Here is a 284,788-nt window from a genome sequence, read left to right as displayed (position 1 = left end):
AATAAAGAGTTTGAAGGAAACCTGTAGTTTCCTGCCCCAAGGCTGTCGGACTGTTGGTTCCATGGCGGTGCTCCACGGGGTCTGTGAGCTGTTCCAGGAGGTCGGGAGGTTCAGGGGAGACCCAGGCACAGTGCGTGTGTTTGCTTTAGTCTTGGGTGATGCTTGCCTCGTGCGGGCTCCGGACGTCTCATGCCACTCACGTACCTGGAGCAGCATGTAGATGTTTTAAATTAAATACAGGAAGACATAAACAGCGCTGTGCCTACACGTGTACTCTTCAGAGTATTTCCTCGTATACTGTTTATTCTCATAACAGCTCTGTGAAATAGCAGGGGAGGAATGATTGGTCTCACGTGACAGTGGAGGAAATCAACTTTTAAAGTAGTGATTCAGTCACTCGCCCACGGTGGGCTCAGGCCACGGTCCTTACGTTCCACTGTGCTGTGGGCTGGCTTTCCTGCCCTGGGTCCCCAAGTTCTCTGGGTCCCTGTGGGAATGTCCCCTGGCCTTCAGGATTGGGGGACGGACCTCGGGCTGGTAAGAAATGCTGCTGCTGCCTCTAGGCTGAGACTGGGATGTAGGTGATATTTCTCAGAGGGTCTTAGCGGGAGATGTGCCCTGTTTCAGGGGTCCAGCTCTGAAATGCCACCTGGGGACCGAGGGACTGCAGGTCTTCATTGGCTGGTCTCTGAACATGTGGTTGGGTGTGTCCCCCTTCTCCACATGTCTTGGGGGGAAGTATGGGCAGGTTGTCAGGCTTGGAGCATGGCCCCGGCTGAGGTAGTCCTCACCTGGTGTCAGAGTCCTCAGGAGTGGACGTGTCAGGGAGACGAGGTGCCAGGCTCCCTTCCCCAGGGTGCACTTGTCCACTCCGTGCCGTGGGTCCTGGAAGAGGCAGTGGAGAAAGCCCCAAGCCCTTTGTCAGAGCACCTCCTCCACCCCGGCTCCAGCCTCACCAGTAGACCTGATGGGTCCTCACTCGAATCCCACACAGGCTTGCATCTGGGAACTCGGGAAGCCCTGTCCCCACCACAACCTGGAGTGATCCTTCCAGGTGCTGGAATTCTGAGGTGGACTGCGTGGTGTGTGGCCATGGTAGACAGACGCAGGCAGAGTGCACTCGAGGAAGGTGGCACACAGGTGCTCTGAGCACCGGGGGTGCTGTGGGCCAGGTTCCTTGTGTGACGTAGCGCCTGCTCTGTAAATACTAGTTCCTTCCTGGGTGTATCATGACGGCGGGTGTATCATGACGGCAGGCATATCACTCCATTTATAAACCGATTCTGTGTCCGCACTCCTCACTGAAGGGTGAGATCAGGAAACTGCTGGTGGAGGAGGGACAGGATTGCGGGGTTCTGGGACGGGTCCTCGGCCTTCTACGATGGGAAGATGTTTGTAGCTCACCCAGTCTTGGTTTGGGACCATTTCTCAAGTGCACAATGGCTCAGAAAAAAAAACAACAGGATTCAGGGAGGCTCGTCTCTGCCCGCAGAATAGCCAGAGCATAGTTACGGTGAGTGCAGAGAGCTGAGGCCTCCAGGCCCTTTAGGTCCTTGGCTCAGGGCAGCCTTTCTTGGTTCTGCTCTGGGAGTGGGAGCCTGAGGCTGGGGGAGAGGGACCGAGAGCCAGAGAGATGCTGAGCAAAGCTTAGGTGCTCACAAAGTCAAGCCCTCCGTGACCCGGCCGTACTGGCACTGGGGTCTTGGCTGCCTTGGGCCAAGCAGGCCAGGAGGTGGGGTTCTCCAGGAGACAGGGGGCTTTGGGAAAAACAGAGCAGGCATCTCAATCTATTTTTCTGGCCTGTGGTCTCACAGGAGCCCCCAGGCAATGTCACCCACCTTGTAGGTGTCCCTGTTCTTCAGTGAGGTGGCAAGCCCTGGAGGGAGCTGGAGCTGTGGAAAAGGGATTTGTTGAGGCCATGTGAGGCAAGTTTGAGAAGGGAAGGAACACCAGCCTTCTTAGGAGGGACAGAGAAATCTCCTGTCTGCAGAGTTCCTCCTACCTGGGGTAGGGACGGAGGCATCCTGAATTCGGCCCAGTGCTCCAGGAGCCTGGGGTCCCACAGAAACAGCTCCTTGCAGGAGCCGGTAAGGGGCTGCTGGCACGGTGTCTTCTCACCTCTCCTGTGGTCTTTTCGTCGCCTTCAGGGGCCTGGTTCTGGACCGACGACATAGAGGACCACGAGGAGGATGACGACGAAGACTTCCTGGCAGAGGTGGCAGAGGAGGAGAACGAGCCCCCGGGGCTGTGGTCAGCGGCCTACGGAGTGGGCGATGTGCCTGGGACCTGGGGCCCTGATGACTCGGATTCTGCGCAGACTCCGGAGGGCTGGGGTCTGGACCCCGGCGGGCTCGGGGTCCTGGCCCCGGGGTCTGAGTCGAAGCCCTTTCTGCCGGACCGGGAGCCGGGTGCGAGCCTCCTGGCGCCCTGGGCATTCCCGGCCGCGGTGGCCGTGCCAGCTGGGCGCCCGGAGACGACGTGCGATGTGTGCGGCAAGGTGTTCCCACACCGGTCCCGGCTGGCAAAGCACCAGCGCTACCACGCGGCGGTCAAGCCCTTCGGCTGCGACGAGTGCGGCAAGGGCTTCGTATACCGCTCGCACCTGGCCATCCACCAGCGCACGCACACCGGCGAGAAGCCCTTCCCATGCCCGGACTGCGGCAAGCGCTTCGTATACAAGTCGCACCTGGTCACGCACCGTCGTATCCACACGGGTGAGCGGCCTTACCGCTGCGCCTTCTGCGGCGCGGGCTTTGGGCGCCGCTCCTACCTGGTCACGCACCAGCGCACGCACACGGGGGAGCGGCCCTACCCCTGCCCGCACTGTGGCCGCAGCTTCAGCCAGAGCTCGGCGCTCGCGCGGCACCAGGCGGTGCACACGGCCGATCGGCCCCACTGCTGTCCCGACTGCGGCCAGGCCTTCCGCCTCCGTGCCGACTTCCAGCGCCATCGACGGGGTGGCGGCTGCGCGGAGCCCGGCAGCGAGGGCCCTCGGCCGGAGCCCTGCAGCGAGACGAGGCCTGCGGCGGGGCCGGAGGAGGCCGAGGTGGGGCCGGAGGGGCTGGAGGGGCCCGAGATCGATGAGGCGGACGGAGAGACTGAGGGAGAAGCCGAGGTGAGAGATGCGGCGGTGGAGGCGCCCACCCCACGGAGCAAGGACGACCCCGAACCGGACAGGCGGTTTCTGGGGCTGGGCAACGGCCTGGGGGAGGGCGAAGGCCCTTCCTCGCACCCGCTCGGCTTCCACTTTCCCATGCACCCCAAGTCTTGGCTCCACCCGGATGGCTTTCCGATCCTGGGCCTCCCGGACTTCGGGGAGCGGCTGCCGGCCGACGGGCGCCCCCTGCCCGGACCCCTGGGGGGCCGGCTCTCCCTGGTGGAGGGCGCCGGGCTGGCCTGCGACCCTTTCGGCGGTGGGGCCGGGCCTGGAGGCGCCAGCGGCCTGCGTGCGTTCGGGCCTGCAGTCGGGGGACTGCTGGCGGAGCCGGCACCCGCCGCGCTAGCAGAGGAGGAGAGCCCGTGGATCTGCTCCGACTGCGGCAAGACGTTCGGGCGCCGCGCGGCTCTGGCCAAGCACCAGCGCTACCACGCGGGCGAGCGGCCGCACCGCTGTGCCGATTGCGGCAAGAGCTTCGTGTACGGTTCGCACCTGGCGCGCCACCGCCGTACGCACACCGGCGAGCGGCCCTTCCCGTGCCCGGAGTGCGGTGCGCGCTTCGCTCGCGGCTCGCACCTGGCGGCGCACGTGCGCGGCCACACGGGGGAGAAGCCCTTCGTCTGCGGCGTGTGCGGCGCGGGCTTCAGCCGGCGCGCGCACCTGACGGCGCACGGGCGCGCGCACACAGGCGAGCGGCCCTACGCGTGTGGCGAGTGCGGCCGCCGCTTCGGGCAGAGCGCCGCGCTGACGCGGCACCAGTGGGCGCACGCCGAGGAGAAGCCGCACCGCTGCCCCGACTGCGGCAAGGGCTTCGGCCACAGCTCGGACTTCAAGCGGCACCGGCGCACGCACACGGGCGAGAAGCCCTTCCGCTGCACCGACTGCGGCCGCGGCTTCGCGCAGCGCTCCAACCTGGCCAAGCACCGGCGCGGCCACACGGGCGAGCGGCCTTTCCCGTGCCCCGAGTGCGGCAAGCGCTTCTCGCAGCGCTCGGTGCTCGTGACGCACCAGCGCACGCACACGGGTGAGCGGCCCTACGCCTGCGCCAACTGCGGCCGCCGCTTCTCGCAGAGCTCGCACCTGCTCACCCACATGAAGACGCACCGCGGCGCGGCGGGCGCGCCGGTGCAGGCGCCCGCCGCGCCCGTGCCCAAGGCCGAGGCGCCCGCCAAGGGGCCGCCGAGCGCGGGCACAGGGACCGGGCCCGGGGAGCACGGCAGTACCCTGCTGGAGTTCGCGGGCGGAACGAGCTTTGGCTCCGAGCCGACGGCCGCCTTCGCGGGGCCTTCGGGCGCCTACGAGGAGACCATCCTGTGAGGGCCTGTGACGGAGGCGCAGGCCGCTAGGCCGCCGGCCCTTTGCTCCTCTGGCCTCGGGGGGTGCCGAGGGCCCCAGCCCTGGTGCGGTGCCTTACCCTCAGCCCCGGTGCACCGGCCTCAGGCTTCCCTCCTGCTCGGCCCTAGAGAACCGGCCGCCGAGCTCGCATGGCCGTGAGGGGGACGCGGGGGGCGAGGCGAGCCGCGCGCGGAGCCGATGGGGCAGGGGCGGCCACCCCGACGGGAGACTGCGACATCCCTGGATCGATGCGGTGAGGCCACGCGGTGGGGACGGCCGGCGATGTTATTTATTTTACCCGGGTTCGATTTGGGTGGTCCAGGGGAGAGGTGGCATGTGAGTGAGTAACGGGGGTTTAACATAACGGCGAGGGAGGGGAAGGCCTTGCGTCAAGGGAGGGTGGGGTGGTCGAGGGGTTTGGCTGACGACTTCTTCCCATTCCTCAGCGGGAGACTTCAGGGATCTCCTGGCCCTTCAGAGTATGTCCAGGAAGCGTTAAGGACTGTGCGTGGCGAGGGGAGACCTCGTGGGTTTTCAGAGGACGGTGTTCCTCCCTAATCCGGGGTAGGGGAAGCAGAGATGCACTGGGAAAGCTTTTGTTCTGTGACCGCGGATATTTATTTCCACTGCTTGTATGGCCTGAAGAATCTGGAAGGAGGAGAAAAAAGCCAGAAACCAAACCGTGGCCCCGTGCAAGGTGGGGTAGGATGGGGTAGCAGGTGTCCACAGGGTCCCCAGGGACCTTGAAGCCTTACTCTCCAGGGTCCTCACTCTGCTCACCCCACTTGAGCCCGGAGATCAGCCTGGTGGTGTGGGGTTTAGTCTTAACTCCCCCTTGGAATTCTTTGGTGCCCTTACCCTGGGCAGCTGGAGGCACGCACTCAGAGATTCCCCCACAGCGCTGCCTTCGGCTTCCCGGCTCCTCTGCTCGCACAGGGGGGACATACAGGGCCCTGCTCTTCTGAGCCCGTGGCTCACTTAGATCCAATAACCCAGTGTAAAGTGACAGAGGTCGGTAGCAAGGTCATTTAGGGCTATGAACGCCCAGCCCCCCACCCCCAGGCTCCTTTCACTCTGCCTTTGTTGTCCTACTAGAAGCCAGCAGTGTTTCTGTTTAGATTCCCATTTCACAGAGTGGGCGGTAAGCCGTCCACCTTGGGGGGTTCCGACCTGAGCCCATGGCTCAGTGACTGACCAAGTATCCAACTATGCAAGGCCCGCGGCCAGCACCCACCTTCCAGGCCGGCCGTTTGAAGCCACCAGGTCACCTGCAAGACACCTGCCCCACCCCCCTTGATGTTTTTTTGGCCAATGTGAGTGGGGCCAGAAAACCGAAAATTTGAAGCAACCTTATTCCCTTCTAGACCTAGTTCCTTCTGTGTTAGTGTAGATGTGGCCGTGGGGTCTGAGAGCCGGCAGCCAGGCTGCTAGAGGCTGGGCGGTAGGAGGCAGCGTAGTCACCGTAGTCGGTGGGTGGGAGGAGGGCCTGGACTGCCAGATGGTGGTGGTGAGAATTATTAGCCTGGCTGATGGGGGTGGAGTGGGTGGGGTGGGTGGTGAGGAGGACAGGGGTTCCCAGGGAGGCGCCGGCAGTGTTGGCTGGTGTCCTCTGTCTCTGGCCTCTCTCTCCCGCTGTGGGAAGGCACCTCAGGAAGGGCCCAGGGCAAGGTGGGCCAGCCCTGCTTGGCCGGGGTCTGGTCCGTGCCCATCCTGCATGGCCCAGCCCTTGAGCACAGACCTGCAGCCCCGCCCGCAGCTGTCGGCAGGAGGAAGGACCTAGCTTTAATAAAGAGTGGACAAACGAGCCTTGTGCCTGGACTGCGTGTTGTTGCCCCTTCTCCGGCCCCTCAGGGAGGCACTTCAGGGCTTCAGGCCCGTCTTGTTTCTGCAGACGATCTTAGGAGTGTCTCTTTTCAGAACCTAGAATTGGCCTGTGCGGAGTCAGCCCAAGAGAGCTTCAGCCCCTGCTGCCCGTGTCCACCAGGCCTTTTCGGGAGTCCCCAGCGGGCCTCCACACTGCCACCTACTCCTTGTAACACGCACACCTGTGTTGGGATATAGCCTTGTTTAGGGTTATTTTGGCCAGGCCCCGTCCCTGGCAGTCCAGACCTCTCTCCTGAGGCCCCAGCACCACACAGGTTTATGCAGGCTCACCTGCTCTGTGCCAGGCCAGGGCTCACCTCCCTGCACCTCAGACACCTTCCTTTGAACTGTTTCATTGACTTCTCACCACACGGTGTCCCTGCAACCAGACCTGACCCTCCCATCCTTTCCCCAGGGAATTGAAAAGTATGAACTATGAAGTCAGTTCTCTTTTCAAATGTGGTTTGGAAGCATCAGAACAGAACCCAGTATTTCAGTAGCAGATGGACATTAAGACCTAGTGTAAACTGGACAGCCCTGAGGAGCTTAAAGGCTCTTCAGAAAAGTTGTTCCCTGATAGAACGTACAGTTGTCCAGCCAGATACTTGATTTTAGGGGGGAAATAAGGCAATCCTGATGGTTATAGAAAAGAAAAGGTAGACCGCCTCCCTGGTTTTGAGAGGATTTCCAAATTTCTGGAGTCCTGATTCATTCCACAAATGTCAGTTTAGCATCTCGCATCATGGCCAAGGAGGATCCGAAGCCCCCAGGGCCCTGTGAGACATGGCCCGTGAAGGCGGCGCTTAGAGAATTGTGAGGTCCTGAGCACCCTCTGGTCTCCACTTAACCTTTATCTCTTGAATCTTCCCATCCTCCTTTTCTCCTGACACCCTTTCACGTAATCCCTTCAAACATTTCCTTATAACTTTTTTTTTCTTTTCCTAATTGGCTACATATGGAATAAAAATATTTTGAAGTTTTGGATTATATTTATTAAATAAAGCTTTATGATCCTTGTTCATTATTTAATTTTTCCCCCTGATTTCAAAACCCATGCTAGTTGTAAAATTTCCAACAGTACAAAAATGAGTTAAGTACACGCTCCTCCTGTAGTCCCACCACATCCAGCCATCAGACACCATGGTTGCTGCAGGTGTGGGAGCGCATTTCTTCACATGGAGGTGTTTTAAAACTCAGAACATGCTTTACATGCTCTATACCACTTGCTTTTTTCATCTAGCCACGACACACGCTTTCTTACCTGACAGTTTCCTCACTCTGAACTGCCCCATCGTAGCATCTTCATTTTGTGGATATACCATCATCACCTGTGAAACTCCTCCATCAATGGCTGTTTGTTTCCAACTTCTCACTGTTGCAAACAGTGCTGCAACATAGATTCCTGTACGTGTGTCTGTGCAGTTATGTAGATTTTTAAGGTACCAGTTGAAATGAGATAAAACCCTGGAAGTGCTGATGCTGGGTCAAAGGGCATTCATACTTAAATTTTGAGATGCAGCTAAATGGCCATGGAGGACAGCTTCACTGGTGGCTCAGATGGTAAAGAATCTGCCTGCAATGTAGAGACTTGGGTTCATAGGTCGGGAAGATCCCCTGGAGAAGGGAATAGCAACCCACTCCAGTATTCTTGCCTGGAGAATTCCATGGATGGAGGAGCCTGGAGGGCTACAGTCCGTGGGGTCACAAAGAGTCGGACACGACTGAGAAATTAACACGGCCAACTCCAGCCTGGTGCCATGTTCGCCCAGGGCAGCGAGAAAGTGCTGGCAGTCTGTGGCCGCTTCAACACATGCCATCAGCATTCCATTTAACTTGGTTCTGCATTTTACAGAGTGCTGAATGGCTTGCATTTATTTCTTTTAAACCCATAAACAGGTTTTTTAAAAGCAAAAACAAAACCTCGTGGCCTCTCCTAAGTTTTTCTGTGGCTGTTGATAGAAAGTATCTCTACCCAGACCTACCTGGCTTCTCTTGGATTATGGCTCCTTCACTCTTGGTGCTTGTGTCCTGTGTTTCCAGCTACAGCCTTTCCTGTGGTTCCCAGAGGGCCCTGAAGCAGGGGGCCAATAGGAAGTCTCCTTTCTTTCTGTTCATTCATTCAGCAGAATCCTTGAGCAGAACCCCCTACTGGGGGCTCCCTCTGGCTATGCTCGGGGCATGTTCAGTCCTCAAGCTCCTTAAAACATTTTACTTTGCTAACTCAGCACTTTGAAAACTGGATTCTAACCCACAGTGAGAAATCCGTCTTACACAGTGCATGTGTGCATGTGAACACACACACATTTTAATGAGCCACTATGAAATCCTTGCATTTTTTTATCCCACTGTATTTATTTCATTAAAAACACACACACACATACCTCACCCCATAATGAGTCATGACCTGCAGTGTGGAAACCATGGTTGGAATTCCCCTACACTCCAGCCCCCTTCTGAGCTATGGGAGGGGGTGCTTTCCCAGGGTCCAGGCAAGCAAAGGCAAGAGACTGGGCTGGGACTCTGCAAGACTTCTGTTCACATGCACCTCTGTCTGAGCCCCTGTGTCTAAGGTCATGAGGGAACTTGGGTGGACCTTGGTGACCTAGGCAGTGGGTGGGGTGTGGGAAGCCAGGACAGTGTACTTTTTGGAAGCCCAGAGGCTTTCTTTCCTCCCTTCTGTCCTCTTCCTCCTGTTCCCTCTCAGAGAGGGAGATGCCAGAGCTGGCTGGCGTAATAGCTGCTCACACCTCTACGGCATCTGTGTCCTAGATGCTGTTCTGAGCTCTTTATGTGAATAAATTGGATACAACACATTATTATTTTTAGTCCCATTTTGCACATGAGGAAATTGAGACACAGAAAAGTCTGCCCAAGGTTTGCCATGATTCAAGCCCAAACAGTGGTTCTCCAGTGTGTGCCTGACACTTTTGGAAACTGGAGCTGATAGAAAAGCCACCTCCTTTAGTGGAAAACATCTTTCTGGGGGCAACCCAACCCCCGCAACCTGGGTGGGCTGACCCCATGACAATGGCTCAGGGGAGAGCAGAGGACCTAAGTGAGCAATTAGCTTGGTTCCTTCATCGTTGTTGTTGTTCAGTTGCCAAGTTGTGTCCGACTCTTTGCGACCTCATGCTCTGCAGCATGCCAGGCTTTCCTGTCCTCCACTATCTTCCAGAGTTTACTCAAACTCATGTCCGTTGAGTCAGTGATGCCATCCAACCATCTCATCCTTTCTTGGCCCCTTCTCTTGCCCTCAGATCTTTCCCAGAATCAGGGTCTTTTCCAATGAGTCGGCTCTTTGCATCATTCTTCATTGTAAAGGGGGAAGAAGTCCTCTTTCAAGTTAGAGGGGGTGTTGTTTGCTAGGTTGGTGGGATGTGCTTCATGTTGCAAGCAGATGCTGTGTTTGTCTTGTGGGGAGAGCCTGGCTTGGATTTGCAGAGAGAGAAGGCTGATGATACTCCTGGAGAGAGCTGTTACCCAAGTCCTACAGGGATAATGTTTTGCTCTAAGGACAGTTGGAGGTGGGTTTCCATAACCTGACCAGTATGGGGGAGCCTGGGAACTTTCAAAATTTTAGTAGAGGTTACAGAGATTAGCTGCCTACCTTCCTGACTTCCTGCATTTGGAGGGCTCAAGCTCTCAGGGAGGCATGGGGCCCTGACTAGGACATCTATCCTGGACTGCATGGCATGGGATCCCAGGGGGCCTACATGCCCTTCCGAAGGTGCCCTCGGAGGTGGCTGTGCAGAAACCGGGTTACCGCACGTGTGATGGTCACAGGGCACTGGGCAACCAGAATGCATTCGTATTTGCTGCAGATAGGTGGGTGGTCATGGAGGAGAAGAGTAGAAGCTGTTTCCTGTCCGATGTTTTGATGACTTCTTCCATGTCAAAAACAACCCCAGACTTAGTGATTTAACACAACCACCATTTGACCGTGTGCACGGGCTTTGTGGGTCAGGACCTCAGACAGGCGTAGTGGGGCTGGCTTTTCTCTGCTTCGTGAGGTCTGGGACCTCTGCTGGGGCAGACTGGGCAGCTGGAATCGTACACCTGGACTTGCGCTAGCATGCTCCCCAGTGCCCTCCACCCCGGTGTGGCCTGGTTGTCTTCAAATAACTGGATACCACAGGTCTGAGCACATTCTACACACAAGGCAGGATCTGTGTGGCCTTTCATGACCTCAGCTGAGAAGTCACACTGTGTCACTTCTACCATACTCCATTGGCCAAAGCTCTTTTGAGGGGAGGGGCATAGAACCCCAATTCTCAGTAGCAGGGATGTCAGAGAGTTTTACGGTCATTTTTAACAGCCGCATGTAACCTTCCTCTTATTGGGTGTTCAGTTCAGTTCAGTCACTCAGTCGTGTCCAACTCTTTGTGACCCCATGAATTGCAGCATGCCAGGCCTCCCTGTCCATCACCAACTCCCGGAGTTCACTCAGACTCACGTCCATCGAGTCAGTGATGCCATCCAGCCATCTCATCCTCTGTCGTCCCCTTCTCCTCCTGCCCCCAATCCCTCCCAGCATCAGAGTCTTTTCCAATGAGTCAACTCTTCGCATGAGGTGGCCAAAGTACTGGAGTTTCAGCTTTAGCATCATTCCTTCCAAAGAAATCCCAGGGCTGATCTCCTTCAGAATGGACTGGTTGGATCTCCTTGCAGTCCAAGGGACTCTCCAGAGTCTTCTCCAACACCACAGTTCAAAAGCATCCATTCTTCGGCGCTCAGCTTTCTTCACAGTCCAACACTCACATCCATACATGACCACAGGAAAAACCATAGCCTTGACTAGACGAATCTTTGTTGGCAAAGTAATGTCTCTGCTTTTGAATATGCTATCTAGGTTGGTCATAACTTTCCTTCCAAGGAATAAGTGTCTTTTAATTTCATGGCTGCAGTCACCATCTGCAGTGATCTTGGAGCCCAAAAAAATAAAGTCTGACACTGTTTCCACTGTTTCCCTATCTATTTCCCATGAAGTGATGGGACCAGATGCCATGATCTTCGTTTTCTAAATGTTGAGCTTTAAGCCAACTTTTTCACTCTCCACTTTCACTTTCATCAAGAGGCTTTTGAGTTCCTCTTCACTTTCTGCCATAAGGGTGGTGTCATCTGCATATCTGAGGTTATTGCTATTTCTCCCTGCAATCTTGATTCCAGCTTGTGCTTCCTCCAGCCCAGTGTTTCTCATGATGTACTCTGCATAGAAGTTAAATAAGCAGGGTGACAATATACAGCCTTGATGTACTCCTTTTCCTATTTGGAACCAGTTTGTTGTTCCGTGTCCAGTTCTAACTGTTGTTTCCTGACCTGCATATAGGCTTCTCAAGAGGCAGGTCAGGTGGTCTGGTATTCCCATCTCTTTCAGAATTTTCCACAGTTTATTGTGATCCACACAGTCAAAGGCTTTGGCATGTCAATAAAGCAGAAATAGATGTTTTTCTGGAACTCTCTTGCTTTTTCCATGATCCAGTGGATGTTGGCAATTTGATTTCTGGTTCCTCTGCCTTTTCTAAAACCAGCTTGAACATCAGGAAGTTCACAGTTCACGTATTGCTGAAGACTGGCTTGGAGAATTTTGAGCATTACTTTACTAGCATGTGAGATGAGTGCAATTGTGTGGTAGTTTGAGCATTCTTTGGCATTGCCTTTCTTTGGGTTTGGAATGAAAACTGACCTTTTCCAGTCCTGTGGCCACTGCTGAGTCCCAGAGTAAGGCCATCTTTATTTAAGACCCTCAGCAGGGTGGTCACCCACCCCCTACTCTTCCTAAAGGGAAACTTGTCATGTGTGAAACATTTGTGTATCTCCAGAAATCCTTAGATGTGCAGAGATATTCCTGCATTTCTATCAACATTATTCAACCAAGAAGGGACAACCAAGGGTGACCAGACATTTGAAAGAATCCTGCCAGATGAAGCAAACCCACCAAGAGTCTCCACACCAAACTAGTAGAACTTCCATAAGGAAAGAAAAAAAAAAAAAAAAAAAAAACGGTAATTGAACAAATTAACAGAAATAACAGACAATAATTTCCTAGTGGTCATGGACCTGGGTCTTCAGAATGAAAGGGTACACCAAGTGCTGAGCAGAGTGAAGGGACTCTACTGCTAGATGCTTTCTTGTGAAAATCCAGGACAACAAATATAGACTTCTAACAAATATTGATTTTAAAATTTTCTAGAGAGGAAAAAATTCAGCCCCCTGTAGAAAAACAGAAATACACTGACATACAGATTTCTCATTAACATAACTGAAGTAAACCCTGCAACCTTCTTCTGGGAATTACTCCTTTTATTTTGAGATTTATTCTGGAAGATTTCAAATATATACAAAACTTGAAAGAACAGTATACTGAATGAATTGTGCCCATTACCTACCTTAAGTCATTGTTAACTTCTGGCCAAACTTGCTTCACCTACACTCCTACTGACCACTCTCTCTTCCAGTGCCTTGATTGTCTTAAGCCAAATTCTTGACATCTTACCATGTTGTGCTGCTGCTGCTGCTGCTTGTGAGTGAGTGCTAAGTCACTTCAGTCGTGTCTGACTCTTTTAGACCCTATAGATTGTAGCCCACCAGGCTCCTCTGTCCATGGGATTCTCCAGGCAAGAATACCAGAGTGGGATGCCATGCCCTCAACCAGAGGATCTTCCCCACCCAGGGATCAAACGCACGTCTCTTACATCTCCTGCATTAGCAGGTGGGTTCTTTACCACTCGTGCCACCTGGGATGCCGCCTTATCATGTCATCTGTTAGCTATTTGAGTCTAGGTAAGGAAGGTAAGGTAAGGATTACCTTAAATCAAAAAGGTAAGGATTCTTGAAGAAACACAAACCACAATACCATTTTAATGCCTAAAGTTGCTGACAATAATTGTTCAATATCATGCAGTGTTCAGATGTTGCTGTCTTGTAAGTGTGTCGTGTGTTTTAATAATTCGTCTGAGTCAGAATCCAGATAAGGTTCATATATCGCAACTTGTTGATATGTTTCTTATGTCTCTCTTAATCTTGAGGGTCCCCAAATTTTATTTTTTTCCCCCTGGAATTTATTTGTTGGGAAGATGAGCTCTTTTGTCCTGTGGTGGTTCCCACAGTCTGGACTTTACTGCATGTGGATGTGTCATGTCATTAATATGTTTACCCTACATTTTTGAAAATGAATCCGATTCATGTTCCTTACCATGCCCCATCCAAAGACTACTTCATTGGTGGTGTGTACTTTCACCAGGAAGCACACACAGGTCTGGATGTCTCTCCTAGTGTGACATTAGCACTATTGATGATTAGTGCTCAGATCTGATAATTCACTAGGGGTTACAATGGCAATAATTGACCACTTCTTTCTCATGTATTAGCTGCTTGCTTCCTCAAATAGAAGCTTTCCTTTATCAACTATTTTGTAACTCAAACAATTTGTGTAGGAAAGGCAGAAAAAAGAAAAAGCTTGACTCTTTCTTTTTAAAATAAGTTAATGCATTTTCATTTTTCCCAGTTCCACTGAGATGTAATTGACATATAACATTGTGTAAGTTTACAGTGTACAATGTGATCAGTTGATACACATATATATTTCAAAATTGTTACAATAAGGGTAACAATATTAACACATCAATCACCTCACATAGTTACCATTATTATTTTTTGTGATGAAAACATGTAAGATCTACTCTCTTAGCAACTTTCCAGTCTACACTACAGTGTCGTTAACTATGATCACCATGTATACATTAGATCCCCAGAACTTATAACTGGAAGTTTTTACCCTTTGACCAATATCTCCCCATTTCCCCCTTCCCCATTTCTGGCAACCACTATTCTACTCGGAGTGGATTTTTTATCAGTTTTTAAAAAAACTTGATTCTTTAGCATCCTCCACAGGTTTCAAAGAGATGATTTTTTGAGAATCATTTTAATCCATTGCAGTTACTATTGTTTTCCTTTTGAGTTATCTAAACTTTAGTACTTTTTTCATTTTTTACTGTTCTTATTAATGCTCAAATTGTTTCATCTATAGCTAACTGGAGCCTCTTGAAGTTGGCTCCAATGTCCTTTTATTCAACAGTAACAATCATTAATAGCTTCCTTACTTCCTTATATGACAGGATGTGCCAGGCTTACCTTGAAAATTTCCTACCCAAAACGTATAGTTAGCCTTTTCTCCAAAAGCCCTGATTCCCTTTAGAGGGGAGTGATATTTAGGGACCACAGTTTGGGTGCTGGGGTGCTCAATGCTACTAGGTTGATTTTTTTTCCCCTAAGGAAAAAATAATTTTCTACCTGGAATTCAATATCCAGACAAGCTCTTCTGTTTATGAGGACAAATAATGATATTTTTTGACATGCAAGAATTCAGAAAATTTACCATCCATTCACTATGGTTGGGAACTGAAAGGTTATTGCTGAGCCATGAAAGACGACAGGATTCTTGGCCTCTGGAGTAGAAGAATTCTATTTGGAGCCAGTGACAAGGCTTGATCACTCAGAGCTTTTGTGTAATAAAGTTTTATTAAAGTATAAGAGAGATAGAGAAAGCTTCTGACATAGACATCAGCAGGTGGCAGAAAGAATGCCTCCCTGCTAGTCTTCAGCTGGATGTTATATAGCTGCTGGCAGTCTGCTAATTAAAGAAAGGAAATGTCTCAAAACTCAGACTGACATCAGTTCCCTCACCCACAACACACATTTTGAGATAACATTGGCACAAGGTGAGTTGTCCGGGGCCATAAAATGATTGACATGAATCTTGAAGAAAGGCAGGTTTCCAAGCAAATACAGTCTCATTAACATGGCTTAAGAGAACATTTGCATGAGTAAAACATACTGATTTGTCAAGTCGGTTCTGAGTCTTAGGTGAACAGACTTGAAGACAGAGTCTAGGGTAAATACACGGTTAATTAACATAGCTTAAGACAAACATTTCTATAAGAAAAATGCATTGGTTATCTCAAAGTTTGAGAAAAGTTAAGTTCAGGTAGAACCAGGTGTCGTCATCAGTTCAGTTCAGTCACTCAGTCACGTCCGACTCTTTGTGACCCCATGGACTGTAGTATGCTAGGCTTCCCTGTCCATCACCAACTCCTGGAGCTTATTCAAACTCATGTCCATTGAGTCGGTGATGCCATCTCAAGGTCTGAGAAAGTTAAGCTCAGGTGGAACCAGGTGTTGTCATGGCAACACATAATTTTAAAAAGAAATCTCTTTTTAAATTTGTATAGAGAAGGAGGGAAAAATCTAACGCTAGTAGTTTGTTTCCTCCTGCAGCTTAAGAGAGAGATTAAAAAAATGTCTGATACTTGCAGTCTATTTCCTCCGTTTGGAGACCCCTGGCCTTCCTGCCTATTACCCTGTCAGAGCCACGTGAGAAATGAAAAGAATCACTGAAGAAAGAAAAAGATTTGGAATGTAGGAAATAGCAGAGCCAGTCCATGAGAAAGAGCTCCCCAGACCAACAGCTACACACCAGTCCGATTTGAGCTAGAGGATGGACAGCTTCAGGAAGGAGGTTTCTGTGGAACAGGGGGAAACTGACAGAGTGGTAATCATGACCAAGTAGTCAGGCATGGAAGAACAGGGCTGGGGGTAAAGGCAGGTCAGAATGTAAAAATGAACACTGACTGGGAACAGACAACTTTAGGTATGAAGTGAATGGTCTTAAGGCACAAATTGGATCAGGGAGGAACCAGGATCTTGCTCCCACTCTGAGTGTGTTTCCCAGCCAGTGCTTGAAGCAATAGGAAGACCACTCTACTTTTTCCATCACCAAATCGCACACAAGCACATCTAACTGGTAGAGCCTAGCTTGAATCGAGAACCCTAGCAGCAAGGAAGTCTGGGAAATGAAGTTTTTAGCTTTGTAGCCTCAGTGGTATGGAAAAACACACTAGACAGAGTGAGAAGGGGTATATATGCCCACTCACCATATCCTTACCCTTGGTCGTCAATGGGGAACCCCCTAAAAAGTTGCTTGTGGATCCCAGAATTTGTGGGGTGTGACTGGTCCACAATGTTGAAATATGTCAGCCCTGCTGAGACCATGTGTGAAGTTCTATGCCAAAGACCAGCAAATACTGCACTTTCCATACATAGAAGGTTCTGGATCTGTTTGTGTATCTGAGAGACTTGGAGTATCTCTTCTGCGAGTGTCATTGGAAAACTAAGGAACCCTAGAGAGGTCAGAACACATCTATTCTTCTCCCACTGGACCATATATACTTCATCCAGACATTCCTCCTAATGTTCTGGACCCTTGCAGTAGAAATCACATGTAGATTCTTTCTTCTTCTTTTTTTGTTTTAATTGAGGTAAAATTTACATCACATTAACCATTTTGAAGTGAAGAGCTCAGCAGCATTCAGCGCATTCACCGTATTGTGCACAACCCCCTCCATCCAGTTTTAAGCATCTTTATCACTTGGAAAGGAAACCCCATACCTGTTAAGCTGTCACTCCTGGTTCCCCCTCCCAAACCGCAGCAATCACCAATCTACTGTCTCTCCATAGATTTGCCTGTTCTGGATATTTAAATAGAATTTAATAACTTTAAATATTTAAATTAATTCCATATAAATGGAATTAAACAACATGTGACCACAGTCGTGTGGTCATGTCACTTAGTACAATGTTCTCAAAGCTCACCCACACTGTAGTGTGTATCAGCACCTTCTTCCTTTCTGAGGCAGGGTGATATTCCATTGTGTGTATAGACCATACTTTAGTTATCCACTCATCCATTGATGTGGACTGTTTCCACCTTTTGACTATTGTCAGTAGTGCTGCTGTGGACACTCAAGTACAAGTATTTGTGTAAGTCCCTGTTTCAGATCTTTTGGGTAAAGTCTAGGAGTGGAATTGCTGGAATTCACACGGTAATTCTGTTTAACTTGTTGCAGAACCACCAAACTGTATTCCAACACAGCTGCACTATTTTACATTCCCACCAGCAACACGTGCAGGTTCTAATTTCCCCATATCTTCACCAACACTTGTTGTTTTCCTTTAAAAAACTATAGCTATCCTAATAGGTGTGGGCAGATTCTTAATAAGCATTGATAAACAGAGTGTAGGCATAAGAGTTTCCTGTCCACAAAGCAAAACAGATGAGGAAAATTTGACCTGGGTCATGAATCAATCCACATTTTTTGGATACATTTCTCGGATACATTTCTCCACGGGACTAAATTGTATCCCTCTGATCTGAAGATTATTACCTAAGACCTACCTCTGCCTTGATGCCAGTGTGACAAGGGAAAAAATGGTACACATTTCGGATGAAATGCCCAGTGAATGAATAGGTTTGTGACTAAGGGAAATAAGGATTTGATTTTTTTCTTTCCCTAATTCTGACCAAGCAGAACCTTGCCCTTGGCAAAGGCTGGAACCCATCATTTAGATTAGAAGGCTTAAGAATTTTCTGAGACAGAAAGTCTTCCCTAGTGCTTGTCAACCTGCTTGACTTAAACTATTTCTCCAAGATAGGAAGCCCTTTGCTTTGGGTATATCAACTGGAAACAAGTGTGTTCACCATCCTGCTATAATTTAACACAGTGCTGGAGCGCCCATGCAAGGGAAAAGGTGATATAAGGTTTTCAATGGAAGAGAGAAAAAATATCATTATTCTTAGATAACATGATCCGGAAAAATATAAGAACCCATTGGTAAAATACTAGAACTTATAGAAGAGGTCATACAACCTACAAATATCAGCAGTGTTTCTCTGCAGTTGCATTTGTTATTATAATCCAGCAATCCTAGTAAGTGGTATTTCGATGCCCTTGGAAGGAATGATGTCAATTCTCCCCAATTTCATCTGCAAATTCAATGCAATTTTAATAAAATTTTCAGCTGAGGTTTTTGAGAGCCTTGATAAATTTCTGTGGGAGAGGAATAGTAAAGAGGGAGCAACTTACCTTACCAACAGGAGGAAAGCACAGACTATTCAGCAGATGATGTTAAGGCAATTGGCTGATGATACTGGATCCCTGCTTAACCTCATATCAAGAAGTGCATGCCAAATAATTAAAGACCTGAATATAAAAGTAAAGCCATAATATTAGCAGAACAAAATGTAGGCGATATCTTTGTGACCTCAGGGTAGGAAATAACAAAACTCCAATATCATAGCCATGAGACAAAAAAAAAAAAAAAAAGAATTTGATTGCTTCAAAATTTATAAATTTGTATTATGAAGCGTTCTAGAGATAAACTTAGATATCAGAGGGGGAAAATATTTGCAATATCTAAAGTATTTGAGGAACTCCCGCAAATAATAATAAAAGACAGTAGTCTAATGAGGAAATATGGATTTTGAAAATTTACAGAACCGATTTTGTTTTCTGGCTTGATGACACATTTCATAAAATCTGGAAAATTCTTAGACAATACTGTGTAACTTTGCCTTTCCATCATTCTGTTTTCTTCTTCTGAATTCCTATAGAATCTTGGATTAAATTGTATTTTGATCTACACCTCCCTCAAGGTACAAAAATCCACCCAAATAGATCGTATACTTAATGTAAAACCTAAAACCATGAAGCTTCTGATAAAACACAGGAGAAATTTTTCTTTTTTTTTTTCCTTTTTGGCTACAGCACAATGCACGCAGGATCTTAGTTCCCCAACCAGGAATAAAACCCATTCCCCCTGCAGTGGAAACACAGAGGTTTTCAACCACTGGACTGTCAGGGAAGTCCCCAGAGGAGAAAATTTTCTGAACAATTGGTTAGGCAAATGTTTTTTAGATAGAAGATCCATAAAAGAAAAAATGATAAATTAAGCTTTAGTAAAATCAAGAAATTCAAAAGACATTGTTAAGAGGATGATAAAACTGGGAGAAAATATTTACAAGTCACATATCTGATACAGGAGTTATATCCAGAAACATAGTTCAATTAAATAAAAAGTCCCAACAATAAAAATAATCTGACAGCAGAATGATAATAAATAGTTCATAAATATATGAACTAATTAAATGTATTATACACCAAATACAGTCCTTTTCAATTTAAATGATTACAATTAATAAAAATGGAAATATTTAATTAACTCAGTAGCTATTCTTTACTGTTTTGCATTATATTCACAGCCTGTAAGCACTGAATTCTGCTGACTGTGTATATTCTAGTAGTGGATGTAAAGGTTTACTGATTATCTCTAATAATTTAATTATGCATTTCAACTTCTAAAAAAAGAACTCAGAAAGTTCAATAATAGGAAAACAAAGAATCTTGATTTTAAAAAATGGGCAAAAGATTTGGGCACTTCACTCAAGCAGTTATATGGATGGTAATTAGTTACATGAATGTAATTAAGAAACTCAGCATTACCAATCATTAGGAAAATACAAAATTTTTTTTTGGCTGTGCCATGCAGCATCCCTGTTCCCCAACCAAGGACTGAATCTGTGACCCCCTCCTGTAATGCTATGAGCCCCCCTGCAATGGAAGCATGGCATCTTAACCACAGGACCACCTGGGAGTTCCCAGGAAAATACAAATTTAACCCATGATAGGATACTACTGCACACCTACGAAAATGGCTGTAACTAAACAAACTGACTACAGCCAATGCTGGCAAGCATGTGGAGCTGCGTAAACTCTCACACGTCAATGGTGGGAATGTAAAGCAGTCTGGCAGTTTCTTAAACTGTTAAATATGCATCTACCATATGACTCAGTTCTTCGACTTCTAGGTATTTACATAAGATGAATGAACTGAAACCCACTCAAATGTCCAGTGACAGGTGGATGAGTAAACAGGGAATGGTTTGTTCATGTGGTGGAATACATCTTGGGAATAAAAATGGAATATAATATTGATACATTCAACAACACTGATGGACCTTAAAATAATTCTGTTGCCTTCAAGATGCCATTAAAAAAGGCATACGATTCCATGTAAAATTCAAAGGTTCTAGAAAATGCAAACTCATCTATAGCAACTGAAAGATTAATGATTGCTTGGGAATTTGTGGGAGGGGGCGCTAGGGATAAGTAAGAAGTATGGATTATAACGGAGAAGGCAATGGCACCCCACTCCAGTACTCCAGTACTCTTGCCTGGAAAATCCCATGGACGGAGGATCCTGGCAGGCTGCAGTCCAGGGGGTCGCTAAGAGTTGGACACGACTGAGCAACTTCACTTTCACTTTTCACTTTTATGCATTAGAGAAGGAAATGGCAACCCACTCCAGTGTTCTTGCCTGGAGAATCCCAGGGACAGGGGAGCCTGGTGGGCTGCCGTCTATGGGGTCGCACAGAGTCAGACACGACTGAAGCAACTTAGCAGCATGGATTATAAAGGAGCATGAGGAAACTTTGGGGGCTCTGATCTGTTCATTATCTTGATGTGATATAAGCGATGAATGAAAGCCGCTCAGATGTGTCCTACTCTTTGTGACCCCATGGGCTATACAGTCCATGGAATTCTCTAGGACAGAATACTGGAGTGGGTAGCCTTTCCCTTTTCCAAGGGATCTTCCCAACCCAGAGATCGAACCTGGTCTCCCGCATTGCAGGTGCGTTCTTTACCAGCTAAGCCACAAGGGAAGCCCAAGAATACTGGAGTGGGTAGCCTATCCCTTCTCCAGCCGATCTTCCCAACCCAGGAATCGAACCGGCGTCTATTGCATTGCAAGTGGATTCTTTCCCAACTGAGATATCTTGATGTGGTGATGGTTTTATAGATATATCTTGTGCCCAAACTTATGAAATTGTGTAGTTTGTACACATTCAATACACTGTATGTCACTCCTACCTCAATAAAACTGTGCCTCTGTTGCCTCAACAGAATGGCTACCTCCCAGCTGTGTTGTTAGTATCAAACAAGTGGAAACTTATAACAGCTCTTGGCCTGTTAGTGGTAAGGGCTCAAAATGTGTTATTTCTTACTGTTGTTATCAATACAAACATGGAGGCTCAGAGGAAAGTTTTAAGAAAGGAATTTCTTACTAAGCAGGCAATATTACCACCTACATAGAAAGGGGAGAAGTATAGGAATCAAATGACTTGCAAGTAAAAGTAAAATTTCTTAGTTTTTCTGAAATCTGTTTTTTCTATTCTTTAAAAGTGCATTTTTATCTTAAAAAATAGTCCCAAAATCCTATTGACAGCCAAGCCAATTCTAATTTCAGTGTTAAATAGGATGCTTGCATGATAATTTCTCCAAATTCCCTGTAATTCCCATTTTGCATTGGTTTAAATTGCCTGGAGAATTCCATGGAGAGGATCCTAGTCGGGTCCCAAAGAGTCGGACAAGACTGAGTGACTAACACGCTCACTTTCACCTTCAAATCCTTTGGAATTGCCTGGGAAATTTTCCCAGGAAAACAAGTTTGTGTGAGAGAGAAACAAGTAAGTAGCTTTTCTTGGCACAGAGGATATTACTGTTCAACGTTAATAATTAAGTACTTATATTTCCTTAGATAAGCTCGTGTCTGAGCGATAACCCAATTCCTGCAACCCCAGAAAACACAGTACATAGACTACTTCCCATCAATCTTCAAGCCCTTTTACCATGTGGTAAAGTGTTAAATACCCTCTGTCTTAGGTCGGTTCTCTGACTCCTCATGATCCTTTAGAATTTTTTCTTTATAGTAAAACTGTCAGAAATACACACGCCTAACGGTTTATTGACTATGCCAAAGCCTTTGACTGTGTGGATCACAATAAACTGTGGAAAATTCTGAAAGAGATGGGAATACCAGACCACCTGACCTGCCTCTTGAGAAATCTGTATGCAGGTCAGGACGCAACTGTTAGAACTGGACATGGAATAAAAGACTGATTCCAAATAGGAAAAGGGGTACGTCAAGGCTGTATATTGTCACCCTACTTATTTAACTTATATGCAAAGTACATCATGAGAAACCCTAGGCTGGATGAAGCACAAGCTAGAATCAAGATTGCTGGGAGAAATAGCAATAACCTCAGATTTGCAGATGACACCACCCTTATGGCAGAAAGTGAAGAAGAACTAAAGAGCCTCTTGATGAAAAGTGAAAGAAGAGAGTGAAAAAGTTGGCTTAAAGCTCAACATTCAGAAAACTAAGATCATGACATCCGGTCCCATCACTTCATGGCAAATAGATGGGGAAACAGTGTCTGACTTTATTTTTCTGGGCTCCAAAATCACTGCAGATGGTGATTGCAGCCATGAAATTAAAAGACCCTTACTCCTTGGGAGGAAAGTTATGACCAACCTAGACAGCATATTGAAAAGCAGAGACATTATTTTACCAAAAAAGGTGCATCTAGTCAAAGCTATGTTTTTTTCCAGTAGTCATGTATGGATATGACAGTTGGACTATAAAGAAAGCTTCAGTTCAGTTCAGTCACTTGGTCGTGTCCGACTCTTTGCGACCCCATGAACTGCAGCATGCCAAACCTCCCTGTCCATCATCAACTCCTGGAGTTCACTCAAACTCACGTCCATCACGTTGGTGATGCCATCCAGCCATCTCATCCTCTGTCATCCCCTTTTCCTCCTGCCCCCAATCCCTCCCAGCATCAGTCTTTTCCAATAAGTCAACTCTTCGCATGAGGTGGCCAAAGTATTGGAGTTTCAGCTTTAGCATCAGTCCTTCCAAAGAACACCCAGGACTGATCTCCTTCAGAATGGACTGGTTGGATCTCCTTGCAGTCCAAGGGACTCTCAAGAGTCTTCTCCAACACCACAGTTCAAAAGCATCAATTCTTCGGCGCTCAGCTTTCTTCACAGTCCAACTCTCACATCCATACATGACTACTGGAAAAATCATAGTGCAGAAGAATTGATGCTTTTGAACTGTGATGTTGAAGAAGACTCTTGAGAGTCCCTTGGACTGCAAGGAGATCCAACCACTTCATCCTGAAGGAGATCAGTTCTGGGTGCTCACTGGAAGGACTAATGTTGAAGCTGAAACTCCAATACTTTGGCCACCTGATGCGAAGAGCTGACTCACTGGAAAAGACCCTGATGTTGGGAAAGATTGAGGGCAGGAGAAGGTGACAACAGAGGATGAGATGGTTGGATGGCATCACTGACACAATGGACATGGGTTGGGTGGACTCTGGGAGTTGGTGATGGACAGAGAGCCTGGTGTGCCGGGGTCGCAAAGAGTCAGACACTGAGGGACTGAACTGAACTGAACAGTTCAGGACGGTCATCTCCGGAAGAATGTGTGAGATGCTCTTTCCCCTTCCTTCGTGTGCATTTGTATTTACCTTCGATTGTCGTGTACTGCGTCTTAAAATTTGCCCCCTCCCTTCTTTTTCATTCATGTTTTTAAAAATTGCTTGGCTGGGCTAATTTAACTTTTCACCTGTGTTGTTAAATCTCTCCCTCGCTGGTGGCTGCGAGGAGGCCCCTCACCTCCAGGTGGGGCTGAAGGGTGACGCAGAGGAGTTGGGGCTGGGGCGATCCAGGAGGCGGTTAGAGGGGGAGGGGCAGGTGAAGGAGGTGAGGAGAGGCGAGGGTGAGGTGAGGAGGGACTGGCTCCTTGTGAGTGAGGGGGATGTTGTGGGGGCGCGGGCCGGGCCGGGCCCTCACAGGCCCCGCCCACAACGGGCTGCGCCTCCCGAGGGCCTCCTGCTCACCGCGTTGGGCTCTGCGCGCAAGCGCGCGTCCGTTGCGGGCGGGGTGTACCTGTGGCCTCCTGCCTGTCCCCGTGTGGTCGCGCGTTGAGGTCGGCTGCCTGGTGAGCGTGGGCGGCCGGAGGCCGCGAGAAGGGGCGCGGGGCGGGGACACAGGCACTGCCGCCTGGGATGCGTCCCTGACTCGGGAGACCCCCTGAGGGCCGCGTTCGGGGAAGATGCCGCGCCGGCTGCGGCGTCTCCATTCTCCTAACCGCCGAGGCTGCCCAAGCGCGGCGCAGAGGACAGAGCGACTCACTGCCGGCCCCCGCATCCCAGAGAGGTGAGACGAGCTCTGACGCCCGGCGTGGCCCCTTCGCGGCGCGCGTCCTTTAGGCCCAAATACGGATCCGTGTGCCGTAGACTGGAGGCGGCGGTGGTTTGAATCCCGGGTTTCCCTGGTTCAGTCGCTAAGTCGTATCCGACTCTTTAGGACCCCACGAACTGCAGCACGCCAGGCGGTTTCCCGTTTTCTTAGATTTGTGGTCTATTGCCTCTCGCTGCGCTATGCGGCGCAGCTGTCCGGGGCCGGGGGCACTCCAGCCGCGGGTGGCCTGCCGTTGTAGAGGCGCGGCCGAAGCCTCCGGTAGCTGTGTGTTCTCAGAGAGGCTGGCCCCGAGATAGCTTCCCGCTGAAGTGAATCAGTCTCCAAGGCTCTGTTGGAATAAGGCATCTCTACCGAGGTCAGGAGGGGGCTCCGCGAACCTCACCGGGAAAAACCCCCTGCCTTCCACGCTCGGATCCGAACCCCATCCGAACTCCAGGAGAGCAGCGGCAGAAACCCAGAAAAGGAGTGTGTCGCTCAGGGGAAGAGAGAAGGGAGCTGGGGACAGGGACGGAAGGCATGAGAAATGTGGCCGGTGTGGTGGGGGTGCTGGGCGATTCTCCCCTCCCTTCATTCTCCACTACTCCTTTCCAGAAGCTGGTCAGCTTTGTAACCATGTCCGGCATCTGTAGTTGCTTTTCTGTTGTTCCTGTTCTTAGAAAAGTTGTTGCTTTTCTGTTGTTACTACTCTCAATCAAGAGTAGCAGTAGTTTCTGGAGGGTTTGCCAGGATTGTGTGTTTTTGTCTCATTTAACAGAAGGGAAAAAAAACTTGAAGGGGGAATTGACCGGTGAAGAACCAGTAAGAGGCACATGGAAGTCCTGGCTTGTGCTTTCCACACGATCACACAGAAACATGTTTCCTTAAAAAAAAAAAAAAAATCCTTTTGAGTAACAGCAAGTTAGAAGAAACAGTTTTGTTTTGTTTTTAAACAAAACACCTAAGTTTAAGGGCCCTATCCCTTAAACTATGAGGATTCTCAGACTCAAGGGGTTAATATCTTGGTAGTAAAACAGTTACACAAAATAGCCTTTAGGTTTTCTCCTCTGCAATATCAGTTTTAATGAAGGCATCATATTTTGAGACACTATCATTTGCTTAATAATTCTGCTTTAGATGTTTCTGTGTTAGTGGGCAGGGTTGTAAGTAGTTAAAGCAGTAAGTTAGCCTTGCTCTCCTTCTCCAGGATCACAGTTACCCAGCTGGCGTGTGGAGCATCAAGGAGCTCTCATCATCCTGTTGCCTCTTCCTCCTCTTCCAGGGATGCCTTCCTAGGTTTGGACAGTCTTCCAAGAACAACAGAAAATGAGCAAATGCCAGGTGAAGTGTTTCTCTTCCCTGTTCCCTATTTTGTTTTCCAGTGGATTTCCGGGCGTTTTATTAGTCTGTTCATATATTAAGATGGAAAAGTAGAAACAGATAAAAAGCTACCAGAATGGGGTTCATCCTGTCCTTCCTGCCCCTCACCTCATCCTGGGTGGCATCTAGACTCTACTACCTTTAAGATGTCATCATTTCTTTTTTTTTAATTTCATTTTTTAATATTTTATTCATGCATTTACTTTTTGGCTGTGTTGGATCTTCACTGCTGCACAGGCTTTTTTTAGTTGCAGCAAGTGGGAGCTACTCTAGTCGAGGTGTGCATTACGGTGGCTTCTCTCGTTTCAGAGCATGGGCCCTAGGGCATGTGGGCTCAATAGTTGCAGCTTCTGGGCTCTAGAGCATAGACTCAATAGTTGTGGTGCATGAGCTCAGCTGCTTCATGGCATGTGGGATCCTTCCAGATCAGGGATCAAACCTGTATCCTCTGCATTGGCAAGTGGACTCTCCACCTGTGAGCACCAGGGAAGCTCCTTGTTGCTGTTTAATGTAAATGTTACGGCTGCGACAGAGATTGCATGCGTGTCTTCACTGGCTCCTCATTGTCTTCAGTGGCCACACCTCCCACCTGTGGAGGCAGAAGATACCCCAGTGCTTTCTTCTCTGCTGGGAAGAAGACAGTAGATTGGTTACATTTAAACATTTAATGAAAGAAAGGTAAGTTAAGCTTATCATTATTGTGTGGATTAAGAGAATGTATATATTACTTCAATGCTAGAAAAGAAGGCAAAAGGAGAAGGGGGTGGCAGAGGATGAGATGGTTAGATAGCATCTCCGATTCAATGAACATGAATTTGAGCAAATTCTGGGAGATAGTGGAGGACAGAGGAGCCTGGTGGGCTACAGACCATGGGGTAACTTGATGCACATGAGTTTGAGCGAACTCCGGGAGTTGGTGATGGACAGGGAGGCCTGGCGTGCTGCAATTCATGGGGTCGCAAAGAGCTGGACACGACTGAGCGACTGAACTGAACTGAATAATACCTTACTACAGGAAGAGTATTTGTAGATATAATTTGTCTCCTTTAAGCTCCTTGAAGGCCAAACAAAAAGGACTGATTTAACTCAACAGTCTTGGCAAGCTGGGACAATTTCAGACGCATGGTAGGAACTTCAGTTTTTGTTGGAATTAATAAGTTAATACACCATCTGGATTTTCCTATCACAATACCACTTCAATCTATAACCACAAAGCAGCGTGCAGATTGGCAGCCTGTATAATATTTATGGTAAATTTAAAACATGTTAAGAATTATTTTGCATATCTTTCATGTCACTCAGTACTGATCTCTTTGGTTTGAATAGAAGTGTGCTGGCCAAGGACCCATGTCATTCAAGGACATGACTGTGGACTTCACCCGGGATGAGTGGTGACAACTGACGGGTATCAGAGGACGCTATACTGGGATGTGATGCTGGAGAGCTACAGCCACTTAGTCTCTGTGGGTGAGATGTCTTCTCTGTGTAATGCCTCACTGTTTTTCTTTCATTAGCTGCCAAAACTTATGAGCCCTTGGTTAAGCTTTATGATATTAGTGTGTTCATCTTACGGGTCAGACATGTTTGCTTGGGCACAGAAAGCTTGCTATTCTCACCTTCCAAAAGAAAGGTTCAAATGGGCACCTTTCTCACGTGACTCCTGAACCTGCACCTTCCTCATCCTTCAGGGGCTCTGATGTCCAAGAGGCTTGTCAGAAGTCTTACCCCATGTCTTACTCACAGGGTACTGCACTGCCAAACCAGAGGTGATCATCAAGCTGGAGCAAGGAGAAGAGCTGTGGCCATTAGAATTCCCAGGCTGGAGTGGTCCCGGTGAGTTAACCATTATCAGGTGGAAAAAAAGAAGCCAGTGGAAATGTAGACCAGGTAGCTTGGTTCAGAAACTGGGACCTTTGGTCTCTGTGTCAGTAATACTCTTCAGGGTACTCAGACCTTTGAAAGTAACTGAATGGCAAGCCAGCCTGCCTCAGATAACCCAAAATGTACTTCCATCCCTCTTAAAACACCAGTGCTTTCCTTTCCTGCCTGCCTTTTAAGGGTGACCATTCTTGTTCCCAGCATCGACCACCTGCCTGCCTCTTCTTAGACCTTTGTTCTTGGTTTCTCCTTTTCTAGTATTCATTTCCCTCCATGGACTATTTTCTTTTCAGTTCCTGCCCCTGCCCAGGCATTCGTTTATTCATTCTGCAAATATTCCTATCCTGTGCCACCCATGCTCTTGGAGTTGAAGATACACTGATAAACCAACACTTTCCCTGAGCTTCTGGAGCTTACACACTTTTCTCAAATAGAAATATAAACAAGTCTTTTTACATTATTCTACTTAATTTTTATTTACTTTCACTAGAATGTAAGCTTCATGGGAACAAGGTCTTTTTTCTTTCATGTCTGTTTCCACTGTCTCATATAGTGTGTTTAGCATTTAATAAAAGTTTGTCAAATAATGAATTCCTACCATTCATAAGAAAAAGTCCAACAGCCCAAGAGAGAAGTGAACAAGATACATGAAAAGGAGACACAAATGGGAAACAAAAACACAAATGATAAGAGTATCTACAACTCCATTGGTAATCAGAGAGAGAAAAAGTATCACAGTGAAATAGCATTTTCTATCCTCAAATTTGCCAAAAATTATGCCATTGTAATTAAGATGTTTTAGCAAACAGTTCTGATCATTCGATCACTCTGTCTCCTGGGAAGTTTGTTAAGAACTAGGCTTCCTATGTCCCTTCCCTTTAACACTTCCTCAGTACCCATCTGTTACTCAGTTAAGCTTTTTGCTTTACCCAGTGACTGAAAAATTCCACCTCCTCCATCTCAGCCTCATCCGCCCTCTATGCTGCATTTTACCTGAGGTGTTACAGTTCTTTCATTGTCAGTATGGCAGAGACTAACCCTGAAATCTTTTCTTCCAAAATGTAAATCTCACATTCCTTGTTTCCACTTACTTAGGCTCTAACACTTTTCTTCTCCTGTATCTGACGACCACAGACAGCACATGTAGTACTGATCTCTCCCTAGTTTCTCTTACTTTTTAATTTTCTTTTGAAAACTGTCTTCTATACCTTATATTCTTACCTTCCAGTGACCTCACTCAAAACCAGAACCTTATTCTCTGAGGCCTTATTTCATTCCTAATTCTAAGTATATATTTTAAAATCTAAAGCATCTGTTTTGTCTTGTTGCTGGCCTTATATAAACCTAGGGCTGCCCTCTATTACTTAAGACTCTTCTTCTTAAATACGTCAAGCCATATTCATCCTTTTTTGCTGATGTTGTCCAAACACTTGCGATTAAGTTCATACATATGTCTTACCCACACCTACACCTGTTTTTGAGGTTTGCCTTTCCAGACCCTGAAGAAAAGGTTTAGGACTGTGCGTGGTGTGTAGTTAACGCTTGTGTGTTTTATACTAGTTGATGTTTGAGCTCAAGTTCACACCTGTTCTGAAGTGCTTTGTACTCTCTCCCCTCTTAGAATTTGCATTTTAGTTAGTGGCTGAGCGACAAGGACTCAGACCTCACCATGCACTGTGACACCGGAGAGCATGTGGGGCCTCTTTTTTTTTTTAACTTTTCCTTCATTTGATGGGTAATACATAACAGATACGCTCATCTATTAATACTCATAGGTTTGACTATCTATTCAGAAAGCATTTTCTAAGTACACAGGCCTATGCCACTTACTTGCAGATTCTGATTCATAAGGCATATAGATTGACACCGGGCTATGACAGTTTATCCTCCATGTTTTGAATAAAAATTTCCAGGTAATTCTGGAATGGGGGAGGGATAATTTAGGAGGCTGGGATTAATATACACACATTTACTGTATGTAAAATAGATAACCAACAAGGACCTACTATATAGTACAGGGAACTCTGCTCAATACTCTGTAACAACCTATATGGAGACAGACTCTGAAAAAGAATAGATATGTGTTTATGTATAGCTGAATCACTTTGTTATCTGCCTGAAACTGACGCCACATTGTAAGTCAACTAAACTGCAGTATGAAATAAAAATTTCCAGATAATTCTGATACTATTTGAGATACTATACATCTACTCAGAGGGACTCAAAGGCAAGTAGAGATACAATAAACCCTGCTAGAAGCATAGGATGTAGTTGGGAGAGAAGAACAAAATGATGTGATATATATTGAAATTCAGTGTTATCAAGTATTATTGGATAAAGTTAGTTCTTTCCATAGTGTGTTAATAAAAAAATATAGGCAGTAACTACTTTAGTGTTGGAGAAAATGGAGTTTAAGAGGCATCATTTTTTCAAAGTATGAGAGGAAAGGAGGGGGAGAGAGAGAAGCAGAGGGAGAGGGAAAGGGAGATACATTTCCTGGAGGACTTCTAAATTTTTGTGGAAGCAAAGCTGAAAAGCAGACTACTGAGTGTAAAAACCTGTCAGACTGTGACTTGTGATTGGGAGTGAATATTTTAAAAAATATTTTACCATGTGTTTTTGTAAGGATATGTTGAACAAGTACTATGTCGTATTTTCCCATTGGCTTATAGGTAGTGGGCTCTATCTGAATACATAAATGTTTTATCCCGTACCTAAGATTTCCCCTGCTATGTCTTCTGACATCCATGTATACTCATATTCCTTGTTCTACTTCCTATTCATGGTTTTTGTTGGCGTAATCAACCAGTTATCTGTGTGTTTCCTTCAGCTATAGTTTCTTCTTTTAAGTTCTGATGGTCTTCTTTGTAAAACAGCAAATCTATGTGTGTTCATTATAGTTTTATGCTTCATTTTCCAACGTAGCAGATATTTTCTATTTTTCCTTTTTCTGATCAAAAGAGAAAGTATATGCTCAGGATTTCATCATAGGAGCTTGGTACTAAAAAATTAGAATCACTGATGTAATAAATTAAATTTACATAAGAAATGTGTTAGCTTTTTCAAGTACACCTAACTTTTCTTATTTATGACCTTATAGACAAAGGCCACTCAGTCATGTCTGGCTCTTTGCAACCCCACTGACTAGTCTGCCAGGCTCCTCTGTCCATGAGATTCTCCAGGCAAGAATTCCGGAGTGGATTGCTATAACCTTCTCCAGAGGATCTTCCCAACCCAGGGATTGAACCCTGATCTCCTGCACTGCAGACAGATTCTTTACCATTTGAGCTACAGGAAAGTGCTAAATCTCATCCCACCATTGCTGGGTGGACAGAATGATCTCTGTTCGCTTCCAAGGCAAACCATTCAATATCACATGAATCCAAGTCTATGCCCCAACCAATAATGCTGAAGAAGCTGAATTTGAACAGTTCTATGAAGACCTACAAGACCTTTTAGAACTCACACCCAAAAAAGATGTCCTTTTCATTATAGGGGACTGGAATGCAAAAGTAGGAAGTCAAGAGATACCTGGAATAACAGTCAAATTTGTCTTTGGAATACAGAATGAAGCAGGGCAAAGGCTAACAGAGTTTTGTGAAGAGAACGCATTGGTCATAGCAAACACCCTCTTCCAAAAACACAAGAGAAGACTACACATCACCAGATTAGACTGATTATATTCTTTGCAGCCAAAGATGAAGCTCTATACAGTCAGCAAAAACAAGACTGGGAGCTGACTGTGGCTCAGATCATGAACTCCTTATTTCCAAATTCAGACTTAAATTGCAGAAAGTAGGGAAACCACTAGACCATTCAGGTATGACATAAATCAAACCCCTTATGATTATACAATGGAAGTAACAAATAGATTCAAGGGATTAGATCTGATAGAGTGCCTGATGAACTATGGATGGAGGTTCGTGACATTGTACAGGAGGCAGGGATCAAGACCATCCCCAAGAAAAAGAAATGCAAAAAGGCAAAATGGTTGTCTGAGGAGGCCTTACAAATAGCTGAGAAAAGAAGAGAAGCAAAAGGCAAAGAAGAAAAAGAAAGATATGCCCTTGCTGCTGCCAAGTCACTTCAGTCGTGTCTGACTCTGTGCGACCCCATGGACTGCAGCCTACCAGGCTTTTCCGTCCATGGGATTCTCCAGGCAAGAACACTGGAGTGGGCTGCCATTTCCTTCTCCAGTGCATGAAAGTGGAAAGTGAAAGTGAAGTCACTCAGTCGTGTCTGACTCTTAGCGACCCCATGGACTGCAGCCCACCAGGCTCCTCCATCCATGGGATTTTCCGGGCAACAGTACTGGAGTGGGGTGCCATTGCCTTCTCCCATACCCTTGCTATATCTTGCTATTCTTTGAATGCAGAGCTCCAAAGAATAGCAAGGAGAGGTAAGAAAGCCTTCCTCAGAGATCAACGCAAAGAAATAAGAGGAAAAAATAGAAAAGACTAGAGGTCTCTTCAAGAAAATTAGAGATATCAAGGGAACATTTCATGCAAAGATGGGCACAATAAAAGACAAATGGTATGGACCTAAAAGAAACAGAAGATGTTAAGAGGTGGCAAGAATATACAGAAGAACTATACAAAAAAGATCTTCATGACCCAGATAACCACAGTGGTGTGATCATTCACCTAGAGTCAGACATCCTGGAATGCGAAGTGGGCCTTAGGAAGCATCACTATGAAAAAGCTAGTGGAGGGGATGGAATTCCATTTGGGCTATCTCAAATCCTAAAAGATGATGCTGTGAAAGTGCTACACTCAGTATGCCAGCAAATTTGGAAAGCTCAATAGTGGCCACAGGACTGGAAAAGGTCAGTTTTCATTCCAATCCCAAAGAAAGGCAGTGCCAAAGAATGTTCAAATGATCGCACAACTGCACTCTAGCAGCAAAGTACACGCTAGCACACGCTAGCAAAGTAATGCTCAAAATGCTCCAAGCCAGGCGTCAACAATATGTCAACTGTGAACTTCCAGATGTTCAAGCTGGATTTACAAAAGGCAGAGGAACCAGAGATCAAATTGCCAACATTCGCTGGATTATCGAAAGAGCAAGCAAGTTCCAGAAAAACATCTGCTTTATTGACTACAACAAAGCCTTTGACTGTGTGGATCACAACAAACTGTGGAAAATTCTTAAAGAGATGGGAATACTAGAGCTCCTGACCTGCCTCCTCAGAAATCTGTATGCAGGTCAAGAAGCAACAGTTAGAACTGGACAAGGAACAACAGACTGGTTTGAAATCGGGAAAGGAGTACGTCAAGGTTGTATATTGTCACCCTGCTTATTTAACTTCCATGCAGAGTACATCGTGTGAAATGCTGGGCTAGATGAAGCACAAGCTGGAATCAAGATTGCTAGGAGAAATATCAATAACTTCAGATATGCAGATGACACACAGCAAAGAAGAACTAAAGAGCCTCTTGATGAAAGTGAAAGAGGAGAGTGAAATAGTTGGCTTAAAACTCAACATTTGGAAAACTAAGATCATGGTATCCGGTCCCATCACTTCGTGGCAAATAGATGGGGAACAATGGAAATAGTGTGAGACTTTAATTTGGGGGGCTTGGAAATCACTGCAGATGGTGACTGCAGCCACAAACTTAAAAGACACTTGCTCCTTGGAAGAAAAGCTATGACCGATCTAGACAGCATATTGAATTAAAGCAGAGATATTTCTTTGCTGACAAAGGTCCATCTAGTCAAAGCTATGGTTTTTTTAGTAGTCATATATGGATAGGAGAGTTGGATTATAAAATAAGCTGAATGCCCAACAATTGATGCTTTTGAACTGTGGTGTTGGAGAATACTCTTGAGAGCTCCTTGGACTGCAAGGGGATCCAACCAGTCACTCCTAAAGATCAGTCCTGAATATTCATTGGAAGGACTGATGCTGAGGCTGAAGCTTCAATACTTTGGTCACCTGATGCAAAGAGCTGACTCACTGGAAAAGACCCTGATGCTGGGAAAGATTGAGGGCAGGAGGAGAAGGGAACGAAGAGCATGAGATGGTTGGATGGCATCACTGGCTCTATGGACATGAGTTTGAGTAAGCTCCAGGAGTTGGTGATGGACAGGGAAGCCTGGCATGATAAAAATGTTTCAGATAAGAACTCTGATGAAATTAACATACGTGGGAAGTTGCTTCTTGGTAATAATCAAGAGGATACTCATCCTGGGAAGCATCCAACAACCATAACCAAGATGGGAGACCCTTGAGTCATAATGAGGACCCTTGTGGGCAACAGAAGATTTGGCCTTGGGACCACCTGTGGAAGGTCATGAGTGCAGAGTAGCCACCTCCAGTGAGGCAGCCACCATCCCACCACAGAAGACTCAAACAGAAGAGAGTACCCAGGATTATGAGGAACAGGGAGGGGCAAGATACCAGTGACAAGTCAGCTCTCCAAATCCAGCAGGAAATGCACAAAGGAGAATCACTCTGAAGTTAATGAGTATGACACATCAACCCTCTTTCAACATCAGGAAATTAATGTAGAGAAAACCCACAAATCTCATGGAAATGAGAATAATTTCAGCAAGAAGTCCCATCTTACTTAACCTCATAAAACTCACGAGAGAAAATATTTGAATGTAGTCACATCAAGAAATCTTTTTACCAGGAGTCCCACCTCACTGAACATCAGAAAACACACAAGAGGAGCCATGTGACAATAATAAATGTGGGAAAACCTTCCAGAAAGCACAAGACACCATCCAGCAAAGAACTGATGCAGCAAAGAAAACCTGTGAATGTGACAAAGCCCCTGGGAAGTCAGCCATTATCGACCAGCAAAAGAAGCTTCAGCCATTACCGACCATCAAAAGAAACTTCATGTGTGTGATGAGTGCAAGAAATCCTTCCCTCAGATCTCAGCCCTAAAGCTGAGCCAGAGTACTCACACATAAGAGAAGCCCTACCAGTGTAAGGATTGTGGGAAATCTTACGCAAAATCAAACTTCAACCATCACCAGAGAATTCCCACAGGGGAGGAAAACAGGAGTGTAAGGACTGTGGGAAATCTTTCTGTGTGAAATCAAATCTAACTAAACATCAGAAGATGCATACGGGGAGAAACCTTTCAAATGCAATGACATGGGAAAACTTACTCAGGTCACAATTTGCTGATCACTAGAGAACACACACAGGGGAGAAGCCCTGCAAATGTGATGAATGTGGAAAATCCTTCTATTCTGTGTAAATCAGCATTGCACCTCCACCAGGGTAAAAATACAGAGAAGAAACCCTATAAGAGTACTAAATACGGGACATCCTTCTGCTCTAAGTCAGCCCTAAATTATTCATCAAGTCTCTCATACAGCAAAGTAACCCTATGACTAATGAGTGTGGGAAAACCTTCTGTGTGAAGTCTAATTTCACTAAACATCATAAAATTCACTCAGGGTTGAAACCATATGAATGTAATGAGTGTGGCAAATCCTTCTCTATGAATTTGACTCTCTGTCCATCAAAGAACTCATACCAGGGAGAGACCCCATGGGTGCAGTGAATGTGAGAACTCCTTCTACAAAAAGTCAGACCTCACAAAACATCAGAAAACACACGGGAGAAACCACACAAATATAATGAATGTGGGAAAGCCTTCTATATGAAATCAGCCCTCATTATACACCAGTAGACTCACAGTGTAGAGAAATCCTTTAAATGCAGTGAATGCGAGAAGTCATTCTATGTGAAGTTGCTTCTTAATAGTCATCAGAGAAATCACACAGGAAAGAAATCCCATGTGTGTAAAGTATGTGGGAAAGCCTTCTCTATGAAGTCAAGCCTAACTGGTTTATCAGAGGACACACTCAGAAGAGAAATACTTCAAATGTAATGAATGTGAGAAGTCAACCCTCAGCACCAGAGAATACACATGGCAGAAACCTTAAAAATGTAAAGAATGTAGTAAAACTTTCTTTCAGAAGTCACACCACACTTCACATCAGTGAATACACACAGGGAGAAACCTTATCAATGTGAAGAATGTGGGAATAATTTCCTCCAGAAATCACATCTCATTGAACATCAGAGCACACACACTGGAGAAAAACTCCATGGGTGTAGTAAATGTGTAAAATCTTTCTGTTTTAAGTCAGCCCTAACCATGCATCAGAGGACTCACACAGAAGAGAAGGCTTATAAATGTAGTGAATGTGAGAAACCTTTCTGAAATCATACCTCACTGTGCATCAGATAACTCACACAGGCAAGAACCCCTTCAAATGTAATGAAATGTGGGAAAAGGTTTTATGTGAAGTCAAACCTCATTAATCATCAGAGAATCCACACAGGGGAGAAGCCCTATGAATATAAGAGATGCAAGAAGTCCTTCTGTATGAAGTCAACCCTCACAGTACACCAGGAAACACCACAGGGGGGAAGCCTTATGAATATAATAATATGGGAAATCCTTCTACAAGAAGTCAACTCTAAATATGAAGTGATTCACACACAAGAAGTATCCTGAATGGCAGCAGATGTGAAAAATATTCCTGTGTAGAGTCGTATGTGTCATACCTTTGAGATTTCATGGGAGAAAACTTGAGCTCATGTACATCAGAGAGCTCATTAGGAGAGAGGGTCTCCAAGAATGTTATTTGTGGAGATGGGGTGGAAACAAGGTTTCTTTGATTTTACCTTTTTATGAATTTTTAAACTTTGAACAAATGAGTGATTTACATATTCAAAAGTAAAAAGATTCTAAAATTGAAATCAACTTAGTATCAAATTGGCAACTTGACCACACAAAAGAAGTGATTCTTTGAAGAAACTCTGCACTCTATGTTATGATTATACATCCTTAATGGAACATGTTTGAGGACAAAAATGACAGCCAAAAATTATAAAATCACTCATCAGTTTTCTTCCTGATAATATTGCTGTTTATTTGAATCTATTTTGTGTACATTGTAGGAGAAAGCTAAAAGAAATTATAAAAGTTACTAGGAATCAAAACTTCCAGTTTAAGAGATAAGACAACCATAGAAATCAAAGAATTCATGTGACCTCCCTATGATGATAAATATGAATCAAAAAATATTATTCATTTAAAAAATTACTTATTTCATAGCTTTGTCCACTGAGTAACACCTCCCAGAGTGGTGAGCAAAGTCAGTTCCCAACATTGGCCCCTATGAAGAACCAGGACTCCTTGGAGAAAGAGCTGAGTCTAGGTCACACCCAGTGTGTACAAGGTGAGCCTGGGCCTCCTTGGTCAAAAACGAAGGAAGCACTAATCAATGGGAATGTGTCAGAGGTCAAATGTGAGTCAAACATGAGGCAATGTGACGGCACTCCCCTAGTTTTGCAGGCTGGCTCTGTGTTGGGTACGTCTTTAGTGCTTGACCAGGCTGGTTCCACTCTGCCTTAGTCTTCACTTCCAGCTTACAGAGTTGCTAGGTGAGTGCATAGGGACTTTCCACATCTTTTCTGAGTCATGTCCCACCCTGCACACATACAGTGTGCACATGGAAGCTTTTAAAAGCTCTTATCCCCACACACGTCAGCTTCCCAACCTCTTCCTTCCCCGGCTTCTCGGTATGTCTGCTGCTCACCTTGACTGTTATCCTGCCCCAGGTTGCTGCACCCAATACTTGTGCCTTTAAATGCCTTTGGCACCAGCCCTCTGGGAAGACTGCTCTGAGCCCAGGAGACAACAAAGGTAAGCCCTGCTCCCTTCTTACAGACAGTGGCCAATAGGTGAGATGCACAGCCCAGTCCTATGGGAATGAAGTCTGATTCTTGCCTGCCCCAGAAGCCTGTACCTGGAGCACCAGTTGTCACCCATTGGCTGCTGACCTGAGGTGTGGGGGGATGTTGGCTGAGCAGCTCTGCCAGAAAAGGCACAGGTATCATTTAGGCAACTGAGCCATAAAATTCTGGCTAAAACTGAACAGAATAAAACATTATTGAGGATTTTAAGTGTGGGTCTTTAATTTTCCTGTGTGTATGTCTTCAGTATTTCTGGAGAAGTCCTGGGCACAATGTTAACTGTACTACTCAGCTCAAAACATATTATCAGTGTTGGTTTCTGTGTAGATCCCATTCTTTCTTCATGCCAAACCCCAGTTCCATCCCTTCCCTCACAGGCACTCACTGATAAAGGTAGGACCTTTAGCACTCACCATTGTAACTTCTGTAAGGGTTTGTGTGTAACTTTAACTGATATAAGCATTGTTTACTTGTATGACATCTCATTCCATCCATTTTTTCCATTCATATCTAAAACTGCTAATTGGATGTGCTACATGCAAGTACAACACACACTCTGACTGCTAGACACCACCCCAATGCATGATCCACCTTTTACCCACCTCTTCTAGTGATGGTCACCTAGGATACCTCAAAATCTTGCTGTGGTGAAACTCCCTGTATACACATTCTCTTGTGTATAGAACTTCTCAGGGGTTTATAAACACAGGGACTACTGCACGATACAGCATTAAATTTAAAAGGTATGTCCAGGTCAGTATCATTTTACACACTTCTGCAGGATACAAACATTACCAGTCACCAGGATAGAAACATTACCAGTCACTGCAGTGGAATAAAGAAGAGAGGGTCACTCCATGGCCTCGGAATATTGCCCTGGTGTTAACAATGGTCTTCATTTTGACCTGTTTGAGAGGCCAACCAATGAACCACCATTTCACTAACACTAGGATGATGGGGGGTGGGGGTGGGTGGGTGAGAACCTTGGAGAATCTCTCACCTGTAGGTGCTGGGAGGGGTCAACCCCTGGCTTAGCCCCTGGAAATCCACTGGGAGTTCCTAATCTGCTCACGCTCCACAGGATGAAGTCACTGTGCATATAAAGAGCAAGCATTTGCGCTCTGCCACAATTCCACATTCACTCCTTGCTGCCGGATGGGTGAGTGGGCCATCTCCCATGGTGCCTTCTTTTGTGAATGCAGGTCTTGCCAGGAATAGTTAAAAACTTTTCAAATATTGCATTTCATCCATCAAATATAAGACAAACCATTACTTTAAGTACCTCTAAGGAAGAAAAAACACCAGTTAAATTAGACTGTGTTACACTATTTCAGAGATGTAATAGTGTGAAAACACTGGTGTCTCTGAAACAATAGAGAAATTCTACAACCGTATTACTGAAGAGGCAGTTGAGGGCCACATACACACGTACAGGGCCCTTTGGTATCAGGCACTTCGTAACAGAAAAAGAACGTGGTAAATCATTTATAACCTTTCCAAATATTTTACTTAAAATGCATACCGAATACTTAAGCTACTTCCCATTAGTGTGGGAAACCTTCAACAAGTATACTATGAATATATAGTTCCTACATAAAACTATACACTGTACCAGAATCTTAGTACCTGTTATACAGCAGACTCAAGATCATCTAGACAAATCTGATGGAAAAGTGATGAGCAAGAAAAACGGGAGCCATGAGTGACAGAAACACGTGAGAAACAGCATCTCATCTCTGCAGAAAGGGGTGGATGACTCAAATAATACAGGCTATCAGGCTAATCACTGGAAAAGAAACAGAAGTGAGTCCTTACCTTACGCCATATATCATCAACAACACGGTAGCAATGACCCATGAATAACAAATTAACCTAAACAAAATTTATGTCATGCATTATGGAAAGAAAGATATACCTAACATCATATCAGGCTCCAAAAGTTCTTAGGTCAGTAATGTAAAAATAGAGGAAAACATACACATTGAATTGTTTCAAGTTTTCTAATACTCAAATATTTGAGTAATATTTACACCAAAATTTACAGAAAATAAGATCATCTCTGTATCAACACCTCAAAAAAAGTGATTTGCCTAAAGCCCACTTCTCAATTGCTCTATATCTTTAGTTATCACTAGAAGCAACCTAAATCAATCTACAATTCAGTTTTTCGCAAAAGAAACAGTCCAGAGATAGAGTGGCTACACGGCTGGCTGGTTCAGGAGCTCAAGAGCATCATCCAGGTCCCAGGTTCTTCCAGTCTTTCTGCTCTGCCATGCACAAATTATAACCATCGTTGAAAGACACAGCCAGATAAGGAAACGTTGAACAGGATCCCACTTCACCTGGCATGATTCCTTGAAGCTTTGAAGAAACCTTTTCCAGAAATAACCTGCTCAAGATATTTTCTTTACCTGTCTAGCATGGGGTCCTCCGAATAATCTAAACCAATTACTGGCTATGAGAAAGGGATTATCGTTATTGGTTGAAACTAATCAGGATTTATCCCCTGTTCCATCAAGAGGAATGGATACCCAGACTCGGGCAGCCAAAAACAAGGAATGAGTGACTAGGTTGGTCACTCAGCAACACTAGCTACAACCCATACGAACCTGCTCTCTCAATCCATTCAGGAAGGAACAAACCATGGTGCTTAAAAACACCATCGTATCAAATAAAAATACAGTTAATTTCTGGGTTACATAGTACATGTGCTCTGCACACTTACAAAGGCATCTAAATAAAAAACAGTAAGTGAAAAAAACAGATTAAAATGAGACTATTTTAAGTACATTTTTTAAACCGTACTGATTGCAATGAGTCCTACAGCTGTCCCTTACTACAGAGACTTGTGGCATTAACCATTTTAAATTATCTATGCAATTTTCTACTTTATGCACAGATTTTTATCTCTTGCTGATTCAGATACAGTTAAAACACTATTAAAAACATTGGTTTCCTTATGGAAGACTTAATCCATTAACAACAATAAAATCCATTTATAAATGCTAGGGAAGAGCACAAAGAGAAGTATACTTCATATCTTTCAAATATTAGTTCATTATCTATACATATTTAGATGCTAGCATAGTGGTGCTATTTAAAATACCTTAGAAATTATTCTAATAAGGATACAATGCCTTTTCAAACATGATTCAAGCCGAACATACAACTCCTGTAATGCAGCATCCTAAAAAGCAAACAGAAACACCCAAACACCCTCAAGATCCACTCAGTGTGAGCTTAATGTTGCCATGCTGCCATCTTAATTAGCTACCCAGCGATTTTACAGCTTCTATGTACATAAGGAGCATGTTTATTCAAAACAGCCATCCTCTGTGGTTTCTTTTTTTTTTTTTTTTTTTAAAGCTTGACATTTTATCAGAAACATAAATTTTAGTTTCATAATTTCCAACAGAATGTTTTCCACGTTCCTTGAAAGATATCCCCTTGGTCTGAATTCCCTGATATGTAAAAGTTTGAATTCATAGCGAAACTATGTCCAATTTAAATACTGATAGATTTTTACTCCTGTCAGCATGTCATGTGGCCTAGTTACAGCTGAGGTTTCCAACCTGCAAACTTTCAGGTTCCAAGTCTGACAAATACTCACAGGTTTGTTCACACCCACCTGTATGAACTCTCCAACTCGGTATGGTAGGAGTTCCCTATTCATTATATGGAGAGGGTTCTGCGACGTTATAAGAGATCTGACTTCAGAGAAGCCTTCCCACATCAAGTACATTCATGTTCCCTCTCCTGTGAATTCTCTGATGGCTGTTGAAGGCTGATTTGTGGTAGAATTTTTTCCCACATTCGGTACATTCATATGGCTTCTCTCCTGAGTGAGTTCTGTAATGTACAGTGAGGTATGACATCCGAGAGAAGGCTTTTCCACATTCGTTACATTCAAAAGGTTTCTCTCCTGAATGAATTCGATGATGTATAGTGAGATATGACATCTGAGAGAAGAATTTGCCACACTCGTAACACTCATAGGCTTTCTCTCCTGTGTGTGTCCTCTGGTGTCTGTTGAGGGCTGAATTCTGGCAGAAGGTTTTCCCACATTCGTTACATTCGTAGGGCTTCTCTCCTGAATGAATTCTGTGATGTATTGTGAGGTATGACATTTGCGAGAAGAACTTCCCACATATGTAACATTCATAGGGCTTCTCTCCTTTATGTATCCTCCGGTGTCTACAAAGGGCGGAATTCTGGTAGAAGGTCTTCCCACATTCGTTACATTCGTAGGGCTTCACTCCTGAGTGAGTTCTGTGATGTATGGTGAGGTACGACAACTGGGAGAATAACTTTCCACACTCATTGCATTCATAGGGCTTCTCTCCTGTGTGGACTCTCTGGTGTCTCATGAGGGCTGAGTTAAGGTAAAAGGTTTTCCCACACTCATTACATTCATAGGGCTTCTCTCCTGAATGAGTTCTGTAATGCACAGTGAGATATGACAGCCGAGAGAAGAACTTCCCACACTCGTTGCACTCATAGGGCTTCTCTCCCGTGTGTGTCCTCTGGTGTGTGGTGAGGGTAGACTTGCGGCAGAAGCACTTCCCACACTCATTGCACTTGTAGAGTTTCACGCCTGTGTGAATTTTCTGGTGGTCATTAAGGGCTGACTTCTGGGAGAAGGTTTTTCCACAGTCATGACAAACGTAGGGTCTCTCTCCTGAATGTGTTCTCTGGTGCTGTGTGAGGTGTGTCTTCTGGCAAAAGGCTTTTCCACAGTAGCTACATTCATAGGGCTTCTCTCCTGAGTGAGTTCTCTGGTGTTGAATGAGGTGTAACTTCTGGTAGAAGGTTTTCCCGCATTCAGTACATTCATAGGGCTTCTCCCCTGTGTGTGTTCGTTGATGGACAGTGAGGGTGCCCTTCTGGCAGAAGGATTTCCCACACTGATTACATTCATAAGGTTTCTCTCCTGTGTGAGTCCTCTGGTGGATAATAAACTTGGACTTTTTACAGAAGGATTTCCCACATGCGTTGCACTCATAGGGTTTCATTTCCAAATGAGTTGTTGGGTGCACACTGAGGTTTGACATTTGGAGAAAGGCTATTTCAGATTCGTTCCACTTGTAGGGTTTCTCCTCTATATGGTTAACAAACACTGTATCCTTCTGAAAGGCTTTCTGGCATTCGATATATTCAAAGGGTTTGTCCAAAATGTGAATGTTCTGATAAATACTTTCTTCATTTAGAGCATAAGCCTCCCTGTTTTGGTTAAATTCATAAGGTTTATCTCCGAGATGAGTTTTTTCAAGCTTCACATGGAGAAGTGATCTCCCACAAGCACTACATTCATCAGGTTTCATTCTTGCATAGCTGCCATCACTACTAATATATTCTGAAATAGACTTTAAACTCTTTTCACATGAATCACACTGATAGGATATTTTTCTTGAAGAAACAGGGCTTGTTTCCACATTACAAGTCTTACCAAGACCATTACCTCTCCCTTCAGGCAGGGTTTTGTTGTTAATGGATTCAGTTTGCCTTGAATGTTTGTCTTCATTTTCCTGGCTTCCCTCCATCAGATCATGAACTTTCCAGACTTCTTCTAAAAAGAGGCAAGATTAACCAATTTTTATGCAACTTCCTAGGTAAGAAATGACATGTGACTTGTACACAAGCATTTCATTGTGGCACAGGTGCTAGCTTCTTGGACAGGTGAAAACCATTCCAAGTGTATTTCTCCCCCTTATTATTTTGGTTTGGAATGAACTTGCACATGCACACACACAAGCTCCATGATCTCCAGTGGTGAAGAAAGCTGATAAAAACAAGTGGTAAAGAATCCACCTGCAGTGCAGGAGATACAGGTCTGATCCCTGGGTCAGGAAGATGCCCTGGAGGAGGAAATGGCAACCCACTCCAGTACACTTACCTGGGAAATGCCATGGACAGAGGAGCCTGGCAGGCTACAGTCCATGGGGTTGCAAAGAGTCAGACATGACTGAGTACATGCACACATTAATATTTCAAAATTTTGTTCAAAGCTGAGTACAGAAGGTAAAATAAAACATGGAGCAATGATCTGAAGACAGAAGATGCTGGATAAATGCCTGATTCTTAGATATGAAAGGGCTCACAGCAAACAGGTCAACTGATGGGGGAACAATGAGTTTAGCTGTTGCACAAGGGCCAGGAGGACTGTGCGAGAGGCAGGTCTCCACTTCACACCAAGTTGTTTCATATCGCATGGAGATAAAGAGCACAGTCTACGGTGCTACCACCTACACTGAGATGGTTTGGTACCAACTATGCCCCAGTTTATATTCAATTGCAAGTCTCTGCTCCTGTTGTTTTACTAAATTTGCCTGACTTCCAGCCTTTGATCTACTCAAAATCTATCTTTCCTGAGGCAAAAACCTGAGAAAAGATAGGTTTCCTCAGAATCTATCAAAACTTGAGGAGGGTGGGTGGAGAAGCCCAAGCAAAAAACACGGTCAACAGATTTCTTGATCAGACCTAGATTTTTTTCCTAAAGCATCACCTTGAGATGGAGTTGAAGTCGAGGGAAGGAAGAAACTGGTATTAGAGCTGAAAGTGAAAACTCTAAGGAGGGGTTGAATATTTGAGTTCAGACTTAAAGAATGTGTAATCTGGACAAATAACCCACACCTCAGTGAAACAGAAGAGACCTTTAGAAGTGTGGACCAAATGAAGTTTAGGAAACAATAAAAAATTATAATTTCTGGGCAACATAGAGACAATATTGTATGATTCTAAAAGGAAGAGGAATTTAAACTGCCTTTAGGAATCAACAGGGAATGGCTGTAGGCTCATCCTGTGAGACTAGTGATAAGATGGATTCAAAAGTCAGGGGAACACATCTTGCAAATCCAATGAGATTTGCACTCTCTCAGGAAACACTGAACCAGCAACAGGTAGACAGAGCAGCATGAAACACATAAAAGCCTTAAATACCTGAGATAGGAGGACCTTCTAAAGAGCTTGTGGAATAAACCACCAGAGGGTGAGGCAGACCCTTCAGGGATGTTTCTGGAGGGGGCAGGGTGGGGGTGGTAAATGAATCAGGACTCATTTCTCTGTCTCCTACTTGACTGAGCACCTGCTCAGACACAACATGATTCAAGACACTGCCGACAGAACAGAAAGTAAGAGACAAGATGAAAGTGAGCATCTGGTGGAATAGGGAGACCCTGTTATGCTATCACCAAACTCCAGCAGGAATGACCAGCGCCTGTGATCAGGACAGCACAGGTGAACTGAGTTCACTGGTTTATGCACAGGATGGGGGTGTGAACTCTGACCTCAAAGAAAGAGAAGTGAGAAGTGAAGCCAGGGACAGAAACAAGCCTGAGGCATTTCATGGGAAAGAAGAAAGAAACTAATGAGAACATGGAGAGTCAGGAGTTATCTCTAATGACAAACGATATATATGCCTGCCAACAAAATGCCATAAGAAGTTCTGAGGTTTAAGAGGAGGAAGGAAGCGAGCAGGTTTTGATTCAGAGCAGAAACCAGAGTGGGAAGCTCTACCAACACAAGCTGCTGTGGGGAAGGAAAAAGCCTTAGGGAGAGAGATTCGAGTTGCCGGAGTGCAAGAACAACTCTTCAGTCACTTCTCAGGTTTGGCACCATTAAAAAGCTCCAGGGAAAAACACTCCTGAGTGACCACCCTCCTTACTGCCACCCCCCTCACACACCTGGGTGACTCTGAAGCAGGAATTCTCCTTCCACCACCCACGGCTCTTCTCCTTGCTCCAATTTGGTGATGACTTCTGGTTTGATAATGTGACACCCTGTTAATAGATACAAGAGAGAACTTGAACTTGGCTGCTGGGCTTCCAGATCTGTCATGTAAGCAAAAGGCTGGCTTATGAGCTACAGGAGAGAAGTGCCATTGGTGCTGTGCCAGAATCAGAACCTACCTTGAGGTAGAGACCACATGCCCCACCTGGTACCCAGATAATTCCAGTTGTTCTGTTAAGTTCAAAGTTAAAGTGTGTGTGTCTGTGTGTGTATACTTGGTCAGCTGACTCTAGGCAACCCCACGGACTGCAGATTGCCAGGTTCCTCTTTCCAAGGGATTTTCCAAGCAAGAATACTGCAGTGGGTTTCCATTTCTCCAGGGGATCTTCCCAACCCAATTCAGTTTCATAAGATCGAACCTGAATCTCTTACACCTCCTGCACTGGCAGGTGGTTCTTTTACCACTGTGCCACCTGGGAAGCCCACAAGTTCAAAGTTAAAACCATTAAGTTAGAGGGAAATCTCATTTCTCTCTCTCCTCACCCACAGAGATGAGGTGGCTGTAGTTCTCCAGCATCACGTCCCTGTAGGTCGTCTTCTGCTCAGGGTCTAGGTGCTGCCACTCCTCCTGGGTGAAGTCCACGGCCACGTCCCTGAATGACACTGACCCCTGTAATGGCACCATAGTGGGAACTGGGTGACATGGAGCAGATACACGGGGACAAGAGCTCACCCAGCTCACTGGTCAAGTTTACACTGTGTACCTTTTCTATATTATGGGCCTTATGGAAGGAAAATAAATATAATATACTACCATGAGTTTGCTCAATGTACAGAAAAAAAAGAAAATAAAATACAGCCTTACACTATGAGCCAGCAACAGTCCTGAGGACGAGACCAGCAGACAGAGCCTGTGCCCTCGAGAAGCACAGGCCTGAGGGCAGTGTGCAAACCCAAGAGGCACTGTGATCCTTCATTCTGCTTACAGAACACTAATAATACCAGTTGGTTCTCTTTTGTCCTCCCCAGCCGCTCCTTGACTGGCTCCTCCTCTCCTCTGAGTCGTCCTCAAGTCATCATAGGGCCCTGGGGCTCAGTTCTTTTCTTGTACCCTTGGCTCTGATGGTGATCCCATCTTGCCTCATGGCTTTAATAACCTGTGCTGTGCCATGTTGTGCTTAGTCGCTCAGTTGTGTCCAACTCTTTGCCACCCCATGGACTGTAGACTCCCGGGTTCCTCTGTCCATGGGGATTCTCCAGGCATTAATAACCTTCTACACTTCAACATTTCCCAATGTTTATCACCAGCCCAAGCTTCTCTTCTGCTCCTGCCCTGAGCTCCTCCTACAACTCACAGAAGGAACCGAGTTGTAGTATTCACCAGTTACCAAGGCGATGAGCAAGCCAGGCAGCACATCCCAGTTCCGTATTTTACTACAGAGATAAGCCTGCCTCGACCTGACCCTGGCCTGCCCACGAGCTATTGGAAACAGCTTGGTTCGTCCCGCCCTAATGCCCAGCCGGGTATTTGGAATCCCTTCATCCCCCAACACATTCCAGGGAAGGAGGTCACTTACTCCTGATGAGGGGCACAGAGCGCACAACAGAACCGGAAACTGCCATACCCAGACCTGTGAGTGCAGATCTTCTGAGTTAATTCACAAACACTCACACTCACACAGTCATTACAGCCTGTTTCCTCCTGTACCATCACCTCTAGAATACAGACAATAATGGTGCCTGTCACATGATACAGATCAGTACCAAACAGGCTCTTTCACGGAAAGCACTTAACACAGTTCTTTGGACAAAACATGCTTTTCAATACCTGCTATTACTGTTGATTATCTACTGTGTATCTCACCACTCTGCAAATCAGAATGAATCAGAAAACACAGAAATAAATAACTAAACGTAATGGGTCTGTTAAATTTATGCAATTGCCCAGAAAAGTTTACAAAACAGTGCCTGTGTGTTAAAACCAATAAGGTTCAGGTGCTCTCAAAAGACAGAGAAGGCAATGGCAACCCACTCCAGTGCTCTTGCCTGGAGAATCCCAGGGACGGGGAGCCTGGTGGGCTGCTGTCTATGGGGTCGCACAGAGTTGGACACGACTGAAGCGACTTAGCAGCAGCAGCAGCAGATCTCAACAGAACATGGAGACAGGAGTGGTTAGGAGGAGTTAAGGAAACGAGCTCGTCAAGCTCAGGGTCTATTAGAGACGATGATGAACTCCTGATGTTGACTGGAAATCAAAGTTCTTGATTGTGAAACAATCCAAGAGGCAGAATGGCTCATGTCCCCTGACCCCAAGCTCCACACGCCGAGATGACTGGGACCCAGACTTTGTTGGCCTGGGAAGGCTGAGGCTGCCCTGCTGCTGCTGAGACATACCAGCAGAAGTAGCCACTGCCCAAGGCAGACAGAGCTATGTACAGCACTGCCCTGGTCTAGCCTGGAGAAACCTGTCTCAGACAGCAACAGCAAATCTTCCAGAACTCAGCCCATATTCCAACCAGACATCACCAGACATACCTGTGTCCGACCCCTGAGGACTGGGGGGTCCACACGTTCACACATTAAAGTCTTTACCAAGTGCAAGAGAGTGGCTGACGCAGTGCCCAGAACCAGAAAGAGAAAGTAAGAACCAGAAGAGAAGCACGAGACCAATGAATTCCTCCCTTCTCACCTCCACTCACCTCCTTGAAAGAAGTTGTACTTCAGTACTGACCAAGGAGGGTGCTCTTATTCACTTGTGTGGATAAGACTAAAAATCTTGTGATTTTGAGAAATTTTTTTAAATGAATAGTATTCAACCTCTCAAAATGAAAAAAATTAAAGAATTATATGCTATTGCTGGAAAATCAAGTAAAAAGACAAAAAAACTTGGAAAACAATGTTCACTAACATGACTCCAACTGGAAACATTTATAAATACTTAAGGCTACTCTGTTAGTCAATAAGACAAGCAAAACAAATCAGTACTGAGACAGGAAGACGGACTGTGGACATGAACAGGCCCTTCATATAAAAAGAGAAACACACCAGTCTGAGAAGACCACATACTGTACGATTCCAACTACGCGACATTCTGTAAAAGACAAAAATACATTGACGGTAATAAGATGAGCAGCTGTTGGGGGCTGGGGCAGAGAGAGACAAGCAGGAGGTGCCCTGGGTTGTTTCTGGTGGCAAAGCAGTTCTATACTGTACTTCTTTGGTGGCTGAAGGCCATTCACTACACACTTGTCAAGACCTGAACACAGAGTGACCCCTAATATAAACTACGGACTCCAGGTGGTAGGAAGGTATCAACAATTGATAGGATGCACCGCACAAGTGTGAGACGATAACAGGAGGAAACCAAGAGGGACGATTATAGGGAACTCTGTACTGTCAGCTCAATTTCCCCATAAACCTAAAACTGTTCTAAAAAGTCTATTTATTAAAAAAGAAGAAACAGCTTCTAAACCTATGAAAATGTTCTCAACCTCACTCATAACTAAGAAAGAACCCAAGGGCGTGGACGTGCACTACGTACTGGGGCCCAGGACCAGCGGCAGTGGGAACTCACTGAGGCCTCCCCCTTGCCTGTCTGCCATCCAGCTGGAGCCCCAAGTCCCCCTGACTTGATTCCCCCACCCATTTCCCACCACATATCACATCAAGGAAACCTTTAACACCCAAGGATAAGTGTTTGGAAAGGACAACGTAAGGCAAGCAATAGATGGTCTTTGTCACTTTTTGCAATGAATGTCAAGAACTCAAGGCTTGTTCTGTGACTTTAAGACCTCTGGAGGATCCTGGAATCTACACATAGAACTTGCCAGAAACACTTGGTGCTGACCTGCTCTCTATGCTTTGTCTAACCCTATCTTTTACCTATTCCTACTTTTCCATTTTAAATTCTGAACTATTGGGCCTCCTAAAGTGTTATTACAAATCAGTGAAAGTGCTAGCCGCTGTTTGGAGTCAATCCAGGCTCCTCTATCCATGGAATTCTCCAGGCAAGAATACTGGAGTGGGTTGCCATTCCCTTCTCCAGGGGATCTTCCTGACCCAAGGATCCAACTCGGGTCTCCTACATTGCAGGCAGATTCATTACAATCTGAGCCACGAGGGAAGCCTACAAAATGGAGAACGGAGTAAATAAGTAAACAACAAAACTCACCAGAGATTGATTCATTTTCCGCTGCTCTCGGAATAACTTGCAGGACTGTGAAAGCAGAGGCGGACCTGAAGGAGGAAACGCAGGTAGTGAAGCGAGCCAGGAACAGCTAGTGTGAACGAGCCCTGCCCAGCACTTCACTAGACACTTGTGGGAAACCCGCCCTTTCACTTTCCAGTAGGGCTTAGAAGAACAAAGACTGAGTACACACCCACAGGCCTGTAACTCCCACATGATTATGGTACTGCGGGGAAAACACTTTTTCATCAGTGGATGAACATGGAATCCTATTAAAATAAAGTTCCATCATTAAATATAAAATGATAAAAATAAACAATTACAGTTTTACTAACTCTGTCAAGATCAGAAAATCCACAAGATGCTCTGAGTAACGCGATACACTCAGGTGCGGCTCAGTCTTTCAATTATTTGTACAAACTTAAACGCAATGCTCAAAAAAGATCTCTTATTAAGAAACTAACAGAGCACTTGCCCTAAGAATTTGATATTGCTAACGATCCCATCTGCAGACCTAGTGAGCTGGGACAAGTCACCTCCCTTCTCAGGCCCAATCACTGCCTCCCTCAACTGAGGCAGCGGGACAGACGCCTCGAAGACTCATCCCGCACTAACTACACGGTGCGAGTCCACCAGGCAGAACCCGCGGAGGAGGGGGGCGTGGCGTGTCAGCGGAGGCTTAGATTACAAAACCAAGTGCGGATGAGTCTTGAGAGACACGTGCAGGATTGCAAGAAGGCGAGAGAAAGAGGAGGAGGGGCCTCGGGGATGGAGGGAGAGGTGGACGCGGCACGTTCGGGCCAAGCCTGGGGCCCCCACTGCCTCAGGACACCCAGAACTCACAAGCCCCAGCTGAGCCCCATCGGAGCAGCCGGTCTTGCCCTCCAGCCCGGCCTCTCGACCCCGGCAAAGCGGTCAAACCTTCTCAGTCGCTCTCTCGTGGGGTCCGGAGCGGGCTCCCCAAGCCCTGCTCTCCGAGGGGCGCAGGATCAACAGCCGCCTGGAGGCCGCAGACGCACCACCTACCTCGTCGGGACTCGCTGACCGGCTCCGGGCTCCCCAGGCTCCGGCCGGGGGCTGCTCCTGCGGCGCGCTCCTCTCCCCGAGTCCCTCCTCTCCGCCTCCCGAGGCCTCTGGGCCCGAGGAGCCAGCTCTGGGCCTACGGGACAAGCTCCCTTCGAGCCAACGTCGTTCCCGAGGCTTCACCGTGTCGTGCGCTGCAGACGGTCGGGACCGGGCCCCGCCGCTCCTTAGTGTCGCCGCCGCTAGCCCGGCCTCTCCGACCCAGCCCGAGGGCTCCGGGGCTCGAGCTCCGGGGTCTCGGCTCCAGCCTCCGCCCGGCCCGCGAGAACCCTCGCGTGCACAGCCCGCGTCCGCTGGATGCCAGCCCTGCCGGACGGCGTTCCAGTCCCGCAGGGCCCTGGAATCCCCGCCCGCCGGAGGCCGAAGCCTGGGAACGAGGGCGAGCGGTGACCTGGCCAACGACAGGAAGCAAAAGCCCCGGTGCGCGTGCGCGAACACGCACACAGAACGCGGAGCCCCAACTCCAGAGGATGCCGGAAGTCCGGGCACCGGGGCCCGCCCCCGGGAGCAGGACAAATAGCAAGACTCTATTTCCCAGAACTCTCCGCGCCATGAAATTAGGGAACCTCTTAAATGTCTCCACCTCATCTGGAGGTGAAGCAATGCTGTGCTGAGAGGATGGACCCTCTGAACCAGGGAATCAATATCAGATCAGATCAGATCAGTCGCTCAGTCGTGTCCGACTCTTTGCGACCCCATGAATCGCAGCATGCCAGGCCGGAATCAATATCCCATTTGTTAACTCCTGTTAGGGGTCAAGGAAAGATAGGGCCTCAGGTGGGGTGCTGTGTGATTGCCTCCTGGATCCCTGGTCATTTCCCTTCCCAGAGGTATTTTAGGTTAGATCTGAGGATCTCTGACAAACCAGAGAGGGGAAGGAGTGTATCCTGTTCGGTGGTGGTGGTGGTTTAGTGGCTAAGTCGTGTCTGTCCACGAGATTCTCCAGGCAAGAATACTGGAGTAGGTTGCCATTTCCTTAACTGAAATACTAACAGTTCAGTTCGGTTCAATAGCTCAGTCCTGTCTGACTCTTTGCCACCCCACAGACAGCAGCATGCCAGGCTTCCCTGTCCATCACCAACTCCCTGAGCTTGCTCAAACTCATGTCCATTGAGTCGGTGATGCCATCCAACCATCTCATCCTTGGGAGAAGGAAATGGCAACCCATTCCAGTATTCTTGCCTGGAGAATCCCAGGGACAGAGGAGCCTGGTGGGCCGCCGTCTATGGGGTCACACAGAGTCAGACACATCGGAAGAGACTTAGCAGCAGCAGCAATATCTCATCCTCTGTCGTCCCCTTCTCCTCCTGCCTTCAATCTTTCCCTGCATTAGGGTCTTTTCCAATGAATCAGTTCTTCACATCAGGTGGTCAAAGTATTGGAGTTTCAGCTTCAGCATCAGTCCTTCCAATGAATATTCAGGACTGATTTTCCCTAGGATTGACTGGGATTCTTGCAGTCCAAGGGACTCTCAAGAGTCTTCTCCAACACCACAGTTCAAAAAGCATCAATTCTTTGGCACTCAGCTTTCATTATAGTCCAATTCTCACATCCATACATGACTACTGGGAAAAACAGTTTTTACTCGACTGATCTTTGTTGGTAAAGTAATGTCTCTGCTTTTTAATATGCAGTCTTGGTTGGTCATAGCTTTTTTCCAAGGAGCAAGTGTCTTTTAATTTCATGGCTGCAGTCACCATTTGCAATGATTTTGGAGCCCCCCAAAATAAAGTCTGTCACTCTTTCCATTGTTTCCCCATCTATTTGCCATGAAGTGATGGGACCAGATGCCATGATTTTAGTTTTCCGAATGTTGAGTTTTAAGCCAACTTTTTCACTCTCCTCTTTCACTTTCATCAAGAGGCTCTTTAGTTCTTTTTCACTTTCTGCCATAAGGCTGGTGTCATCTGCGTATCTGAGATTATTGATATTTCTCCCAGCAATCTTGATTCCAGTTTGTGCTTAATCCAGCCCTGCATTTTGCATAATATACTCTGCATATAAGTTAAATAAGCAGGGTGACAATATACAACCTTGACGTACTCCTTTCCCTATTTGGAACCAGTCTGTTGTTCCATGTCCAGTTTTAACTGTTGAAATACTATGTTTCATTAAAATGCTAGGATATAGTAAATGTTCAGCCATGATAAAAAATGTTCAATCATGGGCATATGGTTTCTCCAAGGAAGGAAAAGAGAATAGGAATTGTAGCTTTTCTAGATTACACAATCAATGCATTAAAAACAGTAGAAAAATCAGAAGGTACATATAAATTGAAAAAATGGATACCTGCAATCTTACCTTTTTAACAGGATATTGTTCATGTTAGATAAAAATGTAATTTTTCAAAAATGGAATCATAAGGACAATGATTTATCACTATTTTGGGGGTGAAATCATGTAACCGTATTCTTGACCAGTTACTTCTCAAAAGCTGGTATGGGTAAAATTAAAAATAAAGTCTTCTGCCAATCCAGAAAATCCTCTTCCCAGATGTAGAAATAAAGAAAACAGCTTTATTGTTGAATAACTATGAAAGCAGGCTGTGGGACTTCCCTGGTGGGCCAGTAGTTAAGACTCTGCCCTTCAGACACAGGGGGCTCAGGCTCAGTCCCTCCTGCAGGAATTAAGATCTGGCATGCTGTGGGACTGGCCAAAAAACCAAAAAAGCAGGCTGTGCTGTGCATCACAAGGGAACCACTATTTATGTAAATGAGATGAACCTCATCTTTTTATATAGCTCAGGAGATAGAATCCATTGCATACATGTTTAAGATAACAGTAATTTGCCTTCTGTGAAAAAACTTGACAACATTTTCGGCTTTGAGGAGGCAAAGATGCTACTTTCTTGGGTTATCAGGAATCCAGGTTGATTTGACACCATCTGCCTCCTCTATGCCACCTAAATTCAACACCAACGAGACCAGAGTCATATAGTGAGGTGCATAGTGGGGAGGTCGGTACCATATCTGCCCTGGCCCCCAAGACTGGCCCCAGGGTCTGTCTCCAAAAGAGGCTGGTGATGACATCACCAAGGCAACTGGTGATTGGAAGGGTCTGAGGATACAGTGAAACTGATCATTCAGAGCAGACAGGCCCAGATTGAGTGGTACCTTCTACTTCTTATGGAACTGCTGAAGCCCTCAAGGAACTGCCAAGAGACAGGAAGAAGCAGAAAAACACTAGATACAGTGGAAACATCAGTTTTAATGAGATGGTCAACATTGCCAGGCAGATGCATCATCGACCTCTAGCTAGAGAACTCTCTGGAACCATTAAAGAGATCCTGGGGATTGCCCAGTCAGTGGGCTGCGATGTTGATGGCTGCCACCCCAACGCATCATAGATGACATCAACAGTGGTGTAGTTGAGTGCTGTGAGCTTGAGCCTGGCAAACTTCCAGCCCGTGTGCCACAACTAAAAGCCCCATAGAGCTGCAATGAAGACCCAGCACAGCCAAAGTGAAAACAAGACAACAACAACAACAACAACAAAATCCTGGTTGTGGCAGTTTTCTTGGGCTGCATCACAAAGTATGGCAAACCTGCAGGCTTAAACAACAGAAATGAATTGTCTGACAGTTCTGCAGGTTGCGAGTCCAAATTGAGGCGTCGGCAGGAGTGGGTCTCTCCAAGAGCTGTAGGGGAAGATCTGTTGCAGGTGGAGGGGGCAATTTCTTCACTACATATACACTAGGTAGGTACCAGGTAGGTGCTTGTCAGGAACTCCGATCCTGGCTCTGCTTATCCACAGCAGCACGAGGCAGCTTGACGGGTTGTCATGGACCTGTCGGCAGGAGAACTAGAAGCTGGTTCACACATTTGCTCAGCCCTGGACCCACGGCTTGGCCACAACCCTTCCATGTTAGGGTCCAGGTCATGGTTCACCCCTTCCTGCTTATTTCATTCAATGGTGACATACTTTCTTTAGGACTTCCTACTGCACCAAGAAATAGAGGAAAACAACAGGATGGGCAAGACTAGAGGTCTCTTCAAGAAAATTAGAGATACCAAGGGAACATTTCATGCAAAGATGGGCTCGATAAAGGACAGAAATGGTATGGACCTAACAGAAGCAGAAGATATTAAGAAGAGGTGGCAAGAATACACAGAAGAACCGTACGAAAAAGATCTTCATGACCCAGATAATCACGATGGTGTGATCACTCACCTAGAGCCAGACATCCTGGAATGTGAAGTCAAGTGGGCCTTAGAAAGCATCACTACGAACAAAGCTAGTGGAGGTGATGGAATTCCAGTTGAGCTCTTTCAAGTCCTGAAAGATGATGCTGTGAAAGTACTGCACTCAATATGCCAGCAAATCTGGAAAACTCAGCAGTAGCCACAGGACTGGAAAAGGTCAGTTTTCATTCCAATCCCAAAGAAAGGCAATGCCAAAGAATGCTCAAACTACCACACAATTGCACTCATCTCACATGCTAGTAAAGTAATGCTCAAAATTCTCCAAGCCAGGCTTCAGCAATATGTAAACCATGAACTTCCTGATGTTCAAGCTGGTTTTAGAAAAGGCAGAGGAACCAGAGATCAAATTGCCAACATCCGCTGGATCATGGAAAAAGCAAGAGAGTTCCAGAAAAACATCTATTTCTGCTTTATTGACTATGCCAAAGCCTTTGACTGTGTGGATCACAATAAACTATGGAAAATTCTGAAAGAGATGGGAATACCAGACCACCTGACCTGCCTCTTGAGAAATTTGTATGCAGGTCAGGAAGCAACAGTTAGAACAGAACATGGAACAACAAACTGGTTCCAAATAGGAAAAGGAGTACGTCAAGACTGTATATTGTCACCCTGCTTATTTAACTTATATGCAGAGTACATCATGAGAAATGCTGGACTGGAAGAAACACAAGCTGGAATCAAGATTGCCGGGAGAAATATCAATAACCTCAGATATGCAGATGACACCATCCTTATGGCAGAAAGTGAAGAGGAACTCAAAAGCCTCTTGATGAAAGTGAAAGTGGAGAGTGAAAAAGTTGGCTTAAAGCTCAACATTTAGAAAATGAAGATCATGGCATCTGGTCCCATCACTTCATGGGAAATAGATGGGGAAACAGTGGAAACAGTGTCAGACTTTATTTTTGGGGGCTCCAAAATCACTGCAGATGATGACTGCAGCTATGAAATTAAAAGACGCTTAGTCCTTGGAAGGAAAATTATGACCAACCTAGATAGCATATTCAAAAGCAGAGACATTACTTTGCCAACAAAGATCCGTCTAGTCAAGGCAATGGCTTTTCCTGTGGTCATGTATGGATGTGAGAGTTGGACTGTGAAGAAGGCTGAGCGCCGAAGAATTGATGCTTTTGAACTGTGGTGTTGGAGAAGACTCTTGAGAGTCCCTTGGGCTGCAAGGAGATCCAACCAGTCCATTCTGAAGGAGATCAGCCCTGGGATTTCTTTGGAAAGAATGATGCTAAAGCTGAAACTCCAGTACTTTGGCCACCTCATGCGAAGAGTTGACTCATTGGAAAAGACTCTGATGCTGGGAGGGATTGGGGGCAAGAGGAGAAGGGGACGACAGAGGATGAGATGGCTGGATGGCATCACTGACTCGATGGACGTGAGTCTGAGTGAACTCCGGGGGTTGGTGATGGACAGGGGGCGTGCTGCGATTCATGGGGTCGCAGAGAGTCGGACACGACTGAGCGACTGAACTGAACTGAACTGAACTGCACCAGCGGGGCTTCCACGGTGGCTTACTAGTAAAGAACCCTACTGCCAATGCAGGAGACGTGGGTTCTATCCCTTATCTGGGAAGATCCTCTAGAGAAGAAAATGGCAATCCATTCCAGTATTCTTGCCTGGAGAATCTCATGGACAGTGGAACCTGGTGGGCTACAGTTCTTGGGGTCACAAAGAGTTGGACACAACTTAGGAAATGAATAACAGCAATTGCACCAGCCTGGGCAGCCCATCTCACCCAGAGATTTCCATCAGAAGCGTGTCAACAAGAAAGTTCAAATTAGGCTGTAGCTCAGTGCTGTGGAATTAGAATCTGTGAGCCTAGGTCCTGGCATCTGTTTATTATTTTCTCCGTGTGATCCTCAGCTGAAAGGATTGTATTGACAAAGCACTTTAATTTCACACTGCTGATATTTCTGCAGTACAGTTATCTTAAGCTGCATTCATAGGAGGGAGAGAGAAGAGGAGAAGTGATAGTTCTGCTTTCCCCACTGAACACACTGTTACTGAACCAAGCTTGAGTCTGCTCACATGCACACAGTAAAGCCAGTCTCCTGACACCAGGTCATGAGGAAGGAAAGGGAACAAGGTGACAAGCAAGGAGTCCAGGCAGCTAGTGGTCAATAGGCCCCAACTCCCCCAGTGACTTTCAGGGAAGAGTTTTTAAAGATGGGGTGTGGCTGTTGGTAGGAATATAAGGTGCAGCCACTATGGAGGATAGCATGGAAGGCCCTTAAAAAACTGAAAATAGAGCTACTCTGTGATCCAGCAATCCCACTCCTGGGCATATATCAGGAGAAACCCACAACTCAAAAAGATCCATGCACCTCTATGTTCATAGCAGTATTATTTACACTAGCCAAGACACAGAAGCAACTTACATGTCCATCAACAGGTGAGTGGATAAAGTTGATGTGGTACATACGCACAACGAGATGTTACAAAACCTTGAAAAGGATGAAACAGTGTCACTTGCAGCACGGGTGGAGCTAGACATCATAATACTAAGTGAGGCAAGTCAGAAAGAGAACGACAGACACAATATGATATCACTTCTGTGTAGAATCTTAAAAGATGATACAAGTGAACTTATTTACAAAACAGAAATGGACTCACAGACATAGAAAACAAATTTATGGTTACCAAAGGGGAAATGTGAGGGGTGGAGAGATAAATTCGGAGTTCAGGGTTAACATATACACACTACCACATATAAAATGGACAATCAGGACTTCCCCCGTAGTCCAGTGGTTAAGACTCTTCACTCCCAATGCAGGAGGCGTGGGTTTGATCCCTGGTCAGGGAACTACAATTCCCACATGCCACATGGTAAGGCCAAAAAAATAGACAATCCTCAAGGACCTACCATATAGCACAGGGAACTCTACACAATATTCTGTAATAACCTAAGGAGTTTCTTGGTGGCCTAGTGGTTAGGATTCCAGGCTTTCACCACTGGGGTCCAGGTTCAGTCCCTGGTCAGAGAACTGAGATTCCATAAGCTGCACAGCATAGGGGAAAAAAAAATTCTGTATTAACCTAAAGGGGAAAAGAATCTGAAAAAAAGAATAGATATATATAAATGTATAACTGAAACTAAGACATTATAAATCAACTATAGTCCAATATAAAATTTAAAAAAATTTTAAGTGAAGGAAAAAGAGTGGGGGAGGGGTGGTTGTGGGGTTGTGTGATCAGCTTGTGGACCTTCCTCTGATTGGCTGGTGTTGAGATAACCAGCAGTCAACGTCATTAACCTTCTGGTTCCTACTGGTCTGGGGTCTACATGCCCGTGACCTCTTCCACCTGATGGGGTTTTCAGTATCTGTGAAACAGCTCACAGGGCTTGGCCCAGAATATTATCTAGACCCCTTGTGGAGGGACTAAAGGACACTGACTTTGTTTAATGGTTAAACTATTATTATTTTATCTCTTTTTGGCTGTTTTTCTTTCTTTATGCATGTTCTCACTTCTTTGATTAGATTTACTCTTTGGAACTTGGAGAAGGCCTAGGAAGCTAAAATTTCCTAAAGACAAGATGCAGGGGAAGACAGGAGGAGAATTCACCCCCCAATCCTGAGGTCCTGCTTAGTTACAGCAGTAAATTCAATCTGTGTTGTTTATGCCATTTTTGCTCAACATAGCAACAGACCCCACACAATTGTAGCCTGATTGGGCAAGGTGGGCAGGGGAAGATTGGATTATCCCATCTAGATTTGAAGATTAGAGTCAACAATCAAGGCATTTTGCTGTTCATAAGAGACACTTTCAGGAAGACAGAAAACCAATCTTCTAATGTTTGAAAGCTTGTTAACCAGGAGAGAGAGTGAACTTCTGTTTTGTTATGGAGAGACCTAATCAGCGTTGATGGTTGAAAGCCTAATGATTGCAAACTTGAACTCATTTGCCTCCTGACAATTGAACATCGTCCACAGCAGAAGGACACAGGTCCTCAAGCAGCAGTGCTTTTCCCAGCAGTGCCCATGCGAGGAGAACCAGTCCAGTGGCAGCTGGGGAGGACATCAGACGCGGTTTGCAGGGCCTCTGAGACCTAGTCCATCTCAGAAAGTCATGGAGAGCAACCCAGAGAGACGGTCTCCGCACCTTCGATGAACTGCTCTGACTCTAGATGACCAACTAGAAACACGTAAGTGATCAAAATACAAAATAAAACTTTGGGCACACCCTGAACAACAGAGGTACTTCTCATCAAAGTCCAAACAATAATTCAAAAGCAGGGCTCAGAGCCAAAGTTGTGAAACAACCCAAGTGTTCGTTGACAGATGAATGGATAAAGAAAATGTAGTGTGTATGCTGATACAATTAATCCATAAAAGGGAAGGAAACTTTAAAATTCTATACAGAGAGCATTTATTTATTTAATGATTATTTGATATTTCTTTTTACACACAGTGAAAATTTGATAATTCCACTTTTAAGAGGAAAAGTTAGTATTTCTCTATAGAAACAAGTTTCAGCAGTAGAGGCATAAGAGACTTCCCGGTGGTGCTAGCGGTAAGGAACCTGCCTGCCAAAGTAGGAGATGTGAGAGCTGCGGGTTCAATCCCTGGGTCAAGAAGGAGAGAATGGCAACCCACTCCAGTATTCTTGCCTGGAGAATCCCATGGACAGAGGAGCCTGGTGGGCTGCAGTCCATAGTGTTGCAAAGAGTCAGACACAACTGAAGTGACCTGCATGCAGAAGAGGCATACGCACGCACAGGAACACAGAGGGCACAGGACTACAGCCCTCCAGCCTCCCCCATGTCTGATCCCCCGAAGAGACCTGCTGGCTCTTCCTCCAGATGCCTGGAACTTGATGACTTCTCTCCATCTTTTCAGACATCCCCTTTCTGGACTTACCCACCCCTCAACTCCTAACCACATCTGGGTCTCCCTAGTTCCAACTCCTGCTAAGTCTCCACCCCATTTTCACATCTTGTGGGGTCTTAGTTCCCCGTCGAGGGGTTGAACCCAGGGCCTCAGCAGTGAGAGCACAGAGTCCTAACCACTGGACCACCAGGGGGTTCCCTCCACCCCACCCATTAACACAGCAGGCGACATTAATTTTTTCCCTTTTGATGCAAATTGAACTGTGGCTCCTCTCCTTCATTGGTTTCCCATTGCACTTAGGATACATCAGAATGACCTCAGATCCAGGGTTTTCTTTCCTTTTTCCTATTGTGTACCATCCACACCAGCTTTGGGGGTCTAAGGAGGAAATTTTTATTTAGGCTACCACAAGGGTGAACCTTGAAGATGTTACACTAAGTGAATCAGCCAGATATGAATGGACAAATGTTATACAATTCCACTTCTATGAACTCCCTAGAGGGGTCAGATTCAAAGAGATAGAAAGTAGAAGGATGGGTGCCAGGAGCTGGGGGAGGAGGATGGGGAGTTAGTGTTTAAGGGGGACAAAGTTTCAGTTTGGGAAGATTAACACATTTTGGAGATGACAGTGGCAATGGTTGTGCAACAACGTAAGTGTTTGATACCATTCAGTTGTGCCCTGAAAAAGGGCAAGCCTGTGGGCAAGGGATAAACAGGGAATCCCACACCTGAAGTTTTGGGGGATGGTCAGGAGTTGGGTCAGCAGCAGGAGATACAATTTCCCCTTAATCTCCAGGAGAAGTGGACACCTCGGTCAAACACTTACTTGTGTTTTTCTTCAAGCTGGTTGCCAGATTGGAATGACCAGTGACGTCAGAGGCTTCTGACTTTCCTGATTGGAAGAGCAGGCTCCCATAGTGCTCAACAGCAGAGGTGAACAACAGCATCTCCCCGGATCCTCCTCCACTCCCAGTTCATCCTCAGCTTGAAGAAGGGACGTCACGCTTGCATTTGGCCAGGATCCAGAAGAGCTGAGACAGAACAGAGTCTAGTTTGTGTGGAAGAAGAGTTCGGGAGAAATCATGGCCAGTTGTTGCCTGAATTCCCAGTTTGAGGACCTGAGCCCCGAGTCCAGTTTCTTGGGGCTCCCCATGGAGATGATTGTCAGTGAAGAAAGCCCAGGACCCTCAGGTGAGGGAGGTGGACACGAGAAGGAATTTCAGGGGGTTAACACTGGGGAGGAAGGGGTACAGAGGTCAGGAAGGAGCTCCTGTATAAGGTGAGTGTGGAAGGAAGGAGATATTCAGAAAGTCAGAGACTTGGGGAGGAGAGGACAGGAGCTGGAGACACAGAAAACCTGGGAAGCAAGAAAGGAGGTTAGGACCTGAGATCCAAGGATGAGAGAAAGGAGCTGGGGAAACAAAGGGAGGGTTCCTTTTTTTTTCCTGAGTGGGAGAAATTGCTTCTCTGGTGAGTCGGTGGTAAAGAATTCACCTGCCAATGCAAGAGACTTGGGTCTACTCCTGTGTTCTTGTCTGAAAATCCCATGGGCAGAGCAGCCTCAGGACTACAGTCCATGGGGTCACAGAGAAACATGACTTGGCGACTAGAACAACACAGTGGGAGAAATTATCTGCCACGAGGAAGAGATTTTCAGGATGGGAAACTGGAAAAATGGCCCCCAAAATGGGGGGAGGGGTAGGTGGATATCGACAGAGAAAGACGGAAAGGACAACAATCTATGAGCCTGGAGAGACTGGATGGGGAGAGTTGGGGATAGGAGTGGGAATGGTTTAGGGCTTGGGGAACCAGTGGCTGAATTCCAAAGACAAAAGCTTCATATCAAAAGCTTAATAACCCTCTTTTCCTCTCTCAGCACTCTGGGCCAGCTCCAGCTCCCTGCCTTGGCGCCCTGGCTATAAGAGGAAGTGGTCAGTGGCATTTGGAGCAGAGGCGGAGGACGAGGCCCAGGACAGCTGGATCGTGAAGTCGCTGAGTGGGCTCAGGACGAAGTTGAAGAAACAGCAGGTGTTCTTGGTGCTGCCTGAACACCACGTGATCTTCAACAGGTGCTTGGTAAGGACCCTTCCCCATCAGCCCCACAACCTCCTGTTCTATAATTAAAAAAAAAAAAAAAAACTTCTAACAACTACATTTTTCCAAGGGAGAGGAACTCCCTGCTAGCTGATGAGCTCTCAGTCCCTGGGGGACTCGGTACTGATTACTCACCAGGGACACTTAGGAATGAGGCAGAATTAGATTAGATTTAGAAATGATACTGATGGCTCAGTGGTAAAGACTCCACCTGCAGTGCAAGAGACGCAGGTTCGATCCCTGGGTTGGGAAGATTCCCCTGGAGAAGAGAAAAGCTATCCACTCCAGTATTCTTGCCTGGAGAATCACATGGACAGAGCATGGTGGGCTATGGTCCATGCGGTGGCAAAGAGTCAGACATGACTGAAGTGACAGCACAGCACAGCACAGCAGAGATCAGTCTTGGAAATGATCATCTTGTAAGATCAGGTTAACTTGGTAGCTGCACCCCTGAGAATTCTTAGCCCTGACTGAATCTAGGCTGTTTGAATCTACATGCCTGACATGACTGTCAGGTGAGAAATTGTGATAACTTGATGGCTTCTGCAGTGGTACGTGCATGCATAATGAAGGGGCACCAGTCCCTCTCATTTGCTAGCCCTAGAAGGGGAATCACCCCCTTTCCCATCCAGTGAAGGGTCTTCTCTCCCCCGCCCCTGAGTCACATTCCAGAATTTCCCCATTGGAGGTATCGTTCTCCCTCTTTGTTCTGGAATGTTCTCCTGGCAGCCCTGTTGCTATCGTCTAACATCTGCCCTCTTTTCACAGAGGATCATGTCGTTAAGAGATTCCTGGCCTGGGACAGAAACCTGAAGGTATCTGATAAGGTGAGTCATCCACTGAGAGGGATTTCTGCTCCAGCACCTGTCTGGGGTTGGGTGGGGTGGGGGTACTCTCTAAACCCAGATTTCCACTCCCCTTTCCAACCTGATGCCTTGTCAGCAACCCCCTCCGGGGGCCTGGAGGTGTCCTCTGGGGTCTGAGCCCCAGGCGAGTCACTTGGTGGTGGTCACCTAAATCCCCCGCTTTGCTCAGAGGAGACTCATCTTTGCTGCAGCTCATCAAAAGCCATCCAGTGCTGGCTGCCCTCAAATCCACAGCCCCTGTCCTGGGAGCATCGTGGACTTTGCGTCCTCTCCTCCTCCGAATAATCAGGCTCACCCAAAATGGGGCGGGGGCTCTTCTCCGAGGGGCACCACCCAGTCCCCACCTCCCTCTCTTTGTGGCTGCCGTTTAGTCGCTAAGACATGTTGACTCTTTTGAGACCCCACGGACTGTTGCCCACCAGGCTCCTCTGTCCAGGGGATTTTCCAGATAAGAAGACTGGAGTGGGTTGCCATTTCCACCTCTCGGGGATCTTCCCAACCCAGGGATGGAACCTGAGTCCCCTGCGTTGGCACATGGGTTCTTTACCACAGCACCGCCCGGGAAGTCCTGCCACTCCCTTTCTGTTTCTCCTCTTCTGGGATGTGACCTCTCTCTGTTTTTTCTTTCTGTCCATCAGTATCTCCTGGCGATGGTGATCGCTTATTTCAGCCGAGCCAGCCTCCTCTTCTGGCAATACCGGAGGATCCATTTCTTCATAGCTCTGTGAGTAGCTTGCTCTATCTCCCCATCAATGCTCAGCACCCTGGGAGGGTGGAGGGAGAGGTATGGGGCTCGTCCCTTTCATCTTTAAAAAAAAAAAAACAAACACACCTATTTGTACTGTTTATGGTGGAGTGCTTTCTGTTTGAAGTATGTTTTTTTCCTTATAGTAATTGAAGTACGGTTGACTTACCGTGTTTCAGGTACACAGCAAGTTTATTCAGTTATACATATACACATTTTTTTTCAGATTATTTTCCATTATAGGTTATTACAAGGTATTTTGACTATAGTTCCCTGTGTTAGTCACTCAGTTGTGTCCAACTCTGTGACCCCAAGGGCTGGAGCCCACCAGGCTCCCGTGTCAATCCCTGGCTATACAGTAAATCTTTGGTTCTTGTTGCTTGTCTGTTTTTTAATGAGAAATCTAGCATTCTATTCATACTAAGTCGAACAAATATAGTCAAAATGTCATAAATTTTTTAGTTAGGCCAAAATTCATAAGTTTTCTAAGCTATATATACATATGATTTATATATATATACACATGTATGTATGCAAAAGATTTTCTACTACACTTGATAAAGTCTTGAGACAGAACATCAAAAAAAACGAAATGGAGAAATTAGAAAACACAAACCAAATGAAATGGGAAGACTGAATATAAAATAGAAAAAGTGAAAAAAAACTAGATAAAAGTAAAAAATCATATATATATATGATCCATATATATATATATATATATATGAAGTATGTTTTTTATATTGTTGTCAAAACAAACCCTAATATCAGTCAAAAGACTGAAGGAAACAAAGAAATCCTGCTAAGAGGAGAGGAAGAAAGAACTGACACCATCCTGCCCCCAAGTAAACAGGCTTGAGAGTTTCATTTCCAGTTTGAATTCTTCTGTCTCACTCCTTCCCACATCAGTACCAAGTGTCACCATGTTCCATTTCTGGGTTCCCATGACAAAGGCCACGACTGGGGTCCTCATTACACAGCTGAAATCAGGTGTAAAACCCTCCCCACTTATGTTTCTTCCAAGTTTCTCCCCCAAGCCAGTCGGCTTTATTTGCCTGAATATTCTTCCAAAGACACGGGTATGACCTGTGTTCATTGGCTAATTACTCACCAAAATCAAGGCCAGAGTTCAGGGTTGGAAGTCAGCCCTCTTGACAGTTGCCATCACCCTTGCTTAATGTCCGGATTCTTTATTCCTTTGTTTCACTGTTCCCTCCAAATGCCCTTCCCTCTATTTTATATTTTATATCCTTATGCTTTCTTTCCAGATATCTTTCCCACACACATTTATCTGAAGAAAATGACCTTATCCTTGAGTTCAAACACCAAAACCTTCATGATTCCTGAGCTCCCTAATTTCTGCATCCTACTAACACTTTCCTTAAAATCCTATTATAATGTGATGTTTTGCATTACTAACCACTGGGGAAGGTAGATCTTGTCAAAATACCAATGCATTGGTATTTTCCTCAGCACAATTCTTTTCATTTTGCAACGGTTTGTTATAGTGAATCTCCAAGGTAATCTGTATGGCATTTGGCTATAAAACATTCTTCCATTCACTCAGTGAAACCTTATAAAGGGCACCCTATGTGGCTGGGGCTTCCCTAGTGGCACAGCGGTAAAGAACCCACCTGCAATGCAGGAGATTTGGGTTTGATCCCTGGGTCAGGAAGATCCCCTGGAGAAGGAAATGGCAACCCATTCCAGTATTCTTGCCTGGGAAATCTCCTAAACAGAGAAGCCTGAGGGGCTACAGTCCACGGGGTCACAAAAAGTCAGACACAACTTAATGACTAAACGACAACAGTGTGCTGGGGGATATGAGGTGATGGGAAGAGAGACTCAAGAAGGGCTGCTGAACTAATGCGTCAATAAGAGCCAAGCCCTAAACATATCATTTAGTAGGAAAGGGATGAATGCAGAAATAGATCAGTTCCGGCCCTCAGGAACTGTACATGTACCTACAACCCAGGGAGTCAGGTGTGTGCACATAAAACCAAAGGAAAGGAACAGAGGTTGGGATTTCATCCTCACCAACAAGGCGTTAGAGATGCCCTTCTGAAGGTCCTGCCCAGCAGTGGCTCTTTGATGACCAGGGATGCTGGGGAGGGCTGGGAAGGTTGTGTGAAGATGCGCAGCCCTCATCCTTTCTAGAAAGCTGACCTCAGGCAGAGGCCCTTCCTGTCCTGCTCCTGACAGCCACCTGATGTCTTTTCAGCTACCTGGCCAGTAAGATGGAAGAGGACAACCAGGCCCACAAACAGATCATCTTTTCGTTCCTCTATGGAAGGAACCACTCCCAGCGTCCCTTGTTCCACAAACTGGTTTTCCAATTCATCTGTTCCATGAACTGGAAGATGAGGGTCACACAGGAAGAGTGTGAGAAGGTGGGTGGGCTGTGGGGGCTTGGAAGTGAGGGTGGTGAGGAGAGGAGGGATCATGGGGATTGGGGGAAAGAATTGGAGGCTGGACAAGGGGAGGTGAGGGGTCGACTTGGAGAGGCATCATCATTTCAAGGGACTGTTCATCTTTGCAGATCCAAGCTTTTCACCCGAAGCTCTGGGTGTGGGATCGAGATCGTGCCCTCTTGCCCTAGGGGTCCCCCAGGACCACGAGGGCCTGAGATCACCAGCCTAAGGAAAGGTAGGTCTGTGTCCTCGCAGATGTGGGCAGAATGATGTGTTGTTCATTGAGGATTCCAACTGTGGACCACCATCACCTTCCATCCTGTGACTTAGGCCAGCTGGGCACACAGCCAGATGCTGACTCAGTTCCCAGCCACAGACTGACCACCACATACAGATGCAAGTACAGTGGGGTCCGTGGGTGCCAGGCCTCGGGGAAAACTACTTGTCACAGAGGCATGGGTTTGGCTGCAATCATTTCACCCAAAACAATGGGGTCCAAATAACAGCTTTGATGGGATGTTGGTTTTTGTGAAAAGTGAATACTTCTAATTTTTTCCATATATTGTGTTTTGAGTTTCTCTTTTTAATTCATCTGTGGCCTTTCATCCCTCGGGATAGCGACTCTTAGAATTTATCTTCCATGAAGTCAATGTCTACAAATAGGATGTTAGAACAACCTACACGGTCAATGATAAAAGAGAAATTATGACTAGCTTTATTTTCATCCAAATTCACTTTCAAATTCCTTATTGCCAGATCACCTGTGGTTATTTCCTCTGACTCACCACTCCTGGACCAGTCACTCCTCTTGTACAATGACACGTTTCCCACCTCAAGTTTTTGGTCAAGGGAGTTTATCAGAACCAGTGAAGGTTAAGAAAGGCTATCTTCAACCTGGCTTATTATGATCTACCAATGGAGTTATAGATGTGGGCAGAGAATTAAGCAAAGGTTTGGTTTAAATTATAAACTGTCTTAGTCCATTTGAGTTTCACTAACAAAATACTACAGACTGGAGATATTCCCTGGAGGTCTAGTGGTTAAGACTCTGTGCTTTCAATACAGGGCACGTGAATTCAGTCCCTGGTTGGGAAGTTCCGCATACTGTGCAGTGTGGCCAAAAAAAAAAAAAAAAAAACTACAGCCTGAGGGGTTACGGAGAAGGCAATGGCACCCCACTCCAGTACTCTTGCCTGGAAAATCCCATGGACGAAGGAGTCTGGTAGGCTGCAGTCCATGAGGTCGCTAAGAGTCAGACACGACTGAGCAACTTCACTTTCACTTTTCACTTTCATGCATTAGAGAAGGAAATGGCAATCCACTCTAGTGTTCTTGCCTGGAGAATCCCAGGGACAGGGGACCCTGGTGGGCTGCCGTCTTATGGGGTCGCCCAGAGTCGGACACGACTGAAGTGACTTAGCAGCAGCAGCAGCAGAGTGGGTTAAAAACAACAAAAACCATGGGCTCTTTTATAACGACAGTAATCTCATTCATGGGGACTCTACCCCATGACTTAATAACCTCTCAAAGACCCCACCTGCGAAAACCATCACCTTGCTGTAGTTAATCTCTCTGTCATGTCCAACTCTTTGAGACCCCGTGGACTATAGCCCACCAGGTTCTTTTGTCCATAGGATTTCCCAGGCAAGAACACTGGAGTGGGTAGCCATTCCCTTCTCCAGGGGATCTTCTTGATCCAGGGATGGAACCTGGGTTTCCTGCATTGCAGGCAGATTCTTTACCGTCTGAGCCACTGGGGAAGCCCAATACCATCACCTTAAGGTTTATGATTTCAACATAAGAATTTTAGGGGGACACAACATTCAGACCATAACACTAACCAAGTTTAGGAGTGAGTATTATTTAAACATTAGGATCCAGGCTTAGGATTAGGGATCAGGCATCCGGTCTTATGATTCATAATGTTGACTTTTTAGTAATGTTTTTAGCATGGTTGAAAGTTCAGATTCTGAGTGGTGCAAAAGGATGGAGGTGAGTTAAAACTACGGCAGCGTTCTCTGAGTGCCAGCTCCCTGAGCAGAATCACCTAGAATCTTGGCCATAAAGCAAATTCCAGGGCCTGACCTTAGGTGTATTCAGTCATTTCTGGAGTTGGGGTTACCAAAGTGCAAGAATCACACTTGAAAACACTGGTTCAGGATTGTGGTTTAGAATGGAGAATTTGAGGTAAAACTGGGATTATTAATTAGCCTAAACTCTGGTTAGAATTGACTGAGAATGTAAATAATCTTTTTGTAATAATTTTACTTAGTTACTTATTTTTGTCTGTGCTGGTTCTTTGTTGCTGTGAGGGCTTTCCTCTAGTTGCGGTGTGTGGCTTCTCCTTGCAGTGACTTCTCTTGTGGTGGAGCACAGGCTCTAAGGTGCTCGGGCTTCAGTAGTTGTAGCACATGGGCTTAGCTGCTCCTTGGCACATGGGATCTTCCCAGATCAGGGATCAAACCCATGTCCCCTGCATTGGCAGGTGGATTCTTTACTACTGAGCCAGCAGGAAAGCTCGTAAATGATCTTTGTATCTGGAGAGTTGCCACTTCAAAATCTGACACCCTAACTCTCTCACTTCCAGATCACCAGAGGAGATGTGGATTTTCAAGGGAAAGTCAATCCAGTCACTGATGACAGCCACAAGGAAGGACAAGAGAAGCCTCTGTGCAGATAATGGGAAAGAACCCAGCATCTTCTAGACTCAACTGAAGAGAGTTTTCAGTCGTACTCCTAGGAGCAGAGTGTGCTTCCAGGAGTCTTTGGGACAATAAGAAATCAAGGTTTTTTTCAGATTCTCTTCTTTCCTAAGGCACCACCCCAATTTTTGGATTAATTCAAATCTCCCCTGAGTTAGATGTTGGAGGCCCCATTTTTATACACTAGTTTGCCCTAATCTAGATTCATGTGAAGGTGAAATGTAGGGGCTTGGAATAGGAAGGAATTACTTTAAAATATAAAATTAGAGCCAAAGCATCATGATAGATGACTCAAAGTTTGCCATCATCACTGGCTTATTTTGAGAATGTTGCCTGTAAAATTATTGTATTTATTTTTATATTTTATTTTTATATATCTACTTTAAATAGTTTCAAAATAGTCTTTGTTTTGAAAACATGTTATTCCTAGAAAGTTTTGTGATGGATATTATAGCTGTTGTGTATAGGTAAATACAATTTTGTATACATTTTCAAGAGGTTTTTGTATTTTTAATCTATTATATTTACATAATATATCGATTCTACTTACAGCTAGGTGGGTCATTCCTCCTAATTTTTGTAAACATAAATTTTAACTTCTAAAGTCCTTATTATTGAATTGTGAAAATTCAGTTGTAATTTTTTTAACTTGTCTTGAGATGTTTGTATGTAATTTTAGATTATTAAAGAGGATAATGCTGTGTAGCTTTTAGGGAAATATAATAAAGATGAAACTCTTTTCACACTCATTATGTGTGTGGTCATTACCAGTTTGGTTTGCCTGTTTGTAGTCAAACTAGATGTTATGTTGCTTAATGGCGTTGTGATTATCCAACCACATTTCTTAACTCTGAAAAATAATCCTGAATTATTTTCCACGTAGAAAAAGCAATCGAAGATGAGGCAGATCTCACATCATTCAAAAATTCAATACTGAGAGACAAGTGTTGGGTAAAAGGAAAAACAGCTTTACTGAGGAAGCCAGCAACCCTGCAGAGAAGTTGGCTTCATGTCCCAAAAAACCAACTCTCCCGTCCCCAGGTTTTGCTTGAGGATTGTAAAGGGAGCAGAGGAAGGGGCTACATACCGAAGAGCAGGTTTTGGGGTGAGTGATCAGTTCGACATTCTTTTCATCTGTTGGTAATTTGAAATGAACACCATCAATCTCCAGGCAGGAGACCAGGAGACTTTGCTCTCTCAATGCAAGAGGCCTGGGGTTTATTCTCCAGTCAGAGAACTAGATCCCACATGCTACAACTAAGAGTCTGCATACCACACCAAAGACTGAAAGTCCTGTGTTCTGCAACTAATACCCAGGGCAGCTGACTAAATATATATATTTTTTTTTAGTGGCTTGGAAAAGCTAGATTTCTTTTTCCCTAGAAGGGAAAGGAAGGTATCCTAGGCTAATACTCTGTTATTGCCAAGCTCTGTTTATTAATACTTTAATTAGATATCTCACAAACGATCAGAAGCAGACATGATAAACCCCGTTCCCTTATTTACCACAGTTGTCTGTGAACACTGATTCTAAGACTTGAAACACTCAAGGTAAGGAAATTATTATGGCTTTGTGGTAAAGAATCTGCCTGCCAATACAAGAGAAGTGGATTCAATTCCTGGGTTGGGGAAGACCGTCTGGAGGAGGAAATGGCAACCCACTCCAGTATTCTTGCCTGGAAAATTCCATGGACAGAGGAACCTGTCCCGCTACAGTCCATGGGGTCGCAAAGAGTCGGACACGATTGAACGACTGAGCACGTACAAGGAAAATATTAGGGCACCAGGACATAAAAGGCAAGATGCCTGAAGAAGCGGTGACATTACAGACATTCCCTTAAATTAAAAGGAAATTTGATTCCCGCGTCCAAGACGCCCATCTTCTCAACACAGCACCTCTTCACAACCTGATGAGGTGAAGACATTTAAGACGTTCCCTTAACTTCATGGGGCGTGGAGACTTCTGGGAAATAGAGTCCTGGTATTTGCCCGGTTCCCGGGGGCGGGCTCTGGCAGGCGGACTTCCGGCGTCCTCCAGCGCTGGAGCGTCTCGTCCGCTGTGCGTGTTCGCGCACGCATACTGCCTCGGCGCCTCTGTCGCTTCCTGTCGCTGCCCGGGTCACCACTCACCCTTGTTCCCAGGCTCTGGCCTCCGGCAGGCGGGCATTCCGGGGCCTGCGGGGCTGGAACGCCGTTCCGCCGTGCCGGCATCCAGCGGGCGCGGGCTGTGCGCGCGAGGATTCTCGCGGGCCGGGCAGAGGCTGGAGCGGAGACCCTCAAGCTCGAGCCCCGGAGCCCTCGGGCTGGGTCGGAGAGGCCGGACAGGTGGCGGCGGCGGCTAAGGAGCGGCGGGGCTCGGGCCCGATCGTCTGCTGCGCACTGAACTGTGAAGCCCTGGGAGGGACGTTGGCCTGAGGGGAGCTTGTCCCGTAGGCCCAAAGCCATCTCCTCGCCCGCAGCCGCCTCGGGAGGCGGAGAGGAAGGACTCGGAGAGAAGAGCGCGCCGAAGCAGCAGCCCCCGGCCAGAGCCTGGGGAGCCCGGGGCCGGTCAGCGAGTCCCGACGAGGTAGGTGGTGCGTCTGCGGCCTCCAGGCGGCTGTTCATCCTGCTCCCCTCGGAGAGCAGGGCTTGGGGAGCCCGCTCCGGACCCCACGAGAAAGCGACTGAGAAGATTTGACCGCTTTGCGGGGGTCGAGGGCCCGGGCTAGAGGGCAGGGCCGGCTGCTCCCAGCCGGAGATTGGGTTTCCCCAGGGCTTGTGAGTTCTGGGTGTCCTGGGGCAGTGGGGGCCCCAGGCTTGGCCCGGACGTGCCGCGTCCACGCCTCCCTCCATCCCCGGCGCCCTTCCTCTTTCTCTCGCCTTCTGGCGATCCTGCACGTGTCTCTCAAGACTCATCAGTACTTGGTCCTGTAATCTAAGCCTCTGGTGACACGCCACGCCCCCCTCCTCCGCGGATTCTGCCTGGTGGACTCGCACCGTGTAGTTAGTGCGTCGAGGCGTCTGTCCTGCTGCCTCAGTTGAGGGAGGAGGTGACTTGTCCCAGGTCACTGGGTCTGCAGGTGGGATCGTTAGCAAGATCAGACTCCAGGGGCAAGTGCTCTGTCCGACTGTATTGCAGCTTTCTTAATTAAAAACAAACAAACAAAAACTCTACAGCGGTAACCAGGTTGAGTCAGCTCATTTATAATGCCATGCCTTCATGCGCATTTATCCTACTTTTGAGAGCTTCACATTCCCCATTTCCATGGAATGTTTGATTTTAATCAGTTTAAAGAGACAACGGAGTATTTAAACAGTGCCACAGGGAGGGGTTTTGGTGGTTTTTTGTTTGTTTCTTGCACTTTTTATTTAATGCTGGCAAACTGTTTGAAAAGTGAGTCTGTTTACACTCACCAGTGAGAGTAACCTGATGGAGTTACAGGGCTTCAGATGTGTGTTTCTCCTGTAGGACCCCTTTAGCCTCTTCTGAATGTTCCCAGGAGGTTCCTGCCTAGGTAGGCCAGGTTACTCACGGCTTCAAGTAATTGCTTCCCTTCCTCTAGGTACACCGGTTCACAGTCTAGCTTTTTCCAAGAGCAGCAGAACATGAATGAATCCCAGGTGAGTTTTCCTATTTGTTTATATATATTCACACTTCGTTTTGTAATGCCTTTAAGGAAGTATATAAGGATCCACATTTTTCAAATGGGCAGGTAGAAACAAATAAAAGACACTGTCGTGTAAAATACACGTTACAGAGACAGATTGGCATCTAGACTCTGTTTAATTCACATGTATAGTAGTATGATGCTTTAGGACTCCTGGAATCCAGCTGCAAATATGATCGATTTTATAGAAAAAGGAAAATACCATCCACCCCTTCTGTGATTTGTGTTGACGACAAGGGGAAACCATTTCTTAGAGAATGTCATGTGCACGTGAGAAGGCTGCCTGTTGTGCTCTGAGTGTTCCGTGAATGTCACCCACATCAGGTTGTCAGTGTTGTGCAGGTGTGCTGTGTCCTTGCTGAGCTGCCAGTTTTCCCATCAGTCACGAGCGAGGGCTGTTGAAATCTGTGGTTGTGGTTTGTCTGTTTGTCATTGCAATTCTGTCAGTTTTTGCTTCATGAATTTCATTAAAAGATACCTAAACATTTAAGATTGTTATGTTCTCTTGATTCATTAGCCACTTTGTCATTATTCAGTGACCTCCCATCCTGGTAAGAACGTATGCTGTGAAATGGAATCTGATATTTACAAAGCCACTCCAGTTTTCTTTTGAGTCATGCGATGTGCAATATCTTATTCTGTCCTTTAACTTTTAACCTATTTGCATCTTTATATGCAAAATACAGCATTTGAAGACAGCATATAGTTGGGCCTTCTTTTTTATCCAATTTGACAATTAATTCCTATTAATTGGGGTGTTTAGGCAGTTTGCATATAATGTAAGTATTAATACAACCAGTTAGGTTATAGTCTGGTGTCTTTATTTTCTGTTCATCCCATCTTCTTTGTCTTCCTTCCTTTGAGTTGACTTTTTTAATGATTCCATTTTATACCCTTTGTTGGGTTGTTAGAACACTTGTTATTTTACTGGATACTTTAGGGTTTATAATATGTAACTTTATCATAGTTTATACTCAAGTTATATACTATTTCACTTAGAGTATAAGAAGCTTCAGTTCCATTTCTCCCATCTTGGTCTTTACACTGTTGTTGCATTTTATTTTTGCAGGTTGTACCAATCCCATAATACATTGTTATTTTTAATTATCTTTTTAAAAGAGTTTTAAGTGATGAGAGAAAATGCATAGTTCCCATTTCTGGTGCATTGTTTTGATCCACATTTTTATCTGCTGTCATTTTCCTTCTGCCTGGGGGACTTTCTTTAATATCTCTTCTAGACCATACCATACTGTTAGTTGCTCGGTCATGTCCAACTCTAGGCGACCTCAGGGAATGTAGCTCACTGGGATCCTCTGTCCATGGAATTCTCCAGGCAACAATGCCAGAGTGGGTGGCCGTTCCCTTCCTCGAGGGAACTTTCTGACCCAGGGATCAGATCCAGGTCTTCTCCATTGCAGGTGGACCCCTTACGGTCTGAACCACCAGGAAGCCCTGTACTTCTTCTAGTTGGTAATGAATTCTTTTAGCTCCTGTATGTCTGGAAATGTCTTTATTTTACCTTCCCTTTTAAAGGAATCATTGCTGCTGTTGTTTTTTTTTCTCCAGTACTTTAAATGTGTTCCTCCAGTGGCTTCTTGTTTATATGGTTTCCACCAGAAATCTGATGTTATCCTTATCTTTGTTCTTCTGTATATAAAATCTTTTTTTTCCCTCCTCCTCTTGCTGTGTTTATTCTCTTTATTACTGATTTTTAGCCATTGGATTGTGATGTGTCTTGGTTAAGGCACATCTTATTTTATGCCTCACAGCCTGTCCAAGAACAAAGAGAATCATTCCATTCATTCTCTTTCAGGAATGTTTTTAAATTTTTCTAGTATAGATTTTGTACATTTCTGTTGCTATTGTAAACTGCATGTATGCCCAAATTACATCTTTTTCCTTTTTATGTAATGAGAGCTGTTGCTTTTATGTGTGTTAACTATAAATTCTGTTATCTAACAGAGTTCCTCTTACTGATTTAGTTCCATTGTTGATTTTCTGAGTTTTCTAGGTATAATATATTATCTGTGAATAGAAATACTTTTACTGACCTTTTGTTAGGCCTGCAATTGTTTTCTCTAATTGGAGATGATGAGTGTTTTGCCTTGTTTCTAATCTTAGTATAATCTTAGTGGGAATGTGTCTATTGTTTCCCCCTTAAATTAGTCCTGACTGTAGAACTCAGAGAACTGAAGCATAAATATGTGTTTATAAACTTAAAGTGTATACATGTGATTGTATGTGTATATATCACACATACTGTGCATGGTAGGGTATGAGTATATATATACACAGGGCTTCTCTAATGGCTCAGTGGTAAAGAACCTGCCTGCCAACTCAGGAGATTCGGGTTCAACATGAGTTGGGAAGATCCCCTGGAGGAGGAATTGGCAACCCACTCCAGTATTCTTGCCTGGAAATCCCATGGACAGAGGAGCCGGTGGGTTACAGTCCCATGGGTTCGCAAAAGACCCACAAAACTTAGCAACTGAAAAACACCACCACATACACGTATTCATCTTAGTGAAGTATCCATCAATTCCTATTTTCTTGAGGGTCTTTTTTTTAAAAATTAGGATGCATTTGAATATTTTCAGAGGTCTTTTCAGCACCTTTGGAAATGTGACGCTTTTCCTCTTCGCTGTATTACAATGGCAGATTGTATTAATGAATTTCCAAATATTAAACCAGACGATATGCTTAGAAAATGTCCCATTTAGTTATTATTATTATTTTTTTTTGATTGCTCAGTCTTCTAACCCCTGCCACTTCTTGTCTTCTGAACTAAATTAACCCAGAAGATTTTTACTTCCTATGTGTGTGCTCAGTCAGGTCCAACTGTTTGAGCCCCTTTGGACAGGAGCCTGCCAGGCTCCTCTGTCCATGGGATTTTTCAGGCAGGAAATATTGGACTGGGCTATAGTTAAACTAGGGTAACTAGTATTTGGTTTTTTTTTTTAATATTTAACTTTAGCATTTTTATTTTCTAATCATAAAATTTTAGAAATCTTATCTGAATATTTCTTGATCTACATTTCTCCCAGTGTTGTTCTTTGCAGATTATATGGCCCCTTTTAAGGATGTTTTGTTTTATTTTGTTTGTTTATTTTTATGATCTTTGGTTCAGGAATCTCTGATGATTTTTCGTTGTTCATCCTCTGTAATCTCTTTCTGAAAATGTTGGCTCTGGCTTTCATACCTATGATTTTTCTGTCATCATTCCAATTTCTTATTTTCAGAGAAATTTTCTAAGTTATATATTCTGTGTCACATTTGATAATCAAGCTTCTTACTTCAGGATTTTTTTAAAATTCCACAATCCAGTCTTCAATTTCTAAGTATCTCCAGTTGCTGTTTCTTAGCAGAATGTTCTCATTTTCTGGAAGCAATATTCTGCTTAATTAATTATAAAATATAAGTCAGTGTGAGTTGTTTTCCTTTATGAATTTGGTTTCATCATTGTTGAGTTGTTTATCCTGATGCTTATTTTTTATTTATATTGTTTTTCTCAGCTGATGATTCTTGATTTTTTTTAAAATTTCATCTTCTGAGAAAATAATTTCTAATCAGTTATGGCTCAGTGGTAAAGTATCCACCTACCAGTGCAAGAGACACAGGTTTGATCCCTGGATTATGAAGATCCCCTGGAAAGGAAATGGCAGCCTGTTCCAGTACTCTTGCCTGGGAAATCCCATGGACACTGGAGCCTGGTGGGCTACAGTCCATGCGGTCCCAGAAGAGCTGGACACAACAACTAAACAGCACCAACAATGTGAACACACTTAACCTGTGGCCACACCTCATTCCTCTTTCCTTCAGGGAGGGGGTGGCTGCAGAGCTGTGGAAGGGAGTGGGTGAGGGTGTGTCCTTAGCATCACTGCATTTTTTCCTCCACATTTTTTATCGTGGGAAGATACACATGACAAAATGTAGTATGGTATCCATTTCTAAGTGTACAGGATAGTGGTCTTAAGGACATTTATGTTGTTGTGCAGTCATCACCACTATCCGTCTCCATCTGTTTCTCATCTTTCAAAACTGAAACTCTGTACCCATTAAACACTGACTCCCCATTCCCCTTCCCCAGCCCCTGGCGATCACCATTTTCTATTTCTAGGATCTTGACTACTCTGAGTAGCTCATCTAAGTGTAATTATGCAGTATTTGTTCTTTTGTGACTGACTTATTTCACTCAGCATAATATCCTTAAAGGTCATCCATGTAGTACCATGCGTCAGAATTTCCTGCCTTTTTCAAGCTGGGTCACATTCCATTGTGTGTATTATCGCATTTTGCTTAACCATTCATCCATCGATGGATGGTTATTTCTGTGTTTTAGCCTTTTTTTTTTCTTCCCATGCTTTTAGTTTTTGTAAATAATGTTGCTATGAACCTGGGTGTACAGTATCTCTTCAAGGCCTTGCTTTCGTTTTTTTTTTTTGGAGGGTGGAGACCCAGAAGTGGAATTGCTGAATTATGTGTTAATTCTGTTTTTCATTTTTGGGGGAGCCACCATGCTGTTTTCCATAGTAGCTGCACCATTTTACCTTCCCACTAACAATGCATAGAAGTTCCACTTTCACCACTTCTTATGAATTGTAGAGGATTCCCTAGATTCAGAGGATTCCCCCTGAACTCAGCTGAACCTGCAAAGCCTTGCTGCCAACATATAATTAAAATGGTTCACTTCTCTCTTGGTAGGCCACTCTCCACCTTGTATGTGTCACTCTAATAATACCTCAAGCAGTCATTCAAGCAACACATTTTATTGTTCCCAGAATGAGATGCTTGAGATATCATTTGAAGGCAGTAAAAAACTTAGGCAAGCAGATGGCTCCAAGTAACTGGTGAGAACAGAGGGGCCAGAGGATGAAAGCACTGAACCAGGATGGCTGATTGCTGGGCTGCACCAGCATGAAGAGGTGGGAGGCAGAGGCCTTGCCCATAGACGGCACTGAGGGAACGACAGGGAGTGGAATGCGTATGTTCACTGACCCAGTGCCTCCCAATGGGCTGTAAGCTTTTTTGAGCCGGAGTAGGGTTTCATCTTTCTTCATCCTCTGATAGAGAACTCAGATACTTTAAACACAAAGTTGGAACTCTTTTTTATTTCTTTCAGTTTGAGAGTTTTTTGAAAGTTTTGTTTTTTGGCACATTAAAGAACTCAAAGGTAGTGTGTTTCTAACATGGCTTGTTTTCCTCTCAACATCTGTTAACACAAATGAGGCTTTCACTTTTCACAGTTACCTTTCCCAGTGAGCTGGGTGAGCTCCTGTCCTTGTGTGTCAGGTCCGTGTCACCCAGTTCCCATCGTGGTGCCATTACAGGGGTCAGTATCGTTCAGGGATGTGGCTGTGGACTTCACCCAGGAGGAGTGGCAGCAGCTAGACCCCGAGGAGAAGATGACCTACAGGGACGTGATGCTGGAGAACTACAGCCACCTTGTCTCCGTGGGTGAGGAGAACTGCCTTCTGAGTTGCTGCTCTACGGGGGCTTACAGTTTAAAGACTTTATGCTTGACTTTGAGGAAATCAGTAAGACCATTTAATTCCTTTTGGGCACCAGTTAGATTAATTTGTATCTTTGCTTCTCCATTGAAAGGCTCTATTTTTGATTAAGTGCAAAAATAGACACTTTATTCTGCAGCTCCTGAGGCAGCAGGTTCTGTTTAGGGACCCAGAACCCAGCAGCTGGTCCATGTTGACTCTTTCTCATTCACAGGGTATGACAGCACCAAACCCAATGTGATCATCAAGTTGGAGCAAGGAGAAGAGCCATGGGTAGTAGACAGCAAGTTCCTACAGCAGCAGCATTCAGGTGAGGTGGTGGGATGTGATGTTTGTAAATGGTCACTTAGTTTTATGTGTGGAGATTGACCCGAAAGCTAGAGTCAAGCCTGCAGAGGCCCTTGAGTACTGCTCTAATCCTATAATTTGGTGTGTTCAGATTCACAAGATTTGTTTAACTTTATTCTTTTTTAGAAAAAGTCTGGAAAGTTGGTGACTTGATAGAGAGAATCCAAGAAAATGGAGATGAATGTTCAAGGCAAGCTGTTTCTATCAACAGCAGAACCCTGACTGAGGAGAGAGAGGATGCGTTTGATAAAACATATAACGTGGAAACAAGTCTTGCTCCGTTAAATCTAACGTCTTATAATTGTATCTCATGTGGGAAGACTTTGGAATCTACTTCAGAATTAATTATTAGTGATGGAAGCTATGCAAGAAAGAAACCTGATGAGTGTAATGAATGTGGAAAAATGTATGGAGAGAAACTCTATGAATTTCATCAAAATGGGGAAGCCTGTTCTCAAAATGAAGAAAGTATTCAGAAAATTAGTATTTTGGAGAAACCCTTTGAATATAATGGATGCACAGAAGCCTTAGACAATGAAGCCGTTTTTATTACGCATAAGAGCACTTATATGGGGGAGAAGTGCTATGAGTGGAATGATTCTAGACCAGACTTCATCCAGATGTCGAATTTTAATATATACCAGAGATCACAGATGGACTTGAAGCCCTTTGAATGCCGCGAGTGTGGAAAATCCTTCTGCAAAAAGTCAAAATTCATTATACATCAGAGGGCTCACACAGGAGAGAAACCTTACACATGTAATGTATGTGGGAAATCCTTCAGCCAAAAAGGAACCCTCACCGTGCATCGGAGATCACATTTAGAGGAGAAACCGTATAAGTGCAATGAGTGCGGAAAAACCTTCTGTCAAAAGTTGCACCTCACACAACACCTGAGGACTCATTCAGGAGAGAAGCCCTATGAATGTAATGAGTGTGGGAAAACCTTCTGCCAAAAGACACATCTCACACTACACCAGAGAAACCATTCAGGAGAAAGACCCTATCCATGTAGCGAATGCGGGAAATCCTTCTCCCGCAAGTCAGCTCTTAGCGACCACCAGAGAACCCACACAGGAGAGAAGCTTTACAAATGCAATGAATGTGGGAAATCCTACTACCGGAAATCCACCCTCATCACACACCAGAGAACACACACAGGAGAGAAGCCCTACCAGTGCAGTGAGTGTGGGAAGTTTTTCTCTCGGGTGTCATACCTCACTATCCATTACAGGAGTCACTTAGAAGAGAAGCCCTATGAATGTAATGAGTGCGGAAAAACCTTCAACCTCAACTCAGCCTTTATCAGACATCGGAAAGTACACACAGATGAGAAGCCCCACGAATGCAGTGAGTGTGGGAAGCTCTCACACCTCACCAGCCTTCACACAACTCATCTAGGAGAGAAGCCCTATGAATGTAGTGAGTGTGGGAAAACCTTCCTTGAAAACTCAGCTTTCAATGGGCACCAGCCGCTTCCCACAGGGGAGAAGTCGTATGAATGTAACATATGCGGGAAGGTGTTCTCTGAGCTGTCGTACTACACCATACATTATAGGAGTCATTCGGAAGAGAAACCCTATGGGTGTAACGAGTGTGGGAAAACCTTCTCCCATAACTCATCCCTCTTCCGACACCAGAGAGTCCACACAGGAGAGAAGCCTTACGAGTGTTACGAGTGTGGGAAGTTCTTCTCTCAGAAGTCTTATCTAACGATACATCACAGGATCCACTCGGGAGAGAAACCCTATGAATGTAGCAAGTGCGGGAAAGTCTTCTCTCGGATGTCAAACCTCACTGTGCACTACAGAAGCCATTCGGGAGAGAAGCCCTACGAATGTAATGAATGTGGGAAAGTCTTCTCTCAGAAGTCATACCTCACTGTGCATTACAGGACTCATTCAGGAGAGAAGCCGTATGAATGTAATGAGTGTGGGAAAAAATTCCACCACAGGTCAGCCTTCAACAGCCATCAGAGAATTCACAGGAGAGGGAACTTGAATGTACTTGACATGGGAAGTCTCCTCTGAAGTCAGTTCTCATTCTAGAAAATCCTCTGCACATAATGGATGTGGCAAGTCCAGCTGAGAATCAGATACCACTGTCTGAGGGTTCCTGTTTCTGAATGAGGCGTTTAGGCATTGGGTTGATTCTAACCTGAATGTTCACGAAGACCAATCCCTAAAAACACAAGAAGCAAAGCTTTCAGCAACTCATTGGACAACTAGACAGTTTATACAAGAGTAAAACTCTATAAATATTTAATATTTATTTTGGATTCCAATTGTATTTACATATCAGGGAACCATACTGAGGCAAAATCTGTTGAAGCAATGAATGTGGAAAATACATTATCTTGGCACTTGTTAAACTAAAAGCCATATTTCTGACATAAAATCTAATGTTTATAGAAACAGTATTGGAAGCTATCAGCTCTGAATAAACTTTCACTGCAGAAAATGAAGTTTTAAAATATTCTGGAGTTGATAATGAGGACTCTAGCATTAAATATGTACATGGCAGTTTCTCTCACATTTCCAAAATGTGATAAATTCTATGCAACCCTATGCAAGTTTGGGTTTCAATAATTTGTGAAAAGGCAGTATTCTTATTTGATTATTAAGCTGGCAAAATGTACTAACGTAGGCATATTGTTGAGATGTTTTACAGGTACTAAATAGTTAAAACTCATAATTTTCTGTTCTTTTGAGGCATTTTCAAATGGGCTTTTAGTGAGTACTTCATCAACAAAGAAGCCAGTGACTTTTGTACAGTTTCCAACTGCACTGGAGCAAAAAAGACTTAAAAATACTATTTTCATAAACCATACATAGATCACTTGGAATCTAGTCTGTTTGGTGAAGGACAGGTATACTGCTCACACTCTATAAAATACGCCCGTCTCTTCTGCCACTCATTTTTTAACCCACAGGTTTGAGTGTGCAGTTTGCCACTATGATGTAATCCAGAAATTCTGCCTGTGCTTTTATTTGATATGAATCTGGTGTCATTACTTTCTGTACTGACTTTTATTCCAGAATTTTTAAAACAAATTGATGCAACTTTCTAGCAGTCATTTTTGGTTGATTAATGCAGCGTCCCTTCTCCCCTCTTTACTCACTGGAAGAAGTTAGGTATCTACTATTACTTTACATGACACAGAGGGTGAATCCTGAGTGATCTAAACCAGTCATGATAATTTCATTCTGATTATTATTAACTTGTTTATAGTGGTCACATGACTGAATCCTGGGCTAACATAACAGAGACGGTTCTGGAAAAAACATAACAAAAGAGTGATCAAATGGGTCTTACTCCAGGAATGTGAGGATACGTTAATTAAAAAAAAAAAATCGGTGTAATTAATCATGTTGAAAAGTAATCTAGTATGCAGGAGACTCATGAAATTAGCATCCATTTGTGTTCTTAACAAACCACGTATAGAAAATAACTTCCTTTATTGGATAAAGAATATCTTCTGCTACAACAAACAGCACATTGAATGGTGAAATATTGGGACTTTTCTCCCAAGATGATTTAAAAAAAAAAAAAAAAGAGTGTTATCTGCTGTCCCTGGTTTTATTCACTATTGTGCAGAAAGACCTAGCCAGGGAAGCAAGGGAAGCAAAAGAAGGAAAAGGCATAAGGATTACAAATAAAACTTGTTTGCAGATGACATGCTTTTTGTACATGGAAAATTCTAGGGAATATTCAGGTAATTAAAATTGAGTAAATGAGCAGAATCCCTGCATACAAGGTCATTATGCAAAAATTGGTTTTTAATATACCAGCAACAAATATAAAATGAAAAGTTTAAAGCAATACCACTTACAGTAATAACAGAAATCCTTAAGTGCCTGAGGGGGGAAATTATATAACACTGTATTTTTAATAATTGGGTCCAGAAAAAAAAATTCCAGAAGATTCAGTGGGATATCACCTGTTAATTCTTTCCAGGACAATCTTAACACATTATTGACTGGAGACTTATTAATGCCACAGGCTTTAGTTTCTGCAAAAGTCCCCTGGTCAATGGTGTGTTAAAAAGATGTCAGTTTTCCCCAAATTAATTCATATATTCAATGAGATCCTAAAATGCATTTTTAAATGGAAATGCATTCTCAAATTCATGTGAAAAATTTAAAGACCAGTAACAGTCAAAGCTATCTTCTAGAACAGATAGAAGTAGAGGACTTATAGTGCCAGATATCAAGAGCTGTTAGAAAGCCATAGGAATTATGATCCTGTGGTATTGGCACAAAAATAAACAAATTGATCAGTGAAACTATAATAGAGATTCCAGAAAACCCGTACATAATTCAGTCACTTTTGGCAAAGGTGATAATGTGTTGTAATGTGGGGAAGGCTATTGTTTCCAATAAATGGTTTATTGATTAAATTTTATAATTTAATAGAAAATAGACCAGTTGAAATGCAGTCACATATGAAATGTAAATGAATAAACTTTGCAATTCAGATACTTGGCAGCAGAATCTAGTGTAGAAGAATGCATGGTAGATGATCAGATCGTATTTGGGACTTTGTGGGCGACAGTTTGCTTTACGACTGCTCAACATTGAACAGAGATGTCCCAGTAAGACTATTTGCAGACACTGGTGGAGGTCTGGATTTGGCCAGCAGGCTGTAGTTACTGATCCCTGATCTAAAATTAAAAGAACTCCTACAGATCTACAAGAAAAAAGAAATGGGCGAAAGACTTGAACACCACAAAAGAGACTATCTGCACTGAGAATAAACACATGAAAAGGTATGTTACTTTTGCTTGTAATCTGGAGAAGTGAAGTGAAGTCGCTTCAGTTGTGTCCGACTCTTTGCAACCCCATGGACCGAAGCCTGCCAGGCTCCTACATCCATGGGATTTTTCAGGCAAGAATACTGGAGTGGGTTGCCATTTCCTTCTTCAGGGGATCTTCCTGACCCAGGGATTGAACCTGGTTCTCCGTCATTGCAGGCAGACTACCATCTGGGTCACCAGGGAATTCCTAATGTGGAGAAGGCAGGTTTAAAACCCCATGTGGCACTGCTGCCCACCTCTGAAGTGGCTAAAATGAAGAGCATAAAAAAGCATCAAGCTCTGGCAAGGATGTAACAAACCCATCTACACTGCTGGTGCTGTAGCCCACTGATAGAGCCATTTGGGAAAGCTGGCACTTGGAGCCAAACCTGTCTGTCTACCCTTTTAACCCAAGCCCAGCAGTCATGCATGCACGTGTCCATCGTACATGTAGGTGTCCACCAGAGGACGTGTCCTGGAATGTTCATGGCATAAAACTGAAAAACAACTCTGAAGGCACCTGTGCAATATAACCTTAAATGTCAGTGGTGTTTCCATCAGAGAACACCATAAAGCAAAGAGAAAAATGAAAGTTGCTCAGTCATGTCCAACTCTTTGTGACCCCATGGACTATACAGTCCATGGAATTCTCCAGGCCAGAATACCGGAGTGGGTAGCCTTTCCCTTCTCCAGGGAGCAAGGAGAATGAGCAATAAGCACAGGTAATAACAGTTTCACATCGAATGCTGAGTGAAGGAATCCAGACACAAAAGCAAACAGACTATGATCCCATCCATATAAAGTATAAGAACAGGCAAAACTTGTCTATGCAGTTAGAAATCAGGATAGCAGTCAGCTTCAGCAAAGGCTTGTGAGAAGGAGTATTTATCTGGTGCTGGTGATAATTGGTTTCTAAATCTGGGTGCTGACTATCTTGAGTGTTCAGTGCACTCAAAGATATGTGTGTTTTCTGCATGTATATTACACTTCCATAAAACATTTTTAAAAGTCAAAGATGTCTACCATTTTTGTTGCTCAGCCCTTTAGCCATATTTTTGTAGATGTACATGAATATGCTGCATAACAGGAACTAAATGGTGGATTTTGCATAACTGTGCAGGAAATACTCTTAGTTTTAAGGGTCACTACTAAGATTTCCTACATTGTGACCTCAAAGCTTAGTATAATGTATATTTTCAGTAAATATTTGGAAAGGAACAGGGCTATTACATACATTGTCATGCTCCCCTTTGGCATATGTAAATGGGATCTGGAACATATAAATAGGTCTGGACAACCTCTTCAATAAATAACTGATGTGTGTAAGCCTTTCCAGTTTTCTCAGGTGAAATATTTTTTATATTTCTTAATTTGGGGTGCATCTTAACCATCACCTTGTCACAGAGGTGGCCTTTCCTTGAGGTCAAATACAATAGTGAGTTTGAAGTGATGAAAAATTTAAGTTTTCAGGTTATCCTTTCAACGAACGTAAAATACACGGTTAACTGCAAATGTTACTGAGTGAAGGATATAGTTAATTAAGACCTTGCAGCATAAAACGTAAAAACCCTCAGCATGGGAAGTGGGGGAGGTTTGCTGGGAGTATGGTACAGCAATGAAGAATTAGGACATTAGATGGAGTGAGAGAGAAGTCGCTCGGTGTGTCCAACTCTTTGCAACCCTATAGGCTGTAGCCTACCAGGCTCCTCCATCCATGGGATTTTCCAGGCAAGAGTACTGGAGTGGGGTGCCATTGCCTTCTCCAGGGGCCCAGAGATCAAACCCAGGTCTTTCGCATTGCAGGATGGAGTGCACTGCATATTATTTGTGCCTTGCTTGCTGGTGGAGGCGTGACCAAGGAGTTAGGTGTGACCAGTGGAGGTGTGACCCTCACATTGGGCTCACTGTTCACTCTGTCTCCTGGGCTCAAGCACTAGGTATGTGGTCAAGCTAGGTCACGCCCACCCCTTGCATCATAAGCCCACTTCATATATTTACCGATGTTCAACTTGGAGCCCGTTAACTCCAGACTTTATCTCTAAATTCTCTTAAGTAGGTCAAAAGACCTTAAAGCAAGACCACTTACACCTGAGGGCAAAATTTACCAGCGTATCCTTATTCCATCCAAATTATGTCCAGGTTTGTTGTCCAACCATCTGAGCCGTTTAGAGGGGACACATGATATGTGGTGATAATGTCACAGGTTTCCCAAGTTAAGTTATATGAGGCCATAAGGGAAAAAGATGACTCCCCAGTCACCACAGGTAATCAAGATAAAAAATAAACTCTGGTTCATATTGAAGAACTCAAAACCCTTATAGTTCCTTCCAGACGGGTGAACGGCCATTGAATCGCTGACTTGTGAGCAAAGGCTGTGGAGTGGGAACAGAGACAGTACAGCTGTGCCTTCGACGATGCAGTAACAGGAAACAGATTTAATCTCATGCTAAACAACCGAAAAATTGGACACTACAGATGAAACCAGGGCTTCCGGAGTTGGGGCGTGGCTTTGCCCTGGGGGCGTGGCATTCATAACAAGTTGGAGTTGGGCGTAACAGTTGAGGGGCGGGGCCAGGCGGGGGCGTGGTCAGTGGAGCTCGGCCTGGGCTCAGAGGCGCATCGGCACCAAAGGTGAGAAGCGCTCAGGCCTGTGGGCCGGAGAAGAGTGACACCTGTGAGTGAGGCGCCAGGCCCGTGGAAGCGGGGAGACAAAGGGCGGGGCCTCTGACCACCCACCCTTCGCCCCCTTCTAGCCGCCCCGCCTGCCCAGCCATGTGGTGCCCGCTGATCCTGCTGCTGCTGCTCCTCCCGGCTGCCCCCGGCCCCGCTGCCACTGCCGCTCCCATCCCGGAAACCAAAACCCAGGAGAGCCTGCAGCAGAGCCTCCTCCAAGGTCACCACAGCCTCTCATTGGGGGTTGGGGAGAGGAGGACAGGGAAGAGGGGCGGAGGCAGACAGCAAGGGTGGGAGCCAGAGGGACACCAAGAAGGGAAAGACATAGACATGACATACAGGGAGGGGGCCCGAGGGACAGAGGCGATTGGGCAGGACAGATGAGGGGTAGGAATAAAGAGATGATGGGACAGAAAGAAGGTGGGGCAGAGGGCAAGGACGGGTAAGAACAGGGGACAGGATGAAGGTGGACTGGTCCGGCCCTGAGAGTCAAGAGGATGGAGAGACACGGGGTGGCAGGGAACTGGGAACAGGTCTGGAGGGGCATCGGAGATCCAACCCCACACCTGCTCCAAGCCCGGGGGATCTGCCTGTGGCTTCTCTCCAGGAACTGCACAGAGAACCAGGGCGCTGGCTGGGGAGGGCACCCTTCCAGCCACACCTGGAGCCTGCTTGTTCTTCCCCAGGTCCCCAAGCTGGAGGAAACAGAGGCCAGCGGGCAGTTGCAAACCACCTCCCTCACTTTGGCTGTCCTCCTGTGGCATGAGGTGGCTGCCACCGCGGTGCAGCCCTGAAGCCCAGGAGGCAGGACTGTGGCTCTGTGAGAAGCATCCAGGGTTACGGGGGGCACCTGGGGCTTCCCCCACCCCAGTGAACACCCCCAAGACCCACTTCTGAGGCCCCCTTCCCCAGGCTCAGCATCAGGGGCTGGGCATGGGCATCAGAGCACTGGCAGGCATGTACCCTCTCTTGCTTCTTTTTGGATTATTAAAATTGTTTTGAGGTTAAAGCGATGTGTTCATTGACAGCTCTGTTCTGTGTTCTGGGGTCCAGTGTGGGGGGCACAGGCCATGGGGCTGTCTGGGCCCTGTAGGCAGCAGGAGCCGTAACTCCACCTCTGGGGATACCAACTATTGTCTGGAGAGACCCTCTACTCCATCCAAGCCGGAGCCGCTGGCCCATAGTGACATCTGCCTTCAGGTGGTCAGAGGGGGAATGCCTGAGCATCAGGAAAAGAGCCCGGGACGGAGCTGGAGGCCAGAAAGGGAAGAGAGCCTGGGGCTGGCAGAAGGCAAGATGGGTGAATATAAAGTGGCCCAGCACGGGTAGGGGTGTAGCTTGCACAGGTGGGGTGCACCAGGGGCCTGGAGTGACCATGCCTGATAGAGATCTCGGGCAGCAAGAATGGGTCCCAGGTGGAGCAGGGAAGCCTACCGGAGGTGGGATGGTTGCCACGCCCGCACTGTGGCCGTGGCGTGACACCGAGTGTCAACAACTGACTCTGAATAAACCCAACCCTGATTGGTAATGCTTGCTAACTTTCTTTTCTTTTTTGGCTGGGCTGCGTGGCATGCAGGATCTTCCCTGACCAGAGATCAAACCTGTGTCTCCTGTAGTAGTAGCACAGAGTCTTAACCACTGGACCACCAGGGAAGTCCTGCCAATTTTTACGGTGTAAATAATCCTACACTGGCCGATCTAAACATACCAATATGACCTGTACATTCTGCTTCTCAGAAAAGACAACTCTGTCTTTCCCGTGAGCCTCCTGGTGCACACAATCAATGATTTTTAGGTCCCTGGCCAGCAGCTCTTCAATGCAGTTGGGTCTTCAGCGATCTCTGTATGCTTTTTTCACTAGAGCAGTACTTTTTGCTACCCATCAATTCCATTGACCATACTTGGGATGCATGATGCCCAGTTATCTGAGGAGGACAGGCCAAGGATGTTATTATTTTATTTCCAAAAGCGGGTTTCACCATCATGGGATATAAATTGAAATGTGAAAAAATTTTATGCTGTGGGCAGGAATCCTCTCTCCTTGTTTCCAGAAAGACCTCTCAGGAAGCACAAGATGTTTTCCCACCTCCTTTGCCCCCTGCTCACGGACTGGTAAAGAACCCGCCTGCCAATACAAGAGATTTAGGTTCAGTCCCTGGGTCGGGAAGATCCCCTGCAGAAGAGCATGGCAACCCACTCCAGGATTCTTGCCTGGAGAATCTCATGGACAGAGGAGCCTGGCGGGCTACAGACCATGGGGTTGCAAAAAGTCGGACACGACTGAGCACACACAGACATACACAGCTAGACTCATAGTATTTGTGAGTTTGAAGAAGCACTGAGTGCACTGAGCAGACCCGACCGAGTCTCTTCGGGGTCCCCTCTTTTCAGGTCCTTCTTCCCCTCACAGAAGACATCTATCACTATGTCACCTGTGACTGGCACGTCTAGGCTCCAGAGCGGCTCGCCGATCACCCTGGGCAGGACTGCGAAGGATTCTCGGTGGAGAAATAAGCCCACGGGGGAAGGCGGGCTTCCTGGGGCGGAAACCACCGCAGTCCCCCGGGACCTGCGGGCAGCCCTGCCCTCTGGCAGCAGAACTCGGAACTGCACCGCCACCTCGCGTTCATTCTTTACGGAATTTTCCCCCCTCTCTCTAGCGAGATTCTCTAGTGGCTCAGAGGGTAAAGCGTCTGCCTGCAGTGCAGGTAGAACTGGGTCCGATCCCTGGGTCAGGAAGATCCTCTGGAGGAGGAAATGGCAACCCACTCCAGTACCTTTGCCCGGAAAATCCCATGGACGGAGGAGCCCGGTAGGCTACAGTCCATGGGGTCGGCAAAGAGTCGGACATGACTGAGTGACTTCACGACTGAGAGACTTCACTTTCCCTTTTCACCTTCCCCCTCTCCAGGTGGGCCCCCTCCATGTTAGGGACCTGGGGACACCCCAGTCGTGAGCATCCTGTGGGCTAACAACCTAATAAGGAGACAGACAACACTTTGATTAAAACAATTACTGCTGTGAATGAACCAAGGTTCTGAAGGAGGTGATAAGGGAGGGGCCGTTGAAGACCAGGGACATTAATGAGGTTTGCAAGCTGGCCTCTGGGTTCCAGGGACTGGAACCTTTGCCCTCGGGGCTACTCTGGGCTGGAGAGCAGGGATTCTCGCTGGGCTCCCCATGCTGGTTTCCTCCTCCTCCTCCTCCCAGGCTGAGTGCTGGGCTGTGGCCCCCCTGGTGCTGGGGCCTTTGGGCGGCCCCTGCCCAAGGCCTGGGCTCCTCTCTCCCCAGAAAGAGATCAGGGTTCAGGTAGCAAAGGGTCTTGGGGGAAGTTCTTCGTCTTCCGGATGCACAACAGGCCAAACAGCGACGTGCGAGGCACACAGCAAAGTGTTATTCACGAGGCCTCCGGGGAAGAAGAGAACAAATCTCGACCTGCCTGCTTCAAGGGGAGGGGCTTGGGATATTTGTGGGATAAAGCTGCGGAGTGGGGAGGCACGTGGGGGAAGGTGATTGGAGAGAAGGTAACGGTGAGATCATCGTAGTACTGCGCAGGCGCGGCTGAGCTTCTGGCTTCCCGGAAGCCGAAGGGCGGCTCCAGCACGTTTTGCAGGTGGAGCTCGTGGCTCTCTGACGTCAGAAGGCACGCTTGCGTGCCCACGTGGAGGGTACGCGGGCTCAACGTTCTTAACCGGTGGCTTCAAGTCCCTGAGAAACAACTTGGGCAAACATCTTATTGTTTAGGCCGCTTGGAGGATGTTCACGTCTTGTAGCAACAGTTAAAGCCAGCTGGATGCTGAAGTCAGGACACAGTTGATTATTTATTAAGCAAGTTAGAGTTTAATGTATCTGAAAACTGCCCTCGGTTTCAAAAGGACTGAACCCTCTTCTCCCTGATGCCATAGACCCGCCCCAAGACCGAGATGAAGGCTAGAGTTCCAGCCTCAAGACCTGTGCCCGGGAGATCTCTATGTCACCCCCAGGTCAATCCGCCCTGGAGAGAATTCCAAAGCCCCTGGAAAGGAAGGACTGAGTTGGGGGGCTGAGGGGAGTGGCGGTGTCCCCCTGAGAAGCGTGGGGAAGACTTGGGAGCCTGAGGAAGCCCCGCCGGCTGGAGAACATGGATAGTTCAGGAGTAAAGTGGAAGGTGAGAGTTCAGGCACAGACAACTGGCTCCGGTCCTCCCCCGGGATGGTCTCTGCTGAGATGTAACTGCTTCCCGCTCAAACTTTGGGTCTCCATTTCCCCATCTGCAAAATGGGAACAGGAGTGGCTCCTCCCACAAGAGGCAGATCCCGGTTGTCTTGGGCTGCTGTGTCTGATGGGATTTTGAAGTCTGGGAGCGTGAAGGGGTGTGCTAATCAGCTTTTGTAGGTTTTATCATAGATGATTTGGCCTCTGCTGACTGTAGGGCTAAACTACCCGCCAAAGGTGTTCTGGGGTTTGCCCTGGGAAGGCAAGATGTCCCTCTGGTTTAGAGGGCAACTTCGAGTAATAAACCCAGTCGATGCCATTGACCTCTCCTTGTTATCACTCACTCATACCTATCAGTTTAATCCCAGATACAGTTATTTTATTTTATTTATTTGTAGCAAGATTTTTAAAAATATTTATTTATTTTGACTGCTCTGGGTCTTACTTGCAGCACGTTCAGGATCTTCGATCTCCCTTGCAGCCTGCAGATCTTTAGTTGTGGCGTGAGAGTTGTGGAATGCAGGTTCTTAGTGCCAGTATGTGTGATCTAGTTCCCTGATCGGGGATGGAACCCAGGCCCCCTGCATTGGGAGCGTGGAGTCTTAGCCACTGGACCACCAGGTCAGTCCTCCAGGTACATTTTAAAGCAATGGGATCCTTCCAGGTCTCTAATTTCCACATCTGGAGGAAATGCCTCCTCCCCCAAGAACAGCGCAGAGCTCCGCCCCTTGGTGTCAAAGTGTGGAGTTGAGTTTTCCCAGCATCATGATCTCCACCATGGCCCACTGGGGGCTGGGAGGACTATGCTCCCTCACTGATCTGATAAAATTTCTGGCCCAACAGGATCCACCAGGCGAACATGGAACTTGAGACGGTAATTTGTAGGGACAGATTTCCTTCCAGATGTAATTTGTTTGGCAAAAAATAGCACAAAGGATGTGATAGAGGAGGCAGGTGTATTGTCAGAGTGTTTTTGTATCCTGCCGAATTAGGTTGGTAGTAATCCAAGCTCAGTTCAGTTCAGTTCAGTCGCTCAGTCGTGTCCGACTCTCTGCGACCCCATGAATCGCAGCATGCCAGGCCTCCCTGTCCATCACCAACTCCCGGAGTTCACTCAGACTTATGTCCATCGAGTCAGTGATGCCATCCAGCCTTCTCATCGTCTGTCGTCCCCTTCTCCTCCTGCCCCCAATCCCTCCCAGCATCAGAGTCTTTTCCAATGAGTCAACTCTTCGCATGAGGTGGCCAAAGTACTGGAGTTTCAGCTTTAGCATCATTCCTTCCAAAGAAATCCCAGGGCTGAACTCCTTCAGAATGGACTGGTTGGATCTCCTTGCAGTCCAAGGGACTCTCAAGAGTCTTCTCCAACACCACAGCTCAAAAGCATCAATTCTTCCATGCTCAGCCTTCTTCACAGTCCAATTCTCACATCCATACATGACCACAGGAAAAACCATAGCCTTGACTAGACGGACCTCTCCCTCTCCCTCTCCCGAGGGACGGACCTTTGTTGGCAAAGTAATGTCTCTGCTTTTGAATACGCTATCTAGGTTGGACATAACTTTCCTTCCAATGGGGTAAGTGTCTTTTAATTTCATGACTGCAGTCACCATCTATAATGATCTTGGAGCCCAAAAAAATAAAGTCTGACACTGTTTCCACTGTTTCCCCATCTATTTGCCATTAAGTGATGGGACCGGATGCCATGATCTTCGTTTTCTGAATGTTGAGCTTTAAGCCAACTTTTTCACTCTCCACTTTCACTTTCATCAAGAGGCTTTTGAGTTCCTCTTCACTTTCTGCCATAAGGGTGGTGTCATCTGCATATCTGAGGTTATTGATATTTCTCCCGGCAATCTTGATTCCAGCTTGTGTTTCTTCCAGTCCAGCATTTCTCATGATGTACTCTGCATATAAGTTAAATAAGCAGGGTGATAATATACAGCCTTGATGTACTCCTTTTCCTAATCCAAGCTAGATTGTTTTAAATTAACATGTTAACTGTAGGTTTACAGATGGTCTCTGACACATCATGGTTTGATTTACCGTTTTCTTCCTCTACCATGGTGTGAAAACAATACCCAGTCTGCAGAATTTTGATCTTTTCCCAGGCTAGCAATATGCAGTGTGATACTCTCTCATGATGATGGACAGTGGCAGTGAGCCACAGCTCCCAGTCAGCCACGCGTTCACAATCATGATGGTAAATGACCAATACACTTACAACCATTCTGGACACAGACACCGTTCTGTTTTTCACTTTCAGTATAGCATTCAATCAATTACATGAGATATTCAGCACTTTATTATAAAATAAACTTTGTGCTAGATGATTTCACCCAACTGTAGGCTAATGTGAGTGTTCTGAGCATGTTAAGGGAGGCTAGATTAAGCTGTGAAGTTTGGTAGGTTAGGTGTATTAAATACAAATTAAATCGATTACTATAGCTTTGTAGTATTGTCTGAAATCTTGGTGGGTTATGCCTTCAGGTTTGTTCTTTTTCCTCAGGAATGCTTTGGCAATTCTGGATCTTTTGTGGTCCCATATACATTTTAGGATTATTTGTTCTAGTTCTCTGGAAAGTTTCATGGGTTATTTTGATAGGAGATGCATTAAATCTGTAGATTGCTTTGGATAGTATGGCCACTTTAACAATATTAATTCTTCCAATCCAAGAGCATGGTATATCTTTTTATTTCTTTGAATCACCTTCAGTTTTCTTTATCAGTGTTTTATACTTTTCAGGATGTAGATCTTTCACCTCCTTGGTTAGGTTTATTCCTAGGTATTTTAAATGGGTGGTGTTTTTTTTTTCTTTCTCTTTGATATTTCATTGTTGGTATAAAGAAATGAAACATTTATATTTATCAATCTTGTATCCTACTAACTTTCTGAATTAATTTCTTAGCTGTATTAGTTTTTGTGTGGAGTCTTTAGGGTTTTCTGCATAGAGTGTCATCTCACCTGGATATGACAATTGTACCTCTTCCCTTTCATTTGAATACCTTCTATTTATTTTTCTTAAATTATTGCTATGCCTAGGACTTCCAGTACTGTGTTGAAAGAAAAAGTATTCTTGTTTTATTCCAAAGTTTAGCAGGAAGGCTTTCAGCTTTTCACCGTTGAGTATTATGTTGGCTTTGGGTTTGACCATAGACTTTAAATGTCTTATATTTTCACATGCTTTGTATATTTGTCAAGATGAGCCTTTTCCTGCTCTACAGATACTTTTGCCAACATCAATTGCAACACATCTTAAAAGATTTACTGCAGGTAATGAATTCTTTCTGCTTTTTTTTTTACATAGAGAAAATTTGAAATTTTTGTCATCTTTTTTGAAAGATATTTTCACTGTGTATGGATTTTTTTTGTACTTTAAAAATGTTGTTCCACTGTCTTCAGCCTTGCATTGTTTATGACAAATAGTTGGCCGTAACTCTGTGTTTATTACTCTGTATATAATGGATGTTTATAGATATTTACTTCCCTGATGGCTCAGACGGTAAAGCGTCTGCCTACAATGTGGGAGACCCCTGGGTTCAATCCCAGGGCCGGGAAGATCTCCTGGAGAAGGAAATGGCAACCCACTCCAGTATTCTTGCCTGGAAAATCCCATGGACGGAGGAGCCTGATAGGCTACAGTCCATGGGGTCGCAAAAAGTCAGACACGACTGAGCAACTTCACTATAGATATTTATATGTTTTCTTTTTGTCACTGATTGATGGATGTTTAGACTGCACTGTGCGACTTGTGAGATCTTAGTTCCCTGAGCAAGGATTGAGCCTGTGCCCCCTGCATGGGAAGCTCAAGTCTTAACTATTGCACCTCCAGGGAAGTCTCATTTTGTCACTGATTTAAAGATATTTCATTGTTTTCTTCATATTTCTTGTGCTTGGGATTTTTTTAATTTCTTGGATCTGTGGACTTAGTTTTGTTTTTGTTTTTTTACATTTGTAAGTTTATTTAGCCCTTATTTTCTCTTCTTTTCATTTTGGATAGTTTCTATCTCAATATCAAGTTCACTAATCTCTTCTGCATTGTCTAATCTGTTGTTAATTTCATCCAGTGTAATTTTTCATTAGGACATGGTTCTTTTCTCCTCCTAGAAGTTTCTTTTTTCACCTTTTTAATATATACCACGTTTCTCCTAAACATGTCCAGTTTTTCCTCTAGTTCGTGAACATATGGAGTACAGTTATTATAACTTGTAATGTCCTCGTCTGCTCAAATCTATCATCTGTGTTACTTCTGGATCGGTTCTGACTTATTTTTCACCTGATTATGGATATTTTCCTGCTTCTTTGAATGCTGAGTACTTTTTGATTGCAGATAAGGCATTACAGAAAGATGGCTTGTACTTATTTTCCATAGCTAAACTCTCAAGGTTTTCTGGTGAATCTACAAACCACTGAAATTGTTTTCTCTGATACCACTCATTAATCCACCTAATGAATGACAGATTTTTCTGACCTCCTTGCTAGATTACAGCAAATTGGTGTGTCTGAAAAAAAAAAAGTGTCCATTCCAAGACTGTCTGCAGTATTTGTTCTTTCCTTTCCCTCTTTCTTTAATTTAAATCTTGGTGGGTTTTGTTTTTAGTTACTTAGAAGTCAATCCATGGTTGTGATCTCTGTTGTATATGAGTAAACAGCATGCTGATAGCTAACCAAGTGTCTTTTTTTAAGTTTTTTTTTAATGTCAGACACAAAAGAATATGTACTGTAGAGTTCAGAGACAAGCAAAACTAATATCAGGTGCTAAAAACTGGACTACTGTCTTCCTTGGGTAAGAAGGATTTCTGGAATTCTGGCAATATTCCATTTTATCACTTTGTGAGCATTCATTCAACTCTACCATTATTTTGTGCACTTTTCTGTAGGTCTGTTATGTATCGATTATAATGTACATTTTAAATGATGGCCAACATCTGGTAAAAATAGAATAAAGTTGTATTTATAGTGCTGAATTTAAGAATCAATTGCATATGGATTAAACATTTAACTGTTTCTTTTAAACCAAACTGTAAATGTTTAATAAGAAAATGTAGGCAAGAAATTTTTTTTTAATTTTATTTATTTTTGGCTGTTCTTGGTCTTTGTTGCTGTGCAATAGCAACAGTGTTTATTTAATAAACTAAAATTTTACCAATACAGGATGATTTCCAAGATAATTGCTAAACAAAAGAAGACATATACATAATAGTTTGGGGACAGCGCTCGTGTTTTGTCAATCAGAAAGAGTAAATCAGGGACTTCCCCTAGTGGGCCAGTGGTTAAAGATTTTGCCTTCCAATGCAAGTTCAGTCCCTGATCTGGGAGCTAAGATCCCCCATGCCTCGTGGCCAAAAACCAAAACATAAAACAGAAGCAGTAATGTAATAAATTTAATAGAGATTTTTTAAATGGTCAGAAAAATCTTAAAGAGTAAATAACACACATGTATGTGTATGTACCTAGATCTCTATGAGGAGAAATAGGAATCTGATAAAAATCCATTGCCATTGGGTGAGTTTGGAGTCAGGGTTCTTGCAGGGGGCAGACTGTATTCTTGTATGTTGGGGTTTTTCTCCCTGGGACTTGGAAGCGACGAACCTGAATGAAGAACACTTGGACAGTCTCTTGCAAGGACTGACAAGTTGATTTCTGCAGTCAAGCTTTTTTATAGAAGCAGGAACAAAGAGCTCAAAGTATGCGGCCAGCAGAGCGCATACGGAGTTAACACATAATCAGTAGAACCATTTCAAGGACAGTGCGCTCTAAATGACTCATGGGCTTCTCCCACAACCTGCTCTCACAAGTAACATCCCTAATTATTATTAACTCTTGGCGACGAGCATAACCAAAGGCAGGAGATGTCTTTCTGTCCGTAGTGCAAAGCCGCGTACTTCTGGCCCTTCGCCATTTTCCCAAGGACTTTCTCCTTTTACGGCTATTTTGCACTACGCTTCCCAACATATCCTCCTTTTGTTTTTAAATTAAGCACTGCGGCGGCTAGTTGGACTCCATTGTGGGAGGCACGGAGTCTTGATTAGAGACTTCTGTATCCTATAATCAAGGACAAAAAGAGCAGGGTGATAATACCTATATGAAAATATTGCTTCCTGAAAGCCAAGCTCTAGGGTCTAGAGACGATAGGGTTTTGGTTAAAGTATTGTAGAATTGAGTGCTATACAATTCTCTAGGTACCCTAACTTGAAAATTAGCAACTTATTGTTTCAACAAATTGATGTCTAAACTTGAGTTACTTGCGAGATCCTGCAAATGCGCCTTAACCTTATTCCAAGGATATTCAGTGCTATTATAGGGCATGTTAGTCAGACAAAAAGAAGTAAAATTCCAGTGATAGCGTATACGTGTTCGGAAAGTCAGTTGCTGCATTTGATCTCCTAAGTAGATAACCACAGTTTGTAACTCATTAATTCGTGTTTGTAATTGCTGATCTATTTGAGCTTGTCGAGTCCACAGATCATGAGAGTCTTTGTGCCAAGCAGTAATAAAATCACAATTTTGTATAGAATTATGTAAAGCCGTACCAGACAAAGTTCCTACAGTCACAATGGAGATAAGGCTTAAGATGCCTGCAATAATCCACCCAATGATGCGCTTAGATCACCTAAGCCTAGTTTTCAACAATACAGAAGGAAATACAGAATCAGTCCAAGGCTCAATTAAGTTTACAGGAAGCCATAACTCAGATCTTTGTTTAACTAGCGCAATGCTAGCATTGTGATATGAAATGATGTGATTAAAGCAGGTATACAATGCACATGCAGTACAATTGACAATCTTGGCTGATAAGTCAATATCAAAATGCCCTACAATAAACAAGTACGGAAGGTGAACACATGATTGAATATAGCCAGTACTATTATATAGGAAGGTATAATTAGAAGGACAAAACACACCCATAGTCTCATAAACACTAGCGAAGTGCTCTAAGGCTGCTGGAGTTTTCCAAATGTGCCATTGCTCTGGCCCCACAATGGGGACGACAATCCTGGGTCGTGGGGGTGATAAGCCCCCTTTATACCAATTCAGCAATATGTCCTTATCAGTCCAGAAACTTGTCTTAGATTTATGAAAGCCTCCAATGCTTGATCTATTAAACCAGGAGCAATTATGATGTTCCTCCTGCTCTTCAGAACAGTTTACATTGCCAGAAACAGCTTATCTGGAGTCATAGGAATTCCAGTACTCTTCAGTGTCTGCTCAGCCTGACGAGTCATGTTTTCACTTGAGCCCATGTCGGGTAAGGATTCAGACGATGGCGTTTCCTCATTGGGTCCTCCAGGGTCATTGACAAGACCCTTTGCGTCAACTTCGTCACTTTCCGAGGGAGTCTGGTCTTGGGGTCCTTCTCAGTAGCAGACATGGTGAAGGGGAACCCAGATTTCCTCTCCATCTGCAATGACAAGACCATAACCCTTGCCTAGGAGTCATAAGATTCCTGGCAGCCACTGATTAAATTGCTTATACCATATTGGTGTATTGATTTTTAATTTGCTGTTTTTGTCTTCTGCAAAATGTCTATCTGCACGAGTGTCAGAATTATTTTTTGTTAAGTTTAAAAAATTCAGGGAATAAAGAGTTAAAGATGATAGTAATTGAGGGTTCATGGGATAAGAAGTGTATCTCCTCTTCCATATTCCCCCTTTCTGTTTTAATAAATGAGTTTTAGGTGCGGTGGGCTCTTTCAATAATGGCTTGACCCTGAGGATTATAGGGTATTCCTGTAATGTGTGTTATGTTCCATTCTGATAAAAATGAATGAAACAAATGCGAGGTGAATGCAGGTCCATTGTCTGTTTTCAAGACAGAAGGAATCCCCATAATGGGGAAGGTGAGTAAGAGTGCAGAAATGGCGTGTTTGCTGGATTCTGAAGAGACAGGTACTGCCCAGATAAAGCCTGAAAATATCAACTGAGACAAAAAGCAAAGAAAACTTTCCTAAGGAACAGTGAGTGAAATCAGATTGCCAAAGGGAGTTAGGCTGTTGCCCTCGGGGATTAACTCCTGAAATCGTAGTACGCACGTGCAGAGGGGCGCAGACATCACAGGTTTTAATAATATGCCATGCTTCCATGAGGGGAATATGGTATTTAGAGTGCAATCTGTTAGCATTGGTATGAAGATGAGCGTGTTCGTCACTGGCAGACGTAAAAATGGGAGCTATGAGCCTGTCAAGGGCATCATTTCCTGCGACCAGAGGGCCAGGTAAACCTGAATGAGCACATATATGTGCAATAAAGGAAGGTTCCATACGTGAGCGAATTAAAGCTTGAGTCTGTGAAAAGAGAGTATATAATTCTCTATCTGGGTTGTATAAAAAGGCAGTAACAAAATCAGGAAAAAGGGAAGCAAGGTATTTGGAATCAGTATCTACATTGAAGGATAATGGTTGAAGCGACAAAAGAGTATATAAAGCATACAACTCAACTCTTTGTACTGAAGAATAGGTAGTGGGCAATTTCTCTTTGATATCAGGGCCGACAATCCCTGCTATGCCTTTCTTGTTGCCATCAATGAAATAGGTGGGTGCGTTGGAAATAGGCTGGGATGCAATGATATTAGTTACAATGAATTTAGTACATTGTAGAAAGTCCCACGATTTTCCTTTCAGCAGATGAAATGAGATAACATTCTGAAAATCACTTAATGCCATTTGCGTGGTCAGGTTATACTGTAAGGCATTTTGCAATTCCTTTTTTGTCAAGGGAACGTGTATTGCATATGGATCAAATCCAGTCAAAGTTTGTACACGGCTTCTTCCTGACACAATTAAGTGCCTTATTTTCTCAATATAGGATACGATTTTTTTAGACTGTTAAGTGTGTAAATATACCCATTCTATTGGGCTATGCTGAGCTATAATTGCAGTGGGCAAATGTCCAGTAGGGAATATATATGAAGAAACTGGTTAATCATAATCTAGCCGAGTTGAAAAAGATTGTTGAATGCATTTCTCCATTAAGGCCAGTTCTTCTTTGGCCTCTTTTGTTAGCTGCCTAGGGCTATTAGGGTCAGGGGATCCCTCTAAAATTTTAAATAGATTTTGTAAGGCATAGGTGGGGATGCCAACAGATGGCCGTAGCCAATTAATATCTCCTAGCAATTTTTGAAAATCATTCAGCGTGCGTAGAGATTGCACAGAAATTTGAGTTTTTTGAGGTTGGATTTTAGATTCTTCCATAACATGTCCTAAATAATTAAAGGGTGCTTTCCAGTGAATTTTATCTGGTGCTACAAGCAGGCCATGATTTTGAAAAGTAGTAGTAACTTCATTATATAACTGTTGCAAACAGAATTCAGATTCCATAGAAAGAAGTATATCATCCATATAATGAATTATAAACGCAGTAGGATATTTGTCTCTAATGGGTTGTAATAAAACAGATATGAGATATTGGCAAATGGTAGGGGAGTTCATCATTTCCTGAGGTAGCACCTTCCGTTGGAATCTTTTAACAGGAGGATGTGATTTATAGAAGGAACTGAAAAGGCAAAATGTTTTCTATCTTTAGGGTGAAAAGGTATAGTAAAAAAGCAGTCTTGTAAGTCAATAATAACTACAGACCATCCTTTTGGTACCATAGAAGGGGAGGGCAATCCGGGTTGTAAGGGTCCCATAGGTGACATGGTACTATTAACATTTCTTAAATCTATTAACATTCGTCATTTTCCTGATTTCTTTTTTATTACAAAAATAGGGGAATTCCATGGGGAAAATGAAGGTTCTATATGAGCCTTTTGTAATTGTTCATTAACTAATTGCATAAGAGCTGCCAGTTTTTCTTTAGTTAGGAGCCATTGAGGTGTCCATACTGGAGTATCAGATTCCCAATTGAGGAGCAGCATTATTAACTCAATGGCCCCCATTAAAAAGGTTCATTTAAAGAAATTGTGGCTTTTGTTTGTTCAAGAAAATCCTGTCCCCATAAATTGATTGGGATATTAGTAATATATGGTTTAAGATAAGCTACAATTTGATCAGGGCCATACACTTGTAAATAGGATGCACTGACGAAAGTTTGTGTGGCATCAGTTTTATCCATTCCTAATAGTCTAGAAGGAGCCATAACCTTACCCCAATCGAGGGGCCACTCTGCAGCTCTAATGATTGAAATGTCAGCTCCAGTATCTAACATGCCTGTGAAATTCTTTCCCTGTATGCGTAAAGTAAGCATGGGTTTCTGATGTTCCTTTAATAAGGTGGATAGTGCAGCAGTAAGGTTGGTACTGCCAAAGCCTCCCTGCCGAATTTTATCAGATGCCTTCATTGGTTTAACATATGGCAAAAGTAATAATTGTGCAAAACGTTCCCCTTTTTGTAAGTATGCATTTCCTGTTTTCACAACATTTACCATAACATGTATTTCCCCTTCATAATCTTCGTCCACAACACCGGTCAAAACCATTAAACCTCTCATTGTGCAGCTACTACGTCCCAAAATCAGTCCCACTGTCCCAGGTGGAATCGGGCCATAATATCCAGTGGGAATTTCGTGGAGGTTGTATAATTCTATTAGTTCCATATCATAAGGACTAGGTATATCAATGCGAGCACTCTTAGATGTAGCTGCTTGTAGCATCATAACGCTAGGTCCTCCTTTTGTAGTGGGGCTAGAGGATGGCCCCTTTATCAGTTTCCCTGTTGTTTTTGCTGTGCACCGGAGTTCAAAGTGTTTCTATCCTTATCAAATTTAGAATGACATTCATTCAGCCAATGAAACCCCCTTTTACATCTTGGACATACTCCTGGGGGTCTCTTCCTATTAGAAGTAGTATTATTTTTTCCGGCCTGTGTTGGCAGGCGACATTGTTTTTTCATATGGCCGGGCTTCCCACAGTTAAAACATTTGGTATTAGCAGCCTTTTGTACGTTAAAGGTTTCCAATGCTGCCAATTTTGCTCTATGGGACATAGACCTGATGTCCCTACATGCTTTCAAATATTCCATAAGAGAGCCAGTCTCTCGAATAGGTCTGAGCACAGATCGACATTCCTCATTAGCATTTTCAAAAGCAAGTTGTTTTAAAATAATATTTTGTAAAGTCACATCCTTAATAGATTTCTCAATTGCATCCTTTAATTTTCCTATACATTGAGAATATTCCTCTTCATGTCCTTGAATAATCTTAACAAATGAACCATCAGAGTTAGTGCTATCAACCTTTGCTTATGCCCTGCAGGCAGTTTCTTTAATGAAATGTAACATCTAAGGGGTAATATTAGCTAGTTGCGCAATCATATCCGCCATGGCTCTTGTTCCAGTGAGTATATCATAGGTTAAATTGGCAGGGTTACCATGAGATTGCTTGTCAGTCATCAGCTGTCAGGCCTCATCATTAACCCACATTGGCCATTGCAGTAATTGGTGAGGATTTAAAACCATCTTTGCTACTTGAAAAAAATCATATGGCATCCAACAGTCAGCCCATCCTCTGAGAAATTCTATACAGTAAGGAGAAGTAGGTCCATACAGAGTACATGCTTTCTTAAAGCTAGACAACATGCCAAAATCTAGATTAGCCCAAGTATTTTGGTCTTGGGCAGGTTGATTAAATTACATTGGGAAAGCGAAAGTTCAAGCAGGCATCTCCCGAGGAGGAGTGAAATGATTAGTATGAGCAAAGTTAGCAATTGCTGTTACAGGTGGAGCAGAAGGAAAAACCTTAGATTTGGGCTGTCCATTGAATGAAATGACCTCCGTTCCAAGTGGCTTCAGTTTTGACATATCCTGTATATATATGTCTCTAAGTTGTTTTTCTAAGGATTGTGTCTGATTGAGCATAACATTCTTATATTTCAAAGCACCTTGCATATCTTCTTCCTTAAGCTTATATTCATGTAAAGATCGAATAGTTTTTACTTCCAAATCAACGGTATGCCCTTCAGTTTGTTCTATGATAGGCTGTATGAGTGACCATGTAACCCTTGCCGATATGCTCACAAAATATTATTTTTAACCCTTTTCCATACATCAAGATCAAGCGTCCCCTCCTCCGGGAACCATGGTTTATGTTCCACTAGTATATGATAGCAGTCATTCAACTGATCTCTTGAAACATTAACACCGTTTTGTTTCAAAAAATGATTCATTATAGAAATGAAAGGAATTTTACTGCTATGTTGTCCCATCCTGCTTACCTCTTTCTGCAGGGGCTGGTCGCTTTGTTCAGCCTTTCTCTCAAGTCCCTGTTTGGGCGCCCCTTGTTGGGGTTTCTCTCCCCGGGACTTGGAAGCGACGAACCTGAATGAAGGACACTTGGACAGTCTCTTGCAAGGACTGACAAGTTGATTTCTGCAGTCAAGCTTTTTTATAGAAGCAGGAACAAAGAGCTCAAAGTATGCGGCCAGCAGAGCGCATACGGAGTTAACACATAATCAGTAGAACCATTTCAAGGACAGTGCGCTCTAAGTGACTCATGGGCTTCTCCCACAACCCGCTCTCACAAGTAACATCCCTATTTATTATTAACTCTTGGCGCCGAGCATAACCAAAGGCAGGAGATGTCTTTCTGTCCGTAGTGCAAAGCCGCGTACTTCTGGCCCTTCGCCATTTTCCCAAGGACTTTCTCCTTTTACGGCTATTTTGCACTACGCTTCCCAACATTGTATACCCTTTGAAATTTGAGCCAAGTATTTTGTATTTTTAAAAAGAAGTAAAATTAACCCTTAGTTACAAAAATAGGTAGCAACATGGGAAGTGTATGTAACTCAGTGTTAATTGGGAACAGCAAGATAGAAGACCATGTATTCTGCAATGCTATGATTTTCTGAGTAAGTGGGCAGAAGAACACAAGAAGTCTGTGTAGCTGGATTTTGCTGTCCAGAGCTTCTGTTGCTGAACATGGGATGGTGGTGGTGATGCTGAGGATGCGGATAAGGATGAAAATGTCTACCCCCACCAGTTACACCAGTCAGCCCATCCTGAGATCTTCAGTCTCCTGGCCGCCCCTTGGTTCAAACTTTGGGGAAACATGGAGGGAGCAGGAACCTCCCTCTCTTCTCTCCAGGGAGCCGTCTGCCAAGCTGCTTTGGGCTGTTCATCCCCCTGGGTTCAAGTCTACCCCCAGCTCTTGCAGCAGACAGTCTCTTGATCGCATCAGGGTGGTGGCTTCCTGTCCCCTTGGCCCAACAGTTTCAGCCTCTCTCAGGACTACCCCAGTCCCAGGTCCCAATTCCCTCTCCAGCCTTCTGAGACCATCAGGCTCCTTAGGTGCCCCAGCAGGCAGAGAAGATCACTAATGAGGCCCTGGGGCTTTGGATCCAGCCAGATCCTTAAGTGGGCCCTAGGAAATCTATTAAACGTCCCTTTTCTTGTTGAGAGTCCCTGGGAACAGAAGTTGGATAATGACGAGCGAAGAGGGAAAATGAGGAGGTGGAAGCTGTAGGTGCCTCACTTCCTACAAAACCCCTCTACAGTCTCTGCTGCTACCCCATCATTTTTATTTGCAGAGGAACTGCTGTTTGATCCTGGCCTTGAATGAGTAGATTTCCAGGTGGGGAAAGGATATTCTGACACGGAGAAGGATGCATGAGGTCAGGGAGGTCGGAGTGGCTGGGGCACGTGAAGGTGGCTGGGGGGGAGCTTGTGAATAAGGGGCAGGGACAAAGGATGGTGGAGAGGAGGCCAGAAAGTTGTGCTGGGTCCACGTTGTGATGGTTGGAAGTTGTGCTTCTTCCACCCAGAATTTGAGCCACTTTCTGCATAATCCCAACTAGATCGCTCTCTCTGTCAGGAGTCATGGCTAAGATCATGGCTAAGGATCAGAGGGTGGGCCATACACCCAGCCAGCCAAGGAGCTAAGGATTGAATGCAGCTGGAATTTGGGGTCTGGGCTTCCCCTCTAGATCAGTCTCCACATTCTGGTCTCTTCTCCTGGGATGCCAGGGAAGAGGGCACCTCACGGTTGCAGGTGGCAGGGACCGAGTGCCAAGCTCGTGCTAGAATTCACCACCTGAAATCCATGCTTGCAGTGGAGAGAAAACCCTGATGGGGTGGTGAGGAGGTGAATCTGAGGTCCAGAAAGCTGGGGATGTAGGAGGTTCTCTGTCTCTCCCTGTCTCTGACTCTGCCTCCCTCTGTGTCTGTCTCTGCATCTCTCTTTTTCTCCCCTCTCTCTGTCTCTTCCCATTCTTTCTTCTTTGTCTCTGTTTCTCCACCTCTCCCTCTCTTTTTCTCTGCTCCATCTCTCTTAGCATCTCTCCCTTCCTCTGTCTCTCTCTCTGTGTCTCCTCCCATCACTCCTTCTTTTTCTCTCCTTTCTGTCTCTCTCTGACTCTCCCCTTCTCTTTCTCTCTGCTCCCTCTCTCTCTGTAAGCCCGGAGCCTGGTGAACACCCTGAGCTGGGGACATGGCCGAGCGACACATTTTCACCGCTCACCCGTCTGTGACCCGTCTGTGCAGCCCTGCCCATTTCTGGTCTTGCGTCTCACTCTGCGGCTGCCTCTTAGCCTCTGGGTCTGCTGTTTTCTTCCTCCTTCCGTGCCTTTCTATTTCCCCTCGTTGGGCGGGATGGGGGACAGGTGAGAGCCCCAGAGAAGAGTAGGTGCCCCCATTGAAGAGCACAGACTGCAACCAGCCAGCCCCGGGGGACAGATCCTGATTCCAGAGGACACTGTGTGACCCCCTTCAGCAGCTCAGTGTCTGTGAGTCTCGGCCTCCTCCCTTGTATATAAGCAGTAATGATGATGATTATGGCTCCATGGTGGTCTCATGAATATTAAACGGTGCACACTGAGCACTGAGGATACAGCCTGCCCCTCACGAGGACTCAACAAATAGCAGTAACATTGCCCCCGCAGTGGTGACTTCAGTGCTGTCCCTCACGCCCATCTGTGTTTGCAGGGAATGGTGTCAGGGGGAGGGGGCAATGCCAGTGAAGAGTCAGGTAGGGTCAGGGTCTCTGGACAACTTCCCAGGAGATGGTGGAGGAAGAGCTGGAGCCAGGGGGTGGGGAAGAGAGGCCCGGGCCCCAGCTTGCCAGCATTTCCCGCCTCAGAATCAGAACCAGAGCAGATGGCAGAGGCAATGCTGACCGACCCACGGCACGCGCTGCCGCCCCGGTCCACACACGGCCTCTCCTCTCTCCATGGCTTACCCCACCTGTCCAGGTAACTCCCTGTCCAGAGCGCTTCAGCAGGGCTGAACGTGCCAGATACGCAGGCAGCAGGAAGCAAATGACAGGACGAAGCTTCTCTTGATGTTCTGGTATTTTTTCCAATGCCACCTGCTATGGCAGAGGCTGCTGTGCCAGACACTTGACATCCATCATGAAAACCATTCTCTGGGGTTGGGGAAGGCTGCTGGGGCTCCCAGAGGCTCAAAACTGTCTCTGGGCTCTCTCCACCGGCGAGACGAGAAGCCTGGTGTGTGTCCTCACACCATCCTGGCTTCAGGAGGACAAAGGAACTAGACCCTGATACCTGGGGGTACTCGGGCCACAGAGAAAAGACGTGACTTGGGCAGCATCACAGAGAGGACTAGAAGGCAGATCTCCCTCCTCTCCCCCCCTACACCCCTGTTATCTGAGCACCGCCCCCCAAAATTGAATGATGAGGCAGAACACGTCCAAAAAGGCATGGCACACAAGTGTGCAAATGGACACACAAACACACGGGTGTAGCTAAGTAAAGCTATATTGATGAGTACACTGGCCTCAGGCCCCTCTAAGATCCATAAAGGGACATTATTATGTTTCCTTTACTGATCCTAAATTAGACTGACCTCTTACAACTTCTTTATGGATTCCTAAAACATCAAAATATCTTTCAAAAAATGGCTCTGCTTGGGAGTAAGAGCATAAGCACAAACTCATCTTTTGATAGAACCATATAGTATCAGAACAGGAAGGAACTTTCAAGACCATCTGGTCCAACTCTGTTATGTTAGGAGTGAGGAAACAGACAAGGACGTGTTGTGACCAGCTTAGTGGATGGTCATGGATTTCATGGTTCACAGCGTGCTGGCTGTTGGTCTGGATTCTATAAAGTGACCTCAGGCAGGAGGAGAGGAAACACTGGTTAGATATGAAGAGACAGCTCAGGGATGCTGGAGTGTCCACATCAGGATCAGCCTGACTGGGTGGTTTGATATGTGTCAACGGATGTCTGCTGTGCTGTTAATGTACTTCATTGCCTTGGAGCAGTGATTGGACCCAGCCAGGTAGGGCTCCTTGGGAAAGATGAGCTTGAATTGGCCTTCAAAGAGGTGACATTTTAAGAATTGGGAGTGTATGGAGAGAGAAGAGGGGAGGAAGAGTGTGTCTCTTGTTGAGATGGCAGGACAGTTGAGTTCAGTTCAGTCATTCAGTCGTGTCCGACTCTTTGCAACCCCATGGACTGCAGCATACAGCTTCCCTGTCCATAACCAACTCTCAGAGCTTACTCAAACCCATGTCCATTGAGTCGGTGATGCCATCCAACCATCTCATCCTCTGTCGTCCCCTTCTCCTCCTGCTTTCAATCTTTCTAAGCATCAGGGTCTTTTCAAATGAGTTAGTCCTTGCATCAGGTGGCCAAAGTATTGGATTTCAGCTTCAGCATCTGTCCTTCCAATGAAAATTCAGGACTGATTTCCTTTAGGATGGACTGGTTGGATCTCCTTGCAGTCCAAGGGACTCTCAAGAGTCTTCTCCAACACCACAGTTCAAAAGCATCAATTCTTGGGCGCTCAGCTTCCTTTATAGTCCAACTTTCATATCCATACTTGACTACTGGAAAAACCATAGCTTTGACTAGATGGACCTTTGCTTTTTAATATGCTGTCTAGATTGGTCATAGCTTTTCTTCCAAGGAGCAAGCGTCTTTTAATTTCATGGCTGCAGTCACCATCTGCAGTGATTTTGGAGCCCCCAAAAATAAAGTGTCTCATCGTTCTCATTGTTTCCTCGAGAGTTTTGCCCAGAGGATGCACTGGTCATAGCAAACACCCTCTTTCAACAACACAAGAGGAGACTCTACACATGGACATCACCAGACGGTTAATACCTAAATCAGATTGATTATATTCTTCACAGCTGAAGATGGAAAGACTCTATAAAGTCAGCAAAAACAAGACCAGGAGCTGACTGTGGCTCAGATCATGAACTCCTTATTGCCAGATTCAGACAAATTGAAGAAAGTAGGGAAAACCACTAGACCATTCAGGTATGACCTAAATCAAATCCCTTATGATTATACAGTGAAAGTGACAAATAGATTCAAGGGATTAGATCTGATAGACAGAGTGCCTGGAGATTCATGACATTATACAGGAGGCATGGATCAAGACCATCCCCAGGAAAAAGAAATACAAAAAAGGCAAAATGAGGAGGCCTTACAAATAGCTGAGAAAAGAAGAGAAGTGAAAGGCAAAGGAGAAAAGGAAAGCTATACCCATTTGAATGCAGAGTTCCAAAGAATATCAAGGAGAAATAAGAAAGCCTTTCTCAGTGATCAATGCAAAGAAATAGAGGAAAACAAGAGTGGGAAGACTAGAGACCTCTTCAAGAAAATTAGAGATACCAAGGGAACATTTCATGCAAAGATGGGCACAATAAAGGACAGAAATGGTATGGACCTAACAGAAGCAGAAGATATAAGAAGAGGTGGCAATAATACACAGAAGAACTGTACAAAAAAAGATCTGCATGACCCAGATAACCGCAATGGTGTGATCACTCACTTAGAGCCAGACATCCTGGAAGGTGAAGTCAAGGGGGCCTTAGGAAGCATCACTACGAACAAAGCTAATGGAGGTGATGGAATTCCAGCTGAGCTATTTCAGATGGCAGAACTGACCCTTTTTGTAAAAAAAATGAGTTATAGTTGCTTTAACATGTTGTGTTAGTTTCTGTTGTACAGCAAAATGAACCAGTTATACATATACATATATCCATACTTTTTTGGATTTCCTTCTCATTTAGATCACCACAGAGCACTGAGTAGAATTCCCTGTGCTATACAGTAGGTTCTCATTAGTTTTTTGTTTTATACATATTAGTGTATATATGTCAATCCAAATCTCTCAAGTCAACCCACCTCCCTTACCCTCTTAGCATCCATACATTTGTTCTCTACATCTGTGTCTCTATTTCTTGCAAACAGGTTCATCTGTACCAATTTTCTAGATCTCACATATATGCATTTTTGTTTGTTTTATGCATTATTGTTTGTTTTATGCATTAATGGTTGTTTTTCTGACTTGACCTTTGGTACCGGGGTGGGGAGATGAACAATGATTCTAGTAGGTTTTGGGGGGGGATGGGGGGCATTGCCCTGATGAAGAGATGACTCATTGGGAAAGATCCTGATGCTGGGAAAGATTGAAGGCAAAAGGACAAGAGGGTGGCAGAGGATAAGATGGTCAGATAGCGTCACCAACTCATCAGTGGACCAAATTCATCAACAGACGTGAAACTGAACAAACTCCAGGAGACAGTGTAGGACAGGGAATCCTGGCGTGCTGCAGTCCACAGGGTCACAAAGAGTTGGACACGACTTAGCAACTGAACAACAATGACAACATTGACCTTGAAGATGATTGACTGCATGGACCCCACCTGAGATGAACCACAACGTGGATTTCAAATGGCCAGGAGCGTTTGCAGAGAGGAGGCCACAGAAGTTGGGGCAAATGGGTGTTGTGAAAAGGGTGGAGACTCTGACTCTCTCTGTCAGAAACCCAGGTTAGGGACGTGGTAGGGACACGGAAGCAAATGTGTGGGAGAAATGAGGCTTGAGTAACTAACTCCATCACTTAACAATTGTTTGGCCCAGCAACAAGGACAACTCGAATCTTTGGTTCCAGGAGGCTGAATTGAGTGGTGTTGCCATAACAGCCGTGGACTGAGAGGATGACACCAAGCCTGCCTGGGGGCCAGGAGTCTTCACCCACATGGGACGTGACTTGTGAGTTCCTCCTTGAAGGAAGAATGGAACCTCCCATCTTTTTTAGGAAGATGATGCCAGGACTCCAGGGCATCCTGAATGAGCAAGACGTGAAGCTGGATGGCACACTGCTGAGGACTTTGTGGACTTAAACCTGAAGGTAAGAAGGGAGAGTTGGTATCCATCCTTTCGAAGGGTCATTCCCATTGGTGGTACAAAAAAGTGGTTAGAAAGACGCAGCCAGGAGCAGGAGGGCCAGGCAGGCTCCATTGGGATCATTCAAGGGAGAGAAAACAGGTGTCCGGGGAGAAAAGATTCTGGAGGCTGTCAGTAGTGCTCAGCAGGGCACGATGCCCTGTTGTACTTGAAGGAGCAGGAGAGGGAATTCACCGGCCATGCCTTCCTGGTTTCCAGTTTCAGTGCTGGACCAGCTCCATCCACAGAAGGAGAGGGAGTTTGGGTCTGAAGTAATGCAGTGAGTTCAGGACTGGTTGGGTTGGAAGTGCTGGTGGAATGCCTAGGGCCTGACGCTAAGAGAAGGGAGTGGGTCGTGAGAGAGATCGGGGACTCACTCAAGTCAGAGAACAGGATGCTGTCGCTCAGGAAGACTCATCACAGTGCAGAGGGGATGGGCCATCTTCCCTGCCTGTTTTATTCCCTGTAACTGCATCAGAGGGAAACCACAGGCCTGGGGCTACCAGGTGTTTGTCCTGAGTCCTGCCAAGAGAAAGGAATGGAAAATAAAGACAACAGAACACAGAGGCTGTGGCAGGTCAGAGAGGAGGACATGAGTCTTACAGCAGGGATCTAGGAGCTGTGACTTCGTGTAAGGGAGGAAGGTGGGGCCTCTGAGAACCGGAGACGTTAATGCTGCTCAGGGTCAGCCGGTGGAAACGGGGGCCGCTTCAGTCTTCTGGTCCAGGGTTCAGCCCCACCATATGAGTTGTCATCACCATAGGCTGGAACCCGGGAGGCTGGCCCCGGGTTACAGATGGTGTGGGATTTAGAAGTCTGGATAGAACCAGAGGGCAGTAGGCAGGTGTGAAGGAGACCCCTGGGTGCATGGAAATGCAGTGGGGCGCAGGAGGCCAGAAGGGAGGGTGGATCGTGGCTCCAAGTGTCTTGACTTACTGGAGGACGTTGGGCTGCAGGAAATGAGGTGGGAAACACTGGGTTGGGGAGAAAGCGCTGCATCCCTAGGGTGGGTGCAGGAAGGGGAAGCAATGGACGGGCCAGGGAAGGCAGTGAGACAAGCCAAGAAGAGAAGGCCCCACTGCTTCTTGCCCAGGTTCTGATGATGAGCCACTGGCCTGAGTCCAACTGGAGCGCCCCATGGGAGTTCGTGATCCTGGGCTTCTCGGGGTGGCCCCCAGAGCTCCGGGCGCTGCTCTTTGCCCTCCTCCTGCCGCTCTATCTGGCCACACTGACGGGGAACCTGCTGATCGTGGGCCTGGCCGTGGTGGACGCCGCCCTGCACACCCCCATGTACTTCTTCCTGGGGGCCCTGTCTGCCGTGGAGGTGGCCTATACACTGGTGCTGACCCCACCCATGCTGGCCGGCTTCCTTCTGCCGCCCGGGGGCCAGGCGGTGGGCCTCTCCACCTGCGCTGCCCAGATGGGCCTCTTTGTGGCACTGGGGGGCTCCGAGTGCCTGTTGCTGGCAGCCATGGCCCTGGACCGCTACCTGGCCATCTGTCACCCCCTTTACTACCCCCAGCTCATGACCATGGGGCTCTGCTGGTGCCTCCTGGCCTGCTGTGGCCTGGGGGGCTCTCTCCTGGCCTTGGGCCTCACCACAGCCATATTCCAGCTGCCCTTCTGCCACGGGGGCCTGGTCAACCACGTCTTCTGTGACCTCCCGGCGGTCTTGGTGCTGGCCTGCGGGGACCGGGACCTGCAGGAGCGCGCCCTGCTGGCGGCCTGCCTGCTGCTGCTGGTGCTGCCGCTGGCCCTCATCCTGCTCTCCTACACCCGGGTGCTGGCGGTCATCCTCGGGGTTGGCGGGGCCACAGGCCGCCGCAAGGCCTTCAGCACCGTGGCGTCCCACCTGACGGTGGCCGTGCTACACTACGGCTGTGCCACGGCCATGTACGCCCGGCCCCCGCGCAGCCGCTCCCTGGAGGAGGACAAGCTAGTCTCGCTCATCTACATCAACCTCACCCCCCTGCTCTACCCGGCCATCTACACACTGCGGAACCGCGATGTGCAGGGGGCGCTGTGGCGGGCCGTGGGCCCCAGGACGCCAGGTGCTGCCCACCAGGCCAATGTCACCTAATGCTGATGCCAGGAGGGGTCTCTTCTGAAATCCCCTCTCCTGGATGGAAACCTCACATTCCAGAACCATCTATGATTCCCCAAGGCCCACTAGACACAACCTGGAGGCAGCAGACAAGGACCCCAAAATCAGGCTCCAGCCTAGTTCTTCTGCTTCTATGGACATTTTGAGTGGATAGATCTCTCTGAGGGGGGTACAGACCTGTGCACTATAGGGCCCTCAATGGCATCCTTTGTCTCTACCCACGTGGCACACAGCACTCCCCTACCCAAGATGTGATGATCCAAAGTGTTGTCACACATTGGCAAACATGCCTTGGGGACAAAGTCATCCCTGGTGGAGAACTACTGCTCTGAGTCATAGCCACACGGTATCTTTGGAAAAGGAGTGAGTACTCACGTAGGAGAAGTCTATGGCAGCACTGTTTATAATAGACAAAAACTAGAAATGATCCACATGTTCATGAACACAGAATAGATACAAACAGCCTGTGGCAGGACTACCCAGGCGGTTCAGTGGTTAAGACTTTGCCTTCCAATGCAGGGGGTGCAGGTTTGATCCCTGGTTGGGGAGCTAAGATCCCACATGCCTTGTGGCCAAAAAACCAAAACATTAATCAGAAGCAATATTATATTAAAAAAACACTTAATAAAGAATTTAAACAATAATCTACATTAAAAAAATGTTTAAAAAACCCAGCCTGTGGCATGTTCATGCAGTGGAATACTACAAACAACAAAAAAGAATGAGGTACTGCTATTGACAAAAAAATGAGAACAACACAGATGTAATAGTGTAAGGAGCAAGACGCAAAGAACACATACTGGATGCTCCCATTTAAGTAAAGGCCAATGACAAGCTCATGTGTGGCTTTTGATGTCGTGGTGGTGGTTAACTGGGGGAAGGGTTTGGGTTGGCAGAGGGCACAGGGAGATTGCCTGGATGCTGGCAACATTCTATATGCCGACTTGGGTGGTGATTCCATGGGTATATGTATGTGCAAAACTTCATCAAGATGCGTCCTTAAGATCTGTGGAGTTTGTTTTATGTGAGATGAACTGCGACTGGTTCAAGGCATTCACCAAAATAAGCTTCAAACTGTCACACTTGTACTCATACTGCTTCGTGCTGCTTTTTTCCATCTATGAAAATCCCTTGTATAATTCAGCAGTAAGTCCCATCATCATACCTGCTGTAGACTGAATGTGTCCCCCCTACCCTGCAATTCACATGTTGAAAACTGCTCCCCATTATTAGTCTGTTATTAGGAGGTGGGGGATCTCTAGAGTTGATGAGGTCATGAGGGTGGAGACCTCACTAATCTCATGAGTCAGATTAGTGCCTTTATGAAAGAGACCCAGGGACTTCCCTGCTGGTCCAGTGGCTAAGGATCCACACTTCCCATACAGGGAGCCCAGGTTCGTCGATCGCTGGTCAGGGAACTAGATTCCACGTGCTGCAACTAAAGATCCCACATGCCGCAATGAAGACCCAATGCAGCCAAATAAGTAAATAAAAATAATTTTAAAATAAAATGTTTTTTTAAAAAAGAGAGAGAGACCCCGAAGAGCTCTGTATTTGTCTTTCTCTGTCTGGCTGACTTCACTTAGTATGATCATCTCTAGATTACAGAAAACAATGTTACCAAAGGGAAAAGCAGAGGGCGGGTGGTGGCGGGGGCAGTGGGGGGTATAAATTAGGAGTTTGGGATTAACAAATACACACCTACTATACATAAGATAGGTAACCAACAAGTACCTACTGTATAGCAGGGGAACTCAATGCAACATTCTGTGATGACCTATAAGGGAAAAGAATCTGAAAAATAGACCTATAACCGAACCACGCTGTTATACACCTGAAACACAACATCGTAAACTGATTTTACTTCAATTTAAAAAAGAGAGGAGGACATGAGGAAGAGACTGAAAAAGAAAGAAAGAAAAAAAAAAAACAAAACGATCTTATGGAAGGGTTCCCTGGCCATCTGTCTGTGCCAGCTCCATTCTTACCTTCTGCTTCTCTGAGGCCAGTGCTCAGGAACCTGAGGCACACAGGAAGCCCCCTCCCACAATTCTTCCCCAAATCCTACAGCTGTGAGGAGGTCCTCACTCCAGAGATGCTGAGGGACGGCCATTCTAACAGCCTGGTGTCTGCAGCTGATCGCTTTCAGTGCATCTCCTGGGACTGGGTTAGTCCCAAGGGCCACCAGCGGGCCTGTTATCCAGGCTGCATGAGATGAGAGTGTTGGCCACCGCCGAGGAAGCCTGGGTCCTTGACAGGGGGTCAAGGGTATTGGAGCTGTATAGATGCTGAGCACGGGTGGCTGCAGCTGCTTTGGAGCCAAGATGAGTCCATGTGGGGAGCCAGCCTGCGTTTGCTAATGGTGGTCCTCCATCCCTGGGTTCTTTTTTTTTTTTTAATATCTATTTCTTTGACTTCACCAGGTCTTAGTTGCAGCATATGGGATTTAGTTCCCTGACCAGGGATTGAACCCGGGCCCCCTGAATTGGGAGCTCGGAGTCTTAGCCACTCGTGGGTCTTTGGCTGAATTCCATGGTGCAGAGTAGCAGCACCTCTTCTCCCCCTCCTGCTGTACAAAGTCTTTCAGAATATTTTGAATCTTGAGACACATCAGGTTTCAATTTTCAGTTTATTTATTTATTGAGAGATAACTGACACATAACATCACATTGGTTTCAGGCATACAATGATTCGAGATTTGTATACATTGAGAAAGTATCACCATAATAGCTCTAGTTAACATCACTTCATGTAGCTGCCAAATTTTATTTTCTAGTAATGAGAATGTTCAAGGTTTACTCTCTTAGCAGCTTTCAAAGATGCAATCCAGTTCCAGATTTTGGCTTCTAATTCTCTATTACCTGCCACTCCCACTCCCCACCCACGATTTGGCCTTAGAGGTGTTACCAAAGGGCTTCCCAGGTGGCACTAGTGGTAAAGAATCCACCTGCCGATGCAGGAGACACAAGAGACTCAGGTTCAATCCCTAGGAAGATCCCGTGGAGGAAGGCATGGCAACCCATGCCAGTATTCTTGCCTGGAGAATCCCATGGACAGAGGAGCCTGGCAGGGTACAATCCCAAAGAGTCACAGCTGAGCAACTGGGTGACACATATTGCCATAAAGGTCTGCAGTGGGCTCCCTGGCAACCAGACTCGTAGGCGGCCGCTTTCCCTCAGGGTGGTCCCATCAGCCCCAGCAGGATTAGGGTCACCCCCACCAGGGCACAGGCTACAGGGTCCCCACAGCTAGGACCTCAGAGCCTGGAACCCATGCTTTGGTGAGTTGGTGGTTCTAGGCACTGAGCACTCCAGCCCTCACCTGTCCCGACAGGACCTTTCGGAAAACCGAGGCCAGCTCTGCTATTAGTCGACAGCTGGGTCTGCGCCTGAAACGGGGCAACACACTACAAGTCTAACATTTGCTGGGGGAGTTTACCCTCTGTGGGGCGGTAACAGGCAGGAGACACACCCCTAGCCCCTCAAACCAGCCCCCAAGAGCAGCGTTCCAGGGGGATTCTGGGGCGCCTGCACTTGGGGGTTGGGAGATGGCAGCACAGGGGGCCCCCCAGATGGAACATCCCAGCTGGGGGAGCCCTGGAGCTCTCACAGCTGAAAGGCATTTCTCCAGTACCCAATTGCAAGACTGTTCCCATTGTCAATTGTTACCATCTTGTTCCCAGGTGTCAAGACTCTGTTAAATTAACACTTGTTAAGGGGCTTCCCTGGTGGCTCAGATGGTAAAGCATCTACCTGCAATGCAGGAGACCCGGGTTTGATCCCTGGGTCAGGAAGATCCCCTGGAGAAGGAAATGGCTACCCAGTCCAGCATTCTTGCCTGGAAAATCCCATGGTCAGAGTAGCCTGATAGGTTACAGCCCATGGAGTCACAAAGAGTCAGACATGACTAAGAGACTTCACTAAGTGGAGCACAGGGTGCAAGACGATGAGTGTGTTGAACAGACCACAGAGAAATTGAAATAGACTCGTTTAACACTCACAGGGCCTGGACTGAGTCCACAGCATGCCTGGAGGGGAGGTCAAGATGGAGTGCAGACAGACTGGACTTGGTACACATGCCTTTATTAGGGCCCACAGGAGACATGCTCTGGGGTTGCTGGGTGAGGACCATATCAGTCAATTCAAACCCACAGAGTAGGGTTCTAATGAGCTCACAGGGTGCCGGCTGAGAGGTGTAAGGCACACAGACATTGGGAGGCAGGCTGCTGATCATAAGGGCTGGAAGTCACACCAGGGACTTATATCTGCTTGTGGCCTATCGCTGCCATTGGGCATGTCCTTGTTTGAGGGGCTACTATTATCAGCTTAAGGTCCCTGCAGCCTCTTGACCAAATATGATGGATGACGAGGCAGCAATACCAGCGAGCAATGTAGCTAAACTCTCAACAGATATACATTGAGTACATCTAGATGTGAATATTTCTAATTACTCAGCTAGGCATATATTGCATGTATATACATATGCATATTTACACATATATACTGCATGCATATATGCATGCTAATGTATGTCTTTTGTTAAATCTGAGCCAATACATATTTGAAGTCTCACTTTTCTTTTAGTGGAACGTTTTTCACTTTAGATGGTCCACTATAATGCCAGAAAAGGGAGCCCCAACCTTGCACATTTAACATGACTTATGAACTAGATGACAGAGATGAGGGTACCTCATGAAGTTGCTGGCTTCCTGATCCAAGGGGTGCTCTGTAATATCTGCCAGCAAACAAAAAACCAAATGGTATGTGGTACTGTGTATAGACTTCTGGTTGAGTAGTAAATTTGGAATGTTCCAGTTATAACATATATTAAAGACAAAAGGGTGTAATTAGTGTGGAAACTCTTGATAGATGTCATCCTCCATATTATGGTATCTACATCTACAAGTTCACAATTGTGTTCAAATATAAATGCAATTCAAAAATAAGTAAAATTATTTTTATGGAACATGTCCAGGAACATAGCCCCTGTATACCCCTGGGATTGTTCTGTGCCTCATTCAGCCTTATTCAATATGCTGTCTTAACAGTTTAACTTATTCATTGACTTCAGAGCTCAACAGCCATAGTTACTATGAGACATAGATACACTTCATAATTAAGTTTATCCTGTAAGACTAAATCCCTCTACAGAGTCATTACCCTTCTTAGTTTTAAGAGAATAAGCTTTTCAGTACTTCCCTGGTGGGTCCAGTGGTTAAGATTCTGCACTTCCAATGCAGGACATACGATTTTGATCCCTGGTCAGGCAACTAAGATCCTACATGCCATGGTGGTGTGGCAAAAAGATTTAAAATTTTAAAAAATAATAAGCTTTTCCTGATTCTCTAAATTGTTAGGGTTTTACTTTGGTATGACGCTCTGCCCGCAGTTAGCCCTGGACTTCCCGGCGAAGGGTTTTCCACCTTCACAAAGTCCACAGGGTCTTCATTCCTCAGTGTGCTGGGAATTCGTGATGAAAGCCTTGTCTCACCCTGTCCATACAGCTTCTCCCGGGTGTGAATCCTGTGGTGTCGGAGGAGGTTTGCCTCCTGGGCGAAGGTCTTCCCGCAGGCAGAGCACTCGTAGGGCCTCCTGCCCATGTGGGTCCTCTCGTGGATGAGGAGGCAAGAGTTCTGCAAGAAGGCCTTGGCGCACTGGTAGGGTTTCTCTCCCGTGTGCATCCTCTGATGGAGGATGAGGTGCGACTTCCGGAAGAAGGCCTTGCTGCACCGCCCGCACCCGTAGGGCTTCTCCCGGGCGTGCGCTCTCTGATGGATGATCAGGCAGGACATCTGGGACGAGTACTTCCCACACTCTGGGCAACCGTAGGGCTTCTCTCCCGTGTGACATCTGTGGTATTCGATGAGGCGCGACTTGTGGGAGAAGATCTCCTCACAGCCGGAACACTTGAAAGGCTTCTCTCCAGTCAGAACGGTCTGGGGGATGCGCAAGTTCGTCTCCCCTAAGAGCTTTCTAAGGCATTTCCTGTTTCGGCGGCGTTTCGGGTCCGTCAGATTTCCCGGATGTTTGCCGGGGCGGACCGCCTCCCCCCCGGAACTTCCGCCCTGAGGGTGGCTGTTCCCTGTGGACTCTGTGACGGGCAATGAGTCTTGACTTGTGGGAGAGGCCCTTCCCGCCTGCGGTGCGTTTGCGGGGTTCCTCGTTACTGTGGGCTCCTTGGTCGGCATGAAGGGCTTGGGCACGGCTTACGGCTTCTCGGCACCGGTTACAGTGGCGTGGGCGCGCCCCGGCACGGGGAGGGTCCAGCTTCGAGTAGAGAAACAGGTTCCCCTGTGCATCGTATTCGAACCTCCTCCTCGCAAGGTACGCGCTGGGAGTGACAGTGACGTCCGCCTTGCCCGGCAAGGCGGCGCCGCACGACTCACACCGTGGGGCCTGTTGTTCTGAAGGCACGACGTCTGTGTCCTGAGAGGTGTTTTTTCCAACCGTGTTAGGTGCGTGGTGCCCTTCCGGGGTCAGTTGTTTCTTGTCTGGGAGTTCTACTTGCTTCAGAGGTTCCTCTCCGTGTTCCCGTTGCCTATCAACTTGGGAAACTTCTAGGAAAAAAAACAACAAGGTCACAGACGTGTTTATCTTTCCAGGAGCACCATGAAAGTGTTAGTCACTCAGTCGTGTCCGACTCTGCCACCCCATGGACGACCGTAGTTCACCCGACTCCTCTGTCCAAGGATTCTCCAGGCAAGAACACTGGAGTTGGTTGCTGTTCCCTTCCCCAGGGGATCTTCCCGACCCAGGGGTCGAACCTTGGTCTCTTGCATTGCAAGCAGTTTCTTTACCAACTGAGCCTTCAGGAGCACACGGTAGGACTAAACTATTTCAGAAACGTTTGGGAAAAAATAAAAAGTAAAACTTTTTTTAAAAAGTAGTGTTTGGAAGGAGGATTAACTGTGGTTTCAAACCTGAGTGCCCATATTAAATTATGATAATCCTATTCCTACTACACACACTTCCTACTCCCTTGGCTGATCTTTCCCAGCAGAATTTTCTGGGCTGGGACCAGCCAGGGGCATTTTTAAAGCTTCCCCAGTGATTCTGCTGCACACCCCTGATTAAAAACAACCACCCTGAATGGATACTTGAGAAAGGATCCTTGTCCTAGAAGGGAGAAAGGGTTAGTTGATATACATTATGTGTATCCTGCAGAAACAAGGGTGAATAAAACAAAGGCTCGGCTCCCCATGGGAATACACTGAGATGGGGGAAAAGCTTTAGTTATAACCTATCGGGCAAAATGGGGACAGGTTATCATTACATACATGGTCTTGAAAGATGAATTTAAAGTCACATAAAAGATAGCAAATACATTTTTTGAGGCATTTCAAAGTGAAGCAGAGAAAACTATTTTAGAAAACTAAAATAAAAATGAGTGGTACAGGAATTCTCTGGCAGTCCAGTGGTGAAGACTCTGCTTCCACTGCAGGGGGCATGGGTTTGATCCCTGATCTGGGGACTAAGATCCTGCATGCCACACATCATGGCCAAAAAAAAAAAATGCTGCTGCTGCTACGTCGTTTCAGTCGTGTCCAATTCTGTGCGACCCCATAGACGGCAGCCCACCAAAGCTCCCCCGTCCATGGGATTCTCCAGGCAAGAATACTGGAGTGGGTTGCCATTTCCTTCTCCAGTGCATGAAAGTGAAAAGTGAAAGTGAAGTCGCTCAGTCGTGCCCGACTCTTAGCGACCCCATGGACTGCAGCCCACCAGGCTCCTCCGTCCATGGGATTTTCCAGGCAAGAGCACTGGAGTGGGGTGCCATTGCCTTCTCCTAAAATACGGCAAATCTACACATATCTGAGAGCTTGAGAAAGCCTGTGTCATAACCAGGGAAAGTGTAAGCCTAAAGATTCTAGAGAAAGACTGAGAAGGCAAGGTCTTAGAAGAGGGTGGCAGAGTAGAAAGAAATAATAAATTTTAAAAGAATGTCTTTCTCTAAAATCCATGGGAGGGTAAGTGATCATGCAGTGACGTGATGGGTACAGGTAGCAGAAATCATTTGGGCATCTCAAGGTCTTCGGCCAGCTGTCCACAGTTCCTTGCAAAGATTCAAGGCTTTTAACACAGTTGCCTGAAATAAAAATCAGAGATTCTGCTTTGTGACCTTCTGAGACCCCAATGTCTTCTGTCCCCCTGCACACTGGTTCTCTCACCTGGAAAGCTCCATCTCAGGATCTCTTCCTCTTCCATCCACGGCTCTTGCCCCTGCTCCAACCTGGAGATCACAGCTGGTTTGGTGACTTGACATCCTGTTCACGAGAAACAGTTACAACATTTATCCTGAGGGACTTCCCTAGCGGTCCAGTGGTCAAGACTCCATGCCGCCAATGCAGGGAGATGGGTTTGATCCCTGGTTATGGAACTAAGATCCCACATGCCTTGTGGCATGGCCAAAAGATTATTTTTAAAAAGAGTTTTATGCTGAGCCATCTGGGACACCCAAGGAAGCTGAAGGCTCAGGCCGCACAATGAATATTTACCTCTCAGCCAAAGAATAGCTGTTTCACTTGGGAGGAAAATTCACCAATAATCCAGGTGAGATTAGAACAGGACTTGTTGATGACTGAAACCCCAGGACAAACATTTTGAGTACTTAAGGGGTCTTATGTAACTGGAAAGGAAGGAACTCAGACATAAGCAGGGGTGGGGGGAACTGGAAACCTTCCTCACCCACGGAGACCAGGTGGCTGTAGTTCTCCAGCATCACATCCCGGTACAGGGTCTTCTGTGTAGGGTCCAGCTCCTGCCACTCCTTACGGGTGAAGCCCACAGCCACGTCTCTGAATGACAAGGACCCCTGGAACAGCACATTCCTGATTAATCTGGAGTGCTCGGCACAGGGTATTATGGCAGAGGTGTAGAGGAGACAGATCTTACCACCTTCAGAGGGCAGGTTTCCCCATGTTCAGTTACATAGGAAGCTTAGCATGCCCCTAACTTGGTACTGCATTTTGTGGGAGAGAAAAAAAAATCATTAGAAAGTGTCTGCCTTCTGGATCTCTATTCATCCATCCATCCTTCCATTTAGAGAGCAAGCATCGGTGGGGGACCAGGTATGTTACTGGTGTTCTGCATGATGCTTGGGGTTGAAAGCTGAATGCCACAGTGCTCCTGTTCAAGGGCTCTTGTTGCCTGGTGGTATGAGATGAATGTAAGAGACTGCTGTATGGTAACAATACACTGAAGGCTATGATGTAAGGACATTTAAGTACAGGACACGAAGACAGCAGCCAGATTCAACATCCTGATGTTAAGCTTCATTGGCGTTTGTAGATGAGCAGAATCATGAAAAATAAAGTGTGTTCTGATGTTGGAAAGATATTCCTATCAAGAAGCATGACCCAAGAAGTCATGGGGAAATTTTGTAGGAAGTAGGAATAAATTGGGAATGATAGTGTAAAGGTGTGTGTATAAGGGGGATATTTTGGGGGGTGGCGGGCGGAGGGATCAGATCATGGAACAAATGACGTTTTTTTTCCTGCAAGCAAGAGGGTCTCCATCACAGCACTTAAGAAGGGGAGCTACAAAAGACAATCTGATGTAGATGATTGCTGTATCATGAGGTAGGAATCACGGAGAGAATAAATAAAATTCAGGCACAGTTATAATCATCAACATGAGATACAGGCAAAGTTAAGGTGGTAACAAGAGGAAAGCAGAGAAAGGAGTCCATGTATACAGGTATAGTTTTCATTCTTTTTTAATTTTTAAAATTTGTTGACTGCACTGCGTGGTATGTGGGATCTTAGGTTCCTGACCAGGGATGGAACCTGTACCCCCTGCATTGGAAGCATAGTCTTAACCACTGGACCAAGGAAGCTCCAGTTTTCATCCTTTTTAAATATCACATCTTCAAAACTTGGTGTGTATTTTCCACTTAAAGTACATCTCATTTAGAGACAGTTTTCAATTTCACTTTGGTGAAATATAGTCCTATGAAAACAAAGTTGTGTTTCCTGAAAAACTATTTTTTTCTGTGGCAGAATTCGTAAATGTGTGCTGTGGGAGCCCTATTTCTGGTCATGGGGATAAGTTGATATGAGAAAAGGAGTCATGGAAACAAGGGAGACCCCTAGTGAGGTCTGGGTCCCTGGGCAGAACGTTCCAAGTCCTAGTGGCACGCCTGCTCTTCCCACAGCTTGGGGTGCTGCCTCGAGCCTGTCTTTGTCCTCAACTAGCTCTGGGTCTCAGGCTTTGTAACTTCCGGGACTCTGACCAGCATCCTTGGAGCGTGGGGTAAAGAGGGAGGCCCTTTAGGACTGGAGGCATTTGACGGTGACCGGCAATAGAATACATGATGTCATGATGTCTGAAGAAAGATATGGATGGCCACTGAGAAAGGACACAAATGGGTGGGGTTAAGGGCAGTGGCTGAGGTTAAAGTCACAGAGAGAGGAGGCAGGATAGCTCAGACCATCTCCCCCGCCCCTGCTGAAGCTTGGAGCTGTTCAGGCTCTATCTGTGTCCAGAATTATCAGAAACAGCAGTTCAAAGAACATACCACTCATCCGTTTGTTCCTCTGGGTCATGGAGTGTTTTATCTAGGTCAGTGTGAACCCTAACAAGGCTGTTTATGTAGACCTGAGTATTCTGACTCCCTGCAACAACTGTAATCACAGAATTTCTATATTGATATAGTACATACTTGATACTGTGAGGGCAGGGGAAACTCACAGGAGATCTGCTGTTGCATTTATTTGAATGTTGTTGTTATTGAGGACCCTGCCTATTACATCTGACGTGTGAAGACCCATCACATAAATGTCTAAATACCCTGGAAAGCTTTATGTTCCCTGAGAGGGTGATATGTCTGTCCCAGACAACACAAGTCATGTATTGGATGGAATCTGTCTTCTTAAAGTGACAGACACGTCGGACGCAAGTTTAGAGGGCAGCTAATAACCAGCAGCCTGTGTAGTGTGCCTGCCCTGCCCTCCCCGTGGCCTTGATCTTCCAGTATCTTCCTGTTTTCACTGGTCCTGATTTCTGTTGGCATTGTGTTTTACTGGACGAATTCTTTTAAGCATCCTGAAGTCCACGGGAAAACGAAAAGCACGGTGTAAACAAGTGCCACACTCACCTGGCCCATGGTCCTTCCTTGCGGGTCTAGGAAAAGCAGACACCTGTGGAGGCAGAGATCGGGGTGGGGAGGAGAGGACATGAGAGGCCAGCCTTGGCTCCAGCCTCAGAATCAACTGCTCTAACACCCCAGCCACAGGGTGGCAGGGGCTCCTCCCAAGAACCCCGTTTATCAGAGCAAAGCCTTCACCTTGGAATGTGATGGGGACCTGACCTTGAGGTTTGAATTTGAACTCTTCTTCTGCTTAACAGAATATACATCTCTGCGTCGCAGTCATCACCATGCAGTTTACTACCCTCCCCTGCCATCACCCAGAAATTTAACTCATAGAAATTTATTCTGCAGAAACAGTCATGAGTTTGGGCAAAGATTTAGCGGCCAAGATATTTATTACAATTTGGTAAAACTCCAAAAAAGCAGACATAACTAAATATCCAACTATAGAGTACTAATTAAATGAATATACCACAGCCAAAGGGAAATAAACATGATGTAGCTAATAAAATCATAGAAGACTATTTATGATAGTATACTGGCAACTGAAAAAGGTGGTTGAAAGCATCTTGAACTCTCTCTCTGTCTCCCCCGCACCCCACACACACAGAATAATCTCTGAAATGATGTAGGACAAAATGCAAGTAGTAGTTAGCTTTGTATAGTTGGATAACAACCATTTTTACCTTTTTCTTTTTACTTTGATGAATTTTCTAAGCTTTTCTATGACAAACAGGCATTTCGTATATCATCATATCTTTTAAATTATTATTCTAAAAATATCTGTAGCCTACTAATCTCCTAACCCAAAGCTTGTATCACCGGGTGTTGAGGAAATCCACAGGGAAAAAATGGAAATGGATACTAGAAGGCAGAGTCCATTCAGTATCACTCAGCCAAGCAACTGGAAGTCTATTAACCTGGGGTGCTTGGTTCTATCTGTGGATCCTGCTACATTTTGTTCGGTTCTCCTCTCATGGCTGCAGTTTGTCAACAGTCACTTTTATTACTGAGACCTGTCCTGGCTCAACTGTGCTGACTCCTGCACAGGAAATGGTCCTGGTCAGGCTCTGCCACTTACCAAATACGGGACAAGATCTGATGGCTTCTCCTGAGCCCTCCTCCTCCTTTCCTCATTTTCCCAGGGAACAGGAACACGAAGGTTCAGGAGCAGATTTACTGTGGCTGGAAGCATCAACTGGACCCCACACCTATCTCTCTCCTGGTGCTACGTATGTTCCTACTCAGGACAGAGACACACTGGAGTTTGATCCAAGAATTCTGCAGAGATACTAAAACTCTAGAATGACAGGAAACTCCATAAAGAATTCTGAGGGTGTTTTTTTTTTTTTTTTTTAATAAATAAATGGAGGCTACTGAACTGCTGAAAAATAAGAGAATGGTTGATAAATTATGATACAAATTAAAGCATGCTAAAGCTATGAATCAACATAAAATAGTATAAATATTTGAGATGGAATGATCTTCCAACAATACCAGCAAGTGGAAAAAAGCAGGGCACATAGCATGTGATTCAGAGATGGGTAACAGAGGAGGAAGGCAGAGGTCCGATGATGCAGCAGAAATCGAGGAATGCCACGGCCGGCCGGCAAGCCTCCAGGAGCTTGGAGAGAGGCCTGGGGCAGGTCCCGCTGGCCTCCAGCGCTGGGCAAGATTCAGCGTCTGTTGTGTAAGCCACTAGGCTTGCGATGCTTTGTGATGGCAGCCCCAGGAAGCCCACTGGGAAAGGCAGGCAGGACCATCTGGGTCAAAAGCCTGGGTCAGAAACCCTCTATGCTCTGTGGCCTGTGACCTGCTACCCCATTTCCTGCTTCTTTATCATAGAATGGGTTTTCATAAACACATCAAGAAAAAACTTCTGTAGAAAACAGGCAAAATGTTAACAGTGGTTACCTTTGCATCATAGGATTTGTTTTCTAAGTTTTTCAACAGTAAAATGCGCTCATTGTTTAAAACTTACGTATTTCATAAAAATTTACATGTGTCATCTTACTGGGTCCTCTCTCCATGACCTCCTATCAGAGTCCTGCACCCAGAGGAGCTGAAATCCCTGAGACAGTCTGAAGGGGTGGAGAGTGGGGAGGGGCAGTGTTTAGCAAGGGCGCCGCCAGGCCTCCTCCGGACAGGAGCCCTGGGTGCTAGTGCTGGCTCGGCCTCTAGTGAGCTGGGTGGCTCTGAACACCCCTCTCATGCCTATTTCCTTTCGTCTTTAACAGGAGAAGGAAAAACGAAATACATTTAAGAAAGCAAAGTCTGGGCCTTGACTCAACTAGGAGGGAAGGTTATGGGTCACGAGAAGTCAGGTATGGAGGTGACATCAGATGACAAGCTAGAAATCTAGCTGGATGGACAGCAGACAATGAAGTAAACGCAGATAAGTGGAGAGAAATTGGTGGCTGGGGTGGGAGGGGGGTGGGTTGTCACTCTCAGAACCATGGGAGGCCCTTCCCTCCAAGTTCATGCTTCTCACACGCTAAGGCAGGAGACCCCCTCTCCTCCTGGAAATCTTCCCCCCAGACCGAATCCTAGGTGATCCCCTAAGGCAATGACATCACCCAATTCTGCCTGCAAGAGGGTCCCAGGCTGCTCTTAGGGGCCCTTTTCAGGGTTCAGCGGCTGCCCCACATGGTGAGCCTCCAACTTCAGCCCTAAGCTACCAAGTGGGATAATAAGGGGATCCCTCAAAAAAAAAAAAAGGGGATCCCTCTTTCCAAGGAGAAGGCTGCTCCCTGGGTCACCTTTCTTAGAGTTATTCTAATTTGGGACGCCTGGCATTTGAGGCCTGGGGCATGTTCTGAGCACTAAAGCTCTGCTCTCCTGCTGAGAACTTACCGTCAGCTGGAGGCTCAGCTCTGGCCTCCGAGACTCTCTAGTGGTAGAAACAAGCTTGACTATGCAGACAGGACCAAGCCGCCTTGGCTACAGTCCGATTCTAAGCCTTTGCAAAGACACTAAGAAAACCTGGAAATAAACAAATGAGGTGGTGAGACTCATGTAAAAACATCAGCAGGACACTTCATCTCTGAGTTGGCAATGGATGGGGGCAGGAGAGGAGAGACATGAAAGGGAGGACCCCAGGAGCCCGGCCATCGTCTCTGGCTTTGGAGGTAGGTGTGAGTGTGAGAAGATGCTGAGGGACGACCTCAGCCCAGAGCAGGCAGCAGGGCAGGGTTTCCAGCCCAGACGGCCAGAAACCCACTTCCCCTGACTCTGCATACCAGGAGCGGACTCTCCCCAGAAGCCCCGGAGAAGAGGCCAGCCTGTCCAGCATCTTGATTTTGTTTTGGAAACCCGAGCAGAGTGCATGGCCATTCCACCGGGTCATGTGGCCTCAGAACTGTGAGCTACTCTAAATCACTGAATTGGTGGTGATCTGTGACAGATAGAGAGGAGGAACACAGGGAGGAGCTGGAGATCACACAGAGACTCCCCTGGGCCAGAGGAGGGCAGTGGGAACACAGGAAGCCCCATCCTTCCAGAAATTTCTCTCCTGAAGAACAAAAGTCCTATGTTGCTGGAGGAAGGGTTAGTAAAACCCTTTTGTTGCACCCAGATCATGGGTAATACCTACCACATGTGGCAGGAAGAAGCAGCAGCAGGAAAAGAAAACCCTATCCCTGTGGGCGAGGGGCAGAAATAGGTCCTAGGCTCAGACTATTAGCACCTCCTACTGTTACTGAAACACAAGTCCTTGCCCTCAACACACAATGAGGCAAACAATCCCAAAGTGTCAAGAGTTTGGAACTGAGGAAGCCCCGGAGAAGAGTCATTCAAGAAGATGGGTGGCTTATGCCTTAAAAACCCCAAACTCCTCAAAAGCTCTCAGCAAAGCCCTTTCCTAGGAAAGGTGAGGAAGGAGCACGGTTAGTTGATGCAGACTTCTCGGCATCACATCCTTTGTCCTTGAGGTCAGGTAACCATGTTCCTCTAAGTCTCTAACAAACGAATGTTACTCTTTGTCCTGACAAGAAAAGGCCGGGTCACCAGGCACAATGCTTGCCCTCCGAGGTCCCAGTCCTGGCTAAGGAGAAGAGAGAGCTCAGAGGGTGGCCCCCTAAGGGCCAGAGCCTCAGACCCTGCCCAGCTGTCATCGCTGAAGATGCCAGGCGCCCAGGACCCAGCAAGCCCTCAGCTGCCCAGTTGGCAAGGACCACGTCTCGAAGACTGTGTCTCACGCTATTCAGTCAGAGCTGGGGATGGGGGAGAGGGTCACTGCCACCTCAAGGCCTGGGCCTGGCTAGGGGGTGGCCTTGGGGAGGGCCCTGGAGCCTATTCCCTGGGCCCCCCAGTTCACCTGCGGGTCTGAGCTTGGGTGAGCTGGACGGCCCCCTGGAGAAGGCGAGAATACACTCTTACCTCACTCTACCTGATGAGCATCAATCCACCAACCATTGGCTGAATCACCCCCTAACACTGCCGTCATTGACAGCTGGCTGCTTGGAGGCGGGGCCCACTGCTGTGCTGACCAATGGGTGAGCAGAACCAGTAACTCCCTATTACACTACCTCCGTGGGAGAGACACATACCCAGGGCCCAGGGCCCCTCCTAAAACTGAGAGGGAAAGAGTACCCTGCCCTTCCTCCCCGGTCAGCCAGCACAAGGAGCAGACGGAGAGCACCAGCAGGAGGAGAGAGTCAAGGTGGGGAGGCCGGCGGTGGGTGGAGTGGGGAACCAGTAAGTAACCAGCCAGCTCTAAGCCAGAGCAGAGACCCACGATAACCATAGCAACAGGCAATGCCAGCTCTGCGCAACTCACAACTCCTGTCCTCCCAGCTCCAATACAGAAACAGCCCAGCAGAAGTCTCCCCCACACAATGTCTGGCATTCATTTAAAAAATTAGGAGACAGACAAAAAGCTAGAAAGAACAACCCACCAGAATGAGATATAGCAATGACCCGAAGCCAGCTCGATCCCGGGTCCAGTGCGCCCCAGCAAATGCACAAGATGCAGGTTAAATGCGCAAAAACACTGACTGGACGCAACGAGGAGAAACTGACAAGTCGTGACAGCAAAAAGATTTTAGTATATACTTTTAGAAACGAAGATCTAGGATACAAAAAAAATAGCATACGATATGAATACACAAAAGCTTGACATTGGATCAGACAGTGAACTCAATAGTTAGAGAATATACATTTTTAAAAGTGCCATCTGATATAGTCATAAAATTGACAAGCTAAAAAAAAAAAAAACTCAACAAACCTTTTAAAAATCAATATTGCATAAATGCTACTCTCTAAACAAAAAAGTAATAAAATTAGAAAATAAAAAGAATGCAAAGATATTTACAACAATGACTACAAAAATACTACATACCAAAATTGGTGGATATTTAAAAACACATATTTAAAGGAAATTTACAACCCTAAGACAGGCATTAAATTAATGGAAATGGATGACATACAAATGCAGGAAGCTAGCACAGAAAAGAATAAACTCAAAAGATGTTTTAAAAAAGAAATGAACAAGTATGAAAAGAAATTTTAGAAGAAAAATAATCAAGCACATATTTTTTTAAAAATCCTGCCCCAAATGTATTACCTGAATCTAATCATGACAAACATCAGACAAACAAATTAAGGAACAATCATAACTGGCCTGTATTCTTCAAAACTGTCAATGCTTTAATAGTCTCCAGATTAAAGGAGACCAAAGAGGGGAGAGGGTTGCAATGTGTGATACTAGACTTTCTTTAGCTAGAAAAGGTACTACTGAGACAACTAGTAAAATGTAAGATCCATGGGTTAGACAATGGCATTACACCAATGCTAATTTCTTGATTATACTGTGGTTACGTGACAGAATGCCCTTGTTTTGGGGACATGCACATTAAAGTATTTACACACAAATATATAGAGGAGGGAGGAAAAGCAGGATAAAGCAAATTGTCATATAAATTAGCCAAAGATGTCCTCTGAAGATTGGCCTCTGGGTTGGTTGTTTCTTCACAGCTGTCCGAGATCTTTAGCTCAAAAGACCAGCAGCCCCAAACCCAGATATCAACACATGTGAATGTTTTAAACACAGTCCAGATACCAGCGCATCTGTAGTCATTTAGAAGCTGCACACTTTACCTGCCCTGTGAAACCGCACCCAGTTTCTGGTGGTGCTTATTCAGTTGCTTAAGCTGTGTCCAACTCTTTGCGACCCCATGGACTGTAGCCTGCCAGGCTCCTCTGTCCATGGGAATTTCCAGGCAAGAATACTGGAGTGGGTTGCCATTTCCTTCTCCACTGGACCATGTTTTGTCAGAACTCTCCACTATAACTCCTCCGTCTTGGGTGGCCCTGCACGGCATGGCTTATAGCTTCACTGAGTTACACAAACTCCTTCGTGTGAGTGGCTATAAAAATATAATAACCCTAAGTGGCTTTATATACCCCAGGGGTTCCCTTATTCTCCTCTCCTTTGGGAAACGGCCTCTGGGCCCTAGCCTCTAGGTGGTCTCATGCTGAAAGAGACCCCCTTATCCCTCATACGCATGCATAAGTAATGTCATTGTGCTCCTGCAATTCATGGTTACATCTTTTTCCTTAACTGGCTCCGAAATCCCTCTGGAACCTCCTATACGAACGTGGCAAAATGTTAGGGAATTTAGATGAAATCTATTTAGGAATTATTTGTACTATTCTATTATGACTTTAATTCTGAAATTGTGCCCAAATGAAAAATTAAACAAAAAACGAAATTCAACTCTTGGAAATGATTTATTACAACTAATAAAATAATTGTTTTGTATTTTAAACTAATAAAAGACTAACTGCAGGCAGGACTGATCAAAAAAAGAGTGGGCAAAAAAGAAACAATTTTTGGACTTGAAAAAGGAGACAATTACAGATATACCGAAGTTTTCTTTTAATCAGGTGAGTACTACAAATTAATGCCATAAACTGAAATTAAATTGGACAACTTTCCAGAAAATATATAAATTACTCAAATTGACAAAGCAACAGAAAACCAAATAAACCACTAAACTTTACATGAAATGTATTCATACTCAAAAATACACCCATCAAAGAAACATTAGATCCAATCAAATTCCAGTCAAGATTTTTGCAATGGCTCCTCCATAGCACCCAACCTAGCAGTACCCTCTCGGCTTAAGCCTCTTACCTTTGGTATGCTGTTCCCTCATCTGGGAATACCCTTTTGCATCTTTCCACCTAGCAGACCCTACTGAAGTCTGATCTTTAGCCCCGCCTCCCCCAGTAGGAACCTCCCTCCCTCCGGTGGGGGTTGGAGGTGGGTCCGTTCATTCAGTAGAGACATCGGGGCACTCACACCCAGAGGGACCTTTATCTGTTTACCTGACTGACATGTCCATAAGTCTTTGGCCGCGGATGGGACCCAGTGTTCCCCCAGGGCCAGACACTCTAAAGACTGACACTGTAGACTTCTGAAATAACAGTCATTTCATAGCCTTCCTTAATTGCCCTCCTAGCTCAGCGCCTACCCTCGGCTGGATGTAGGGTCCGCAGGAGTTGGGCGGGGGAGCGGTGTCAGAAGAGACTTTCCTCACCCACAGGAGGTCTGGGCACCCAAGTGGAGTTCAGGGATCTGGGTAGGCAGAGAAACTCCAAGTTAAACATCAGAAACAAATCCACCATCAGGAAAAAGGGGCGACCGTGCGAGGGAGAGCTAGTCCCCAGCTCTTTTGGGGGCTAATGCTATCACTACTGTGTCCTAGAGTAGCTCCCTGTGGATGGTGGGCTCAGACGAGGCTGAGCTGCTGGAGATCAGAGAAGCAGTGAAACCCAGCCAGCCTGCGGCCCCTACCTCGGACCAGACAGAAACCTTGACCCTCCTAAGAAGACATCGGATGGAGCGACCCCGCACGGAGAACCCCCTCCCAGTGCCCGCCTGGTTTTGCAACCGTGGATTCCGTCACGTGAGTCCCTTCTACAGTCAGGAGCCGAGGGAAACACCAGTCCGAGGTGCCGCGGAGACCTCAAAACCGGCCAGGTCCGAGGTGCGCTCAAGTCTGGAGATCACAAGACCACCCATGTCCGAAAATGTGCAGATCTGAGTCGACCCCCGCCCCTCTACCCCTGCACTGCGTAGGCACCCCTGGACAAGGATGGAACTACAACTCCCGGCAGGCTCCGCGGCAAGGCCCTTCCGGTCAGCCTGAGTGAGGCACTTCGCGCACGGGGGTGGCTGGCGTGGGCGGGTACGCGTGGCAAGAGGAGGCATGTCGCGTGGCAGGTCCAGTGGTTAAGACTCTTTGCTGCCAATGCAGGAGGCGCAGGTTCTATCCCTGGTGAAGGAAGTAAGACCCCACATGTCCCATGGAGGGCCAGAAAAAAAAAAAAATGGAATGCTGACCTACCATCCCCATGATCTACCCAAGAAATCAACTCCTTGAACTACAGTAAAAAGCCTAGGAAGCCAGGCCACTACCTCTAGCCAACCTCCAGGAAGCTAAGCGGTAACTTTATAGAAGTCAGCTCCAAATGACCAGGACTTCATCAATTACTGAGTTTCCCTAGCTTTTGTTGTTGCTGGTGGTGGTGTTCAGTCCCTAAGGCCTGTCTGACTCTTTCTGACCTCATGGACTGTAGGATGCCAGGCTCCTCTGGCCTCCATTATCTCCTGGAATTTGCACAAATTCATGTCCATTGAGTTGATGTTGTTATCTAACCATCTTATCCTCTGCTACCCGTTTATCCTTTTGCCTTAAATCTTTCCCAGATCAGGGTCTTTTCCAATGAGTTGGCTCTTCACATCAGGTGTCCAAAGTGTTGGAGTTTCACCTTCAGCATCTGTCCTTCTAATGAATATTCAAGGTTGAGTTCCTTTAGGGTTGACTGGTTTGATCTTCTTCCAGTCCAAGGGACTCTCAAGAGTCTTCTCCAGCACCACAGTTCGAAAGCATCAGTTCTTCTGCACTCAGCCTTCCTTATGGTCCAACTCTCATATCCATACATGACTACTAGAAAAACCATAGGTTTGACTACACAGACCTTTGTCAGCATAGTGATGTCTTTGCCTTTTAATACGCTGTCCTGGTTTGTCACAGCTTTTCTTCCAAGGAGCAAGTGTCTTTTAATTTCATGGCTGCAGTCACCATCTGCAGTGATTTTGTAGCCCAAGAAAAGAAAGTCTGTCACTGTTTCCATTGTTTCCCTATCTATCTGCCATGAAGTGATGGGACTGGATGCCATGATCTTTGTTTTTTGAATGTTGAGTTTCGAGCCAGCTTTTTCCCTCTCTCCTTAACCCTCATCAAGAGGCTCTTTAGTTCCGCTTCATTTTCTGCCATCAGAGTGGTATCATCTGCATATCTGAGGTTGTTGATATTTCTGCTGGCAACCTTGATTCCAGCTATGATTCATCCAATCCAGAATTTCCCATGATGTACTCTGCATGTAAGTTAAATACTATGCAGGGTGACAATATGCAGCCTGTTGTACTTCTTTCCCAATTTTGAGCCAGTCCATTGTTCTATGTCCGGTTCTGTTACTTCTTGACTTGCATACGAGTTTCTCACAAGACAGGTAAGGTGGTCCGGTATTCTCATCTCTTTAAGAATTTTACACAGTTTGTTGTGATTCATACAGTCAACAGCTTTAGTGTAGTCAATGAAGCAGAAGTAGATGTTTTACTGGAATTCCCTTGCTTTCTCTATGATCCAACAAATGTTGGCAATTTAATCTTTGGTTCCTCTGCTTTTTCTAAACCCAGATTGTACATCTGGAAGTTCTCGGTTCACATACTGCTGAAGCTTAGCTTGAAGGATTTTGAGTGTTACCTTGCTAGCATGTGAAATGAGCAGAATTGTATGGTATTTTGAAATTCTTTGGCATTACCATTCGCTCGGACTGGAGTGAAAACTGATCTTTTCCAGTCCTGTCCCCACAGAAATCTCAAAAACAACAGAATGATCTCGGTTCATTTCCAAGGCAAACCATTCAACATCATGGTAATCTAAGTCTATACTCCTTTCCTCTGATAAGCTCTGAATAAACAGCCTGGCCTGCTCTTATCTGGTTGGTCTTCATTTATTTTCAAAGATGCAGTCAATGGTAAATACTTTTCTGTACATTCTGCGTATTTTGACTAGCTACTGTATTGTGTGGCTTCCCTCATTATTTTCCATTAAAATGTATTATTCAAAATTTGCTAAGTGAAAGTAAGAAGAATTTAAACTTAAAATGATGCTTTTCAGAAAGAAGAGCTTTCTGATTCCTAGAGCTGTTGAAAAGTGTAATACGTTTCAGGTGGAGGGTCATTTTGGAAGAAAATTTTCCTTTGTGATTGTGTAGTTATGTGCTGGTCAGCACTAGTAGCCACTAACTACCTTTGACTACTGAGTATTTGAAAGGTGGCTAGTCCAGAATACTGGAGTGGGTTGCCATTTCCTCCTCCAGGGGATCTTCCTGACCCAGGGATCGAACCCACATCTCTTGTATCTCCTGCATTAGCAGGAGATTCTTTACCACTAGTGCCACCTGGGAAGCCCAAGTCTAAATTAAAATGTGCTTTAATTGTAAAATACCATGAATTTTGAAGACTTGGCATGAAAAATATGAATAGAAAATATCTCATTAGCATATTTATAATAACTATATGCTGAAGGAACAATGTTTTGGACATACTGAGTTAAATAAAACTACTAAAATGAAAAATAAAAATAAAATGATGCTTTTCATATGCATCTAACATTTATACTGCTAAAGTCACCAAATCTTAAAATTTTAGGGTATCCTGTATTACATAATAGTGTTAATAAACTTGACTTATTTTACAGTGTTGCTAGAATTGCCTGTAGAGTTTGAAAAACCAAATATGATATTGGTCTAAAACAGATATTCTCTATGACACATATACTGTGTGTGTGTGTGTGTGTGTGTGTGTGTTTGTAAGTATGTATGTATTGGAAGAGGATGTTAGGGGTAAGGAATGTCATGATGTGATTATGAAAAACCTATTAATTATCATTTAAGCTACTTACTAATATGTTCAAATAGTAAGGTTCATATCAGCCTGTTTTTATTATTGAATAAAATGCATAAGAACTTTTAAAATATATCATTAGATTCAGTTCATGCTCTTTTTGAAAAAAAAGAGAAAAGTAATCTTATTCTTTTGTAACATGGAATTGCTTTTCCTTTTGTTTCTAATTCTTGTATTAGATTTGGACATCAGGGATTTGAGTCCTTTGCAGATTCAGCTACATAGCTTTCTATTAATAGCTTTTGGTTTGTTTTAGGGAGAATTATAAACAATAGAAATCATCTCCTTAAAAAAGTTTGAAAAGACTCATTTGCAAGCCTTCTGAGTACAGAACCTTTTACAGGATAATTGAGGGTTTTATGTCTTTTGTTTTTCTCTTGCTGTTTAATTGACTTCGGTAATATATTTTTCCTTCCAAACTTCTTTTAATTCAGTACATTCAAGTTTTTTACTATGTTATTTACCGTTTCTATTACTTTGAATTATTTAAAATTTCCAGATGTATTTCTAGAGAGTTTTCCAAGAATTAGTATCTCTTTTGTATTGATCAACACAACCAGAGATTTATCACTTATTTTTCCCCAAAGAGATAACATTAGATTTATTATTTTTTTCTTTTGAGAATAAACCTGTTAAAGCTATCACCTTCTCACATCAAGATTCCATGGAAAGTAGTTTAAAATAGATGGGGAAGGGACCAAAAAATAAAATAAGTAAATCTTTTTTTTAATAAATAATTTATTGAATTTGTTACAATATTACTTCTGTTGTTTATGTTCTGATTTTTTGGTCTTGAGACATTATTTAACAGTTAACCAATTACAGCACAGTTAATACGATGCCAACACTATAAAAAAAAAGTCCCAGACTTCAGTAATATGACTCCTTGTTATCATTAAGCTTCAACAGAGAAATCAATGTCCCATAATAAAATCTCCTCTTAGAAAAATTGAAATTACTAAATCTCTTATTCTTAATTTCAAAGAAAACTCTGCAAAATCCCATTCATGTGGGTCTCAGGTGCCTAGATAAAATTTGTATTCCTTCTTTTAAAACCTGCCCTGTCTTCCATTAAAATTAACGTTTTCTTCAATATCTCCAGAGGTGGACTAATTCTCCCCCAAGCTTTGTGTTCCCACTTGTGTTCCCAACAAGTCAACTGTTTATCTTAAAAACACATGGCAGCTGTAAGGAGCTTAGAAGTCACCACTCTATCCACACAAGTAAAAAGCAAAACAAACTGATAAATCAACAGTCTTAGAGTCATCAGAAAAATGAGGTCACAGGGCAAACAACTGCCCCCCAAAATTGGAAAAACAGGTGAATATAGAGAATCACAACTTACCAGAGCAGAAATCTCCATGTGGACCAATCCAGGGTAAGAAAACCTGAGCCGAAATTGATAAATTGCTGGAGGCTTAGTGGGGACAAGTGTGGAACTCAGAGTCTCCAGGGAGGTCCCCACACTTCTGTGAGTTTTACCTCCAGAGCTTGACCAGTTTCTCAAGGTGAAGATAGGAGAAAAATCACCTCATACCTCCTGCAGGGGAAGGGGAGTGACATGGCCATTTTAAATACACCAGAGCATTCTGGTTTTCTTAACAAGGTCTGCCCTCAGGAGAAACTAGTTAACCAGAGAAACTAGTTAACTCAGATTCTTTATCATCTGAGCCACCAGGCTTCCCTGGGTCGGGAAGATCCCCTGGAGTAGGAAATGGCAACCCACTCCAGTATTTTTGCCTGGGAAATCCCATGGACAGAGGAGCCTGGTGTGCGACAATCCATGGGGTTGCAAAGAGTCAGACACAACTTAGTGACTGAACAACGAATTATTATATTATTAAATGCCAATTTATAGCAGGGTTTTCTGGGTTTTGTTTTCCATGCTTCAGGGCTTGTAAGATCTTAGTTCCCCTGCCAGGAGTCGAACTCATGCCCTAGGCAGTGAAAGCGCAGAGTCCTAACCACTGGACCACCAGAGAATTCCTTACAGCAGGTTTTTTTAACCCATTATATCATATTCATATAGTCAAAGCTATAATTTTTCCAGTAGTCACGTACAGACATAAGAGTTGGACCATAAAGAAGGCTGCGTGCCAAAGAATTGATGCTTTCAGACTGTGGTGCTGAGGAAGACTCCTGAGAGTCCCTTGGACTGCAACCAGTCAGTCCTAAAGGAAATCAGTCCTGAATATTCATTGGAAGGACTGATGCTGAAGCTGAAACTCCGATTCTTTGGCCACCTGATGCGAAAAGCTGACTCATTGGAAAAGACCCTGTGATGCTGGGAAAGACTGAGGGTGGGAGGAGAAGGGGACGGCAGAGGACAAGATGATTGGATGGCATCACCAACTCAATGAGCATGAGTCTGAGCAAACTCCAGGACGTGGTGAACGACAGGGAAGCCTGGTGTGCTACGGCAATGGGGTCGCAAAGAATCAGACGTGGCTTAGCGACTGAACAACAATCAGTACAGAGGTTTCCCTCAGATCCCTTTGACTCGATCTCCACCCTTCTTTGCATCACAAGTCTGACATTTTTTGGAGCACTCAAGCTTTCTGGGTCTCTCTACTTGCTGGTAGGTCTCTCTACTTGCTGGTGTGTCTCTGAACAAGCCATCTAACCCTCACACCACCAGGCACCTGTGAAATGGCAATCCCCCTTCTACCCAGGAGCTAGCTTTCTGAAGACAGCAGTAACGATGTCATCCATGTTGCTGGCTGTCACCATGAGGCCAGCCAGGTCTACCAGCAAGTGGAATTTTCCACTTCCTCTAAAACCTTACACAGGTTTTTTTGATTTTTCACTTCTGTTTCATGGCACTTGAAGCCCTAGGCTTATTTTATCCCATGGCTAATATCTGTGACAAAGCAAGCCCTGATTGAGAGGGTGAAGATGCTCATAATTACCTTAGCAACGGAACATGCTGTGCATTTGAGTCATGTACTCTCATCCCCATAGCAACACAGAATCACAGAATCTTGATCCTTTGAAGCCCAGTGGCAAAAGGGCTCACTGATCTAACTAACCCCTTTCTAAAACAGAAATGAAAACAAAACAAAACCTTAAAAAAATGTTATTTACTACTCAGCCTTCATATCCTTGTGCATATCCATTGTTTTTATTGTTTATAATGGAGTGTTGATACAAATGTTTTGTTTAGTCAGTAAGTCATGTCCAACTCTTTTGTGACCCCATGAACTGTAGCCTGCCAGGCTCTTCTGTCCATGGGATTTCCCAGGCAAGAATACTGGAGTGGTTTGCCATTTCTTCCTCCAGGGGATCTTCCCCACCAGGGATCAAATCCAAGTCTCCTGCATTGGCAGGCAGATTCTTTACCACTGAGCCACCAGGAGAGCACAGCTAGTTGTATACATACATAACTACAAATTGTAAATGGGCTATAAAGGAATAATTCAAAGAGGAGGTTGATCTAACCCTAATTGTCAAAGAAAGTTGTCAGAAAAATAGCATTTGATTGATAACTGAATTGGTGTTGGAGAAGACTCTTAAGAGGCCCTTGGACCGCCGGGAGATCCAACCAGTCCATCCTAAAGGAGATCAGTCCTGGGTGTTCATTGGAGGGACTGATGTTGAAGCTGAAACTCCAATACTTTGACCAACTGATGCGGAGAGCTGACTCATTTGAAAAGACCCTGATGCTGGGAAAGATTGAGGGCAGGAGGAGAAGGGGACAACAGTGGATAAGATGGTTGGATGGCATCACCAACACAATGGAGATGGGTTTGGGTGGACTCCAGGAGTTGGTGATGGACAAGGAGGCCTGGTGTACTGCGGTTCATGGGGTCGCAAAGAGTCGGACACGACTGAGCAACCGAACTGAACTGACAACTGAATTATGGCTAAGAAAACGGTAGGCACTCAGTACGTGTTTGTGGAATCTGATTCTTTCCCTAGATGCTTCCTTTTGAAATTTGAATGTGGGAAGAGATAGAGGAAGCAGAAGAAAAAGCAATGGAGGCAAAGTGTACAGTAAGAATCATCTAGAAATAGAAAAATGAAAAACTTCCTAAATAGTGTGTGTGTGTGTGTGTGTGTTGGCTGTGCCTTGTGGCTCGCAGGATCTTATTTCCCCAACCAGGGACTAAACACAGGTCATGGCGGTGAAAGTGGCAAGTTCTAACCGCTGGACCTCCGGGGAATTCCCAAAAATCTCTGGAGTTTCAGATCAGAATCTGACATTGACGACCTGTGTGATGTTGGGCATGTCACTCACTCTCTATTTCCCACCTGTTATAACACTTTGAGATTAGACTGGCTCAGGGTTTTCCCAAGCAGGTACATGTATCACTGTGCTAAGCAAAAACATTAAAAAATTTTTTGGGCTGCGCTGCATCTTCCTCATGGCACACTGGCTCTTGGTTGCTGCACACAGGCTTTCTCTAGTTGCAGTAACAAAACCATTTTAACTGATACATACCTGCATGTTGTTGTTGTTCAGTCGCCAAGTCTTGTCTGATTCTGCAACCCTGTGGACCACAGCACACCAGCTTCCCTGCACTTCACTGTCTCCCAGAGTTTGCTCAGACTCAAGCCCATTTAGTCAGTTGATGCCATGCAACCACCTCATCCTCTGTCGCCGGCTTCTCCTCCTGTCCTCAGTTTTTCCCAGCATCACAGGGTCTTTTCCAATAAGTCGACTTTTCGCATCAGGTGGCCAAAGTATTGGAGCTTCAGCTCCAGCATCAGTCCTTCCAATGAATATTCAGGACTGATGTCCTTTAGGATGGACTGGTTTGATCTCCTTGCAGTCTAAGGGACTCTCAAGAGTGTTCTCTAACACCACAGTTCAAAAGCATCAATTCTTCAGCACTCAGCCTTCTTTATGGTCCAGACTCTCACATCCATACATGACTACTGGACAAAAACCATAGCTTTGACTATACAGAACTTTGTATTCATTTGAATACAAACAATAAAAGTACCATAAAACCCCCATGGTTTCAAAAACATTACTGCTCAGGAGAAGATTCAAGTAAGTAGTGCTGAGCCTTCTACCTCTTATGGTACTATAAGTGCTTGGATGGCATCCCTTGAATGGCAAGAACCTCTTACGGTTCATAGCATATATATATAATATATGCATATTATATAACACACACACACACACACACATATATATGAAACAGCAGTTTGCAAACATTGGATAGCATGAAGCACAGGACTGGATGCCCGAGATACAGATGACAAAGGAAATGAGGCCTATAACTACCCCAACTTCTGCCCAGAAGCAATTTCTGGAATAGAGGTGCAAGGAGGGGAGACCTAATCAGAACTCAGGAGCCTTATTGAGTGGAGAAGATAGAGATCAGAACTCAGGGAAACTCAGGCAGCCAGAAATTGTAGGACACGATTATGGAAAGAGTAGAATTGTGGTTCAAATTATATGTGGAAGTAAAAGCATACAAGTGGGAACTTCTTTGGCAGTCCAGTTGTTAAGACTTCGCTTTCCAATGGCAGGGGGTGAGAGTTTGATCCCTCATTGGGGACCTAAGATCCCAAGTGCCTTGTGGCCAAAAAACCAAAACATAAAACAGAAGCAATATTGTAACAAGTTCAATAAAGACTTTTAAAAAAGCATAAAAGATGGGAGAGGGGGAAATGAAAGTATGCTGCTGCTGCTGCTGCTGCTAAGTCACTTCAGTCGTGTCCAACTCTGTGCGATCCCATAGACGGCAGCCCAACAGGTTCCCCCGTCCCTGGGATTCTCCAGGCAAGAACACTGGAGTGGGTTGCCATTTCCTTCTCAAATGCATGAAAGTGAAAAGTCAAGGTGAAGTCACTCAGTCGTGTCCGACTCTTTGCGACCCCATGGACTGCAGCCTACCAGGCTCCTCCGTCCATGGGATTTTCCAGGCAAGAGTACTGGAGTGGGGCGCCATTGCCTTCTCCGAATGAAAGTATATTTTTCATTTAAGGGTATAACATTGTAAGAAGATGGGTTATGATAAGGTAAGTATTCATGTTAGAAACCTTAATGAGATAATTAAAAGATTAATACAGAGAGGAATAGTTGATTAGCCAACAGTAGAGATAAAATGGAAATCTCAAAATTACTCAGTTAAATCCAGAAGGGAGAAAAAGAGAACAAAGAATAAAAGGGCCAAAATAGAAAACAAATATGAGACAGCAGATTTAGACCCAGTCGTATAAATAATTATATTAAATCAAAATGGCTTAACCACTTGAATTAAAAGACAAAGGTTGTCAGGTTAGATAAAAATGCAAGACCCAGCTATATGCTGTCAACAAACCTAAGGTTTTAGTTGGAAATTTCAAGACTTCCCCTCTCTCTCACTGGAAGAACAGAGACAGAAAATCAAGATGGATATTGTAACACTGACCTTGCTGACTTGTCCAGAACATTCTACCGAAGAACAAAAGAATACACTTTGTTTCCAAATGTACATGGATTCACTAAAATAGACCACATCATTGGCCCTGTAACATCATTGGCCAATTCTTGAAAAATGTTTTTGAGTTGGTAGCATGTAGAATATGTTCTCTAGTCACAAAAAAATTAAATTAGAAGTCAATTAGAGAAAGATATCTAATAATAATAAAGAAATTTAATTCCAAATAATAAAGAAATTTAAAACACAATCCTAAATAATCTGTAAGTCAACTGAAAAATCACAAGGGAAATAACAAAATGTTTGAATTGAATGGAAATTTTAAGAAATACATGAAAACTAATAACTTTTATTCTTCAAAAGACACCATCAAGTAAACAAAAAGGCAAGAGATTTGAGAGAAAATATGCACAATACTAAGGACTTTTATTGAAAAAAAAACTCATAACAATTGTAAGAAGCTGAAGCACTCAATTTAAATAATGGGCAAAAAAATTGAACAAAAATTTCACAAAAGAAGAAATAAAAAGGCCAATAAGTATAGGAGAAGATGCTGAACATAATTCACCATTAGGGAAACAAAAATTAAACCACACTAATGTAGGGACTTTCCTGGCAGTCCAGTGGTTAAGAATCTGCCTTCCACTGCAGATTCGACCCCTGATCAGGGAACTAAAATTCCACATGGCTTGGGGCAGCAGAATCCAGGTGCCACAAATAAAGAGAAGTGCAGTGCTGCAGTGAAGATCCTGCCACAACTAAGACCCAATGTATTATTATTAAATAAATAAAACAATAAAATTAATAAAATAAATTTAAAAAAATTTAAAAGACAGTATCAATGGAGTAACGGAGAAGGCGATGGCACCCCATTCCGGTACTCTTGCCTGGAAAACCCATGGACGGAGGAGCCTGGTAGGCTGCAGTCCATGGGGCCGAGAAGAGTCAGACATGACTGAGCAACTTCACTTTCACTTTTCACTTTCATGCATTGGAGAAGGAAATGGCAACCCACTCCAGTGTTCTTGCCTAGAGAATCCCAGGGACGGGGGAGCCTGGTGGGCTGCCGTCTCTGGGGTCACACAGAGTTGGACACGACTGAAGTGACTTAGCAGCAGCAGTAATGGAGTAAAAAGGCAATCCACAGAATGGGAGAAAATATATAGAAATCATATATCTTATGAGGAATTAGTATCCAGAATATATAGAAACCACCTAAAACTCAATAATGAAGAAACAAATACATTCACAAATGGACAAAAGACTGAACAGATATTTCTCCAAAGAAAATACACAAATAGCCAACATGCACCTGAAAAGATGCTGAAGATCATAATCATTCAGTTCAGTCCAGTCGCTCAGTCGTGTCCGACTCTTTGCCATCCCATGAATTGCAGCACGCCAGGCCTCCCTGTCCATCACCAACTCCCGGAGTTCACTCAGACTCACGTCCATCGAGTCAGTGATGACCTCCAGCCATCTCATCGTCTGTCGTCCCCTTCTCCTCCTGCCCCCAATCCCTCCCAGCATCAGAGTCTTTTCCAATGAGTCAACTCTTCGCATGAGGTGGCCAAAGTACTGGAGTTTCAGCTTTAGCGTCATTCCTTCCAAAGAAATCCCAGGGCTGATCTCCTTCAGAATGGACTGGTTGGATCTCCTTGCAGTCCAAGGGACTCTCCAGAGTCTTCTCCAACACCACAGTTCAAAAGCATAATCATTAAGGAAACGTATATCAAAGCTACAGTGAGATACCACCTCATTCCCTTAGAATGGGAAATATTTAAAAAAAAACAAAAACAGTAAATAACAATATTGGCAAAGATACGGAAAAGTTGCAACTCTTGGGCACAGTTAATGGGAATGTCAAAATGGTGGAAAAGAGTATGTTCCTTAAAAATGAAAACCAGAATTATCATATGACCCAGCAATTCCACTTCTGAATAGTAAACATACACCCAAAGGAGTTGAAAGCAGGATCTCGAAGAGATATTTGTATGCCCATGCTCACAGCTGCATTGTTCACAATAGTTAAAACATGGAAGTAACCCACGTGTCCACTGACAGATGACTGGATAAGCAAAACGTGGTAACGTACAAATGGGCTACTATTCAGCCGTAAAAAGGAAGAAGATTCTGACACATACTACAGCATGGATAAAACTCGAGGACACCGTGTTAAGTGAAATAAATCAGTCACAAAAAAAACAAATACTGCATGAGCACATTTAAACAAGGTACTTGCTGCTGCTGCTGCTAAGTCACATCAGTCGTGTCCGACTCTGTGCGAACCCATAGACGGCAGCCCAACAGGCTCCTCTGTCCCTGGGATTCTCCAGGCAAGAATAGTGGAGTGGGTTGCCATTCCCTTCTCCAATGCACTTAGGGTAGTCAAAATCCTAGAGACAGAAAGTAGAATGGTGGTTGACAGGGGCTGGGGGGGAATGGGGAGTGATTGTTGAATGGGTATAGAACGCTGGTTTTTAAAAAAAGTTATGGTGACAGTGATGTGCAACATTATAAATGTATTTACTACCACTGCAGTGTGTACTTAAAAATGGTGAAGATGGTAAATTCTATTTTATATGTATTTTACTATAATAAAATTACCAACAAATGAACATATGTTGAACAAAAGGAACCAGACACAAGAGTACCTGCTTTATGAGCTCATTTATCTGAAGCTATAGGAAAAGCAATTCTAATCTAAAGTGATAGAAAGAAGATGAGTGGTTGCCTAGCGCCAGGGATGGGGGTGGCGGATTGGCAAGGAAGGAGCACGGGGACTGTTTTGGGGTGATGGAGATGGTCTCTGTCTTGATTATGCTGAGGGTTACACGGGCATATAAATCTGTCAAAACTCATAGGAATGTATACTTATAGCAGGTGCATTGTGTTGAATACAAATTATACTGTTACTGTATTGGGCCTGAATGGGAGGAGATGACTACTTCTGAATGCAGGCAGGGTTCAGGAATAATTTCCTTCATGGCCAGATGAGCACAGCCTCATCTAGATAAAGCTGATGGTGAGACTTCCAGCCCTTGGGAACAAAGTGATGACGCACAAATTAGGAAAACGCAGTCCTCTGCTGTTATAAATTGTTTTATAGGTCGCTGCCACATTAACTGCTTATAACCAGAAAATGAAATCAAGGGAACACTGCTGTGATGACTCACAGAGATGTACGAATTGTACCACAGCTCTCTGGAAGGTTCGGAGGGTTGGTGTCTGTGTCACACCACCTGCCCTGTTACATGGAAGTATAGCCAGTATGGTTGATCGGAATTTCCGGATTTCAAACACCATTTGTTGTCAATAGTTTTGTCTGTAGATAGGTATCTTTTCCCCTGATTTGTGGTGCTGGTTAACATGAAAAGCAAAAAAACAAAAACAAAAAAAAACCAGGGACTCCTCTTGTTGATTTATGTTTTTACTTGATTGCTTCGGGTCTTGGTTGCGGCACGTGGGATCTTCCCTGCAGCATGCAGGATCCTTCATTACTGTTCATGGACTCTGCAATTGTGGTCCATGGGGTCAGTAGTTGCAGCACTCGGGCTTTGTTTCTCTGAGGCTTGTGGGATCTTAGTTCCCTGACCAAGGATCAAACCCCTGACCCCTGCCTTGCAAGGCAGATTCTTGACCACTGGACGACCAGGGAAGTCCCCAGTTCCTCTTGTTGATATAGGACTCCATTTTTCCCTTAAAGTATAAATGTGGAACAAATATTCCTTGATTGCTGACTGATCACTGACTATTCTTTTCTCTCTCTCTTTTTTTAAATAGGCAAGTTTTATTATCAAATGTAATCATTCTACAAAAACTCAGTAATCTTGTAGTATTACTGCCTTTAAGTCTTTCAGAGCTTTGGACAGATAGCATTTTAAGGCAGCAAGTATAAAGAACTTTTTTTTTTAACTTAAGTGCCAGTTATCACCAAGTTTCACACAAAAATGGTTTTTGTTTCGTATTTTCATTTTTCCTACTGTAGTTAAAGAGCCGATTCTGGTCAGTGAAGAGGGAATGTTTGACTCTCCACTCAGAGTGTTAATCCAAATAATGTAAAGTAAGTAAAAATAGCAACCATGTAAATCTTTATGACATTGCAGCCAAGCTAAGGACATGGTCAGTAACTTATAGAAACGTGATTCGTACAGATGACCCACAGACACATGAAAAGATGCTTGTCATAGGTAATTATTAGAGAAAAGCAAATCAAAACTACACTGGGGTAGCAGCTCACACTGATCAGAATGGCTAGCATTGAAAATATACAAATAACAAATGCTGGAGAGGATGTGGAGAAAAGGGAACCCTCCTACACTATTGGTGGGAATGTAAATTGGTGCAGCCATTATAGAAAACAGCATGGAGGCTCCTCAAAAAAATGAAAAGTAGAGTTTCCCTATGATCCAACAATCCCACTCCTGGGTGCACATCCAGATAAAACTTTAATTCAAAAAGATACACGCACCCCTCTGTTCACAGCAGCACTATTTATAACAGCCAAGACACGGAAACAACCTACATGTCTATTGACGGATACGTGGATCAAGAAGACGTGATGTATATACACAGTGGAATATTACTCATTCATAAAAACGAATGAAGTAATGCCATTTGAAGCAACATGGATGGACCCAGGGATTATCATACTAAGTGAAGTAAGTCGGGAAGAAAACGACAAATACCATATGCTAGCACACATTCGCAATCTAAGACATGACACAGGGTCACAGGGGCGGGGCTTCCCTGACGGTGGTGGCAGAGACGGGGTTGGAGGCACAGAAGCAGCTCCGCGTGCAAAGCCTTTGGGCTCTGCAAGGCCGGAGGCTCCAGCTCGGAAGAGGCAGATAATCAGTGCCGGCTGGGTCTGGGATGCAGGGGGGCCTTTGAAAAAGGAGAGCGGGCAGAAGAGAAGCGTTCCTTCCGAGCTCGTGCTCGAGAATTACAGCTCGCAGCCTTGAAGAAACACCATGAAAATGAGATCTCTCATCACGCAAAGGAGACTGAGTGCCTGAAGAGAGAAACTGAGCGGCACAAGCGGTCCATCAAGAAACCAGACGTCGTGATGACGGTGGTCAAGTGCACACAGTTCTCCGTGGAATGGCTACCTATTATTGCCCACTTCTGTGTGGACTATGTGTAGACACATAGTGGTATCTGTGTGCTCCCAGCAAATTATAATAAATCGTCCTCAGTGAAGAGAAATAAAAAAAACATGACACAAATGAACACATCTTTGAAACGGAAACAGACTCACAGATACACAGAACAGACTTATGGTTGCCAGGCGGGGCAGGGCAGGGAAGGATGGGGAGTTTGGGACTGGCAGGTGCAAACTGCTGTATATAGAATGGATAAGCAACAAGGTTCTACTATATAGCACAAGGAACTGTATTCAATATCCCAGGATAAACCATAATGGAAAAGAATATTAAAAAGCATATATATATATATGTATATGTATATCTGAACCACTTTGCTGTACAGCAGAAATGAACATAATGTTGTAACACAACTGGAGCCACTGGTTTTTACATCACCTCAGTCTCAATAAGGGAATTCCACTACTTTCACCGTGACCCAGAGAGCACACCCAGAGGGCCTGCGAACCCTCCTGGAGCTCGGACCACGGCCACTTCGTTCTTAATGAAGCATGTTTTAAGTTTCATGTCTTGCACCTTGATTTAACTTTTACTTGTAGTTCATTGCTTTGTTTAATTATAAATTTAAAAATGTTAATAACATGGAATCTATTTTTCTGATTACCTTCTGCTTATGGAAAGTGAGATGTTTTTACTTATAGCAATAAAATAAAGTTTCCTTTTTATTTTTTATTGAATTTTGGTTGATTTACAACATCACGTTAGTTTCTGGTGTATAGCAAAGTGATTTGGTTATATACATGCATATATATTCTTTTTCAGGTTCTTTTCCATTATAGTTTACTATAATATATTGAATATAGGTCCCTGTGCTATACAATAGGACCTTGTTGATTATCTATTTTAAATACAGTAGTTTGTATCTGCTAATCCTAAACTTTGGTAACGATAAATTTGTTTTCTGTCTGTGAGGTGAGTCTGTTTCTTTTTTGCATAAATATGTATTTTAAAAATATATTGAATAGTTGATTTACAATGTTGTGTTAATTTTTACTGTACAGCAAAGTGATTCAGTCATACGTATATATATATTTTTTATATTCTTCTCCATTGTGGTTTATCACAGGATTCTGAAGACGGTTCCCTGGGCTCTACAGTTGGCCCTTGTTGTTTATCCATTCTATATGTAATAGTTTGCATCTTCGAATCCCAGACTCCCAATCGATCTTAAATAAATATATTTTAACAAAAATGAAGCAGTCTAAAGAAAAACATTATTAATGGCCAGCAAGTAGATTAGGCAAATACTGTTTGTGGTGGCACGGCTCAAATGTCTGAGATTTGGGAATGTGCTCTCTTCTCAGCTCTGCTGCTTTGTGGGTCGATGAGAGAGCTGGCGGGGGCTCACCTGTGTCATCTCAGTCAGATGGGGCAACAGCATCAAATCAACAGTTAACCGTGGGACTTCCCTGACAGCCCAGTGGTTAAGATTCTGCACTTCCACTGCAGGGGGCATGGGTCCGATCCCAGTCTGGGAACTAAGATCCCACAAGCCAGGTGGAACAGCCAAAAACAACAACAAATATGACAACTTATGGAATCCTTGGAAGCAAGGGCCATACTCTTTCCTGCTGTCTGCTGGCCAGCAGGTCATTCCTTCTCATTCATTGATGATTTTAGGACATGTCTTATTCCATGCCCTCCACCTGCCATTCTGACATCTTTCTTGATGATTTAACATCCTTTTAAATTATCTCTCCACTCCAGGCTCTTAGCTTACTGATCCCTCCCCTTCAATGATCAAGACTTCACCTGTTAATCCACACTCACAGTTACACTCTCAGTTCAGTTCAGTCATTCAGTTGTGTCCAACTCTCTGCGACCCCATGAACTGCATGCAGCACACCAGGCCTCCCTGTCCACACCAGCTTCTGGAGTTTACTCAAACTCATATACATCGAGTCAGTGATGCCATCCAACCACCTTATCCTCTGTTGTCCCCTTCTTCTCCTGCCTTTACTCTTTCCCAGCAACAGGGTCTTTTCCAAAGAGTCAGTTCTTCACATCAGGTGGCCAAAGTATTGGAGCTTCAGCTTCAGCATCAGTCCTTTAAATAAATATTCAGGACTGATTTCCTTTAGGATGAACTGGTTGGATCTCCTTGCAGTCCAAGGGACTCTCAGAGTCTTCTCCACACACCACAGTTCAAAAGCATCAATTCTTTGGCGCTCAGCTTTCTTTATAGTCCAACTCTCACATCCATACATGACTACTGGAAAAACCACAGCTTTGACTAGACAGAACTTTGTTGGCAAAGAAGTGTCTCTGCTTTTTAATATGCTGTCTCGGTTGGTCATAACTTTTTTACCAAGGAGCAAACGTCTTTTAATTTCATGGCTGCAGTCACCATCTGCAGTTATTTTGGAGCCCCAAAAAATAAAGTCACTGTTTCCCCATCTATTTGCCATGAAGTGATGGGACCAGATGCCATGATCTTAGTTTTCTGAATGTTGAGCTTTAAGCCAACTTTTTCACTCTCCTCTTTCACTTTCACGAAGAGGCTCTTTAGTTCTTCTTCGCTTTCTACCATAAGGGTGGTGTTATTCACATATCTGAAAGTGAAGTGAAGTCGCTCAGTCATGTCCGACTCTTCGAGACGCCATGGACTGTAGCCTATCAGGCTCCTCGGTCCATGGGACTTTCCAGGCAAGAGTGCTGGAGTGGATTGCCATTCCCTTCTCCAGGGGATCTTCCTGACCCAGGAATCAAACCCAGGTCTCCCGCATTGCAGGCAGACGCTTTACCTTCTGAGCCACCAGGGAAGCCCTCACGTTTCTGAGGTTACTGGTATTTCTCCCGGCAATCTTGATTCCAGCTTGTGCTTCCTCCAGCCCAGTGTTTTTCATGATGCACTCTGCATATAAGTTAAATAAGCAGGGTGACAATATACAGCCTTGATGTACTCCTTTCCCTATTTGGAACCAGTCTGTTTTCCCATGTTCAGTTCTAACTGTTGCTTCCTGACCTGCATACAGATTTCTCAGGAGGAAGGTCAGGTGGTCTGGTATTCCCATCTCTTTAAGAATGTTCCGTAGTTTGTTGTGATCCACACAGCCAAAGACTTTGGCATAGTCAATAAAACAGAAGTAGATGTTTTTCTGGAACTCTCTTGCTTTTTCAATGATCCAGTGGATGTTGGCAATTTGATCTCTGGTTCCTCTGCCTTTTCTAAAACCAGCTTGAACATCTGGAATTTCACAGTTCACATACTGTTGAAGCTTGGCTTGGAGAATTTTGAGCATTACTTTGCTATTGTGTGAGATGAGTGCTATTGTGCAGTAGTTTAAGCATTCTTTGGCATTGCCTTTCTTTGGGATTGGTATGAAAACTGACCTTTTCCAGTCCTGTGGCCACTGCTGTTTTCCAAATTTGATGGCATATTGAGTGCAGCACTTTCACAGTATCATCTTTTAGGATTTGAAATAGCTCAACTGGAATTCCATCCCCTCCACTAGCTTTGTTTGTAGTGATGCTTTCTAAGGCCCACTTGACTTTGCATTCCAGGATGTCTGGCTCTAGGTGAGTGATCATACCATCGTGATTATCTGAGTCGTGTAGATCTTTTTTGTATAGTTCTCCTGTATATTCTTGCCACCTCTTCTTAATATCTTCGTTAGGTCCATACTATTTCTGTCCTTTATGGTGCCCATCTTTGCATGAAATGTTCCCTTGGTATCTCTAATTTTCTTGAGGAGATCTCTAGTCTTTCCCATTCTGTTGTTTTCCTCTATTTCTTTGCATTGATCACTGAGGAAGGCTTTCTTATCTCTCCTTGCTATTCTTTGGAACTCTGCATTCAAATGGGTATATCTTTCCTTTTCTCCTTTGCCTTTCGCTTCTCTTCTTTTCACAGCTATTTGTAAGGCCTCTACAGACAACCATTTTTCCTTTTTGTATTTCTTTTTCTTGGGGATGGTCTTGATCCCTGCCTCCTGTACAGTGTCACGAACCTCCTTCCATAGTTCTTCAGGCACTCTATCAGATCTAATCCCTTGAATCTATTTCTTACTTCTACTGTATAATCATAAGGGATTTGATTTAGGTCATACCTGAATGGTCTAGTGGTTCTCCCTACTTTCTTCAATTTAAGTCTGAATTTGGCAATAAGGAATTTGATTTGAGCCACAGTCAGGGCCCAGTCTTGTTTTTTGCTGATGGTATAGAGCTTCTCCATCTTTGACTGCAAAGAATATAGTTACACCCTAGGCTTCATCATTACCAAAACTGCACCAATTTCTAAGACCTCAGCTTCAAGAATCCCTCTCTTCGACACCCTTCCGTCTCTCTAGATTCCTTCTTCCCTCTGCATCTATGTAAGTAGCTGGAGAAAGATCCACCTCCCTGCTACCTGTCCTCACTTTAAGCTTGTAATCCTGGAACTCCAGACCAGCAACCCTTTGCAGTTGCTATCATTTCACTCTCTCATCCTTTTCTTTCACAAACCTCCAAGACCCTCTCTCTGACCTCACTCTCAGCTAACGGCTCTCCTTCTGCTTTTACTGAAATTCAGTTGTATTGTGTTGAATCTCTGAGCAGCGTTTGGCACTGTTGATAACTCCCTTCTCGGGACACTTTCTTTCTCTAGCCTTGGGGTACCACTCTCTTCTGTGTTTCATCCTCCTGTACTGCTCTTTCCTTCTTGACATCCTCCTCTAGATCCTAAATGTTAGGTGACCCTGGCCTCCCTCAGCTGCCCTCTCTCCTCTATCTACACTCATTCCCCAGGTATAAGTATAGCCAGTCCTGAGGCCTTATATATTATCTGTATCTTAGTAAATCCCAATTTAAGTCCTCAGCCTCTGAGTTCTTATCTTTCTGAAGCTACAGACTCATAGATCTATTTGTCTATTCACATATCTAGGGTCTAGTTTGCAATGTAACGTGCAAAAACACATTCACTTCTCCCTACTCCAGCCAAAATCTGTTCCTCCTGATTTTTCCTGTATTTGTGAATGGCATCACTATTCACCCAGCTGCACAAGCCAAAAACCTATAGTTATCCTCAATTCTGTTCATTCTCTCTCAGTCTACACCCAATCCATCAACAAATCTTTGTTACATTAAAAAAAAATCCCTAATCTGACCATTTTCATTACCTCCTCCTTGACTGTGCTGATCCAAGCCAACATGTCTTATCATTTAGAATCCTGTGATAGCTTCCTAACTGGTTTTCCTGATTCTGCTCTTACCTTTCTATAGTCTATGTCCAAATAGCCACCACAGTGCTTTCAGAAAACACAAATCAACTCACTGCTGCTGCTGCCAAGTCACTTCAGTCGTGTCCGACTCTGTGCAACCCCATAGACGGCAGCCCACCAGGCTCCCTCATCCCTGGGATTCTCCAGGCAAGAACACTGGAGTGGGTTGCCATTTCCCTCTCCAATGCATGAAAGTGAAAAGTGAAAGTGAAGTTGCTCAGTCGTGTCCAGCTCTTAGCGACCCCATGGACTGCTGCCCACCAGGCTCCTCTGTCCAAGGGGTTTTCCAGGCAAGAGTACTGGAGTGGGGTGCCATTGCCTTCTCCGAAATCAACTCACAACTGTCCCCAATTCCCCAGCAGCTTTCCATCACACTTAAAATAAAATCCAAATACATTTTAAGACCGTCTACTATTTGGCTCCTAACCAGCTTGCCAAGCCCATTCCCTAGCACTTCCTCTCACTGCTTTGCAGCCACGTGGCATCACCCTGTTTTTTCTAACACACCAGGCATATTCACAATCTCAGGGCTTTGCTCTTTCTATACTCTCTGCTTGGAGCTCTTTCTTCAGGTGGTCGCCATGGCTCACTCCCTCACTTGATTTAGACCACTCTCAGTGAACTCCGGGAGTTGGTGATGGACAGGGAGGCCCGGCGTGCTGCGATTCATGGGGTCGCAAAGAGTCGGACACGACTGAGCGACTGATCTGATCTGATCTGATTATCTTCATCGCAGCTTCCCTGGTGGCTCAGCTGGAAAGAATCCGCCTACCAATGCAGGAAGTGTGGGTTCGACCCCCGGGTGGAAAAGATCCCCTGGAGAAGGAAATGGCAACCCACTCCACTATGCTTGCCTGGGAAATCCCATAGACAGAGGAGCCTGGTGGGCTACAGTCCTTGGGGTCACAACAGTCGGATACAACTTAGTGACTAACCAACAATTATCCCCATCACTCTGTCCTTTTCTCTGCTTTATTTTTCATCCGTGTGTGTGCGTGTTTCCGAACACTTACTGCCTGAGCCAGTATTTTAATTGGTTCGTTAGTTCACCAGTTATTGACTTGCCCACTAAAATACAAGTTTCATGGGAACAGGGACCTTCTGTACTGCTTTTGCTCCAATTCCTAGAACAGTGCCTGGCACACAGGAAGCCCTCTGAATATATGTTCCGTGAATGATTTGCCAAAGGCAATGGGTGCAAATAAATGCAGATCCAGGAGATTTCCACGGTCATCCGCTTCACGTCCTGGAGCTGAAACCCCCAGAGTGATAGTGACACTTCACGGGGCTCCTTTCGTCCTCCCGCCTAGTGGCGAAGTCAAGACTCAGCCCACGCCGAGCCGGGACGAAGGACAGGAGTCCCTCTCTATGGTCTTACTCCCCAGACCCCTCCTCCCTAGCCCCCTGCGTGCCTCTATGGTTCTTCCTGTCATTAGTCGGGAGGGGGCGCTGTGCGCAGGCGCGCGGTGACGCCTCAGCAAGGCCGGAAGGAGGGCAGCGGCGGCGGCGGCGACTAGGCTGTCGCGGCCGCTCCTGCTGACTGGAACCCGCGGCTTCAGAAGCCCCAGAGCCTGCCTCGCGAGCCGGCGAGTCGAGTGGCGAGTAAGTATCGGCCGCGACTCCTCGGCCGGCTCTGTGGGGCGAGTGGCGTCTTCACCGGGCGCCTCCATTAAGCCGGGGGTGGGGGCGGGGGCTCGACCGTGAAGGGCCCGGGGGGGCGCGAGCCTGGCCGGGCGGCTGCCCCGACGCGAGCGAGCCCAGGGCCGGCTCCGGGCAGCGCCGAGCGGCCGGAGCAGCGGGGCCGGCGGCCAGGCAAGAGCGACAAAGGCACGGGCGGCCGGCGGACCCTCCGCAGGTCCCGTTACTTCGGGAAGTTTCGCGGGCCGGTCGGTGGGTCCGCCGCGCGAGGACTCGAAAGCGCCGAAAGACTCGAGTTTCCTCGGCAGCACCTCCCGGGAAGCGGTGGCCGAGGAGCAGAGCGCGGCCCCGAGCGCGCGCGGGGCGCAGCGCCGTGACTTTGAACTCCGACGCCCGGAGGTGGGGGGTGGGGGTGGAGCTGCGGGCTCTCAGACCCTCGCGGCTCACCTCTGGAGGGGGTCTTCTCTAGAAGGCGGCCGCTCGCTGCTGCCCACCCTCGTGAGGATTCCCCGAACCCCGGGCAGCGCAGGGAACACGAACCCCCCCGCCCCAGTGTGCCCGGAGTGCTGGGCGGCGAACGAAGGCGCTGTTCCCGCGTGGGTTGTGGCTCGAATGCCGCGTGGGGCGACTGTCGAAAACTTTGGGCCGCTCCGGTCTCGTGACCCAGCTCGCTGAGAGCCTTGAGGGGTCTCCGCGACGTCCGCAGGGCAGGGTGCCGACCTCAGCGAGTGGAGCGCTGTGATCAGTCGGGGTGCGTCGTGAGGAGCGCCTGGAGGGGGCTGGTCCTAAGCTTTTTGATACCACGAGAAGATGGCTTGCGCTGCTGGGAGTGGGCATGGCCGCATTCAGAACGCTGGCCTCAGGAAGACCGCGGAGAAACAGCCTTGCTCCGTTAGTTTGTTTTTTTGTTTTTTTGTTTTTTTGCAGAAGTCGTTTATAGTAGCTGGGAGTAGGAAGTGGCTGGATTTAAGGAAATAGCTTGAGAGCCTGGGGCCAGACTTTCGGAGCTCCCTGTTAACGTAAATAGAGCCTTTATAGTTTCCTCCTGAAGGTAGGCAGCAACTGCAGAAAGAGAAGAAGCCTTGCAGCCCGTTTGGAGAAGTGTAATGAAGGAAGTTGAGCTATGAGTCTGGAAGACTGAAAGTTTATGAAATAGGGTGGATGAGAGAGCCTGTGCTCATGTTAATGAGTATTTAGTGTTCTAGGCTGTGGTAAGAGCTTTACAGATGTCATAATTTTCTTTAGCTAGACACTGTTCTAAGGATTTTCCGTATATTAACTCTGAATCCTCGATAACGTGGCTTTTGTCGTCCCGTATTTTCAAGAGGGAGAAAATGAGGTGCTGAAAAAATAACTTACCTTGTAAGGGTCTAAGCTGGGACTCGAACCCATTTGGCTCCAGAGTTCATACTCCTAATTATCCTGCTATACCTGTGAATATTCAAGAAGTTCTGGCGTATTTACTTTTGCCAGGCTGTGTGCTGTGTCCTGAGGCTTTGGAAATGAATTACACAAGGGTCCTACCTTCTTGAGGCTTTACTGGTGGCTCAGACAGTAAAGAATCTGCCTGCAATGCAGGAGACTGGGTTTCGATCCCTGGGTAAGAAAGATTCCCCTGGAGAAGGAAATGGCAGCCCACTCAAGCGTTCTTGCCTGGAGAATCCCATTAACAGAGGAGCCTGATGGGCTACAGTCCATGGGGTCGCAAAGAGTCGCATATGACTGAGCAACTAACACTTTTTCAGTTCCCTACCCTCTTGGAACTCTTTTTAGCAAAGGAGGTGGATGTTAAGCATAGCTTCCTAAATGTTTTATTGTGGTAGTACTTGGAAGGGGTAAGAGACAGATGAACAGACACTGGGGGTAGTCTGGAAAGGTTTTTCTCTGAGAAGTGAAATTTTAAGATGAGGAACTGAAGAATAAATAGAGTTAATTTGGTCAAAGAGGGGCAGAGAGAAGAGCCTGAAATTTCATGGCACTTTCTAGGACCTGAGCTGTGGTTTGTGCAGAATGGTGAATAGGGAAAGAAGTATGAGGTGGGGCTGGCTGTGTCAGCAAGGTCATGTGAGGCAGGGTTTCATTGGCCATGGTAAGGGTTTTGGTTCTGCCATGAAGAGATTTGTGGTTTAAAAAACAAAAACAAAACTCCGTGCTATATGAAAATTCATTGGGGGGTACAACTTGTAGACAGTATTGGGATAGAAGGGGCAGGATGTCATGAGTTAACGGAGGATTCAACTGTAAAAATATTGTTGAAAACATTGATTTCTTCCTTGTGGATTGAGGATATGCTTGCTTATCCATCCCAGTTTCCGAACCAATTTTCAGTTGACAATTGGAGGAAAAAACTTAATGTTGTATGTTAAGCTCGTTAGCCTACCCACTGAAAATTTTGAATAATTTCTGGTTTAAAACCTTTCGTGTTGTAAAAAGATACTGAGAACAGAATTTTTAGAGCTCTTTGAAACCACCTGAACTCCAGACTAATTGTTTGCATATCATCTCTGATTATGGATGCTATTTTACCTTAGTTCTTTCATTTTGTATGTATCTTGAAATTAACGTGCATTGCATTTTCTTATTCTGAACTCATCAACTTCATTGTTCTTTCTTTATAGTATCACCATCGTCCAGTCATCTGATCTCAACATGGAGGTCAACTTTGACTCCTTGCGTCCTCTTGCCCTGATGACCAGTTACATATGAAATCCCATTGTTGCACTTTGCTGGTGGTCCGGTGGTTAAGACTCCCAGTTTCCGTTGCAGGGGGTGCAGGTTCAGTCCCTGGTTGGGGAACTAAAATATGCCATGTGCTGTGTCCTTAAAAAAAAGTCCCATTGAGTCTAACCTTTATAATTAGTATCCTACATCTTTTCCTTCCTCTGCTTGCTGTTACCTTTTACCTTTAGTTCCCACTTCACTGGCTCTTGTTTACTGGGTTTTCCTGCCTCTGGATGTCTTTTGCAGTCAGTGTCTTACACATTGCAGCTTGGTCGTTGTTCCTAAAGCACAGCTCTCTGCATTGCTTCCCATTGAGTTAGAAAATAAAAATTAGAGCTCTGCTTCACTTTTCTGTTAGCAAACCACCTCTGAGCTTAGTGACTTAATACAACAGTTTTTTTTGTTGGCAGTTTTGTGGGTCAGGAAGTTGGGAAGATTTCACCGGGGCCTTTTTTTTTTTTTTATTCACATGCTGTCAGCCACAGTGGCTGGAACTGGAGGATATACTTCCAGAATGACTTCTTTATTCAAATGCCTTGTCTGCGGCTGCTGGAAGACGGCCCAGCTGCCTTTCCCTCTCCATGTAATGTCAGAGCTTTCCATGTGGTCTCTCCAGTAGGGTAGTCAGACTTCTTACATGGTCACTCTGGGCTTCCAGAGCCCTTGATGGAAGTGCTACTGTCTTAAAACTAAGCATGGAACTGGCAGAGCATTCAGTTTAGCTTAAATACTGCTGTCTCCCCTTAGCCTTCCCTGACTGCCTGATCTCTCTTAACTGTAATAGTCTTTGTATTGCAGTAAAGACCATACTTTGTAGTATACTCAATTGTGTGCATATTTTCTCTCACTGATGGAAGTTCTGTGAGGCAAGATCCATGTTGGATTTTCCTTGTTATTCCCTATGAGGCATAACACAGATTCTTTAAGTGTTAAGTAAATAATACCAGTTTAGTGCAGAAAAATCAAAATTTAAGGAAGCAAAAATATAAACCTACTGCTTAGAAATAACCATTATCAACTTTTTTGTGTTAATTTGATATTGATTACATATTAGTACAGGATTACAAAGAATGGCTATCTAAATATTAAGATGAGAAACTAGTATTTGAATGAAGAGCAGTAATCATTTATAGACATTTTAAAAAAATATGCTTGGAAGTGGTTTGTGGGGGCTGGTATAACCTGGGCATGTCGGCTTCTCCCAGCCTGGCCTGGCTCTCCTTTGCCCTGCTTTCCTTAATTACCCCAAAATCAATGTTGCAAAAGTGATGGGCATATTTTTGGAGATTATTCTGGAAAGCAGCAACACCACAAAACCCCAGGACCATGCAGTATTAGGAGCATCTGAAAGGAAAAGCGGAGAAGTGATGTGAATAGAGGAATAAGAAGGAAATAGTTTGTTTAAGACAGACCTAAGGACTCTGGTCACAAGGAAGCAAAGATGCAGTTTTGACATGAGAGAACCATGGATGATTCCCATCTTTTCCTGACTTCCTTTGTTTTCCAGATTTTCTATAATGATGTAATTTTTTATTACACTACATTGTGTAATACTTTATAACTGACAAAGAGAATGAGAAACTGGTTGTTGTCACATAAGCCACGTTACTTGACTACTTAAATATGGCTGTGATGAACAGCTCCAGTCTCTGGCAGAGGAAGCTATTTTCAGAGTCACTCGTTCATTCAACAACTGTGAGACACTGAAAGTACACTTATGAATAAGACAGAGTCAAGGGCATATGGAGAAAACAAAATGTGAACTCTTTCTCATCATGTGTTGATTCATTCATACAAGGAAGAGAAGAGTTTAAAAAAAGATCGTTAGGACACGACAATTGTAGGAAGTGGAAAGGAACATAGAAGGAGTACCATCCAGATTTCTTAAACTCTTTCAATATTACCACATGAGATTCTTAAAAAAAAAAAAAAAAAAGAATTCTCCACTGAGTAATGAATTGATGAATACATGCTAATTTTTGGTTCTAATTTGGAAGCTTTAACTGGTATATTTGACCATAAAGTATAATCATAAATGTATTTTTATAATTAAAGGCAAGAAATAATTGAACTGTTCTTTCATGAAAGGCATTTCCTATTTCTGAACTCCACTTTGGTGTCTGATCAGTAAGTAAAAAGACATGTATAGGTTCTTGTTAACTTCCAGAGGGGAAATAAAATTTCCTAAAGAAGGAAGTAAAAGTTGTATGTGAATAGTTACAGTACTAGTGAAAAGTAGCTTGGAAGAGGAGAATAAACCCCTCCCACCCCCACCCTGGTTGGGCTTTATTATCAACCCTTATTATTAACAAAACTGTACATCTGCTCTTTCCATTTCACAATAATAATAGTCATAATGTGGCCCTTACTGTGTTCCAGGTGCTGTACTAAACACTTTATATATATTTAACTCAATTTCAGAACAGCTGTATTCTCATTTCATGAAGAAAGAAATTAGGCCTGAAAGATTAAGCAGTTTATGCATAGTCACTGATATGACTGGTTGGTGAAACCTGGGTTCATACTTAGTCTGATCTGAGCCCAGATGAGAGGACTGAATGTCAGGAAGTTAAATGACCTTTACAGAGAAGCTAGTCAGGAGTAGAAATTTCATTATCAGACTTCTCTTCTCACTGCAGCTTGGGACCACTGTACATGCCATTGATGAGGAATCTTGCTTTTAAAGCAGCACTGGTAATCTGCTTAACTACAAACTTGACAGTCTAACCAAATTAGATATAAAATAAATCACATTTTCCTTTGTTTTCCAGTGTAAAATTGAAGGAATCTAGTTGTGATAAAAAAAAGAAATAGGAAATTTGGATATTGGAATTAAGTGTTCAAAGTACTTTTTGAAAGTTGTATTGGAAAGAAAAACACTTGAATAAAGGCAGTTGAAAGTGGACACCAAAGCTCTTTCCTTTATACTGTGCCGTTTGGAAATAACATCATTATTGTTAGTTCAGATGAGATACCTAAGCTTATGCTTGGATTTATAATTTTTAAACATTGAGATACCTTTGTCCAGTTATAGGTACCAGAAAGTTCTGTTGTAATATTTAAACACAGTCTTGCTATAAAACTGTAGTATCTTATGTTGAAAAATTCTGACATTATTTGATTGTCTCTTTATAGACATCATATTATGAGAAGACATAGTTTAGGGCCTACCTCTTTTGAAGCACGTGGTTTCTCTCAGGAAGACAAAGAAAACAGATTTTCTTGAGAAGAAAAACCTTGAGTCGGTAGGTTACAGATAGAATCTTGGAACTAAAAAGGTGCCGTAGCAGTTAAAATTGTCCCCCTTTGGTTCTTACTTGATTTTCATTCTTCTGATGTCCATCAGAGTAAAGCAAGAAAATGGTTCAAAAATCAAACTACAGAAAGACTTAAATAATCCTCTCCTCTTGACCCCCAAATACTGTTTCAGAGGGGCAAGCACTCTTTTTTTCCCCTGATGGTGACTTTTTTCCTCTCTAACCTTGCCATTTACAAGAAAAGAAAAAGAGCTTATCTATGTGGCTGCACCAGGTCTTAGTTGTGGCGTGTGGGCTCTGTTAGTTGCAGCGTGTGAGCTGTAGTTCCCTGAGCAGGCATTGAATCTGGACCCCCGGCATAAGGAGCTCAAAGTCTTAGCCGCTGGACACCACCACTCTTAATAATTTTTTGGTGAATAGAATATTTTTTTAATTTTAATGTACAATATTTCAGTCTTTGCTTTTGTGGACAACATTTTTTCTATCCTGTTTAAGATATCTTTCCATGGGGAGGGAGGCGGGACTGGGGTTCAGGAGGGGGCCCACATGTACACCCATGGATGATTCATGTCAATGTATGGCGAAAACCACCACAGTGCTGCTGCTGCTGCTAAGTCGTTTCAGTCGTGTCCGACTCTGTGCGACCCCGTAGACAGCAGCCCACCAGGCTCGCCGTCCCTGGGATTCTCCAGGCAAAAACACTGGAGTGGGTTGCCATTTCCTTCTCCAATGCATAAAAGTGAAGTCGCTCAGTCGCGACCCCATGGACTGCAGCCTACCAGGCTCCTCCATCCATTGGATTTTCCAGGCAAGAGTACTGGAGTTGGCCCACCACAATATTGTAAAGTAATTAGCCTCCAATTAAAATAAATAAATAATTATTTTTAAAAAGATATCTTTCCCAGGTCTGATTTTTGAAGGTATTTTATGTTATCTTCCAGAAAGTTTATTATTTTACCTTACCATTTAAATCAACAGTTCACATAAAAATTATTTTGTCTAAGGCATATAGATGAGGTCTAGTTCTTTGATTTTCCCTATCCTCCCAAATTACAGCTTTCCAGTACAGTGTCATACAGTTTAAAAATCGTATTTTTACATTGCTCTGCAAGGCTACTTTTGTCATAAATGTCCACATGTAACCAGATCTGTTCCATTGGTTTTATTTAGCCAATACTGCTGCTGCTGCTGCTAAGTTGCTTCAGTCGTGTCCGACTCTGTGCGACCCCATAGACGGCAGCTCACCAGGCTCCTCTGTCCCTGGGATTCTCCAGGCAAGAATACTGGAGTGGGTTGCCATTTCCTTCTCTAATGCATGAAAGTGAAAAGTGAAAGTGAAGTCGCTTAGTCGTGCCTGACTCTTAGCGAACCCATGGACTGCAGCCCACCAGGCTCCTCTGTCCATGGGATTTTCCAAGCAAGAGTACTGGAGTGGGGTGCCATTGCCTTCTCCGTTGCCAATACTACATTGCATTAATTACTATAGCTTTATAACAAGACTTAATATCTGATAGTATAAATTCTCTGTCTTTTTGTTTATGAATGCTTTGCTTTTTCTGGGGTCTTTGCTTTTTCTTGTAAGTTTTATAATCATCTAGTGCATATCCATTTAAAAAATATGAGTAAGGCTGTATTAAACTTGTACACCAATTTGGGGAGAACTGACATGTTTACATAAGATAATCAAGCATTCCAACCCATGAATGTGTATGTCTCTTCCTTTATTTACTCTTTAATTTTTCTCAGTGATGTTTTACAGTTTCTATGGAGAGACAGAATAGTTCACCATGTCACAGATAGCAGAGTATCCTTGTTTTTTGTAGCTGAATATTATTCCATTTTCTTTACCCATTTATCTGTCATTGGACACTTAGGTCGTTTCCAAGTCTTAACTATTGTAAATAGTGCTGCAGTGATCATGGCAGTGCAGATATCTTCAAAATAGTGATTTCATTTCCTTCAGTTATATATCCAGAAGTGGAATTGCTGGATCATGTGGTAGTTCTGTTTTTAAAATTTTGAGGAACTTCCATGCTATTTTCCATAGTGTCTATTCCAATTATAATCCCACCAACGGTGTAGAGTTTTCTTTTTCCATATCCTGCTAGCATTGTTATCTCTCATCTTTTTGAATGAATGATAGTCATTCTAACAGGCAGAGGTGTTTTTGATTTGCCTTTCACTGATGTATAGTAATGTTGAGCACTTTTTAATATCTTAATTTGGGATATTGGCTTATTTGTGATTTTTGCCATTGAGATGTACGAGTTCTTTATATATTCTGGATTTTAGCACCTTATTAGGGGTTATGATTTGCAAATATTTGTCTCCCATTCAGTAGGTTGTAGTAATTGAGTTTTTAATTTTACTTTTTAGAATATCTTTTATTTCCTTTTATTTATTTTTTTGTTGAATTTCACTTTTTAAAAATGTATATCCCATCTAGTCTTTGATCCTTTGTTCATCTTTTGTATGTTCTTTTGCAGGAATTTTTTTTTTTTTAATTTTAGTTTTTCCTCTTCTGTTAACTTTAGTTATTCATTTAAAAGACTGAAAAAAATTTTTCTTTTTAGTGGTGTTTTCACTTTATAAAGACTTCCCTGGTGGCTCAGACAGTAAAGAGTCTGCCTGCGATTCGGGAGACCCGGGTTCGATTCCTGGGTTGGGAAGATCCCCTGGAGAAGGAAATGGCAGTCCACTCCAGCACTCTTGCCTGGAGAATTCCATGGATGGAGGAGCCTGATAGGCTACAGTCCATGGGGTCGCAGAGTTGGACAGGACTGAGCGACTTCACTTTCACTTTATAAGCTGAGGATGCTATCTTGACTAGATATGTGGGAAGATACTCCTTCATTCTTAATAATTCTCTTTTTCTTTTTCACACCCTTTGGAATAGGTGGTCGCCATGTTTAGATATTAGCAAGCACATAGGTGTATGTCTGTGTTGGAAAATGGCAGAGGGAAACAGCAGTGAAGAGGTGATTCACTTAAACAATTTCCACTGCCACCGGGGACAAGGTAAGTGTGCCCGTTTTCTCTCTTTCATCATTGCTTTTTCCCTTAGTCTTGTTATATCATATTTGAAATTAATCTGTTTTGTACCATGTAGAGTCCAGAAATGTTTCATTTTCAGACCTCAGAACATCAGATTTAAAAGGACTCATCAGACTAGAAGTTTGTGTCAAATGGTGATACCTGCTGGCATGAGTGAAGTTTAAGAGTCTTCCATTACAAGAAGATTGAATCTTAAGAGACAGGAGGGTGGGAACAGTGGTAGTTCTCAGTTTTTGAAGGAATGGTGATCGCAGAGGAGTACAGTTCCTCTAGGGCTGTATGTTCTGATTGTACTTAAGGTGCTGCTAATGCATTTCTGGCCCCCTCATACAAGGCCTAACTTCTTTTTTTCCAGAAGACTGTGGTTTAGCCTTACAGGGAATTTTAGGACATGTATTCCTTGACTGTACAGTGTTTAAAATACGGGGAAATTCATTGATTCATAAAGGGAAGGGACCCTTCATTTCTTTAAGATTTCAACATCATTCATTATCAGAGAAATGCAAATCAAAACCACTATGAGGTACCATTTCACACCAGTCAGAATGGCTGCGATCCAAAAGTCTACAAATAATAAGTGCTGGAGAGGGTGTGGAGAAAAGGGAACCCTCTTACACTGTTGGTGGGAATGCAAACTAGTACAGCCACTATGGAGAACAGTGTGGAGATTCCTTAAAAAACTGGAAATAGAACTGCCTTATGATCCAGCAATCGCACTGCTGGGCATACACACTGAGGAAACCAGAAGGGAAAGAGACACGTGTACCCCAATGTTCATCGCAGCACTGTTTATAATAGCCAGGACATGGAAGCAACCTAGATGTCCATCAGCAGATGAATGGATAAGAAAGCTGTGGTACATATACACAAGGGAATATTACTCAGCCATTAAAAAGAATACATTTGAATCAGTTCTAATGAGGTGGATGAAACTGGAGCCTATTATACAGAGTGAAGTAAGCCAGAAGGAAAAACAGAAATACAGTATACTAACGCATATATATGGAATTTAGAAAGATGGTAACAATAACCTGGTGTACGAGACAGCAAAAGAGACACTGATGTATAGAACAGTCTTATGGACTCTGTGGGAGAGGGAGAGGGTGGGGAGATTTGGGAGAGTGACATTGAAACATGTAGAATATCATGTAAGAAACGAGTTGCCAGTCCAGGTTCGATGCGCGATACTGGATGCTTGGGGCTGGTGCACTGGGATGACCCAGAGGGATGGTGTGGGGAGGGAGGAGGGAGGAGGGTTCAGGATGGGGAACACATGTATGCCTGTGGCAGATTCATTTTGATATTTGGCAAAACTAATACAATTATGTAAAGTTTAAAAATAAAATTAAAAAAAAAAAAAAAAGATTTCTAAATGCATGTGAAATTTCCTATCAGATCCTAATTCACAGTTACACCTAGGCTAAAAGGAAAACAGTTACGCTGATGAGTAGAGAAGATTATAAAGTCCATGGAAGAGGTTGTACCTTTTTTTATGTTTTGCTATTGATAGTACTTTGTATTTATGAAGACTTTTTTCCCAGCAAAAGATAAAATTTTATATATATGGCTTTCAGAGCATTTAAAAATGAGCAGGGAATTCCCCGGTGGTCTAGTGGTTTAGGACTCCGTGCTTCTGCTGTAGAGGGCGCAAGTTTGGGGAACCAAGGCCCCACATGTCATGAGACACAACCAAAGAATAAATAAATAAAATTTAGAAAATTTTATTAAGCAGATAAATAGAGAAAATAAATTTGCTTAAGCTATGCAAATTATAAAAACAAGAAATACCAATTTTTTAAGCTATTATTGATAGCATATTCTAAGTTGGTAGTGATTATAGCCATAATGTGTTGTTGTTTAGGAAGTTTTAAATCCTAGCTATATTTGTATATATGATCAGTTCCGTATTTTCCAAACATGCATATCAAATTAATGTTGTGGGGTGTTTTTTTTCCTAAATCGGATCTTAAATATACTTGAATAGAGTTTCTTTAAGAACAACTAATTCTGGAAAACTACTAACTTTGGAGATGTATTTTTCTGTTCAACAAACTTTGTTTTGCACACATAGTGAGGATTTGTTTAGGCAGAGTTGTTTTTATTAGCTGTATTAATAATTTCTATTGTGTCATCCCCTTAAGCGTTTAAGTTTTTAAATCATCTTTATTGAGGTATAATTTACATATAATAAGTGCACACATTTTAACTGTATATTTAGTTCAGTGACTTTTGAAAAATGAATATACCCATATAACCACCACCACAGTCATGATGTAGAACATATCTAGAAAGATTCCTTTATGCCCCTTTGCAGGCAGTTTTCGCCCAACTCCTGACCTGCTTTCTGTCACTATACAATTTCATATAAATGGAACCATACAGTATGTACTCTTCATACTTGAATTCTTCAGCACAGCAGTTTTTTGATTCATCCATATTCTTGCATGTATCAGTAATTCAGTTCTTTTTAATTGCTGAATATTATTCACCTGGAAATTCTATACCCAGTGAAGGTAGACTTAAAAATGAAGGTGAAATAAAGATTAAAATTACAAGAATGAATAAAAGATACATTATGCAAATAGTAACCCTCAAAACAGAGCCTTCAGTTCAGTTCAGTCGCGTCTCACTCTTTGTGACCCCATAAACCGCAGCACGCCAGGCCTCCCTGTCCATCACCAACTCCTGGAGGCCACCCAAACCCATGTCCATCGAGTCGATGATGCCATCCAACCATCTCATCCTCTGCGTCCCCTTCTCCTCCTGCCCTCAATCTTTCCCAGCATCAGGGTCTTTTCAAATGAGTCACCTCTTCGCATCAGGTGGCCAAAGTATTGGAGTTTCAGCCTCAACATCAGTCCTTCTGTGAACACCCAGGACTGATCTCCTTTAGAATGGACTGATTGGATTTCCTTGCAGTCCAAGGGACTCTCAAAAGTCTTCTCCAACACCACAGTTCAAAAGCATCAATTCTTCGGCGCTCAGCTTTCTTTGTAGTCCAACTCTCACATCCATACGTGACTGCTGGAAAAACCATAGCTTTGACTAGACGGACCTTTGTTGGCAAAGTAATGTCTCTGCTTTTTAATATGCTGTCTAGGTTGGTCATAACTTTCCTTCCAAGGAGTAAGCGTCTTTTAATTTCATTGCTGTAATCGCCATCTGCAGTGATTTTGGAGCCCAGAAAAATGAAGTCAGCCACTGTGTCCACTGTTTCCCCATCTATTTGCCATGAAGTGATGGGACCAGATGCCATGATCTTCGTTATCTGAATGTTGAGCTTTAAGCCAACTTTTCCACTCTCCTCTTTCACTTTCATCAAGAGGCTCTTTAGTTCGTCTTTACTTTCTGCCATAAGGGTGGTGTCATCTGCATATCTGAGGTTATTGATATTTCTCCCGGCAATCTTGATTCCAGCTTGTGCTTTCCTCCAGCCCAGTGTTTCTCATGATGTACTCTGCATATAAGTTAAATAAGCAGGATGACAGTACACAGCCTTGACGTACTCTTTTCCCTATTTGGAACCAGTCTGTTGTTCCATGTCCAGTTCTCTGACCTGCATATAGGTTTCTCAAGAGGCAGGTCAGGTGGTCTGGTATGCCCATCTCTTTCAGGATTTTCCACAGTTTATTGTGATCCACACAGTCAAAGGCTTTAAATTATCAGATAACATACACAATACAGCCAGAAGTGTCAATGAAGATAAAAGTTTTTAAAAAGTTAAAAGAGTCGGGGAAGATAAAGCAATTCTAATCTCTATGTGTGTAGTAATATGATATCAAAATATACAAAGAGAAAATTGACAGAACTGAAAGGATAACTGGACAAATCCACAGTCAAAATGGGAGATTTTTAGCATGTTTCTTTCAGTAACTGAGAGAGAGCAAACATATACAAACATTTGTATGAATATAGGACATTGGAAGAACATGATCAACAAATTTGATACAATAGACAGGAATGTTGCACCTAATATGTTTTCCAAAATTGACCATATTTTGAGGTACAAACAAGTTTCGATTTCCTACACTACTGGTGGTAGTGTAAGTCGGCATAGACAATTTAGGAAGCTGTTTGACATTGTCCACTAAAATTGAGCATATGCTTTCCCTCAGCACTTCTGGAATATACCCAGCTGAAATGAGTATACCAAGATAGATATGCAAGAAAATTCATAACAGTATTATCCAAAATAGCCAAGACTGGAACCAGCCCAAATGTCAAATGTCAACAGAAAAATAAGTAACTTATTCATACATATTCATGTAGTAGGTTACATACAGAGGAAACTGCATAATGCAACATCAACATCATGGGTATATCTCAGATGTGTTATTTGCATGGAAGCCAGAAATGAGAGAATATACACTCAGAAACTGATCTGTGGAGTTAGGCTCCTAATGTGCTAGAAATGTATTTACCAACATTGGTGATGGTCACACAGGTAGGAGCCTTTTGTATGAATCATAAACTTAGTTCGGTATGTTTATATGTGGTGTTTTGGGGAGTATCTTGTCAACCATTGGGATTCACTGTGAGATGATAGGTTTAAAACCAACTTTTTTGCTGGGTGCCCCAGGCTTGTTGTCTGTCTTTTTTTCTGGGCCAGTTCTTCCTGAGAGGAACCTACAATTTCCTGCATGTAGAATCTGAGACTGTCTGCCAGCATTCAAGGGGCCAGTTAACAGAAGGCAGCAGAGTCACTCACTATGACTGTTTCAGGGACGTGCCTTTTCTCTCTTGGCCTGGTGTCTGGTGACTCTCTGTATTGGTGACTCTTCAAAATGGACCTCCACAGGGTGGGTCTTCTGGAATGGCTGAATGAGAAACTTGGCAAATCCTCTCCACAGAATTAACAGTAGAATTAGAATTGTTTAAAATAACCATTTAAAGACTGGAAATGAACAAAGGCATACAATAATTGAGAATATTTTTCAAGGAAATCTGTGATTCTGCAACATGGATTAAGCTGCCTCTGGTCAGCTGCCCTCTGCAGACTGTGGGTTTGATCCTTCTCCACTCCTCTAGATTTCTTGCCTCTGAAAATCTGCTGTTTCCAGAATTTTGTTTAAATCTCTTGCTAGCTATCATTTCCTTTTTTCTTTGTGTCCTAAAAAGAAGGACACTTTTTGCTTTTTCACTTTTTACGAGTTCCTTTACTGTCATTTAAGTGGGGTTTCAAACTCAGTGGTGCTGGTCACTTGGTTTCATTCTGCCAGCCCTCTACAGTGCACTTCTGCAGGCCCTCAGTTCAGTCAGTTGTTAGATACATCAGTCTGCTGTGTAGGTAGCATTGGACTTGAAATCAGACAGGCATTTTGTGTGGGTTTTCTAAGCTAATACAGCTATTTTCTGTAGGCACTATTGTTAACCTTTCTTCAATGATGAGGAAATGGATGCCTAAAGAAGTAAATAATGGCATCATGTAGCTAGTATGTGGGAGAGCTGAGATTGGGATCCAGGCAGTCTGACCTTAGATCCCATTGACTTACCTATTTTAAACTGCTGTCCTTGGCATCACCACAGCCCTGTTACAGGGATGAAATGAGATTATTGGTTTTATATTGCTATTCAAATTGTTGGGTACCATGAAAGTACATGAGGCATTAATCTTGAGAAAAATAATTGTGCTTTATGAAGGAATTATCAGTTTGTGTTATCCAGTAATTCATATCAAATGTGATCTATCTTCAAGTGAATAAAAGGAGTTAGAGACCTTGAACAGAATTATTACATCTAGATGGCTAGTTGAACTTTGGTTGTGTTTAAAAAGGAAACTAGAAAGCTTAACTTGCTTACTGTCGTAGATGCTAAATGGGTATTTGCATAAATACTCAAGATTTATATGTAAGATGAGCAAACTTTAATATAAAATATTAAGTGAAAATTTAACTGTTTCTGAGTGAGTTTTTTCAGACCTATCAGTTTGAATAAAACAGTGTTTTATATTCCCTTGGAGGAGTAGAGATGAGATGGGAGGCCATGATTTCACTGTTCAGTTGCCAGTCAAGAAGATTTTATCAACAGATTCCTCCAATCTAGTATAAGAAAAAGTTGATAATCTTGATCATAGTAATTGTCAGATTTTCTCTGATGATTGCCAAAATGAATTATTGGCAAAGATCAGCACAGAAAGCTCATTTTAATGCTTAGGTGCATGTGCTGCCTGAGGAGATAAGTTAACACTCCAGTAGCCATGAACTTGGCTTTAGGTTTGACCCTTTTCATGCCAAAGTTGAATTAAAGGACTGAATATGATTATGCCCACCTCCTGATAACAGTGTTCTTTCTCTCTGCCTACTTTTAGACTGGATCAATCTCAGAGATGGACCCATCACCATATCCGACTCCTCTGATGAGGAGGGGGTTCCAATGCTGGTCACCCCAGCTCCTCAGCAACATGATGAGGACCTGGATGATGATGTCATCCTGGCGGAAGTGAGTTTTCTGAAATTTACCATGATGAAATATATTTCAAATTAATAATTGATTCTTCGGACACTAAGTTTTAATAGAATAGCTGCGAGTACTCTTAGAGCAGTATTTAAATAATGTTGGAGTCACCTGTTCTCTGAAGTTTTGGTAGGATTTTCCCTAAAGGCATTTGGGCTGTTTGTTTTCATGAAGGACCGTTCTTGGAAACTGTTTCAACTTCCTCTGTGGTGATCCACATGTCTGGATTTTCCGTTGCTTTTTATGATTTTGTTCACTGATACTTTTCAGTGTTTTTTTAATGTATTTAATAGAACTAAACAAAATAGCCTGTTCTTTCTATTTACTCTACTTACTCTGAATCTATGGCTCCTCCAATTTTCCTTTTCTGTTTTAGTGTACTTGTGGGATTTTTTGCCCTTTTTCTTGATTTGATGAGTTAACCATTATTTTCCCTCTTGTCTTCTCTTTGACCCAGTCCTATGAACAACTAACCACTTGTCTGTATAGGGCTTCCCTGGTGACTCAGATGGTAAAGAATCTGCAAGAGATGCAGGTTTGATCCCTGGATTGGGAAGATCCCCTGGAAAAGGAAATGGCTACCCACTCCAGTATTCTTGCCTAGAGAATTCCATGGACTGTCTCTATACATTTGCCTATTCTAGACATTTTATATGAATGGAATCATATACTGTTTGGTCCTTCTTTCATTTAGCACAAGTTTTAATGGTCATCTATGATGTAGCATGAATTGGTACTTCAGTTCCTTTTTTATTGATAATGTTCCATTGTGTGGCTGTATCACATGTTGTTTCATTGATTGATGGACATTTGAGTTGCTTCTCCTTTTTCACTATTATGAATGATGCTGCTGTGAACATTCATGTGGAAGTTTTCCTGTGGACATATGCCTATAGTTGATTATATAGGTGGGTTTTGCCTAGTGGTTCTACTTAAATTAAGAGACTAAAATTTAGTGAGTGAATTCATCTAATTTTTGTTTATTAACATGACTATTATGCTTTTTTTAGTTCTCTCATAGTGTTTAATATGCTTTACATTTTTACTGCTTTAAAAAATGATCTTTCACTATGTTCCCTGCATCTTTGAGGTTTAGTTTTTATTTATATTGGGGTCATCTGTTCTTGCTGGTGATTTGAAAGGTTTTTATCCTTAGTTTTTTTTTTTTTTTTTTTCAGTTACTGTACTTAGTTTTATAGTTTCAGATGCTGTTCTTACATATGTCCTTACATGTTGATTTATCAGCTTTAAGTGTATCTTTCAATCCTCAGCTTCACTTATTTCCCCTCCCAACTTTTGATAGTAACTGTATTTCTACAAAACCATGATTTAAAATATGTATATTAAAATAGCTAATTATTTCATCACTCCATTGTATTCTCGCATCTCTCTTTTCTTATTTCATTCACTCTGTGGTACAGATTTCATCATATGTGCCACTCGTCTACCACTTCTTTTTTCAGTAGTTAGATATCTTTGTGTAGTTTCTGTGCTGTTTGTTTTTTATTACTACTCAACTTTGAATGCGTTTGAAATTTTCCTGGACCGGCTCTTCGTTGGCATTTATGTTGGGGAAGGGCTCAGGCACTGTTCATGGCGAGCAGGAATTCTTCCTATGACAGAGGGTGTTGGGGCTGCATGGGGCAGGGAAGTGTGCTTACATGCATGTGTGCACTTGTTTCTTTCTTACTGCCTAGCCGTGATTGCCACCTCCAGAGCAGCCCAGATCAAAGTTCTCTCTGTCCTGCCTCACTGACAGCCTACCTTCAGCAGGGACGTCTGTCTTCATTCAGTCTAACCTCCTCAGAAAATCCTTGGTGCCAAACAGCGTGCAGATTCCCAGTGTTTCAAACAAGGGACTGTTGCTTTTCCCTCTGCAGGCCACACCACTTGCTTTGAAGAACTCTGCCTTTCTGGAGCTTCCTCTGCCTGCCTGAAATCTGGATGTACTTCTCCCACTGCATTTATCAGCTCCTCCTCACATATATTGTGATTTGGGATCACAAATGTGTGCTGGTTTATTCAGAGATCTTCAGTTCTTTGTCTCATTCTCTGTGGACTGGGGTGACTTCAGAAAAGATCAGGGTCAGAGACATATTTATTCTGCTAAATTAAAATTTGGCATTTTACTTCTTAAATTTACAAGTAACACATAGTTGTCTTCTCTATAGAAATTGATACAATACAGAGAAAACTAGTCTCTCTTCACCAGCCCCTCCTGCCCCAGAGATTTCCCAGAGGAACTGTTGTCACCAGTTTGGCATGTATCCTTCCAAATCTTTTTCTTTGAATTCACACGTGTGTGGGTTCATGCATGTATGTATATATTCACTGTATATATACACATATATGCTTTTAGAAATGGGATGTTTATGTCTATGTTCCATTTTTTTCCAAAGAATAGAAATGTCTGTGTGTGTTTTGTAGCTTTTCTTCACTTAACATTTGTTGGTGAAGTTTCCATGTCATCACATAGAGAACCACCTCTTGGGGTGGGGGTGGGGGAGAGTCGGAGAGTGTTTTGTAAAGCAGATAAATAGTTTACTTAACTGTATGCTTAGGGACAAACTTAAGAATGTCTCTAGTGTTCTCTTTTTATGATGCAATCAGTGTGGCAGTGAATACCCTTATATATGTCCCCTTTGGATACATAAGGGTGTATAGGATTGATATTGAAAAGTGATATTGATAGATTATAAGGATATACATTTTTTTTTTAAGTAAGCAATACCAAATTCCTCTCCTAAATTCACCAGGAATGAGTGATAGGAAGTTTTCCCACATCTGTCCCACATTGAACACATCTGTGTTTAATGTTGTCTAACTAAAAAGTTGTTTGCCAGTCTTGGCAAGAGGGTAGAATCTTGTTTTAATTTGCATTTTGCTAAATTACTAATGAGATTTAGATTGTTTTCTTGTGCTTACTGACCATTTCTCACTCCTCTGCTGTGTTGTCATTCTTTCATCATTTTCTCTACTACGCAGTTAACTTTTGTTTTAGTGGTCGCAAGTGAAATTATAATTCAAACTATAAGTCAGGCTTCAATCTCTGAATGGCTGCTTTGATTCTTACAGTTACTGTAGTGTGATCAGATTTCAGTATGAAGATAAATTTGAAGAATAGGTCTTATGGGGGAGGGTGTTTTTGTTTCTTACCTGTCCTACCTCAGAAGCTCAATATAATACATAAGAAAGGTATAGACACAGGAAAAAAATTGAATTGTTATTATTAAAATTTCATTTTTTCTTAGACATACAAACCTCAGACATCACGACCCAATCTCATCAAACCAGCTGCCCAATGGCAAGATCTCAAAAGATTGGGAGAAGAAAGGCCTAAAAAATCTAGAGCAGCCTTTGAATCAGATACGAATGGCTATTTTCCCGTGTATAACAGCTCATTGTTTGGTTCTGGGACACAGGATGATTCTGAGGATGACTACAGTGAATTTCTAGATCTTGGGCCTCCTGGAGTTTCTGGATTCATGAAGCCAAGTGGCCAAACAGAAAGAGAACCTAAGCCTGGACCAAGTCACAACCAAGCAACCAATGACTTCATCAACCCCAGATCAGAGCAGAAAGTCATTATCTTAAAAGAAGGTAATCTTTTTCCAGAAGCTGATCCTTTGGACACTCAGAACCAGTCATCTGAAGAGTCAGAGACAGAGCTTTTATCAAACCTCGGAGAATCATCTGATATCCTCGATGACCAGGCCATCGAAGAAGACTGCTGGTTAGACCACTCTTACTTCCAGTCTCTGAACCAGCAGCCCCGTGAGGTACCAAGCCAGGTTGTACCTCAGGAGCGGCGTCCAGAAGCAGAGCTGGGCCCACTGCTATATCAGCATGAGCCCCGGGGGTCAGCTTTTCCAAGACCGGCGTTTGCAAGACCAGAGCCCCAGCAGGATTGGATTCCAGACCCTGCTTCTCCTCGGCCTGCCCATCCTCTGGGAGAGCTTGAAGACCAACAACTAGCAATAGATGATGAAGAACCAGGCCCAGCATTTCCGCTAGAAGAAACTCGGCAGCCCAATTTGGGAAACCTGTGGGGGCAAGAAGCTTCTGACGTAGACCAGGAACTCATTGCACTGTTGGTGAAAGAGACAGTAAGTTTTATTTTGATAAGTAAGTAATTATACACACTAAATATATTGTTTCCTTTCATTACTAAAGTGTTGTGTGTGTGGACTCATTTTCCTGATTTCCTAGATTTATAGACTAGAAGAAGAAAAGCTGAAGGTACAAAAATTAAATCAGGATTCCTTAATCTAGCCTGAACCCCCTCAGCATGCCCCTGGGCTTCTCGCCGCAGGTTGTGGGTGCCCTGGTGCTGTCATGAGTGGTCCCTACAGTTTTTAAAAAGGAATTGAGTTAACTCTAAATTCAAACCCTTCAAGCAAGTTTATAAGATGACCTAGAGCTGCACTGTCCAATATGACAGCCTCATTTGGCTGTTTAAATGTCTTAAATGAGACTTCAATTTCATTTCCAGTGGCACCAGTCAGATTTTAAGTGCTCAATAGCCACATGAGTCTGAACAGCCACCATGCTGGGAAACACAGAATAGAGCATTTCTGTCTTTATAACAAGTTGTGTTAGGTACCACTGACCAAGAAAGTGAATGCAGGGCTTTGTGGGCGGCCATCTGCCTTTGAACAGTCTTTTAATCATTCTTCCCTGGGTTTTTTTCATCTGGTCTGCTGGATCGTGTGCTGCTTAAGGGTATATATACACTAGAAAGTGCCATGTTCATCTTTAGGTGCCCTTTGCTTGGGCTGAGATGCTCAGTATTTACTGAAAGAGAGAAAAATGAATACATAGAATGAGGGCAGAGGACCAGGTGGTCTCTAGGGACCTTTTTCCATATTCTGTGTAGACAGATAAATCTGGGCACCTAGTGTGGAATTTTAAGCCAGACACAAACCTGCTTTATAGTCCTTTTCTAGCGTTCAGTCATTTCGTATACTTTTTGCTATCTGATTTTTATTGCGATTTGAAATCATTCTAGGGGTTGACATATAAATAATGTATTTATTCCTTCCTAGGAAGTAAGATTTCCTGATGTAGCAAATGGGTATGTTGAGGAAATAATTCATTTGAAGAATTACTATGATTTGAATGTGTAAGTATATTACCGTGCCTTTTTTTTTATTGCCGTAAAATGTACTTAACGTAAAAATTTGCCATTTTAATCATTTTTAGGGTTTTCTAGATGGCTCAGTGATAAAGAATCTGACTGCCAATGCAGGAGACTCAAGAAACTCGGATTTGATCCCTGGGTTTGGAAGATCCCCTGGAGGAGGGAATGGCAACCCACTCCAGTATTCTTGCCTGGAGACTCCCATGGACAGAGGAGCCTGGTCGGCTGCAATCCATGGGTCCCAGAGAGCTGGACATGACTGAGTGACTTAGCATGCACATGCACAGCCGTTTTTCAGTGTGCAGTGCCAGGGGCATTAAGTGTATTTGCATTTTTGCACAGCTGTCACCGCCATCCATTTCCAGAATGTTTTCATCTTCCTAAACTGGAACTCTGTCCCCAGTCCCTCTCCTGAGCCCCTGGCAACCACTGTTTTGCTTTCTGTCTCTGTGAATTTGGCTCCTCTATAGACCTCATGTAGGTGAAATCACACAATATTTGTCCTTTTATGGCTGGCTTGTTTCAGTTAGCATTATGTCTTTTTTAATTATCCTGTTAGAAGAGTTCTAATTTTAATTGTATGCAGACTGTTTTCTGGGTCTTACAATCATGTGTGGTTATAGAATTAAGATGTTTAGTTAATTCTGAGCATTGATACAACATATGTCTTGCTGGGGCTTCCCCAGTGGCTCAGTGCGTAAAGAATCTGCCTGCGGTGCAGGAGATAAAGGAGATGCCGGCTCCATCCCCTGGAGGAGGAAATGGCAACCCACTCCAGTATTCCTGCCTGGGAAATCCTATGGACAGAGGAGCCTGGCGGGCTGTAGTCTGTGGGGTCACAAAGAGTTGGGCAAGTTTCTTTCTGCTTATACTCTTTCACCTCCTTCTAGTCTGCAAAGGTGGAACAGTTGCAAATTTATAAAGAACAATAGATATTTAATTATATTTTTGGCTATTTAATACAGATTATTTTAATTAAACAAGAGTATTCAAAGATTGTATTGTGTACCGTAGAATTCAGCAGGGGTGTGAGTGGGAGCTGGCTGCCCTGACCAAGAGTGAAGGGCCCTCTTTCTGAGATAGCAGCCCAGAGGAGGTGCTTTTTTCTGATTCATACCAAGGCACTGTTGGCGCCATTGGTAGCCCTGTCTGTCCCCTCCACTGAGGGGCAGCCACTGCTTTCAGGTTTTTAAACCAGGTTGGAATCAAGGTTTCATAATGTATTTGTTGACCTTTTTAGCTTCTTGATCTAGTATAGTTCCCTCTTAACTTTTTTTTTTGTTACAGATTTTCCCCCCTATAATTTTTGAACATAAAAAGTAGAAAAACTGTAAAATGAATACCCAATATCCACCACCCAGTTTATTATCTGATATTCTGCTATAAGGAATATTTTGCTATTTTCCTCCACTTGCTTGTTTTTTAAATTACTGTAGACATAGAGGTTTTGTATAAGTGGTGTTTTATAATTAGTTTTTTTTTATAATTATATAAATTAAATAATTTATAATTATTTTTCTTTTTGATAGTGGATTATCCTAAATTTGACCAATAGGAGCTCTTAAATTAATAAACTTTATTTTTAGAGCAGTTTTAAAGTCATGACAAAATTGAACAGAAATGACTACAGTTTTACAGTGAAAACTATCTCCTAGACGTCCACTAAACTAAAAAATAACTAATTTTTTTTAATGTACCTTTTTAGTTCTTGGAATGAAAACATACTTTTTTTCAGAGCAAATATAATTTTGGATTTTTAATGAAGTAATGTTAAGTAAAAAATACTTTTCATTGTTGTCTTCATGGTGTTAATGATCACCTTTAATTAAAAATTATTCTATTGAATTTTCCTCTTTGTTAATTTTTCTCCTCTTTGTTATTCTCCTTGTTCATGGTTTCACTAATGTTCTGATAAATGTTATTCTACATTATTCCATATAGTAATTTCCTTTTTTAAAATTATACTCTAGATCCTGAAACCCTAAAGTTAAAGTTTGGAATCAGGGATTATAAATAGATTGATGATGCTTGAAACATATTTCCAAATAGCTTTCCAGTGGTCTGTGCTCACTCGCTCAGTTGTGTCTGACTCTTAGTTTTAAAGTAACCCTTTGGAGAAGGCAATGGCAACCCACTCCAGTACTCTTGCCTGGAAAATCCCATGGGCGGAGGAGCCTGGTAGGCTGCAGTCCACCGGGTCACAAAGAGTCGGGCATGACTGAGCGACTTCACTTTCACTCTTCACCTTCACGCATTGGAGAAGGAAATGGCAACCCACTCCAGTGTTCTTGCCTGGAGAATCCCAGGGACGGGAGACCCTGGTGGGCTGCTGTCTGTGGGGTCTCACAGAGTCGGACACGACTGAAGTGACTTAGCAGCAGCAAAGTAACCCTTTAGAAATTTAGTATGCTTTAATGTTTCCCTCTCATTCTGTAGATGAATATATTGTTTTCTAAATACCTACAAGGTTAGTTGTCTGCAGTATCAGTAAAACGTGATCAGATTGACAGATCGTGTGACAATTCTGTCCTCCTTCCTCCTGAGTCTCGCACACATCCTTTTCTCTTGGGACTTATCGACTCTGTCCCTAATGCAAAGTCTTATGAATTCCAGAGGAAAGGGAATGTTCAGTAATTGTATTGAATACTTTGAAACCTACTGTCTGATTTTTTTATATATATAATTTATTAGTTTATTTTTTATTGTACTGGGTCTTTGTTGCTGCATAGGCACTTCCTCTAGTTTGACAAGCGGAGGCTACTCTTCGTTGCAGTGCTTGGGCTTCTCATTGCAGTTACTTCTCGTTGCGGAGCACAGGCTCTCTGGTGCTCAGACTTCAGTAGTTGAGGCGCATGGACTTAGCTGCCCTATGGCACGTGCAGTCTTCCCGGACCAGGGATCACACCCGTATACCCTGCATTGGCAGGCAGATTCTTACCCACTGTACTACCAGGGAAGTCCTACTGTTTGATTTTCCTGACTCGGTTTTCCTTTTGTCCCTGGACTTTTGAGACTGAATTGTTAATTCTCATAACTAACTTAAATGTTAATGTAGGGCTGAAAGGAGGCCCAGAGCAGAGTAGAGCGGGCTGATATTTTGTGGGGCTGACTCTCCAACATTCCGTGTCCAGTCTTTGTCACCTTTAATTGTAACCAGCTGGTCATTTTAGCAGGAGAAGCCTGTTACCCAGAGAGCTTCCTGTGATAGTAACCTGCTCTCTTTAACTAGGACTTTACTCACATATGATGCAACTTAAATTGGATCAAGGCAGCAACAACTACTAAAGAACAAAAGCTAGAAATATTAGCCTGGCTTACTTAGTGGGAGTGCTTTCTCAAAACCCTTTAGCTTGTCAAGTCACATCAAGCATGGAATAATATCAGTAGGTGGGCAGATCTGAGTTCTGACAAGCCTCCCGCTGCCTTTGCCCCAGGCTGTAAATATTAATGTATTTGGTTGTAGCATATATCTGTAGAAAGGAAACTCTGTTCTTAATTATCTGTGCCACTGAATATCATTTAATTCCAGGAAAGTTGTGTTTGTGAGGGTAGAGGAGATTTTAAAATGGAAATCAATTTTGACAGTTCAAAGTGAGAGCCTCTGATACCCGACTGGTGGAATTCCACATCTTGCATCATGTTGATATAAGTTTTTCATAGTGTTGAAAATACAAAATGAATTGAGATGGTTCTCAATTTTCTTTTCTAAGAAAAGAACCTCTAAAATAGGTTTAGAAAATGCATTAAAAAAAATATAAAAATAGAAATTTTTAAAGGATGAGATTTTAAAAACTAGAAACAGGAGTTTTAATGCTTTCTTCCAAGATCATCTTGCATACACCCCATTTGAGCCACCTGGCTTCATTCATGCATGGCTGTTCTATCAAAGAAGATTCTTGTTTATTTGACCTTTTTATCCTTCCCCAAATTCCTAGTTTTTGCCCGTTTGTTGGCCTTTGATAGCCGCACTTATCTGAACATTACAAACAAGTAAGGTTGAAATGGAGGAGCTCTTCCACACCTGGTTTATAATATATCCAGGTGTGCATGAGAAAGGGATTGTTTGGAACTCCATGCCTTTCTCCACAAATACTGAGTTCTTCATGGTGACTGATTCTCAGCTACCCTTCAGAGATTGTATAACCTGTGGTGCTCATCAGTTTGTACTGGAACAAAGAGTCACCACCAGTGGCCATGGTTTTAAAGGGCAATGTGCTCAGAATTCTTGAGGAGGGTGTCTCCCCTTGCTACTGCTGTAATATGAGAAAGGGGTTTTTCCTCTCAAGCCTTCTGGCGTGTGTTCCAGAGAATAGGTGTGGTGATAGGAAGAGAGCTTACCAAGAAGGTGCATGTGGGGTTCCTGCAAGTGATGATGAAGAAAAGGTTGAGGGGTGCTTGACCGGTCCTGGAGCAGGAGAAGGAGGGTGCATTGCCGTTGGGCCAGTGCTGAGGGTCCTGAGGGGGTTTGCGCAAGAGGCACGCCTCCCCAGTTTTCAGTCCCTGAACACTGGTGCCTGGTGAGAAGAGGAGCGGGAGGTGACCACTTTCTCTCTGACTTCTTTCTGCTGGACCTGTCTTAATTAGAGGCTGTATTCCTGACACTGGACGGGAGAAGACCTGGGGAGAGTCATGGTGGGGCGCCTTCAAGGCAGTCTGCAGGAGAAAGGAAGAAAGCCGGAGTGGAGGGAAAGCCCCGCTTGCCCTCTGACTGGCAGCTTTCTTGCTGCTGAAGTGGCTCATGCCGCACACCCCAGCTGTCCTTGTCACTGTGGAATATCCCAAGAGCACAGAGTGTTGCTGCCTTTGGTTTTTATAGGCTGAAGGGCCTTGCTAGTTAAATTTGTAAATCTGGGCAGTGATACATCTTATGGGTTATTTTATTCTCTTTATCCTTGCTTTTGAAAGATTTCATGGTAGTGATTGAAAAGACAAGGCTGTGATTTTGGAATGGAGAGAGTTTTTTCTTAAGCAAACATGGTCTGTTCCTTCAGCCATACAGCAAACTGAGCATCCCTCAAATCGTCATGGGGATTTATTTACTATAGGGTTAAAAAAAAGTATTAATGAATTAGCACAGGTCTTTTATGTTCCGTTTATTAACTCTTAGAAAATTATTTTTAATTGTGAATGTGAATACAGACTTTTCCCCCATCCCTTATTTGTTAATAGTTTTCCTGACAAATGATAGATACTTTCATCTAAATTCTCCGGTTCCATACAGTTCAACCAGTAAGAACTAACAGAAATTTCAGAGGAGTTTACCTTTATCGGTGTGTTTATTGCTTTTCACATTAGCAAGTAAAAATAGAAATTCAGTGTAACGTGTTATTTGTTCATTTGTTTTTCTGATCTGCAAATATTTTCATTTCCTGATAGGTCAATTACAGTGTGACTAGAGATTTTATTTTCATACATTATGTTTGAATCAGTGAGCAAGTGTGGCATTTGGAAGCAGAGTGACAGTAACATCATTTATTTTTACAGACTTTGTAATTTTCTTCTGGAAAATCCAGATTATCCAAAGAGAGAAGACAGAGTCCTTATGAATCCCAGTAGCAGCCTGCTCGCCAGCCAGGATGAGATGAAGGCAAGTGGTGCTCTTGCTTTGCAGTGTCTACTTGGAAATTCTCTCCTCTTTTCATCATTTTTAAGGGAATAAAGTGCTTTGTCAAGATGCATTTTTTTAAGACTATCCAGGAAAGTAGGTTTTTCAGAATACATATTTTAGTGGGATTTCCCCCTCTGAGTCACCTTGAGTTCTGTATTTGACTTCTTTCGTTGTAATTCCATCTTCCCTTGAAAGTGGGAAGATGGAATTTAATTCCCTACAAAGAATTAAACAAATCCTCCATATCTTTAATGCTACGAAGCAAGTTCCTAACATGAATCAAGAATTGGCCAGGACTCTTTGTATCATCTTAGGGTTTAACATTTTATTAAGAAATTTTCAAACACACAGTGAAGCCAAAAGAACTTTCTATTGGTTTCCTGTATACATACCAGCCAGTACTATTAAAAGTTAACACTTTACTGTGTCCAGTTTGTCCCATATCCATCCCTCTGTCCATCAGCGCATCCCTCTTATATTTTATCATAACCCACTTCAGAGCAAATTGCGAAAACATCAGTACTCTGCCGCATAAATACTTCAGCATGCAGATTGTTGCCTAGAGTTTAATATCTGTTTTTCTTTGTGAGTAAGATTTATATACAGTGCATACACCTGTGTAACCAAATCCTGTGTCAAGATATAAACAGTTTGGTTTTTAAAAATCTTAATCATTGTCTTCATGTGTGGTCCAGACCAGCATTTAGTATGTTCAGTGGTTGAAGGAAAGTATAGTTCAGAACTGCTTCACTGGTCTCTATTGCACCATCCTTCCACTTCCCACAAATTCTTTTTGACTGTTTCTTTCATGTATGGTTATTACTCATTTTATTGCTCTTCATTTTATTGCACTTTACAGACGTTACAGTTTTTGTTTTCACAGATTGAAGGTTTGTGGCAACCCTGCCTTGAGCAAATCTGTCAGTGCCGTTTTCCCAACAGCTTTTGTTCACTTCATATCTCTGTTACATTTTGGTAATTCTCACGATATTTCTGACTTTTTTATTATTATTACATTTGTTATGATAATCTGTGATCAGTGACCTTTGATGTTACTATTGCAAAAAGATTGATTTGCTGAAAGCTCCAATAATGGTTAGCATTTTTCGGCAATAAATTATAGAATTAATTGAGATATGTGCATTTTTTTTAAGACATACACTGTTGCACACTTACTAGACTACAGTATGGTGTAATTTTAACTTTTCTAAAAGTTGGGAAACCAATTTGTGTGACTTGCTTTATTGTGATACTAACTTCATTGCAGTGGCCTGAGACCAAACCTCCAGTATTCCTGAAGTATGTCTGTATTTTGTAGCTGGGGGAAAAAAACCTCAGTTTTTTCTAAACAATTTGTGAAAAGAAAATGGCTAAAAACTTGTGTTCAAACCCCCGACTATACTTTTTCATAGTTCCAACTAGCAAAACTAGTCTCCAGACTCCAGACAGCTTGTTTAACCTCTCTGAATATCATTTCTTCATCTTTGCTCAGGGCTGGTATCCTCCTTTAGAGTAATTGGTACAAGTCAGATTATTCTGTTCTTCAGTAAGTAATTCTTCAAATGATTTCCCTCTAGAAATACACTGTCTGGCCACTAATGTTGTGCCTCTCTCTCGTTTCAGTTGCCTACAGTAGACTTTTTTGACTATTCTAAATTAGCTCCTCTTGACCAGCACTGCTTCATCCAAGCTGCCGACCTCCTGATGGCCGACTTCAAAATGCTTAGCAGTCAGGACATCAAGTGGGCCCTGCACGAGCTCAAAGGACACTATGCAATCACCCGAAAGGTGCTCTCCTTGGTCTTCTGGTGGGGCACACCTCTTGACTGCTTCTTCCCGTGATAACAGGATGAAGAGTTCAGCTTGCAGAAGTTGGGCTGGTTTATGATGGCAAAGAGCTAAGGAGTTTGTCAGGGTGAATATATGTAGACAAAGGGTTTGCTGATCAGAAGGAACTGAATGAAAAGAAACACAGATTCGAAGCAGGAAAGTTCTGGTATGACCATAAGGACATGAATTTCCCCATGGAATGTGGAGTGGAAGTGTGTGTTCCCCTGCTGTTCCTCCCTGGTGTGCTTTCTGTCTTGGGGCTAGTCCCACGACCCTCCTCGAGATGCCTCAGTTACCAGTTAACGTGAGGCAGAGTGTAAAGGGCCAGAAGCCCAGCACTGCCCAGGGAGTGGTGGTTTGCTTCAGAAGAGAGTGGGCAACTCCTGAAAGCTCTCAAGGTTTTCTTTCTTTCTTTCTAGACTCTAAATAAAGATTCCACTTAAGGGCCTCTTCCAGATCTTAGAAAGGTGCTGGTCGCTAGTGAGTAGCAGGCATGCTCCATTTAGTGCAGCCCACTGTACAGGCCCTTTGACAACAGCCAGGACGGAAGAGCAGCGCCAGCAGGTCCTTGACCTGTTCCTCTTCTCTCCTGCCTTTAAATCGGTTTCTCTTGCTGAAGTTCTGGTGACTCTTAGCAAACAGTGTGCTTTTCTTTCCAGAAGACAAGCAAATGTGGAGTTACTTTACTTGTTAAAACACCCACTGGGTCTTAACCTGAAAGAAGGTGAACATCAGTGAATGTGCTGAGTCTAGGCCCCTTCCACCTCTACCTTGATAAGATCCAGGCATCTGTCAGCAAACTCCTAATTACAGGTTCATTTTAGTTAAAAATACTCTGAAGGGATTACAGAAATAATGCCTTCTATTTCTGATAGATAATGCCTTCTCATTTCCCCTGCTAAAGAGGGAATGTCTGTACTGTCATTCAAAAATGAATGCGCTTCCCCCCTCCAAATTAATGACCTTGAGAAAGAAGGGACTCTTTCATCTTTAGGGCCCTGTGTGGCATCTTTATTGATCCTGTGGTGCCTTACACATTTTCTGAGCTCCCAGGAAGCCCAGATGAAAAGCAAAAGTGTAGCAGCAGGAGACAGCTCCCGTGGTCTGGAGGTGGGATAGTCCTCATTAGAAATGTCCCTGCCTACATCCTGAGGTCAGTAAAAGTGACTTCGCTAGCAGATGCTTCTCCACATTGAAGGTCTGATCATCCCCCAGCTTGTCGTTATTTGGGTGAAAATGGGAGAGTTTTATGGCTCATTTCTTGTTCATAGCTTCCATATCCTTTTCCTCATTTGTCTGGCCCTTTATATTTTTTGTGGTGTCTGTTTGGGCAGTTAATCTAAGATTTTACAGGATTTTGAAGAGATGGGTTGGGCTACTTGAATGAACATCAGGTATTTAAGGGGAAATAATGTTTGACAAAAGCTAAAATCTGATGTGCCCTTTTAGAACGTCTCCCTGTTGTACACACAGGGTGCACAAGACTTGTGCCTTGTAGGAGGTCATACTCACACGGGCAGGGAGGCAGAAAACACACCCTGAGGGGCTTCCTTGCCACTGCAGTAGCTGTCCTCTCTGCACCACTCCCCAAACATGGTGACAGCTTAGAGAAGGCATGCTGACTAAGGCAGGGTCAGTTCTCCACAGATGGCTGGTTTTTCCCTGTTTACTGTAAACATCAGACGCATACAGAAGTAGAGCTGGTATTGTGACACGCCCCTGCATACTGTCACTCCCCTTCAGCAGTTGCCAGCTCCTGCCCAGACTTGTATTTCCACCCCTACCTGCCTACCCCTACCTGAAGTAAATTCTAGGCTTCATTTCATTTTTTTCATCCATAAAGTATTTCAGTATTAATTTTTAAAAGATAAAGGCAAAGACAAAGTATTTTAAAATCTAATCAAAATACCATTATCACACCTTAAAAATTAACATTATCAGATGTGCAGTCAGCATTCAGATTTCTCTGAATATGTCATAAATCTTTAAGCAGCTTGTTTGGTCACAGAATTCCAAGTAAAATATGTTTATTGCGTGTGGCTGGTGAGTTCTTCAATCTCTGCAAGCTCTCTTTGTCCTTTGTTTTTCCTTACTGCTTATTTGTTTGGGTTGTTTTATCTTACAGGCTTCCACAGTTTGAGTTTTTCTGACTACACCCCTGCATTATAAATAAACAGTTCGTCTGTTTCCTATAAATTGGTTACATCCAGAATCTTGATCAAACTTAGATATGATTTCTCGCTTGTATTTTAATTCTGGTTCTGCCACTTGTTGGTCTTAAACTTGCAGAACTTCATGCCCACTGCTTTCTCCATGCCTGCCTTGTGACTGTCATCTTGGGATTTCCTTCACCTTGCCTTTTGACAAAGATAAATTTTCTTTACTTTGTTGAGTTCACCAAAAAGTTCATTCAGGTATTCGTGTACCATCTTACGGAAAAGCATGAACCAACTCTTTGGCCAGCCCGGAGATCCTGACCACTCTCTGTGTCTTGCTTTACACACTCACACTTGACTGATGGTTCGAGTAGATTGAAAATTTCCCCTCCTGCCACAGGTGTGACTACCTCTTTCTTTTAGGCAGTTTGCCGAGTGCCTGCCATCGTCACACGTTGGGAATGTCACAGTGGACATACAGGTTTCTTCCCTCAGAAACTTAATGCTGGTGTACAGGGCCATCTTGTTTAACCCATCCTTTAACTTCTGTTGTGTGAGGTGGTCATTCTCAGGGTCTTACCCAGGCTTCTTAGGTTTCTCCCTCCGTGTACTTGAATGGTCACCTTTATCTCCATACAGGTAACATATCTCTGTCTCTGGAGTTGACCTTTCCACCAGGCTCCACAGAGGAGTCTCTGTCTACTTCTCAGCTTTTACGTCATCAGATGCCAGTTGTTGTGTTTTTAGGTCATCCCTTAAAAGAAGTTTGGCTGCTGTCACAGATGCCCTGAAAATTGTAACCAGCCTGAATCCTTGATTGTTAAAACTAATACTTTGGGAATTTGATTTGCGAGTTACCTCATTTATAAAATGCAAGTCATAGTAACTTGTCTTGTTCCCTCTCCTGGGTTTTAGAGAATAGCCTTAGTTGAAGGGCGGGGTATTTGCCTGTAGATAAAATGTGGTATCAATTAGTCTTGGAGTTGAGTACAGACATTGGTGCCTAAGAATTTGTGGGGAATACCTTGTATAGTGGGAATTCCAGAAAGAAAGGAAGCCAGGGAGGAGGCACTCCAGCTGTGGCGGACACTGATCAGGGATGTAGAGAGGTGGCAAGATGAAACTCAGTGGAGTTGCACTGAGTCTGACTGAGGACACAGTGACGCCAAAGAGAGGAGCTGTAGTTCCAAAAGTGGCCTGAGTCCTGTCCTTGCTTTAATTAAGGTTTGCCCTTCTCTGTAGCCTTGCTTCCCTCTACTGTGAAATAAATAATAACCTCCCTTAGAGGATTGCAGTGAGAATTAAATGGGCTTAAGTTAAGGACTTGAAAGGGCTGCATGCAGTGCCTAGCTTATAAGAGGTGCATACAGCAAATGTCAATTCCCTTTTGATTCCCACACTGAGGAGCTTTGAAAAGGAAGGGAGATAGGAGTTAGGTTAAGATGCAGGGCTGATCCTCTCTCTCAAAATACTTGTTTTGTTACCATTTTACCACAGGGATGCATAGCTGTTTAAGATAAACAGGTTCAGAATATGATTTATTAGCAACATTCCTATAACACATGCACATCCCTGTAACCTTTTATTTACCAAACAAGTGTTAGATCCAGATTGTGCATGTTGCTGAAGGTACACTATGAGCTGTTGTAACAGTCCCTGTCCTAGAGGCTCAGAGTTCAGGGGAGGAAACAACATGAAACAGATCACAAATAAGTATGTAATTACAACTGTGATAACTATTCCGAAAGAGTATATAACTAGAGGGTGGTCTGAGAGGCTCCAGGAGGGCCTCTCTGAGCAAGTGACATTGAACCACACCCCTAAGTGTTGCATAAGCAGGAGGGCAGTAGGGAGGGAGGGCAGGGTGTGAAAGACAGGGGTGTCATTTCCTGGGTTGGGGATTCCCATAGAAGAGCTAATTTGGAGGGAAAGATAGTGAATTCTGTCCGGGAAATGCTGAACTGCCAGCATGCTGCTGGGTGGGCCTCAGATATCTGAATAAAAACAATTCATTGAGTGGCTGAATGGACCAAAAGTGGGGGAAATAACGGACTGGAGAAGGGATTTTGAGATTCTTCAGCATATAGAAAGTGACCTCACCAGCCTGGACGAGGTGCACCTGAAGAGACTGTCAGGTGAGAAGAGAGCCAGGGCTGCCTGGAAGACCCCCCACGTGGAAACACGAGGCAGAGGGGCAGGCCGCAAGGAGGGGGTCAGGAGAGCGGGGCAGGCCGCGTGGCATCACCCCTGGGCTCCAGGGGGGCGAGGGCCGAAGCCGAGGCCCTGGACTGGGCCCTGTGTTAGGGAGGTGAGCAAGTGGAGAGGTGCGGTAGAGGCCAGGGCAGAGGGGGCTGGCGCTCCTGGGAGGCGAGGTGATGTCATGTGCAGGTGGCTTTTTGATAAGCTTGGCTACAAACAAGGGAAGAAAGCAGAGCTGGTAGTTGGAAGAGGAAAGAGGTCTGAGAGGAAAGGTTTTCTTTTAAGATAGCAGAGACTTGATCACCTTTAAATGCCAATTGGAAAGATATAAAAAGAGGGAGAAGCTAAAGCTGTGGAAGAGAAGGGAGTATCTCTGGCATAAGCATTTTGCACTCCAGTACAAAGTGGGGAAGTGAGTGAGAGCAGCAAGAACGTGGGGGGATGGAGGCGGGATTGTTGCCCACAGAAGCACCAGGTGATGTGGTGCCTGTGGAGTGGGACCTGTAGCCGTTGGTTACGTGGTTTAACCTGTGCTTACTCATGGACACCTTCCGTAGTTTGTTTTCTCACGCACCTCTTTATCAGTCAGCATCTTGGTTCTGCCATTACAGCAGTTGTTGAAAGAGAAAATGAAGTCACGAAATGCTACCTGCTTATTTTGCCACTGCCTTTTCTGGTAAGCCATATAGGGAAGGTAGCTGAAACTGAGTCAACGATATTTGGGATTGCCTGTGTTTCACCTATTCTTGTGTCCCATTTACAGCAGTAACCTTTCCCTTTCTCAATTTTTAGGCCTTTTCTGACGCCATTAAAAAATGGCAGGAGCTATCGCCAGAAACCAGTGGAAAAAGAAAAAAGAGAAAAGAAATGAATCAGTATTCTTACATAGATTTCAAATTTGAACAAGGTAATGGCCAAATGTGACTGTTAATGATGGTGAGCGGTTCCCTCCCACACAACCCAAAGGGGCCTCGTGGTGTGGCTGCCTGGAGTGCCCTGTCACAGCAGTCTGAGGAGTGTCACTGATGTGACTGCTTTGCTGGCACGGCAGTGTTCTTAGAAAGTGGCTGCATTTGTCGTCTTCCTTCTGCTTAGGATACACCATGAAAGGAAAATTGTGTGCAGTGTTAGAGATTTGTGTGTAGGGACATTTTTAAGCTTGAGGGGAAAATGGGTCTTGAAGGTTTGACAAGAATTAACCTTATGACTACTTGGTAAAAAGTGGACCAGTGTTTGTTAGCTTACTGCAGAGGAGTCCCGTACATACCTAAGAGGGTGGGTTCTGCACAGCAAAAGCCACACAGCTCTTAGGTTGCCACTTAAACTGTTTAAAGTTCTGTTACTCATATTGATGAAATAACTGCTGAAAGCTCTTTCGAAGAGGTTACTTCGGTCTAATTCCCCTCCTCACTGCCACCCTCCCAAAGGTAAACTTGCTGAATTTGGCAACAGACTTAATCTCAGTTGCTTGTGTCCAAGAAGAGTACACTTCAACTTTTCCTGTGGATTATTTCATAAATGTTTCCCTTTTCTCCTATTTGTCTTTCTGTTACACCTGTAATTAATTTCATAACTTCAAGTGTATCTAAATGGAAAATCCATGAGATAGCTACAGAGTTGGAAAGTATTTGAATTTCTGAACTCTTTAGGATCTAAAACAAAATGTCCTAAGTTCTGACTTCTGAGGTCACCAAGCTGCTCTGTGAAGCAGTGCTCTCCAGACACGATGTTCTCACAGATCTGTGGCAGAATGAAAGTGAGGACAGTGTAAAGGCAGTTTTTCATTGTGTTTGTGTGTGTGTGTGTGTGTGTGTGTGTGTGTGTGTGTGAAGTCGCTCAGTCGTGTCCGACTCTGTGCGACCCCATGGACTGTAGCCCACCAGGCTCCTCTGTCTGTGGGATTCTCCAGGCAAGAATACTGGAGTGGGTTGCCATTTCCTTCTCCAGGGGATCTTCCTGACCCGGGGATTGAACCCAGGTCTCCTGCATTGTAGGCAGGCGCTTTACCTTTTGAGCCACCAGGCAACCCTGTTTAGACTAGGCACGCCTAACTAGGCACACTAACACACAGTCATTCAGTACTTGTTTCTGACGTTCAGTGGTAGAGAAAAGGAAGTATCACGTCACAAGGTGGTCTACTCCCTTCTTGGTTAGCTGTGTCTTGTAGAAAGTTCTTCCTTTATATCACACCAGGAATGTGCCTCCTGAGGTTTTCTGACATGGTTGTAGTTCTTGCCGCTGAAAGGATTTAAAATCTGTTGCCTCTTCATCTTCCCAGTTGCCCTTCTTTCTGTCTTTCTCTAACTTGTCTTTATCTCTTTGAGAGGTTGGGTGTACAAGGCTGGACAGAGTACTCCAAATGAGGTCTGCTGTTTTGAGGCAGCAGCTGGGATTTAGGTTCTATAATTTCAGCCATACAGCCTGAGAACACCTTAACTTCTTAAAATCAAACTATGTCCTGCCACTGACTCACATTAAACCTTCATCTTCTTACCCACCTTGCTGTTTAAGTCACAGACCTCTCAGTTTTGATGCATTTGATATTTTTCACTGAACATCACCTCATTAGTTTCAGCCCATTCTTTCAGGTATACCTCTGAATTTTTTTTTTTTTTTAATCACACTGCACAATATGTGAGATCCTAGTTCCTGGAGCAGTGATCAGACCTGTGCCTCTGGCAGTGAAAGTGCAGAGTCTTAAGCAGGGGACCACCAAGGAAGTCCCAAGATTCTGCCTCTTAACTTGGTCTTACCAAGATAATCTTGAAGGACACTGAAAGTCTGGAAATAGAAAATACACTTGATTTACATTTATATCTATGACTTGCAGTCTTTTTTTTAAAGGGGGTTTATAAGTACATAAGCTTAGACTCATTCATTTGTTCCAGGAATCCTATTCTTTACCTTTTCAACTGTTTTCCATCCAAGCAGTACTGTTTGAGCTGTACATCAGCTGGCAAAGAGAGAGACCAGATTCTCCCTCCAGTGTCCTTTTTCATTGTATATGAGCTGACCACCACATAGCCTCTCATGAGGAGTACGGATAGAACTTGGATGTAAACGGAACATCAGTAAAAATGCAGCATGTCCCCTCTAGCAAGGCTGACAGAAAAAAGATGCAAATTGGAGTTACTCTTTATAGGGTAACTTACTCTTCATAGGGGCTTTCACTGTAGACCCTACAAACATCCAAGGAGGAATATGTGGACATCTTTACATACGTAATTTTGACAGCCTAGATGAAATGGACCATTTCCTCAAAAAACAAACTACCAATAAACTTACCTATATAAAATAGATAATTTGAATAACCGTATAGCTGTTAAGGAAATTGAATTCGCAGTTTTAAATCTTCAAAAAGATCTCCAGCCCCACTTGGTTTCACTGGGAAATTCTTCCAAAACTGCTCCTAAGCAGATGACATGATTGTAGATACATATAGCTCCAAGGAAGTTCAGTAAGGTTACAGGGTATAAGATCAGCCTACAAAAACCAGTGTAGCTTTATGCTAGCAGTGAGCATATGGACATCAAGATTTAAGTACAATACCATTTAAAGTCATTTTGAAAAAACTTAATACTTAGGTGTGAATCTGACAAAACATGTATGGGACTTGAGATGAGAACTACAAAACACTGAAGAAAAAAAATCAAGATATACATACATGAAGACATGTACTATGTTCATGGGTTGAAAGACTCAATGAAGATATAAATCCTCTCCAAATTAATACCCATGCCTAGTGTGATTTCTGTCAAAATCCCAGCAAGATTTTTTTTTGCAGATACAAGCAAGGTATCCTAAAATTATCCTGAAGTTTATATGGAGAGACAGGGTACTAGAATAGCTAAACTAATCTTTTAAAAGAAGAGTAAAGTGGGAGAAATCAGTCTGCTGGATTTCAGAACTTACTCCATAACTACAGTGATTAAGACCAGGTGGTCTTGGCAGAAATATAGTCAGATAGATGGAACAGAACAGAGAACCAAAAACTGGTTTTCTAAATAGGCAATGAAAAAATGTTTTAGTTTTTTAAAAGTAGAGTGAACAAGAGGAAAGCAGAAAAATTAAAAAATGTATCAGGGTATAGAGATTACCAAAAAAACAGGCTTTTGTGAGTAAATAGAAAATCTGGATGGAATGGATAGTTTTCTAGAAAAATGTACATTACTAAATCAACCAAAGAAATACAAAACCTAAATAAGACCAGTTGTAAAATCTGACATTCGTCATTTTCTTAGCTTGTGTTCTAAGTGTTATTTATTACAAGTCTGGGTACTGCATTTTCAAAATAAAAAAATTTTAAAACATAAATTTGCACCTACCAGGACGGCTCAGATTAAACACTAATGACATTGCTGGCAGAGGGCCAGTGTAAATTGGAACAAGCACTGCAGAACACTAACTCTGTTTTCTAAAGCTGATCCAGCAGTTCTGCTCCTCCTGTGTGCGCTGCTGAACTGCAGACACAGGTATAGCAGCTCTGGATGATAACCCCAAACCGTCAACCCCCCGTCCTCAGTAGGAAGCACATCATGAATTGCGGTGTATACCACACTGCTGTACAGACAGGATAGGGGAGCTCTTCCAGTTGGATCATAATGAGGGATGGCTATGGAGAGGAAGAATGTCAGAAAGTGCATGGAATGGTGGGAATGGTTAGGAGCCCAGTTTTCCCAAAAAGAACGTTATGGGAAAGTCATGTAACTTAACATCCTGATAGGAATAAGTGGGGGACCAGGCCACATAAGACTGGGATGGCTGTCTGGATTCCTAGCAAAACAGTTGTCTGCATGATTCTGCATTGTCACGTATCTTCTAGGTGACAAAAAAATAGAGAAGAGGATGTTCTTTCTGGAAAATAAGCGGCGACATTGTAGGTCCTATGACCGGCGTGCCCTCCTTCCAGCTGTGCAGCAGGAGCAGGAGTTCTACGAGCAGAAAATCAAAGAGATGGCAGAGGTAGGAAGATGTGTTTGTATGTGTATCTAGGATCTGATTTGCTGGTGGGGCTCAGTGTAAAGCTGTCTTTGAAGATTTGCCTTTTCTTTTAAGTGATTAATGAATAAGCCATGAAGTTTTTAAAAGGAAAACAAAGCTAGGTTTTGTAGTAATACTGACTAAAATTCATAGTTTCACAAATCAGATTTACGTTATTTTAATTGGCACTTAGTAAACACATCTGTTTCACCTTCTTCGCCCTCTACTGGGAGAGGAATAAACAGATTCCATTTAGCTCTTTAATTCTTCCAAAAGTGAAAGTCAAAGTCAGTCAGTCATGTCTGACTCTGCGACCCCATGGACTATATAGTCCATTGAATTCTCCAGGCCAGAAATGTACTGTCAAATGTGCAAGTCAGCTGGAAGATACAAATTTGGTTTTTTAATACAGACAGACCTCAGAGACATTGTGGGTTCAGTTGCAGGCCAGTAAAGTGAATATCGTAGTGAAGCTCATCATAAGAATGCTTTGGCCTCCCAGTGTGTGGGAGAGTCATGTTTACACTACAGTGCAGTCTAGTAAGTGTGCAATAGTGCTGTGTCTAAAAACCAGTGTCCAAGCCTTAATTAAGAAATGCTTTATTGCTAAAAAATGCTAACCATCATCTGTGTTTTCAGCAAGTCATAATCTTTTCGCTGGTGGGGAGGGGATGGTCTTGCCTCAGTTTTGGTGGCTTCTCACTGATGAGAGTGGTGCTTGCTGAGAGTGAAGGTAGCTGTCCACATCTCTTAAGGTGTGGCAAAATGCAGCTTGCCAAATGGGTCGATATTCTTCCTTTCGTGAGTGATTTCTCTGTAATGCGCTGTGCTGTTTGATAACATTCTACCCACAGCTTTCAAACGTGGAGTCAGTCGCCTCAAATCCTGCTGCTGCCTGATCAACTAAGTTTGTGCGATTTTCTAAATCCTTTGTTGTCATTTCAGCAATCTTCATAGTATCTTCACCAGTAATTTCCATCTCAAGAAACTGCTTCTTTCTTTTTTCTTTTGGTTCATCTGTAAAAAGCAGCTCCTTATACTTGAAGGTTTTATTCATGAGATTGCAGCTGTTTGATTCTAATTCTAGGTCTCTTACTGTTTATACCACACATGCAATTAATTTCTTCTTTAAAGTCAGCCATGAGAGTTGGGATCAGCTTCTTCCAAACTCCTGTTAATGTTGGTATTTTCATGTCTTTCCATAGATTACAAATGTTTTTTTTATTGCACGTGGAATGGTGAATCCCTTCCAGAAGTTTTCAGTTGACTTTGCCCCAGATTCATCATAGGAATCACTATGGCTTATAAACCTTACAAAATGCATTTCTTAATAAGTCTCGAAAGTTAAAAACTAACTCCTTGATCCATGAGATGCAGAATGGATTTTGTGTTAGCAGGCATGGAAACATTAATCTCGTTCCTCTCCGTTAGATCTCTTAGGTGACCAGGAGCATTTCAGCGAGCAGTAATATTTTGAAAGGACTCTTTTTCTCAGCAGTAGTTCTTAGCGAGCTTAAATTATTCAGTAAACCATCTTGTAAACAGATGTGCTGTCATCCAGGCTTTGTTGTTCCATTTATAGAACACAAGCGGAATAGAGAAAGCCTAATTCTTAAGGGCCCTAGGATTTTTGGAACAGTAAAAGGAGCACTGGCTTCAGCTTCAGGTCATCAGGTGCACTAACCCCTAATGAGAGTCAGCCTGTCCTTTGAAGCCAGACACTGACTTCTCTCTATCAGTGAAGGTCCTTGATGGCATCTTCTTCCAATAGAAAGCTGTTTTATCTGCATTTGAAAATCTATTGTTTAGTGTGGCCACCTTCATTCATGATCTCAACTACATCTTCTGGATAACTTGTTGCAACTTCTACAACATCATGCACCCACTGCTTCATCTTGCACTTTCATGTTATAGAAATGGTGTCTTTCCTTAAACTTCATGAACCAGCCTCTGCCGACATCGGACTTTTCTTCTACAACTTCCTCATGTCTTTCATCCGGACTTTGGTTGATGAGAATATTGTGGCTGAGAGATGGGCCACTCTTCCTTTCATTTGAATGCTTAGAGAGCATTGTAGGGTTGTTGATTAGCCTGTTTTCAGTGTTGTTGTATCTGGGGGACTAGGAAGAGGAGTGGGGAATGCCCATCAGTGGAGCGGTCAGAACACACATGACATACGTCAAGCAAGTTCACTGTTTTAGGGCGCAGTGCGTGGCACCCCAAAACAGTTGCAGTGGCAGCATCAAAGGTCACTGACCACCATAACAAAGACAGTAATGATAACGAAAAAGTCTAAAATATTATGAGACTTGCTAAAAAGTGACACTGACGCATGAAGTAAACAAATTGCTGTTGGAGAAACAGCACCAGTAGGCTTGCTTTGATGCAAGTCACGAAACTTCAGTTTTTGTGGGGTTCTTTTTTTTCTTTTCTTTTCTTTTTTGGAGAGCACTGTCTGCAAAGTGCAATAGAATGAAGTGTGCCTGTATGTATTTTCTAGACCAGAAACTCAGATTTGGCCCATGGACCCCTGAGTTCCCCAAGACTCTTTAGGATATCTGCGAGGTCAGATCTCTTATAACCATTTTATAGTTTTTTGTTTATCTTTCCTTCTTTTATGTAAAAGCATGTGTGTGTGTATATATATATTTCGGACATTTCTTTCTTACCTAAAAGGTACACACTGTTCTGCCCTTGCCCTTTTCACTTAACAGTGCGTCCTGATGATGACTCCACAGCAGTCCATGGAGATTCTTCTCCTTCCTTTAAAAACTGCCTAGTGTGCCATTGTCTGCAGTACCAGAGTTGACTCAGTTGTTGCCCTTTTGCTGGACATTCAGGCTTCTTTCCAGATTTCTGCTGTTACAGATAGTACCATTATAAATAACTGTATGCATATATCGTTTCGTATTTCTGCCCCAGGGTAACTTTGGAATAGATTTCCTATAAGTGTGATTGATGAGTTAGAGTATAAATAGTTACGTCACTGTTAACATCATGCCAAATCCCCCTCCATGGTGGTTGTACTTTTTTGCATTCTCACCAGAAATGTAGAAGAGTACCTGTTTCTCACTAGCCTTACCAGCAAAGTATGTTGTCAGACTTGGTTTTTACCCATTCAGTTGTTTTGTTTACTTACATGCTATTCTACACTCGTAAGTGTTTTATGTCAGTCTTTTATTCCTTCTATATTTTGAGTCAGATTTAAGAATGTTTTCTCCATATATTCTAGTACTTGTAAAGTTTCCTTTTTTACATACAGCACTCTGATGCATTTTAAATTTATCAGTTAATTTTTTAAACTAGTAAACTATATAACTGAAGAGATGACTATTAATCATCATTTTATGTTTATGAAAGTAAATGCTAAGTGGTTTATGACATCTTGACTAAAGTTGCATCTATGTGTCTGGTTTTTTGTTCCTCAGCATGAAGACTTTTTGCTTGCCCTGCAGATGAATGAAGAACAGTATCAAAAGGTAATTGATATTTCATCTAATTAACTTATTCTGGGTATTTTCATTAGCTGTTTTTCTCATCTCACATTTCCTACGCATTTTGATGACAAATTGGTTCCCTTAACCTCTGCTGTTGACCTGCCGAGTTTGTGGTTCAACTAAGTTAAAATCAGGTATTGAACCATTGAATCCAAACTGGATTAGACTTGGAGGGAAGATAATATTGTTAGAGTTGTTTGTCTTAAACATTTCCTGGAATCTGTTAGATAGACTCTTAGAGCAAAATTTAGGATTCACATGTCACTTCAGAGTTAGAAGGAAGAGATATATTTAACCTTAGGATCAGATGGATTTTGTGTGGTATCAGCCATCCTCACATTTGGCCTTTTCTAACATGGTAGAAATGAACTAATGACTGATCAGTCACTGCCCTTAATAAAAAGGAGAAGTTTCCTGGTACTCACAGTACTTGAAATGCTGCTGTATATGGCTTCAGTAGTCCCTTAAGGTAAAGCTTGGACTGAGACACAACCCCATCGCACTCTTGTCTTATAACAAGATGCAATATGCAACTTTTGAAACGTTTTAAGATAATACCCCACATGCCACTTGTTCCTGACTGTTAGCATTTGATTATAGATGTTATAATCCTGCCAGTACAATGAAATTCGTGAATATGGTAACTTTATACAAAGGATAATGCCAAAGAATACCCCCCAAAAAACATGAAAATTGTACTGTCTTTAGCTGTTAATATGTACTCATATTTGTACTGGCATCTTAAGCTAGATTTCTACAGCAGAAAACAGCTCATCATTGTTTTATGGCTTTTAGGGATTGCTTTTCACCTCAGAATGTGTTTGGGGTGGGGGAATATGAAACATGGCTGCCTCCTCTACTCGAGTGTAGGGAATTTCACATGTTTCTGCCCACCTCCAGGATGGCCAGCTGATTGAGTGCCGCTGCTGCTATGGGGAGTTCCCATTCGAGGAGCTGACGCAGTGTGCTGATGCTCACTTATTCTGCAAAGAGTGTCTCATCAGATACGCCCAAGAGGCAGTCTTTGGATCTGGAAAGGTAAGAATGGTGCAGTGTGTGCATACAGCATCTGTGGAGACCGCATTTATAGACAAGTGTAAATGCCTCATGGAAATGTCTTTTCTGGGGTGAGGTGGAACTCTGCTAAGACATGCTGATGCGTGTAATTCCTCTGCAGCCTCTGATTTGTGTGATTATGTTAGTCCTAAGCACACTAGATTTCTTTTCAGGGAATGGTTTAATTCTTCATGCTTTCGTGCCTGGCTCATAGGAGCACCAACTTCTCCTCTTCCTGTTCACAAATAAAATGAAGGATAAACACCCAAAGAGAGTCCTGCAGCCTGTATTGAATATATGAGGCTGCAAATTAGTATTTTTTTAACAAAAATTTTAAAAGATTTTATACAGTTGTATTAAAATGAATAATATTTTATGCAAAATTATATTTCTCCGTGCAAAGTCAATTTCTCTTTACACCAACATAACACAACATAGAATTCAGAGTTTTGTCTTAACGAACACTCGAAAACCACAATTGCTTTTCATAAGTGCCCCACCAATAATCAAACCACTTGACATCAGTTATTCTAAAATCAGTTGTAGTTTAATCAGGGGCTAAGTAGCAGTTACTGAGAGAGTGGATGTGATTAGCAGAATATAGGCATACTTAAAGATATTGCAAGTTGGGTTCCAGGGCGCTGCAGTATAATATATATCACAATAAAATGAGTCACACGACTGTTTAATTTCCCGGTGCATTTCAGAAGAGTCGTGTATACACTGTGCTGTCCTCTCTGGAGTGTGCAGTAGCATTGTGTCAGTCCCTGCCCCTCCTCCCACTCACCTCTGCCGTGCGAGAGGTTTGGACCTCCACCTTTTCCAGGAACTAGAGAGAGAGTCAGCTTGCTTATCTTGAGTACCTTCTTTTCAGACCTGAGCTGTAACTTTCCTCTCTTAATCTGCTAAGCCATTTACCCATCCTCATCTACTTCCCATCTTGATATATTCTGGTTTAGGCTCGTAGAGGTCCTCAGGTGGAATTAAAGATGGACTTTGTGTTTTTATTTCATGGTTTTCTTATTTTGAGAGTGCTTTCTCAAAGAGGGGACCTTTACCGCCTCGGAGTCTGGTTCTGAACCACTGTTTATTTTCTTTCCATTGAAAGATGCATTTAACCACTGAAATTTGTGTGTGTGCTTCTAAAAACTTGGGTTAAATTTTTTTCCCCTTCTTCTCCTGGTGGTGTCATTCTAGTCAGAGCTCAGCTGTATGGAGGGCAGCTGCACATGCTCATTCCCAGCCAGTGAACTGGAGAAGGTGCTTCCCCAGACCATCCTGTATAAATACTATGAGCGAAAAGCAGAGGAAGAAGTTGCAGCAGCCTACGCTGATGAGCTTGTCAGGTGAGTTCTGAGAGTCAGAGAATGTCATCTGTCAACTCATTCCCCATTAGGAAGACTTACACTGCCCTGGGCCCTTTTATTTGGACAGTGAAATTCTGTGGCAGAGCCCTAGCTGCAGGTTTTCTGGCATTTCTTGCTTTGAAATAAGAGGATAATTTTATTAATGGAAAAATCTGCAATTCAGATTTTTACCTCCATTCCATGGCACCTCTTAATCATCTGGCTTCTAGCTATAGTCCTTGTGCATTGAGCCAAAAGAGGTGACATGTGTAGAGTTCTCAGAAGGGTATGTTTACTGAGTGGTTTGCACTGAGGCGGGACTCAGAATGGCACCTGCTTTCCTGGTGAGAGCCAGCACAGAGAGCCTCCGTCTGTGTTTTAATGAAAAGTAAGGAGTAAAGGGAGGTGTGACTCTCCAGCTGAATACTCCATCTTAGAATGAACAGTCAGACTTCAGTGTTCTGAATAACCTCCTTCTGCTGCTCTGATTCTAGGTGCCCCTCCTGCAGCTTTCCTGCTCTCCTGGACAGTGACGTGAAGAGGTTCAGTTGTCCCAATCCTCGCTGTCGAAAGGTAGGGTGGCAAATGCCTTTTCTAGACTCACATTTGAATTTGGTATTATAGACTGCCTTAGTGACACAGTCCCTGCTGGTCCTCTGCATGCTGACCCCTGAGGAGGATCGGAGTGCTCTCCTTTGCATGAAAGCAGATTAATTTGGTACCTTGTGAGGTGGTTGACTTTGTTTCAGAGGTGGGGGCCACCTACAGAATTTAATCACATAGCTCTGGATCCCTGGTTTATGCCATCTTCCTCAAGGGCAGATACTGTAGTGTAGAATGTGAAGGATTTTGTGTTTCCACTGTGCTAGTATTTTTCTTGCTTGCTTTCTCACCATCCTGTTGTGCTCAAACGCTTCTTTTCACATGTGCATTCACACAGCCTGCCACCTTCGAAGTCCACATGGTATTTCTTTGATTAACAGAACTGGGCACCATGGTGGCATCTCTGTCACATTTGGTAGATGACTTCCTCAGCTGTTCTCATATGGACTGGTCGTGTAGGGTGAGACCAAAGCTGTCCAATCACCTTGCTGCTGAAAGTCTTTCTTCTTTGACTCCTACTTCGTGAGCTGAGAGTGTCTTGAAATTTGTCAACTGTTTATATAAGCCACTTAAAAGTTTTTAAGGAATATTGTATTGGCATCTACCTAGGCAAGTATATTTTCAGCCATTTTTCTGAAATAGAATGAGGAGAGTTGAATGTTAAAATCTCCCCCACCCTCTGCCCTTTTGGAAAGTGAAGAAATGAAAGTGGATATTGGAAAAGGAAGAAGAAGCTAGACTGACAGACTAATTACCCATTTTGTTTTCAACATTAATATTTTTGTGTAAAATCTGGATATTTTCTTACAGTTGATGTATCCATTTAGTAATTTGTTCCCATCCCAGGCTGTAGTCTCTGGCATCTTGGAACTAAGAAAGCAGAGTGGTTGACTGTCCTGCGTGGTCCCCGTGTGTCCACCACTAGAACGCTTGGGAAGGCGGGGCCTGAGCTAGGGCACAGAGAGCAAGGAGGCGGCAGCCGCAGGAAGGGCAGGGTGGGAGTGACATGAAAGTGAAGGTGTGGAATGTTCTGGGTCCAGGAGGCAGTCCCCTCCTGGAGGCGACTGGTACTGCGAGTGTGACAAGATGGGCTCAGGCTCATGAGCTGGGAGGGGCCGGGGCCGTGCATGCAGGCCTTCGGCACCATCCTGAGGTGGGGGCTGGGGCTGAAACAGCAGAAGTTGGTCTGGCTGTTGAGTGATCTAGGTGAGAGCTGCACATCGCTGTCACCTGCTCACCTCGGGAGTCTCCATGAATTGCTAGGCTTGAGCTAGAAATTACATTTCCTGGTATGATGCCAGATTAGACTCTGCCAGTGAAAGTGCTTGTGTACGATTCGGAAGGCCAAAGACAGTTACAGGAAGGTGTCAGGGTACGTGGGAGTCTGAAACAGTGCCCCGTGAGTATCTGAGATCATCCAACCTGGGATGTCAGCAGAAGCCTCCTTCAGGCTGGCTCTTAAGACCCTAGGCAGAAAAAACGAGTATTTTGCTTCCTCTCTGTGGGAGGAACGTACACCCCCTGCTGAACTTGGAGAGTTTCTGTGGGCCAATGCAGTGTGAGTGTGGATGAGAGGTCACTTGCAGGAAGCATGGTAAAACATGCGCTTAGAAGTGATGTCAGCAAGGGGATGGAATAGGTAGCCCCAAACTCTCCTCCTCCCCAGAAACACTTGATTTAGCAATACATGGACCAGACCCTTGTGAGAAATCTTGAAACCAGTTACATGGCTCCTGTACTCCAGACAGCGCAGTCAGCTGGTAGGGAAATTAATGGAACTCACCCCCAGAGTCCTTCCCCTAGCACATGCAGCACACATGGAGGAAACGCCCAACTCCTCACATCCCCTTGGGGAGGTGACGAGCAGACTGGGACATACATCTGATACTCAGACTTCTCAGAGAACTTCCCCAAGGGGCTGGCTTGTACCTTTCCTGAGTCTAAGCACGGCCAGGAGGGAGCACCAGGTTTCAGATCACCGAGGACAAAGGCAGTGGTTTGGGCTAGCAAACGTTCGCTCACCTTTGCCACTTTCCTTGGCTTAGTGTAGAGAGAGCAGGAGAAAACCCCAGTTCCCAGCCTCTGCTTGGAGAGGGGAAGAGTTGGAACGTGCATCCAGTGTTCCAGTTTTTTGGGTTATTGCCCAGGGGACTGGTTTCTGTCTGACTTGATTCAGCCCTGACAGGGCCCTGCATACTCTAGATGCCTGGAGGCCTCTGGGAACAAAAGAGAGCTGAGAGGCTTGCTGCTGTTCCCAAAGCTCGTAGTGTCGCAGACAGAGGCCGTTACATCTCTGTGGCTTTTGCCTCGAGGGGAAACGAAAAGTGGGACATACATATCCAACGTTCCAGGTTTTGGGGAGTGGAGAGCTCTTTACAGGGCTCGTTTCTCTCTCGCCCAACTCAGAGCACTAATGAGACCCACCATACTCTGGATGCCCAAGGGCTGCTTGCTCAGTTGCTTCAGTCATGTCTGACTCTTTGTGACCCCATGGACCATAGCCCTCCAGGCTCCTCTGTCCATGGGATTCTACAGGCAAGAATGCTGGAGAGGGTTGCCATGCCCTCTTCCAGGGGATGTTCCTGACCTAGGGATTGAACCCTAACCCTAATTGCATATAGATTGTTCACCCACCGCGCCACCTGGGAAGCTCACATAAAGGCTGCTAAGAAGAAAAAGCTGGGCGTCTCACAGCAGCTCCAGAGAACCTGCAGTACTGAAGACAGACACCAGAGGGAGCAAGAGATGGCAGACTCCCCAAAACAGAAAACCTCTCTAAACTGGAAATGTACACGCATAAGTCTAGAGAAGGGGCATCCAGAGAAGGTTGAGAGTCTTCCATAATCTATTGCCTGATAGATTGGTGAAGGTTTTTCCCCATGAAAGGCCAGTCTAGGACAACCCTGGCAGTCCAGTGATTAGGAATCTGCAGGCCAGTGCAGGAGACACGAGTTACCTGAACTTCAGTCGCACAAAATGCGGAAGTTTTAGAGATGTGCCACACAGCAGTGTCCGTGTAGTTAACGTACTGAACTGTATGCTTAAAATGTGTTGATGAGGTAGTTGTCCAATCACTTAGTTGTGGCTTCCTTTTTGCAATCCCAAGGACTGCAGCACACCAGGCTTCCCTGTCCTTCACCGTCTCCTGGAGTTTGCTCAAACTCATATTCATTGAGTTAGTGATACCATCCAACCATCTCATCCTCTGTCGTCCCCTGCTCCTGCCTTCAGTCTTTCAATCTGCCCTTAATAAGGTAGAATCCATGTTATGTTATTGTTACCCCAATTTCAAAAGGAGAGAGAGCATATCTTTCACTGTCTTTTCCTTCTGCCAAGATAGACATGTAGAAATAAGTTTGTTTTGAGCTATTGAATTTTGAGTTTGTTCCAGCAGCAAACCTAGCACATTCTGACTGGTACAGATCATGAGAACCAGAGCTAACAGTGGGAGTGGAGAAGAGGAGAGACGGTAGGGAGATAGGATTAGAAAGAGGTGGTTTGACTGTGGGGGTGGGGAGAAACCTGGATGACTCATTTTTCTGGTTTGAACCTCTGAGTGGATGATGAACTATTCACACAGAATTGGAAATAGATTAGAAAAAGGTTCCAGGAGAGGTGATCAACTCTGTTTTGGACGTGTTGAGTTTTGAGAGTGGAAGTATTCAGTAAGTGTCCTTTTCCCAGGGCCTGGCACACATCAGGTGCTCAGTATTTATTTGGAACGTGACTACCGTTAGGAGCACAGGGGAGATCTAAGCTGTAGGAGGGTTTTGGAGTCAGGAATAAGAAACATTGAAAGGAGGGAGTCCTGGGGAAAAACAGAATGGAATGTGGAAACTCGAGGGGGCTGGAGTGAGGCCCTGTAGGAGTTAGGTCACCGGAGGCAATTCATGGGTGAGTTTAGGGAAAGTATGACCTTAAGAGTCTTGTTATCTAAGTTGAAAATAATCTCTCCAGTGGTTCACAACTCTTGACGTCCCTCAGTGGTGCTCTACAGTGAAGAGGCTGCATCACACAGTCTGTCCACTGCAGTGTGCTCCAGGACTCGACCCTCACCTGAGCACAGGCGCATTCACGTTCTAGACTCGCGTCTGGCCCAGTGTGAAAGATGAAGGGAAAGCTCTCTCAAGGGACAGTGACAGCCAGTTAGCAGTTAATACTTACCAAGAACTTGCCACCTGTCCTTTGAAAAGAAGGGAGAACTTAAAAGTGAATTGTTACTGTGTGCGTGTGCGTGCTCAGTCGCGTTCCACTCTTCGTGACCCCGTGGCGTGCAGCCCTCCAGGCCCCTCTGTCCATGGATTTCCCAGGCAAGAATACTGCAGTGGGGTGCCATTTCCTCCTCCAGGAGCCATGGAGAGATTGGCCACAAGGTGGCACTAACACTCCACGAGGAAAGGTTTTCTCTTGGGCATTTCAAAAGTGTGTGTGTCAGCGAAACAGTCTTGGAAGAACTTACAGAATTCTTTTAGGTTTAGTACCAAAGCGGACCACTCTCTGCTCATTCAGAATTTAATATCAGAGATGTCATTGTTGTTAGGGCAGATGCTGTTACCTTTTTCACTTGTACCTGTTCTCCTGATGACGTACTTTCTCTTCAGCTAGATGGCTGAACCAGCCATTGGTCCTTGAGGATTCCTCCTCTTCAATAAATGAGCCACAAGCCAGTTTGGCCCTTTTGAGACTGAGGGCATCTGCTCCCCTATTGCATTATCACTGCCAGTAATCTGAACTCCAGTTAAATTTCCAGGAGCTTGTCACTCTGAGATGAGGCGTTTATATGAATGCATTATCTGGAGGAGGGCTTGAATGCCTGGAATCATTCCCCTGAGATCCTGAAAGAATAAGACACTGTATCTTTGATGAAATGTGGAGAGAGTCTTTGTTTCATTGATGTGATGGAATGCCATTGTCAAGGCCCTCAGCGTCCTGTGTATTCTCAGATAAAGAATTCATCAGTTTGTTTTTAACATGCTGCTTTTAGGAGTGGATTGGATGTGTTTGAGTTGGGACTGTGGGGTATTAAATTAAGAGATTTGAAAGTGATGCTTCTGGAATATTTTTTAGGGTCAGAAATTTCCCTGTGGGGCCTCTTTCTACCGGTCTAGAATCATGACTTTGCTCTCTAAACTCAGAGGTGTAAGTAGAGCTTTCTGGAAAGGTAGGTTTAGGAATACTTATGAAGCTGGTGCTGTTGAGGAGATGGCTGGTGGTGGGACTTTAATCAGAATAACCATTGAGACCCCTTTGCTTGATGTCTTTTAGTGGAGCCCAAGAATGTAAACGTGATTGTGTAAGCTCTCATCTTTTCCCAGTGTCACTTACCCTTGTTTTTATGTAGCTTTCTCACCTGCCAGCTTCTTCTCTGCTCATCTTTTTTCATGCTTTCCAGGCCCCATCCTGTCCTTGGTAGCATTCAGTGTTAACTGACTCGACAGCAGTAGAATATCACCAAAATTCACATCTGCAGTGAACCAGTTTGTTGCTAAAAAACAGACATCTGCAGCCGCCTGCAGTAGCTCAGTGGCTGCGTGGAGAGAATGTAAATGAACCCGGACCAGCTGTCAGTGCCAGGGCAGTTCCAGCTGTGACAGTGGACGGTTGGCACTTACTGGCCACACTGTAATTTGAGGCCCAGCCAGTCAGCTGACCCCTGTGCTGAGCACAGGCCTTTACATTTATCTAGATGTGAATGAAGCCTGATCCTCTTGTTCAGGAGGATTCTCAGGGAGGACCTTTATTCAGGGAGTAATGTTGAGAAGAACCAAATGTCTGGATAACAAAAGGATTTTTAAATCACGAGATGAGGGCTCATCTACTGGCGTGGAAGTCCATGCTGCATGATGCAAGTGCACAGGAGTGAGGTGGGGTGGGAACTCCTCCTCAGCGTTCAGCTGCCCCTGCTTCTCCCGAGGTGTCACTTCCTTCAGACCCCGGGGGCTCCGGCTGAACCACTTAAGAGCTCAGACTGCAGCGGTGTGCAGGTGTGACAGGAAGGGTGCTTTGTGAGGCCCTAGTCTCCCATTGGTCCCAGAGTCATCCAAGGCAGTGTCCATCGAGGGAAAGTGGTGGTGCTGAGAACCCAAAGTGGGGCCTCCCTGCCACCACACACAGCCCAGAGTGGATCCCAAAGGCCATCCCTGTGAGCCATCCCCCGCTGAGCGCTGAGCAGAGCTGGCATTAAAACAGCGAGGTTTCAGGATTTAACTCTCTTTGTCTTAATATTTTTGTCAGCTTCCAGTTTTTAAAATTCCCCATAGTGAATAGCATAGTGAGTCTGTTCATCATAGTGTCTCAAATCCACACACTTCTTTACTTGACATCTTAGCACATTAAACACTGTGTTTGAGAAGCCACATCTTCCAGTTAGGGATGTGTGTTTGTGTGTTTCCAGGAAGAATAAAGGCAACGAAAAGCAAATATTGCTTACCTCTTCCTACTCTGCCTTCCCTAATAAAACTTGAATAAATACCATCTCTGCTGTTGTTTGCAGTAGTTATTTTAAAAGGAGATAGATATGTACCCAAAATAGGGAAAGGTAAAAATATGCTTGCATTACACTGAAATGCCAATATGAATAAAACATTTATTTTTGCTTCCCCTCAACTGTACAGAAATAGTTTTTATTCTTATACAGTCATACCTCATTTTATTACACTTCACAGATACTGCAGTTTTTTATTTTTATTTTTTTTACAAATGGAAGGCTTCTGTCAGCCCTGCATTGAGCAAGTCTGTTGCTGTTTTTCCAACAGCATTTGCTCACTTTGTGTCTCTGTGGCAAATTTTAATAATTCTTACCTTATTTCAGACTTTTATTATTATATTTGTTATGGTGATCTGTGGTCAGTGATCTTTGATATTACTATCACACAAGGATTATGACCCGCTGAAGGCTCAGGTGATGGTTAAACATTCTTTGGCAATAAAGTATTTTTTAATTAAGTCTGTATGTAACTTTTTTAGATACAATGCCATTGTACACGTAATAGTACATTGTATAGTATCAGCATAACTTTTACATCCACTGAGAAAACGTTCACGAGACTCCCTTTGCTGCGTATTTGCTTTTGCGGCGGGCTGGGACAGCACCCGTGAGGTGTCCAAAGTTACAGGCCTGGTGAGCGGGCACCAGCAGCGCTGCCGTCTCAGCTTTCTCAGCGGGGGCTGGCACAGCCCCTCGGATCTCTCCCCTCGACACTCGGAAGTCAGCTGCTGACTTTCCAACAGGTGGTGACATGCATTTCAGAGCCCAGGTGGTCCAGACACTGAGCTCTCATGGTAGACTTCAGGACCTGAACAGCAGCCTGGGCCTTGGGTATTTGCTGACCTTCCTTGCATCCAGGAAATGGGCATTGCTCTGTCCTGCCCTCGGAGAACATTCAGCGCTTCTTAATGAAGCCATTTTAAATGGTTAAGATGTTGGCCACCTTCTAGTGGACAGATCACAGAACTTCCTGTTCAGTTCAGGATGAAGAGCCTTTCCTTTCTCCTGTGTCAGCATTGTGTGGGATGAGTACTTTTTTTGCTGAGCTGTATTGGTAAATTCTCTGTTTTGAGAGTTCTTTTTGAAACAGTTGCATGAGAAGTGTTCTTCCACGCCCTGCTCCAGGGCCAGTCCTTTGCTGGGTGCCCTAGCCTTTGTTCATGAGGCAGCTAAGCAGACAGTCTGGAGGAGTGGTTAACACGAGGCTTTTGCTCTTAAACCTCTCTTGGTTAATCCGGGCTCTTCCTCTTTTCAGCATCGTGACCTAGGTAGATATGTCATCTCCCTGAGCCACATTTCCTTTATCTGTAAAATGAGAACAGTTGCACCTGTTTGATGGAGCTTTTGTAAATGGCTGTCAGTTGTATCTCTATATAAATCTGTACCCGGGGCCTGGGGGGGGTGGGGGGGGTTGGTTTGCATTAAACGACACAATGTAACTGAGGTGCTTGCCCCGCTGGCTGTCACTTGTCTCAGCCGTCACTTGTCTCAGTAAAGCAGCCGCTGCCCTTCAGGGAAGGCGGAGACTGATGCCGAGTGTGTGCAGGTGACGGGCAGACTCAGGTGAGCAAAGGAACTCCTAGACAGGAGGCGCTTCCTCCCCCAGGTTTGTAGAACCTGCTACCACAGAATCACAGAGTTCTCCTAATGGGGACAGTTGTAAAGTCCCGTCAGAGGGCCAAAAGAGGACTCCTCACTTACCTCCGATAGCATCACTGACTCCATGGACATGAATTTGAGCAAACTCTGGGAGATAGTGGAGGACAGAGAAGCCTGGTGGGCTGCAGGCCATGGGGTCGCTAAGAGTCAGACACGACGTAGCGACTGAACACCACCACTTAATTTTTCAAATCATGTACTCATAAAATTTCATTTCTTACTAGCATGCCACAGTGGAGAGGGGATAGGTTTTTGAAGCTAAATTTTTTGCTGACCAGTCTGTTCTGTCAAATGACTGCTGTCGCTTGAGCCCACAGCATTGAGGTTGAGAGGAGAGCCCCGTTCCGCCCTGGGGAGAGCTGTGCCTTGAAGCAGGCTGCTCGTGGGTTTGCCCTCCGTGTCTCAGCCGCTCCACTGCCGGGTCCCCTCCCTTCAGGTTTCTTGTTGATTTTTTGTTTATCCCTGTTCAGAAGGATTGGCCTCCCAGGGAACGATATTCAAAGAGTTGAGTGTGGGAAAGGCCTGGAGACAAAACAGATAGTACGTTTTGCTGGAGAACTCAGTTAGTCGCAGAGGGAAGATTTTTAACAATCATGGTTCGCCTCCATGGCCCAGTCGTCGGTCATGGTCTTCGTAGGAGTGCGCTGCCCTTTGTGTCTTGGCCGTCACCCCCACGTGCAATGCGGCCGGCAGGCCTGGAGGTGGGGGCTGCTTGCCTTTCCTCTTACTGTCCTTTAGCAGAAGACACAGCTCCTTGTCTGTCTATGGTTGTTTTGGTCTCTACTAAAATACACTGTGGTACTTAAAAAGATGCTGTGGATTAACAGGTTTGTTTGCGCACTTCATTAAATAGAAACTCTGACCCTTTTTTGTGGATTTTCTGGCCGCCTTTGGCCATTGCTTATCAGACTGCTAACAGCCTCCCTCTGTTCAGGCACCGTTCGGGCATCAGAAGCTCTCAAGTGCCTCTCTTGCTGGAAACCACAGTACTTGTTTAGTGCTTTCAGACATTTTGCTAATATCACTTAATGCATTTTTCTGTGCCTGTGGCCTCATCAAAGGAAAGATGCATTTCAAGTCAGAGCCTTTAGAAATCTCATGTTTTTTTTTTTTAAAAAAAGGCCTCCTGTTAAAAATTCTTCAAGAATTGATAATCTACAAAATACCCTTTTATAGAGTCCCTTGCCTCCTTTTTGTCTTTACACTCATTGTGTGTTACTGGCTGTCAGCATCTTAATTTTAGTGATCCTCGTCATGATGTCCTTGAGAAGGGAGGGGGTTGCATATGTGTTGGAGTGCAGAGCGGTAGTGTCCCCCCTTTGCATTCTCAGCACAGAGCGCTGCAGGGCTTCCAGCCTTCCAGGTAGAAGAGAAATTGTTGCTATGGTAATAACACAAGCACGAAAACACCCTGTATCCTCCTGGGTGTCTGTGTCAGGGAGAAGGAATGTAGGCAAGGGACGAGGCAGCAGAGAGGAATGTTCAGGCAAAATCAGAATGGAGCCTCTGCTGAAGCTGCCTCTGGGTGGAATTTCTTGTGTTTACTGTTGAATTCAAGGTCATTTTCTGATTGCTCTGTGGTCGCAGAGAATGTAAATGGTCTTTTACTCCTCAGTGTCCTCCCTGACTTTGAGACAAACATACCGAGAATGAGAAGGACCTCTCTTGTCCCCAGAGGCCAGGTAGGATCGACCACGCAGACCCACGTCACCCACTGCCCTTCGTCTCCAGTGTAACAGGCTAAGGAGCCAGCTCTGCCGTCTCTGGAAGCCGCATGGCAGCTGTGTGCTCTGCGTCTGTATTACATGCTAGTGTCCCTTGAGAAGATGGACTGGGAACCACGTTGATAACTCAGAGCAGCGCTAGGAAACCAAGGGCAGTCCGCCGAGGTCAGTGGGAGGAGCCCAGGCGAAAGCTGGTGCACTGCCCTGCTGAGGGTCAGAGCCCGTCCTGCCAGGGCTCCTTGAGGTGACGGCGGACTGTACTGTCCATGGACTTCTCCAGGCCAGGATACTGGAGTGGGTAGCCTTTCCCTTCTCCAGGGGATCTTCCCAACCCAGGGATTGAACCCAGGTCTCCCGCATTGCAGGCGGATTCTTTACCACCTGAGCCACCAGGGAAGCCCCAGAAGCATCAGTGTTGAGACCGCAGAAGTCCTGGTGCCTGCCAGTAGAGCTCCTGCTGGGTTTGAGGGGCTTTCTGCCCCTTGTCCCCTCAAAGTCATGTAGCCAGCAGGTGTCGACATCAGGAATCAAATCTGGGGTTTTCTTATCATTATTTGTGTGTTTTTAGGTGTGCTTTTGGTATGATAGGTTGGTTTTTTCAAGAGTCCTTGTCTTTTAGAGATACAAACTGAAATATTTATAAATGAAGTGATGTATAGTCTGTGATTTGCTTGGAAATTGTACTGGAAGAGGGAGAATGGCAGAGCAGACAGAGTTTAGGGGAGCCAAGATAGGTCACAAGCTAGTAGTTTATAAACACGAGTGATGGATACATGCGGTTCATTATATTATTTATGGTTGTGTGTATTTGTTTTTTCATAACAAGGCGATTTGAAAAACAATAGAAATCTAGATGGGTTTGAATTCTGTGTCTGTGCTCTGACCTACTTTGCTTTGCTGCTTTGAGGGTACCTCACTCTTGGAAACGGGTGAGACCCTTCACTGAAGTGTTCTATTTCATGGTGTAGTCACTTCCTTAAGAGATGAGGACAATTCGTGACATAACAGGACAATGTCAGCAGCTGTTTGTGGGAAGATTAAAGGGCTCATCATCCCTGAGGAGTGAGGGTTGCGTGTGTGGGGTTTCTCTGTAGGTGTGAGATTCTTCTGTACACCTGGTGGAACCCTGATGTTTTCCAGCCTCCCTGGGAAAACAGACTTGAGCTGCCTGTCAGGAATCCTGAATCGGTTACTGGGCCATCCCGTAACCAGTGAAATAGGGTCCTGGGGCCTGGCGCAGAGCCCTGCCAGAGGCTCAGGCACAGCCCTCAACAGATTCTCTTCCTCTGGGATGCCTTGCAACCTGCAGTCCACTCTTGAGGCCAGGAGGGAGACCAGATGACCTTTTGAGTGTCCTTCCAGTCCAGAGGCTCTGATTTCTAGAATACTGAGGACTTTCAAACTGGCATTGACATTTGGTTTTCAAAGAGAAGTAGGCTAAGAGAATTTCTCAGACCAGATCCCTGTAGCCCCATAAAAGCACTTTTCAGTTTTATTTCCCATCAGAAGCATGAATATGCAAAGCATTTTAAGTTTCAGAAGCTCCCTATGTCTGATAAGCTGATCCACATTTTAGCCCAAAGAGAGTGAAACAAATCACGGTTTTTTTCCTCTTGTCTTTGACAACAGCTTGTCCTTTTGCCTTTCTCTCCCCTCTTCTGTCACATTTTGCTGCTAAAAACATCTGTTGCTCCCTGTTTTGTTACCACAGCCCTCTGGCCTTTTAATTCTCTCCGAGGCCAGCACCCGCTCTGACCTGACCTTATCTCTGCCAGCTTGGGTCTTTTTTTTTTCCAGGTGGCGCACTTGCCCCTAAAGCCTTCATTCCAGGGCTCTGCCTGCATGTGGGTCCTTCCCTCTCTTTCTCTGGATTCAGTCCTTCTTAAAAACCTTTGTCTGGTCACCATGCAGAAGCCCCCACAGGGTCTTGCCCCTAATCGTCTCTGGCATTTTTTCCCTCTTCTCTTAACACGTTTGTGAGCCACCCCCTCAGCCTAGACTTGTGGCAGGGCAGGTGGGACTCTGCCCTGTGGGGCTCTGGTCAGATCTGGTCATTCAGATACTGACTGAGCACTGCCAGGCCTGAAGAAACGCAACAGGGGCAGCCACAGCCCTCCTGAGCTCTGAGCAGGGGAGGCCAGCCCCGCGAGGACGGGAGCTGTGACGGCAGCTGCTCCCAGAGTCGGGCAAGCACACCATCAGGAAACGCTTGTGCAGGAGCAGGGTCTCGGCCTGACTGCGGCCTAGTGGGTGGAGCAGGGGACCGGGCCTCTGACGTGAGCGAAGCAACGTGAGTGGCCAGCCAGCAGGCGGTGTGACGGAACAGGAGGACGTGGACTGGGAAGAGATGCAGACCCCAGATTGCGAGGGCTTCGCAGGGCAGAGTGGGGACAGTGGGTCTGGTTCTGGGCACTCCAGGGAGCTGTTGACAGCCCGGATGTTAGTGATCACAGGTCCAGAAGGGTGGACCTTGAGCGCCATGAGGGAGGGAGTGGGAGGTGGGGAGCTCCCGGCTGAAGTACAGAGCATTAGGGGATCTGGGCAGTCTTGTCAGTGGTGTTATCGTAAAGTGGCGTTTCTGGTGACATGGTGACCCAAGGCCTGGGTCACACGGTGCTCCCATGGCCCTAAGTTAACAGGCCCTTCAGTCCCGAGGCTGCTTTGTTTACGTAGTGCCTCGAGTGCTTGTGCTTCCTTCTCCAGGAGGTCTCAGTGGGGTTGGATGGCCTGAAGAAACACGGTCTTCTGAGGGCTGATCGGGGGCTGCCGGGGAGGGGCAGCAGCGGGCAGGAGGGACGGTGGAGGTGCCTGCTCGGGGCCAGCAGTGGACGCGATCAGCCCAGTTGTCCCGGAGGCTCCTCCCTGCGGTGGGGCTTCCCCAGTGCACAGCCCCCCATGGGTCGAAGGGGTGTTGGGAAGGGGGCCCAACGAGAGGCCAGGCGCGTCCTTCAGCAGCTGCTGCTGCTCTGCGGTGTCTCCACACTGGCGTGTTTGCTGTTTTTAGTCCTGGGTGCTTTTTAAACGTGGAAGAAACCACGTAACCATCAGAGTTTTTTCCCCACACATTTAAAAAGACTTGTTTTCCAGCCGAAAGCATGTTGGATTAAGCTTAATTTCTCACTCAGATGGGCCTGATTTCCCTAACTCTGATGTGCATACAGAGATTTGCCAAATTTTCCTCTTACAGCGTGTTTTCCCAGCTGTTGGGAGGCCTGCTTTTTTCCTGTGGGCCTCCTGACAGAAATGCAAACTATTTACGGCCCTGTGGTACCAACTGCTGTTATTACCACAGGGACTTGGATATCGGTGTGTTTTCCCAGGAGCTGCGTTTATCTGGGGCTGATGGTACCTCCCCTGTCCCCCTGAGCCATCCAGGAGACAGGGCCCAGGTTGGCTGGGCTGCAGGGAGAGCCACAGCCCCTCCTCCAGAATGAGGTCACTTCGCTGCCCAGCTCCAGGCCCACATCCTCATTGTACAAGGAAGTGAGGTCTGTTCCTCAGATGTGATCTGATTGGAACCATGTTTCCTGGGACTCAAAAACACAAACCTTTTGATGCCTTGTTTTGTAAAAGGTGCATTTTCGTAAAAATGAGGCTTGATGCCATTCCTCAGTAAGCGTGTCGCTGTGCAGGCTAGGCTCTCGCTGGGGCGCTGTGTGGCTGGGGCTGTGCTTTTCCCTTGCCGAATGCCAGGCGTGCACTGTCCATCCAGGGGGCTGAGAGGAGAACACTTGCTTGCTGCCAAAACCACAACAAATGACAACTTTCCGTTCTGTCATCTCTCAGCTCCACTGCTGGGCAGGCAATTCATTTTTCTACCATAAAAGGGCAATGAAGCTCGCGTAGAGCCATGTGCCTTCTGCAGTGAGAAAGCAGAAGACGTGCTGGGGGAGGACCGCGCCACGGGAGGCGCAGCGGCTCGGTGGCCCGGCCCACGTCCCTGCGTAGGCCAGGCTGCTGAGCAGCAGCTTCCATCGCAGGGAGCAGGGCGTGGAGGGCCTGCCAGCCCCCTGGGTGCCATCACACTCACACTCGTCTGGAACAAGGGTGTGGTTCCAGCCCTGTCGAGGGGACAGCACTGGGCCTGCCCAGGTGACTCTCCTACTGGCATTTGCTTCTCTCCATCTGTAACTGTAGACGCGGGATTTATGAGGGGTAGAGGGGAGTCGTACAGCCCAGGCATCTTCACTGTGCATGTGAAGCAGGCGGTTCACACAGCCTGAGAAAGCGATCAAATCGTCGTCTTGGAGTTACATGGGAACTCCTTGTCAGGGACCGCTCTAATCCCTCTGTGTCCTCAGCGGTCCACTGGTGCACGGTTTGACTCAGGTGAGTCACAGAAATCTTGACTAACAGAAACACAGTTCCTGGTTGATGGGTTTGTATGTCAGTCAACCAGGGTTTCAGACAAATACCTGTGCTGTGTAGTGTCAACTCATGTATCCTTTAAATTCATAAGTAAAATTCATGGATCCTTTAGGTGATTGTAATTAAATGTGCAGAGTTGGTAAAGGGTAGATAGAAAGCAAATGCTTAGCAGTTTTGACAACATACGGAGCGCTCCAGAGATAGTGATTGCGAATTTCCTGCCCCGTACAACCTGGCAAAGGAACCCAGATGCCAGCTTGACACAAACTGAGCGGCAGCACAGAAAGCAGTGTTTCAACAGGAGCCCTGCGCCAGTGCACGGCCACCCGCGCGGACGGCTGTTCGGGGCCTCTGCCTTCTCCGAGGGGAGCAGCCGCCGCCCCAGAGAGGGCATTGTTCTCCGGCTGAGTCAGGAGCAGTGTCCGCATCTTTCAGCCTGGCTCCCTTAAAGATTTTCTTGTAGAGGAGAACTGAGGTTTGTTTCATCATTTAAAGTTACCTTAACTCTTAACTGCACATCTGATTTCATAGCGAGTGCTGGGACTGAGCTGAGCACATTCCTAAGGGAATAAAAATCATGTCCAAAAATTTTGCTGGTCTGAAAATTTGGGAGGAAAGCAAGGATTTTCAAGGTTAAATTTTATTGCCCAGATAGTGCTGGTGGTCAGAGTAGATTCTGAGCTCATTGGCTCAGAACCAGAGGTTAACTCAAAAGTCATTCCTGAAGGAGAATATCACTGAATGGAGGTGGCAGAAACAAGCTCAGTGTGAACGGTTCAGCATCGCATCCCTCAACCTCGTTGGGAAGCGTAGGACTAGTTTAAAACCTTGTCCTTCCAGGAGGTAATGGTCTTCAAATGGAAATTTACACAAGTCTTTCTTCGTATGACCTTCCTAAGTTCTTTTTTTCTCCGTAGTGTAAAATTGAGTATCCTATTAATCTATCAGAGAGCTAATTGGTATTTTTCCTTGATGCCTCTCAAGACCTTCACTGCCCTTGGAGTAAACAGGACAGTTCTGCACAGAATTCCTCTCTACTGTGCATCTCATACTGTCTTTCCTTGTAGAAACCTTGGAAGCCTTTGTTTTTTTATGAGAAGCAGGAAGTGGATTTCATCTTCAAGAACAATTACTAATTCTTATTAAGTGTAATTTTGATAGGCTGATGTCTCAAGCAAGCAGCACTTCTCTCTTGGACTGAGTCTCCCCTTCCCCACCCATCACTGTCTACGCATGCCTGGGCGTCCTGGCCATGTGGTGACCGGCTCAGAGACATCAGCCTGCTTGCTTCCTAATTTGGTCAGAGTATGCTTCAGGCGGCCTTGCCTAACTAAGAAAAACACAGACACAGGGAGTAGCTTTGACACAGCAAAGGGGGATTTCCTTTTATCAAGAGACCTGCAGTTTGCCCCTTACTTCCTCTAAAAAGAAGAAGTCACACTTTGGGAGGCTAGGCTTGCCCTGCAGGTGCCTCTTTGAGCCTGCTTCTTCACGCCGGCCCCCTAGCCAGGTCCCGCTCTGCCCTCCTGCTCCGCCTTAGTGCCTCCCAGCACTGACAGGTCAGTTTCATTCTTAAGGACACCCATTTTCCACTTGCGTGTTCATCAGCAGGAAACAGAACAGACCACGTGTGCGTGTTCATACAAGGACATACACCAGAGGTGGGCAGGCTTTTTTTTTAATATAAAGGGCAAGATAGTAAGTATTAAACATTTTAGGAATTTTGGACCAGTCACAGATGCTCAGCTTTGCCTTTGTAGCTTCACATAGCCATAGACAGTACGTGAACAAACGAACAGGACTGTGATCTAGTTAAGATCATATTTACAACAAGAGGCAACAGACCAGATTTGACTTGTGAGCCAGGACACCATAGCATTAAGGAGAATGACATGGGTCTAGTTGTGCAAATCTGAAGCTATCAGCAAGATGTATTAAGTTTAAAAAAGAAAAAACAAACTGTATAACAGTGGATATTGTACGCTTATATTTGGATCTCAAATGGGAGGAGGAGGAAGAGGAGTTGTATGTGGTCATGTGCAGATGGTCTGTGTGAAAGGAGAGATAAGAAATTGGTTGCAGGGAATTGCTTTGGGGAAGGCTTTCTCCGAAGGGAAGAGGGAGTACTGTGCATGTGTTACTTTTCCAATTAAAAAAATAATTGTTTTTTCATCAACCTAGTCATCTCTGAACTTCTAAAACAAAAAGTTTTTTTTTTTTCTTTTTTTTTGCTTTTAGGGAACTTGAGGGGGAAAAAAATGATAAACATGAATTTGAAAATATATTTGCCCACTTTCAAACCTTTCGACCTTTCTCCTGGATCCCTGGGAGGGCTGACTTCACCACCCTCAGAAGGGGAGCTTTTTGCCTCAGGTTGTAGGTGACTCATGCAATTTTGTAGCCAGTGGAAAGAGCTAGAACTCTGACAGCTCTGCCTTTCTTCTCACTGGCCTTTCTGCAGGAGCCCTGTCTCTAGCACAGTGAGAAAACCTTGGCACAGAAGTTAGAGCCCCATGGGTATAAATACAGCTTTCAGTAATTATGATTCAAGACTGCTTCCAACTGCTTCCTTTTCCCACAGAGACTATTTCTGACTAACAAGTAAGGATGGGATCTGATTCACCCAAGCATCACTGGGACCAGCTTTTAAAATGTCTGGTTTTGGTTGTGAAACCAGCAGATGAAGTTGTTACTTTCCTAGTAAGTAAAGCAGTTCAGTTTTGGTTGGTGAGCAAGAAGTGAAGGGCTGTCTCACCTTAGAAGGTCAAGTAGATACGAACAGCGCAGGAGTCACAGCTGACTGTCTACCTGGCCTCAGGGCTGACTGTCTACCTGGCCTCAGGGCCCTGCCCTCATCTCCCAGGCAGATATTTTTCAAATAGCCAGGCTCATCCTTGCCCAGGCATGATATGCAGGCGTATTTGCTGTTATTCAGTTCTGATACAAAGCTCTGGATAGGAATGCTGGATGTGGTATTGGTGAGTAGAGATGTGCAGAGAAGGGGATGCAGCTATAGCATCATCTTGTCTCGGGCACTGAAGGAGGGCCCAGCGTCACTGGTCTTGACTTTCCTGTGTAGGCTTCATTGCGAAGGTACTAGTTCGGCTGAACAAGCAAGCACTGCCTTTTGTGAGAGAGGTCGTTTAAAACACCAAACATACATTTGAAAGATACTGGTACTGTTTCCTCTGACCTATTTCATACACTAGTAGCTCTTCAGTGCCTGAGACCTAACAAGACTGACTCCCTCCCCACCAGGCGGTCAGGCTGTGTCCACTCGAGGAGAGGAGAGGCGGCGCTCGGCTTGATGAAGGGCCCTGGGAAGTTGTGCTTCACTGTACACACTGCCCCTGGAGGGGAGCTGGGCGTTTTAAAAAACAGATTTAAGACTGACTCCCCACCCCTCCCTCCTCCTTTCTCTTCCTCCCTCCCTGCCTCCCTCCTTCCCTCTCTTTCCCTCTCTCTCTGTCTCTCTCTCTCACACACGCGCGCGCGCGTGCCTTCCTCTTGTACCAATACCACCTGCCTCCTGCCAGCTCTCTCCATTACTGCTTTTAACCTTGAAACCTCTGTTGTACACTTACGCATTCATCCTGTTCCTGCTTGTGCATTATTAATGGGCCTGGAGCAATCTAGCCAGAGCACTGACATTACTGATTACTGCTTATAACCGAGAAGTAAGGAGCAGGGAGTGAAGTGGGTCACGAGACGGTGTCGTAACAATAAAATACTGCTGTCAGGCAGAATTGCTTGGTGTCTGTGCTTGTTTGTTCAGGGTGGAGATGGGTCTTCACCAGAAGCCGACCCAGCAGAGACCCTGTCGGTGGGTGGGGAGGTGCTCTTCACATCTCATCAATGGGTCACCCCAGTCTCACTGTCTGTGTGCAGGGTCAGAGAACAGGGTTCATTTCTCTCAGAACTTAGGAGCATCCAGAACTCATTATGGCAGAACCCCTTTGAAGGCAGGTTCTTTGCGCGCTGCGTTGTGAGCCAGATGGGACTGCGTTCAGGTGGCAGAAGAGGCATTGCAGGGGGTGCCGAGACGTGTGCTGGCATCAGGCCTTCCCCTCCGGGCCCGAGTTTACTTACCTGAGTCAAGTCTCTGCCAGCCCCCAGATCCATACTCCGCGGTGAGTGAGACACATCTGTGTTGTTGGAAGACGTGAGCTTGGCAGTGAGCACTTGCACTCACCTAACGTTCAAACTGTTGGGCGGCAGAGCATCAGCAGCCAGAGAAGGCGGCGGCAGGGCGCTTCTCCCCAGTCCCCACACACCCCCACCCTTTCCGAGTGCGCGTCCTTCCTCCCTGTGGAGCAGGGGACAGTAACAGCAGCCCTGCCCACGTGGAGGATGTGTTTGGTGGACAGGCCCACGTGAGCTGGTGTAGTGGCTTCTGAGAGGCAAGGGCGGCATGTCCTCCCGTGGTTGCTTCCCGGAGAGAACTTCATGCTGCTGGAGCCACCTTTGTGTTGCCTGGGGAACCTTATCAACCTGGTCTCTGATCAGAAGCCTGTCCATCTTCTGGAAAGCACTGCCCATGTCCTCTTGGAGCAGGAAGTAGAAAGGGACTTTAAAGATATGAGTAAACTGATGCGATTGAACTCTGCAAGCATGGGCCTCATTTTCTTGAACTCTTTACATCTAAATTATTTTACTGAAGAGTGCTATCAACAGCCCTGAGTTGAGTCCAGGGGAAAAGAAAAACTGATTTGAAATAATATTTTTTAATTGTTGAATTTTTTTTTTTCTTCTTTTTTCTTTTTTTTCTGGAGAGTGGGGGAGGGGGAAAACCATTTTGAGAGGACACAAAGCTTATACTTTTCCTGAAAAGAAAACTGCTTCATAAAGGGGAGGAATTGTTAATCGTTTGACGGTAGAACTGAAAGGATGTGGGCTTCTATGTTCCCTGCCTCGTGGGCTGCCTCTCTTTTCTTTTATATTACTGTAAATATGGCCAGAATCGAGAGGATGTAGGGAGAGTGAGTCATGATTCTCAAAACTGAAAGTGAGTCCTGTCGTTTTTCCCATATCACACACACCAGCAAAATGCTGAAGCAGGGCTGAATGGGAGGGCAGGCACTCTTTCCTCTCCCCGGCCCTGGCACCCCCAGTGGGTCCTCGGGCTCCTGGTGGTGGTGTTTTGTCCTAAGGTCTTGACTTTTGTTTTGTGGAGCCATGGCAGACCCACTTGAGGAAGAAGGGTTGTTTCTTTAATCCAGTTCTTAAAATGTTTTCACTTGTTTTTCTCTTCTCTCAGTCAACTCTTGATTTTGGAGTTTCTTCAAATTTTACTTTAAGAAGCAGTAATCTGGGAGTTCCCTGGCGGTCCAGTGATTAGGACTTAGCACTTTTACTGCCCGGGCCTGAGTTCAGTCCCTGGTCAGGGAACTAAGATCCTGCCAGCCTTGCAGAGCAGGGGGGAAAAAAAAAGATTAAAAGGCAGTGATTTGCATAGTAATGCTGGCTGTTATCTTCATTTAGGAGCCTGAGTCATACTTTATCAAAAGCAACCCTTTTGTTGATAATAAAGTAAGATAGATAAATTGAGACTTGGCCCACCCCTAGAAAGAGTGAGCAACAAAATTTTGCAACCCATTCCAAAAAATTAAAATAAGGAAAAACCTATTAGTACAGATCAGGAAATCTCTCCAAGAATTACGCTATCGAGTACAAAAAGCAAGGTACTTTTTGGGTGCAATTTAAGCTTTTTCCCTGTGCTAAAACTCAGGCGTGCACTCATTATGCCTTTTTGTGTTTCTCAGCATGTACGTGTTTTTTTTTCTTTAACCATCGTCCACAGAGATTTAAAAAACAAAAACTACTCCAGGATGGAATTCTGAGTTTTAGCTGAACACTTTTCCCCCTGATCTTCAGTCTGTTTGGAATGACCCAGTCGGCTAGCTCCTGCTTCTCTCTCTTTTCTATTCTGAATGTCTGAACGTGTTGTATGACACACAATTTTTACCCTACTTGTTTACTGTCTGTTTGTACTTTTCATACATTCTTATTCTGCTTGTTTCCTCTAATAGATGATAAAAATAATTGAAAGAAGACAATCTTTGTTGAATTAATTTTGGTTTTACACAGTTCTGTACTTTAACAGCAGAATAGAAAGCCTGATGTCCTCACAGGTCAGCTGGAGGAATCCAGGACTCGGAGCGGAAGTGCCTTCTGTTTACTCTCGTGGCTCTTCCAGGAAAACCTGGCAGGGCTTTGTGCCGTTTAGGTAGTAAAATGCCATCTTCTTCATCTGAACTGAAGTGCTCCCTCCATCTGCTAGACCTAGAGTTGTATCTGGTCTTCGCTGGTAGAAGTAAGTGAAATTCATTAGGCAAAAACTTCTGACATTAAATGTTTTAAGTTGTCTTGGAAACAGAATCAATACACAGAATACAAAGACTTTGTTACTGAACAGACCCGTTTTTCTGATGTTTATTTACTGCTCCAATCATCTCTTTGGTTTCATTTCCAAAAGCTAGTACCTTTCATCAGACATAAGTAAAATGGTCAGAACAGCTGTTTTTTTTTTTTTTCTTGCTAGAAAACAGGGGAAAGAGTATGATAGTAAGTTAAATGTAATATTAAATATCGTGAGAGTTCTGGGCATAACCTAGGTGGTCTAGACAGGCCCTTCATTCTCTTAGTGACTTGGTTTCCTCACGTGTGAGTGGATATGATGACACTCTGGGCTATCTGAGGATCAAAGGAAGGGATGTTAGTAAAATTCCGAGACAGCACCCTTAATCTTGACAATGTAGGTAGGTTCGATTATCTTCTCCCTCCCCTCATTAGGAAATAAACAAAAGACGAGGTTTTTACTGTTATGAATTCTCCCTCATTTGGGGCATCTGATTTCTTTACTTCATTTTTCTCTGAAATGATATTACTGAATCATTTGGATTTCTCCTGGAATGAGATCTACTTACCTCAGGATCTTTCAAGTGGGAGAGGAGCTTCACACAGACTTTTGGACCTAGAAGAAGCTTTAAAATGTCAGTTAGATCCACTGGTGTCAGTATAACAGTCTCTCCACATTATCTTTGTCCAAAACTTAGATATGAGTATATCCTTTCCTTCGTGTTTGAAAGCTCTGCCTCTTCCTTTAATTTCTGGTTTTGATTTGGAACCTGATAGTTGGAGAAGGCAATGGCACCCCACTCCAGTGCTCTTGCCTGGAAAATCCCACGGACGGAGGAGCCTGAAGGGCTGCAGTCCATGGGGTCGCTGAGGGTTGGACACGACTGAGCGACTTCACTTTCACTTTTCACTGTCATGCATTGGAGAAGGAAATGGCAGCCCACTCCAGTGTTCTTGCCTGGAGAATCCCAGGGACAGGGGAGCCTGGTGGGCTGCCGTCTCTGGGGTCGCACAGTGCCGGGGACCAGCCCCGGCTGAACCAGGGTATTCGAAGGAGAGACGGCGTAGGCGAAGATCAGGAAACAATTGCTTAATTAAACGTTAATTAAGGATATAAAGAGTAATAGAATGAGGATAGCTCAGTAAAATTCAGTGAAGAAAAGAGGCTGAAATAAGGATAGCTCAGTAGGAAAATTCACTGAAGAAAAGAGACTGAATAAAATTCCAAAGCAGGGAATTAATGTCACCTACGAAGGCCGCAGGCGTCCTCCCGTTCTCCCGAAGGAGAGGAGACACTAAGGCCTCCCCGGTCGGATCTTAGAAGCCCAGGCAAAATTAGTAGGCTTGACAAGCTTCCCTGCCTCAGAGGAAAAATTTAGCTAGAAGGTGAAAGAAAGAACGACATGGGGACACCAAATTCCGGTGAACAAAAAAAAGGAGGTACTTTATTTTCCAAAGCAGTTTTATACCTTAAGTTGTGCATAGAGGATAATGGGGGAAGGGGTAGAGGCATGCAAAGACAGCAGTTCCTGATCCTTATCGAAGTCAGGCTTTCAAACTTATCATATGCAAAAGTTTAGGTGATTTACATCATCTTCTGGCCAGGAAGCCTGTTAACATTTTAAGAAACTTATTTTTCTCTAAAGGTGATTATTTTAAAGTCAGGCGCCAGCCTCCAAAAAGCATTGGAGAAAGTTGCATTCCTATAGGGCAAAGGTGAGGTGGGCTCAATCAAGAAAAGAATTAACTCAAGGGTCCAAGATTATAAACATTGAGGCGACTGCTTACATTTCTATACACCCATTATATCAATCAATACACCGCCAAGGACACAGTAGGTAAGGGATATGGAGACTTAGCAGCAAACATTGGCCCAACAAGTGAAAAACCCTTCACCAATACAATTTCTAATCAATCTTTTAACTACTCAAAGGAATCTGTGTTTAGACAGTTTAGAACATCTCCTGCCTCTCACAGTTGGGAGGCTCTGAACAATCACATGTTGCCGGAAAAAACCTATTCAGGCAGGCTAGAGGACTTCCAAAGGAGTTTGTAGGTTGAAACACTGTCACACCCAAGAATTATTAACTGGAGCTGTAAGCTAACTCTTTTTGCAGAGAGAGGTAGTGGGGGACAGCCCCCCGTAAAGTCAGAGGTGTAGGTGACAGCACAAAGCAGAAAGTAGGCAGACTCTGGTTTTGGGGGTAGATTGCTCGAGAATTTCCAGGGAGACTCCTGAGGCTTGATCCCGCCTTTGCGTATGCCGAGCCTCCTTCCTCATGACCTTTGTCATGGGCGGAGTTCCTCACGCTGGCTACCGGCAGTGATAGAATTCCAGTTGAGCTATTCCAGATCCTGAAAAGTGCTGCACTCAATATGCAATATGCACTCAATATGCAATATGCCGGCTCCCGGCATCTCCCCCTTTTTTATTTCTTAAAACAGCCAGATGCAGCTCAGTCGCGAGCTTCTGAATATTCTGCCGAAGAATCCTGACAATACAAGGAAGAACGATTATGAGAAGCAAAATTAAAGCACCAGCAGCGATGTATCCAAGGATATTAGACAGAATGTTTTTTCCTGAAATGAAGTTAGAGAAAGTGTGAAAAAAGTCATTAGCTGCTCCAGCGGCAGTAAAATCCAGTTGAGAGTGTTCCAGGGTCTGTATTTGATTATGAAGTTTCCCTAAGTCCAGGCCAATGTCAGAGCTGTTCCAAACACCTGAGATATGATTTTTGATTTTTTCCCATTCATAATCTGTCTCGTTTACCTTTAAAGATGTCACGCATATCCACCGGTAATCAGCGTGGCAAGACAGAGCCATTTTCACTTTTAAAGCCTGTAACTCAGTCCCAATATGCATTATTGCCTCTTCTAAGGCGTCTACTCTCATCTCCAATTTTCTATCTATAACCTCCTGTGTTGCTAGAGTTAAAGAGACATTTTTAGACATAGCATTAACATATTGGGCAGTATGCACTTGTTGAGTCAATGATATCGCTGCTGCAGTAACAGAAGTAATTGCTGCTATCAAAGCTGATATTCCTAAAATAAGTAAGCCCACAAATCGCCGTTGTCGCATTAAATCTTGTAGTTGTTGTAACACGGCGAGGCCGTAATTGTCATACCAGTGGCTAGTCACTGTCACAGGTATCATGAGATAGGGTGGGCGTTGTAACACCACAAAAGAGCAAACATTATATTGAGGGGTCAAACAAGATGAAAGCATACATTGTTCACAGGTTACTATATTAGGTCCACCTGAATAATTCATGCGTACATTAAGTCTCTTGGAGTCATTAGTAAAAAGAAAAACATAAGGGGAGGGCAGACAAGCTAAAACAGAATAAGTAGAATTGCTATCTGGGCGGTATAAGGAAACAGGAGCAGTAGCAGCAAGGGCTTTCCAAATTTCAGGTTGCCAATAGGTCTGTTTCTTAGTCGTATAAGACAGCATAGGAGGAACAAATTGATTACGATGCCTTCTAGTGGCATGTATTGGCCAAGGAAGAGGAATCCTATCCCAATTCTCAAATCTGCCCTCAAATGTATTATTGGCTAATGGATCCTCACCTGGATTCGGGTTGCTCCAGTCCTGAATAGTATAATCTCTACCTCCTGGTATCCTATAATCAATCCTTGAATCATAAGTACAAGATGTCCAAGTTGGATATCCTGTATGACTGTCTATGGTGTTCCATACTTTGTCTGAAGGAGCAACCTTATAACAATTCGGATATTTAGGTGGAGATTTGAAATGCAGGGTTACATAGGGGTCAAGAATCCCGGGCATACGAGCCAATAATACCCAAGCTGACCGATGATGTAAAGACCAGGAATCTGTTATAATTATTTTTTTAGAGGCCCCAACACATCCTTCTTTGGCGGGGGTAATAAAGCTTCTAGGGTCATTGGGGAAGTTAAAGCAAACAGGGAAATCACCTGTTAATCCCCTGAAGGTATAATTGAAGTTAATAGGATATTTATCTCTAGTGTAAGAAGTATAGGATCCTCCCAAGAGCTGAGGTTGGTCTGTGTTGACCCGTATAGGCTCATTATCCCAAGTAACAACTTGGAAAGTTGGAGGATCTGGGAGATACGCCCAATATTTGGTTGGAATAGGAGAGGCGCTTACCTGACAGGAAAGCAAAGCAAGCATGGCAATAAACGTTTTCTCAGGAGAAGCTGGAGATCCCTGTAAGGAAGCTATTCCCCGTGCCTGGTGGCAGAGTGTTTTTATTTGTCCCCAAGTAGGTATGGAGGCATTCTGGGTCGCCTGAGTCAGGCGGCCTGACACCCTTTTGTGAGGCAAAGGATCGGGGGGAGCAATATCTTGTATGTGAAGTTGAGACATCTGCTTGGTGGGCGGATCTGTTCCTTGTTCCTCCGGGATCTCCGTTGTCAGTTGTCCCGACTCCGGCGGCGTTTCCCGTGCTGGCGCGGGGAGTGAAGGCAGAGGAGGTCCCTTCCTTTTTCGGGGTCGCGGCAGCCGGGGAATCCGGTATCCGAGGGGCTGAGACATGGCGAATCAATCTGTCGGGAACCCAAATTGGAGAATCTGCGTCCTGTGGAAAAATGCAAGCATATCCTCGACCGCTGGTTAACAATGGGTCGGGACCTTTCCATTGTCCGGAAAGGAGGTCCTTCCATTTAACTAATGGTTTTGCATTCAGCTGCTCCGGGCACCAATGGCGAAGCATTGCAGTAGTTCCGGCCGAATCAGCATTTAAAATATTTATTACAAAAAGAGCATGTTGCAAGATTTGATGGGGAGAGCTATACTTAAACTCCCCTTCTTTTAATTTTTGAATTTGGATTTTTAATGTTTGGTGTGCTCTTTCCACAATGGCTTGTCCCTGGGGATTATAAGGGATGCCTGTATTATGTTTAATTTGAAACTTCATACAAAATTCCTGAAAAGACTTAGAAGTATAAGCAGGAGCATTGTCAGTTTTCAAAGCTTTTGGTAGGCCCAAATATGAAAAACAAGTAAAGAGATGTTGTATCACATCTTTAACTGCCTCTCCGGTACGAGCAGTTGCAATAATAACGTGAGAAAAAGTATCTATAGTTACATGAACAAAAGACAATTTTCCAAATGAAGAGATATGAGTTACATCCATCTGCCAGAGTGCATTGGGCTTAAGACCGCGAGGATTAACTCCCATAGGTAGACTATTATAAACAGTGGGGCAGTGTAAGCAAGAACGCACTATCTCTCGAGCAGTCTCTCTGGGAATTTGGAATTGATATCTTAAAGCAGTAGCATTTTGATGATGAAGTGAGTGAGAGGCTCTGGCCTCCTCAATCACAGTAGCCACTGTATTTCTGGTTAACAAGTCAGCCAAATCATTAAAGGCATTTAAAGGGCCGGGCAATCTGGAATGAGCCCGAATGTGTCCAATGAAAAATATTTTATTTCTTTTCCAAATTTGTTGCTGTAATTTAGTTAACAAATGAAATATGGTAGTTTTATTTTCAGGCAAAACCGCAGTTTCAATGTGTGGAAACAACCTGACAATATACTGAGAATCAGAATAAAGGTTAAATTCCTCATCTGCAAACATAGCAAAAGCCTCTATGACTGCTGTTATTTCAGCTCTTTGAGCTGAAGTTTCCTGTGTTTGTAAAACCTTTTGGTGATCTTTAGTAACTATGGAGGCTTTACCGTTTGCTGACCCATCAGTAAAGGCTATCTGAGCATTTGGGATAGGAGACTGTTTGCATCTGACGGGAAAAGTAACTGGATGTTTGGACATAAAATTCAGCAAAACATGTGAGGGTAAATGATGCAAAAATTGACCATAATAATTTCCTATGGCAATCTGCCAATCCTCATCAAACATTAGAAGAGCATCAAGTTGTTCCTTATTATATGGAATTACAATCTCTGCTGGCTCTTTGCCAAATAGTTCAATGCTCCGCTTTCTTCCTTTCAATATCAACGTAGCTATCAGTCCTGGATAAGAAGCTACTACCTTTTTAGCTTGGGTGGGGAGATGGACCCATTCTAGGGGGCCGCTTTGCCATAAAACTCCCGTAGGTGCAGTTGGAGTAGCTAGGCAAAGGAATTGCCAGTTTGCTTGTAAATTAACTCTTTTTACATAGCTATCAGATAAAGCTGCTTCCACTTTCTCTAAGGCCTCCTGAGCCTCAGCAGTTAATTGTCTCTTAGAAGTTGGATCAGGATCCCCGCGTAAAATGTTAAAAAGAGGTTTTAATTCAGCAGTGGTTAATTTTAAATAAGGTCTGATCCAATTAATGTCGCCTAAAAGTTTTTGATAATCATTTAAAGTAACAAGGTGATCTTTTCTCAATTTTAATGGGGCATGAGTCACAGTTTCTGAATTGATAACCCGTCCTAAGTAAGTTATGGGCGGATTGACTTGAATTTTCTCTGGGGCAATTTTTAAGCCTCTGTCTGTTAATGCCAGGGTCAAATCCTGGAGGACAGTTTGTAAATGAGCTCTATCAGGGTGAGCTATTAAAATATCATCCATATAGTGAATCATATAGACCTGTTCATATTTAGCTCTAACATCTTCTAAAGCAGCATTAACAAATTTTTGACATAGAGTAGGGCTATTTTTCATTCCCTGGGGCAACACTTTCCATTGAAACCTTAAATGAGGCTGTTTAAAATTTTCTGCTGGTAAACTAAAGGCAAATCGCTTTTTATCCTCAGCATTTAAGGGGATGGTGAAAAAACAATCTTGTAAATCAATTACGATTATATTATATCCCTCTGGGACGGCTACAGGGGAAGGGAGTCCAGGTTGTAGGGCCCCCATGTCCTCCATGGTGGCATTAATGGCTCTTAAATCCTGTAAAAGTCTCCATTTACCAGATTTTTTCTTAATGACAAAAATAGGAGTATTCCAGGGGCTATTGGAGGGCTCAATATGTCCCAATTCTAGTTGTTCAGAAATTAACGCTTTGGCTGCCAGTAGTTTTTCTTTAGTCAGAGGCCATTGTTCTACCCACACTGGGTCCTGAGATTTCCAAGTAATGGGGTCGGCAGCAAAAACAATGGCCTCCATCAAAAATTTGGATACCCTAATCCAGCACGGAACTTTCGAGGAGCAGGGCAAATCAGCTCAGTTATTCCTGTCTGCTGTTTACCTAACCCTTTTGAAGGGTCATAGCCCATTTGTAGCATTTGAAAAGTTACTTTATCATCAGGGCTAAAAAGTAACATGCCCACTTGAGACAGCACATCTCTCCCCCACAGGGAAAAGGGGAGCGAAGGAATCACATATGGTTGGAATGTTCCACGGGTATTCTCAAATTGCCAGTCTAAAATTTTTGCACTTTTAGCTACTGCAGGAGCTCTTCCTATGCCCACCAAATCATTTTCAGTAGTATGTGTGGGCCAGGAACTGGGCCAGTCTTTCCCAGAAATACAAGAAACGTCTGCTCCTGTATCTAATAGTCCTTCAATAGACTTGCCACTAACGAAAATAGATTTCATAGGACGCTTCTTAGTAATTTCTGTTACCCAAAAAGCCATGTCACTAGATCCAAATCCTTTGTCCTGCCTTTCCTTTTGGGTGGCTGTTTGCCCAATTGCAGTATGATAAGGCAAAAGTAAAAGTTGGGCTATTCTCTGTCCCTGATGTATTTGGAAAGTTTTAGTTGGGGGTGAAATCATTATCTGAATTTCTCCTGTATAATCTGAGTCAATTACTCCAGGAATAATTGTAAGACCTTGCATAGCTAAGGAACTTCTGCCTAATATAATTCCTACCAAGCCAGTTGGTAATGGGCCTTTAACTCCTGTAGGGATTTTAATAGTGGGGCTATCTGGAGTTAATATTGTTGAGGTGGTGGAACTGAGGTCCAGTCCTGCACTGCCTGGGGTTGCTCTGATGAGCTCTGCGACGGGACGAAGGGAATGAATGGGTTCAGTGAGGCTGCCCCAATCGTTGTCGGGGCCTGGGGCTGGCCCCTCAACCCGTTTCCCGACTGCTGGTCGGGGCCTAAAAAGACTCCATTTCTATGAAATCTTGACCTACAGTCCCTTGCCCAATGATATCCTCTCTGGCAGCGAGGACAGAGAGACCTAGGATACGTGGGCTGGGGGGCAGGATTTTGCAGAGCAGACACGACTGGTTGGGCAGGGTTAGGCGGATAAGAACTAGGTGGTCTTTGAGGGCAGGCACGAGAAATGTGTCCCACCTGACCACAGGAAAAACAAGTTCTAGGCAATGCATTCCTATTTTGGTTATTGGGATCGCCTTGTGTTGGTTTATTCTTATTAGTAAAAAAGGATTGGACTGCTTGCTGATAGGAATTCCCTTTCATTGCTGCAGCTATAGCAACACCCTGTAGCATTGACGGTCCTACATCTGCACACTGCTTTATATAATCAATTAAAGTTCCAGATCTTCTTATAGGGCGTAAAATAGCCTGGCAGGTAGAATTAGCATTTTCAAAGGCCAATTGTTTAGTCAATAATTTGGCTGCCTCAGAATCAGAAATTATTCTCTGGACAGCTTCTGAAAGCCGTGAGACAAAGTCTTCAAATGGCTCTTCTGACTTTTGTTTAATATTAGATAGAGCAGTACCTGATGCATTACCATCGGGCAATGAACGCCAGGCAGTAAAAGCACAATTAGCTACCTGTCGTATAGCAATTTTATCTAATTTCATCTGTTCATTAAGCGAGGGGTAGTCAACTTGTCCAAGTAGCATAGTTTCAGTGATATATTGAAGCTCTCCCTCCTGGTTGCTAAGAGCACACATGCGAGCGAGATCATCATATTCAGATTTCCAGAGTATGAAATGTCCTCCAGACAGGCAGGCCCTAGCAATTGTTTTCCATTCTCGAGGTGTTAACCATTGACCTGCTAAATTTTCTACCAGCTGCATCGTGTATGGGGCTTTAGGCCCATACGAGACACATGCATTTTTAAGTTCTTTTACCAATTGAAAAGAAACGGGCTCCCAGCCGAGAGCCTTTTGTTCGTCTTCATCATTGTCAAAAATTAAAGGGAAACAAGCCTGGAGTTGGGGATCGAATTTGTCGCCAGGGGCAGAAAAGACCCGTCTCTGTCTCCGTGGAATCGATAGTGGAGCATTCCCACTTCGATAAGGAGGTGGCGGAAGTGTTATGGGTTTAATATCTTGTGGCCTGCATTTCATGTCCTTCGGTATGGGACCTGCTTGGCTTGGTATGGGAGGTGGTGGCAAAGACATAGGTTCCGTATTTCCTGCTCTGTACTCTGGAGCTCTTTGGACTGTTTGGTATTCAGAGGTTACAAATGGATTAACTGGGAAGGTGTCCTGTGAATTCCTAGGGGCATATGGCCTGATAGGAGAAATTTCCCTTAGGCTCCTTGGAGCAGATGGCCTGATAGGGGAAGTTTCTCTTAGGCTTTTTGGGGCGTCTTTGTTTAAGAGATGCCAATCTTCATCGGAGTGATATTTAGCTGTTATCTCATCTAAATTCTCTTTTCCTTTTGGGGAAGACTGATCTCCTTTCTCATCCCTGTCTTTAAGTTGTTCCTGAGTAGTCATGGCTGCTAACATTTTTCTTAGTTGCCGATAGTCAGGCGGGTCTTCGTTTTTCTCATTTTCCTCAGGTTTAACTACAGTTTCAGCCTCATTTTCCTCTTTAACGGTTACTCTTTTAGATTCAGGGGCAGGTTTAGCTACAGCATTTTCTTCACTATCCCTTTTAAGATGTACTTTTTCTGAATCCGGGGCAGGGTCTAAGACATCTCTAATGATATTCCATAAGGAAAAGGTGTCATTAGGCACCTTTTCTGAGCCATGTTCGGCATGGTAAGTTTTTAGCTGTTTTCCTACTTTCTCCCAGACATCTAAGTTAACAGAGCCTTCATCTGGAAACCAGGGACAATGCTCTTGTACAAAGGAAAAAAATGATTGAATGGTAGATTTTTTAACTTTGATTCCTCTTTTATTTAATAACTGTAAAATTACTCCTATAAAGAGCTGTCTTTCATTTGATTCAGTGTTACCCATGTCAGAAAATTAAATATAATAGAAGATAAAGCTTTTAGCTTTTTAAAAGATCAGGCTCTTCTTTGGCCTTTTAACTTCAGAAAACCGTTTTCTTTCTCTAAGTCTAACTCTTTAACACTTTCAACACTTCCCACTCCTCTCGCCCTGTCTATCCTACAGGGGGGTCCGCGGCACCCTTGAGTGGGGTCCTAGCCGTCCCGAACACTGGAAGAACAATAGGGCTGGTGACCCAGATTGTTCCGGGGGAGGAACAGTAGGCTGGTGACCCAAACTGTTCCAAGGGAGGAGCAGTAGGGCTGGTCACCCAAACTGCTCCGTGGGGGAACAAGAGGGCTGGTCACCCAGTTGTTCCGAGAACGGGGAGCAATAGGGCTGATGGCTCTGATTGCTTTGGGGAGCTTACCTTCGAAGGTCCCTGTTCGGGCGCCACCTGCCGGGGACCAGCCCCGGCTGAACCAGGGTATTCGAAGGAGAGACGGCGTAGGCGAAGATCAGGAAACAATTGCTTAATTAAACGTTAATTAAGGATATAAAGAGTAATAGAATGAGGATAGCTCAGTAAAATTCAGTGAAGAAAAGAGGCTGAAATAAGGATAGCTCAGTAGGAAAATTCACTGAAGAAAAGAGACTGAATAAAATTCCAAAGCAGGGAATTAATGTCACCTACGAAGGCCGCAGGCGTCCTCCCGTTCTCCCGAAGGAGAGGAGACACTAAGGCCTCCCCGGTCGGATCTTAGAAGCCCAGGCAAAATTAGTAGGCTTGACAAGCTTCCCTGCCTCAGAGGAAAAATTTAGCTAGAAGGTGAAAGAAAGAACGACATGGGGACACCAAATTCCGGTGAACAAAAAAAAGGAGGTACTTTATTTTCCAAAGCAGTTTTATACCTTAAGTTGTGCATAGAGGATAATGGGGGAAGGGGTAGAGGCATGCAAAGACAGCAGTTCCTGATCCTTATCGAAGTCAGGCTTTCAAACTTATCATATGCAAAAGTTTAGGTGATTTACATCATCTTCTGGCCAGGAAGCCTGTTAACATTTTAAGAAACTTATTTTTCTCTAAAGGTGATTATTTTAAAGTCAGGCGCCAGCCTCCAAAAAGCATTGGAGAAAGTTGCATTCCTATAGGGCAAAGGTGAGGTGGGCTCAATCAAGAAAAGAATTAACTCAAGGGTCCAAGATTATAAACATTGAGGCGACTGCTTACATTTCTATACACCCATTATATCAATCAATACACCGCCAAGGACACAGTAGGTAAGGGATATGGAGACTTAGCAGCAAACATTGGCCCAACAAGTGAAAAACCCTTCACCAATACAATTTCTAATCAATCTTTTAACTACTCAAAGGAATCTGTGTTTAGACAGTTTAGAACATCTCCTGCCTCTCACAGTTGGGAGGCTCTGAACAATCACATGTTGCCGGAAAAAACCTATTCAGGCAGGCTAGAGGACTTCCAAAGGAGTTTGTAGGTTGAAACACTGTCACACCCAAGAATTATTAACTGGAGCTGTAAGCTAACTCTTTTTGCAGAGAGAGGTAGTGGGGGACAGCCCCCCGTAAAGTCAGAGGTGTAGGTGACAGCACAAAGCAGAAAGTAGGCAGACTCTGGTTTTGGGGGTAGATTGCTCGAGAATTTCCAGGGAGACTCCTGAGGCTTGATCCCGCCTTTGCGTATGCCGAGCCTCCTTCCTCATGACCTTTGTCATGGGCGGAGTTCCTCACGCTGGCTACCGGCAGTGATAGAATTCCAGTTGAGCTATTCCAGATCCTGAAAAGTGCTGCACTCAATATGCAATATGCACTCAATATGCAATATGCCGGCTCCCGGCAGCACAGAGTCGGAGATGACTGAAGTGACTTAGCAGCAGTCCTGACAAATACATTCAGTTGACCATGGTCATGGATCCAGTTAGAATAATCAGGGCTTCTGCTTTTATCTTTTAAGATCTTCTGTAGGTAAAATTCCTTTAGCACAAACATCCCTGTCTTTGAAAACTTTGTCGATAAATTTTCCAAACTCAGCCGTCTTTGCTCAGGCTGCTCTAACACATTAGCACAGACTGGGTAGCTTAAACAATAGATGTTTACTTCACATAGTAATGGAGGCTGGAAAGTCTTAAGATCAAGGCCTTGGCAGGTTCAGTTCAAATGAGGGCCCTCTTGTCAATATATCATGACATGAGGAAGAGCAGAGGGGGCAAGTTCTCCTGCCTCTCCTTGGAATGAATCCCATCCATGAGTGCTCCACCCTCAAGGCCTTCCGAAGGTCCTACCTCCTAATGCCATCACGTTGGAATTAGGATTGCAATGTGTGAATTATATGGGGACACACAAACATTCAGTCCATAACACCAACTCACATTGCTTTAAAAAAAAATAATTGATAACTCCAATACTAACAGAACCAAGCAGTGTAGACAAATCACGGGAGCAGTTTTTTGTGGGTGTTATGGTCTACCTTGTGACAGCCTTAACTGGAGGCACTGGCAATCCTGACCAGTAGCACATAATAAGAAAACTGATAACATTCAGACTCTAAACTGCTTACTGTCTGTCAGCAGATCATTTACTCTGACTCTTCTCATCAAAAAAATTGACGAGTAATCCCTTTCCCACCTCCTTTGAAGTAGTGAGGTTGTGAGAAGCACTCGAAGTTCTGTGAGGCAAGAGCACTTTGACAAAGGAGTGTCAAGAGCTGTTGAGAGACCACGTGGCAGCAGTAGTGTTCTTGAGAGTTTTAGAAATGCAGGATTTGATACCTTCCCTTCAAGACACACAGCATGTCAGGGTGACCCAGCTCTTTCATGGTTGATGATCTAAGAGAAGGTTAACCCTGAGAGATTGACACGAACAAGGAAATAAAGCAGATCCCAGTGCAGCAGAAGCCGAGGGCTTTTCCAAGATGCATTTGAGGGCCGCGCCTCAGGAGCAGAGGGGGCAAGGATCAGGGAGAGTTAAAAAGCCAAGTGGAGATTATCATTGAGTAACTTGTGTGGAGCCTTAAAAGTGAAGGTGTTTATCAAGACACATTTTCGAAAGCTCAGTATGGACTGAGATTGTCCGCGTTCTCTGTGCCATGTTTACAGTGTGCGCTTCACTAAGCTTTTTACATGGTTTCTGCAAGATCAGTGATCAGAATGCATTATAATGCTATCTGTGAACATAAAGAATTCACATTTGAAAATGTTTTGCTTTTGTCCAAGCCTTCTTAACATACATATTTAATTACAAGGCATGAGAATTAATGGGGCTTTGAACATTTAAAGCTCTTTTCCTAAGATTAATTTGGTTTAATTACTCCTGAGATAGACGTTTGCAGCCTTGGTGACTTGCCATTTGGATATGACTGTGAGGGGAGAGTGGCTCAACCATGATTTCTGTCAGGTTCAGCGTTTGGCTTTTTATTTCCCTCCCACTATACACCCTCCCCTCTTGTTTTCAGCTCATCGCTTTGTCCTTTTCATTCAGGGTGGAAAGAGGAAAAGTGATAGAATCTGCCTGTATGAGATTCATCTTGTATCTCGCTGCATTTTCCAAGTAATAATGTTTAATGTGCCTCCCTTGTGTCCGGGAAAATGCAGTAACAGAACAGTTTCTGCAGCCCTGCTCTCCCAGACTTAAAAATCCTCTCTTGCACCCTGGTTCCTTCAACCTTGGTGGCCTGCCTCAAGGAGAAGAGTAGGCCCAGGCCCACAGAAGAGACAGGGATCAGTGGGAGGGAGTCGCCCTCTCCTAACTTCAGTCACATTTATCCATCTAGTCCTGGAGGCGGAGGAGGTCCAGGACCCAGCGGGGCACAGAGTGGGGGCAGCTGTTCAAGGGCACTGTATCCTGTTCCCTATCGGGCCACCTCCACCAGTGGGCCCCCTTCCCACCCTTCCCACCTAGTCTGCACATCTGAGTGGAGGACAATCGGGGGAGCATCCCCTGTGCCTGAACCCAGAGCCCAGCCCCCAAAGCCGCGCCTCTCTTTCTGTTCTGTCTGGCTCCTCCTGGAAGCAGCAGAGTGTGGCGTGAGCAACTGAGGGCCCGGTGGAGGGCTGGCAGAGGCCTGGCTGGCACAGGCCTGGCCGGCAGAGGCTAACTTCACCCAGGGCGGGCTCATCTCAGCAGCCTGGCCGCCTGGTGCGCAGGCAGTGGGGTAAGGGCCCGCCCCAGGCAGCCTAAGTCTGTGGATGGAAAGCAGCGCCCACTTTTCCTTCTTTAACCACCTCAAAAAGTAATAATAATGAGGCAGATCATTCGATTTGTTAAAGGAGGGACCCTACAAAAGTAAAGTCTGTTTCTCCTTCCTGTTTGTGAGGTACCGTTTGCTCACAGGCTGCTTGGGAGCCCGTTGGAATAGCTGTTAAGATACCACTAGTGCCCCTCCCTCCCCTTGCGCTCTGCAGCCAAGGCACAGGCCCCGGGTTTGAGTGGGGGGGTTCACTTGAAATCCGGAGGATTTTGAAACAGAACAGGCATTTTGGGAGTCCAGATTTGAGCAGAAGCAAGTGTGGGCCAGCACATAGGTACAGAATCTCCCAGCTTCACAGTTTAGGAAAGCAGGGCGCGCTCGCACGCTTCTGGCAGCCTGGTGCCCACTCCGGTCGCAGTGTCCTTCTCTGAGTGGGCAGTTGTGCCCCACTGTAGTGCAGGCATTTCTTGATTGTCCTGCCATGAGGAGAGCAGCTGTGGGGTAAAGAAGCAGTGGGAGAGGAGCCACTACAGAGGGGTGTGCCCCTGCAGGCTTCGTGAGGGTGGGCGAACATGTGCCCTCGTGGCTGCTGTTACCTCAGGAAGTTTGTCTCCCTTGGTCTCCTCAGTAGCACCCTTTAGAAGAGTCCTGAGCCACCACCCTTTGAGGCCACACATATTCTGTCTCAGCTCTGAACTCGCTTTTGAGGTTGGTGTTTTCCCCTCCTGTCCAATTGTAAAATCAGGATGGGGTGGTAACATCGGATTGGGTGCCAGGGCCTGGGGCTGAGGGCCAGAGCTGGGCAGTGCTGTCTGTGGCAGATGTCACTTGTGACCAGTGAGGCCTGGACCCATGTGCCAGACAGAAGACTGCCCCAGGTCGACACGCAGGGTTTGTTCCTGATGCTTTCTGAGTGAAAGGACAGAACGGCTCTGGACGCGGTCAGCTGGGGGGCTTGAGGAGGGAAGAGGACACCTGCCCTTGGTGCTGAGGATGCTTCCTGGCCATTAGAGAGACGTGTGCACTGGAGCAGGGCTAGCGGTTTTCCTATCAGAAGCTTAAAAGCCATTGTGAAATTGAAAGTGTCAGTCACTCAGTCGTGTCCAACTCTTTGCAACCCCATGGACTGTAACCTGCCGGCTCCTCTGTCCATGGGATTCTCCAAACAAGAATACTGGAGTGGGTAGCCATTTCCTTTTCCAGGGGATCTTCCTGACCTAGGGATTGAACCCAGTCTCCCACTTTCTGGCAGATTCTTCACTGTCTGAGCCACCAGGGAAGCCATTGGACATGGTGATCCGAGCTATGAAATGTGACACTTGTTTGAAGCCTTTCTGTTTCAGAATTAAGCTAACAATAGTTTGTGTTTTTTCCTAAAATACTCTAGATAAAGAGTGGGAGATAAAACAGGATTAGAATTCAGATAATAGTAGATCTGCTAAACAGCAAAGATAGGGTCTGCTTTAGCCGTGGTAACAGGAAACATCTAGAGCTCCGGTCATGGCTGAGCTGGCTCTCCATGCCCCAGAGTGGCCGCACACGCTTTGGTTACAGTCCCCATGTTCTAGCAGGAGAGTGCCAACCTGGGGAGCAGAGGGCTGGGGAGAACTGGCCGAACTGAGTGGTGGGGAGAGGCAGAGCAGTGAAGTTTCTGTATGTTGTGGGCGGGCAGGCTGGGACCCTCAGGGCTTGTGGAGGTGCGAATGCAAGCTCCTTCCATGGGCCAGGCTGGCAGTGACTCTGGACACACAGAGAGGACTGGCTGGTGGCGTGAGTGTGGGGGGTGAAGAAAAAGGATCCAGGGTGTTTTCCTTGGGCACTTCATGGGTGGTGGTGTCCCTCAGTGATACAGAAGGGATTAAGCACGACTCTGGGGAGACAAGGGGATCAAAATTCGTGTTTCAGGCATGTCTGTAGTGCCTTTTAGACCTCCAGGTGGAAATGGTGAATGTGTCGTCCTGTTGCCTAGAGAAGCCATCAGAGCCCCAGGAGAGCCAGGCCCCGCGGAGCCTGCCTGCAGGTCCTGCCCAGCTCTGTCTGCTGCGGGGGGTGGGGGGTGGAGAGCAGACGTTCTAGAAGGGACTTGAGGATTGCACCTGGAAGGCTGCTGGGGAGCAAGGGCAGAGGGGTGGGGAGAGGCCTCCCAGCAGAGGACGCGGTGTATTTGAGGTGTGTTTCTGAGGGAGGGGTGGGGCAGTGGCAGGTGAGGAGCCAGCTGAGGAGGGGACAGTCCCTGTGGAGAGTGGGGGCCTCTTCCTGGTGACAGTAGGAGGCCCATCCAGGGTGGGAAATGGGGGTGATGTGGTCAAATCACGCTTTCCAGAAGATGATTCCGGCAGCAGTTTGAGAAGAAGCGTGCAGGTGAGAAGCACGGGGCAGGGGCCGGCGCGGTGCAGTCCCAGCAGCTGCTGGCGTCCTCGGGCGACGGTGGAGCCGCCGCGCTGCCTGCCGGGGCTGCAGGCTGTGAGTGGGCCAGCCCGCCGTGTGGGCGTTGGGGGTTCTGGCTCTGCGGACCCCAGTGTCATGGGAGGGCTGGCTCTTCGTGAGGTGGTCTAGCTGCTCAGATTCTGTCTTACCACGGGCTGTTCTAAATACACTCCTGTTCCTAGTCCCATGAGACAGGTTGTTTAAAATGCACTCACTCACACAGATACTCTGGTTCTCTCAGTGGCTTTTCTCCTTTCTTTTTTTCTTAAAATTGTATCCTGCAGCAGCACATTCCACTGCAGATTCCAGGACAGGAATGTTCTTTCACTTGCTTGACTTCAGTGATTTGATTCTGTGGTCTGTTGCCCCAGCGCCTGGAGCGAAACCTTATCAGATAATTCTGCATCTGGTGAAGATGTCGGCTCCTGGGAACGGGAGGCACTTTGGTCTGTCCAGGGGCTCTCTGGTACTGAGAGGCCTCACCCAGGTTCTGACTTTCCGACGGTCTGTTCCAAGGTCTGTTCCAACAAATACGTCTCTTCAGTGTATTGATAAACTTAGACCATTTGTTGATATAGCATATTCTCCGTGCTGCCCCAATCTGGGCCTGAAGAATTTGCCCACAGCCGCCAGGCTGTTCGTTTAGCACTCTTCATCAGGGCAACTGGAATAGCAGTGTCTGTGTTCACATCCCAGCCCCTCCACTAACTAGTCTGTGGCCTTACACAGCCCGCCTCATCCCTGGCCTCAGTTTCCCCTACTGTGAAGAATGGGGAGGAGAATAGCCCCCTGCTAGGAGACTGGCTCTGAGGACTGAGTGGCTTGATTTGAGTAAGGTGTTCAGTTAGCCCATAGGCACTCAATGCATGTTAGCTGTTACTATTGTTCACGGCACTGTTTCCCAGCTCTCCTACTCTTAGATTTGGCAGCTTTACTCACTGATCTTTTCAATGTGCTGTACTTGTGGCTCCCATAAATTTCCCTTTTGCTTTTCCAAGGGCCATTCCAATTCTGGTCATGGTTACTGGAAAGTAACTGGAAGCCAGCAACACCACCCCTGTCATCTCCGGGGGTCATCCTCTGCTCACCTGCGTCATCGTCTGTGTGCTCAACAGTGGCTGCAGACCTCCGTTTCAGTTCTTTTATGTACTCGTTACTCTGTTATCCCAGTTTCCCTTCACCTTTCAAGGGAGAGAAGCCAGCTCTCGCCTGTAACCTGGTGACCAGCAGTAGGCTCTGCACCGTCTCTATGAGGGGCCTCTCCAGCTCCTGCTAGGAGCCGGGGTTTTCCTCAAGCTGTGCTGGGAGGGCAGGAGGCCTGGAGGCCAGGCTGTGACAGTTGTGACGTTAGTGATGGCCAAGCAGCAGCTGAAACATCAATCAGTCGACTGTTGGGTGCTGCAGGGGCAGCATCTCATTCAGGCCTGTAACTCTGCTCTGGCCCCTTCATAGACAGGAGACTGAAGCTGGCAGGTGAGCCTCTAGCCTCCCATCACCACTGAGTGAATGGCCTGGGCAAACCATCCAGATGTGCCCAGAGCCAGTCTCTTGACCAGCAGGCTGTGTGGGGAGCCTGTGTGCTTCTCCCGCCGCTCAGCTGCAGAAGGGGATGAACTGGATGCCTCGGTGAGGGCTGCAGTGCTGCTCGGGCGGCTCCTCGGCCACGTATGCGTTCCCTTCCTGAGCTCAAGCTTTAATGTTCTGTAGATTTTGCTTATGAAATGTGGATAACAATATTTACGCTGCACAAGCTCAGATGACAGAAAGTTGTATTGCCTATCTTTTGTGTCTGTGGATGTTTTCAGTAAATCTAAAGCCTTGTCGATGGCAGAGACATGAGAATGTTTTTGAGGGCCGTTTTCTCACTGGTTGGGTGAGGAACCAACAATTAACAGCACGCAGCCAGCAGAGGGCTACCGAGCCTCACAGATAGAGCCTAGATTCGGGCCTCCCGGGGGCCAGCCCAGACTGGCAGGCCCATCTCTGGACTTGGGAGTGAACTCCAGCAGTTTTGGAATCAGGTTAGAGCCAGTAATTTCAGAGGTGCCGGTACAGAATCCGGTGACCTGAGAGTCGGGAACACGTGTAGGCTTGCTCTGATGGTGGGGCAGAGGCTTGTGTGGTGTGCCATTGTGTGTAAAAGAGGAACCCATTGGCTCCTGCGGGAACCTGGAAGGGAATGGGAAGCAGTTTATCTAACCCCTTCACAGTGTGGCTTCCCCCGCTCTGATTTGTATTGGTTTCTGACTGAAGCGACTTAGCAGCAGCAGCTGTTGCAGGAACCTGCATGGCCTCTGCATGTGTGGCCCTCGCTCTGGGCTGACCCTTTCCTGGGAAGCCTTGAACGGCTCTCTGGGACAGTGGACGCAGAGTGAAGTGACCAGACACACCCGACAGAGGGTGAAGCTGTTTGGCTCTAAGAAGCCCTCAGTGGGAGCAATTGAGTGGCCAGATTCCAGACTGGTTATTGGATCCTGGCTGTAGGTGTAGTAAAAAATGCTTAGAACAGTGTCTTTATAAGTGCTTGTTGTTGTTACAATCTACCAAAAATTGTATATGGACCTTTTTTTTTTCCAGACATGCCACGCAGCATGTGGGATCTTAGTTCCCTGACTGGGGATCGAACCTGAGCCCTTGGCAGTGAGAGCAGGGCATTCCACTGGACCGCCAGGGAGTTCCCTGTATGTGGACCTTTGAATTGTGGCCTGGATGTTATGTTTCATCTTTCCCTCACCCCCGAGCCAGATTAATAGTATGTCTCTAAATAAAATATGTTTGCCCTGAAATGAACACCTTGACAGTTAGGAAATAATACCAATACAAAATACGATCGTTTTTAGCTTCTTACACCATCTAGGTAACATCAGAGTGCCCTGAAACTTGGGCGGCGGGCTCCACGCATGTGTGTGTATGAGAGAGAGAGAGGTGTCAGTGTTTTATTTAGACTAGGCTGCTAGTTAGGTTTTCTTAGGAAGATCTTTGCACAGGATCTGGTTTGTTTTGGCTTGCTTTTGTCTGGCTTTGTCTTTAAGAAACAATAACCCCTACCCCCTGGAAACATGGGCCTCAAATGAGAGTATATCCGGCATTCACTGGTCCACTTTGGAGCTTCCCAGCTGGGTGCACACCTGCCGTAGACCCAAGGTCAGCCTTGGAATAATAGCACAGGACAATAGCGGGAGGGGAAGGACTTTGAACCAGAGCGCGAGGAAGGCTAGAGGCTTTTCTGCACATCCTGGCTGTCACAGTACACTGTGTGCGTCTTTTATTTCTTCCCTAGTTGTTAGGCCTGAAGTGCCCTTCTTCCATAAGAATAAGGACTTAGATTAGACCAGCTTTTTCCGGCGCAAGCCTGCTCATGCCTACTGTGCACCTGTTCCCCTTTTGTGGCTTCTCAGGGTGTCCGGGGCTCTCTTTGGGTCCCCAGAGCACTGTTGGTGCTGTGGTGGCCGTGCAGACAGGCAGATGGGACTGGGCCGAGGTCTGGAGCAGACCGAGGTTCGCTCCACACACGCGAAGGCTGCCGGGAAGCGGCCACTGGCCCTGCTGCAGGCGCTGCGGCAAGGTCCTGACAGGGCTCCTCTTGACTCGGAGTCATACTCATTTTTTTGCACCTGCTATCAACACTTTTCCTGTCCGCTTTGTTTTGTGTTTAAGTTTGCATAAATTTTTAAGGTATGAAACTGGGGGAAAGGAATTTCTTTGAGATAGAGGTGGTACTGTGTGCTTTATGATCTGTGCGGGCCTGCTTCTCTCCTCCAATCCACGAAGGTAGAGCCCAAAAAAGCCACTCCCCTTGCAGGAGCCTCGGCTCCTGTCTGTGACTCCCTCACGTCTGTGCAGGGCCGAGGATTGACAAGCTGCTGGGCGGGAAGCACCCAGTGTGGTGACCAGCCCATAACAGCTGCTTGCTTCATAAGCGTGCTGTAGCCAAGTGTTCGAGAGGCGCTGTTATTTTAAAATGCTCACCTTTCAGTTAAATTGTGGGAGTTTTGCTATTACACATGAAGCTACCATGTTCAGACGTGAGCCGTCTTACATCCACACTGCATTCAAGGCTCCCTTCTTTGTGCTCCTGCAAGTGGGTGTCAGCCTTTTTTGAACAGTCTTCCCAAGGATTCCTTGTCTGGCAGATTTTTCTCGTAGCCTGTGATGACTTAGGGTTATTTGGGTTTTTTTTTTTTTTTTTTTTTCTCTAAACCTAGCCATATGGAAGAATTTCTTCAGAATCTGCTCTCTCCCCGTTTCGCTTGGTCTGGACTTGGTCTCTGGTCTGTAGCCTTGGCCCCCTGCGCTCAGCCCCTGACTCGTCCTCCCAGTCTGCCTCACAGTGCTGTCAGCCTTGCTTTTCCTCAGGTCACCCAGGCAGAACGTGCAGCGCTTCTAGAGCCCGGGCTTTTGACGCTCTTTCAGAAGAAAGAAGTCGAGCCTCTTCCTCCTGATTTCTCACAAGCCAGACCAGGTCCCCCACCTACCTGCCTCTGTTCATACATATGCTTTTACCTGAACCTCCCCCTGGACCATTCTCTTCCCTTCTTGTCCTGCTGTCTCCATAAAGCCCTCTCCAGTCCACCCTGCTCTGTGGATCCTTTCCACGTGAATTACCATATATAGTCAGTCAGGTAGGCAGGTAAGCATGCAGAGGCCTTTATATACTCTGGGGCTCCACAGGAGAATCTCAGTAACCTCTCTAACTTCAGCCTGCTTCCCCCACTCAGGTAGGTAAGTAAGTAAATGTTAGTCGCTCAGTCATGCCCGATTCTTTGCGACCGCAGCCCACCAGGCTCCTCTGTCCATGAGATTTTCCAGGCAAGGATACTGGAGTGGGTTGCCATTTCCTTCTCCAGGGGATCTTCCCAACCCAGGAATCGAACCCGGGTCTCCTGCACTGCAGGCAGATTCTTTACTGACTGAGCTACAAGGGAAGCCCACTCAGGTAAGGCTGGCCCCAAATGCAGTGCTGCCCACAGGTGGAGTTTGGTGGTGGCGAGAAGGCATCTCTCTCAGTGCAGAGTGTTCAGGAGACTGGTCTCGGGGATCCCACGCAGAGCAGAGCAGACGCCCACACTGTGCGTGCATGTCCCTGTCCCATTGCAAGCGGGTAGAGGCTGATAGGTACCCCCATACACCGTGCCTTTCAAGACAGAACAGACCTATAAATGCAGCTTCTTGGGCTGAGACCCAGGAAGTCTCAGCTGTCCTGTAGATTTTCTGACCAAGAGATCCCGAGAGGTCAGATAGAATCCAGAGAGAGAACTTCACTCACGAAGGTCCTCTCACCTCCCGTCTGGACCACCTTCTCAGCTCTCCTGGCAGCCTGTCACCAAGTTCTCTCCACTGCTCTCCTCCACCCTGCACTGTTGCTTGGATCAGCACAGTAGCCTCCTCAGAAGTCTCTGCTTCTGGTCTCTGCTCCGTACCTGCACCAGAGTGGTTGTCATACCAAACAAACTTGGCCATGTTGTCTCCCTGTGTAAAACCTCCACAGTCCCCATGACTCTTCAGAGGTACCTTAGGAGGCCTTCCGTGAATGGCCCTGGCTCAGGGTGGCCTCACCCGGTTCCTTTCCTGCATGTCTTTCTTCTGTTGAAATTGGTCAGTAGCATAAGCTCTCTCCTCATGCTTTGCCTTGGGAGGTAGTATATTTTGAGGCTGGTTGCTTTGCTCCTTTCTAAGTGCAGCAAACATAACTCTTCAACCTGACCATTTTGCGAAGTGAGATCATTAGTAAAGACAGAAGTAACTGATACAACTACGAGATTGGTGGGGCTTCCCTGGTGGTGCAGTGGTCGGGACTCGGTGCTTTCACTGCGGGGCCCTTTACTGTTTTGAGTGGTGAGTGGTTACTAGAAGGAATTAAGAATGAAAAAGATACTGACAGCACCAGAGCAGGCTGCCGCTCAGGTTCAGTCCCTCGTTGGGGAACCGAGGTCATTCAAGCCACGCAGCATGGCCTAAAAGAAAGGATTGTTACTCCCCCAAAGCCAACTGTACTTAGAGGCCTGACTTCTGGGAAGTCACATGTTCATCCGAATGGAAAATAAATTGGTGGCACTCTCCGTCTTTTGGGACTTAGTCACAGTCTCCACAGCCTGTTCCCTTCTGTTCCCCCAAAAGCATGACTTAGAGTCTCCACGTGTACAAAGAAGGTCGAAGGGCAGCAGTGTGTGCACAAAGGTCTGAACCTCTCTGGATCCACCGCAGCCTAATGTTTGATCACCATTGAAAGCCACTCTGTTAATTTGCAGGGGTTGCCATAACAAAAGATCAAGATGGAGGTGTTGGCACGTTTGGTCTCGGCCTCTCCCTGTGGCTTGCAGACACCGCCTCCGCCCTGTGTCCACACAGCCTTCTGCCGTGAGCACTCCAGTCAGGCTGGCTCAGGGTCGGCCGTGAGGGCCTCGGTTCAGCCACTCTGAAGGCCTGCTCTAGATAGATTCTGAACTACTGGGAGTCAGGACTTCAACATCTAAATGTAGGAGGAAACAGAATTCAGTCAGTAATAGCTGCCCCCAAAAATGTGTCCTTTTTAGCCTGTGTGATTCAGTTGAGCAAGCCATATAAAACTGGAGTGGTAAAAAAAAAAAAAAAAAACTGGAGTGGTTATAACTGGGCTCCCAGTAAGTCACAGACAGGTCTCAGAGCTTCAGCAGGCACGCCCGCAGTGTTTCCAGGTTGTCCGGCGTTTATCCAGGCACACAGGGCAGTTACTGCTGAGCCCGAGTGGAGCGGAGCTTGGAAGCCTGACAAAAGGCAAACGGCTTCTGCTGAAGTTTTATCCTGCTGTCCATCTGTTGTTGTTTTGAGTAGTTGCTGTACGGAAGGAATTAAGAATGAAAAACAAAGATGCTGGTAACACCAGTGCACCACTCTGGCAGCTCTCTGCAGGGCCAGGTGTTCACACAATCGCTGTAGCCTTTCTAGGGAAGGGGCATAAAGGAGGGTAAGGGACATGCTTCCTACTGGGTGACCTTCCACTCTCCCTTCCTGGGCTGGGCTCGTCTTGCCTTCAGGGAAGTCTGGATGGGCTCCTTATATGGCCAGCAGTACAGGTTCCCCTTCGGTATGCCACGTAACTGGAACTGAGAGTTGCGGCCATGGATAAAATCTAAAGACAGCTTGAAAAAGTTGCGAGGGAAGTCACATTTGCAACATACTGTGTTACGAGACCCATTTCAAGACCTTAGTTGCACTTTTGCCCACAGAGGTCACCTTTGGGTTTTTGAACATGAAGAAAACGAATGAACAGCGGGGGTGGTGGTTCAGCATGCTTCGGGGGCAGACGGTGAGGATACACCATCGATTAAGTCCCTCCGATCACACAGATAGCGGCGTCCTAAGGTCTGCTTATACTGGAGTGACGAACTGCGCTGAACGTTTTAGTCCAAGAATAAGCAAGAAAAGAAAGGTCCGTTTGTCTTCATCGGCAGTCAGCTCCGCACTCTCCCCTGGTTCTGAATGTCTCTTCTGGGCGGCTCCCTCAACATGGCGTCAGGTGCGCCTGCCTGCCCGCTGGCTGGGTCCTTCTCTGCACCAGCACCCAGCCTCTGTGGTCAGGCGAGTGTGTGCTCGGTGCGGGTGGCTTACATGCGGCCCTGGGGAGCCTGCACCAGCAGCGTGTGTTTGCACGGTGCTTCCCAAAATGCACTGCTCACCATCTCGTTTTCAGCAGAATATTTAGCAAATGTGATACTTTCAGACCCTGATTTACAGACATAAAGGCCTGCAGGCCTCACTGCTGGCCCCGCCCTCATCTCACTCTCTCATGCGGTTTGGTCCCCTGCTGTTACATGTATTGATGGCCTTTCACTCGACAAGACAAAGTGATAATTTCATGAGCATGGAGTATACTGTGCTACTCTCCATAGCCACGTTGAAAAGAATGGATAATGTATATAGTCAGCTTCCCTAAAAGTTGCCAGTGGTGAAAACTGATCTCCTAAAGAACTCAGATTACCTGATACTTTCTTGTCTGAGCAGAAGTGTCAAAAGAATCAGCAAAACCAAGACCTGTGTAACGAGAGGTCCGGCCTTCTCAGACTTTACTGTGTATTCGCATCACTTAGTAACCCTGTCAAAACGCAGATCTGCTTGGTAAGTCTTGAGTGGAGCCTGACGTTCTGCCTTTCTGACACGCTCCCGGGAAAGACGGTGCTGCTGCTCCTCTGGGGAGCAAGTAACTGGGTAACCATCCCCTGAGGAAGCCATCTAGCCACTCGTCTGCATTAAAGTGTTCTCTGATGTCCTTTATAGTATTCTGTCCCACAGAACTAAAAATCATTGATTAAACTGCTCTTGTTCCTAAGGGAGAGGACTAGTTTTCAGTTTGAATAGAGAGCCATGTGGGCATGTCAGTAGGGGTCTAAGGATAACAGTGCCTGGAGACATTAGATGGTTGGCGTGCTAACCAAACACATAGTGTTCTACTGTTTGCTGTAACAGAAATATTTGAAAGAATTCACACCACAACTGGAGTGGCCAAAGCATGTGAAGTGGGAGTGTGGAGGGTGTGCAGCATTGGGAGGGAGACCGAGCTGGTTGTTCCTGCACCGAGACAGGTCTCGTTTTCCTGTTCCCGTGCCTCGTGAGTTGGAACTCTTCCACTTGCATTTTTCACCACGACCTTGTGTCGAGTGACCTGGTGTCGAGTGACGTTTCTTCCTCCTGTTTCTGATGCTTGTATTCAGTCATGTTGCTTGGGCCCAAGAGAGGCCTTCCTTTCTGTCGCACTTAGGAGCAAGGAGGGAAAGGTTGAAAGCCCACTCGAGCTGTTTCCTCTGAGGGGGGGATTTGTTTGGTTGTTTTTAATGAGAGTGTGAGAAGCGCCTAGCCCAGCGGCAGACCCTCCGTGCAGGCCTGCTGTGTGAACCAGTAAAGAAGGGCGGGGTGACTGCCTCCAGCTGTGTCTGAGGAGAGAGCCTTCCTTCCAGCACCAGCAGCACGTCAGCACGCCATGTCCCTCTGGGCTTTCTTAACCTGCTTCGTCCGAATCAAGCAGCCCTGATCGCACCCCTGGTTGATAGCAGAACCGGAAGAGGGAATGCGAAAATGCCCATGGAGATCAGAGGTGACAGCGCCCTTTCATCTGTTTACCACTGTTTGCTCCTTCCTTTTCAGGAAAACAGTGAGCCTTCTGTCTCTTTAGGATGTACAGAATTTGGGAAAACTCGGGGTTCTTTGGAAGAAAATCATTCCAAAAACCTTTGCGAGTATGTGGTGCCATTGATTCCTATCCCTTTTCAAGGAGCTGACCGTATGGCTGTGGGCACATGAGATGTTTATAAATGTCCATCCTCTCCCTGGGCAGTGAAGAAGGAAGACCCCGAGCTCTAAAGAGAAGAGTTTTGTGGTCAGGTGTAGCGCAGGCAGAGTACTGCAGGGTCCACAGAGGAGGGTTTAGGCAGACTGTGATGCCTAAAGAGAACACAGTTTGATAACTTCAAGCAAGCACTGCTGATGCTACTTTGCCCTCTGCTTGGCCCCCAGTGGGTACTTAGTAAATTTTTTAAGTGGATGATGTCAGCATAGAATCTGCCCTGCAAACCTTAGGAACAAAAAAAGAGACATACCCACAGGTATGTGCTGTGACTTTGGGCTCCACAATCACTGCCAATGGTGACTGCAGCCATGAAATTAGAAGGTGCTTGTTCTGTGGAAGAAAAGCTATGACCAACCTAGACAGCATATTAAAAAGCAGAGACATTACTTTGCCTACAAAGGTCCGTCTAGTCAAAGCTATGGTTTTTCCAGTAGTCATGTATGGATGTGAAAGTTGGACTATAAAGAAAGCTGAGCGCCGAAGAATTGATGCTTTTGAACTGTGGTGCTGAAGAAGACTCTTGAGAGTCCCTTGGACTGCAAGGAGACCCAACCAGTCCATCCTACAGGAGATCAGTACTGGGTGTTCTCTGGAAGCAATGATGCTAAAGCTGAAACTCCAGTACTTTGGCCACCTCATGCAAAGAGTTGACTCATTGGAAAAGACCCTGATGCTGGGAGGGATTGGGGGCAGAAGGAGAAGGGGACGACAGAGGATGAGATGGTTGGACAGCATCACCGACTCAATGGACATGAGTTTGAATAAGCTCCAGGAGTTGGTGATAGACCAGAGAGACCTGGCGTGCTGCAGTTCATGGGGTCACAAAGAGTCGGACACGACTGAGCGACTGAATTGTGCTGACTGACTACGTGCTGATGGAGAAAACAAGCCCCGAGGAGCATCCGGATGCGCTGGTGCTCTCTAATAACCAGAGACTTAGAAACACACATGGCAAAGGGGAGAGGAGCCAGGGAGAAGTGGAGCCCCACTGGGGGTCAGCCGTAGGAGAGCCTGTGCAGGCCAGGCACCCACCAGAGGTGTTGCATTTGCTTGTGAATCCTTGTGCTCCTCCAGGGAGATCTGAAGAGTGGTCATATTTGAGAAGAGACTGCCCATTGCAGTAAATAGCAACAGACGCTTCCTTTTATTCTCCAGACGTTCTGCTACGCTGTTGTCTTTATTCCTTTCACCTGGGGCGACAGGTGGGGCTGGCCTTGAGCTTTAAAAGTGGAGGAAAATCCAATGGGACTTTACAGTTACCAGCCTGGAAGTATACCTGAAACCACATCATTTTCTTTTTTACTGGAGTTTCTGAAATAACTTCCTGTATGTCATTTTTTTTCTCCAGTCTGTCTACCCAGCATGGCAAGCCATAAAATCTCCAATAGAGCAAGTCTGTGTGTCTGTCTCAGGGAAAAGGAAGAAAAAGGAAACTAGAGAGACTTCATTGTCCCAAGGGGTCCAAAAAGGAGTGAGTGGGGGCCACATTCAAGGGGACAGCAGCCTCCACAGGGGAACGCTCATGCGTGACCTCTGCTTCCTTATAAAAGTCCACTTCTGCGAGGGGAAGTGAGCGCCACTGGAGAAAGAGTGGGACTGAGGGGTCAGCAGAGAGGTGAGCAAGAAAATGGAGCGATGCCGATGTGCAGAGGGTGTGCGGGGAGGTGGCGGCCCCGGAAGGAGTCGGCCCAGGAGTTGTCGCTCCCTGTCCTCTCCGATGCGCTCTGGCTGTCCCCACCCTACCCCCGCCGCCCCTCCAGGAACCTGTTCTCCTCCCAGCTTTTCCAGAAATCATTACCAATCTCGTTACCAGCAATGGTCAGAGGAGCTATAACTGCCAGTTGGAACAGCTGTGTGGAGGCTGTTCCTCCTTCCTCATACACTCTGAGGCCTGACTGCCGGCCTTCAACCCAGCTGTGCTGGACAGTAGTGCTGGTACCGCTGTGGGTATCCACGAGGAGTCCTTTGCTGTAAATTGGAGCTAAAGTTTGTAGTAGCCAGGACGCTGCTACCAATGTGGGGTCTTACGTTATGTGAATGATGCAGTGCTAAGGCATCAATAATGAACAGAATGTGAGCCAGGAGTTATCTGAGTGTTATCTAGTGGTGAATGGGGCTCAGAGTTGAGCCAGTTCTTGGTTCCAGAAAGCCTGACACTACAGGGCTTTGGATTCCTATCCCTGTAGGACTACAGAAGGCCAGAAATTCTGTCAGGAATTGTGCAAGACTTCACCAGAGAGAAACGCAAGTAGGATGTGTGTCAATACTCCGGTAGAGAGAGCTGGCTGTGATGCTGTCAACTAGCCCGAAAGAGCGACTGCCAGCCCCCCAAGCATAGCAGTCTTACCCACTCTTTCATCCGTCATCTTTCCATTTAAGAAACCCAGTCTACTCACCTTAAAGGCCCCACCACTCAGAAGCTTCCTGTTTCCCTCTCTCTGCCCAGGACTCCACCCCTGGAGCACCCCAGGACTCTGACCTCTGCCCCTTCGTGTTTGTCCCCACTTGCCTGGGGTGACCTCATCCAGGCTGTCTTAAATTCCTTCTGCATGCCAGAGCCTTCCACATCTGGACTCCAGCCCCAACTCTCCCCAAGCTCCTAGCCTAACGAGTTCAAACCACACCACCAAGAACTCCCCAAATCCACCACATAAAATCTAAATCTCTTCTGTTTTCTTCAGGAATAACTCCATTCTTCTTGAGTCCTGGGGGAAAAACAGCATGATTACAATAATGTCCCCATTTGCTAGTTCATCAAATATGGGAATATAGATAAATCCAGACTCCACTTGATTAATCCCATCAGGAAACATCATTTGTTGTTAGAGTTGCAGATACTACGTCTCTCTAATGTCTTTCTTTTTAGGTCTTGTTTTCTTGACAAGGGTTTCATAAGAGTACACTGACAACTTTTCATAAACCATGGATCGTAAAATATTCAGATGACTATGATGAGACCTGCATGCTAGATCTAAAAAGATTGTAACATACCTGTTTTCCAACTGCACTAATCTCATGGGTTGGGTTTTGTGAGAAAGCCTGTTAATGAGAACTGACTAAAGATGTCCTTGTCAGAGAAGCTTGTCTGGTAAAACGAGAAGACGTGGGAACTTTTCTTCTTCACCCTGGTATCTAAAGACCAGTGTTGGTCTGTATGGTCTGGAAGCTCCACCCTCAGGGAAACTGAACACGGAGTCAGGGGGGTTGACCTGGTATCCCTGCAGCCCCTCGCACCTGTCTCTGAGGACTGAGGGTACCACTCGCCATACAGTGTTGGCCCAGTAGGCAAGGATTATCTGGCTGGTAAAGGACCGTAAGGTCAAGCCAGGGCAAATTTCATAATCATTACCATTTTTGAGAAGAATTTCCCACTGCTGCCTTTTTTCATCTTCCATACTGAAATAGTGGCAGGAGCTGATCAGAATAGCCTTTGAAGCCTCCAAGATAGTTAACATCCCAGCCTGCATGCTCTGTCCTCCAGGGCTCATCCTGGAGATTGACCTTCAGATTAGTCTATTTTTACATGAGACTCAGTTCTGCAATGCTTCGTTATCTAGTCTTCAGCTCCTTAACCATAGAAGGGGAGAAAGGAGGAGTACGTGGGGCAGTCATAGAAACAGCAGTAAGGAAAAAAACCATCTGGCCAAAAGAAACATGAGGACTCCAAGGGCCCAGCAGCCCTTGGGTAGGGTAGGGATGGCTGTGGTAGACGCCTGTGGCTTTGCTGGTAACAGCTCAGAGCGACTGGCATACACTGAGACCATAATGCGAGTTACCAACAAAAGGGTGAATTGTGTCCTCTTCACTCTTAAGAGGTTCATCCCAAATGGTTAAAAAGTGAAAATGGCACTTCTCATTCATGTTGCTGCAGATGGCATTACTTCATTCTTTTTATGGCTGAGTAGTATTCCATCGTATATATGTGTGCGCACCACTTCTTTATCAGCCCATCTGCCGGCGGACACTTAGGTCGCGTCCATGCCTTGGCTTTTGTGAGTAGTGCTGCTGTGAACTTTGGGGGTGCGTGTATCTTTTCAAAGTAAAAGTTCCTGTCTTTTCTGGATGTATGCCCAAGAGTGAGATTGCTGGATCATGTGATAGCTATTTTTTTAGTTTTTTGAGAAACCCCCATCCTGTTCCCCATAGAGACTGTATCAATTTACCTTCCCTCCAACAGTGTAGGAAGGTTCCCTTTTGTCCACACCCTCTCCACCGTTTATTATTTGTAGACTTGTTGATGATGGTCATTGTGACCGGTGTGAGGTGATACCTCGTTGTAATTTTGATCTGCATTTCTCTAATAGTGATGTTGAGCATCTTTTCATGTGCCTATTGGTCATCTATCTTTGGTAACTTTTAAAGTTGCACTTCGTTCTCATATCTTTAACCCATTTTTATATCAGATTTATTTTTTTACTTCCCAATTTTTGCCAGTTCTCTGTACGCTCTAGATATTAATCTGCTTTCAGTTTTAAGTGTTCCAGATATCTTCTCCTAGTCAGTCACGCATCTGTTACCCTGTCTGTGGTGTCTTCCCTAGGATGAAACTACTCAGTTCACTAAGTGCGCCTTTGTAGTGTACGCTTTGGGGGATGTGTTTAAGAAATCCTCTCCTCACGAAAGAGCAGGTATTTGTCTGCATTCTCTTCTGTTAGGTTTAACATCTGAGAAGGTGTGGCTTCCAGTCAACGCCTTCCCTGTCTTAGAGAGCCTGACTGACCTGTGCGGCACAGCTGTCAGTCCAGGCCTCTTTGGGGATGACTGTTCATTTTATTACAATTATATTCAGCTCATGGGCTCCTCTGCTAGCATGTGAACCTCTGTGGGGTGGGAAGGAGGGGGCGGTACAGGCTCAAGGAGCAGCCAAGCTGCCTTCAGGAGACACAGGCCACAGCGAGGGTCCTGCAGGGCCTCCCTCTTTGGAAACTTCTGCTCCTCAGGCAGAAGGCCGGGATCAGAGACCTTTGTGAGCCATCCTGTCCAGTGTCCACCAAAGGTGTTGTGAACCCTGAGTCCTGCCCCTGGTGCTGGGACCGCTGCCAGCTGTACACAGTGCCCCCTGGAACCGCACCCACCTCAGACTCGGCCCTTCCGCTGAGCGGCCTGGGCCTGAGGCCCCTCCTTCCTCCTGTGCTCAGACCTTCCGGCGCCGCCTCTGCCTGGTCCTGAAGCCCAGCTGCGTACACCTCCCCGCCTGCAGCTGGACCAGACTCGGGGGGAGAGGTGCCCAGGTGGCCTTCATTCCTGCTCAGGCTTGCGTGGCGGGGCCTGGTTTCTCTGCTTTTCTGGTTTACAGTGCATCTGTAAGTCATCCTCTAAAGAAGCTTTTTGGTGTTTGAATGGATAAATGACTGACTGAATCCTAAGTTGATGGCTTTCAGATTGTTTTGACTGTGATTTATAGTAGGAATGTATTTTACCATAAAATCAATGCATACATAAACATGAATATGTGTAACTAAAGCAATAGTTTTACGAAATAAATACCTGGTATATGGAATGCACTCTTGTATCTTTTCTGTTCTAGTTTTTGTTTTTTAAAATCCACTTACTGTATTTTACTAAAATAATTTCATAACCCACCAATGGGTTCTAGTCCATTGTTGTATGAATCATAGCTGTGAGTAGCTGGTTCCCCAGACTTGGCCTTTCACAGCCTCTGCCCGCCCGCCCTTTCAAAGCTGTGAGCACAGCATGAGGCCTGAGAGACCTGGGGCCCAGGTGGAGGTGTGGCTCCAAGACCTGTGAGCTTGCCAAGGGAGGGGGCCAGTGGAGGGGGTTTGAGGACTCCACTCACTTAAGTCCTTTTTCAGAGAACACTCTTTAACCTTTTTACTCTGGGTGCGTGCCAGAGTCCTTATCACTATCTGACGGGCCCCAGACACCCCGCCCTTCTTTCAGCTCACTGGCCTTTCCACCTCCCTCCTTGCTGTTCCCATGGCCTGGAATTCCTTCCCCTAGACATCACAAAGCCTACTTTCTCTTCTCTCTTAGGTCTTTGCTTAAATACACCTTCTCAGAGAAGCCTTCCCCCGCCACCCACTTTCAAATTATGAATAGCAGCCCTTTCTGCAACCCAGCACCGTATTTTCCCCCTGAGCACCTATAATCTTGTCTCACTGTGTGTTTTACTTATATGACATATGTTGACCTTTCCCTCAGTAACTTCTGGAAAGGTGGGCGACTGGTATTTGTCCATTTTATTCCCCATTACTGAGAGTAGTCATCAGAGTATATTAGTATGCACCTGCTGGCAATGGCAACCCACTCCAGTACCCTTGCCTGGAAAATCCCATGGACGGAGGAGCCTGGTAGGCTGTAGTCCATGGGGTTACGAAGAGTCAGACACGACTGAACGACTTCACTTTCACTTTTCACTTTCGTGCATTGGAGAAGGGAACGGCAACCCACTGCAGAGAATCCCAGGGACAGGGGAGCCTGGTGGGCTGCCGTCTATGGGGTCGCACAGAGTCGGACACGACTGAAGTGACTTAGCGGCTGGCATTGCCATGGGTGTTGCTTATATTGTCCCCAGGGTTCTGTTAAGTGTACATTCTAGAGAAAGTCATACGTGAATAACTATTAATGATATGAGGAAATTGATATTTTTGTGGTTATTTCAATAAAGGTAAAATTGGACTTCTATTATTCCTGGACACCCGGGAGTAATTTACATTTACGTTACATCCCACCATTTCTTAGAAGTCCTGGCTGCATAGTACAGTAAAAAGCAGACAGCCATGGCCTTGGCATAATGGCCTTTCCCAGTCAGGGTTTATGTTACCCTCTCCTAGGGAAGATCCCCTGGAGAAGGAATTGGCAACCCCACTCTGGTATTCTTGCCTGGAAAATTCCACAAACAGGAGCTTGGTGGATTACCGTCCACGGGGTTGCAGAGTCGGACCCAACTGAGCACACCCGGCGCTCTCCAGACAGCCCAGCTATCTCCACAAGTCTCGGCGCCTTTACAGCTTCCTGTCCCTAGGGGTCAGCAGCAGCACAGAAACCAGATATGAACCGCCTGGTCGGATTGTCACCTGATCTTGGTGAATTCGAAGAAAAGGGGTGTTTGGCTTCCTTCTAAGCTGCAGGAATGAGATTGGGAGATTTCTTTTTTCAGAATCTCATTCTCTGCATAGAAGTGGTAGGGTGTGCATCCAGTGCACACATTTTTTAAAATTCCCATAGTTTTGTGTGTGTGTGTGTGTGTGTGTGTGTGTGTGTGTGTCCATCAAAAAAAAGGAGCACCATGGAATCTCCCCCAGAGAAGCCCGTTCTGCAGTAATGTTACCCAGAGCTGTTGCCTGGCCACACCCACATTTTAATTTCTACATTCAAAAATCAAAAGGTTCTTCTGTCTCAGATTATTTAATTTGAAGGATAGAGAGACATCTTCTAGGAGAGCTTGGCTTCTTGTAGAGGCATGATGTAATCCAGTAATTACAAGACATCACCAAAAGAATTAATGTTTGAATTTTGTTCATCGTTAAGAAAATTAGGCCCAGGCAGGCTGGACTTGTCTTGTTGGGGTGAGGGGTGGGCAGGAGGAACCTGTGATCTGACCTCAGGTGGTCACTGACCTTCCAGACCCCCTGGGAAGAGCCTGACTGTGATTTGAGTCCTAATCGCTCTGAACTAGAGGCTCTCACAGGCAGTGTGAAGACCCTTTCATTGGAAATGAAGAGAGATCTGTTTCCACATATTGAAGCTATAGGAGAAAATTGACCAAGAATATCTTATTTTAAATACATGCAGTACTTTCTCAAGCACCTTCTGCAGGCATTTGGCCATTAACTTCTTGGTAATAACCTATCTGTAAGTTTTGTGCATTAGGTTGGGGAAGGGTTTTAAGGAGCAAAGAAAAGAATGCAGTGGGAAAGGATAACCCATATCCTTAAGGCATAAACTTTGATGGACTAACTTGAAGTTGTCCCACATGTAACTTGACTTTGTCATAAAACTATCACCACATTTTGTGTAATTTTAAAGAAAAAGATGTGATAGAGTTCTTTGGAGAAGAGATCAGTTTACCTGGAGGTTTCATGTGCCTTTTCCCACGTAAAATGCAGAAGCCCCCAGAACAGGGTAGGCTAGCTACATTTGTAACTCTTTATGGAGAGGAATGTGCTTTGTCTGCCCACCATCATCTCTGTAATTTTTCATCCATTCAGCCCCTTGTGTATGTCAGACCTAGTGCAAGGCCCTAGAAATCTGAAGATAATTGAGACATAGTATGGAAGAAGATAGGCTCCTTTCAATTAGGAATTTCTGCTGGCCTAGTCACCAGTGGATCCCCGTGTGGCACATAGCAGGCACTCAGGGGATGACCTTTTTTGAATAGATGGACCCTCCACTCCAAGCCTGTCTGTAGTGATTAGCAGGGCATAGACTATGCCTTCAAGGAGTGCCTGACCTCTTGGAGATGTGATGTAATCAGATAATCACGAGGCACTATTAAAGGTGTTGTAATAGCCTTGGAGCCAAGGGCTCTGGGAGTACAGAGAAAAAGTACCAGCTTCTGACTGAGTCAGTTAGGTTTCCCGGAACCCCTAGTATTTGAAATGAGAGCTGATGAGTAGGTGTTGCCAGCAGAGAAAGGACACCTCGGCAGAGCTTTGCAAGGCTGAAGTGTCAGGCGTGGAGCCCTGGCAGGAGGCCAGCGTGCTAGCCTGAGTGCTGGCTCAGAACAGGCGTGCTCTGGACAGCTGCTTGTCTAAGCATCTCTCCTGCCCCGTCCTGCTTCCCCTCCTCCAGCAGATGCCCTTCGGCTGTGAGCTGCAGCGCGCCGCCTCTGCACACCTCCCCGCACTCCTGACCCTCACCTGGCTTTAGTTCCCCAGATGTTTCTTGTCTTCTGAAAGAGTGGACATTTTATCTGTTTGGTGGTCCGCCCACTCCCACCACCCCCCCCACCCCCAGAATGTAGATTCTAGGAGGGCAGGGACTTCGTTTGTTCACCGATGGCTTGCTGAGAACAGTGCTGATCCACGTGGCAGATCTCAGGCGAAGGAGGGAAAGGGGAGGTGTCCTTACCCCTCTCAGTGCAGAGTGCTCCAGAACAGCGTTGTGATGGTCATGGTCTCAGCCACAGTCAGCAGCAGGTCTTCACCAGTCCTGGTCCTGGCCACCTTTGGGGAAGTGAGTGGCAAGTATTTGTAAGGAAAGGCCCTGGGGCTGGTTGAGGGAAGGACCAGGTCATTGGTAGTTGGTTCTGGTGTGGAAGGCTCGTGTGTGTACATCTAATGGGAATCTCAAGACACACTTTGAGACGTGAAGCTGGCGGAAAGCGGCAGGAGCAGCTGCTTCCTCACGTGTCCAGCCCGGGACTGCCCTGTGGTTCGCAGATTCCTGTCATTATTATTAAGAAACCATGTCCTCAGGTTTATTCCTAGTCCATCCTGCCTCTTCATGGGTCCTTCCCAGCTCCCCAGGAAACGGGGGAAGCAGGCATCCTGTGCAGCTGCAGCTGGGTGTCCACACCTCGGTGCCCTGATGCCCAGGGTTCTACATGACCTCGCTGACCCTTCCTCTGCGGTTTCCCCTACATAAGATGCCCATTGTAACCTCAGAGCTGGTCTCATACCCTCGTGCCCTTGGGTTTCCAGTGAGCAATGACCTGTTCTTGCTCACAACACCAAGCCAGGAGGCAGTGAGAGTAGAGTGGGAAGCACAAATGGGTTTGAGCAGACTTGAGTCCATAGCTCGATAACCTTATGAGCAAGTTAATTTGCCTCTCTTCTGTTTTCTCTTCCTTTTCTCATTTACTTAACCAAAAGAAAAAGGCGGGGGCGGATAATGGCCAAGTAGTATTGCTGTGAAGACTGAATAAAACGTGTATGTGAACAGCCTGTACCGGAAGATAAGTCTGAAACCTTGAGCCAGGGAAACTGAGTGGGATATCTGAGTTCGAGATGCTTTTTAAAGATGGTCCCTACCATATAGATGACATTTCAACAAGAAATGCATCTAAAGAGCCAAAGCTGAAAAAACAATCTCCTTTGTAAAGTCAAGTCCCTTTCTGAAATCATGTAGGGAAACTGGCCCTCTTATTCCTGATCAGAAATGATAGACATGTAGCCATTTGCCAGTCACAGATCAGCCTCACTGCTGCAGGCTGATCGCTGGCCCCACCGGGCTAAGGAACAAAGTTGCAGAGGGCTGTGGAAGAAGTTCAGAGAAGGCGATGGCACCCCACTCCAGTACTCTTGCCTGGAGAATCCCATGGACGGAGGAGCCTGGTGGGCTGCAGTCCATGGGGTCGCTAAGAGTCGGACACGACTGAGCGACTTCACTTTTCACTTTTCACTTTCCTGCATTGGAGAAGGAAATGGCACCCCACTCCAGTGTTCTTGCCTGGAGAATCCCAGGGACGGGGAGCCTGGGGGGCTGGTGTCTATGGGGTCGCACAGAGCGGACACGACTGAAGTGACTTAGCAGCAGCAGCAGCAGTGGAAGAAGTTAGGCCCAGAACTGAATCCAGACTCTAGGGCTTGTTCTCCAAGTTGTTTATAGGGCCCTTGTCCTGTATGTGCTGGGCGGGGGTGGGGGGTGGAGTATGGGTCGGGGGTGTCCCTGCAGGGTCCTGCTGCCTAGCAAGGCATCCCTCCTGCCGCCATGAGCAGCCAGAATGGTCTTTTAAAAATGTAAATTAGATCATTGCGCTTCCCACCCATCAGCCTGGCTTTTCAAATGCCTCCCTCCTGCTTCAGCAACTGCACCAGGGTTGACCACTGTCCACTCTCAGCTCTCCCCCTTGGGCTCCAGCTAATGCCAGCTCCCTCTGCCCCGCAGATGAGACAGGCCGTCCCCCGCCCCCACGCCAGAGCCCTCACCCCTGCTCCTCCCTCTGCCTAGAGCACCCTTCCCCCAAATCCTCTCACTGTGTTCATCCCTGAGGGCTCGGCTTCAACACCATATCCTCAGAGAGGCTTCCCTCGTCCCTGGGCTGATTCTTAACTCTCCTGCTTTACAGCACCCAGTGCTTTTCCTCTAAAATGTTCCTACCACAGTTGTAGCTATATATCCTGTTCGTTTAATGTTTTCTTCACCAGAACATAAACCCCAAGAAGTCTGACTTGCTTATTGCTATATGCCCAGCATCTGATATAGCCCTTGACAAATGATAAAAATTCAGCAAATATTGAGAGTGAATAAATAAGCTAGTCTAAAATTAAACTTGTATTCTCACCTCTACCACCCACCCTCACTCAGATCTGCTTCTCCTTCTGCAACACTTGATCCAAGTCCATGTTTCCAGCAACCCAGTCCTGCAGACTCTTCCAGTTTCTGCTTAACTGTCTTCCTGCCTCTTGTCTCAGGCTCTTCAGTCTGTCAGAGCTTTTGGAAATGCAAGCCCAGGCACATTGCTGCCCTGTCTAGTTCCCTTCTTCCATGACTGTCCGAGCTCTAGAGCAGTAGATGTATGACTTTGTGATTGCTGTCTCTGTCGGGGGAAAAGAAATGTATACAGCAGAATTCCCTCCAGAGCGTGTGTTTATTTATTTATAAGTTGTGTGTTTGTACTACTGTTGTAACATACATTGCAAAATATAAATATAGAAAGTTTTAAAGGGTAGGATGAAATAAATACTTTTAAATAATTTTAGTTTAAAATTTGTTTTAATTTAATGATAAAAGCTTTCATGCTTATTAAAATATTAGCACATTGAATATGTTTGATAGTTGAAATGCTTGAGAGTCTGGTTCTACTTTTTTTTTTTTTTTTAGCCGTGCAGTGCAGCTTATGGGATCTTAGTTCCCTGACCAGAGATTGAACCCATGGCCTCAAAAGTGAAAGCATGGGGTCCTAACCACTGGACTACCAGGGAAGTCCCTGGTTCACACATTTTACATACTTTAGGCTGTTGTAGCTGGGAAGGGCGACTCACTAAAAGATGTCAATCCAAAGGGATATTAGTTGCCTGTGTGTTCTCATCACTCATAATACTGGTTTTATTCAGTCCCATGAAGATGCCAGCTCCTCAGAGAATCCTTGTCTGACTTCGCCCCTCCCCCTACTCTGCCGTCTCTCACGTGCTTGTGTGTGTTCACACGCACACGTGTGTACACTATTGTACTTAGCTCCACTGTGCTGTACTTGGTTTGCTCATGTATCTAACTTCCTCGGCATCCTTACCATAGAGAAAATAGAACTTCGCAAATCCCCTTAGTGACAGGAAGGAAAGCCCACTGGTTGTGCCCGAGCTTTGACCTTGCCAAGCTTGATTGATTCCCAGGGTTCTAGCATCCATCTCATTGTCTGCTTTTCTGTCTTACTATGAAACTCTGACTGGATTTGGCTAGTATTATCCGTGTGTCACTTGGGTCTTGAGGTGGGGAGAACCAGTGACTTTGACAACTGGAAGACACATGTGGCCTGAATGCCCACAGCCCTGTGGCTTCTAGAGTATGCCGAGCATCTGTGAATGGCCACATGCCTGGGCCTCAGCTTTTGTTTAAGAGTTCTGAGGATTTACAGCCCCATCATTTTTGGAGTACCTGAGATGGCAGAGCAGAGACCTGGAATTCAGAGATTCTATTTGAATTGGCCACAGCCCCATGCCCCATATCTTATGCTTGCGACATCTCTCCCCAGGAGAGTAAGTCTGGAAGTTTCCCTGAAGGAACAATTCAGAAGTAAGGGAGCAGCTTATACTCTGTTCCGCTTCTGAGACAGAGCTGGAGTCAGGCAGGTAAGATGCAGAGTGACAAGGAACGCAGCAACTTGAGAGCAGGCCTGGGGCCAGGGCGAGCACAGAGCGCTGAGTGGTGACTTGGACCCTTGTCACCCTTGGTCTCCTCTCTCAGGTTCTTTGCCAGCAGCAGGAGGCCCTGCTACATGTAGATGATGACCTGGGACACCGTCTGCTACCTTTGAGAAAGCTGTTTCTATGAAGAAATGTCAGCTCCCTGACAGGGTCATCTGAAACTAAACGTGATCTTCTGCCTTACCCGTTAAACATTTAAGCAGCAGAAAATGGATGAACAGGAGCCATTGAGTGCTTTCTTTATAGTGCAGAGTTAAGACCTTAATGAATAGGCACATCACCTTGAGGCATCTTAAGCGCTAAAGGGCAGCATAAAAGCTTAACCAGAAATCTCCCTGATACCATGAGGAACACGGACTGGTAGCTGCTCCTTAACGAGGTAACCAGTATGTGCATGCCTTCCTCATCAAAAAGGAAGGAGCTGACTTTTCTGTGTGTTTGCGATGGTGATGAATTCAGCTGCTTCCTCCTGATCTGAAATGCACAAGGGTGATGGAGAGTCTCCCTGATTAGATTTGAGAGCCAGGATGTGCACGTCCTGCGTGTTTTGAAGTTCCTTGTCGGCTGTGTACTCTGCCTTACAAATGGTCCTTGGGACTTTCATTAACCTTACTTTGAAGAATTGACTATCTTCACATTAGAAGTGTTCCAGAACATTCCTTCTAATACTGTTTAAGCATTTGTTGCATTTAGGAACAAAGCCTAGCTGTACTTCAGAGGATTACCTCTAAATAAAACGCACACTGTGCTTAGAAGAGAGGGTACGTTGTGAAGAAACATCAGAGAAAGCTCCAAATGTAAAATCCACCCAGCCTGCTGTTTGCTTGCCATATTTTAACTGGGGGTTTCTAGTCTCTTCAAAAGACATTTCGTTTTATTCGTTGAGACCCCTTGATCCCTTCAGTGAGAAGAACATGCCTGAAAATCCACACATGGACCCACAGAAGAGCCACTGTGATGTTGGAAGTGAGCAGTGGCTTCTCGGTGACCCCTCACTCACAGCTGACTCAGCTTGGCCGAGTCACCTTACTGTTGTGGACCTGTGCCTCACCTAGAAGGTGGGTTCTTCCCTGTGAAGAAGGTCCCATGAACTAATAACTGGGTCACCAGGAGTGCTGGAAAGCACACTCTGGATGCTATGCCTTGTTTTCAAGCTGTTGTTCCTGGTGGGTGGCTACGCTGGTATTGTTTGAAGGTTAGGGTCTAGATACCAGCTCATCTGTTCTCCAGCAGTTGTTTATCCTCCAGTTTCCTAGAATAGTCAGACACAAGGTCTTTTAAAAATGGGTTTTGTGCTGCTTTATGTTTGGGTGTATAATAATGAAGTCACTACCGACTTAGTTTCTGTTTGCTGACAGATGTAGGTAGTAGACCAGACAGCATCAGGACCCTTTGGAAGCAACAACATTTAACAGACAATCTCTGACCAGCTCCTCTCAACCCCACCCCCACCCCATCCCGTTGATTGAAGCCTTTTTATGAGAAAGAGCTATTCAGGTTCTCAGTTCTTCATGCGGTCCATTCTGTTTCTTTTTAAAATTTTTTATGTTTCAATTAGGTAGTGCATTTATGTAATATATGATTCAAGGAGCCCACAGCCCACTTTCCAGCCACTCAGGATAATCAGTACTACCAGTTCTTGGGTATCCTTTCAGGCTGATTTTTGTATATCACTATATTCTCCCACCACCACCTTTTTTGATATAGAAATGCTATTACACAGAATTATCTTTTAAAATCAGCAACCTGCTTGTGTTACTTCCATGCTTGACACCTTTGACTCCTCCTAGCACTCTTAGGATAAAAATCAGACCAATAATCATGTCCTACAAAGTCTCACTTGACTTCACATTCCAGGATGTCTGGCTCTAGGTGAGTGACCACACCATGGTGATTATCTGGGTCGTGAAGCTCTTTTTTGTACAGTTCTTCTGTGTATTCTTGCCATCTCTTCTTAATATCTTCTGCTTCTGTTAGGTCCCTACCATTTCTGTCCCTTATCAAGCCCATCTTTGCATGAAATGTTCCCTTGGTATCTCTAATTTTCTTGAAGAGATCTCTAGTCTTTCCCGTTTAGTTGTCCTCTGTTTCTTTGCATTGATCGCTGAGGAAGGCTTTCTTATCTTTATCTCTCCTTGCTATTCTTTGGAACTCTGCATTCAGATGTTTATATCTTTCCTTTTCTCCTTTGCTTTTTGCTTCTCTTCTTTTCACAGCTATTTGTAAGGCCTCCTCAGACAGCCATTTTGCTTTTTTGCATTTCTTTTCCATGGGAATGGTCCTGATCCCTGTCTCCTGTACAATGTCACAAACCTCCATCCATAGTTCATCAGGTACCCTGTCTATCAGATCTAGTCCCTTAAATCTATTTCTCACTTCCACTGTATAATCATAAGGGATTTGATTTAGGTCATACCTGAATGGTCTAGTGGTTTTCCTACTTTATTCAATTTAAGTCTGAATTTGGCAATAATGAGTTCATGATCTGAGCCACAGTCAGCTCCTGGTCTTGTTTTTGCTGACTGTATAGAGCTTCTCCATCTTTGGCTGCAAAGAATATAATCAGTCTGATTTCAGTGTTGACCATCTAGTGATGTCCATGTGTAGAGTCTTCTCTTGTGTTGTTGGAAGAGGGTGTTTGCTATGACCAATGCGTTCTCTTGGCAGAACTCTATTAGCCTTTGCCCTGCTTCATTCCGTACTCCAAGGCCAAATTTGCCCATTACTACAAGTGTTTCTTGACTTCCTACTTTTGCATTCCAGTCCCCTATAATGAAAAGGACATCTTTTTGGGGTGTTAGTTCTAAAAGGTCTTGTAGGTCTTCATAGAACCGTTCAACTTCAGCTTCTTCAGCATTTCTGGTTGGGGCATAGGCTTAGATTACCGTGATATTGAATGGTTTGCCTTGGAAATGAATAGAGATCATTCTGTCATTTTTGAGATTGCATCCAATCTCTGACTCTTTTGTTAACCATGATGGCTACTCCATTTCTTCTACGGGATTCCTGCCCATAGTAGTAGATATAATGGTCATCTGAGTTAAATTCACCCATTCCAGTCCATTTTAATTTGCTGATTCCTAAGAATGTTGACGTTCATGCTTGCCATCTCCTGTTTGACCACTTCCAATTTGCCTTGATTCATGGACCTAACATTCCAAATTCCTATGCAATATTGCTCTTTACAGCATCGGACCTTGCTAGAACTATCACCAGTCACATCCACAGCTGGGTATTGTTTTTGTTTGGCTCCATCCCTTCATTCTTCCTGGAGTTATTTCTCCACTGATCTCCAGTAGCATATTGGGCACCTACCAACCTGGGGAGTTCCTCTTTCAGTATCCTATTGTTTTGCCTTGTCATACTGTTCAGTATGACAAGGCAGAAGCATCACTACGAACAAAGCTACTGGAGGTGATGGAATTCCAGTTGAGCTCTTTCAAATCCTGAAAGATGATGCTGTGAAAGTACTGCACTCAATATGCCACCAAATTGGGAAAACTCAGCAGTGGCCACAGGACTGGAAAAGGTCAGTTTTCATTTCAATCCCAAAGAAAGGCAATGGCAAAGAATGCTCAAACTACTGCACAATTGAACTCATCTCACACGCTAGTAAAGTAATGCTCAAAATTCTCCAAGCCAGGCTTCAGCAATAATGTGAACCGTGCACTTCCTGATGTTCAAGCTGGTTTTAGAAAAGGCAGAGGAACCAGAGATCAAATTGCCAACATCTGCTGGATCATCAAAAAAGCAAGAGAGTTCCAGAAAAACATCTATTTCTGCTTCATTGACTATGCCAAAGCCTTTGACTGTGTGGATCACAATAAACTGTGGACAATTCTGAAAGAGATGGGAATACCAGACCACCTGACCTGCCTCTTGAGAAGCCTATATGCAGGTCAGGAAGCAACAGTTAGAACTGGACATGGAACAACAGACTGGTTCCAAATAGGATAAGGAGTACATCAAGGCTGTATATTGTCACCCTGTTTATTTAACTTATATGCAGAGTACATCATGAGAAACACTAGGCTTGAAGAAGCACAAGCTGGAATCAAGATTGCCGGGAGAAATATCAGTAACCTCAGATATGCAGATAACACCACCCGTATGGCAGAAGGTGAAGAGGAACTCAAAAGCCTCTTGATGAAAGTGAAAGAGGAGAGTGAAAAAGTTGGCTTAAAGCTCAACATTCAGAAAACTAAGATCATGGCATCCGGCCCCATCACTTCATGGGAAATAGATGGGGAAACAGTGGGAACAGTGTCAGACTTTATTTTGGGGGGTTCCAAAATCACTGCAGATGGTGATTGCAGCCATGAAATTAAAAGACGCTTACTCCTTGGAAGGAAAGTTATGACCAACCTAGATAGCATATTGAAAAGCAGAGACATTACTTTGCCAACAAAGGTCCATCTAGTCAAGGCTGTGGTTTTTCCTGTGGTCATGTATGGATGTGAGAGTTGGACTGTGAAGAAAGCTGAGCACTGAAGAATTGATGCTTTTAAACTGTGGTGTTGAGAGTCCCTTGGACTCCAAGGAGGTCCAACGAGTCCATCCTAAAGGAGATAAGTCCTGGGTGTTCATTGGAAGGAATGATGCTAAAGCTGAAACCAATACTTTGGCCACCTCATGCGAAGAGTTGACTCATTGGAAAAGACTCTGATGCTGGGAGGGATTGGGGGCAGGAGGAGAACGGGACGACAGAGGATGAGATGGCTGGATGGCATCACCGACTTGATGGACGTGACTTAAGAGTAAACTCCGGGAGTTGGTGATGGACAGGGAGGCCTGGCGTGCTGCAATTCATGGGGTTGCAAAGAGTTGGACGCGACTGAGCAACTGAACTGAACTGGCAAAGCCTCACACAGACAGGCTTCAGTGGGCCTCACCAGGCCTATTTTCAGTATCTGCAGTCCAGCTACAGGGACCAAACTTACCCAACTTCCTCTGCCAGCATCTTTCTCTTACTGTTCCTCTATCTGGAATGCTATTCTCCTTTTGCTTTCTTTGACTCATCTTCCTAATCTCAGGCTCCACTTCCTCAAGCCTTCACTGGCCCCCAGGCCAAACAAAGCTGATAACACCATCTTTTCCTTCATTGTACTTATTACGGTGGTGATTTCCATTTATGGAAATTACATTTGATTCATGTTTCTTTAAATTCTTGTTGTTGATGTAAGATAGTTTCCAGCGTATATGAGAATATTTTGTAAACTGTGATGGGTCCTCAAATAAAAAGTAATACTTTTTAAAATTTTTATTTATAAATGAAGTTATGCTATGGAGGATGATAGCCATGTTTTTTGAGTGAGGGGTGGCTGAGGGGATGTCTCCCTTAACGACCCCTAGTGATCCTAATCTAGGTTGTCCTTCGGTTCAGTTTTAACACAAGTAGTGTCTGCCAGACCAATGCTGGAATAGTGGGTGGAACCAGCCCTCAAACAGCTCACAGCATTTTAATTTTAAAAGCCCAAGACCACATAAATCTATCCTTTTAGATTTATGTTTTTTTCAAGCGACTCTTGGAATTTTTAGAAAGCCTTATACAAATTGGGTGATGGGAGCAGTGCTGTATTTTGATCTAAAGAGAGAGAAATTTCCTCATGGTTCCTTCTAATGATTCTTCTTCTGTTGAGAGATGTCTTAAGAAATATCCCTGCTGAAAGGGAGAGCGATCCTCCAAAAGAATTCAAGACAAGTGAAGCTTGTTTCACATTCCCTGTTGTTGAATGGAAACTTATATGGTATCTCTTCACCAAGAGCTGTCTTTGTGTCTCTCCTTTATCCCCAGGAAACCTGTAGGAAGTGTCAAGGACTCTGGAAAGAGCACAACGGCCTCACTTGTGAGGAGCTGGCTGAAAAAGATGACATCAAGTACCGAACATCTATGTGAGTAACATGGTTTGGGGAGCCTACTGACTGATTCTCAACTCCCCCATTAACCTGTCTTTGTTGGGGGGGCGGGGCATGGCGGGCAGTAAATGCTGTGTGAAAAAACAGGCTCTCAAAGCTACTTCAGTCTAGAATAAGCTCAAGGGGGCAACCTAACCCCATTACAACCTCTAGAATGCAACATAATGCCGTCAGTCAGAACCATTGCTGTATAGTGCTCCTTATGTATCTGGGCACTTTACAGATACTAACTTTATAAATGCATTGACTTACGTAATACAGATGTCTGTTTCTCTCTCATAATAGTCCAGCCCTGCCAGGCCAATAGAGCGCATCTGTCCCATGAGGTCATTCAAAAACCTCGTTCTCTTTATCTCATCACTTCGTCATTCCATAGAGGAGTGTTCTCACCTCCATGGTTGTGACTAAGTTGCAACCATATTTGCACTCCAGCCCATAGGAGAGGAGAGAGACAGAAACATTATTTCTGCTCATACCCTGTTGCTCTAGACTGAGCCGCATGCTCACAGTCGGGCCCCAAGGCAGACTCCATATGTAGTCTCTAGCTGGCTGATTTTTTGGTCCAGCTTAAATTTGAAGGGTAAGGAGTGGGTTTTGTAACCAAGAAAATGAAGGGGGAAATGGCTGTTTAGGGCAGTTAACAATCTCCAAGTCTCCACCAGAGATGGGTACTGTTATGGCTTAAAGCTCAACATTCAAAAAACGAAGATCATGGCATCTAGTCCCATCACTTCATGGGAAATAGATGGGGAAACAGTGGAAACAGTGTCAGACTTTATTTTGGGGGGTTCCAAAATCACTGCAGATGGTGATTGCAGCCATGAAACTAAAAGACGCTTACTCCTTGGAAGGAAAGTTATGACCAACCTAGATAGCATATTGAAAAGCAGAGACGTTACTTTGCCAACAAAGGTCCGTCTAGTCAAGGCTATGGTTTTTCCAGTGGTCATGTATGGATGTGAGAGTTGGACTGTGAAGAAGGCTGAGCGCCGAAGAATTGATGCTTTTGAACTGTGGTGTTGGAGAAGACTCTTGAGAGTCCCTTGGACTGCAAGGAGATCCAACCAGTCCATTCTGAAGGAGATCAGCCCTGGGATTTCTTTGGAAGGAATGACGCTAAAGCTGAAACTCCAGTACTTTGGCCACCTCATGTGAAGAGTTGACTCATTGGAAAAGACTCTGATGCTGGGAGGGATTGGGGGCAGGAGGAGAAGGGGACGACAGAGGATGAGATGGCTGGATGGCATCACTGACTCGATGGACGTGAGTCTGAGTGAACTCCGGGAGTTGGTGATGGACAGGGAGGCCTGGCGTGCTGTGATTCATGGGGCGCAGAGAGTCGGACACGACTGAGCAACTTATCTGATTTGATCTGATCCTCATTTTACGAATGACAACAGCTGAGGCACAGAGAGCCCAAGTAAACACGCTTACGCAGCAGTGACTGGCAGAGCAGGAACTGGAATCCAGGCAAGGAGCTCCCTGGCTTTGCTGTTTGCCACAAGTTTAGTGGGTGGAATAATGTTCCTCAGAAGTGTCCCATGTCTCCCTAATTTGTAAAATCTGTAAACCTGTGGATATGTTACCTTACATGGCAAAAGGGACTTTCCAAATGTAAGGTTATTGAACTTGAAATTGAGAAGAATATCCTGAAGTATCCAGGTGACTGGATACAGTTCTTTGAGGGTATAGGACTGAGGTTCTCATTTTCTCAGCAGCAGTGAATAGAAGGTTATTCTCTGCTTCTGGAAGCTCTCACATTCCTTGGCTCATGGCCTTCTTCCTCTGTCTTCAAAGCCAGCCAAGGGCGGTGGAATTCTTCTCATGTCTCTCTGATTCTTTTGTCCATCTTTCCATCTTTGTCTGACCAGTGATAAACTTACTCTGCTCTTAAGGAGTCATGTGATCAGATTGGGGTTACCTGTAGTTAAGAGCCTGGAGCAAAGTTTTAAATTTTTCTGTGCCTAAAAATTTCCTTATCTGTTGACCAGTGCAAATTCAGTGCATGAAGCAAGCACCCAAAGCCAGTGCTCTGGGACAACCCAGAGGGATGGGACGGGGTGGGGAGTTCAGGATGCGGGACACATGTATACCTGTGGCCGATGCATGTTGATGTGTGGCTAAAACCACCACAGTATGGTAAAGTAATTATCCTCCAATTAAATTAAGTTTAAAAATTTTCTTACCTGTAAGGTATAGAGCATAATCATACCTACTTGTAGAGTTGTGCAGATTAAAGCGTCCATGATGGATCGTGCCACATGATGTTTTCCATAAGTATTAGCTCTTTGTTGTTGTTTTTTAAGTAGAAGGCCCTGATTTATAAATTTGACAAAGCACATAAACAGACAGCTTCTTGCATTCAAGGCCTGCTCAGGCCTGGTTGTATGTATTCTGCTTGCACTTGGTGATGGAGTTTTGCCCAGCTCAATAAATTGGTTCTTGATGGCCCCCTGATCGGGCATTTGAACTACTCCAAGACTCAGTCACAGACCCAGAGATGTTTCTTAGAGTTGGTTACTTTTTGTTTGGTCCCACTGTGTGGCTTTTGGGATCTTAGTTCCCCAACCAGTGATCACCCAGGCTCCCACAGTAAAAGTACCAAGTCCTAACCTCTGGACCACCAGAGAGTTCCCAGAGTTGGTTACTTTTTGAAAGCATAACCCCTATTCTGACTTTCCTTTCAATTCCTGCTACCAGCTCCATTCAGCATGTTAGTCTGCTATAGACACTTGGAATGTAGCTTGGAAGGCTTCTCTTGGTTTAGGCACTGCTTAAACCTGGCCTTTTGTCTCAGGAGTAAGTGGATCAGAACCACATATCCAGATGTGATACATGTTAATTCCAAAATGCAGAAAGGCCTCCCAGATGTCTGACTTCTTTCTTCATGGTGGGAATACAAAATACAGCAATGTGTGGTTAGCTTTGGGAGGAATAATAGCCTGATAGATACACACTTGACCTCCAGACCACCAGAGATTCATAGAAATTAGAGATATCTGTATTTTTAAGGGATTTATCTCCCATTTTCTGGCATGCATATACCATATTAAAGTAAACTAGAGTGCCTGCTGCTTCCTGTTCCCTGGGTTCTAGTTGCATGTCATTAGAATGGTGGTCTAGTGTGTTACCTGTTGGGTGACAGATGATCAAGGTTCTTACCAACTGCTTCTGGTGTTCTCGGCTTATTGGACAGAAAATAAAAGCATTTTCCGGATCAATAGCTGCATACCAGTTGCCAGAGGTTCTGTTTGTTTGCTCTGGTGACATCTGGAACAGCAGCTGCAGTGAGAGCTATTACCCGGTCAGGCCTGTGCAGTGTTCTCCAGGACCCGTTCCTCGGTACAGGCCAGTCAGAGGAGTAAAGGAGATATGTTGGGAATCAACAGCCCTATGTCTTTGAAGCTTTTGATGGTGGCGCCAGTCTCAAAGATGGTCACAGGAATCTGGTGTCGCCTTTTGTGGGGAAAGGGTGCTCCAGGGGCTTCTACTTCTCTGCCACCCGCCCCCCATAGCCGTTACGCCAGGGACCAGAGACCCAAGGGACCCCAGTCGCCTACTGTCAGAAGTAAGAAACAGCAGGGTGCACACAGGGCGTAATGAGCGGTTTATTGCTGAGTCATAAGATACAGCATAGTAAGTGGCATGAGGTGAGGCAGGTGCTCCAGCAAAACTTGTACAAAAGTGTTGGTAGCAGCACTCTTGGTGTTAGCCAAATGAAGGAAGCAGCCCAGATGTCCAACTGATGAATGGCCAACCAAGTGTATTATAGCCATAGAGTAGAGTATTATTCCGGAGAAGGCAATGGCACCCCACTCCAGTACTCTTGCCTGGAAAATCCCATGGACGGAGGAGCCTGGCAGGCTGCAGTCCATGGGGTCGAGAAGAGTCAGACAGGACTGAGCGACTTCACTTTCACTTTTCACGTTCATGCATTGGAGAAGGAAACGGCAACCCACTGCAGAGAATCCCAGGGACGGGGGAGCCTGGTGGGCTGCCGTCTATGGGGTCGCACAGAGTCCGACACAACTGAAGTGACTTAGCAGCAGCAGCAGCAGAATATTATTCAGCCATAGAAAGGGAGCGAAGATACTTGGCTACACCATGGATGAGCTTTCAAAACAGGCTAAGTGGAAGAAGCCAGTCTCAGAACGCCACATCTTAACGTGATTCCATGTATATAAAGTACTCATAGGCATCCGAATATTTGCCTCTGTGCAGAATAGGCAAACCCACTGGAGACAGAAAGCACATTAATGGTTGCAGTGGAAAGGGGGTTGGGAAGAGTGACTGCTCCATAGGTCCCGAGCTTCCTTGGGGGATAATGAAAGTGTTCTGGAACCAGAGAAGGGTGATGGGTGTGCAACACTGGGAGTATACTGGATGTCCTTGAATTGTATACCTTAAACTGGATAAAATGGTTAATTTTTTGTCACGTCATCACCAAAAAAATACATACACATGCTCATGAAGCAAAGCCATTTAAGATTTCAAATAGCATGTGCCACAAGGAATAGACAGTGCCCAGAAGGTGCTCCCAGTGTTTTTCGGTAGTGGTGAGAACAGATAAGCAAGGGATCGTGGACTCTTGATTGGCTGTGTAGAGCGGGGCAGTGGGCCTTCCTGTTTGGACACAAGGTCAGCACACACAGCTGCAGCTCAGGCCTCACTTCCTTTCCTGCAAACGATCACATCCTGTGGGCCTGTTTGCTTCCTGCCTAGTTTAGAATTGACTTGCCAAATCACCCTCCTCCCAAAAAAGCCAACTGTGATTTCTCCCCAGTGCCATTTTGCACTTTCACATTACTGGATAGGTGGTCACTACATCTCTTAAGAGCAGTCCTTTTTTGGGACAAGGTCATTCTGGTCGCATCTAGTACTATTGTTTCGCAGAAACGGATTTGAATAAATACTCCTGCAGTGTGAACAGCTGTTTGAACATCACAACAATGTTGAGTTGTATGTGTTCTCTATATTCCTCCATCCATTTAGAACTGCCTTGACTTCCCCCCACCACCACACCCAGTATTATTTCACATTGATGACTCACAGCTTGGTGACAGACCAGGCCTGTGCTTTCTTCCTAGAAAGGATAGTGTACTCTTGAGCCACTGCTCTCCCACACTACAGCCTGAGGAGCTGCCCAGGTAAGAAGTGAGCCAGTCCCAGGCCGCTAGAGCGCAGCGGCTTAAGGCCAGCCCGCAGTCTCCAGGGTGTGCTTACACAGAAAGCTCCTGCTTTGTAGAAAATTGCAGTTGTGTTGTGGTCACAGCTTTTCAGATGGCAGACCTTTTCATCAGAACCTTGTGAGTCTTACCATGGAGGATTGAGAAATGTGTTCACAGTTGCTGAGCTCACTGAAATCGTGAACATGTATACAATGTTGACAGTAATAAATTCATTTTTTAAAAACCTTGTCTCCTTGACCTTGTTTCCTGTTCAGCAAAACTGAGAACTCATTTGTTCTTCTGTAACTTGAACTGGATTTAAATTCTTTCAAGCCAGAGTTCTGCCTTCATTTTGGACCATTCAGAAATTAGACCTCAGTGAATAGCAGCCAGTTTCCTAATGCATTTTTTTCTTTGTTTAAACACATGATCTGGCTTTTGAGGAGCATACCACAATAGTCTTCTGAACATCGGTGTTTAAAAACGCTTGCCTGCCCCATGCTCACCTGGCTGCTGCTCCTTATTAGCAGAAAAACGGGGAGTGATGGAAGGGAGAAGGTTGCATTGTCTTAGCTCTGGGAGGGAGAGAGTGGATCAGAACTCATCCCCAGACAGTTATGGTCCTTACACTGAGGCAGTTCCCTGGTTACCACTCTGGGTTCGTACTTGGAGAGGAGAGATGTGCTCGAGCAGCGGGATGAGTCCTTCAGGGCTGTGCACCCTTGGGCTCCTTCGTGCCCTTCTTGGTCTCAGCAGGGACACCTTTGGCTCCTTCCCATCAGGACTGTAATTCTTCATGCCAGCTGGGTACAGGCAGCACAGCCTCTGCCCTCTACCTTCAGGAATTCAGTGCAGCAGAGGAAGACAGACACATGAGCATTACAGGCAAAGTTGGCACGTGTTATTTTAGAGTTAGGAACAGCACCGTAAGAAATAACTAATTCAGCAGTGCCAGCTATTGAAAAAGAGCCAAGACCTGTCATTTTGACTGTAGATAACAGTTAAAGTGCCTCTGAAAGCAAGTAGCCTCCCCACAAGCTTTGCATTGGCCAGGATTGAGTCATATGCATGCCCATCGCCTAGCTGCAAGGGACCTGGGAATATAGGATTCCAACATGCCAGTTTGTCAGAGGAGGCGGGCTCTGCCAACAGGAGGAAGCCATAAAGTGGCTATTGGCTGGCCCCCAGGTATGTCTACCCTGGCCCAATGTCAGGTATTTAAAAATACAAGGTGTGTATAACTAAGGTTTACTGGCTCTCCATTATCCAGCTTTGTGTATATAAAAAACATTCTTTAGGAAGACCCTGAGTTTTTTTCTATTTTAAGCCTGTTAGGGACGCCTGTAACAAACAGAATAATCATCCTCCAAACACCCAGTACCAGGCACTGTGCCCTGGGTGCTTTGTTCTTATCTGTGATCCTCTTTCAGAACACTATAAAAACAAGGAAACTGAGTCTCCAAGCAGTTAAATAATTTACTCAGGGTCATCCAACTGAAAAAGCGAAGCCAGTTCTGAGACTCCAAAACATAGATTCTTTTCACCCTTTGCATGTCACCAGAAGAGCCAAGCAGTCATTATCTATGAAAAGAAATACTTTAACAGCCATATTTTTCTTTCATCTTTGCTGCTCTCTCCAATCATGTTTCTTCCTTTTTTTTTTTTTAAGTGAAGAAAAAATGACTGCTGCCCGCATTAGGAAATGCCACAAGTGTGGGACCAGCCTCATCAAATCTGAAGGCTGCAACCGCATGTCCTGCCGCTGCGGTGCCCAGATGTGCTACCTCTGCCGCGTGTCCATCAATGGCTACGACCACTTCTGCCAGCACCCTCGCTCCCCAGGAGCCCCCTGCCAGGAGTGTTCCCGATGCTCTCTCTGGACCGACCCCACTGTAAGTGAACAAACGGCTGCCTGTCACTTTGTAGGGGGCAAGTATCAATACTGTGATACAACAAAAAGAGGTCTTACACATACCTAGTGCATTTTGACCCCTGAAAAGATAGGGAACTGCACAGACTGATAACAATACCTGAAAACTGAAAAAGTAGCTAAAAGCTACTCTGCAGAGAGCAGCACTCCCCTATAGTTCATAAGCAAGTTCTTTTGATCCTTTACAGAATAGACTTTCATATGCCATTCAAAATATTTTTGAGCATAGAAAAATAAGGAATGTTTTACATGTATTTGTATAAAGCCAGCCAAATGCTGATACCAAAACCTCTCAGAGGTAACCCTGAAAAAGAAAGCTACAGGTTTATCTCACTTATGAATATAAATAAAATGTCACCAAATAGAAACCATGACCAGGAAAGATTGTTTCAGATGTTCAGAAATGGTTCAGTATTAATAGCTATTGATAATAGTTTACTATATGATACCTTTGGATGATAAAAAGACAAATGCAGTCGGCCTTCATATCTATAGGTTCTACATCTGTGGATTCAACAAACATGTATCGAAAATATTCAAGGAAAAAAAAATTCCAGAAAGTTCCAAAAAGCAAAATTTGAATTTGCCATGTGCCAGCAACTATTTATATAGCATTTACCTTGTATAAAGTGCTTCCCTAATAGTTCAGTTGGTAAAGAATCCACCTGTAATGCAGGAGACCCTGGTTCAATTGCTGGGTTTGAAAGATCTGCTGGAGAAGGGATAGAATACCCACTCCATTATACTTGGGCTTCCCTTCTGGCTCAGCTGGTAAAGAATCCACCTGCAGTGTAGGAGACCTGGGTTGGGAAGGTCCCTTGGAGAAGGGAAAGGCAATTACCTATAATTTTGAAAATGAGACTTAATTTTTACTATGAAGCTGCACTAATCAAAGTCATGTAGACTAATGCAGGAATAGGCAGATAGATCAAAGGGAGACAGCAGAGACAGGAATAGCCCCAGGAGAAATTGAAGTGATAAAAGTTTCATTCAGATCCTTACAGAAATGATAGATTCATCCATTCTTTCATTTGTAACCACTCAGTATTGCTACGACTAGTCTCCATGGAGTTTACAGTCTTATTAAGTTTAAAACGAAACCCCTTCCCGTGGTTGGTGCAGTGCAGGAAGAGTCATAGAGTGATGTGGCAGAGAGTGTCAGGAGCAGGAGCAGGAAGTCATCTCGGCAGACCTCTCTGAGAGGCAGCGTCTGCAGTGAGACCTGCACGCAAGCCAAAGAAGTCAAACAAAGCCAGCCTGTTGTGGAACAGAGAAGGCCAGTGTGGCTTGCAGGTGGTGAACGAGGGGAGGAAGGTGAGAGAGGTGGGCGCTGAAGCAGCCCGCGGGTCTCACCGAGTGGCTGGCGGGAGCTGTCACAGGCCCGAAGGACACAAGTGACTCGGCCTAGTTTAAGTGGTAAAGGTCGTGCTGGCTGCTCTGTGGAGAGGGAAACATCCAGTAGCTGTTTGGAGGGCACTGGGCAAGCCATCTGAAGATGCTCCAAGGACACAGGAGAGATGACTTACAGTCTCGGAGAAGGCAAGGTCCTTCTTAGCACTGCCTCAAGGCCAGGCTGAGAAACACAAATCCTCTTTGGCAAAAGACACCATAAACAAAGGTAAAGATAAATGAAAAACTGGAGGAAATAGTTGTCACACATAAATTATGTAGATACATATATTGTTAATATGTAAAGAGTAATATGACTGAGTTAGAAATCAGTAAATATCCCTATAGTAATAAGGATCAGTTGGATGTGGGTAAGAGAAAGCCCAGAAATAACAGTGGCTTAGACATGACAGATGTTTCTCTCTCCCTCCTGTCTAAGTACAGTGGTGAATAGCCCAATACGGTATATAGCTGTAGAAAGTGATGCCGTGTATCTATATATAACATGGAGAGAGGGAGAGAGAAAAACGTGGAAAGACTTACATGAACACACATAGCGAGTAGATGGGGTCACAGACCCAAGTTAGCCCCGGGGCAAGTACGTAACTGACGGTGAATGTTGAGCAGGCCAGGACTACGGGACAGCAGGATGTGGGGAATGGGGCGTGCGGAGAGATGGGCACCAAAGATTGACCATCAGTCCAAATCTAAAACACTGTTCAAGCTAGGACTGTATAAGTCAGAGATAAAAGACTTGTTAGCCCCTGGTGTAGAACATCTCCACCAGCTCTAGTAAGAAAAGGTGCTGGGGTGTTGGGCCAGCCCCTGCTGGAAGCCACAGGCAGGCCAGGCAGGCGGCCTCGTCCTCAGAGCTCCCCACAGGCTCAGAAAAGCACTGAGTTCTCTTGAAAATCCCGTGTCCGCACAGCAGGAATAGTCTCCTTCCCGGGTGGAAAACCAGGCTGAGGAACCCAGGAGCCACTCTCACTCCACAGCCCCGTGACCCAGCAAGACCCTTAGCAAGCCTACCCTCCTGTCGCTGAGAAAGTAATCGACCTAAGGGGTGACTTTGGAGCTAGACAGTCACCCTCCTGTTGCTGGTTGAGTGGGGGGAGGTGCAGGCACAGTGGGATGCTCTGTGCAGTGCTCTCCAGGGGGCCCCACGCTGCCTTGTAGCAAAACTCCCCGCCCCAGACCTGGCCGTTGGCTGACTTGCTTCCTGGGTCCCAGCCAGCCAGCAGCTGGGTGCCTGCTCATCTCTAGGAACTTGGTGAAGAAATCGGGTCTTTTTCTTCAGCTGGAGCTCCTAGGAAGCATTTCCTAGGCTGCTCTCCTCTCCGGAAACAAAGAGCAGTGTGGGAGTGGCCATGTGCAGGAGGGTGAGTGGCAGGCAGTCTGGCCTCCTCTCAGCCCTGCTTTCCTTTCTGCTCCTTCTCATTCTTCCTTCTCCCGCCACCTCTTTTCTTCCCACACGTGGAGTTGATTATAAAGGTTTCCTTCTGTTGCCTTGTTCGGCCCACAGATGCAACTTCCCTGTGTTTTCTTGTTGAACTGTCGTCTTCTACCCTGAGAAAGGTTCTGTATTTGCTCAAAGTATAAAGTTCGAAAGGAAGGTCAGGCCAACATAAATCCCTGCGATTTCCTCGGGCAGCCACAGCCAGAGATTTTGTTCCACTTGTCCTGTTCCCATCAAAACTGGGATCAGCCCCGTCTCCTTGATTCTCACCAGGAGACCGATTGAATTCCAACCGAGCATCTGTTGGGGCTTCTGGGAACACAAAGCCATTCAGAAGTCCAGGGAAACAAAGCATGCCCTGTCATCCACCCTTCTCTCTGGCTTAATTAACCAGCAAGGCCAGGAAGAATCTCTCGTTTGTCCGTGAGGGAGTTATCCCTTCGTGGTTTGGAGGGAAGTTGAGTTTCTGTCCTTAATGACTGCGGATTGCTTGGGAACTGAACTAACTCCATATTAGAGAGCTGTCAGTTATCTGTTAGTTGTTGAAAATAAGCTCAAAACATTCAACCAAGAGTCTTGTAAAACAAGATGTCTTTTTAGGAAGGAAAAAAGTAACAGAAGCAAGCCAGTCACGACAAACTACAGTTTTCTAGTTTAGGGGTCAGAATGCACAGACAGATCACAACCTGTGAATGAACAGACATTATTTTGCAGTGGGGGATGGGTTGCCCTGGGACTTTACTGGACCCAAATGAGCTTTTTTCTTGTCCGTGAGTGGTAACCTAGTGGGGTTAACGAGTTACACCTTACTGTTACTAGAAGCTGTGTTCAGAGCAGTCACCTAGCAGGCTGGATTCTAGAAGTGGGACAAAATTCATAAGAGCATTTTCTCTTTAAATACAAAACAAAGTTGGTTTTATCTTGGGTTTTGGCTACCAGAAACTGCACAGAATTGTTCTCTACAACTTCTTTGTTTTTTAAATATAAGAATTTGAGGCATGTTCAGTTCAAATAAAACCCTAGGGCTTTTACAACCAGTTTACAATTTGGCACCATTATCGCCTAGCCATTTGGTCAGGAGACTTATTTATTTTTCCTAAACCTGCAGTGGATTGAACCTGACGTTAATATGTGTTAATATATTTAATTCTGTGACTATGCTCTAAGGCAGCTGTATCATCCCAGTTGTATAAATGTAGAAACTTGCAGAAGATTATGTCAGTAAAATGTGGCATGGGGAAACCCGGTGGTTAGCGCTCCATACTCCCACTGCCAAGGGCCCAGCTTCACTCCATGGTTGGGGAATGAAGATCTTGGAAGCTGCGTGGTGCAGCCAGACTTAAAAAACAAACAAAAAGTGGCCCGTGTTGATCTCAGGTCTTCTATTCTCTCCACATCTTAAACAAAGCTACCCACCGGCCCTCTGCCCTCAGTTGGCTCCAGTACCGTCCAGCCTGGACCAGCATCTGCCTTCCTGATGGGTCAGGGGCACTGAGGGCACTGGGCTTCTTTGAGACTCTTGTTTGAGTGGCCTGGGGAAAGAAGAGGAGGGGAAAGTATTTCAGAGGATCAGGGAGCGAAAGGTGGAGACCCTTTTAGAGAATATCTTCAGAAAGATACTCCAGACTTCAAGTCGGTAACTAATTGTTAGTTTCAGTGTTTTTTCCCTGAACTTTTAAAATGTACCTTCTGTAGAAGAAACAAGATGGTAAGGTGAACCTCCTGTCTAAATACAATGGCTTCTATCACAGCATGGGGGCGGGACCACTTTCTTATCCTACAAATGAGGAACAGGATTCAAGTCACTTGGTAAAACCAGGATGCAAGCCCAGGTCTTCAGGCAGATGTTAGCTCCTTCCAGTCCTAAAGTCTCCGCAGTCCCGCGCGAGGTCACAAGTATAGGAGCTGGCCAGGAGCGGCCCACGGGTCCCTGAGCCCAGTGAAGAGGCAGGCCTGCATAGAGGGGCAGGCCCTCACCGAGCAAGCTGCAGATGCAGAAAGGGGCCTCGACAGTGTGCCCAGTCAGTTCAGATGTGACTCAAGGACGGCACCAAGGAGGCAAGCAGTGTGGCTCAGTCCATTCGACATGGCCTGTGGGCCTGTGTGACGTTCAGCACACACCAGCGGGCCCCAGGCTGCGTCCTGGAGCCTGACAGGAGTCACAGCGTGGCCACCTTCCATGCGCCTCCAGGTTCCAGCCAGGGAGTGTCGACAGAAAGGTTTGGGTTCCAGGCCCCTGTGCCCCAAGGAGTCTTCACAGAACCAGCCAAGAGCCGTCCAGCCTGCGCTCCTCCCCGGCGCCCCTTCGTTGCCTCTCCAGACCCCAGCTGCACAGCACATGCTGCCCCGGCCGCAGTGCACCCTCCTCCCCCAGTTTCCTGTTGTGGGGGGACAGCTGGCGCTGGGGGGTTAGGGTCTGGTGTTGCTTGGCGAGCTGCAGCCGATCTGGGAATAATTTGAAACTAAATCCTCAGCTCTTTGGAAGCCTTTTATGAAATCATTGCAAGTTTATTAACAACAGCTGTGGCCACACATGACCTAGATCCCAGCCCCAACCCCACTCCCAAAATGGCAGCAGTTGACTTGCAATTCTCAGTCCCCTCTTTAAGGGGAAAAAAGTGAAGAAGAAAAGTCACCACCCTCCCTTCGTGGTCACAGGAGGCTGGCAGCAGGCAAGTGGGTGGCCAGCCCTGGTGCCCAGACATGTTGAAGGAAACAGGCTCAAAAGAACGTTTAAAAGCTTCACAAGAACAGCTACACACTAAGTGCTCAGACATCTGTTTCACGAACCTTCAGCCTGTGGTGGCGATTGTTGTCAATATCATGGGTGGAAACTTTCTCTTCTTCCCTTTAACCAGTTGCAGTTTCTCTTCATCTTCTCCCATCCAGGCCCTGCTCCATGGGCAGAGCTGTGGGGCTTCATTGTTGAGGGACACATTTTAAGGAATTGGGCTTTGGGGTGGTTTTTCTTCATGAAAGCCTGTCTGCTTTTCTCCCTCACTTGTGCCGGCTGCCGGCATGCCGAGTTGGTACTGGGAGAGGCCGCCCACTGCCAGCCCCCGAATGCTCTGGCTCGCCTCACTCCCCAGCCACCATGTGAAGCAGGCGTGTCAGAGTCTTCTGGGTTAGGCCAGCGTTTCTGTATCTTGCTGAGCTCAGACGAATTCAGCGGAAGGAAACAAAACTCTCCCCCTGTTAAGATGCAGCCGCTCGTTTCTTTACATAAAGTGTTCTTCCAGATCTGCTGGGCGGTGAGATGCTGTATCCCTCTCTGCTTTGACCCTTTGTCCTCGGCATTGTGTTGGGGTGCGCCGGCCCATCGTGAGCACCAGACGTGTTCTCCTCCCTGTCCTCATTGCTCTTGGGCCGGGGGGTGGGGAGGCGTGTGGGCTCCCCCAGTGTGGCCATGAGTAGTGATGGAAGTGCTGTGGACTCACTTCTACTCAAGCCTGCTGTTTCGTTACACTCAGTCTGAGACTTGCTTACGTGCCCATTCTGTGGATCTGTTTGAAAGGTTTCACCAAGGTTAGGAGGGGGCAGAAAGAAGGCAGAGAAGGCCTACAGGGTCCATCTTAGGCCGTGAGCCAAAGGCCATGGAGAGGAATGCTGGGGTGAGCATGTTGCCTTGGATCGCCACTCACTGGGACCTGTTGAGGTGTCCAGTGTGGTGATGTGGGCAGTGCGGTCTGTTCCTCCCGCAGTTCCCCAGTGACCGAGGCAGTCAGGGTGTGGAGGGGCACTTAGGCCTCGAGGGGGCATGATTCAGCCTCCACCCCCACTAGGGGCAGAGCAGTCAGAGCAGCACTGACCGCTCGCTCAGAAGGCTTCAGCCCCTGCCTGCTTGCAGAGTCCGGATCTGCCTGGGCCCCCTGGGGACAGGAAGCCCAGGAGGAGCAGCCAGGCCCTGCCCCGGTCCCAGTGTCACTCCTCACCGCTTAACACAGTGACCTTCAGCCTGTAACTGCATTGCAGAGCCTGTTTCCTCGTGGCCGGGAGAGACACATGGCGTGCAGGCGCGTGTGAGCGAGAGCAGCACACACACAGGCAAGTGGGACCCGAGCGTGCAGCATGAGGCTTTCTAGAAGGGAACTTCAGGTTTTGCATGTGAGATATGGATACAGAAACAGCGGTAATTAGGCCAAAATCTTCCAAGGAGTTATCTCTGCTGAGATAACTTGGTGAGTTTACTTGTGTTTTTTTAAACTCTTGTTCCTAAGATTGCTTTAATGTGTAAGAATCAAAACCCTGGCTTTTTGTGGCATAAGGAGAAAATCCCATGGGACCCCAAGGTATACAGGTAACTTGGTGGGCTCATGAGGAACTGTGTCAGCAAGGCAAGGACATGCAGAGATGGCCTGGAACAGCACCCCGGTCAGGAGCAGTGAGCGACTCCATTACCTCGAGCCAGTGAGTCCTGTGGCCTTGGTGGTGGAGCCTGGCCTGCATGTTCGGTTCCTGGCTTGTGGGCTCCCTGAGCTCCCGGCTCCTGCTGTGGGTGAGAGGGTCTCAGAGGCCAGTCAGAGACCTGATGTTTCAAGTGGTGTCACATGCACTCCTGGGTAAGCAGACCTCAAGAAAAATCAGAATTTTCAGGGAAGAGTCTCCTCTCTGCTGTCCTGGTTGTTCACCTCCTTGAATAGAGGTATTTTATTTTGCCCTGTTCCCTTCTTTTATTTAGTAGAGAAAGAAGATTTCAGAGTTATGTCCATCCCAAAGAGAAGGAACTCTCTTATATTTCAAAGAGGGCAAGAGACAAGACACTCTTTGTAGAACAAAGCAGGGCCTAAAAATAATCACCTCTGATAGTTCTTAGGGCAGGCAGTCACACTGCCTCCAGTCCCAGTGTTCCAGAAGCTTTTGTTCAAACATGGGTGGTTTAAGTGCTTGAGAGCTCAGGCTTTGAGATTGCAAGGCCTGGATTCAAAAGTGACTGTGTGTGCCTCAGTTTCCTTATTTGTAGTAGAGGCATTACTCAGTAGTACCAAACTTCTGGCATTGTTAAGAAATGTTCATGAAGTGCTTAGAATAGGAGCTGACACATAGTAAGCACTCAGTAAGTATTAATGCCCTTATGTCACTGTCCTTCAGATCAGATCAGATCAGATCAGTCGCTCAGTCTTGTCCGACTCTTTGCGACCCCATGAATCGCAGCACGCCAGGCCTCCCTGTCCATCCACTTACTTCTCACAGTAAACCTGCTATGGAAATGATTAGACCCCCGCCTGGGTCCTGCTGGGTCTTCTAGAGGGGTCCCCAGGCCAAGGTGTGTGGAACCTCGAAGCTGGAGTTCTTCCATCACGCCAGCTGCTTTTCTGTTAGGAAGCCAATGCTATTGTAAGATAAAATTCCCTAGCTGCGGGGGACGGGGTGAGTGAGCGAGCCCTCCATCCCACCTGGATTTCCTGTAAGTGACTCAGCCCCTGTGGGGGGCTGGAGGGCAGTTCATGCTGTGATCCAGCCCACACACGCACCCCCAGCCCTCTCAGCATCTTTTTTCCTCCCATTGTTCCAGTTTCCAGCAGCCTAGGTGTGTACTAGCTTTGCAGAATGCCAAGCCTTCTTCACCAGTGTCCTTGATCACTGTGAATGATGACACTTAGGGCGCCTGAGTGTTTCCCAAGGGAGCTCATGTCTAGAAAAGCCTCAGTAGCCTCACATGCTGCTTACCCAAACCCAGGAGTGTTCTGATGAGGGCCATTCTTCACCTGTTAAGAATCAGAATCAACCCCGAACTGCCTTCTCTCTCCTTTAACATTATTAATTTTTTAAGTTGTGGTAAAATATGTATAAAAGTACATTTTTAAAGTGTAGAATTCAGCCTGCCTTCACTCTTGAGGAATTTTAAGGGCTCAAAGGAAACTGTTTGTGGAAGGGAATTCCACCCCAGATGAAGTAAAAAATCTTCCCCCTTAGCGTCTAACGTACTTGGCTGAAAACGTAATTTTTTTCTTTAAAAAAAAAAAAAAAAGTGTTTGAGTTCTTAGTTTCTAGACATAGTGCCCTGTGACTCCAACCAGTTGGAGAAAGTTGAAATCTGAAACGTCTAACCCATATTCTAGGTATAACTGACAATTTACTTATTATTTATGGTAACAATCACTGCTCAAAATAGTTGAGTGCTGACATTTTCTGGTGAAATGCAGACTGTATTTAGACTCTGAAGAGCACTGCCTAACCAGGGAATGAATGCCAGAACTTGAGGACAAACGGTCCTAAGTCCACTGACCAATCGGGAGAGTTACCGGCGCAAAGGTAGGAAGGGAGGAGGCCCAGGTCCTCCTGGAGGGTGCCGAGCTTAGCCTGGCGGGCTCTATCCCCACCCTCTGGAGGGGCTTGGTACCGGCCCAGCAGTCTGGGCCAGTGCGGGGCCTAGGCCGCTCCGTCGTCCGGAGCTGGCAGACCTGACTTAGGAAGCTTGGCTCGCACTTGCTGTGCAAGTGCCTCCCACCCACCTATTTATTCAGGGTCGAACTTTTACCAGGAGCATTTGGATTTATCACAGGAAACTTGGTGTTGATAAAAATGCGGCAGGTGCCCTGCTCGTCCATCCCATTTACAGTGCTGTAAGAGGCATGGAGTCCACTCACAAAGCACCCCTCACCCTTCATTCCTCATCCTGACAAATGAGACTCTGAGGAGGAAGAGGGGGCAGGGCTCAGGGGTCGGTCCTCAGTGCTGTGAAAGTCCTCTTTAAGCCCATGGAGAAGACCACAGTGGAATGCCAGCTGGAACTGTTTGCAGCACAACCATATATGCTCCCTGGGGAAGGGGCCAGGTCTCCCTGATTCTGAGCTGTGCATCCAGCACGCTCAGTACACACTCCCGACTGAAAGAATTCCTACACCCGCCACGTTTTCAAGTCAGACGTCAGGATCAGGGAACCATCAAAGTAGCTCTTTGGGGGGTTTCTGAGACTTCCCATCTTTCTGAAATCTCACCCCTGGCGTTTCGGGCAGCTTTCGTCCCCTCAGTGAGGCGTGCCTGTGCGGTGCTGGGTCTTACACGCTAAGCCCGTGCAGTCCCTAGAGCAGCCCACTTCACAGAAGAGATGCAGGGACTCGGGCGTTCAGGAATGTGCGGGCCCAGCTCTCTCAGGGCAGGGCAGGGCAGAGCAACAGCTCTCCCACGTTCCATTCTTCTAGATCACTCTTTTCTTAACCTTTCTTCCTAGGCTGGCCACTGGCAACAAAATGCAGGTGTTGGCCAGCTCCTAGCCTAGATAAGTAGGATTTATCTTGACCTTCACATGGAGACCTTCAGTCTGCGTCCACCAACACCTGCTGCGTTAGTGGAGCTCTTTGTGTTGATTGGCTGAGCAGTTACTCCAAGGCAGTAAGTTTCCTCACCTGGGGTGTTCGCAAAGAGGCTGGGTGACCTCTTAGGATTTTTTGTGGAGTAGGTGTCCGATGCACACTGAGCGAGTGACCCTCATGACTCCAGGATCATGGCAGGGCCGTCACTGTCTGAAGTCAGTGTGACCATCTTTGCTGTGACCTTAGTAACTGCCCACGGCCCGGCTCCATGCTGAGACTGCCAAGCTCTCCTGTGGTCCAGGGGTTCCACGTGTTCTTCACATCCCCCCATTCACATCTGCAGAGTTCCACAGGTGATGTCAGGCAGTGTCTAGTCGGAGTGGAAAATCCAGCTATCACTGACAGTTTTCCAGCCCAGACTTCACCAGGCCTTGCCTCGTGCCTCGTCTAGGGCAGCACTTGAGTCCAGCAGACTTCCCCACCCCCATATTGGGCACCCCTGCCCTTCTTACTTCTGCCCAGCCCGCCTGCCCTGGACTCTTGGAGAGGCTGCTGCTGGACCCTAGGAGACGGAGCACGCCTGCCTGCCACTCGGTTTTGTCAGCTTCTGACTGCAGCATCCGCTCTGCTCCTTGTCCAGCCCCAGTTCCCGGGGTGGGCTTGAGTCCTGCACCCTCCGTGGCCGTGCCAGTGCAGCAGCAGCCCTGTGGCTGGCAGCAAAGACATGCGCCATATTGATGGGTCTTGTGAGTGTCCTCTCAGCCCCTAGCCTTTCTGCAGGGCCGCTGAGGAGCGGGTCGAACCCCAGCACGTTGCACAGGACAGGCCTGGGCCAGGTGGAGGTGAGGGAACCATACGTGGCAGGGACCCCGAAGTGTCCCTGGTGAAGCCCACATGTCTGCCTGTGCCCAGGCTGGGACCATCCACATCTGAGTCACCCATTAGCAAAGCAGGCCTCCCGAGCATGAGTCTGTCCGGGACTTCCTAAACTGCTGTGCCTTCCTCGTGGCCCAGCCAGTGCTCTGTGGGCAGGATGCTCCGTCTGTCACCCACCACTGACTAGGAGCTGACCGCCAGCTTCAGGGTCAGCAGGCCAGTGAACTGTCCAGCCCAGTTCAGGGAGTCTGCAAGACTTGCAGGCTCTACTCAGAAGGGTGTCTGTGCCCAGAGCTTGTAGACTCAAGATCTAAAGCTCCTCAGGCCCTGCCTACTCCAGACTCAGCCCATCCCAAGCCTTTGGGTAGCCCTCTGCCTGGAAGTTCTTAACCCTGAGCTGAGTGAACGGAGCAGGCTCTCAACCCGGCCCCTAGACGGCCACCCGCCCTGCACAGGCCCGCTCTCTGTCCCAGCCTCACGGGAACACCATCTGGTGCTGAAGGAAGAAGGTTCTTGGAGACCTGGGAACGAGGGGTGTGCAGACCCATGGCCTCCTGCATGTCCCAGTAGGGCCTGAGCCCTGCATGGAGCTGGCTGAGGGCAAACTTGTCATCAGTTGCTTTTCTTCTAGGAAGATGATGAGAAGCTAATTGAGGAAATCCAGAAGGAGGCCGAAGAGGAACAGAAAAGAAAGAATGGAGGCAAGTTCTCCCCAGGACAGGCCCTGCGCCCAGGCAGTTCGTATCCACGGGGAGGGAAGGACGCCCACTCCTTGCCTCTGTGGGAATCCTGGCCCCCTACCCGCCAGGGAACGCCCAGGGAGGGCTGTCCTTCAGGCAGGCCCCAGTCTACCCCACCCACAAGTCCAGCTCCCTCTGGGAAAGGTCCCGAGAGTTTAGAGGCAGTGTTAGCAGCTCCGTGAAGGCTGGGAGGTAGGTCCTAGCTGGTGAGATTGAACTTTAGGAAGCAAACAGGAGCCACAGCCAACTGAAAAAGACAGGAGACCCCTCTGAGGCTGGAGGAACGCGATGGAGCTCCTGTCAGTGGCCACCTAGGCCCTGGCTCAGAGAGAGGCTCCCACACCCGCTCCACCCTTTCTGAGCTGATCTGAGCCACCTTCCCCTAAGAAGACTCCTGTGGGCTGTGATGCTCGCAGGAACATGTGCTTTTGTCCTTGGTGACTGCTGAGAAGGGTGGGGGCTGCACCCGTGCGTGCATGCTGCCTTGGGGACTTCAGTCGGCCTTAGTCTGGCCTGGCCATCACTCCTATGTCCACCAGGAAGAAGGCAGGTCGGCGGTGCGTGGCCTGACCTCTAGCAGTTCTGCTGGGTCCCCAGCAGGTCTGCACGCAGTGAGGTTAACCCTTCTGTCGACTAAATCTCACCTCCTTTTCAGAGAACACCTTCAAACGCATCGGCCCCCCCTTGGAGAAGCCCCCTGAGAAAGTGCAGAGGACCGAGGCCCTGCCGAGGCCCGTGCCCCAGAACCTGCACCAGCCGCAGATACCCGCCTACGCCTTCGTGCACCCACCCTTCCCCCTGCCGCCCGTCCGGCCCGTGTTCAACAACTTCCCCCTCAACATGGGCCCCATCCCGGCACCCTACGTGCCGCCCCTGCCCAATATGCGCGTCAACTACGAATTTGCCCCCATCCACCTGCCCCTGGAGCACAACCTGCCCATGCACTTTGGCCCCCAGCCTCGGCATCGCTTCTGATGCCTGGGCCCCGCCCCTCCAGGGAGCCCCGTCGAGTGCCTGGCAGTGGAGGCTGGATGTAGATGCTCCCTCCCACCCCGGCCCAGGCCCATGGCTGTGCCGGGCCTGCCCAGTAGGGGTGGTGGACTTGGCTTTCAGAAGGGTGGGCAGAGTTTCTTCCTGGGAAGGGCCACAGCTCCTTCAAGAGCGACCAGCCGGTGGTGGTACCCTGTGGGTGCCCATGAGGATTGGTCTGGCACTCCCTGGGCAGAGATCAGGGGCAGCGAAACCATCTTCCTGAAGAGTCCTGCCATTCTAGCTTCCAGGTGGGGGCCCTGGCCACAGGGCACCCGTCTGTCACTCATATCCCTGCAGGAATAGATGCAGGGAAATATTTGCCTCCAGCCCCAGCCCCTGGCAGACAACAGAAGTCTCTCAGTTAAAACCATGTAAGCCTTCCTCACCACAGCAGTGTGACCCATAATAAAGTGACGTAACAGCGCAGTTTGGAGAGCCACGAGATTGGACCTGGGTCCAGCAAGCCTGGTTCTCCCATCCCCCGCTCCGAGGCCTGCCCAGCGTGAGGTGTGCCCCACCGCCCTGACCAGCTGCTCCCAGTGAGGGGGTGACTGAGTGATGTTCACAAGCCTGGGAACACCACTCGGGGCGGGGGGAGCTGTGGACTGTGTCCCTCAGGCCCCCACTGCCACAGGGGTTCCAGGGTCTCCCCTCTTGGCCATCGGATGAGACCACAGGGAGCCACTTCATGCAATGGGATGTTTGTGTTTTATCTGAAGAAACATTTGCTGTCCACTCAGTTTTCACTTTTCCAGTTTTCCGTGGCCTACTCAAGTTTCCCTCAATCCCTATTACCTACCGAATGCCTGGCAGCTGACGGTGGGGTTCCCGGAATCTTCGCCAAACACAGGGCCTTTCTGAGCTAGCTGTGACAGCCAGGTGGCTCTCCTTGGAGCTGTGTTTGCCACCCCAGGTTCTCCCCGAAGGTGTGGCGGGGGCGCTGGCTGTCCCCAGGGCCAGGGGACCTGTCCTGAAGTCAGGACTCGTTTGGGAGCCCCTGCCATGCCGCGCGTGGACTTTGGCTGTCCAGCCCCAGCCAGGTGTCAGCTGCGCCCCAGCACACGCTTTGCAGCATGTCACCACACTCCATCCCGCCTGCAGAGCCGTGACCCCCCTGGGGATGAACCTGCCTGGCCCCAGTGTTAGCCTCTGTTCTCTGGGTGACACTCCGATGGCTGTGGGCTCCCAGAGCTCACACACACAGACCTCAGTGCAGTGGACATGCTCCATGTCTGGGCACCCTCTGCCACCAACCTCAGCTGTTTTTCAGAGATTAAGCTGGAGAGGAGATGAGGCTGAGTTGTGCGTCCTTGCTCTTTTCTCCGGATCTGGGCTTGAGGGGTGCGGGTGCCTGAGGAGAGGCCACACCAGCTATCTGCTGCCAGGGGGCCCTCCCTGCCCAACCCTGCCCCTGCCCCCGCCCCTCAGGTGCAGCTGCAGGGTTTCTTCCTGTGCCTGGAAGACACGTTCCGCCCCCCTGCTCCCCACAGGAGGGCTCTGAGAGCCAGGAGCTGCCAACAGGTGTCCCCAGGTGCCTGCTCAGCTGGTGACAGTCTCAGCCCAGCCCAGCAGAACCTGCTAGGTCTCTGACCCAATTCACCATCCAGCGAGGGAGCCAGCCTCCACCATGGCCCTGTGGCCCGGGGTTCATGGCTCCACGGAGGGCCTGGGGCAGCGGCAAGGACCGACAGACCTCAGGCAGGTGTGCCCAGCGCCGGCCCGGTGACGGCCCTAGGACCTGCGCGTAGAGGTCACCCCGCATAGGGAGACCAGAATGATGGTCCCCTCAAGGCCAATCCCAAGGCTCGTCTTCTGAGATGAGTTCTGGCAGTTCTTAGCCACACAGGGCAGCTAGGGAACCACTCCTTCCTCTCTGAGCCCAGGGCACCCAATTTCCAGTGTTCCTCCTCCAGCCAGCGTGTGGAGTGGCTGGCAGGTCAGCGGCCACAGCGCCGTCACCAAGCGTAAGTCCCCGCGTGTCTGTGAAATGAGCCTGTGTGTCCACATGTCCTGGAGACAGCACCTGGGTCTCGGTCTCCTGGAGAAGTGGTCTGTCCTGGTGATGGGGTGGGGGGAGAGACGGGACATCCTCATCTGACAAGACAGTCAGTGGCCTCAAGACACTAACGCCGGGACACCCGCAGAGATGAGCCCCTGTCTGGGGACAGCAGTCCTGGAGGCAGCCAGCACCTCCCCCTCTGGGCTGCTGGGCTTGCTCCCCGGAGCGAAAGACTGCCCAGTGGCAGTCCTGTTCTTGCCTTAAAACTGGAGAGAGGAATCTAGTATTTGCACTTAGCAAAAAGTTTTAAAACAAGTGTGCATGACCAGTCACATTGTATAAAAACAGCAAAAATGATTAGTTTATTACATTTTTTTTTTCTTTCTGGTAGTAAAAATACATAATTGTTTAAACTACTGTGTGTAAAAAGCTTGTATTATATGTAACTTGTTTTTTTTTGTAAATAGATGTTTGTGCAGACTGCTCTCTGGTTTCTTTTCTCCGCACACGGCACAATCAGGCCCTACCACCCCCCGCAAAGTTACCAGGGCTGCTGGGACAGAAAGCCCATGGATTCCTGGGACAGATAACGCCTCACCTAACTGTTCTCCCAGAGCAGAGGTCGGGAGGCTGCACAAGAGCTGCAGGATCTGATTCCAGAGCTTCCCCCGAGGGGCCTGGCCTGCCCAGGAGGGAGGTCTGGCGATCCATCACACTCACCCTGCCTGGGGAGCTGCCCAGGTCAGGTGGGGCACAGGGGGTACTTTTGTCAGGTTTTACTTTTTATCTGGCTGGCCCGGGCTCAGTTGTGGCATACAAACTCTTGGTTGCGGCATGTGGGGTCTAGTTCCCTGACCAGGGATCAGATCCAGGCCTGCCGCACTGGGAGCGAGCATGGAGCCTTCGGCACTGGGCCACCAGGGGAGTCGCTGTGTGCTTTTCAGCACAGAATCACCTTTGACAAAGCATGGTCAGTCCGTCTTCCAGGTCTCTGCAAGCAGGCCACTGAGTCGGCCTGGGAAGTGGATGCAGAGGGGAGAAACCTCACTCAGAGAGAAGGCCAGTCTTGAGAAGGCAAGAGCTGCTGTTATGGCCCCTTAACGCTTGCCATGTTTGCCAGGCCTGGAGGCCACTGAGTCACAGGCGGGCACTGCACGCTCGGGCTCAAATCCAGTTCAGAACGTCAATAGACCACGCTATCCTTGTCGCCATTCACAACTTTTTACTGAATGGTGTTTTGTTTTTTGGTTTTTTGGTTTTTTTTGCACATCTGAAAAAGGCGTACTGAAGTAAATCCTAGACAAAACTTAATCTGCATTCCCAGCTTCTAAATTGGTATATATTTTTTTTAAGTTTACTTATGCCATCTAGGTCTCGTTCCTGTACACGTTCCATATTTACATATTTGCAGCACCATCTAGTACTCTTGCCTGGAAAATCCCATGGACGGAGGAGCCTGGTGGGCTGCAGTCCATGGGGTCGCTAAGAGTTGGACACGACTGAGCGACTTCACTTTGACTTTTCACTTTCATGCATTGGAGAAGAAAATGGCAACCCACTCCAGTGTTCTTGCCTGGAGAATCCCAGGGACAGGGGAGCCTGGTGGGCTGCCATCTATGGGGTCACACAGAGTTGGACGACTGAAGCGACTTAGCAGCAGCAGCACTATCCTAGACTGCTCTACGGCTCCCATCGGTAGATACGTCCTGTTTTCTCTCCCAGTCCGCAGTTGTCTCTTTTCCATCCTCCCTTCAGGCCACCAGAGTCACATTCCGCCTCTTCACCCTGCTCACCCTCCATGTCTCTGCAGGCACCTGCTTATCAGCGCTCCGGGCCTTTGTCATCGCAAAAGTGGTTCCATACCTCTGGCTGCAGTTCACTTTCTTCACCATCATGGCGTGCCCTCCAGGTGTGTGGGTCCAGATAGCTCTAACCTGTGCCTTTTATGCCTTCTGTGGTATTTCTGTGTATGGATTTGCCACAAGTGATCCAGCAATTCCCCCATTAAGGAAAATCTGGGTGCTTCCCATTTCCTGCACACATCACCTCAGTGGACACTCCCTTTGATGTCGCAGTAGACACATTTCTAGCAGTGGAGCTGTGAATCAAGGTTGGGACGGGTTGGGCGATGGGGTTAGGTATTGAAGTCTAGTTGATTTGCAGTATTGTGTTGGTTTTGATACGTTTCCTCCCAGTGTGTTTTTTCCTATGATATACCTAGTGTATTTCACAAAACTAGTAAACCAGATGTGCAGATTTTCTGTCTACCAGGAGCAGGAACAGGTATGAGCAAAGACTTCCTGAAGGTGGCTTTTAATTAGCTCACTCTTTTATAACCTCCTGCCGCAGGCTCTGTTCGGGTTCTCTTTGGACTTTTAAAGTCTGTCTCCCGGAGGCTGGTTGTGCCCAGCTGGCTGGCCCACTGTTCCCATGACCCCTGGTGGGTAATGATCATGTTTAAACCCCATCTGTGTCATCCCTCTTGGTTGGGATCAGCACATTTGGGCTGGGCTGGGGTTGGCCTTAGAAGGTGACAGTCAAAACCATTGTGGCATGGAGGCCATGCCCTGGGCCCTACACCTAGTGGGCACCTGTGTGTACACCACTAACGGGGGACAGGCCTGGGCCGGGCTTCAGGAAGGTGCCACCCAACTGGGTCTTGGGCTGTCAGGCTCCCCCAGCACGGGTGACAGAAGACATGCCACTAAAATAGCAGACCGTGCGAAAGAGGGGCACAGCAGGAGCCGCCAGGGGCTGGGGAGGTGACGGGGAGGAGCCTCCAGGCAAGAGGCCACAGAAGGGCCCCCTGGGCTGGCCCCTCCTCCGCATCACGGGACAGGCGGGCTGCCCCCCAGGGGCTCTGTATTTTCAGTCCGTTCATCAGCGCGGGGCCTAGTGGAGGCAGTAGCACGTGTAGGACCTGGCGCGGGGCGGGGGCTGTGCGTGCAGGGTGGGCAACT

The 284,788-nt window shown here is 45.6% G+C and overlaps 8 protein-coding genes, 4 long non-coding RNA genes and 1 pseudogene across 40 annotated transcripts in view; 9 read left to right on the top strand and 4 right to left on the bottom strand.

The window, feature by feature from the left end:
- Positions 1-6,296, top strand: part of ZNF316 (zinc finger protein 316) — a 13,283-nt gene extending 6,987 nt beyond the window's left edge. For both annotated transcript variants that reach the window (XM_086373826.1, XM_086373827.1), the window contains one exon: positions 2,148-6,296. In XM_086373826.1, the coding sequence (XP_086229952.1) occupies positions 2,148-4,474 (2,327 nt within the window). In that variant the 3' untranslated portion in view covers positions 4,475-6,296. The remainder of the gene's footprint in view (positions 1-2,147) is intronic.
- Positions 6,297-14,853: 8,557 nt separating this feature from the next.
- On the bottom strand, positions 14,854-25,159 carry LOC147344744 (uncharacterized). The gene is made up of 3 exons (XR_015154246.1): positions 23,937-25,159; positions 18,274-18,390; positions 14,854-18,173 (listed from the first exon to the last, which is right to left on the bottom strand). It is a non-coding gene; the product is annotated as an uncharacterized LOC147344744 (long non-coding RNA).
- Positions 25,160-25,328: 169 nt separating this feature from the next.
- On the bottom strand, positions 25,329-50,686 carry ZNF12 (zinc finger protein 12). Of its 2 annotated transcripts, XR_015154237.1 has the most exons (6): positions 50,202-50,686; positions 49,161-49,225; positions 45,533-45,659; positions 44,944-45,039; positions 38,265-42,830; positions 25,329-26,280 (listed from the first exon to the last, which is right to left on the bottom strand). XR_015154237.1 is itself a non-coding variant. In XM_086373830.1 (5 exons), the coding sequence occupies exons 2-5, from the start codon at positions 49,173-49,175 to the stop codon at positions 40,978-40,980; spliced, it is 2,091 nt and encodes a 696-aa protein (XP_086229956.1). In that variant the 5' UTR covers positions 49,176-49,225; positions 50,202-50,686; the 3' UTR covers positions 36,413-40,977. The 2 variants fall into 2 exon arrangements, 1 of the variants encoding a protein (XP_086229956.1); XM_086373830.1 differs by lacking the exon at positions 25,329-26,280 and having other exon boundaries at positions 36,413-42,830.
- LOC147344743 (uncharacterized) lies at positions 25,484-32,477 on the top strand. 2 transcript variants are annotated; one of them, XR_015154248.1, is made up of 4 exons: positions 25,484-26,334; positions 26,983-27,123; positions 27,400-27,489; positions 30,635-32,477. It is a non-coding gene; the product is annotated as an uncharacterized LOC147344743 (long non-coding RNA). The 2 variants fall into 2 exon arrangements; XR_015154247.1 differs by lacking the exon at positions 30,635-32,477 and having other exon boundaries at positions 27,400-29,807.
- A 2,467-nt stretch (positions 50,687-53,153) lies between the features above and the next one.
- LOC147344741 (large ribosomal subunit protein uL11 pseudogene) lies at positions 53,154-53,579 on the top strand (annotated as a pseudogene).
- A 6,273-nt stretch (positions 53,580-59,852) lies between these two features.
- LOC147344740 (speedy protein E4-like) lies at positions 59,853-68,865 on the top strand. Of its 3 annotated transcripts, XM_086373835.1 has the most exons (8): positions 60,246-60,492; positions 61,178-61,377; position 62,033; positions 62,164-62,222; positions 62,900-62,985; positions 65,225-65,393; positions 65,543-65,649; positions 68,002-68,860. In XM_086373835.1, the coding sequence occupies exons 1-7, from the start codon at positions 60,384-60,386 to the stop codon at positions 65,600-65,602; spliced, it is 684 nt and encodes a 227-aa protein (XP_086229961.1). In that variant the 5' UTR covers positions 60,246-60,383; the 3' UTR covers positions 65,603-65,649; positions 68,002-68,860. The 3 variants fall into 3 exon arrangements, 2 of the variants coding, with proteins under 2 accessions (XP_086229960.1, XP_086229961.1); XR_015154239.1 differs by lacking the exon at position 62,033 and having other exon boundaries at positions 59,853-60,492; positions 68,002-68,865; XM_086373834.1 differs by lacking the exons at position 62,033; positions 65,225-65,393; positions 65,543-65,649; positions 68,002-68,860 and having other exon boundaries at positions 60,145-60,492; positions 62,900-63,024.
- A 1,678-nt stretch (positions 68,866-70,543) lies between these two features.
- Positions 70,544-83,744, top strand: RBAK (RB associated KRAB zinc finger). Of its 2 annotated transcripts, none has more exons than XM_086373829.1 (5): positions 70,544-70,682; positions 71,659-71,716; positions 77,091-77,297; positions 77,485-77,580; positions 77,745-83,744. In XM_086373829.1, exons 3-5 carry the CDS (start codon positions 77,276-77,278, stop codon positions 79,646-79,648), a joined length of 2,022 nt encoding a protein of 673 aa, XP_086229955.1. In that variant the 5' UTR covers positions 70,544-70,682; positions 71,659-71,716; positions 77,091-77,275; the 3' UTR covers positions 79,649-83,744. The 2 variants fall into 2 exon arrangements, with proteins under 2 accessions (XP_086229955.1, XP_086229954.1); XM_086373828.1 differs by having other exon boundaries at positions 70,550-70,682; positions 77,091-77,217.
- A 1,258-nt stretch (positions 83,745-85,002) lies between these two features.
- On the top strand, positions 85,003-86,095 carry LOC147344738 (uncharacterized). Its single transcript, XR_015154240.1, has 3 exons — positions 85,003-85,044; positions 85,167-85,306; positions 85,773-86,095. It is a non-coding gene; the product is annotated as an uncharacterized LOC147344738 (long non-coding RNA).
- An 8,557-nt stretch (positions 86,096-94,652) lies between these two features.
- LOC147344737 (endogenous retrovirus group K member 6 Env polyprotein) lies at positions 94,653-96,448 on the bottom strand (the record flags this gene model as incomplete). Its single annotated transcript, XM_086373833.1, is given in 2 exon segments — positions 94,653-95,359; positions 95,362-96,448. Coding segments are annotated over 2 exon segments (1,236 nt in total), but the record flags the coding sequence as incomplete, so codon positions are not given.
- Positions 96,449-106,619: 10,171 nt separating this feature from the next.
- Positions 106,620-111,983, top strand: LOC147344736 (olfactory receptor 10AC1-like). Its single transcript, XM_086373832.1, has one exon. It carries the CDS (start codon positions 109,449-109,451, stop codon positions 110,427-110,429), a length of 981 nt encoding a protein of 326 aa, XP_086229958.1. The 5' UTR covers positions 106,620-109,448; the 3' UTR covers positions 110,430-111,983.
- Positions 111,984-113,063: 1,080 nt separating this feature from the next.
- Positions 113,064-122,781, bottom strand: LOC147344735 (uncharacterized). The gene is given in 6 exon segments (XM_086373831.1): positions 113,064-116,509; positions 116,511-117,009; positions 118,621-118,716; positions 119,138-119,264; positions 121,548-121,590; positions 122,623-122,781. Coding segments are annotated over 6 exon segments (1,533 nt in total). The 5' UTR covers positions 122,679-122,781; the 3' UTR covers positions 113,064-115,797.
- On the top strand, positions 116,488-122,933 carry LOC147344734 (uncharacterized). Of its 5 annotated transcripts, none has more exons than XR_015154245.1 (3): positions 116,488-116,594; positions 117,055-117,273; positions 122,687-122,933. It is a non-coding gene; the product is annotated as an uncharacterized LOC147344734 (long non-coding RNA). The 5 variants fall into 5 exon arrangements; XR_015154244.1 differs by lacking the exon at positions 116,488-116,594 and adding an exon at positions 116,638-116,776; XR_015154242.1 differs by lacking the exon at positions 116,488-116,594 and adding an exon at positions 116,773-116,907.
- Positions 122,934-150,732: 27,799 nt separating this feature from the next.
- RNF216 (ring finger protein 216) lies at positions 150,733-284,085 on the top strand. Of its 19 annotated transcripts, none has more exons than XM_086373814.1 (18): positions 150,733-150,858; positions 158,043-158,146; positions 159,769-159,890; positions 166,234-166,364; positions 169,802-170,485; positions 171,425-171,501; positions 177,004-177,106; positions 178,751-178,915; positions 184,105-184,219; positions 188,135-188,274; positions 191,721-191,771; positions 192,690-192,827; positions 194,043-194,191; positions 194,686-194,764; positions 259,864-259,961; positions 266,823-267,045; positions 278,689-278,758; positions 279,453-282,312. In XM_086373814.1, exons 3-18 carry the CDS (start codon positions 159,824-159,826, stop codon positions 279,770-279,772), a joined length of 2,610 nt encoding a protein of 869 aa, XP_086229940.1. In that variant the 5' UTR covers positions 150,733-150,858; positions 158,043-158,146; positions 159,769-159,823; the 3' UTR covers positions 279,773-282,312. The 19 variants fall into 19 exon arrangements, with proteins under 19 accessions (XP_086229940.1, XP_086229933.1, XP_086229941.1 ...); XM_086373807.1 differs by having other exon boundaries at positions 169,631-170,485; XM_086373815.1 differs by having other exon boundaries at positions 158,043-158,160.
- The last annotated feature ends 703 nt before the right edge of the window (positions 284,086-284,788 follow it).

The sequence above is a fragment of the Bos grunniens genome, chromosome 25, assembly GCF_055505025.1.
Source record: "Bos grunniens cultivar Pamir isolate PY7600 chromosome 25, Bosgru_T2T1.0, whole genome shotgun sequence".
NCBI classification, from domain to species: Eukaryota; Metazoa; Chordata; class Mammalia; order Artiodactyla; family Bovidae; genus Bos; species Bos grunniens.
This window is presented reverse-complemented; position numbering and strand designations above follow the sequence as displayed.

Excerpts from the sequence above, each read along its gene's own strand:
- LOC147344736 (XM_086373832.1), top strand. The coding sequence starts at position 109,449 with ATGATGAGCCACTGGCCTGAGTCCAACTGGAGCGCCCCATGGGAGTTC.
- ZNF12 (XM_086373830.1), bottom strand. Across the intron at positions 45,040-45,532 it reads CAGCCACCTCATCTCTGTGG|GGTGTCACATTATCAAACCA; the intron begins GTGAGGAGAGAG and ends ATCTATTAACAG. Across the intron at positions 42,831-44,943 it reads CCTGCTTCAGAGTCACCCAG|AAGAAGTCTGGAAAGTTCAT; the intron begins GTGTGTGAGGGG and ends GCCTCTTTTTAG.
- RNF216 (XM_086373806.1), top strand. The coding sequence starts at position 159,824 with ATGGCAGAGGGAAACAGCAGTGAAGAGGTGATTCACTTAAACAATTTC. Across the intron at positions 170,486-171,424 it reads CACTGTTGGTGAAAGAGACA|GAAGTAAGATTTCCTGATGT; the intron begins GTAAGTTTTATT and ends ATTCCTTCCTAG. Across the intron at positions 191,772-192,689 it reads ATGAAGAACAGTATCAAAAG|GATGGCCAGCTGATTGAGTG; the intron begins GTAATTGATATT and ends GCCCACCTCCAG.
- LOC147344740 (XM_086373835.1), top strand. The coding sequence starts at position 60,384 with ATGGCCAGTTGTTGCCTGAATTCCCAGTTTGAGGACCTGAGCCCCGAG. Across the intron at positions 60,493-61,177 it reads AGAAAGCCCAGGACCCTCAG|CACTCTGGGCCAGCTCCAGC; the intron begins GTGAGGGAGGTG and ends TTCCTCTCTCAG. Across the intron at positions 65,394-65,542 it reads CACAGGAAGAGTGTGAGAAG|ATCCAAGCTTTTCACCCGAA; the intron begins GTGGGTGGGCTG and ends TCATCTTTGCAG.
- RBAK (XM_086373828.1), top strand. Across the intron at positions 77,218-77,484 it reads CAGCCACCTTGTCTCCGTGG|GGTATGACAGCACCAAACCC; the intron begins GTGAGGAGAACT and ends TCTCATTCACAG. Across the intron at positions 77,581-77,744 it reads CCTACAGCAGCAGCATTCAG|AAAAAGTCTGGAAAGTTGGT; the intron begins GTGAGGTGGTGG and ends ATTCTTTTTTAG.